At 38.1% G+C, this 280,947-nt stretch overlaps 10 protein-coding genes and 1 long non-coding RNA gene across 27 annotated transcripts in view; 6 read left to right on the forward strand and 5 right to left on the reverse strand.

The window, feature by feature from the left end:
- kmt2ca (lysine (K)-specific methyltransferase 2Ca) overlaps positions 1–34,735 on the forward strand; it is a 138,926-nt gene extending 104,191 nt beyond the window's left edge. For 2 of the 9 annotated variants that reach the window (XM_081353291.1, XM_081353297.1), the window contains 34 exons: positions 2,025–2,123; positions 2,407–2,454; positions 4,319–4,456; positions 4,873–4,905; positions 5,458–5,592; positions 5,729–5,879; positions 5,996–6,222; positions 6,309–6,382; positions 6,481–6,678; positions 8,919–10,778; positions 10,889–11,220; positions 11,306–13,032; positions 13,340–13,451; positions 13,641–13,707; positions 13,792–13,855; positions 14,007–14,239; positions 18,312–19,934; positions 20,264–20,464; positions 20,820–20,984; positions 21,077–21,206; positions 22,547–22,694; positions 23,673–23,842; positions 24,904–25,040; positions 25,144–25,363; positions 26,644–26,783; positions 27,449–27,544; positions 27,859–29,011; positions 29,085–29,221; positions 29,631–29,773; positions 30,299–30,473; positions 31,303–31,419; positions 31,535–31,608; positions 32,663–32,771; positions 32,905–34,735. In XM_081353291.1, coding sequence (XP_081209417.1) covers positions 2,025–2,123; positions 2,407–2,454; positions 4,319–4,456; positions 4,873–4,905; positions 5,458–5,592; positions 5,729–5,879; positions 5,996–6,222; positions 6,309–6,382; positions 6,481–6,678; positions 8,919–10,778; positions 10,889–11,220; positions 11,306–13,032; positions 13,340–13,451; positions 13,641–13,707; positions 13,792–13,855; positions 14,007–14,239; positions 18,312–19,934; positions 20,264–20,464; positions 20,820–20,984; positions 21,077–21,206; positions 22,547–22,694; positions 23,673–23,842; positions 24,904–25,040; positions 25,144–25,363; positions 26,644–26,783; positions 27,449–27,544; positions 27,859–29,011; positions 29,085–29,221; positions 29,631–29,773; positions 30,299–30,473; positions 31,303–31,419; positions 31,535–31,608; positions 32,663–32,771; positions 32,905–32,997 — 10,529 coding nt within the window. In that variant the 3' untranslated portion in view covers positions 32,998–34,735. The remainder of the gene's footprint in view (positions 1–2,024; positions 2,124–2,406; positions 2,455–4,318; positions 4,457–4,872; positions 4,906–5,457; positions 5,593–5,728; positions 5,880–5,995; positions 6,223–6,308; positions 6,383–6,480; positions 6,679–8,918; positions 10,779–10,888; positions 11,221–11,305; positions 13,033–13,339; positions 13,452–13,640; positions 13,708–13,791; positions 13,856–14,006; positions 14,240–18,311; positions 19,935–20,263; positions 20,465–20,819; positions 20,985–21,076; positions 21,207–22,546; positions 22,695–23,672; positions 23,843–24,903; positions 25,041–25,143; positions 25,364–26,643; positions 26,784–27,448; positions 27,545–27,858; positions 29,012–29,084; positions 29,222–29,630; positions 29,774–30,298; positions 30,474–31,302; positions 31,420–31,534; positions 31,609–32,662; positions 32,772–32,904) is intronic. The other 7 variants (XR_014029225.1, XR_014029226.1, XM_081353293.1 and 4 more) reach the window with 7 other exon arrangements.
- Positions 34,736–47,045: 12,310 nt separating this feature from the next.
- galnt11 (UDP-N-acetyl-alpha-D-galactosamine:polypeptide N-acetylgalactosaminyltransferase 11 (GalNAc-T11)) lies at positions 47,046–71,907 on the reverse strand. The gene is made up of 12 exons (XM_081353026.1): positions 71,731–71,907; positions 69,272–69,562; positions 61,661–61,784; positions 60,400–60,566; positions 59,565–59,690; positions 58,568–58,808; positions 57,576–57,693; positions 54,660–54,812; positions 51,056–51,271; positions 49,423–49,527; positions 48,500–48,637; positions 47,046–48,165 (listed from the first exon to the last, which is right to left on the reverse strand). The coding sequence occupies exons 2-12, from the start codon at positions 69,522–69,524 to the stop codon at positions 48,034–48,036; spliced, it is 1,773 nt and encodes a 590-aa protein (XP_081209152.1). The 5' UTR covers positions 69,525–69,562; positions 71,731–71,907; the 3' UTR covers positions 47,046–48,033.
- An 18,173-nt stretch (positions 71,908–90,080) lies between these two features.
- Positions 90,081–118,702, reverse strand: atp6v0a1b (ATPase H+ transporting V0 subunit a1b). Of its 2 annotated transcripts, XM_081352082.1 has the most exons (22): positions 118,664–118,702; positions 116,442–116,617; positions 116,257–116,335; positions 114,653–114,750; positions 114,423–114,551; positions 114,154–114,236; positions 112,121–112,247; positions 111,916–111,998; positions 111,745–111,838; positions 111,408–111,620; positions 110,905–111,055; positions 110,580–110,719; positions 109,898–110,058; positions 109,675–109,765; positions 109,063–109,181; positions 108,205–108,421; positions 107,995–108,102; positions 104,449–104,643; positions 102,006–102,023; positions 97,405–97,522; positions 97,145–97,316; positions 91,848–91,971 (listed from the first exon to the last, which is right to left on the reverse strand). In XM_081352082.1, the coding sequence occupies exons 2-22, from the start codon at positions 116,556–116,558 to the stop codon at positions 91,878–91,880; spliced, it is 2,607 nt and encodes an 868-aa protein (XP_081208208.1). In that variant the 5' UTR covers positions 116,559–116,617; positions 118,664–118,702; the 3' UTR covers positions 91,848–91,877. The 2 variants fall into 2 exon arrangements, 1 of the variants encoding a protein (XP_081208208.1); XR_014029138.1 differs by lacking the exon at positions 102,006–102,023 and having other exon boundaries at positions 90,081–91,971; positions 104,436–104,556.
- Positions 118,703–123,151: 4,449 nt separating this feature from the next.
- cavin1b (caveolae associated protein 1b) lies at positions 123,152–143,618 on the forward strand. The gene is made up of 2 exons (XM_081353271.1): positions 123,152–124,006; positions 141,001–143,618. Exons 1-2 carry the CDS (start codon positions 123,497–123,499, stop codon positions 141,856–141,858), a joined length of 1,368 nt encoding a protein of 455 aa, XP_081209397.1. The 5' UTR covers positions 123,152–123,496; the 3' UTR covers positions 141,859–143,618.
- Positions 143,619–145,625: 2,007 nt separating this feature from the next.
- syt5b (synaptotagmin Vb) lies at positions 145,626–152,441 on the reverse strand (the record flags this gene model as incomplete). The annotated part of the gene is made up of 9 exons (XM_081352131.1): positions 152,425–152,441; positions 150,323–150,492; positions 149,197–149,375; positions 148,353–148,451; positions 148,092–148,259; positions 147,118–147,285; positions 146,882–146,996; positions 145,980–146,113; positions 145,626–145,835 (listed from the first exon to the last, which is right to left on the reverse strand). Exons 2-9 carry the CDS (start codon positions 150,480–150,482, stop codon positions 145,626–145,628), a joined length of 1,233 nt encoding a protein of 410 aa, XP_081208257.1. The 5' UTR covers positions 150,483–150,492; positions 152,425–152,441.
- Positions 152,442–156,929: 4,488 nt separating this feature from the next.
- Positions 156,930–178,635, forward strand: btr33 (bloodthirsty-related gene family, member 33). Its single transcript, XM_081352041.1, has 7 exons — positions 156,930–157,019; positions 158,687–159,261; positions 160,110–160,205; positions 160,440–160,673; positions 160,861–161,008; positions 161,137–161,163; positions 178,064–178,635. The coding sequence occupies exons 2-7, from the start codon at positions 158,689–158,691 to the stop codon at positions 178,627–178,629; spliced, it is 1,644 nt and encodes a 547-aa protein (XP_081208167.1). The 5' UTR covers positions 156,930–157,019; positions 158,687–158,688; the 3' UTR covers positions 178,630–178,635.
- A 10,928-nt stretch (positions 178,636–189,563) lies between these two features.
- Positions 189,564–201,501, forward strand: rpgrip1 (RPGR interacting protein 1). Of its 3 annotated transcripts, none has more exons than XM_081352430.1 (19): positions 189,564–189,717; positions 189,944–190,090; positions 190,174–190,247; positions 190,817–191,028; positions 191,253–191,359; positions 191,454–191,504; positions 191,640–191,819; positions 191,939–192,056; positions 192,548–193,048; positions 193,183–193,331; positions 195,057–195,405; positions 196,438–196,613; positions 197,337–197,687; positions 197,775–197,832; positions 197,919–198,016; positions 198,839–199,028; positions 200,650–200,734; positions 200,856–200,983; positions 201,074–201,501. In XM_081352430.1, the coding sequence occupies exons 4-19, from the start codon at positions 190,821–190,823 to the stop codon at positions 201,286–201,288; spliced, it is 2,964 nt and encodes a 987-aa protein (XP_081208556.1). In that variant the 5' UTR covers positions 189,564–189,717; positions 189,944–190,090; positions 190,174–190,247; positions 190,817–190,820; the 3' UTR covers positions 201,289–201,501. The 3 variants fall into 3 exon arrangements, with proteins under 3 accessions (XP_081208556.1, XP_081208558.1, XP_081208557.1); XM_081352432.1 differs by having other exon boundaries at positions 189,598–189,717; positions 190,174–190,260; positions 190,352–191,028; XM_081352431.1 differs by having other exon boundaries at positions 189,717–190,090.
- Positions 201,502–204,570: 3,069 nt separating this feature from the next.
- On the reverse strand, positions 204,571–209,448 carry LOC308682490 (ferritin, lower subunit). Of its 5 annotated transcripts, none has more exons than XM_081352233.1 (6): positions 209,284–209,417; positions 207,818–207,913; positions 207,515–207,615; positions 206,945–207,095; positions 205,362–205,487; positions 204,599–205,223 (listed from the first exon to the last, which is right to left on the reverse strand). In XM_081352233.1, exons 3-6 carry the CDS (start codon positions 207,529–207,531, stop codon positions 205,074–205,076), a joined length of 444 nt encoding a protein of 147 aa, XP_081208359.1. In that variant the 5' UTR covers positions 207,532–207,615; positions 207,818–207,913; positions 209,284–209,417; the 3' UTR covers positions 204,599–205,073. The 5 variants fall into 5 exon arrangements, with proteins under 5 accessions (XP_081208358.1, XP_081208359.1, XP_081208357.1 ...); XM_081352231.1 differs by having other exon boundaries at positions 206,949–207,095; positions 209,284–209,415; XM_081352232.1 differs by lacking the exon at positions 207,818–207,913 and having other exon boundaries at positions 204,571–205,223; positions 209,284–209,448.
- Positions 209,449–232,125: 22,677 nt separating this feature from the next.
- Positions 232,126–237,551, forward strand: LOC308682664. Its single transcript, XR_014029178.1, has 3 exons — positions 232,126–232,267; positions 236,669–236,932; positions 237,408–237,551. It is a non-coding gene; the product is annotated as an uncharacterized lncRNA (long non-coding RNA).
- Positions 237,552–237,641: 90 nt separating this feature from the next.
- On the forward strand, positions 237,642–247,424 carry LOC308682813 (receptor-type tyrosine-protein phosphatase H; the record flags this gene model as incomplete). The annotated part of the gene is made up of 13 exons (XM_081352758.1): positions 237,642–237,668; positions 238,159–238,369; positions 238,462–238,725; positions 239,887–239,983; positions 240,079–240,126; positions 240,359–240,440; positions 240,616–240,706; positions 241,583–241,656; positions 241,802–241,939; positions 242,223–242,345; positions 244,208–244,368; positions 245,319–245,454; positions 247,163–247,424. The coding sequence occupies 13 exons, from the start codon at positions 237,642–237,644 to the stop codon at positions 247,307–247,309; spliced, it is 1,599 nt and encodes a 532-aa protein (XP_081208884.1). The 3' UTR covers positions 247,310–247,424.
- A 136-nt stretch (positions 247,425–247,560) lies between these two features.
- Positions 247,561–255,058, reverse strand: LOC308682662 (putative nuclease HARBI1). 2 transcript variants are annotated; one of them, XM_081352525.1, is made up of 3 exons: positions 254,180–255,058; positions 253,972–254,110; positions 247,561–250,173 (listed from the first exon to the last, which is right to left on the reverse strand). In XM_081352525.1, the coding sequence occupies exons 1-3, from the start codon at positions 254,726–254,728 to the stop codon at positions 249,773–249,775; spliced, it is 1,089 nt and encodes a 362-aa protein (XP_081208651.1). In that variant the 5' UTR covers positions 254,729–255,058; the 3' UTR covers positions 247,561–249,772. The 2 variants fall into 2 exon arrangements, with proteins under 2 accessions (XP_081208651.1, XP_081208650.1); XM_081352524.1 differs by having other exon boundaries at positions 253,972–255,056.
- Between the last annotated feature and the right edge of the window lie 25,889 nt (positions 255,059–280,947).

Consider the following 280,947-nt stretch of genomic DNA (forward strand, 5'->3'; position numbering starts at 1 on the left):
TACTGTGAATTGCCTTTGTGTAGAGAGTTTTTTTCTTTTTCTTTTTTTGCTTTGACCCATTAGGTCACATTTTACTGCTCTAGACTGCAGTGAATTCTGTAGGGAAGTAATGCACATTAGCACCGTACCTCCCGCTTTCTCCTCTGCACAGACTGAATGCATCACACAACCCAGCAGCACTGCAGAATCCTACAGTGGATTGCATTACAGTCTGGGTTCATATTTTTGCCACAGGGCCTACAGAAGATGCACAAATGCAAATGAACTTTTTGTAACCCCCTTGTGCTCATTTTGTGTCCTCTTCAGCCCTTATTTGCATACTCTTATAGGCTGAAGAGCTTGTTCAAATGCCTCATTCTTCACCATTTCTCCTTATCCTCAGTTCTGTCAACCCTCATTTACACCCAAGCCAGCAGACCTCTGCTCACAGCCAAACTAAAATGTTTTTAAAACCCAATTTGCCAGCACTTTTCTGAATTCCCTGTCGCAGCTCTCTGGGAGGATAGAAAGCTGGCAGTAACAGTTCAGTGTTTAGAAGGCTTGTGCGTATTCGTTTGGAGAGCAATCGCAAAGCTATTTGAAGGCTTTCAGGGCCGCTTGCTTGTCCTTAGAGATTTTCATCTCCCATAGAGCAAAGCCCCTTTCTCTGCTCTGCAGATTCTCGTATTTAACCCTTTCATGGAGTTTTAATCTTGAAACAAGTGTTTGATTTTGGAATCTTATTATGCATGCTTCTTTATACATTTAATGCTACTGAAATCTTGATTGTAGCAAAATTATAAATAATATTTTAGTTAACATTAGGGGTGGGCGGTATGTCCAAAATCTTGTACCACTGCAAGGACATAACAAAAATATTAAAGATGAGGAACAGGCGGATGCGAATTTCATTGAAAAACCCTTTTTTATTTTGTTGGACAAAATGTTAAGGCCCTTAATGTTTAAGGTCGATACAGAAACATGAGCAATTTTGTTTAGATGTAATAGTGTGGCCCGGTTCCAAAATTTAGTTAGCTGCCTCGTGTTTTACAGCTACCTCTAAGTCAGCTTCTTTTCTGAAATCAACCTCATATGGTTGAATGCTCTACACAAATAGCACTGGAACATAAAGGAGGCTCAACTCAAAATTGATTTCATTAGAGTTTGTACTTGGCATGTTGCTAAGCTATCAACGCATTTGTCTGATAAGTTATAAATTGTGCAGCGCACACAAATACTGGGTAAACTGTTTTATGTTGATAATATTTTATAATAAATGGAAATAATTATATTTATAGACATTATTTCCTCTGCATCGTTTGCTATCTTGGATTGATTTTTTTTTTTCACTGAGCGTCGCATTGTCCTTCACGCAAATGCAATTCTGCCTTAAAAGTTGACCAAATTAGTTGTCCTTTTGCATTTGGCATTAAACAGAGTTTTGCATATTGTAATGTAGATCTGAATGAAATGGATTCTCGAATGAGAAAAAAAAAATGTAGGGCAGAACCTGATTTTGTCAATGGGGAATTGATTGAATCGTTGTAATTTGCTAATAACTGCGATCTCATGTGAGTGACAGGTTGCTGGAATGGAGAGGTTGTTGTCCTGCTCTCGCGTCGGTGCACACTTCATCAGAGAAGATGTTGTGAGGAAAAGTTAATGTTTTTAATTAAAGATAATGAGGGCACAATTTTTTTTTTTATTATTATTATTATGTGCACAGAAAATTCATTTATAATAAACTAAAGTATTCCCCCCCCCCCCCCAAAAATCAGATTTTATGGTGACTTTAAAACATTTTATAGGCAGCTTACTAGGTTTTGGATCAGAGCTTCTCATGACATGGTTTATAGTTTTGTTCATTGTGTTTTTATAATCCAAACCGTGTCCAACTGACAGAAGTCGCACCTCTATTATAAAGAAGTCCATCCGCCACAGTATATAGGTCTTACCGCCCAGCCTTTGGTAACATTTAATCAAGGAACATTTGGTTATTAGTATGGATACTCGTGCTCAGAAACACTTGTCTTCTTGATCTCTAGCCAATGTGGAGGATCCCTTAGCTGAGCTGGTTCTACATTCAGATGATGATCTCCTGGGAATGCTGTCCGATGACTTGGTCAAGCCAGGCCCTGAATCAGGTAGACTGAGTCCTGAGATCTGGCCAATGAATAGTCTCTTTTCTCTCTTCACTCTGCAGATGCTCTAACAATCCCAGAAATCACCTGTAATCGTGTGCCCTCACAATTGCATCTCCGCCTTTCTTTCACATTTTCACACTTGCATTTCACATTTTACCTGGTTTGCTCTGTTTGTCTTTATTTGTTGTCATCTTAGCATACTCCTTTTTTATTTTACTTTTTTTTTTTTTTCTGCGTTTCTGTTTTATAATTATTTGGTTTTATCTGGTTTGGGTTCTTGTAGGTCTTGATTTATGCCCTTTCCAGGTGGACCGTTCCCCCTCTCCATTCGGTAAGAGCCCTGTTGGCACAGCCTTTCTGGCTGTAGAAGTAGAGCAGTCCTCCTCTCCTGGCCTCTCGGCCCCTAAACAGGCCCTCAGATTATTTGTTGTGCCAGTTTCTGCATGATCCCTTTCCTGACAAACACACACACACATGCATTTTATTTGAGCTTTCTGCTTCTGTTTTTACTAACCACAAACAAACAAATCACATGTTTTCTTGCACATGACCCTGTTGTGACACTGAGGTGAGGACTAAACTGTCCTTAGATGGATGTTGGGTTTGGCTGCTACTGTACCTTAGTTGGCAACTGTGATTGCAATCTGTGACATTTTACTGAAATATGCTTAAAAAATTCTGTGTTTAGTCCTATTTCTTTTCTCCGGGGTCTAATTTAGTTGATCATTTTATTTCTTCACAATTGCCAGCTTTTTAGTTGGCAAGGACACATTCCCTTCTCTCTGTGGAATGGCCTTGCTGTGGTGAAATTAGTGGTTTGCGAGTGATGTAACTTCTTCAGTGTGAAAGCCAGCTCTAAAGGGTTTGAGAAAAAAGTTTTTACTGCTTCTAGTTTTCCTTAACATATAATGTATAAACCTATAATTAGAGGTTGTATTAACTAAAAAAAAAAAAAAGCAGTTTACAAAGTTTTAACATTGACAGCTAATTTTCTGTGTTGAGCAAAGAAATTGAGAGTAGAATAAAAAGAAACTGAACACAGCGCTTGATAGGTCTACCCTTATCACTGAAGTGTTTGTGGTCTCTTGTTTAAAATACAAAATGTTACAATATTTTACAGATGGATAAACAGAACATGACAGAAAATTTACAACCCAATTTGTCAAAGTGACACACAATTATTATTCATAGCATAACCTCTGTGTGCAATATATATGTAAATATATAAGGCTTTGCTTACCTGCTTGGTAATAAATACCAAGGTGCTTTGTTTAGAGGAATGTTTGCACGTGCAACACAACTTAAGCTCTATTAACTCCATGCTGCTGAATTTCAATTTATCCTTCAACTTCAAAAATTAATTTTATATGGCAATGCTTACAATGGTAGTCAGGCAAGACATTGCATCAGAAAAAACGTTAAAACCTGGACTATTTCATAATTATAGTTGTGAGACTTAAACATTATACACTGAAAACATGTTTAAGGCAAATTAATTCATTAATAACATCTACATTAATAAGTACATCTCAGCCTTTAAACCATGTAACGTTGCCCCTATAGACTTAAATTGTAAGTGCATTAATGTAGTGTAAACATAACTGATGCCACATATTCTGTTGATAGAGCCTAAATTGTTTTGAACCTGAAACAAGAACTTTAAGTGAAACCTACTTAATTGTCATTGGTCTAAATACAGCGACACTGCCAAGCTTTCCAAAACACAATGGCTGACTCTTTGATGTTGATGACAACATTTATTATGATTAATCATTGCAATTGCTTGCTTTTTTATTGAGTAAGCTCTATGCTAATGGGAAATATGCAACGATGAAAATGTCCATTTTTAAGGGACACTTTCACACAGTGAATAGTGTTGGGCAGGCAACACTAATTAGGTTACTGTTTCTTGGAAAATTGAGTTAGTTGAGGGGATGAAAGGGAGAGAGAAAAGCTTTTCCTCATTTTATCATGACATGAAATGTCAGTCCTCAGTCTCTCTTCTTTTTTTTTCTTTTTTTTTTACTTATCTAAGCAAAGACTCAGACACAGTAGAAAATAGGTTGCGTATCAACTCTGATTTAGGCGCTTACAGAATGACAGCTCTGTTTTTCGGCATATATTGAGTTATTATTGTGTTAAGTTGTAGAGCTAAGAAACTAAGTTTGAGAATAGCTGTTTAACTTTCTTCCCAGCTGGTTTGGACATTGGCACCCTACCAAATGATCAGTCAGCTTCCCCTCATCCTGGCTCTTCTCGAGGATCTAGGACACTACAGGAGGAACCTCTGGATGTAATACTAAGTCCTGAGCTGGACAAGATGGTTTCTGATGGTTAGAGTCATGCATTTTTTCTTAAAACACTTATTCTATTTTTTGTGCTGCTTTTCTATACACCAGAGATGAATTACATGTTATCCTTGCTTTTATAGCATGTTACATTTACATAACATTGATTTTCCCATACAATTGATATTGGTATCTGGCAATTCCTTCCTCCAATTGTTCCTTCCTTAGCCAGCAAGTGTTTTTCCTGGCAGCTTTTCTCCCTTGTCAATTGTGATTATTGTTTGCAAACTGAAATGTAATAACTGAAAAAGGGATTTGAGCAAATGAAAAATGGTATTTGGTTACATTTTTATGGCTTTAACTCTTTTTTTGCTGTGATATATTGAGTCATCTTTATATTTCACTTGAGGTTGGGTTTTTGTATTATTGGCCTACTTATAATTATATTTCCTTGTTTACAGGGGCCATTCTGAGCAAGTTCTACAAAATTCCAGGTTTGTTGCTTCCTAAAATATATTGTGCGAAAGAGCAGATATTTTAAATGCTATTCACTCATTTTCTGAAAATTTCTCCTGTTTAGAAAGGTGTGTAAAATGTCTTGCACCAGTTTGTATTCATGCAGTGTTAACTAGAGATGTAAAAATGCATTGATGATTCATGATGCGTCATGCTCTGACAACGAAAATTCATCAATTTAAACTTTTAACAGTATTCAATGTATTATTTGCCAAATCTCTTATTTTCAGGTTGGTAAAATCAACCAAATAAAAAAAGTCGGTAACACTTTATTTTACAGTGTCCTTGTTACATGTGTTACATGTACTTACCATAGTAATAACAGTAAATTATGCATAATTACATGCAATTAACCCTAAACCAAACCCTAATCCTACCCTAACACAATAGTAAGTACATGTAGTTAATTATTATTACTCAGTGCTTAAATATATATTTATACTGTAACAATGACACCTTAAAATAAAGTGTAACCAAAAAGAATTTCGGTTATGAATATATATGTTCTACATTCTGTTCATTCTGTTTAGAACTGGAGGGTAAGGACGTGGAAGACTTATTCACAGCAGTGCTCAGTCCAAGCGCCAACCAGCCACCTCAACTTACTCATCCACCCAACACTGCCCCCAATGCCTCAGCCACAGCAATGTCTCTCCAGAACCCAGGTATCAAGTGGTTTATCTCCTCAGATGAACAGTCAAGTAAACCACACAGATGTAATGTTGTACTGTGCTTGAGTATCACATGTAAACTACACAGCTCATTATGTGAGTGCATGTTTCTTCATGGTCTCATTTGCAGGAGATGCTGGTGGAATGTTCCCACGCATGCCTATGATGAATGGCATGATGGGGCCAAACACACACATTATTCCGAACCCCATGATTGCTGAAGCTGGAGTGTCTGGCACATTCTCTTCCATCCACCGCATGCCTTTTCCAGAAAATGTGACGTGAGTGAATTCAGATTTTGAGTAACACAGATTGGTACTGGCATTTCCGTTAAAAAATCTATATAGTTTCAGTGGCTTATGAAAAAGACACTTAATTGCTTGATATGTCACTACAGGGAGAAGAAATTCAGCCAGATTGGGGGTGATGTGATTGGTCCCTGGACTTCTCCTGGTCCCGTGCCTGGATCTGTCCCTCCACCAGAGGTGGAGACTGACACCATGTCCAATGCTCAGAGGAGCACGTTAAAGTGGGAGAAAGAGGAAACGCTTGGTGAAATGGCCACTGTGGCTCCTGTTCTGTACACCAATATGAACTTCCCTAACCTTCAAGATGAATTTCCAGGTGAATGGATTGTCCTAATACACCAAGTAAAATTGCAAACTTGAAATGGAGTCAAGTTAGAGACCAACCATCTGATTTTTTCACAGATTGGGCGACTAGAGTGAAGCAAATTGCAAAGTTATGGAGGAAAGCTAGTTCTCAGGAAAGGGCACCTTATGTGGTAAGATGCTCTTTTATTAAGCCTCATAAATCCTAATATATATAGTTTTGTATGTATATCAAAAGTTTTGACTTTTTCACTTGGCTCTACCCCACTAGCAAAAGGCGAGAGACAACCGAGCAGCCCTTCGTATAAACAAAGTTCAGATGTCTAATGACACAATGAAAAGACAGCAACAGCAGCAGCAGCCAGTTGATCCCTTTGATCCCAGCATTCCCATGGACACAGAGCTGCTCTTCAAGGATCCGCTCAAGCACAAAGAATCTGAGCATGAACAAGAGTGGAAGTTCAGACAGGTGATTGACATCCCAACGGGTGTTTCATTGTAAATGCTAGATTGATGCAAAATCTGCATTTGATGCAAAACAGGGTGTATCAACCTCTGATAAATGCTTTCACCTTGGGCTGATCAGTACAATATAATCTTTAATCAGAATGTTGTTTTATAGCCATTTTGAATTAAGTTGAGTCTAGGCCTATTATATAGGATGTGAAATCAATTTGATGTGATCAGCAAATGCTATAGTTTTGCTCATTTCTCAGAATGAAACGCAATATGTCTGGACATATGACAAAGCTTTGCATCTTAGTCTTTGAGACATTATAAGTGGAAATAACAGTGTTAACTGTTATATAACAGTTATATAACTGTTAAATAACAGTGCTGCTTTAAAAGTTAAATGTAAATAAATATAATGTTAATATTTTATTTTGCGTGTGCATGTCAGTGGTCATTGTAGCAATATTTTCCTTAAGTCTTCATATAAGTTAATACTTTTTAGACTTTACATTCAACATTGTTTGGATCCTAGGTTGAGGTACAGTTCTGGCATACATCTGCCAACACTCAGTAACAAATATGGTCTGATAAAGTGTTTACTAGAAGAAAAAAAAGGAAGACAAAAAATATATCAGTGCTGTCAATCGATTAAAAAAATGAACACCAGGTCGGATGAGTGCAGAGACGGCTCTGCGTGAGTGCTATTTACGACAGTAACGTTAAATACAAGTACTCCACAGCGTTGTTTGAGAAAAACGGAAACTGCATAGTGTGCCTTTTAATATACAGTAGTCAACATTTGAAGTGGATCTCAACCTTTCATCAAAGTTATACATGAATTTTGAACAATACCCGTTCTTGTCTTAGGACAACTTTGATATACTTTTTTGATCCGCTTCAAATGTTGACTACTGTATTTTATAATGTAATCATTTCACAGTTAAACTCCAAATTAATGTAGAAACAACATAAAGACTGAATGTTTTAAGTACTTTAATCGTTTAATGGCCTATTTTTATGAATGAAGGCCAGTATCACTATTACTAATACTGCTACTGATGTCTCGATAAAAATGTTTTTTCCCCCTTTTTAAACATTATAGCCATTCAACATTACAATGTAATTGAAAGCTATAATTTTTTTACGTTTTATTAGGCTTCAAAAAATCCTCATATAAATGTCATATTTAGTTTAGCTAGTTAGAGAAATGGAGATACACAATGTTGCCAACTTTGCGACATTGCAGAACCCTTTAGCGATTTTTTCCCTTCAAAAAAGCGCCCAAACCTTGTTTAGTTTCTGAGAATCTACCGGTACTGCTCTCCCAGCATGCGCGCGCGCGCCTCTCTCTCTCTCGCTCTCTGCGTCTCGCACTGGAAAGAGGAGCAGCGCTTTAATTCAGTTAAACACAGATATTATGTTGCTTCTCTAATTTTACATGCAAGTATAGCTGAAATCACATATTTTATGTGTATTTGATTTCATCAGACGACGGCTCGATTATCAGGATTTTTGTGCAGATTAACATCTTGGAAGGAGAGCTGGTTATGTCTTAATGGGTCGCGTTTCAGTCACCATTTCATATTCATTCCGTTGTTTGACAACAGAAACAGTAAAATATACCAATGAAAACAGTTTTATTGAGAATTTAGCTTCATCAAAATGGGCACAGAGAGAGACAAACTAATGTAATAATAAATAATAAATGTAGGCTACATTTAGAATTTTCAGAAGAGCTGCCCTGTCATGCAAAAATCTAAACATGTTTGTGTTAGTAAATTGCTCCGTGCAAAGAAAGAGAAGTAATGGGTACCTGGTATTTCTTTGTTCTTTCTACATGTGTCTAATAGATTTGAACAAGTTCTTTGAAAACATCTATGACCTTTGAAACATGTCTGGTCTTCATGCTCTAGGTTGACTATGGTTTCAATAATAAACATACATTTGCATAAAGCATCCATATTTATCCATGCCCATGTTGATTAGAGTATTACAAACTTGAAAAGTATTAATTTAAGGTACATTTAGAACAAATAAAAAATGTGCGATTAATCGCGATTAAAATTTGTAATCGATTGACAGCCCTAATATATATATATACATACATACATACATACATACATATACATACATATACATTTTGGCAAAAAATATATAAAATCATTAATGCAGTCTTTTAAGTGCATTGACTTAACTAACTGGTACCTTTTGTTCTCTTTTCTTTTTTTTTTACCTTTTTGTTTGTTTTCATGACAGCAAATGAGACAAAAGAGCAAACAACAGGCAAAAATTGAAGCCACACAAAAGTTAGAACAGGTTAAAAATGAGCAGCAGCAACTTCAGAAACAGCAGCAACAACAGCAATTCAGTGGAGACACCTCAGAGTCTGGTAGTCAGAGTCCAGTGACAACTCAAACCAGCAGTGGTAACACTTCTCCTTTGCAAGAATTGGCCTCCAAAGATGGCTTCCAGATGCTTGAAACTGTAACATCGGGTACATCAACAGATGATGTATTTCTGCGTCCCCAACCTCCACCCCCTTCATCCACAGCAAAGACGCCTACCCAGGACACTCAGTACATGCAGGGACCCTCATCTCAGCCTCAGTCTCCTCAAATGTTTTCACCAGAATCATCTGGATCCCGTCCTTCTTCTCCATGGGATCCATATGGTAAAATGGTGGGAACCCCCAGGCCACCACCATCTGGGTCAAGCACGCCTCGAAGAGGTTCTTTGTCTGACGTTCAAGAAAGGAATAGGCCCTCACCAGCTCATGAATCCTTTGGGTCTCCAACATCCATCAGCACAGACCCTTATGCAAAGCCTCCAGACACACCTCGACCATCAGACCCGTTTGTGAAACCTATGTGTCCACCCAGACCAGGACCATTATCTGAGCAGCAAGGACGAAACTTCATTAGTAGTGTCATACCTGGAGACAATTTTTCTAGGCCAGGGCAAAGATCGGAAGTGTACCAGCGCATGGCCCATAGCCGCATGGTTCTCTCTGACCCCTACTCTAGGCCACTGTTAACACCTATTCCAGGCAGTAATGAGTCTGGATCTGTGCCTGTGTTTAAAACACCCATGCCTCCTTCCCAGTTTCAGCAAGACACATTCAGCGCAGGGCAGCAAGGCATGAGGAGGGGCTCGTCTGACGCTTTCTCTCAAATTCAACACTCTGACCCTTATTCACATCAGCCTCTAACACCCCATCCATCAATGGGAGATGGTTTCAGTAATGAGGGCAGAATGATGCATCCAGGACAAGGAGGTCCTTTTGCCCAACCATTGCCCATGAGCAGACACCCTCAACGAGATCCATATTCACAGGCACCATCTACACCTAGACCAGACTACCCTCAACAAATGCCTGATCCATACGCTCAGCCTCCTGGTACTCCAAGACCTCATGATCCATATTCCCAGATGCCTGGTACCCCAAGACCACACTCTGATCCATATCCATCCACAACTAGAACTGTAACAATTGATCCGTTTTCTCAGTCACAACCTAATAGTCGCAGACAATCTCCATCTCATGCTATTGATCCATATGCTCAGATGCCAGGTACTCCTAGGCCTTTTCCGGGAGAGAGATACCCTAAATCACCAGGTAGTCAGAGATCCTCAGATCCCTTCTTACAGCCTCCTGGAACTCCTAGGCCAGTCAAAAATGACACTTATGATCAATCACCAGGAACACCAAGGCCAGTTCTTCCTGACCCATATTCTCAACCCCCTGGTACCCCACATCCAGGAGCTGGCCCAGAAGCCTTCTCCAGACCAAATCCTAGATTAAACTTTGTGGCCCATCAAACAGATCCACTTGGCCATCAAGCACAAAGTAGGATGCAGGACCCATTTGCTCATCCCTGTGCCCTTGATTCTCAAACCCCCAAACATCCTGTGATTTCAGATGAAAGTCTCTCCCTACAACAGACAAATCCTAACCAGACACCTATTCATGATCCTTTTGAACAAGCTTCACTAACCCCATGTTCACAAACAGGGGAAAGATTGTCACATGATGTTTCAGTAAACAAAGGCAACCCATCGGATTCACAGAACACAATGCAACCACCACTTGGAGAGACTGAAGAGAAAATGAAACAGGTCTGAAAACATATTAAGTATGGTTTCCATTAGATAATATTTCCTTATCCCTTTTTCTGTTTTTTTAATGATGTAATATTGATTGTTTACTGTTATTGCTCTTCTTTTAGCGCCAAAGACTACGGCAGTTAATTCTCAAACAGCAGCAGCAGAAAAGTGCAATCAGACTAGAAAAAGGACTCCTGGAGGTAACTGCTACTGCTGCACCTGGGACTCCAAGGCATTGGTCACAGGACGATTCTGGACCTCAGAAGGATATTTTTGGTAGGCCCCCACCTCCATATCCAGGTACTATGAGATCATCACCAATTAATGCAGGACAAAGATTTCCTGGAACTTTCCTTGCCGATCAACATGGGTCCATGTCTGATGAACCCCAGTGCTCCCGGCCGCCATTATCCAGAGACCTGAACAACATGGGCATGAGACTGCAAGGACAAAGGTAAGTGCTTTTCTTCTATCAATTGTGCTGTCAAACTAGTAATTCATTTAATGTTCAAGTTATCTTGAAACCTAATTCCTTCCAGATTTGGATTTCCTCCTGGAGCTCCAAACCAAGAACAGTTCATCAGGCCCCCTCACCAGATACAAGGTGGACCAATGGTTGACAATATCCCACCACATATGAAACGACCTCTTTCTGTTGACATTGCTAGGCAAATAGGCAGTAATCATCAAATGGGCCTTCCCCAGCATTTTCCACCACGTGGCCTCTCAATGCAACAACATAATATAATGGGTCAACCATTTATTGAACTTTGTCACAGGGCTCCAGAGAACAGAGTCAGACTACCATTTGGGCCACCTAATGCTTTGGATCATCCTAATCATCCCCAGAGACCCCCTCATGGCTTCATGGGAGGCCAAAATATGGCCTTTACAGGAAATCAAGGTCCCAGAATAATGGATCCAATGTTGGGCCTTTCACGTCAAGGATCAGTCAGTCACATGCAGACTTCAGCTAATATGGATAATCTGCATCACCATACAAATACACAACAGAATACACTGGCAGTACCACTTCGCCATTTGGTCAGTAGGGATTCAGTTACTCCCAGCGAATCTGCACTACTCCCTGTCACAACATCTGTACCAACAGAGGAAATCCCATTGCCATGTAGTGATGGTGTTGAGAAGCTAGAAACGGATGACTCTGCTGTGAAGGACCTTGATGATGTGGAGGTCAAAGACTTGGTTGATGAGGACCTGGACAACCTGAACCTTGATGCAGATGATGGCAAAGATTTAGACCTGGAAACAAATGACCTTCATCTTGATGATCTTCTTGGATCTGGAAAGTTTGATCTTATTGCTTATGCAGATCCTGAGAACCTTGGGGACAAAAAAGACATGTTTAATGAAGAACTTGATCTGAGTGATCACATAGAAGATGACCACGGGGATACCTCTGATCTTCAGAAGGCCTTGTCTGAAAAAAGAAATTCCAGATGTGAAGGTATATCCTCAGCTCAACCTAAATCAGAGGCCATACAAGGTCCTAGTAATATCAAACTAGAAAAAAGTCTGTCAAAAGAGTTTTTGGATTCTCAGTCTGAAAGAACTATCAAAACTGAGAGCCAAGGTTTTGGAACCTCAGTGGATGACCATCAGCCCATGAGTAGTAAAAGTGGTCAAGATGATGTCTCTGTTCTTTTTGAGGAGTCTTGTACAGATGTACATCCTGGATCTGCTCCAGTGTTGTCAGGCCTGTTGATCAAGGAAAAGCTAGGTGAAACTAGGAGTGAATCCATAATTTCTCCCATCTCTGGTGACCCTGATGCCCAGACAAATCTTGACTCAAACATGAGTATGGTGATGCTGCGAGGACACCCCGAAGATCACGGGATAAATCCTGGAGTAACAATGGGGCACAGAGTAGATCCACCTCTAACCCAAGGGCCAATATTAGGTAACCCAAATTTGATGCAGTCTGGGAACCCGCAGGTACCAATTCAAGGGTTTGGAGCTTCACAAGGACAGCAAGTGGATCTGAACCTGCCTATAGTTAGTGGTCAGCAGCCTGTTCCCCATTCCTTAAACCTACAAACTCAACAGGGCATGTTCAATCCAGGGGCCACAGGACAACAGGGGTCTCAAGTGCAACAAAGTCAACAGAACAGACCTCTTCTGTTAGATGAGCAGCCCCTTCTTCTTCAAGATCTGCTGGATCAAGAGAGGCAGGAGCAACAACAGCAAAGGCAGATGCAGGCCATGATTCGGCAACGGTCAAATGACCCTTTTTTCCCTAACATCGGTAAGCCTATGCTCCACTTAGACTAATTGATAGACTAATTGAGGCTGTTGTACCTGTACATTGTTAATAATGTGGTTTAATCTTGACTTGATTCTATACTGTCAGCAGCTCTTATCTTGCAGTCCTATATGTGTAGTTGTTGAATATAAGCTTATCTTGAATGTTAAATATTTAGAATGTAGGCTTATATGTTTTTTTGTTGTTGTTGTTTTTTACTCCAGTAACTTGAATACTTGAAATGTGAATATAATTGTGATATACAAATCACGATCCTGTAATTTATGTGGTGATGTATATTACTTTGTAGACTTTGATGCAATTACCGATCCAATCATGAAGGCAAAAATGGTAGCTCTAAAAGGGATCAACAAAGTGATGGTACAGAACAGTATGGGTATGACACCCATAGTTATGAACAGGTAAACACTTGACTTTACTATGTAAATTGCCTCCTCTAAACAATTACTGCACTATTACAAAATCTTATTAACTTGATTGGACTAATTATTTACTTATAACTAAAAATGACCACATGCAGTTTTCAGTGGTTTATTTTTAATGCTCAGTGATACATTTCCTTGTGTTGAATACTCCTTAAATTTCCTTAGTGGCAGAGTGCAACAGATTCCAGGATCACATGCCCCAGATACAGCCGGTTTTTCACAACATTTTTTGGTATGTCCACGGGTTTTAGTCTTATTTCCTCTTCTTACCAGCATTAAACCTGTTCTAATGGCATATACAATGATTTCCTTTTAGGATGGAAAGTTGCCACCACAGATTGCGAGACCCAATCCCCCTAACTTTGGACCAGGGTTTGTCAGTAAGTTTTTTTTGTTTTTTTTTCTCTCTCTCTTGTCAGTAGTTACCAATGAGTTGACTAGTAAGTGTTATTTTATCATTGTAATCACTGTAAAGGTAAATCAATTGGGGCTGGACATCCCATAAATCTTATATGTATTTTTATTTTTCAGATGATTCTCAGAGAAAACAATATGAGGAGTGGCTTCAGGAAACTCAACAGCTTCTTCAAATGCAGCAGAAGTTTTTAGAGGACCAGATTGGGGCCCATAGGAAATCTAAAAAGGCTCTCTCTGCAAAACAGCGCACTGCAAAAAAAGCTGGACGGGAGTTCCCAGAGGAGGATGCAGAACAGCTGAAACATGTGACTGAACAGCAAAGTGTGGTTCAAAAGCAACTAGAACAGGTAATATAGTTATTTAAAGGAGGATAAGTATAAAATCATCCACCCAAATAGTTTAAGCCATATTAAGTCATGTTTTAATATGTGGTAAATCTTAATTGCTTTTTTTGTGTGTGTGTGTCCTTTTGCCAATTGCTTACTTTGTCATTTTGCCAAATGCTACTCTTTCTCCATTTGTCAATTGAGTTAAAAATGACATTGGGCATTCACACATTGGGCCTACCAATCAACTTTCGACTCAATTTTAAGAGCCACCCCTCACCCACATACCACTTAAAGTGGATGCAAGACAAAATGTTATTGTACAGACCATGCATATATTAAATCAGGAAGTTTCCTTATTGTAGATTTTCATTACGCATTTAAGCAGAAAAGATGAGGCAGTTTTGTAGAGGTTCTCAGACGTAGAGGTTCCAAAATATGTTTTAGCCACACGTCACCTAAGGTGAGTGAAAAAGTGTCCTATAACTCTTTCCTCCTTTAAATGCGGGGCAACTGCTAATGAGTCTCACCTTGACATTAAAGAACAATCAAATATGTAAATTAGAGGGATATTGTGAGATATTGAATAACTTGTACTGTATTATTATAACAAGGAATGCAAGTCTAGTAAAACAGATTTTAACAACAAAAAGATAAATAACTAACACAACTACTAAATTAATACCATCAACAATAAAATAATAAAGTGCATAATATGCATAAAATGTAAGTGATTACATTGAATGTTACTGTCGCAGTTACATTATCTTATGTAAATATAAACAGTTGTTTCTCTGAAACTAATAAGGTTAATAACCTTATTATGCATCAAACAAATAAATGAAACATTATTTGCTATTAACTGGCATCAGCTATATAACATTTAATGTAATTTAGAAAACCATATACTGATAATATACAACAGTTTCAAGAGTCTCTGGAAAGAGATTTGGTTAAGTGATATTTACATTCCATGCAGTCTGGTGGTGGTGACTTCTTCCACCGGTTGTGCTGGGTAACAATGTAGTGGGGAAAGAAGCGGGAATCCATTTGAACAATCTTGAATAATGGTATGTGGATCTCCTGGAACAGTAAAAGGGTTCTAAAATCTGGAACACACAGATGTGGCCTTGAAGTATTGTTCAGTTCCCTAACCGTCTGGAACAAAAGTACCTTGCAGCGAAGGTTTGTCAATCCGCTTTTGTCTCTCTGGCATGGAGACTCGAGACATGCTGTATTTGTTATTGTCTCGCTGGATGAAGATTCTGGATGTTGTGTGTCTCTTTCCCCACAGCCTCAGAATATGATCGTGTCTCTTGCTGTCTCACAAGCTGTAAAATTATAGCATGGAATCTGTTGCTGTCTCTTCCTTCACAGGCCAGAGACACAGAACTTGTTTGTATCTGTTAAGGTCTCTCTTGACAGACTGGAGACTCAGAACATTGTATCTGCTATTGCCTCCCACCACTCAGGCAGGAGATTCAGAACTTTGTATCTGTCAATGTCTCACTTGATGGCCTGAGAATCAGAACAAGGAGTGTTTGTTTAAAAGGTACATTTATCCCTTTCTGATGATGAGGAGATTGCTATTTGGCCCTTCTCCATTCCAGTCCTATGATTGAGTGCTGCATCAGAGATGGCACACACAGTGTGGCCCACCCTTCGTTCCCCTTGTGGAACTCATTTGCCTAATCTAAAGCACATAGTAAAACAGTATCTTTAAAGTTTTACCAGTGCATTACTCACTTTCCAGACCACCACCAGAAAACCTTTGGCAATGTTCAGAACACAAGTTTGAAATGATGTTGCATTACAAATAGTTGTCACTGAAATGCTATTTCTCTGAATAATTATGAAATGGATTTGTTGTAGTTTATGTCAGTTTATGGTTTCCAAACATAGTTATGAATGGATTTGGATGGATTCTTGTGGAATGTTTCAGCCACCACTGCTCCATCCAAAAGGAATTATGGCAGTCCGGCCTAAACCTTAGGAATTAGTTTCAAGATGACATTAAAATATTATGTCCCTCACTGCAAAACCCAAACAAAAACACACCTAGAGTCCATGCATACACTACGAGAGAGCCTAGTAGGTTAGACTACTGTGTGTGCACATTCAGAGTTCACGCTTTCACTGCCTGATATAGTCTATTAATATGCAGTTAGAATGCCTCCAAATTTAAGATATTTGGGCAAAAGATTCCCCTGTATGAGTTTTCGCTTTTATGTTTATATCATATGATATAGTTATCACATGAAGAGTGCCGTTTTTCCCCCGAATATCAGCACAGATACAAATGTGATATTGATTTTATACAACAGTTCAATAAAGAAGTTAATATTAAGGGACTTCTATTTTTGAAACTATATTGCCTGTTTTTCTCTATTTCACCTACAAAAATGGTTCCAAACAAAGTCATAGAACTGTTTTGCATCTCTGAGTAACACAGCTGTTTTGTTGCTGAATGAATTGGTCCTTTCGTATGAATAAGTTGAATGAATGATTTAATGACTCAGTCAATAGGTGTGTTCGACATCAGCTGAGGCTGGATGTAACCGATCGGCGAGAGTTGCCTCGTACAGGCGGAGAGGAGCTGAAAACAGAGATGTGAAGTCAGACACTTTCTGGTTCCCGTAGTGACGCTCACGCTGTGTTTGCATACTTTACCACAGCTGAAGTGAAATAAATGCAATATTTGCCAAATACACAGATGTTTCAGAGACATTTTCATTTAACACTTTATTTACTTCTTAATACAGCATCTGTTTGAACAAGAATAAAGTTCAACATAAGCCTATACTAGTGTTGGCACAATACCAAAATTATGACTTCAATACGATACCAGACTAAAATACCTCAATACCAATTCTGAATCGATACCACAGGAAAAAAAAACTAAAACAGTAAATGTAATTTAAAAATATGACAGAACACTTACAATTCATTGTTTTATAAATTAATAAAATAAAAAAAACTCACTTGACCAGCATGTTCCTGCCCTGCTTTTTGACCATTCCCTCCCCTTTATTAAATAAAATAATAGTAATTGCATGCCAGTGTGGATGTCCTTACAGAGATGTTTGCGACATTGACATTAGTATCAATCATTGTTAACTTTCGCTAACCTTTTGCAATTCTGAACAGGTTGGGATGACCTGATATAGTCATTTAATATTTTTTTAACTGCAATTTTATAATTACAATTTATATTTTTTAAAAATAAGCAAAAAAGCAGATTACAAACAATATGACAAATACCATAATAGACAAATAAAATAAACAGTGCTTCATTTATTTTTTGAATGCTGCTGTTAAATAGACCTACTGTAGCTGAAAAAAGAAAAAGGTTTTCATTCTATAAATGAACTATAGACTAATTCTTAATAAATAGATTATGTAAGAGATAATGTAGTTTGAAAACAAAAGAACATGGATAAAAGTTTTGAACTTAAAAAATTAATAATATTTTAGTAAAGGATTCCTTTACTATAGCTTCTAATTTTAATATACATTTTTGTTTGTGGCTTTGTACTAGGTCTATCAGTAAAGAGGACTGCGAGGTGCCAAATAGGCGAACAACTTTTGGTCAAAAAGTATTGTCTGTAATAGGGAGCAATTATTGGAAAAAATTACAGCAGTCAATAAGACAGTGTTCTACATATTACACTTTTAAAAATCATCTTAATAAGTGAATCTCTAAAACATAAAACAAAGGATAAACAGTTGAACTAAAGCAGTTATAAAAAATGAGAATTTGAATTTTAAAAAAGCCTGTGTAAATAACATCAGTATTCTGAAAACAATCTCAGATTCAATCCCCTAGGGGTCATGAACCCCATGTTAAAGAAACTTGTTCTAGAGACCTACTGTATGAGACCTGTGTCTTAGATGGTTTGCCCTCTAATTATTTTTTAACTGTTGTAACCTTTCTGCACGTCAATGCATCTAGGGCCTCAGCGGAGCTCAGTTCCTGATTTATTCTCTGACATTATCACTAACCTACTGTTATACAGTAAACTTTTTATTTTATTTATATAAACAGGATTATATCTTGTGTTCACACTTATCCGTCCCTCTATTATTTCTTTAGATACGGAAGCAACAGAAAGAACATGCTGAGCTCATTGAGGAATACCGTGTTAAGCAGCAACAACAGCAACAGCGCCTCCAACCTGCTGTGATGGGTCCAATAAAGGCCATGCCAGGAATGCAAGGACAGCCCCCTCCAGTGATGCCTGGTGGACCTCCTATGGGCCAGCCTATGATGGGTCCTATCCTGCCCATGCAACAACCCCACTTTGGTAAGCCTACTCGCATGCCCAACGTGCCAAGTTGGCATCCCGGTGCTACTGGACCAATGACTGGACCCAGGATGCCACCTCACCTGCCCCCTCAGATGCCACTACCTAACCCTACCCAGCCTCTCCAGGCACAGCCACCTTCCCCTATGGTTCCAGGAGGTAAACCTGGGCAGCCTGGCACTGTAGCTGGAGGTAATGGTGGAGGAGCCAGTAGTAGTGCCCCTCACGTGAAGTTTGATGATAATAATCCATTTAGCGAAGGCTTCCAGGAGCGGGAGCGTCGAGAGCGCCTTCGAGAGCAGCAGGAGAAACAGCGGGTGCAGCTCATGCAGGAAGTGGAGAGACAAAGGGCATTGCAGAGGCTAGAGCTGGAGCAGCAGGGCTTGGGGCTTGGCCCCAACAACAGCGGGGATGGTCTTACCCAGATGCCCTTCTATAATTCTGACCTGTCACAGGAATTCATGCAGACACCCAGGACTCAACAACAACCACAGAAAATTGGCACAATGTTCCCTCAGCAAGGAAATATGCCATTAGATTTTGTGAGTCCTGGTCCAGCCTTTTTGCAAGGTGGCGAGCGCAGGCCTATGCCCGGGAATGGTTCCTTTGGCCCAGATATAAGTTCTAATTTTCAGCCTAAGAACCCCATGATGCATGGTTTCACCCCAGGTCAGCCACGTCCACCTGGGTTTGGAGGGCTTGGAATGCCACCCCACGGTGGAGGTGAATCTTCCTCATTTGGTATGGATTCCACAACTCCTTTACCTCCTAATTTCCCTGGGGCAGGACAGTCCCTTATCCAGCTCTATTCCAACATTATCCCTGAGGAGAAGGGCAAAAAGAAAAGGAGTCGAAAGAAGAAACGGGATGATGATGCAGATTCGGTCAAAACTCCTTCCACACCTCACTCTGATATCACTGCCCCACTTACACCATGTGTATCAGACACCTCATCCACACCAACACGCAGTGTTGCCATCATGGGAGACCAAGACGCTTTAGACCAAGACCCACTTTCTGGAGGTACTCCACTAGGGCGACAGTCCAGCGTGGGCTCGGAGGCAGAGCGAGGCCTTCTCTGTGATATCAAGCTGGAAAAGTTAGAAGCCAGTGTGTGCCAGAAGGCTGAAGGAGAAGCAATGATTGGCCATAGTGCAGGAGGAACTGGTATAGTAAAGACAGAAGAGGGCAATGAGATCATCTCCCCCAGCCCAGCATCCAAGAGTCCAGTTCAGAGCACTAAAGGGGACACTGGGAATGAGTTGCTCAAACACCTTCTGAAGAACAAGAGCACCCCTCCTCCTTCCTCAGCTCCTCTCATACATCAGATGTCCAATGACAGTATTCAATCAGAGGAAGAGGGCCTGACTGACAGCAAAGGCTCTTTAAGACTGGACAGCACAGATTCTTTGGTAAGAGCTCTATGGCTACCTCCCTACACAACCAGAGTGAAGAATCATAATTTTGAACATGTAAAAAATTGTGAGTGTAGATAGATGAAATGGCATGAAATGATGGGATGTTTAAATATGTTAAATATCTAAAGAATAATCTGTCCAGCTTTGAATTTAACATTCAGCTCTTAATTTTTAAGAATGCAATTTTTTTTTATATAGATGTCAAAAAAGTAGCATTTTCAAAATACAGAATTATCAAATTGTTGAAGGTAGATGTTTGTTTATTAGCTAGTCCTGTTCTCGCTTTTATATTTGGAGCTGAAAGAGTTGTTTATTGTCTATAGAGTGGCATGAACATCCAGACAGGGAATCCAGATCTAGAGCCTTCAGTGCCAGAGCAAAGCAAGAGAAAACAACGCAACAAGCGGACGCCAAAGAATGGGGCTGAGAAACCGCCGTCACGCTGGAAAAAGAGGAAGAAGGACGACGAAGAGAGACAAGCAGTGTACACCAACACAGACACGCTGATGACTCAGCTCAAGCAGGTAAACACCCACTACTATATACCCCAAAATATACAGTCCATCATTATGATAATAATTGTAATGTATTGCACTTTTGTTGACCTATAATCTATAGTGAAGGGTACAGTGTACAATTATAATTGAGATGTATACACCTGATGTGTAGACTTTACCTATTATTATAGTCATCTCTAGAAGTAAATTAATTGTAGCTTATCTACAGTGCTGACATCACTTGTGGTATTTGCTGTAGAACCCATTTAAAACTTTAGTGAGGCTTATGACTGATATCAGCCCGTAAGTTGGTTGTGGACATCATGTGCACGTATTGTACTGTTTCACTCAACTCATGTTTCCTTCACTCTCATCCTTACAGCAGCTTTCTATGCTGCCACTGATGGAGCCTTTGATCAGGGTAAACTTTGCACATTTCCCCCTGTATGGCAGTGGGCAGTTGAACGGTGAGAACAGGCTCTCTGGATCTTTTGGAAATGCATCATTGGATGGAGTACCTGATTACTACTCGCAACTCATCTATAAGGTTTGGCTTTAAAGTCATCTGCTTCTTTTGCTATACTGTAGATATGTAAAGAAAGAAAAAAAAAGTTTTGTTTTGTTTGTTTGTGCTTGTAGCAAAACAATCTTAGCAATCCTCCAACACCTCCTGCCTCACTGCCCCCCACACCGCCACCTGTTGCCAGGCAGAAGCTGTTGAATGGCTTTGCTACCGCTGAGGAACTGGCCAAGAAGGCAGAAATTATGGGTAAGCATGAGAGTATAAATCGTTTTAAATCATTTAGATAAAAAAATTTAGTAAGTACAGCATTCAGAGATAAGATTTATATTTAGTTGGGCTGCCCCCTAATAGTCGACGCGAAGAGGCTTATTCGACCCAACTTTTATTAGTCGGTTAGTTGCAGAAAAAAAAACTTCCGCAGGAAGTGTAAGTCACGCAGTCCACGAGGGACAGATCATTAACAGCGGGTTCCATAATTACAGTAATGTCGAGCAAGAAATCCAAACGTTTGCCTATCATCCATCAACCTCAAATATGGCTTATCATTTGAAACATGTAAGTAACTTGGCTGCCCGCTCTAACATTAATCTAGATAAATGTGTGCTAGAATTGGGCAATATCCAAGTGTTCGTACGGAGTGTGAAAGGTAAAGTATTAGCGTGCTTACTGCATGACATGGAGGAGCAGACTCGATCACTTGTATTTTTTTCCTGGTAACAGTGGAAACAGTTTTGGGCATACAGAGAAGAGCAATGCATGATTTTAAACTCTACTTTTATTTGTATAAACTCACATGTGCTTTTGTAAAATAAATAAAAACAAACAGGATACACTTTCTGCCGTCTCGGTCTCTGTGAACTAGAGCGCGTCACAAAAATAAACCGAAACTCAGCGTATATGCTACTTGCCTCACAGTCATGAGAAATATATCTATAGTAAGCTTGAAATGTCTACTAATCAAAACCAAATATTCTCTGATTATATAATCCATATGAAAGTTGCATTTCTTTCTAAAGGCATGTCCACTATACTGCGGCGATGGCAAGTCAACATCGTCAACTTCATCTTTGCAGCCGACACTGACTCAGAAAACACTAGTTTATTAATAAACAATTAAAATGCCTCGTTTCTATTTTTTTCAGACACATTCATAATCATTACAGTGCTTTGCGGCCAACTTTATGCGCACACTTGAGTGCGCAATAGACTATATACTCCACCCCCCATATATTTAAGTAATTCAGTTAACATAAACATGCGATTAGTCTGATTAGATGACATTGGTTTGACCTTTTCTAAAGGTTTAGCACATCCTTTTACTGAAGAAAAAAAAATATGTAAACCCATACACACATTAGGGAACAACATTGAAAACTCAAATAGTTAATGAACATACTAAATCTTGGCTAATAACTTACCTGTAAAATACTTATTATAGTTCATAAGAGACAAGAAAATATTAAATGTTTCATATGGATGTCATGTCGTGTAATACTGTAGGTATTTTTCTTATAATTATACATTAGCTGTACAACCAAAAAATACTCTTTGGTTAACATTATTTGTTTGTGATTACATCTCTTTAGTTTCTAAAAGTTTGGGTCAGAAGCAGCTCACTGCTCCATTCAAAGCTGAAGATGACCTGCTGGGACACACCATCACTCAGGGCCCAAAGACTGTTGATGTTCCTGCTTCGCTTCCCACTCCACCTCACAACAACCAGGAAGAACTTAGGTAGGTTTTCAGGGCTTTTACACATTATTTTAGTCTCATGTAGCCAATCTTTTGGCCATGAATAAAAATCCTAGCCCATAACATAGTTTATTCTGCCCTACTTAGACAAGGAGGAATTATGTGTTCAATGACCAGAAAACAATTTCATTATAAAGCGGGTGCATCATAGCCTGGGTTTCCCCATACTGCCTTGCTCGCAGCGCGATTTTATTCACGCTGCTAGGCAGTCTGGACACCATGGACCAAATTTTCCCCTGAAAAAGGGAACCAATCACAGAACGGGGAGGGAGCAGCAAGACGATGACGACACCGAAGCATTTTGTTTATATCTATGGATACAACATGGCATCAGACTCGACGTTACCTTCTACCCTCATGTTTATCTTGCACAAACGGTAATATTCGCTAAACGCCATCGTGTACAAATAAATCTTTGACCCATCGTCTTTTTCCTCGTCGAATTTCTGTCACTCTACATACGTCATCTGGTATAATTGAAGCGATTGGCTATGAGCTACATACAGGCGCATTTGATAGACATTCATAGCGCCCAATAAACGGCTCTGGGCATTCGTAAACCACGCCTCAAATATGAGAAAATGAACACGTGGTTCCCAGACCAAGTCTCAAATGATACTTGGTCTGACGTTAGCCAGGCTAGGTGCATCATAGATGTCTGACACTGAGGGCCAAGCAAAATCGATATTTGTGCCAAAGATATCTAGTTTAACTACAAATGTTTTTGTGTGTGTGTGTTTTGTTTTTAGATTTGATGCAATGAAACTTACAAAAAACTAGTTCTTCAAAAGCTTTCATTGTAACGTTATTGACTTTTCAGACTGCTCTTGACACATTTTTGTGTGCAATATGCATCAGATCCATAGATCAGCTGTCTGCCACTGAGACTTCCCATTGTTGACCATAAAGTTTTGGTTTTATGTCAATGTGTATATAATGGTTCTGTGTGTCTTTTAATAGGGGTCAGGAGCATTGTGTGGACAGGGACACTCCAGACAGTTTTGTCCCATCATCTTCTCCTGAGAGTGTGATTGGCATGGAGATAAGCCGTTATCCAGATCTGTCTAGAGTTAAAGAGGAGCCACCATCCCCTGCTGTCTCTCCAGTCATTCCTATACTGGATGGTAACGGTAATAAAAACTAACTAACTAATGAGAAAGACAAATAAAACTAGCAAGCCACCAGCTGAGAAAACATTTTTTAAGACATCATGGGCACACAGTTGATGCGAAAGCTGTTTTAGAGATGTGGCGGGGTGAGTGAAGACCGATGGCAAGGTGCCGCTTATATAATAGGGAGGCATCCATTCCGCCACAGAAGGTAGACATAACTAATTCTGCATCCTAATTTTGGTCGATTTATAAAGCAATATTGGATGTATGCTTCATTGAAAAGGAAATCCTACAATGCATTACACAAATCTCATTGGATAAGCAATACAACACTCATTTAAATTATTATACACATTCGATTAAATCCGCTGATGACATCATTAATGAACAAATAAGCCTGAACCTCGAGCTGAGACTCAAACACAGGTTGCCTTGTGCATAGCTATGGCATATGACACAGCGCTATCCGCACGTGATGTGCGAGCTGTATGTGTGCGTGTTACAATGCAGCAGCGCATTCGCTTAGAATGGCGATTAACTTATGTGTACAACAAGCTGTTTAAAATGTGCATTCACCCGATCAATTTTGAGCATCCAGATGGTATAAACAAACATCTTGTGGAGCGGAGTATTCATTTATTTGTCATTTTAACTGTTGGAAATAGAGCGTAAAAGTGGACTTCAAGGATTTTTTGTCCTATTGCACTCTATAGACCATGGTTTTATACTGGTGTGTACTATTGGTTTTTGTGCTTATTAGAGTTTTACCAAAGTCCCTTTCAAAACAAGTCAGTTCAGTTTGTAGCCATCTTGGAAACAAACATTTCTCCAAGTCCTTGTAATACCAGTGTTCCCATCTCAGCAATATGCTGTCTCATCATTTCAGCATGCTGTTAAAACATTGTTAAAATCAGTTTTGAGTCAAGTCTTCTGTGTACTTTACATGAGAAGCAATATTTGTGTAGCCTGCCATAAAAGTGTGCTGCCTAAATAGGTAGTAGTATGCAACAGGGCAGCATAAGGTTTTGGAGCACAGCTGGATACTGTCAACTAACAAAACCTTGTTTTTTTCCCTATAGGTTCTGAAGCCAGGCAGTGGGAAGTCAAGACAGAGCCACCAAGCAATTTCTTTGCTTCGCAATTTGGACAGCACTCTACTTGCTTAAGAACTGACCTGGTGTCTGTGTCTGTTACTCTGAACCCATTGGCAACACATGTAAGTGCCTGCAGTTATATTATCCATTCTATATCAGTAAAGACTTGTTTAAAGCAAGAATGATTACATCTCACCTCTGACCATGTGTCCGTTTGTTTCCCAGAATATACCAGGAGTGGTGTCAGCACTGGCGAACATGCTTTGTGTGTCCATACCAAGGAACTATGAGGTGATTCGCTCACCAGGCCAAGAGCACCGCAGCTCAATAGACATGTTTAGTGAACTTAGGGTCCCCCCTCAAACTGCTCTGTTCCACCAACAGCCTGGTATGAGGCTCCTCAGACCACCAGGTGCCCCACTATCACACCAAACATTAATTGAAGGTAAGTATAGGTGAAACAAGACAAGCACTCATTTCACCCACATCAACAGACTACTAGATACAAACAAATGCAGTTATTGATTTTGCTTGTCAATATCGCATTGCTGCATTTTGCAGAAACTTAAAGTACTTAATGTTTCTCTCAAATGGTTTAGTGACAGACCCCCAATTGTGAGGTACTATCTGTTGAGTTTATTGGCCGTTTTCAAAATAATGTTCATATGTATTTTTAAATCAGAGCACAAAACCAACATCGATTTTTTATTTTTTATTTTTTTTTCAACGTGGTTGCTTGAAGTGCTCAATTTATTTTGTTTCAAATACATTTTCTCTTTTGTGATTTCAAATACATTTTCATATTTTAATGACAGAAGTGAATTATAAACACAATTCATTTGTTTAATCCTTATGTTCTGTTTGGGGTCTTTGAGATTTCATGACTACATGCATCACTAACAAAACTTGCAGCATTTTTTCTTTCAGATGTACTTAAAACATCATGTTTGTGCTTAGATAAAAATTTAAGCAGTAAAAATATTAAATGCACTTCACAAACACATATAACACTTTTTCCAATGTTTAGATAAAGTTATTTAAAAAGCTATGTAAGAATAACAAAGATCTTTTAAACGTCTTAACAGACAGTAATGGTTAAGAACTAGACATCTTTGTTTACCTCATTGCAAAACAGTACATGCAACTCACTTAAAGGGGCTATATGCAACTTTTTCCCCAAAATAAACGTAACAATAGCCTTTTTATTTTACCATTTATGACTCAAACATCTCCTGATGAGCATACTGACACCTTGTCCGCTCACAGTGGGTGCACCTATAAGCCTGTATCCTATTTTTCCTATTTTCTGTCGGGTCGGATTTTTCCCGCGCTGTCTGCGGATGTGACGTCAAGCGCGTTCATGTTAAACGTTTCAGATCACTCTGCCACCACCGCTAGTCAGCAAACAAACTTAGTTTCTCAAACAATATATGGTATTTGACTGTTCTTACCTCTGTAAACATAATGTTGACCTCTTTGCAGCGGATGACTTGTGAAGTGTGCACGTACGAGCGCGCGCTGCGAGAGCGAGCAGAAAGGAAGAGTAGTTCTGTTTTTTGGCCACAGGTGTCAGTCGCGAGTTTAAATTTCAGAAAATCGCATATAGCCTCTTTAAAAGGACAACAAAAATTGTCAAAACATACAAGCTTGGTCATGTAATTTGTCAGAAGTTTTCTGGCAACTGCATGATTTGTAGGTTTGATTGATATGTTTCTTATATTACAGGTTCAGTTGTGGTCAGACCAGACTATCAGATGGGTGGAAGCTGTCCAGGGCCTAAACCACAGTGGTGCTCCCATTGCAGGGTGGTGATTCTTGGAAATGGAGTTCGAAAGTCCACCAAAGACCTGCCAATAAATAAACAGGTATTCAACACACATGTGATTGAAACTCCCAAATTGCCCTTGCCAGATGACTGTCATTTATAGGATATGTATTTTAATGTCTCCTGGATGCCTTGAGTCATTAGACCTCATATCACCCCCTAAGGGCTGTGAAATTATTTGTTCAACCAGTTGGTGTGGGTCTAGACTACATCCTCTGACACAGCACTGAAGAAGGCTGAAGCCGAGGGCCATAGAGCACTTGAAAATGTGCAACCCCCTCAAAGCCCCTCAAGGAGGCACAGAATAGAGCTTCAATTATGCTAATCCGGCCCCTGATGGGAAGTGAAAATCTGCCCCGCTGCAGTCACTGAGTTAACTGACATTACTCAAGGGAACATGTGTACTGAGGCACGTTTTGTTTAAGGGTGTAAGATGCCCAAGTTCAAAAACAGTTAAGCCCATTTCAGGTCATTTAAATCATGGGGCACCTTTGATGTCTCCCACCCTTACCCCCTCTCTTTTCTTTTTATTGTATGCAAATCTAATTTCCTATGTCATCAGCATAGGTTTGCAACATATGCAAGCTTTGATCTCTTGCCAGTGAGGCACTTCGATCTAATGATAATTTGCAGCAGTAGATGGAAAATGGCACGCCCTGTTTCCTGCCTAGGGTGAGCCTGATCTTACAGATGTTCTTTCTACAGGGCCATGGAGGATCTGAGGGGAGCCTTGTCTTCTGCAGCCATAACTGCTTTGTTCTCTATTCAGCCTCCATGCAGAACAAATTGGTAGATGGCAAAGTAAGTTTAAACCACAACAAATTTTGAGTCACTAGCTGACAGTGTGGGATCTGCTGCTATATGTAGAAAGCCAAATTATGTTACCTACTGATAGAGTGTAATAGATGACTATTTTAGTGACGACTATAAATAAACTATAAAAAAACCTCCTGAATCAAGATTTACTATGAAGTGCGTTAAACAGCCTCATCACTATTTTAAATATAACTTAAACTGCTGATGCTGTTTTCGTCAAAGATTGCCCAAAGAATACAAACTCAAAATTCCTTTACTTCAGTGTTTAAGAGTGTTTTTGATTTCTCCTGCTCTCACAGCCAAACTTGCTTCCACCATCAGACTCTGAGGATAAGCATAATCCCACTAAGGTGTTTCATCAATACAGTAACAATATATCCGATCTTGACGTGCGCTGTTTGGCCCAGCTGCAGCCCAAGCAGTCTCCACCCCCAACTCCGATAATATCCTTCCCCTCCATCACTTCTGAGACACTCCGAGGAGATAGCAAGTCTGATACTCTAAAGGTCACAGTGAAGCTCAAGCCTCGGCCACGAGCAGTACACAACGGTGTGGATGACCCTCGATGTTCATTTGGGAAGCGCTGGAAAGCTTTACGTTGGAGAAAGTGGAGTGTTCAAATTGTGGTGCCTAAGGGTAACTACCACCTGCCTGGGGAGGAAGAGGTTGATGAACTACTGAAGAAACTGGGGACGTCTCTTAGGCCTGAGCCCATGCCCAAAGACTTGCGCCGCTGCTGCTTCTGCCACGAAGAAGGTGACGGGCTCACTGACGGGCCGGCCCGTCTACTAAACCTTGATCTGGATTTATGGGTGCACCTCAACTGTGCCCTGTGGTCTACTGAAGTCTATGAGACCCAGGCTGGAGCTCTCATTAATGTAGAACTGGCCCTGAGGAGAGGCCTATCGGTGCGCTGTACATACTGTCAGCAAATCGGTGCAACGAGTGGCTGCCACCGTTTGCGTTGCACTAATGCATACCATTTTACTTGTGCCCTTAAAGCACAGTGCACATTCTTCAAAGATAAGACTATGCTGTGCCACCTGCACAGACCCAGAGGAACCGGCTCAATAGGAGGTGGGCTGGCAGGAACCGAGCATGAACTTCGCTGCTTTGCTGTGTTCCGTAGGGTCTACGTGCAGAGGGATGAGGCACGGCAGATCGCCAGCATCATCCAGAGGGGTGAGCGAGAACACACCTTCCGTGTGGGCAGCTTGGTGTTTCACTCAGTTGGTCAGCTGCTTCCTCACCAGATGCAGGCTTTCCACTCGATGTCTGCCATTTTCCCTGTGGGCTACAAGGCCAGCCGGATCTACTGGAGCATGCGTCATGGCAACCGCCGTTGCCACTACGTGTGTTCCATCGATGAGAAAGACTGTGACCCTGAGTTTATCATCCGTGTGGTGGAGCAGGGTTATGATGACTTGGTTCTTACTGGATCCTCACCAAAAGGTAAGCAATAGTTTTGATAGCGCTGTCATCCAGGGGAGTAATTATATAATAATTTCCTCGTGTTGTGGTGCAGGTGTGTGGGATAAGGTTCTGGAGCCTGTGGCGGAGAGAAGGAACGAGGCAGGATCTCTGAAGCTCTTCCCTGTTTACCTGAAGGGAGAGGACCTATTTGGACTGACTGTTTCTGCTGTTACCAGGATTGTGGAATCTGTAAGTGAAAGCCAAATCTTGCTTTTAAGAGCTTATCAAGTAAAGAACGCTCTGATGTTGCATTTGACAGATAGGAATGTTTAAGGTGTGTTTGTGGGTATGGAAAGAGGCTAGTCAGTTTAAGAAACACAGAAAATTCTATTTCTGAAAGCACATGGACATTCATCTCTGAAATTGGTGAATGGACGTCTACTATTTAACTTTCATTGGCTAGGCAGACTCTCTAAATCTTTGCAATTGCCAAAGCAGAAAGAAATACCATTGTGCAAATAATTTCTTTGTTTACATGTCTTATTTGATGTGATAAAATGTCATTTTATTTTATTTTTTCACCCGAGACAATTATACTATCTCTTATTTTGTGTAAATGTTCCTGGTGTTGTAACATTAATCTTTTGGGATTGTTTAGCTTCCTGGAGTGGAGGCATGTGAGCAATACACGTTCCGTTATGGCCGTAACCCTCTGATGCAGTTGCCTTTGGCCATCAACCCCTCTGGATGTGCCCGCTCTGAACCTAAAGCTTGCACACATGTCAAGAGGTTTGTGTTAAGGTATTCTGTATAAATTAACCTTTCTTCGTCCATGTTTGTTTTGGATTTCCTGCTTTCCCTGTGGTCTGTGAGTTGAACATCCATTCATGTACCGGTTCAGCCCGTGAGCTCAGTTTACTGTTAGTCAATGTTGCTGATTTATCAATCATTGTGTATCCATTTTAATATGATAAGAGAAAGACTAAGTGCAGTGAAGTCAAGAACAGCTCCAACTGATTCAGTGATTCAAACCAATCCTATAACTCTGGTTATGAGTCAGCTTTTTTTATTTTATATATCGGTCAAAAAGACTTGAAAACCATTTAGTCATTTGTTTGTGAATCATGCATTGTTCATGCTGTGTGTTTGGGTACACAATGCTGTCTATTTTTTGTCTTTGTATAACTTCTCTCATCACAATGAAATCTTAATTTCTATTGCTGTAGCACTGTAGATTCATTATAGTTTCTTAATATGACCCAATATGAGCCAGTCCTGCTCGTTTGTTTTTTAAATAAAGCACATATGCTTGTGTTTGTCATGCAGGCCTCACACCCTGACCAGCAGTAGCTGCTCTAAGGCCCTGCCGAGCTCTGGGAACCCGGCTGAGATGGGTGTCGCACCATACAGCAAGCAGTTTGTCCATTCCAAGTCCTTTCAGTACCGTCGTATGAAGGCTGAGTGGAAGTCTAACGTCTACCTAGCTCGTTCACGTATACAGGTAGAGATGTTATAATTATGGCTCAATGTTTGGAATAGCATGCCAACATCTACTCGTAATATTTCTGCACTATATATGCTGTTCACAGCATGCAAATGGTCTGTAGCCTGTGGCACACGGTCACGCAAATTGTTTTTTGGATCTGCACGCTAGTGTAGTCTCACACTTTAATATTATTTATGTGACTATAAGGAATGACTACCTCAAAATATAGATCTGTATGCAAGTCGGAGGGAATTTTGCAATGAAATACAAACACCTGTTTAGCTATTCTCACGTGCCAGTGATTATCCCTCCGCTTGCCAATGTTGACACCCGTGCCATAGGTTGCCGACCCCTGGCATAGACTACCCAGATAACCTTGCATTTGACAAAATGTGCCATATGCTGTTCCCCATAATGCAATGCACTTAAATATACCTTCTATCTTCCTGTGGGGGGGGGGGGTATTTTTGGCATTTTTACTTTTAGACTACAAGGCTTAATTTAGTGTTAAAATGGCAGTTACGCTAAAGTAAAAAAAAAAAATACAAACCATTTTTATTTCCAGTATAACTGGACCGCCACTCATATGCTACCTAATAGCATGCTGCTATTTAAAATGATTTTGGAAAATATTAAGTGAAACAGTAGGCATTGCATGATAAAGATGTAATGCCCACTGTTTCACTTAACATTTTCCGATTACACTAAGCAGTATAAAGTTAGTACCATGCAGTATATGGAAAGAAGTAAGCTAGTATTCCAATCTGAACACACACTTTATCTTAATTGTTTAAAAATGACTCCAACCTGTAATCATTTATGTTTTTGCATTATTTTAATCCAGGGTTTAGGGCTGTATGCTGCTAGGGACATTGAAAAATACACCATGGTTATGGAATACATTGGTACCATCATTCGCAACGAGGTGGCAAACAGGAAAGAGAAGATGTACGAGGCACAGGTATGCATTATTATAAAATTGAATTTGAAATAATCAAAAGTCATGCTGAACAAGCACTTGTTCTGTCTAAGTGCTTGTCAATTGTATTTATTTATTTTTCTTTATTTTTTTGCAGAATCGTGGAGTCTACATGTTTCGCATTGATAGTGAGCATGTAATTGATGCGACTATTACAGGAGGACCTGCAAGGTGGAAAATTAACTTGAATTTCTAAAAATGCCAACACTGTTAGCTTAGATATTAAGGCCAGAAACATAGTCTACACAAGTACGCAAACACAGTTACAAATGCTTAGCCATGCCTTTGTGTGTGTGTAGCTTTTAAAGGGTTAGTTCACCCAAAAATAAAAAAATTCTGTCAGTAATTACTCACCCTCATATTGTTCCAACCCCGTAAGATTTTCGTTCATCTTCGGAACACAAATTAAGATATTTTTGATGAAATCTGAGTGCTGGATCACTCCTCCACAGGCTTATGGACACTTAACTTGCTGGCCCAGAAAATGTATTAAAGACATTGTTAATATAGTCCAAGTGACTCCAGTGGCTCAATCTTAAGTTTATAAAGCGACGAGAATACTTATTGTGCGCAAAAACAAACAAAAATACGTGACGTGCAACACAGACGTGCTACGCTTAAACACTACGTGAAAAGACTCGAGGTCCAGAGAGAAGGAAATGAAAAGTGGAATAAAGTCATTATTTTTGTTTGTTTTTGCGCACAAAAAGTATTCTCGTCGCTTTATAAACTTAAGATTGAGCCACTGGAGTCACTTGGACTATATTAACAATGTCTTTAATACATTTTCTGGGCCAGCAAGTTAAGGTGTCCATAAGCCTGCAGGAGGAGTGATCCAGCTCGTAGATTTAATCAAAAATATCTTAATTTGTGTTCCGAAGATGAACGAAAGTCTTACGGGGTTGGAACAACATGAGGGTGAGTAATTACTGACAGAATTTTCATTTTTGGGTGAACTAACCCTTTAATATCAACCAACTTTAACTTGCTCAGTACAGTAGTTGACCTGAAAGAGAAAATTGCCATTGTAGAAGATCGTGTTGCAGTGCATACTTGGTGCACTGAGAATGCAGTGCATACTTGGTTTATGCTATGAATTGCTTTCTAACACACATCAGAAAGCAACATCGCACAAAATCAAGCTTGCATAGCTTGCGTAGCATGTTTCGGCCCTTATCTGCTTAATCCAGTTTATATTTAATCTAACAATCCTTTAATCCACTAGGTATATCAACCACTCCTGTGCACCCAACTGCATTGCTGAGGTTGTAACCTTTGAGAGAGATCACAAAATCATCATCACTTCCAACCGCAGAATCCAGAGAGGCGAAGAGGTAAACCTAGTTTATCCCACCAGTCTGAAAGGCATTCGTTCCCCACATGCTATCAATAAAATGTGGCGTTTGAATCAATTAGATTGATGTCTAACATTCTGGTCACGTGTTTTTTTTGTTTTGTTTTTTTCAGTTGTGTTACGACTACAAGTTTGATCTGGAAGACGATCAGCATAAAATCCCTTGTCACTGTGGTGCAGTTAACTGCAGGAAATGGATGAACTGAAAGATGTCAGCAAAACATATGCATTCCTTTTTATTTGTTTAGGCCCAGAAAACAATTTTTTACTTCACTTCTGATAAACGAAAATGTTAGGGCACGATTTAGACCGCAAAACATCGGTTTTGGTTCAGTGGCGGATGAGATGATGTAGTTTATGATTGAGCACCTTCACCTTAAATATAAACAGGCTGCACACTGGTAACTCTGAATTGCAAAGACAATGTAAATGTATTTTTTTTTCCTGCATGAGAGATGAGACAATGGCGAGCGAGGCGAGTGGTAAACAGGATTTTCAGGTGGGCTTAGGCTTGAAAGTGCTGGCCACAGCCTTATTTAGATATAAAGAGGCAGGTCCTCTGGGTAAAGAAATATATATACACAAATATATACACACATAGTTACAGAAATGTAGACACCACTGAACAAGGAATGTACTGAGAAGACTTCCTTAGGGATAAAGCTAAGGGACTTATTAACTTGCACTAAAAACAGAAAGATACCGTTTAAATACTTGATTCCATGAGTCAGTTTATTTTTTTCCTTTGTTTTGATTTCTGTAAAATAAGAGACAGCTTTTGTATTTATTATTGATTGAAGCTATTTTTTAAAGATGTGGAAACGCAGAGAGTCGAGCTGCTGGGAAAGCCTGCCGATTGGACAGAACGTTACTTTGTACGATGTGTAAATATCCATCTATAAATGACAATTTTTAAATACTCGACCAAATGTTACCTTAACTTTATCATAGCTGTCTGGGTGACCTTTTGTTTGTTTTCAAAAAAAAAAAAAAAAAAAAAAATTCAAAGTATTTAAGAAGGATGTCAAGATATCATTTTGAGAGTATATGTATTGTATAAAATTGTACAGAATCTGTAAAAATGAAAGAATCAGAGTATTTTTGTTGTATTTAGAATGTAGAATCAATATTGTCTAAAATGATCTGACCACTTGAAGAACTGTTTTCTTACTTTTGCTTTTTGTCTGTTGCCATTTTTATATATTTCCGCAGTCAAAACGAGCACCAATCATGCTGATGTGATTGTGACATCTTAACTCTGCTCGTCAGATTAGTGTGTGCTGTGAATTTCCATTTGATAGTTCCCCGTATCGAGCACGAGCTGTTCTTAACGCTCCACAGCATAGTCACGTTTAGAACTTTAGAGATGAAGTTCAATGCCTTTCACATTCAGAAAACTCAATGCGTAGACATTTAATGAAATGTAAAGTATGCTTCTTTCTCGTTTACATTTAAAGAATAAAATAAGATTATTTTTGGTTTTGATTTGTGGAAAAGTAAAAATCATGATATGATGTCACAAACTCACTGAAATTAATGAAATAATTTAAACTTGGTAGTGGCACTTTGCTGACCTGTTTGAAATGAAGTTTTTCATGTGCACAGCTAACGTGGACTGCTGCGATTGTTGGTATTCTTAAACAGTCCTGAGCTTGTAATATACATGGCATGATGTATTTTTTCAATTTTCAGATAAATCAATTGTACATAATTTCTCAATGACTGGCTGTAATAAAATTTGTTTCTTGGATATTTTTTCCCCTTGTACAATATTCGGACATTTAACAGTATTTGTCTTTTTCTTTGTCCTGTATAGTAGTATCCAATGTTAAAACGGAGCTTTTTTTTTTTTTTTTTTTTTGGAATATACAGCGTGTGGGTTTTGGAGTTTGTGGAATCAGATTTAGAAACATTTACAAAAATAAAATAAAATATTTTACATCATATTCCTTTTTCTGTGTGCATTGTTCATTGAGGTTTATTCAAAAAGGTATCTAAGTTCACGACTATATTCAAATGCACTTTAAGATGGATGTAAGTCCTGGAGTCTTCATAACAAGCCAAGAAAAAAGAAGAAAGTTGAGCATGCATCAGTCCTGTTGTATCATCTCTGAACACTGGCACCTCTACATGTAGCTGTTAGCTTTTTTATTAACTGACACATTACACAACTGGTGCACAGTGGTGTCACATAACATTAGGACAAACTATTATGTTGCTATTAGGTGTTCTCTTATCTCTCATTCATAGGTGCACCCTTAGTAATATTGAAGGGCTTCCCGTATGCTGGGCACTTTAATTCATACATTGTTGGCTGTGCACGTTAGGGGTGTCACGATACTGAAGTCATAAGCTTTTGAGGTTTTTGTAAGGTTTTGGATAGTAATGGCGACTAATATGGCTTGCCATACTACTGACAGATTTTGGTAACACTTGAGTCATTACTAGTGGGTTACCATGATCTTCACTTTAGAATACTGATCCAAATAATTAGTATAGTTCCTTTAGAAGGATGTAGTAGCACTTAAGTCATTACTAATGGGTTACCATGATCTTCACTTCAGAATTAATTATACATGTGCATTACTGTCATTCATTTTGAACCTGTATGGCTCTTCTTAGTAGTCCTCTGGGAAGTACTGATTAGCTAATAGTGAACTACCGCATTCAACTGAGTGCTATTACTTACTAACTCATTAATCTTGTTAGTTGTTAGTAGTTTTTACATGGCTCTGTTGAATACTTGATTCTGATTGGTCAATCGCACCATCCAGTGGTTCCTAAGAATAGTTTTGGCTTTTTAGATGTGATGCATCCAAGTAATGTACATACTAATATTTTGTTTCTGTTATTTATGCAAGGAGTGTTATTGGAGTTTGTATCTCTCTCTCTCTCTCTCTCTCTCTCTCTCTCTCTCTCTCTCTCGCTTCGCAAATGCTTTTGTCAATGCAGTAAGAGAAAAGAAAACCCCTTTACTGTGCGTGTGTTTGATGTGAACAAGGTGGCCCATCGGTTCCTTGATAAGTCCACCACAAGTGGAACCAGATGCGTACATCATCAGAAGTGGTTGTGAGAATGACATAAATCAACACTATAACATTTTGTCATCATGAAAAATTAAAGGTTCCTTACAACAGACTCAAGAATAATATGTTTTCGAAGCCTTTGTTCATTTTGACTTTTTTTTAAAGGGATAGTGAAATGAAAATTAGCCCATGATTTACTCACCCTCGAGTCATCCTAGGTATGACATAGCTATGCATGACTACGCTAGATAATTGCAGCGAGCGAACACATCTCAATTTTCAGTCAAGCAATGAATTAATGCATTATTTACTGAAATTAATTATATTTTATTTACTGACAACAATAAGAAACATGATTAAACAAAGTAACCATCACAATAAATCATGCATAAGTCAACAACACATGAAACAAAGCTTTATTCATACTTGATGTTCAAACAATCACATTTTTACCCCACATCTTACTGCCATCTCACCAACAGCGGTTCTCAATCTTCAGCTTTATTCTGATGAATCAGAACCTTCACCTGTCTCTGCTGTCCATCATGTCCCCCATTGCTGCAGTCATACTGGAATCTGATCATGGATGGGAAAGGGACATTGAGGCTATCTCCATCTCCCTCACCACCTCATACAGAGAGCCTGTACAGAACCTGTGAGACTCGTCTCAACAGCAAACACTCATGTGAGAGAAGCATGGTAGAGCAAGCCTTTAACATGCTGAAAACAAGCTGGTGCTGTATTTTCTTCATGGCCAGAGCCAGGCCATGCCTTTGTGCCTGAGGTTGTTGCTTGCTGCGCTGTGCTTCACAATCTGAGGCAATAAGGGCTGGTGGAGTGATGGAGGGTCTCATCCATGGCACCATTTCCAGGATTCAGCTCTGGGCTCCTCATCCCCAGTGATGATGATATACCAGTCTGCAGACATTTCAGAATCCTACAAAAATGCACAAAACAAAATAAAAAACTGACATGTTAACAGCATGCAATGTCATTTGATTTCTGTATTACAAGTAAAAAAATTATCTTACTTTTTTTTTTCCGGCCGTTACCTCTGTGATTTATGAGCTCAATAAACGTGTTCATCTGTCCCTGTAACAGACAAGATTCGCGTTACCTCTGTGACATGGATGTAATATGGATGTAGCTTGAAATGGATTTCCTGTGATTTTTTTGCTGTTCACGTTAGCTAATTCTGATCAGATTTCAGATTTGGTTGACAATCTGAACATAGCCTATGTCGGAATAAGAAATAGAAGGAAGAATTGTCGGGTCGTCAGTCCACGACTAGCTCATTCTGATCTTTACCACATAATAACTTTAGTTGTCAAAATTTCACGCTCTTTCCTGCTTACTAAGTCTTTCTCTATATGATTTAGCAGCTTCCATGTATTTTTCCCATGCTTTAGACATCATAAATTAGTGTAACAATGTGTTCAGGAGTACATAAATGGTGCAATCCATGCTGTTGTTTACGTCAGAGTATTTCCAATATGGCCGTGCATCCGGGTAACTGACCAAACCGTGGCGTAAGTGCAAACCCTCTATAGCGTCTGGCTGCAGACTTGGGCCCGATCACGCTCCAACGCTATCTCACGACCAATTCTAGGGCTGTCAAAAGATTAATCGCGATTAATCGCATCCAAAATAAAAGTTTGTGTTTAAATAATATATGTGTGTGTACTGTGTATAATTAAATTTGTATATATAAATACACACACATGCTTGTATATATTTAAGAAAAATGTGTAATTTTTATATAAAAAAAATTATATTTTTATATAATATAAATTATATATAAATATATACAGTATATGTATGCAAATATTTCTTAAATATATACATGCATGTGTGTGTATTTTATATATACAAAATAATTATACACAGTACACACACATATATTATGTAAACACAAACTTTTATTTTGGATGCGATTAATCGCGATTAATCTTTTGACAGCCCTAACCAATTCGTACGAATTCGTACGAATGATAAAAAGTTGGCTAATTCGTACTAATTCGTACAACCTCACTCGTACGAATTTGTACAATTTGTCTAAACCCACGTGATGGGTAGGTTTAGGGGCGGGGTCAGGGGTAGGTCATTCGTATTGGCCAATTCGTCAAATATGTACGATTTTGCAAAAAACGTACTAATTCGTACGAGTCAGGTCGTATGAATTCGTACGAATAAGCCACCTCGTAGAATTTGTACGTTTTCCCGTGAGATCGGGCTCTCACACCTAACGTGTTTTTTGCAGTGATATAGGCACCTTTTTTCAATTGTTTTCCTATGGCAGTGAGCGTTCTGCGCGCTGTTTATGCTCACACTCACATTTTTGTCATAATGGTTCCTAGCTCTGGTGCAGCACTCTGGGTGGGAGTGACCAGTTATGTGCCCATGGCACAGTCTGTTGTAGTCTGCATCCAGGAAACCTGTATCCGTCTTCACAATTAGGGAAAAGCTGCCATTTCAGGTCAGGGAAGTAGGGAGGTTGTGGTGCTGAGCTATGTGCGGGACATTAGCAGAGCGCACTGCGCATTGCATACTTTGGCAAGTTGGAAACTTCGGTAAAGCTGGCAGTTCACCCCAAGTAAACTCTTGGAGTTAGGACTAGGGTGTGTCCTGTAAGGTTGTGGTGGATGGGACGCAGGCCACTCCCTAGATTGCCAAAAAACTACAAACAATTATTTAAAAAAAGGTAAATAAAATTTGAAATAGTTATGTTTGTAATGAAACAAAGTCGAACACATTTTCAAATGACAAAGCACAACTAATATTCAGATATAATTATTTTAAAATACAAAATTAAACCAATTAAGATAGCTACATAATGCAAAAATACACGTTATAAGATGTAGACTACATACAATGACAAACACAAAACATTATTAAGGCTTTGCAAAATATAAAAGAATAAAATCTTTTGCTGCTGGAGAAAATAAATTAAGTATTATGTATTTATAGTCTTTGATAAGATTTGACACTGTCAGAGAACAATAATAAAGCAATCATTAATTAGACTTTGAACCAAGTGTTTGAGATTTTTTTTAAATGCTGATTACCTGAGTTACTGTATCCAGCGAATTAACGATCACTCAGCTTTTCTGCAGACTTGCTGTAAGTTTCAGCAGGCTACTGAGAACTGCTTGTCTTGAGACAGTAGTGTTTTGCGAATGTTCATCCATAGATCCCAAAGTGTAAGCATGCTCATAAATTCAATTTAACAATCATAAATGGGCCGAGGAGACTCGGTTCCCCTATGTGGGACAGACTGCAACATCTTGTTAAATCCAAACTCAACTTCTTTGACAGTCTCGTATTTCTTTGCAAACCACGCCTCCCGTGTTTCAGTCGACCCACCCGTTAAACATGGATTCAAATGAATATATTTTCAAACTGTGTAAACACATTATTGTGTGTGTTTATGTGGGAGAGGCTAATGCAAAATGTATCATCAATATGCACCTTATTGCTATCCACTTAAGCATGCATCAACTTTCAGTGTCATGAAGTTAACAAGGGCTAGAAACAAACCATGCTGACATGATGGCATCATTTGTATCTGATCTGTTACAAAACATCCCAAAATTACTTGTTGTATTGAAGTCTAGATGCCATTTGGGTTCAAACTCATTGTTTGTGGAAGATCACACCAGGGTACATCTGTATAGTTTTCAGCAGGTGCCCACCATAGCCCTGGAATGGTACCTGGGTTTAACCATTTAAATCACTCAGGAAATTAGCAAAAATTGCACAAATACTGTAGATAAAATAACTTAGCATGGAATAGCCTTCCCTTTTGTTTTCTTTAAAAGTTTGCATTGTGAATAAACTTACTCAATGTTAATGGCTTCAAACAGTTCATGAGTAGTTAAAAAAGGTTTCCCAGTTAGTTTAAGTTTAATGTGAGACCAAATATTCACTATAGGGTTCAAATCTGGACTCTGACTAGGCCAAAACATGAGCCTGATGGACTTGTTCTCAAGCCACTTCTTGGTTGTCTTTGCAATTTGGGCATCTGATCATTTCTCTTTATATAAAAATGTTTCATTTGTGGGAAGCAAGCCATTCTGCAATATTCTCCTGTACTCCAAAGCATTAAATGACTTATCACAGTAAAGTAGCTCACCAATACGAGCAGCTCCCAAGACACAATGTCAAGTCTCTGTCAAGTGTCAATGCTCTGTCAAGTCCTCGTCGTCGGTTAGGAACCTGGGTGTTCTCTTTGATACCAATATTTCATTTGAAAGCCATTATTGCTGACTACTTACAAAGCACTAAATGGTTTAGCTCCGCAGTGCTTGAGTGAGCTCTTTATGCATTATAGTCCTTCACGTCTACTGCAATCACAAAATTCCGGCCAGTTGATAATACCTAGAATATCAAAATCAACTGCAGGCGGTAGATCCTTCTCTTATTTAGCACCAAAACTTTGGAACAGTCTTCCTAACATTGTCCAGGAAGCAGACACACTCTGTCAGTTTAAATCTAGACTAAAAACGCATCTCTTTTACCTGGCATTCATATAGAACATTATACATTTCTATTATTCAAATCAGTTAAATGATTATTAGGCTGAATAGATTAGGTCAGTCGGAACCAGGGACACTTCCCATATCACCTGATGTACTCGTTACATCATAAAAATAATTGCATTTTCGCTAATGTTAGTCTTTCTGTTTATTCCGAGGTTTACTGAAGTCAGCCGGATCCGGGCCGTATCCAGATCAAATGGTGGACCTGCGCCTGGACCTGAAGTGCCAGCCTCATCAGCCCTGTGAAGGCCTCATCGACACGACAGCCATCGGCACTGATTGAAACCACAAGACAACATACAGATTACTTTTATGTAAATTACCCCCGCGCTAGTAAGCTTTAGAAAGCGGTCTACAAAATAATTACTTTTCCCTTACCTGCCCTCCATAAAAAGAGAACCCAGGATTTTGTCCATCATCAAATCTTTCCACCTTGTGCCATCATCAGCTTATATTTTAAGGTTGTCCCAGTTCATTATTATTAACATCAACCTCGACCAAAACATTACCTCCTTGCTTAGTCTCATTACCTCCAGCAGCAGTAAATCTTTATGGTGATCTGGCCAGGATAAGCATGCAAAAAATTTGACACATTAGCTTTTAGATTAACGTTAACCTGTCAACATGGCTTATATCATGATATGAGTGATTTTATTTCACTATAACGATAGGCTATACATCACAATATTATTTTTGCTTTAAATCCGATTTTTATAATATCTATTGTTGATACCATGGAATTTTCCTTATTGTTGTTGGATTAATATTAACCCTTTCACGCATAGTGGTCACTACAGTGGACAGCTATTAAAAAATCATTTTCTTGAATTTGCACGGGTTTTAATTGCAAAGTTGCACATCAGCCTCTTCATTGGACCCTGGTGCATCATCCTATACATTGCAACCAAGTGGCAAGCCTTTGTGTTTCGATTTTTCCCCCTCCAAACCAAGATGGCCAAGGGTCAGTCAGACATGCCAAGTTGCTCCGGAATATCCACCCATTCCTTCTATCCTAGGAGACTCTTGTAGGTAAAAAAAATATTGCAGCATCAAGCAATATCTAATGAGTCATATCACAGTAAAAAATTTTTAATCACAATTAATCACATGTCCACTGTAGTGGACGTCATGCATCAACTGCTGTATTTCAGCTACAATTCATAATTACAATGTAAATATTGTTTTTGAAACTTAAAACTTAAAAACTTAATCTGCAGTGACTTTTTTTACTGTAAATAAATGTATTTGTATTATTAGAATGTAATTTTCATTGACATCGAAAAAAGTCATGTGATTACGTAATGTATGACACTTGTAATGCATTTTTTAACTCATAACATCAAAAAGTAATCTGATTACGTAATGCATGTTACTTGTAATGCGTTTCTTTACTCATAACATCAAAAAGTAATCTGATTATGTAATGCATGTTACTTGTAATGCGTTTCTTTACTCATAACATCAAAAAGTAATCTGATTACGTAATGCATGTTACTTGTAATGCGTTTTTTTACTCAACATCAAAAAGTAATCTGATTATGTAATGCATGTTACTTGTAATGCGTTTCCTTACTCATAACATCAAAAATTTATCTGATTATGTAATGCACGTTATTGTAATGTTTCTTTACTCATAACATCAAAAAGTAATCTTATTACGTAATGCATGTTACTTGTAATGCGTTTCTTTACTCATAACATCAAAAAGTAATCTGATTAGGTAATGCATGTTACTTGTAGTTAATTGTTAGATCAAAAAGTAATCTGATCTGTATATAATAATATAATATATATAATATTTATATATTTGGTAGGCCTAATGCATGTTACAATACATTACTCGTAACATGAAAAACAAATCTGATTACGTAATGCATGTTATTTTTAACACATTACTTTACTTGTAACATCAAAAAAAAGTCATCTGAATGCGTTATGCATGTTACTTGTAATGCATTACCCCCAACACTGATCATTTCAGATGAGACTGAAAAAACGTATCGCTAGGTTTTCTCAGAGGAGGGCTATGCTAGAAATGTGCATGTCCATCTTGAGCATAATCAGAATTATCAGCTAATAAGGGTAATTGTCCATACTCTGGTGCACTGGAGGGACTGTTTCTGGCAACTTTACCTTGAAAGTTAACATCTTTGGATTCAACGTGGTGGACACGTCAGGATTTTAAGTCGTCATTTGATTGGTTGAATTCTACAGGATGTGTGTGTTGTGATTTTTAACGGTCCACATGGAAACAAAGCTGTCATGACGCCAAACCCCCTCGTGGAAGAAGAAAGCCGTCGTGTTTACAACTGTGGCAATGAGCACTTACCAGGGGCCTGTACCATGAAGGTAGCTGAACAAACTCGGGGTTACAAGATTAGTTTTGAGTTGACAAAACCAAACCGATGCGATCAGGCTTTATTGGTACCATGATGCAGCTCATCAACTTTCTTTGTCAACTCAGGCTTTGATCCTTAAGCTATGATTACTCCACGCGCGCGTGCACATAAAAGAGTGACGTCGACACTGAACAACCAATCGCGGGTAGAGCGAGAGCGATATATTTTTTACGCGGAGGGGCAAGAGACAATCATTCATAATTACGATGAATTTAAATATGTATTTCAAGCTCGAAACAATACGGTCTCTGCTGCCAAAGCAAGAGAAGACTGTTGGAGAAAGATTGCTGATTGTTAATGTGTAAGTTAAACAAATACGTTCTATATTTATGTAAAATTATTATATGTATGTGTAGCCTATGTGTAATATAGCCTATTTTTATAATGTATAAAAAAGTGCATGTATGTACTAAGAAAGATTAATATTCCAAACTCCAAATGTTCTTGGCAGCAGATAAAGACAAAATATACAAATATAATTCAAAGTGGTGAGTATTTACCACAACCTTTTATTATTTTTGTGAACATTTTATCACAAACACTTGTTTGCAGCAAACAGAAATAAAGAGTTAAATTCAGAAAACACTGGCTGAGGAGTTGGCTCTAAGTAGGCAATAAGGGACGGACGATTATGGATGTGATTACAGGTGCTGTACAATCTGACCCTGGTGCTGGCTCCTCTAAGCAAGTAACACTGGGTACGTGTGCAATACATTACCACTTTTTTAAGTTTTAAATATGGCTGACTGTATGTTCTGCAGTAGAGGGAAATACAGTGTCCCTGTTGAAGCCAACACACACACACACACACACACACACACACACACACACACACACACACACACACACACACACACACACACACACACACACACACACACACACACACACACACACACACACACACACACACAGTCTCCCACACAGAGGTCAGTGTGCAGCAGACAGAACACCAAACATAACCTGCTTTACAACAGTTATGCTTTACATTGGCCTATTTTTATATATTAGGGTGGAGGAAATGATGAAGACACTCTGTCTGTGTGTTCTCAGACAGTTGCTGATGTGAATGCACTGGGCTTTTTATTATGGAAAACATTTGAATGTGTGGCATAAAAAGGGACTGGCCCTTACACATCTCTTTTATTGTAGGATTTTACACAACCTGCCCCAGAAACTGAGGCCTCTACCTCAATGGGCTTCAGAAGAAATGTGTAAGGATTTAAAACCCTTGACATAAATTACATTCAGTCCTGTGTTTGTAGGAAGTCAAGGAACTTTTTGTGATTTGATGAGCCTCCAGAAAACTTGTAATGATCATGTTTGTGGTGGAATTATGTTTCAGGTGGAAACAGACTCAGTCAGGGCCCTGTACAAAAGGAGTCTTGAACTAGACTGTTCACTAAAGGAGTCTTGAACTAGACTGCACACTAAAGGAGACTTGAACTAGACTGTTCACTAAAGGAGTCTTGAACTAGACTGCACACTAAAGGAGTCTTGAACTAGACTGTTCACTAAAGGAGTCTTGAACTAGACTGCACACTAAAGGAGACTTGAACTAGACTGCACACTAAAGGAGACTTGAACTAGACTGCACACTAAAGGAGACTTGAACTAGACTGTTCACTAAAGGAGTCTTGAACTAGACTGCACACTAAAGGAGACTTGAACTAGACTGCACACTAAAGGAGACTTGAACTAGACTGTTCACTAAAGGAGTCTTGAACTAGACTGTTCACTAAAGGAGTCTTGAACTAGACTGTTCACTAAAGGAGTCTTGAACTAGACTGTTCACTAAAGGAGACTTGAACTAGACTGTTCACTAAAGGAGTCTTGAACTAGACTGCACACTAAAGGAGTCTTGAACTAGACTGTTCACTAAAGGAGTCTTGAACTAGACTGCACACTAAAGGAGACTTGAACTAGACTGCACACTAAAGGAGACTTGAACTAGACTGCACACTAAAGGAGACTTGAACTAGACTGCACACTTGGAGCTGGACTGAGCTGAGGAGGCTCAAAAAAAAAAAAAAAATTGGAGATCAAACAGCTGGATAAAACTGATCTCAGTATGTGAACTTATTTAACCAAGTAACACTTTAGTATGAATATTTATTAATGCAACTTTCTCTTGCTCTCTTTCTCCCTCTCATCCCACAAAACCAATAAAACAGTTTGAGACCTATCTGCAGTTTCAATGTGCTTTTATTAAGTGTAATATTGTATGGTTATTGCATCTACATCTGCACCAGCTGGGTGGTCAAGTGTGATCGGGTCAGTTTCATCGGGGAGAAGCTGGTTTTGTGGTGTTTCTCGCTCCTTTCTACTGGTGGCTATATTGTGCAGAATGGCACATGCAGCCACTATCTCTGATGCCCGCTCTGGTGACTCTTAAGCGCCGAACAGTGTGCCTTTAGGAGGCCAAAGGTCATCTTGATCTTCACTCTGGTTTTACTGGGCCACACTGAAGCGGTGCTGTGGCCCTGTCTGAGGGTCATGATAGGTGGTTATTGTGTAGGTTTTTCTATCTCAGTTCAAATTAACAGTGTTTTGTACTGTACCAAATTTAACTTGCTTTCCTCAAAGACTTACGGAAAGTTTGTGAGACAAGCACTGAGCCAGGCCATTTGGCATCATACGTTCATGACCACAAGTCGTCTGCAGATGAAATGTTTAGTAGATCATTGTTATATCTGTTAATGTTACTATTAATTTAAAGATTCATCTCACATAAAATAATCATCTCACATATTCACATCATCTCTACCTGAACATTAAGGCTGTGATAGGACTTCCTATTAACATAATCTGCCTCATGTTCCCCTAGAGCAGTGGAGATTGGAGCAATAGACTGCATACATGTTGCAATGACTCTAGGGAATCCTATCATAAGATTAACAGAATAATAATAAAGATTTAAAATAATTCTTAACATGTATTATATTGTATAGTAGCCTACATTTGTGAAATTTGCTTTTTGAAAAGAAAAAAAAAATGTTCATGTCATGTCACTCTATCAATACTATATCTTACCGGCAATTTTATAAAAGCCCTCTTTTATGGACATGGTCGATAAATGTCCAGGGAACACTATTAATGAAACTATTCTGCAGAGCGAGGACCACCTTGCGAATGGTTCGACAAACCGTGTTTTCCCCTAGCTTCTGTGCGTCACCCACCGTGCAAGTATGTAGGCTACCACTTGCAAAAAAACGCAACGCAATACCATTTGCGGTACAGTAAGTGCATGAATTCGACGTGTTAAATTCTTTATGTGCGGCTCAAGAAGTTCGCAAAGATAAGACATTCCTTCCGCGGAAAATCTGTATCTTTCATACAAGTAACTATCAGGAAAGGCAAGGGGATTTTGTCATGCTAAAAACTCTTTCTCTACGAAGTGCTCGTCAAACAATTTTGCGCTGAGATGTCCACCGGATTTGGAATAAAAGGTGAAGTCATTGTAACAGACACTGGAAATAAGTTACGTCACCTATGTCTTGCTCTCAGCTGATTGGTCAAACTTCAGTCTGAGATCTTGAATCCAGAACATAACCTGCCCCGGAGCAGGTTAGCGGTGCAGCGTAAGATACCATGGCAACGAACACCGATTAAAGCCGAGCTACTTTCATAGTACCTAAAACCCAGGGTTGGCGGAAACTAAACTGAAACATAGCTGGCTAGCCACTTAAACCGGCTTCATAGGCCCCCGGATCAACCTGATCAATGTTTTTGTTGTTGTTGTTTTTTACAGTCTATGGAATCAACTAAAAACGGAATTTTCAAAAGTACGTGAAGTTTGCAGCTCCATTGTTTGAATGAACAATTAAATTTATTAGATGCATGGATACTTTACTATCCCATGAGGCCACGGGAGAGGATTTGTGAATGGCATTGAGGTTGTGTCACATGATAATGACAACATGGCGAATGTAGTATGTTACATTCATACTGCACACATTTTATATAGAACGTACTTTTTAGCGTCGTGAAGTACTTATTCAGAATAACCTAGGCTACTCAACAGAGTTTGTCTCAAGAATGAAAGTTTTTTTTTTTGTCTCAAGTTTTTTCATGAAAAACATATTTAACTAATTATAATTGTCACATTATTTTTATCCCATGTATTGTAAAATGATGTAATTTGAGAGTAGGCATAGGCATACAAAGGCTACAGCCAGAGCATGAAGATTCTCCCTACCGTGGGTCATGTGACTTCAACATGATTAAAATACGTTTTATAGAAAACTATTATGATCTGTCTTTTCTCAAGTGAATGTACACCATTCAGATGACTCTTCACAAAAACACACTTTATTTCCTAATTTTTAACTACTGAATGCACCTTAAAACAAAAGAAACACCATTGAATGTTATATTCTTATGCCACTGTATTTACAATTACATGTACAAAATGACAGGAAGTGCAGTTTACATTCACATCGGACTTTCAAATATGTGTACTTTAATCCACGAAAAGACTGTTCACGTGAAAAAGTACATTTAAAGCTTTAAGTGTCAGTCCAAAATGATTAAGAGATGAAAAATACTGTCCTTCTACCCATTTTCCAAACCACTTGTCTTAATACTAGCTGTAGTAAAGTAGCTTACCAATACTGATGGATTTTATTCATTAAGCTATTTCACTGAACTCCTCCATAGTTTAATGCCAGTAATCATAAGAAATACTAACCCATTACAGAACGACCCGATTAATTTACATTTTATTAAGGTCAAGGTAAATCCAGTGATCATTAAATCAAATAAAAGTACATAAAGGAAATCAAAACGACAGGCTTATGCTAATTTGACAAAAATAAACAAAACAAAAAGACAAATACAAATACAAATTTAATGCTAAGAAATGCTGCATTCATAGTTAAAAATGATGATTAAAGACTATGGTTATATTAAACACATCTAACATCTGTAATAAAATGAAAATAGAATTTCTCTGTGCAAATCGTTTACATTTCAAAGAGCAAATTAAAATTATTAAAACGTACAAATACTCGAGGAAACACAATTTTTTCAAATACTCTAAAAATAGTTGGTTTCTGAGTAAAGAATATGGGTCGATAAAGCTTCAGACCAAGGCTGAAACTCAAAGTTGAGCTCAAATTGTGGTCCTCACTGAAGGCCCTCACGACATTCTGTTACAGCGGTCTGGACCAGCAAGGGTATGATGTCCATTTCTGATCTGCCGGCACTGCGGCGGTGCAGTTCAATCCCCAGCCAGAGGGGGCGCTCTATTCTAGCTGTTCCTCACACTGCCAGCACCTTCAGCCCTCCAACTGCCACTGCTGGGACCGGGAATCATCACAGATCGCCATAGCAACATATCCTTTGATGCTGAGCGGGTCGGCAACAGCCAAACACTGGCCCACTGACACCTGGTACAGCCAGCCTTTCTTCTGTGAGGACAAAACAACAACAACATTGTTTAAACATTATAAAAAGAGAGTCATGTACAAGAAAACAATATACAGTGACAGCCATTTAAAACAGTAATGTAGTGTACACCACTGTTTTAAATGGCTGTCACTGCACATTGTGACCTTTTTAAAGCCTTTAATTTGCATATTGTTTGAACGCATTTGCACATTTCAACATAATGCTTCAAATAAAATGTGACTTTTTCAAAATCTAATTAATCAAAGAAATAATATACTACTTGGTTATGAAAAACCTGGCAGTTGCAGCCCTAGTGTGCAGGTGATAGAAGAGTGCAATGGGAAGATTCCTCACCCCAAGTGTCCACTGTTGAGATCCACCCGAGCCGTGACACTTCATGAGGCGAGGCGGGTCAGAGGAACGGATCTCGGACATGTCCAAACACAGCAGCCCGGCTAGAATCAGCTCGTGTTCCTCATCATAAGCCCATTCCTGCAAAACAACAACACACAGGTTACAATTACAAAACATCTACACAACAGAAACGACACCAATCATAAAACTTAAAGTATGCGCTTCAGATGTGTTTAGATATAACAGCCCATTTCAACCCATTTCTTTTCAGAACTTGTTGGGCTAGTTGGGCAGACAGTAATCTAACTGTGGCAAAAAACAACAGTAAACAGTTTGTAAGATAAAAAAAAAAAAAAAAAAATGCGGAATTTACACTACCACTAAAAGTGTGTGGTCGGTTAAAAAAAGCCTCTTATGCTCACCACGGCTGCATTTATTTAATTAAAAATCATTTGTAACAATTTATGAAATATTATTATATTTTAAAATAATTTTCTATTTGAATATAATTCAAAGATATATATTATATAAACATTTTTTCTGTAATTTATTCCTGTGATGGTTACTCCATTACTCCAGTCTTCAGTGCCACATGATCCTTAAGCACCAAATCATATTAAAATAATTTCTTAAGAAACATTTATCATCATCAATGTGGAAAACAGTTACACTGCTTAATTTTGTAGACATGGAAAAAAAAGAAAGGACGAAAGAACAGCATTTTTATTTATTTATAAAAATCTACGTTTTTGAACAGTAGTTTGTTCAGTATGAGTCAACAATGAATACTGATATAGGACATAAATGAGCAGCCCAAATGTTCACCAGAGCTAAAAACATAAATAATAATAATAATAATTATCCGCAAAATTCACTTGATAGCTGCTTATGATCACAGAATGACAGCAGATTGATGACCTGACCTGCTCAGGGTCCAGTGGGTCACAGTCTCTCACCACCACAGTGCCCCCCTTCTGACTGGGACGTCCCTGTGCCACCAGACACTTGTTAGCCAGCAGATTACGCAGCTGAGAGAGAACAGAAAAAAATATTTATTTTTAAAGAAGTACATTAAAACAGTTCATGGTGATACCTAACAAACCTTAGGCTTAGAAAAAAACAAAAATCAGATGATATTCTAAATATTCTCTTACATTACACTAATGTAGTGCAAAAATAATGCAAAACATCAGTGGACTTAATGAGTCGTCCGACCCTGTGCTGTTCAAGAGCTGCTCTACTGCCCTCTGCTGTTCATACAGAGAGCTGTCAGTTCATTTCATACGGCTCTGCACTTTATTTACTTACAATGCAGTAGGTAATAGTAATGACACTCAATAGAAAAATAGCGTATCTATCTATGTTGTGAGAGTCAAACCTAAAAACAAACACGTTGTACATAGACACCAATAAGCCAAAACATTATGACCACCTGACTAAAATGCTGTAGGTCCTCCGCGTGTTGCCAAAACAGCGCCGACCTGTCGAGGCATGGACTCTACAAGACCCCTGAAGGTGTTAGGAGCAGATTCTTCAAGTCCTGTAAGTTGCGAGGTTGAGCCACCATGGATCAGAATTGTTGGTCCATCAGACTGAGATATAAGGAATTTGTAGGCCAGGGCAACATCTTGAACTCTTCATTATGTTTCTCAAACCATTCCTGAACAATGTGTGCAGTCTGGCAGGGCGCGTGCCATCAGGGAATACCATATTGCAAAGAAGGAGTGTTCCTGGTTTACGACATATACAGGTAGGTGGCACATGTCAAACTGAGGTCCACATGAATGGATTCCCAGAGAATCCAGAGATTCCCAGCAAGACTGCCCAGAGAATCACTCGCTCCACCTGCTGTCGTCCCACAGTGCATCCTGGTTCTTCCACTGATCCAAGGACCAGTTCTGATGCTTGCATTCCCATTGTAGGTGCTTTTGATGGTGGACAAGGGTCATCATGGGCATGGGCTACGCAGCAGAGTGAGATGTTACACATTACTCCCATAACCTACATTAAAATGTTCTGTGACTTGTGCCACAATAGATCTTCTAGTGGTCGGACCAGATGGGTTAGCCTTCATTGCCCTTGTGCATCAATGAGCCTTGGACGCCCAACACCCGGTCGCCAGTTTGAGGTTTGTCGCTCCTCAGACCACTGTCCGTAGGTTCTCACCAATGCTGACCAGGATGATCCCACAACGCTCGCCCTTTTAGAGATGCTTTGACCAAATCGACCCCTTGGCCCTTGCCAAAATCTCTCAGGTCTGTACTCTTGCCCATTTCTGCTTCAATCCAACACATTGACTACAAGAACTGATTGTTCACTAATCATCTAATCTACTCAGAACTTGACATGTGACCTTGTTAGGAAATAATTATTAATATTTTTAACTTCACCTGTGAGTGGTCATAATGTTTTAGCTCATCAGTGTATATTTAAAATGACAAGCAATAGAAAAATAGAGTCTGTGCTGTGAGAGTAAAACTTAAAAACAAGACACATTCATGCAGTCATTTATTGATGCAAGATAAGGTAAGCATAAGGGTCAACGTGAGGTCTTACCCGACCCCGCTCCAGGACTTTGGGTCTCTTCAAACCCTTGTTGATGAAGACAGGCTGCTGGGGCTTGCGTGGGGAGGAAACTTGCATTTCAGGGTAGATAGTCTCCAGGTACCATTTAAAAGAGTGACACTGCAGCCGCTTCCGAATAGCGACCCGCTCGCTGATGTCCCCATAGTCACGGTTCCTCAGCTCAGGGCGCAAGGCAAAGTACTGCTCCTGATGGACACACACATTTGCAATATAAATATTCTATTATCAAATTTACTGAAAAGGCATATGCAAGGCAAAACATTCTCGCAAATGTGCGTTTACATTGACTGTTGTGGTCAATTCCATACTCAAGCAAGTATTAAAGCCCCGGCATACTTCAGAGAGGGTGAAGAGCAAAGGACAAAATTGTACCCCTACGTATTTGTTGAAGACTTGAGACACCAATGCAAAGAGAAAGCAACTATTGTAAATTAATGAATCAAATTCTGAGGTGTTTTATGGACACATCACTTAAAGTCAGTTAATAAATAAGAATGACATGAGAGGAAACATCACAATGGCCATGTACACACTGCAAAGTTAAGAGTGACAATCACTTTTAAACACAAGAGCCTATGGTGAACCCCCATTCAAGTTATCCTAAAAATATGTTAGAAAGCCACAGTATTAAAGTTTGTGAATGAATCCAGACATGTATCTTATTTTTCTAGCTCTTAACTTCAGATGAGCTGTCAGTGTCCAAAAGTCCAAAACAACGTGTCTAAATTAGCTTGGCGGAAAATATGATAAATCCCAGTCAATTTGCCTCTGATTGGACTGTTAATATAGAAGCACACATACATTGCTAATAAAGTGCAGTTCTGCTCCAGACCTCTAAATCAAGGATTCCCAAAACCTATTTTGTCAGGGAACCCCTTTGACCCCTTCAAAAATATTTACTGAAATGTTCAATGAATTTTTATCAAGTATCCTCTAAGATTTCAAGTAAATGGCCCTTATTATGCTAATTTACATATTTATAATTTTGTTTAGGGGTCTACTAGAATAGGTTTACATAATTCACTGTTCAAAAAACAAAATGTTCACCCCCTGTCTGAACACTCCAATTTAGTTCTTTAAAACCCACCATCTAAAAAGCCCAGTCTGCTCTGATTGGTCAGCCCACCCCAGTCTATTGTGATTGGTCTACTGCTTGGGGCATGTGTTGGAAATGCACATGCACAAAACAACTATATTACACACTAAAGGAAAGGTACAAAATTAAATAAATTCAAAATAGCATAATAATATTAATATTAATATTTCAGTTTAATAACTGAACTTTAACTCTCTTAAAAAAATTTCATTAATTTAAAATGATTTATTAATTAAATTGTGCATTTTTTATGATTAATTAGTTTTTCATCAACTCACAAAGCCCATGCTGTTCTCTCACAAACCCCAGTTTGGGAGATCCTGTTCTAAATCACTGCCATCTTTCTCTCCATCACATGAATACATTTTAAGGCATAATGTGTGTCATTATAATCAAGCACCTACGAAAAGGACATCAGAACAGCATTAATAAAAAAACCACATTAGCTGGAAAATAATTCAACACTTTTACGCACTACTGAAGCGAGAATTATTTTTTTTTTTTTTTGCAAAAAGACTAAACAAATATTGCTGAGATTGTGGCTGACCCTGTTAAGCAAGATCTTGAGAATAACCGGCTGAAGCACAGCTTTAATGTGTCTGACACGGGTAATTACATTCTCCTCTAACTGGGTCAATTATCTCTTAGACGAGGAGCCAATTATGATGAGACTTTGAAGTTCTACGCAATGGACGCAGCTGTACAATTCTAACACACATGAAGAATTTCACACATCTCCATCATGTACACTCCTAAAAAAAAAAAAAAAAAAAAAAAAAAAAAAAATGGACCAAGCCCAAAATGGTTAAACACTAAGCTCTTAATTCTCTTAACCACAAATTATTGATCAGGAAATATAGCAAAATCTAAGCAAATGCACTACTTAAAAATCTATTGCTGACTCAGAAAACCAACAAAGACAGAATTAAGTTTTTGTCAGAATATGGGAAGTTGTGTGTGGAGTGATGAATCACAGCAGTGTCTTCAAAAATCTGCTGAAAAAATATAATAATAAATGTGTCTCTAACACAGTGAAGCATGGAGGAAGAGGTGTCATTGTGTGAGGAGCCTTTTAGCTGCTGGTATCGGTGAGACACTTCACTGTAAAAAGTAATTTAATGCTTTGGAGTGCAGGAGAATATTGCAGAATGGCTTGCTTCCCACAAATTAAAAGTTTTTATCTAAAGAGGAATGATCAGATGTTATTTTGCAACAATTCTCCAGCCCGAATTGCAAAGACAAACAAGAAGTGGCTTGAGAATGAGTCCATCAGGCAGATTTTGGCAGATTTGAACCCTATAGTGCTTATTTGGTCTCACATTAAACTCAAATGAACTGGGAAACATTTTTCAACTACTCATGAACTGCTTGAAGCCATCAACATTGAGTGGGAGAGTGACTTTTCTTCCTGTAAAAATCTGTCTGCAAGTTTACCCACACGGCCACATTTGAAAGCTATTCAGTGCTAAATTACTTTATCTACAGTATTTGAGAAATTCTTGCTAATTTCCTAATGATTAAGACCATTTTAAAAACCCACTACATATTTGACCATTTTTGGCTTGGCCCATTTTTTTTGACCAGGAGTATAATGAACCATGCTGTACGTGCTATAGGTTGCCAACAGCAATGAACAACTTTCAGCACCACAGCTGTCGATTTCCAACCCGACAAAAAACAATCAATTTATTGAGTGACCTTAAAGAATCAGGGTCAGGGTGGACATGCTGAACTTTTTTGTAAAGCAAAAAGCCATGTGATATCTGCTCTCATCTGTCTTATAGAGGTCAAACTCTAAATCCTCTAAAAGAGATCATGTACGAAAACCAAAGTTAAGGGCATCATACACTAAACGACTCATGCAGAAATGTTGCTAGGAGATGCATGACAAATGAAAACAATAAAACAATGTGTGTTCTACAATTGGCTCAAAATATCAAACATGTTTGGTAGGGTAGGTTAGGATAGGATGGAATCATGTGAAGCTTAAAAAAAACAACAGAATCTGTACCCAATCTGTCATGCACTATGCGATTTTCTGTGAAATCTGTCAACTTTGACTCAAAATGCCTGGGAAAACAGCACAAAAAAAAAAAAAAAAAAAAAAACCTGCGGAAAACTGTCAAGAGACTGTCAAGACTATTTCACTCTAGATTGAATCATTTTTGTTGAAGGGTCTTCATAAATCCTCTGCAAATGCACATGAACACATTACTATTAGAAAAAAAAAAGAAAACACTGTACATCTAACTTTATTACACGGCTCTCTGACTGGTTAATCGCAGCATTCAGCACTCACATTTCTGAATAATGACCACTTATTAATGTGAGGAAACTCAGGCAAATCAAGGAAACTGATCTCCTACATACTGGTGCCACTTTCATGTTCACAACACAATCTCACTTTACAAATGCTAGAGTATTATTTCCATCACACAGAGTATTTTATTATTATAGTATTATGCTATTGATCTCCACCTTATAGTCATCCATCCAGACATGGGCCAGACGCAGAGAATTGTGGGCCATTGTATCCTGACCTCCAGGTGACCCATAGGGACGGCGCTTGCGGAAGATATGCCCCACCCTGGAGCAGGGAACGATTAGCAACTGGCCTCCACACATCCAAATCTGATGAGAGAAAATCATTTCAACTAAGTATATCTTTGGTCCCCAAGATCAAATAAAAATGTCTAAACCAGGGGGTTCCGAACACCCTCAGAAATATTTTTCAATAATTTAATGATCTTTGACATTGGTTAATGGTCACATGATATGCAATTAAATGGATAAAATATATGTGTGTACAGACTTTGAGCTGTTCGCAATGAATAAAAAACAAAAGTACTGAAATAGCTCAACACAACAAATGTTTCAAGTGTTTTCCCCAAATTCAACTGAAAGTGCAACTTTTAATGACTTCTGCAGTTTCAAAATTATTCAACACCCTTTTGCTGTTATGACCTGCTGCAAACGAGATGTATAACAAGACACCAGCTTCTGGCAGTGTTTCTGAGGAATCTAAGCCCATTTCTCAAGAGCAATGGCCTTCAGTTCAGTAATATTCTTGGGTCTGCGTGCTGCAACCGCCTTCTTTAAATCCCACCAGAGATTTTCTATGGGGTTCAAATCAAGTGACTGTAATGGGCCACTGTAGAATCTTTCAGGACTTCTTTTGCAACCAAGCCTTGGTGGGATTTGAGGTATGCTTGGAATCATTGTCAAGTCAAGTCACCTTCATTTATATAACATTTATATTGTCCTGCTGGAAGATCCAATGACACCTAAGATTCAGCTTCCTCACTGACAGCATAATGTTTTCTCCTAGGATTTCCTGATGCTTCAATGAATCCATCTTGCCTTCCACATGCTGCAGGTTTCCAGTGCCAGAGGATGCAAAGCAGCCGCAGAGCATCACCGAGCCCCACCATGATAAACTGTAGGCAGTGTTCTTTTCAGCATATGCTTCTTCCTCCAGACATACCGCTGATCCATAGGGCAGAAAAGTTCAAATTTTGTTTCATCGCTCCACAGAACAGAACACTAAAAAATCTGTGGCTTATTTATATGATTTTGAGCAAATTGGAGCTGACTTTTCTTGTGCTTTTGGGTCATTATACTTCCTATAACACCCGATGTACCCGTTAAATCATAAGAAGAATGGCATCTACGCTAATGTTAGGCTTTCTGCTTATTCCAAGGTTTACTGTAATTGGCTGGATCCAGGCTGTATCCAGACCAGATGGAGGACCTGCACCTAGACACGACCACAATGCATGATGTAGTCAGCCGGATCCGGGCCGTATCCAGACCAGATGGAGGACCTGCACCTAGATACGACCACAATGCATCCCTGAAGTGTCAGCAGAGATTGTGTCAACTAGACTCTCCCCTGTGAAGGCCTCATCGACACAGCCATCGGCACTGATCCTCAACAAACCCGTCTCCATACTGCCATGACTCCGATCTTCAACTAGATGGAACTGGATAATATTCTGATTGTTCCAAACCAATCTGACTTCTGACCTATAATTGGTTTTTGGTTCCTTGTCACTGTCACCTTTTTCCACCTTTGTTGCTATTGGCTTGGCTTGCTTAGTTGGGGACATACAATTTAATATTCAACAATAATATAACTAAATGAATAACTTTTTTTAAAACAAAAATGAAACATCACTGAACTTACTTAAACTGGACTGTGATGCTATTTACTTCTGGAAACAACATTTTTTTGCATTCTTTTCCTGTTATCTCTGTAAAGCTGCTTTGAAACAATCTGTATTGTAAAAAGTGCTATATAAATAAATGTGACTTGACTTGATATTAATGGTGTACTTCTTGGCATGAGTTTAGTGCGCCTCATTGTGCAAACTGAAACCTCAGTGCCTGTTGCCACCAAGTCTTGCTGTAGGTCTTTTGCAATCACTCTATTTTTTTTTTTTTACCTGCCTTCTCAGAAATCTGATTGCAGCCATTGACAGCTTCCATGACTATGCTTCCAACTGTTTCTCTAGGAACATTTAGTGCCTTCACTATCTTTTTGTATCATGTTCCTTGTTTGTGAAGGGTGATGATATCTTCTCTTAACTTTTTGGAACATTCTTTTGACATTCTTTGACTTTGAATTTCTAACATGCAGTCAAACGTGATACTCAATAAACCCGGCCAGTTTAGATATTTCTTGTGTTCTAGCTCAAGCACACCTGGTGCAACTAATGCAGCCCTTAATTTGTTGCATCAGGTGTGCTTGAGAATTTTAAGACTCCAGAAGTCATTAAAAGTTGCATTTTGAGTTGAATTTGGGGAAACTACTTGAAACATTTGTTGTGTTGAGCTATTTTCAATTACTTTTGTTTGATTTGTTCATTGCAAACAGCTGAAAGACTACATTTTGCCAATAAACCTGATTTGCAGTAGGGGTTGAATAATTTTTATTACAACTGTATAGGTTCACTTTTTACAAGAACCAACAAAAACTGCGAGTTACAATACAAATATGTATGTTTTAAATTCTTAAACTTGTAAACTTATGTCCACAAAAATGTTGGAAATCTACTGCACATTGCATTTCAAAATGCATGTTAAACTCACAGCGATATACTGTGAACGAACTGCTTTGAGAAAACACTATCGAAAGTTACACAGTGCCGCTCTTCACTCTGAAACATGCAGCGCAGCAGACTATATACTTCCCTAATTAAATTGCAGCCTTTGATTTGATGTATCACTATTTCCATTTATTGTGCAGCCTAATTTGTTTATATTATTATTACATTAAATTTAATTATTAGCTTTTCATCAACTCCTGCAGTTCTGTCGTAAGCCCACATGGGTTTGTATAAAAAAATTAAATAAAATAAAAAAGTGGTCTTAAAGTATACACAAACCATTTACCCGAAAAGAGATTTCCAAGTTCTCTCCACCCCATATATCCATGCCACGGTCATACTGGCCAAGCTCATAAAAATAATTCCTGTCCATGGCGAACAGTCCACCTGCCATTGTGGGAGACCTGCAGAAACATGACTGGAGTCAAATCTCAGTGTACCACAGTGGGCTTGTGTGCACTACCAGCAAATGTGTGGACAAACTGAACTGCATTTGTTTCACATGACCTCTTTTGATCTAAAAACATATGCTAGACAAATATACATTTTACCTATGTACAAGTTTATTTTTTACAAAACTATACTTTTTTGATTTATATATTTTGGTCACTACATATTTTCCAATACTTTCATTTGACTTCTTTATTATTCTAGAATTCACAAAATAGTAATAAAAAAAGAATGAGTAGATGTGTCCAAACATTTGACTGGTAAATGTGAATGTAAGTGGAAAAAGGGCTTAGAGTAACACAGACAACTCTATAGTTCAAACTCTGTCTGGGGAGATTGATTTTAAACAGGACAGTCTGTGAAGGTTAAAGTGTCAGCCCTCATCCCAATCCATAACAGCTGCTTCAGGGACAGGACATGCAGTATTACACAGGGGATCGCAGCATGACCATAATTACATCCATTTCAAAGTATTTTACGTCACAAAACGGTATCACAATTATGCAAATAATTATTACAAATAATACTAATAAAACTATTAATACAATTTTCATACAAATAAAACTATATTATTATTACTTCATCTCATTTGGCTATTTTCTCTTTTTATTTGGTATAAAATACAGTGGTCAACATATGAAGTGGATCAAAAAAGTTAATCAAAGTTGTCCTAAGACAAGACCGGGTATTGTTCAAAATTCATAACTTTGATGAAAGGTTTTGATCCACTTCAAATGTTGACTACTGTATGTATTTGATATTATAAAATATTCCGAAAGGCGAGCATGTGAGTTTGCATTCCAGCATAATGTAACACACTGGTAATACCTGATGGCTCCATCAGGGCTGTTGAGTTCAGACATGGGTACTGGGTCCCATTTAAAGTGCAAGCCCCAGTTGAATCCCCCTCTAACGATAGGAGAGGGACTGTATACTAGTGTGTCTGCGCTGATGATGTCAATGACAGGACACACCACAGTCTTTCTGTTCTCTTTAATGGGTGTGAGCAGAGGCTGGAGCCATGCCTCATTCACCTCACAGTGACTGTCCAGAAACACCAACACCTCACCTGAAAGATAGACAGATGAAGACAGCCTTACGGAAGGATTGAAAAGATAACTACAGCTTTAAAGGGTAACTCTCGCCAAAATGCAACCTAGGGTCTTTTTAATGTCAAAATGCCGGCGGACACAGAGACAGTGAGTTGTTCAAAATCTTTCTTTTTAGTAAACTCTGTGTATACAAACAATGTTCTCAATGCTCGAGTTCATGTGAAGAGCCCCTGGTGATACTTTGAGCAAAGTTTCATGTTGTGTCGAGCCTTCTTAGTGTTTTAAAAATAGACATTTTTGATGCTATCATAGAAGTGCCCAAGCAGTCCCATTCAAAAGGCAATTTGACCGAAAACGAAAATACGGTCAAACTTAAAAGTGGTGTTTCCATTCTAATTATGCTTTTAAACAAAAGTTCGCCTCAGGTAGATTAACAAAAAGACCCTAGGTTGCATTTTGTAACCATTTAATAATTCACAGGAAAACAAATATTCAGTTTGAATGGTTGTGAATGGTTGCGAGGTGAGTGTAGTACAGGGGTAATACAGGGGTGCCCGATCCTGCTCCTGGAGGGCTAACGTCCACCTGAAACAGCTAATCAAGGAGTGCTAAAACCTTCCAGGCAGGTGTGTTGGAGTTAAACTCAGCTGGACGTTGGACCTCCTGGAGCAGGATTGGACATCTCTGGTGTAGTGTGTAAACAGCCTACAATGCAAAAAAAAATAGTTTATGGACTAAACCTAGGGTAAATGAATGGGGGTTTAAAGTCTAACCTGTAGCATGAGATGCCCCAATCATCCTCCCACGGATCAGCCCCTCCCTTCGCTCATTACGAACCAGCTTCACATTCTTCTGCAGATGCTGCTGAATGTAAGAATCCAAATCTTCCTTAAGATCATCTGTCAGACATACAGTGACAACTGATAAGTAAGACAGCCAGCTCAGAGTTACTCCATTTTTTACACTTCGCGCAAACACTTTGTCTTCCTTCAAATGTTAATGGTTAAATCCAGGAGATCTGAAAGCTTGTCTCATGGATTTCCACTTGTCGTAAGACAATTATAGAATTTTGATGGGTTTTTAGACAGTATAACATGTCTAGAAGAGGATTTGTTGACCAAATGATTCAGTTCACATGCACGCAGACCTAATATCTGGTTCATGATATGCCAATATTGTGATTTGTCATGTTTAAAGTGCATTTAAACGGTGATATGTTAAGTTATTTTACTCAGTTGTTTCTCTCCAGTGCTTTGCACAGTTATACTCTTTTCTTGGACAGTTAATTGAGTACTGGCCTACTGCTATACTCCTTCAGTAGTTAATCTATTTTTCCCAATACAATATTCATATGAAAAATCAAGCTAGAATATTGATTCTTAGAACGAGAATATGTGTTTTTTTTTCCCAAGTTTTTAGCTTTGCAACATGTAAACGTCAATGAGTCCTAGTCTCTTGTGTGAGGAGATCACTAGAGCTAGTTGAGTCTCTTGACAGCAAGGTAGCTCACTACGGTTCAGGACAGAATTAGTATGTCAATCATTATCTTGCTTCAGTGGACCAAAACCAGATTAAAAAAGACATGTTTGGAGAAGTAAGGCAGCTTGCCCAGTTCACTGTGGTCGTCCACCAGTATGATCTCATGGAGCAGGTAGTTTGGTGTGCGATCCAGCACACTGTGAACAGTCCTCAGGAGGGCAGATAATGCCTCATTGAAGAAACAGATCACTATGCTGGCCGCAGGCAAAGCCACGGGATAGATCCTGTCTCTGCACCTGTTGGGAATAGTGATGATTTACAGCAGAATCAGGCCAAAAAGCACACTCCTTGACCTCCATTTACACAACATGGCATGTTTTCTTACAAACCTTATGTGCACCTTGACCTCATAAAATGTTCCATAAACAATGGTTCACCCAAACATTTAAATTTTGTAATTATTTACTCACTATCGTTCTAAACCTACAGTATTTTCTTCTTCTTCTGAGAAACACAAATGGAATATTTTTTAAGTATATTTTTATTTACATGACTCTTTTTCATACAATCAGATCAAAGTGACCAAATCTGTCAAACTTCATACAAAATGTAAGTCATCAACTGAAAATTGTGCCCTCAAATGTCCATTTTGTGTATGTAAACAACTGTGAGTAACAATGCCTAATGACATTTCAAAGATACATCTTTTCAGTGGATAACTTAAATTTTGGTCTGTTTCCCTCACAAAGCTATTGTATGAATTGGAAAATACTGATGTTTTCACATGGTCAATACATATGTTGTGTAAAAGGCTGAGTGAATATTCTTTAAAAATAGTCCGTTTGTGTTCAAAGAGAACAACATGAAGGGTGAGTAAATAATTGCTTTTATTCCTTTTGGGTGAACTATTCCCTTAACTGAACATTAACTCAATTACTTTAAAGTTTTAGGTTTATAGCAAGTTAAAAAGTCAGCATGAAATGGAAATTAAGATGGTATTTCTTCCCTACTGTGACATATCCGAGTGAAACGGCTTCTCAAACTAGACAAAAATTCAGAGTGGGACTTGATTTTGTCCATTGATTGGATTGCTGTCATTTATTAACTGCTCTTCCCTTGCTGGGAAGGTGGGATTATTGCTCAGCCCTCGTGCCGGCTCACACATCATCAGAAAAGAAGGGGAGGGGAAGTTAATGTTTTTTAATTAAATATTACGAAGGCACATGACTTTTTAAAAAAAATGACTTGTGGATAAATAATATATAATAAACACTGCAATATGCTATAAAAATTAAGAAACTTCAATTCTGATTTCATGGTGACTTCTAGCGAATGATTCAAGAGAGATAATGATTAAGCAAGTGGTTAGTACACAGATAGATGCTCGTACTTGTCATTCCTAGTGTCAGGGACGTTTCTGTGGTGTCCAAGGCGGTTACTGATGAGTACATTGAAGGCGTGCTTATGATATCCCATATCTCGTACCTCTTGATCCTGCTTGTTAAAAATCATTCCTGAAATCAGAGATCATAACACATGTAGTAAACAGCACATTCCGGGGCCCCTCTCTGACTGATCACAGTAGAAAGGTTGGCTATATTTTGATTGGATTTTGGTGGACTAGCACAAACAGTTGTCCAACACCATCAGATAAAGATAATAGGACAACTGACAGACACCTCTAAAGCCCTATTCGGACGGGACAGGTTTAATATGGAGAGGTGGGGTAAAGTAATAATTACCAAAGCTTCTCTGTGATTTTAGTCCTGTCCGAATGTGCCATCCCAGTAATCATTACGGACAATGTCAGTAAAGATTACGGCAACTTTTACCTTCTGTAAAAAGGTCCGGAAAAATTACCTCAGGTAATACTATTCCCATGCGAATAGACCCGCTGTAAATATGTACATAAATATTCTGTCATTCCCTGTTTAAAAGTAGTTTCCCGCGGGTTTTCAATTATGGAGATGCTTGAAAAAGAATTCAGTTGCGTTCTAGATGCTGGGACAAGTCTGTGGCAAAACTCTAATGTTTTTTACACATACCATTCAGATCAAAAATAAGATTGAAAGCACTTGTTAGAGGCACGAAACATCTTTTAGCATTAGGTAAGTGCCTATTACCAACATCGTTCGACCGGACATAACTGTTTTCTATAAATAAATATAGGTTATATGTGTTTGCGCACGTGATATCAGGAAGCAACGTAATACACACATGACGACAGGAGGGTGACGGCGATGCACAAACCGAGTTACCCCTCCCACTTCTGATAGTTTTAATGAGCTATCTTATCCCGTTCGAATTGGCAATTAACATTAGAGACATCCTGTGGTAAAATTACATTACTCTAACTACCCTTGTAAAGTTAATCTTGTCCGAATAGGACTTTAGAAGGCAAGAAGACGACCCCTAGTACCAAGCCCAGGAAGGACAGGACTTCTCATTGTCTTCTCAAAGTCTACAAGCAGTTTTTGCCCTTCACCCATTTTGAGACTAATTCCTAAGGTTTAGACCTGGACCGGCACAAAAATTCCTTTGAACCACTTGGATGCAGCAGCAGTGGCCGAAACAAAGAAAGGCAACAAGAATCCATCCAAATCTATTCATAACTATGTTTGGAAACCATTAAAAGCCCCTATTATTGTTTTTTGAATATTTCCTGCAGTGTAATATAGCTGTGTGTGAATGTAAACGTTCTGCAAAGTTTTAAAGTCGAAAGTGCACGATAAATAAAGTTATAGTCTCCCCCAAAAAAAAAAAAAACTATATGGTAAAGAACTGCATATACGAGTCAAATCCTACTGCGTGACGGTTCTAAGTCACTAAAACACATTTGCATAATGACTTTCTTATGTTGTACATTGTCCGCCCGCAAACAACTTGACCAGCCCTCAAACATCACTTTACTGACGACTGCTTCTCAAATCTCAGTTTTGAGAAGTAGTTCAATGTGGGATTTGCAAAATGCTTGCTCTTGAAAGATGGGTCAGTAGCCAGTTTATTAGGACCAGCTTGCTCCTCAGAATCACAACCTGTAAGTATAATTAATTAATGATGTGTATATGTTCTACCTGGTGTTCAAAATACATTTTTTTGTGTTTTATATTGTGTAGGTCTCCAGCTAACCAGCAAACTCACCTTATTACAGTCTTACATACTTTTCTATCAGCTGTGGGCCACTATTGCCTAAAACTTTGTCTATTAATGTAGATTGTCTGTCTTTCTAGGCTAATACTTTAAGTAAAGATAAAGGATGGAGCAAGATTTGTTTTTACAAACAATTATGTTAATATCCGTCATTCACATTAGAGCTTGGCTAACATATGTGCTGTTATTGATAGGTCGGGTTCGGATTGAATAACTAGTTCTTCCAATGTTTCTTCATCAGACTCAAAAATTGATATGTTAAAATCTACGTCATCGTTACTGTCCATACAGTTTGTACAATCACTGAGCTTTAGGAAGTGTGATGGATTTTAATTAATCAACTTTAATTAATCAACTAACATTTGTTTTTCTTGCAGGAACAACATTCATATGCTTTTAATGTTTCCAAACTCTTTGGGGAAAACTTGTGACTGAGTAAGTGTGTGTGTGTGTGTGTGTGTATAAATAACAGAAAGGGGAAGTGAAACTAGACAGATAGTCTGGTAGGAAGGTAAGGTTTTAACCTGCACCCGAAAGGTATATTTTTTTAACCTATTTTTTTGTAATCTCTAAGGTGTCTAGTAAAAGAATTTTGATGTTCCCCACGCAAATTATTGTCCCATATGTGATTTTTTGTATCATCTTTTGTGTCCGTGCTTGATTTTCGGCTGTGAAAAATGAAAACTTTAAATCTACAGGGTGGGCCATTTATATGGATACACCATAATAACATGGGAATGGTTGGTGATATTAAAGTCCTGTTTGTGGCACATTAGTATATGTGAGGGGGCAAACTCCTCAAGATGGGTGGTGACCATGGTGGCCATTTAGAAGTCGGCCATCTTGGATACAACTTTTGTTTTTTCAATAGGAAGTGGGCCATGTGACACATCAAACTTATTGGTAATGTCACAAGAAAAACAATGGTGTGCTTGGTTTCAACGTAACTTTATTCGTTCATGAGTTATTTACAAGTTTCTGACCACTTATAAAATGTGTTCAATGTGCTGCCCATTGTGTTGGATTGTCAATGCAACCCTGTTCTCCCACTCTTCACACACTGATAGCAACACCGCAGGAGAAATGCCAGCACAGGCATCCAGTATCCGTAGTTTCAGGTGCTGCACATCTCGTATCTTCACACCATAGACAATTGCCTTCAGATGACCCCAAAGATAAAAGTCTAAGGGGGTCAGATCGGGAGACCTTGGGGGCCATTCAGTGTGTGAAGAGTGAGAGAACAGGGTTGCACTGACAATCCAACACAATGGGCAGCACATTGAACACATTTTATAAGTGGTCAGAAACTTGTAAATAACTCATGAACGAATAAAGTTACGTTGAAACCAAGCACACCATTGTTTTTCTTGTGACATTACCAATAAGTTTGATGTGTCACATGGCCCTCTTCCTATTGAAAAAACAAAAGTTGTATCCAAGATGGCCGACTTCTAAATGGCCACCATGGTCACCACCCATCTTGAGGAGTTTGCCCCCTCACATATACTAATGTGCCACAAACAGGACTTTAATATCACCAACCATTCCCATGTTATTACGGTGTATCCATATAAATGGCCCACCCTGTACATAGAATTTGAACAATACATCCTACAGACACAATCCACCCCATTTTTTCTTCGTCTTTGCATGAGGAATTGATAGATATGAGGATTGTCATGATTAGATGATGTATAGCGCATTAAAACTCAAATAAACGCAAAAAAATGTAAAAAATCGGTGACATTGGATCACTGGAACTCCTCCCCTATGGACCCTATTGATATATGTTTTCTAAATTTGTATTTTTATAGTCTTTATGATGTCTAATAAGCAAATGTTGATGATCCCTACTTGAAATATTGTCACATGTTGGTCCAAATGAACATCTCCCATAATAAGGAGTTACTATTCAAACCGTTATATTGGTATTATATTAAACAAAACAGAAAACCACTCATATAGTCAAATATGTGTATATATAGGGTATAACAAATCCCCATTAGAATAAACTGAAATAGAAAAAAGTGATTCTAATCAAAGGTCAAAAGATGGAGCAAGATTTGTTTTTACAAACAATTATGTTAATATCCATCATTCACATTAGAGCTTGGCTAACGTATGCGCTGTTATTGATAGGTCGGGTTCGGATTGAATAACTAGTTCTTCCAATGTTTCATCATCAGACTCACACTGAAATTGATATGTTAAAATCTACGTCATCGTTACTGTCCATACAGTTTGTACAATCACTGAGCTTTAGGAAGTGTGATGGATTTTAATTAATCAACTTTAATTAATCAACTAACATATTTTTTTCTTGCAGGAACAACATTCATATACTTTTAATGTTTCCAAACTCTTTGGGGAAAACATGTGACTGAGTAAGTGTGTGTGTGTGTGTATAAATAACAGAAAGGGGAAGTGAAACTAGACAGATGACTAGTTCTCAAACCTTGTGATAAGTAATCACAAAATCAGTGTTTGCTTGTGCCAGTGGTTGGAGCTTTTGAACCAACTGAACCAATCATATTGAAGGTAACATGTTAGTCTTATTTGTTTTCTCAATTCTATAAAAACTGTTGTATCCGTATTTTCTGGTGGGATTCTCAATGGAATTTGTCTGAGATCCTCCGGCCTTGCTACTTGGGAGAGATTCCCTGAGAACTGCTCCGGAAGATCTCCTGGCCGTGATTAAAGCACTTAAAGGACATTTGCAGGTCTGTTTGTCGATTTATTCCTGCGCAGGAAGCTAGTTTAGGGGAACAAGTTAGTTACAGTAGGTGACTATTATTGAATGGGGACGTCGATTTGTAGACGAGACCCAGATAGACTAAACGTCGACAGTAGACGAGACCCAGATAGTTAGGTTTAGGAAAAAAATCCACTACAGAAGCCACCGGACGCAGCTGAAGTTTATGGTAAAGAGCATTTTGTTTCCAACACCCGCTTGGGCCATCTGGCCAATCAGAGCAGAGTAGGCTCGTGGAAAGGAGAGATTTAGAGAGACTGATTCAAAAATGTATATTATGAGATAATTAAAATGTTTATTGACCTTTGATGAATGTAAACCTGTTGTAGGAACTGGAATAGCCTACCAGTATCGATCTGATCGGTGCCATCATTCTCCATTTTCAAATCAAATCTTAAAGGGCACCTATTATGCAAAATTCACTTTTACATGGTGTTTGAACATAAATGTGTGATGGCAATGTGTGTACACAACCACCCTACAATGATAAAAATAAAAATAAATGACAGTTTTTTTTAAATTCCCATAAAGCATAAGCACTGTCTCAGGACAACCTGTTCTCAGATTCTGGGCAATGTGACGTACTTTTGCACAAGCCCCTCCCACGACTGTTGACGGACACTGCCGTATTAGCATAGACCCGCCCTAAGTGGGTTTTCATGTCGGAGCAGCTGTAGACAGGAATGTCTCCTAAGTGATTGAGGTGTTTTGTTATGATGTAAGAATGAACATAGGAGTTGTCATTTACTCTCGTTGTTCCTCGAGGAAGGATCTGTACCAACTGTTCATGATCCAGCTTACAGTCTCTGAAACGATAAGCCTAACGTTACTGATCACGGGAGAAATGAAAGTGAGAGCGTGCACTTTATTACAGTATTATTTAACCAACCTCTTTCCAGAGAACTTGGCATTGTTGTATATTATCAGACAGTATATGATTTTCAAATTTACATTAGATGTTATGTAACTGATGACCATTAATAACAAGTAATCACCCATTTATTTGTTTGTTTGAGGTATAATGAGGTTCTTCACCTCATTAGTTTCAGAGAAACAACAGTTTATCTTTCCATAAGATAACGTAACTTTGCCATAGCAACACCAAACTTAATCACTTGTATTTTATGCATCTTATGCACTTTATTCCTTTATTCATTTAGTAGTTGTGTTGATTACTCTTGTTCATCTTTTTGTTAATAAAATGTATTTTATTACATTTGTGTCTTCCTTGTGTTGATAATACAGTAAGAGACTCTTTATTTGTTTAAAAATATTTGATTGCTCTTTATTGTCAAGGTGAAATTCCTGGCTGGTGCCCCGTAATAAGAGAAGAAAAGAGTCTTCTGACACATTGTAAAAAACAATAACTTAATACTCAGTGGCTGCTCATTAAGAGAAAGCTGCTTTTTCAGAGGATTTAGTGGAGTCCACAGTGGTGGATCGATTCAACTTCATAACAGTAGAAAATGTGTTGTCATGGCAACAAAATCTGTTCTCACTGGCTCCGACCATTCTCATAGGCTTACCATTTATCTGGCAGTAAGATTTCACCCAGCGATTTCTGCAGTGAATAGCCATTTGTAGTCAATTTACTAAAAACAAAAGTAATAGGTGTCAAATTTTCATTCCTGTTATTGAAGAAACCTTTTTCAAGCCATTCCAGACTTTTCTAATTAACTGAAATAAACTGTCAACACAATTTATTCTAGAAAGCACATGGTGAGACGTCAGCTTGACACTCTGGTAGAGTTCAATACCATAAATGAGCAGCACTGGCTCTCTTTCTCACTCACTGGTTACATTTACATGCACACCTTTTGTTTCAATCGGAATTGTAATTCATTCCGATTGATGACTCTGAACATATTTTACACGTAGTTAACGATAAATAAAGTGATATGTCACAAGCTTCTAATCAGAATACATTTTTTTGACATGCACACACTTTACGAATATACAGAGTTTCCCGCTGTTTGTGCATACTATTCTCCCAAGAGCAGACTTAATATTGATTAATATTTCCTTCTGATTAGGAGACGACGAGCACATGAAGCGTTATGCCGTGCTGCTTATATTTATCAAACAGTAAAAACGGCACTTTCTCTTCCAAAATAAAGTGTCTGTGGATGAGAGTATGAAGTGAGGACTGAAGGAAAGTTATTTTAACAACAACAACAGCTCGTTTCGCTCGTCATACTTCATTACCCCATTTCTACGTCATTGCACATGCACAGTCCTTTCCAGTTTTGGTTTTCAATTTGATCAAGTGTTATGTTCTCTCGACCGGATTAGAAAAGGAATAAATGACCCCTTTCAATACGATCGAGCTCAATCGGATTGATTAAGGTGTTTACATGAAGCCTTTTCAGGCCGATTAAGCCGTTAATCCAATTACTAATGGATTATTTGGTTGCATGTAAACATAGCCACTGACAGTAATGCTGGCAGCTTTAGACCAGTGCGTCGCAAACTGTGTTCATTTTGCCAGATTGCAAAGATTAAGTAAAACACCAGGTAGAAAATGTATCCTTAACAGAAAAGCTCTGATTGGGGAATTTAAACTCTTGACATCTGGCAACCGCAAGCATGAACGCTCATAGTAGAGGCTTGTACTCCTTTTTCCAACAAAAAATTTCATTATTAGTTTTTTGTTTTTTTTTTAAGTTACAGTTTAGTCTCGTCTTTTTCATCAACGATATTGCATGCTGATATAGTCAGTTATCGTTTATTGACACTGTTGTCATCACGTCACTGTCATAGAAAAAAAAGCTTGTTGATGAACATTTTGTCATAGTTTTCGTTAACAAAATTAGTCGCAACCAAAAAAATAGGATAGCAGACAAAGGGCTCATAAAGAAGAAAACTCTTTCCACATCTTATGTTGTTTGTGTCCAAGCAAAGGCTGTGCGTCCAATCAAACTCTATTAGGCACAAATTCATCTTATTCTTGGTACAAGATGTATGACATGTCCTCATCCTTGAAAACCAGGACCAAAACTAAAGGTAAAATAAAATATTACCCAGACTTCATTAAATAGCCTACATGTTCATTTGCTGTGGCTGTTGTATATTATTTTTATACTTGAAACATCCACTAACCCAGCTCTGGAGAGAGGTCCGGTTTGACAGCCTCCATTGCATGGCCTTTGCGCACGTGACTGCCATCTCTATGCTGGACCGCTGGGCCACGGGTGAAACGAGGTTGGAAACGGCGCTGCCCCTGGACGGGCACATTTCTGAAAGACAAGCTGCTTTCCTGGCTGAGGTTGAAATACAGGAAGAGAAGAATCGACCAGGTCATGGAGGTGAAGAGGCAACCATAGCAAAAGTAGCGCAGAGTGACGCTGCCCATGGTAACGCTAGCCTCCTCGGCTGGCCATTATCAGGCCCCTGAAAGTCAAACATTAGGAGTTACGAACTTAGGGTTTAACATGTGAAATCCTGTTTGGATACCAGATGGTTTGGACATATATATGGTGTCAAAATCAGGGGTCAATAAGATCTTTTTATATGTTTTTGAAAGAATGCTCACCAAGGCTGAATTTCTTTTATCAAAAATACAGTGATATTGTGAAAAATGTATTTCTAAAATAAATATTCATTTTAAACATTAACTTAATAAATTTTAAAATGTAGGCTGAATGTTGTTAAGCAGCCATTACTCCAGTCTTCATCTTATTATCAGAGCTGAAAGCGGGATTCTTTGATGATTATAAAGTTTAACAGAACAGCTATTATTTGAAATAGAAATCTTCTGAAGCACTATAAATGTCGTCACTTGTGATCAATTTAATGTGTCCTTGACGATTTGTATGAATTAAAGGTATGAAATGAAAAGAATTAATTTCTTTAAAAAACAAAAAAACAACTGTAATGTAGCCTATATGTGAGAGCAATGTTGAAATTAGTAATGCGAACAAACAACCCAGACATTTAGTTATAATGAGAATTGGACCCTAACTTAAAATTTGACTGGGATTCATCATTCATTATAAATAGTCTGATTTTAAGCTTGTTATTTCAACCAGCAAGGTTAAGTAAAAAGAGAAAATAATGAAATGAGATGAAGTATCATTCTTTTGTAAAACATTTAATTCACTGGATTATCCAATATTGAGCATTACCACATGGTCAATTAATATATTTATCCTAAAAGCCTAAACCATCAAGTGTCATTTATAGAGATCCTGCTGGCAAGCGACACAAGCCAGACTCTCATCTAAATACATGCTTACGCCAGTAACACTGATGTCCTTAGTAACAAAAAATAATAATAAAATAAAAGTTGAGACAATGCTAATGAAAGCTGTTATATGGCACAAATGGCCTGCACGGCAAACAGGGTACTGACCTTGGTATTTCAAAAGCATTTATCAATCATTAACATGCACTTTGTACAACATTTTAAACAGTAATACGAAAAATAATTATCCATTTATAGTTGTGTTTAGTCTCATAGTATTGCATCAAAGGAAGGCAACGACACAGGTCGTTCTTTAAACCCGTCCAGACATCCAGCAGTCTCAGACAGTAACATGAGTACCCATCCAAAATGTGAAACCAGTTGATGCAATCATATGGAATTACAGCAGGTCTCTTGTGAATGTTTAATTCATGGTTGAGTCCTAAAGGCCAGTGCACTATATTAAATAATAATCTTGCTGTGTCATAACACCTGACATGACATAAACAGTTTCATTAAAAGAACTGCAGTACTTTTCTTTAGCTAGTTTAAGCTAACCAATGACAAGAGTGATGTGTTGGACAAGCCAAATAATAAGACAATATTTGGCCATTTTCAGAATCATCAGATAAAAGTGCATAGTTGACCAAATAACAGAAGATATGGGAAAGTTGTAGATGTCAGTTCCAAAATCTAAAGCTATAGTGCACTTTTTTCTATTCACAGAAGTACATTGTGTGTATAATTTGGTATTTTACAACCAGATGCAGTTTATTAATCTCTCCAAAACAGGACTAAGTCTGGTCTAAAAGCTAATGAGCAACAGCTCGGATGTGATTAATAAAGCTCAGGTAAAGGACGTTAAGGCATTTAGCTGGTGTATAGGCTACTAACGTAGACACGTAGTTCATAATCAAGCAAACACTGTTCTGTACGTAGTTATGACAGAGACAGAAATGAAACAATTCAGCTACAAGCTTAACAGCGAATCGTTTTTAAGGCTTTGACTATCTAGTGAGCTATCTATATACAACATTTCTGGGTAAGATATTACCTTTAATTATCACACATAATGCGTTAAAAAATCTGTTTGTGTCGAGTTGTCTAAATAGCACCGATAATGCCCCAAAATACTACAGACTCGGAACGCACCAAAATGCCTGCGGATTTGTAGCCTACAGCTCCTCTGACGCCCAAACGTGCTGTCTGTGTAGGGAACTCACTGGGTTTTCGGACACAGGCATTACGAGCTACGAGCTAACTCGATAGCTGCACCGAATAAACTATTTAAATTGCTGTATTGCAACCTGGCAGTCATCTAACCCTATCAAAGACGTTTTTCTGGTAATAATGTCAGTGTGGTGCAGTGACTCACTCGCTGATGAAGTGGGCTTTCACAGATCCATTCCCCTCCTGCGCGGCGGCGCTACTGTCCGTTACTCGCGGGTGATGAGAAACAGCGCAGCCGCGCTGGACTGAGTCTGTTGCCTCCTGCTGACGGAGAGCAATATCGCACCACCTGCACAACGTTGACTGCTCGTTCTCTCTCAACATTAGTTTCCATTCACTTTGCGAATTTAACTTGATAGTGCAGTGCCCGTGCAAAATCTGTATTTGTGTGTGTGTGTGTTTTTAGTAATTGTTGGTTTGGTGTGTTTGAGTGCTCATTGTTACAATTACACAGCAAAAGTTCAGTGACATTTTTATTTGTGCATGGTAGAAAGCAAATACTGACATAATGACATACAATAAATATGGAAAACTCAACTTCATGGTTGCAAAACAATTTATAATGGTGATATTAGGTGACATGTATTTGGGTATCTGTGTACAATAGCAGGAGTTTAGATTAGATTAGATTAGATTTACATTAGTTTCAACTTTGTTGTCATTGTGCAGATTACAATTATAGAGACAATGAAAGGCAGTTAGCGTCAAACCAGAAGTGCAAAAATTCAGAAAAGTGCAATGTGTGAAGTATGTGTCAACAGTGCAGTGTAGACAGTATACAGTTAATAAAGTGGTATGGTGTACAGTAAGGATATGGAGATTTGCTGTCATGATTGGTAAGAGGAGAGTTAACCTCGTTTAAGCCTGCATAGCCTACATGAGCTATCCTGTTGAATAGGCAGGGCAACTATTTAACATAGCATATTCAACATCACATAGTTACAGGCTAACTTCAGTAATAACTTAGCATTGAGACCAGGGGCCTGTACCATGAAGGTAGCTGAACAAACTCGGGGTTACAGGATAAGTTTTGAGTTGACAAAACCAAACCGATGCGATCAGGCTTTATTGGTACCATGATGCAGCTCATCAACTTTCTCTGTCAACTCAGGCTTTGATCCTCAAGCTATGATTACTCCACGCGCGCGTGCACATAAAAGAGTGACGTCGACACTGAACAACCAATCGCGGGTCGCGATTTTTCCACGGAGGAGCAAGAGATAATCATTCATAATTACGATGAATTTAAATATGTATTTCAAGCTCGAAACAATACGGTCTCTGCTGCCAAAGCAAGAGAAGACTGTTGGAGAAAGATTGCTGATTGTTAATGTGTAAGTTAAACAAATACGTTCTATATTTATGTAAAATTATGTATGTGTAGCCTATACGTGTAATATAGCCTATAGCCTATTTTCATAATATATAAAAATGTGCATGTACCGGTACTAAGAAAAATTAATATTCATTGATTTTTAGATGCAACCCCAACTCCAAATGTTCTTGGCAGCAGATAAAGACAAAATATAAAAATATAATTCAAAGTGGTGAGTATTTACCACAACCTTTTATTATTTTTGTGAACATTTTATCACAAACACTTGTTTGCAGAAAACAGAAATAAAGAATTAAATTCAGAAAACCAGAATACACTGTGGCAGAGTATTGGCTCTAAGTAGGCAATAAGGGACGGACGATTATGGATGTGATTACAGGTGCTGTACAATCTGACCCTGGTGCTGGCTCCTCTAAGCAAGTAACACTGGGTACGTGTGCAATACATTACTACTTTTTTAAGTTTTAAATATGGCTGACTGTATGTTCTGCAGTAGAGGGAAATACAGTGTCCCTGTTGAAGCCAACACACACACACACACACACACACACACACACACACACACACACACACACACACACACACACACACACACACACACACACACACACACACACACACACACACACACACACACACACACACACACACAGTCTCCCACACAGAGGTCAGTGTGCAGCAGACAGAACACCAAACATAACCTGCTTTACAACAGTTATGCTTTACATTGGCCTATTTTTATTTATTAGGGTGGAGGAAATGAAGACACTCTGTCTGTGTGTTCTCAGACAGTTGCTGATGTGAATGCACTGGGCTTTTTATTATGGAAAACATTTGAATGTGTGGCATAAAGGGACTGGCCCTTACACATCTCTTTTATTGTAGGATTTTTCACAACCTGCCCCAGAAACTGAAGCCTCTACCTCAATGGGCTTCAGAAGAAATGTGTAAGGATTTAAAACCCTTGACATAAATTACAGTCAGTCCTGTGTTTGTAGGAAGTCAAGAAACTTTTTGTGATTTTGATGAGCCTCCAGAAAACTTGTAATGATAATGTTTGTGGTGGAATTATGTTTCAGGTGGAAACAGACTCAGTCAGGGCCCTGTACAAAAGGAGACTCGAACTAGACTGCACACTAAAGGAGCTGACTGTGAGCTGAGGAGGCTCCAAACAAAATCAAACAGCTGGATAAAACTGATCTCAGTATGTGTATATATATATATATATATATATATATATATATATATATATATATATATATATATATATATATATATATATATATATATATATATATATATATATATTAGTATAACTTATTTAACCAAGTAACACTTTAGTATGAATATTTATTAATGCAACTTTCTCTTGCTCTCTTTCTCCCTCCCATCCCACAAAACCAATAAAACTTTTATTAAGTGTAATATTGTATGGTGATTGCATCTACATCTGCACCAGCTGGGTGGTCAAGTGTGATCGGGTCAGTGTCATCGGGGAGAAGCTGGTTTTGTGGTGTTTCTCGCTCCTTTCTACTGGTGGCTATATTGTGCAGAATGGCACATGCAGCCACTATCTGTGATGCCCGCTCTGGTGACTCTTAAGGGCCGAACACCATTGAAACGTGCATTTAGGATGCCAAAGGTCATCTCTATCTTCACTCTGGTTTTACTGACGGCCACATTGAAGCGGTGCTGTGGCCCTGTCTGAGGGTCATGATAGGGGGTTATTGTGTATAGGTTTTTCTAGCTCAGTTCAAATTAACAATGTTTTGTATTGTACCAAATTTAACTTGCTTCCCTCAAAGTGCTGACACAACACAGACTCACCGAAAATTCGTGAGACAAGCATTGGAGCCAGGCCATTTGGCATCCAAACTTGATCATATATGTTCATGACCACAAGTCAGACTGCAGATGAAATGTTTAGTAAATCATTGTTATATCTGTTAATGTTACTATTAATTTAAAGATTCATCTCACAGAAAATAATCATCTCACATATTCACATCATCTCTACCTGAACATTATGGCTGTGATAGGACTTCCTATTAACATAATCTGCCTCATGTTCCCCTAGAGCAGTGGAGATTGGAGCAATAGACTGCATACATGCAATGACTTGGGAATCCTATCAAAAGATTAACAGAAGTTTAATAAAAAAAAAATTTCAAAATAATTCTTAACATATATTATATTGTATATACTTGTGAAATTTGCTTTAAAAAAAAGTGTTCATGTGATGTCACCCTATCAATATATCTTACTGGCAATTTTATAAAAGCCCTCTTTTATGGACATGCATGTCAATAAATGTCCGCGGAGCACTATTAATGAAACTTTTCATGTACTCCTGCAGAGCGAGGACCTCCTTACAAATGGTTTGACATTCCGTGTTTTCCCCTAGCTTCTGTGCGTCACCCACCGTGCAAGAATGTACCACTTGCAAAAAAAAAAAAAAAAAACGCAACGCAATATTTGCGGAACAGTAGTGCATGAATTCGACGTGTTAAATTCTTTATGTGCGGCTCAAGAGGTTCTCAAAGATAAGACATTCCTTCCGCGGAAAATCTGTATCTTTCATACAAGTAACTTTTAGGAAAGGCAAGGGGATTTTGTCTGACTAAAAATTCTTTCTAGTGCTCGTCAAACAATTTGCGCTGAGATGTCCACCGGATTTGGAAGAAAAGGTGAAGTCATTGCAACAGACACTTGGAATAAGTTACGTCACCTATATGTTTCTTTGCTCTCAGCTGATTGGTCAAACTTCAGTCTGAGATCTTGAATCCAGAACATAACCTGCCCCGGAGCAGGTTAGCCGTGCAGCGTAAGATACCATGGCAACGAACACAGATTAAAGCCGAGCTACTTTCATAGTACCTAAAACCCAGGGTTGGCGGAAACTAAGCTGAAACATAGCTGGCTAGCCACCTAATCCGGCTTCATGGTACAGGCCCCAGGCTATGCTTGAGCAAACAGTTTGTGAATAGGCTACTACAAATGATGGCGTGAAAGACTGTGAATGCATTGAATAGGATATGTTTAGTTGGTGAATAGCATAGGCTACTAGGGTAATGGCCAGCGGCAACAGCTGCAAAAGCCAATGTGTGCTTCTTTTACCAATATATTTACCGATATCTTTTGCATTTCTAATCCAAACAACGTCAAACTTGGCACTGCGCTTACTCGTGCCCGTGGCAAGACACCTGCCAAGTTTGAAGTCTATCGGACTAATGGTTCGAGAGATATGCGAATAAAAGACACACACAGACAGACAGACAGAAAGACGTTCCTATAATTTAGAATTAATTTCCATACAGTGAGTCGAAGAGAACAAAATCGTCACTTCCTGATAAACTGGCGCTAAATATCACTAAGAAAAGTAGGAGAAGCGCAGACAAAACACAAATGCAGTTCGGAGGCAGATGCTGCTGTTTGTGAACGCAGTCGTGTAATGAACTGTTAGCAGAACTTCCCAGAGACCATGTGTCCGACTGCTCATCTCCACTCACTAGAAAAAAAATTACAGAACAGAGAATCTTTTGAATTTGTTTTAGAGCAAAATTATGACACTTACCATATGACCTACTGTACAAAAAAAGTTTATGAAACAGATTAATTGTATGTCCAGAGTGTCATTAAAATGTGTTGCTATAATCAAAGGTTAGTCTGTTCTTGTTTTTCAGTCATGCTGTAATTAGCTCCACATTTTATAAAATGCCTGTGGCAACAGGGTTGCACATAAAATGTAGAACATTAAAGGCTATCTATTACATTGGATTTGTGCATCTAATATTTTAAAGAAAGTCAAGGGTCACCCAAGTGTAACATATTCATGTAAGGTGCCAACTAAACCAAAAGACACTCCCAGTTTGAGTGAAATTTGACCTGATCTTGACAGTGATCTGAATTAAGTAGAACTTTCCAGAGATCATGAATCATACCCCCCATCTTCAATGATTAGTATAATGTGGGCAAAGAGAAGATTAGTAGAACATTTACATTTAAGAATTTGAAAGACCCATCACAACTCAGATGGCATTCAAGGTACAAGGTATTTTATAATTTCAAGTGGGAATAATTCATTCTGAAATAGTCAAACTTATTTTATTTTGTATGTTCTTACGAGTGGTTGTGAATGCAAGCACTTTATAAGTGCAGAGAGCTCCCCTGACCACTTCAGTGAAAAAGCAATTTTCCCTATAAGAGGAAGCACAGACGAAGAGTGTCTTTCCGTCTGTGTGTTCCTGGGTGCGATCGATATCTCTCGTCCTCAGATGGACATGATATCTGCCTTACGTGTTTGGGTCGTGCCCATGCAGGCTGAGACAGCATTTGTGGATGGTTCATGTTTTCATTGTGAAAACACTCTCTTTTCAGGTCAGAGAGAGAGTCACTTTAGTTGTTCCTCATCCCTGTCCTTCTGCTATGCATAAGGCCGTGGTGGCAAACTCTGAGGAGCAACAGTGGGAGCGTTTCCACATGGTCAATCCCCACGGGCCTCCCATTCCTTGTCATATTGCACCCAGTCAAGTTCCTGGATGAGTTAGGCAGTTCATTTCTCATTCGGGGCTACAGATGAGAATGAATTATCGACTGCAGCATCGGAGGACGGGCTTATGCTTTCCGACACTGAGGACTTGGCTGGACTCCCACCTTTGGGTGCGGTAGCTCAGTCTGAGTTTGACTTTGAGTTGACAGCCATGCTTGCCCAGGCTGGAATGGAATCCTCCACCCTGTCCTGATAACGCTATCGGCTGGATGATTGGTATCTAAACTCGAAGCGCAACTCACAGCCATTCCCAACCCCCAGTGCCTTTCTTTCAGGAAGTGCATGAGAGCTGACAAAGTCATGGAAGGCACCTTTTACTGCCCATCCCGCTTTGCAAGCTCTTCCACCCTCACTACCCTCAACGATGGGGCAGCCAGGCCCAAGGGGTACACCGGGTGCCGAGTGCAATGGCAATGAGTTTATGCCCGCAAAACGCTACCACCTGGTGGAATCATCCCAGACTCCTGCCCAGGGCATGCAAGTTTACTTTGTCTCTGACAGCGAAGGCTTGCCACTAGACAGGCTGCCTCAGCCCTGCATGCCATTAACCATCCACAGGTCCATCAGGCCAAGCCACTAAAAGATCTGCACGGGGGTAGTTCTAAGTCGGGATTGATGCAGAAACTGCATTAACCCGATGAATGGCCAGGACACGCTCTCGGCTCCTCAGCACAATCCTGAATGAGTGGATGCATGGCATCTCCTTTTATGCCCATATGTTTAGGGGAGTGGTGTATGCAAATTCCACTCGCCAAAACTCACTGGCCTTTTCTCAAACAATCAGAGGTGTTTGTGTCAGTACATCGACACAACATCTCGCTCCCTCCATCATGGAATGGAGGTTACAATAGTAACCATGATGTTTTTAGAGGTTTTGAGTGTTAATGGTAAACCTGCAGTCTGTGGTTGTCCTGATATAACAGTTTGGTGTATCGGCACTACAAACCATTTAAAAAAATTTACCGTTTAATAAATAATTGCTAGTTGCTGCAGAATAATGTGTTGCCAAATTCATATTTATATTCTTAAGTTTGTATATCTGTGCAGTATAAGTGGTTTGCAGTGTTTAGTACAAGCCGTGTGTGAAATGGGCAACTTAGACGTCCAACAAGGGCAAATCATCAGAGCCCGTTTAACAATAGCATTTGTAACCTTAACCACCCAATTGTGTGTTTTACAGAGGTGTCAAGTAACGAAGTACAAATACTTTGTTACATTACTTAAGTAGAAATTTTGGGTATCTATACTTTACTGGAGTAATTATTTTTCAGACGACTTTTTACTTCTACTCCTTACATTTTCACGCAATTATCTGTACTTTCTACTCCTTACATTTTAAAAATAGCCTCGTTACTCCTAGTTCATTTCGGCTTGTTTTCATTCCGGCTTGTCGTCGTTAAAAAAAAAAAAAATTGGCCAATAGAGAGCCTAAGTCCCGCCCCTCCGCTTCCGGCTCATGGGACCTTACTTCGGAAAAAATATGTATGGAAGTCAATGGCGAGAGATAACTTATCTTTTTATTCCGTCTGAACTGTGCCCTGAACTACACATATGATGTTTGTCAATTTAAAAGGTAATTATGAAAGTCAAGAAAGTCGCAGTTTGTCATAAAACAGAAGAGTAACGTTTAGTTTTATGTGAAAATCGCTCAATGAACTACATCTCTCGTCTCGCACTATGTACGTCACAAGATCCGTTGCTCGTATGTGTGTATTCTGGCTCAAAACACTCAGGCATGACGGCGTAACGTTACGATTATAATGTAAGACTATAGAAAAAATGACAGACGTTAGCTTCAGTAAAGTTAGCTTCATTCATTGAGAGAAAAGGTATGACGTCGCATGTGCACCTTCTGGGTTTGTAGTCTTTGTAATTACGTATTTTCACAGTCTTATACCTCAGCAGTTTTACATCAAGCTGCGACTTTCTTGACTTTAAAATGTATCTTTTAAATTGACAAACATCATATGTGTAAATCAGGGCACAATTCAAACGAGATCAAAATATTTGTTGTCTCTCTCCATTGACTACCATACAATATGGTATTAGGCTCTATAGAGAGCCTAAGTCCCTCCCCTTTCGGTCGACCACCATGGGACCTTATTTCGGAAAAATATTGTATGGTAGTCAATGGCGAGAGACAACAAATATTTTGATCTCGTTTGAATTGTGCCCTGATTTACACATATGATGTTTGTCAATTTAAAAGATACATTTTAAAGTCAAGAAAGTCGCAGCTTGATGTAAAACTGCTGAGGTATAAGACTGTGAAAATACGTAATTACAAAGACTACAAACCCAGAAGGCGCACATGCGACGTCATACCTTTTATCTCAATGAATGAAGCTAACTTTACTGAAGCTAACGTCTGTCATTTTTTCTATAGTCTTACATTATAATCGTAACGTTACGCCGTCATGCCTGAGTGTTTTGAGCCAGAATACACACATACGAGCAACGGATCTTGTGACGTACATAGTGCGAGACGAGAGATGTAGTTCATTGAGCGATTTTCACATAAAACTAAACGTTACTCTTCTGTTTTATGACAAACTGCGACTTTCTTGACTTTCATAATTACCTTTTAAATTGACAAACATCATAGGTGTAGTTCAGGGCACAGTTCAGACGGAATAAAAAGATAAGTTATCTCTCGCCATTGACTTCCATACATATTTTTTCAGAAATAAGGTCCCATGAGCCGGAAGCGGAGGGGCGGGACTTAGGCTCTCTATTACACAAACGGTTAATAGATCTGAGTCCCGCCTCCTGAACACACATCGCTAAACTGATTGGCTTTGTGTTTTCTTTCTAACTTGTGAGAGGCTGTAGTCACATTTGGTTGTGCGAAGCGCCAAAACTCCTCCGAGTCCTAAGGAAACCTAGATGCGGTAAGCGAGGGAGAAATCAACAGTTCTGTGCTCAAGAATACGGGGCAAATTGCGTCAAATATTGATTTGGGGACAGACGTTTTTACAATATAATGACAATCGTAACATAACACTAACATAATCGTTAGTGTGTGTGTGTGTGTGTGTGAGAGAGAGAGAGAGAGAGAGAGAGAGAGAGAGAGAGAGAGAGAGAGAGAGAGTGTGCGCATGAGAGAGAGAGAGAGAGAGAGAGAGAGTGTGTGTGTGTGTGTGTGTGTGTGTGTGTGTGTGTGTGTGCGTGAGCGAGAGAGAGAGAGAGAGAGAGTGTGTGTGTGCGTGAGCGTGAGAGAGAGAGAGAGAGAGAGAGAGAGAGAGAGAGAGAGAGAGAGAGAGAGTGTGTGTGCAACTCTACATTATAGGGTCAAAATATCCCCACAAAGATGTCAATATCCGAAATCCTTGTCCTTTTTTTTTTTCTCAGAAAACAGCTTATAAATCAGACTTTTTTTTTTTGAAAATGTAAAAATGCAGTCAGTTTTCTGTGATAGGTAAGGTTAGTCTATAGTCCCCATAAAACATGAAAAAATAATGTTGCTTGGTCTGTTGAAGGCTGGTCTTGTTGAAATGAGAGGCCTGTTGATCAAATCATCCCAGTCTCATCAGCTGGACTGAAAGAAGTTTCAGTGCTCTTAGGACACTGAAAACATGGCTCAGAGCAATGGTCACAAGTGACACTTGACATTATTGCTGTGTGTCGTGTCCAACAGGACAAACTGGACAGTATTGATATGAAACATATGCCAACAGTTAATTTCTGTTAAATGATTAGTTCACTTAGTTAAAAATGAAAATGATGTCATCATTTACTCACTCTCGGGTTGTTTCAAACCAGTTTCTTTCTTCTGCTGAACACAAAAGAATACATTTTGAAGAATGTCGATAACCAGACAGTTGATGGTAGCTATTGACTTCCATAGTATTTTTTTTTCCTACTATGGAAGTCAATGGGGTCCATCCACTGTCTGGTTATCGACATTCTTCAAAATATATTCTTTTGTGTTCATCAGAAGAAAGAAATTCATACAGGATTGAAATAGTTTGAGGGTGAGTAAATGATTTTCAGTTTTGGGTGAACTATATCACTTTAATGAAAGATGCAGACATGTGTTTGGCTTCTTCAAAAAGCAAGGAACAAGACAGTATTGCACTATTGCATTGCACTATGAGCGGAGTAAAGTTAAGTCTGTTAAACTGCCACCATGTCTTTATTAGTTATTTGTGACATTACAGAATTAATTAATTTACGTATTGTTAAGGTCAATATAGACTAAAAACCTTAATACATTACCCTATTAATTTCCTGATTCCTCAGCTTATTTAGCTTATTTATTTAGAAAATTAATTTTCTATGGGCATATATACGGTTGAAACAGGTAGCCTAGTGCATCATCCCAAATTTTTCAACATCAACATTTTAATATAATTGTAGTCAAATATGGCCTTTAGAAAAATGTGTTTTTTTGAGGAGCTGGGGTAGTGCTCTATATAGGCTCCTGTGGCGCGGCCTTAGCTTTTGTCCTTAATGGCATTTTTTTCCTTACATTACTTTTACTTTTATACTTTAAGTAGTTTTGAAACCAGCACTTTTATACTTTTACTTGAGTAAAAAGCTTGAGTTGATACTTCAACTTCTACAGAAGTCTTTTTAAACCCTAGTATCTATACTTCTACTTGAGTAATGAATGTGAATACTTTTGACACCTCTGGTGTTTTAAGAACACCAGTCTTTATGATCATGAGTCATGACTGTGTACAAAGCATGGCAAGACTTCATCAGCAAGGAAGAAGAATAGAGGGCAAAAACCGAAAGTGCATGATAGGGGCCGTCAAACACTAAGGATTGTGTCCAAACAACACAGAACAACTGCAGCAAAGTGACAGCAAACCTCAATATTCACCCACCACGTTTCCAAAAAAACAGACCACAGAAAACGTCACAAAGCAAACATCGATGAAAGAGCTGCAATTGTTTAAAATTAAATCTTAAAGGTAAATTTTGGTTTTCCCATGCAGGTTTTTAAGTTATTTTTGTCCATGCAACCCTTTAACAGGCTGAAATTAAAATAGAATGCCTGAATGAAAAATTTAAACATCATGTTGTCTCAGTACTTTCAGGAACTGGATTAGATTAAAACATAGCAGTATTCACGTAGGAAAAAGAGTAAAAATTATTTTTACAGTATGGTTTCTTTGGCTTCTGAGCAGCCAAAACTGTATTAAGGAAAAGCAAAGCACTGCCCTGACTATCCAGCAGGGAGCGCCAAATGAATGGCAAATTGCACGTTAATGGTAGTTACCTGCAAATTGGTGACAATTACAATGAAAAAAAGGATCACGTGTTTGAACAATAGAATAATCCCTAATCTTTCCATTTATTTTTAAAGTAATCATGATGTAGCTACTATTGGGGGTTACTTGCATTTTGACACTGAAGAAAAAAAGAATATTTTCTTTAAAAAAAAGAGCTCTGAGATTTACTTGCCAAATTGCTTGACAAAAATAGTAGCATAAATCGGAATGCAGTGTAGGGAATTGTAAAGGGTTCACAGAGAAAAGATTCCATTTTCCATCCATGCTTGCCTCTCTTCCTCCATCTGCATGCACAGGAAGTTGGACACAAATAAGAAGGAAATCTGGAGCCACTAGAGCTCTAAAGCCTGGTGCATTCATTAAGTTATTCATTGTCTTATGAGGCGTTTCTATCTGTACCTTCCATGGCCACTGGTTCAAGAAACAAGAAAACTTTCCATGTTTTCTTTTTATTTATTAAAACTTAATCAGATCTTTATCTGCCATCTGTTTTTATAACAAATATAATATACCAGTCTCACAACACCAAATGACCATTTAAAGGGTTAGTTTACCCAAAAATTAAAATTGTGTCATTTACTCACCCTCATGTCGTCCCTTACCTTACCTGTAAGACTTTCATTCATCTTCAGAACACAAATTAAGATATTTTAAATGAAATCCGAGAGCTTTCTGTCCCTCCATTAACAGCTACGCAACTATCACTTTGCTTTCAAAAAGTTCATAAAGAGACCATAAAACGAATCCATATGAATGGAGTGGTTTAGTCTAAATTTTCTGAAGAGAGACAAACACTTTACAGTAGACTGTATGATGAACAGATTCAATGTAGGCTTTTATTCACATAAACATTCATCAACACATCAGTTGTGGTAAACGGAAAGCTCAAGCATGCTTGAAGTGCTAGAACCAATGAGGTTAATTCTCTTGTGTTATGCTGCACGTTTGAGCTTCAGCAAGAACCAATGAGGAACAATCTCTTGTGTTACGCAGCACATTTGAGTTCAGCAAGAACCAATGAGGTTCATTCTCATGTTACACAGTCTGTTTGAGCTTCAGCAAGAATCAATGAGGTTCATTCTCTTGTGTTGCGCAGCACGTTTGAGTTCAGCAAGAACCAATGAGGTTCATTTTTGTGTTACGCAGCACGTTTGAGTTCAGCAAGAACCAATGATGTTCATTCTCGTGTTACGCAGCACATTTGAGCTTCAGCAAGAACCAATGAGGTTCATTCTCGTGTTACACACCATGTTTGAGCTTCAGCAAGAACCAATGAGGTTCATTCTCTTGTGTTACGCAGCACGTTTGAGTTCAGCAAGAACCAATGAGGTTCATTCTCGTGTTAAGCAGCACGTTTGAGCTTCAGCAAGAACCAATGAGGTTCAATCTCTTGTGCTACACAGTCCGTTTGAGCTTCAGCAAGAACCAATGAGGTTCATTCTCGTGTTACGCAGCACATTTGAGTTCAGCAAGAACCAATGAGGTTCATTTTTGTGTTACGCGGCACGTTTAATCTTCAGCAAGAACCAATGAGGTTCATTCTCGTGTTGCGCAGCATGTTTGAGCTTCAGCAAGAACCAATGATGTTCATTCTTGTGTTGCGCAGCATGTTTGAGCTTCAGCAAGAACCAATGAGGTTCATTCTCTTGTGTTACGCAGCACATTTGAGTTCAGCAAGAACCATTGAGGTTCATTTTTGTGTTACGCAGCACGTTTAAGCTTCAGCAAGAACCAATGAGGTTCATTCTCCTGTTATACAGCACGTTTGAGCTTCAGCAAGAACCAATGATGTTCATTCTTGTGTTAAGCAGCATGTTTGAGCTTCAGCAAGAACCAATGAGGTTCATTCTTATGTTACGCAGCACGTTTGAGCTTCAGCAAGAACCAATGAGGTTCATTATTGTGTTACGCAGCACGTTTGTGTTCAGCAAGAACCAGTGAGATTCATTCTTGTGTTACGCAGCACGTTTAAGCTTCAGCAAGAACCAATGATGTTCATTCTTATGTTACGCAGCACGTTTGAGCTTCAGCAAGAACCAATGAGGTTCATTATTGTGTTACGCAGCACGTTTGAGTTCAGCAAGAACCAATGATGTTCATTCTTGTGTTACGCGGCACGTTTGAGTTCAGCAAGAACCAATGATGTTCATTCTTATGTTACGCAGCACGTTTGAGCTTCAGCAAGAACCAATGAGGTCCAATCTCTTGTGTTACACAGTCTGTTTGAGCTTCAGCAAGAACCAATGAGGTTCATTCTCGTGTTACGCAGCACGTTTGAGTTTCAGCAAGAACCAATGAGGTTCATTCTCGTGTTACGCAGCACGTTTGAGCTTCTGCAAGAACCAATGAGGTTCATTCTCGTGTTGCGCAGCACGTTTGAGTTTCAGCAAGAACCAATGAGGTTCATTTTCGTGTTACGCAGCACGTTTGAGCTTCTGCAAGAACCAATGAGGTTCATTCTCGTGTTGCGCAGCACGTTTGAGCTTCTGCAAGAACCAATGAGGTTCATTCTCGTGTTGCGCAGCACGTTTGAGTTTCAGCAAGAACCAATGATGTTCATTCTTGTGTTACGCAGCATGTTTGAGCTTCAGCAAGAACCAATGAGGTTCATTCTCTTGTGTTACGCAGCAAATTTGAGTTCAGCAAGAACCAATGAGGTTCATTTTTGTGTTACGCAGCACGTTTGAGCTTCTGCTAGAACCAGTGATGTTCATTCTTGTGTTACGCAGCACGTTTGAGTTTCAGCAAGAACCAATGAGGTTCATTCTCGTGTTGCGCAGCATGTTTGAGCTTCAGCAAGAACCAATGAGGTTCATTCTCGTGTTTTACACAGCACGTTTGAGCTTCAGCAAGAACCAATGTGGTTGAATCTCGTGTTACACAGTCCGTTTGAGCTTCAGCAAGAACCAATGAGGTTCAATCTCTTGTGCTACACAGTCCGTTTGAGCTTCAGCAAGAACCAATGAGGTTCATTCTCATGTTACGCAGCACGTTTAAGCTTCAGCAAGAACCAATGAGGTTCATTCTCGTGTTACGCAGCACATTTGAGTTCAGCAAGAACCAATGAGGTTCATTTTTGTGTTACGCGGCACGTTTAATCTTCAGCAAGAACCAATGAGGTTCATTCTCGTGTTACGCAGCACATTTGAGTTCAGCAAGAACCAATGAGGTTCATTCTCGTGTTATGCAGCACATTTGAGCTTCAGCAAGAACCAATGATGTTCATTCTTGTGTTGCGCAGCATGTTTGAGCTTCAGCAAGAACCAATGAGGTTCATTCTCTTGTGTTACGCAGCACATTTGAGTTCAGCAAGAACCATTGAGGTTCATTTTTGTGTTACGCAGCACGTTTAAGCTTCAGCAAGAACCAATGAGGTTCATTCTCCTGTTATACAGCACGTTTGAGCTTCAGCAAGAACCAATGATGTTCATTCTTGTGTTAAGCAGCATGTTTGAGCTTCAGCAAGAACCAATGAGGTTCATTCTCTTGTGTTACGCAGCACGTTTGTGTTCAGCAAGAACCAGTGAGATTCATTCTTGTGTTACGCAGCACGTTTAAGCTTCAGCAAGAACCAATGATGTTCATTCTTGTGTTACGCAGCATGTTTGAGTTCAGCAAGAACCAATGATGTTCATTCTTATGTTACGCAGCACGTTTGAGCTTCAGCAAGAACCAATGAGGTTCATTATTGTGTTACGCAGCACGTTTGAGCTTCAGCAAGAACCAATGAGGTTCATTATTGTGTTACGCAGCACGTTTGAGTTCAGCAAGAACCAATGATGTTCATTCTTGTGTTACGCAGCACATTTAAATTTCAGCAAGAACCAATGAGGTTCATTCTTGTGTTACGCAGCACGTTTGAGTTCAGCAAGAACCAATGATGTTCATTCTTATGTTACGCAGCACGTTTGAGCTTCAGCAAGAACCAATGAGGTTCATTCTCGTGTTACGCAGCACGTTTGAGTTTCAGCAAGAACCAATGAGGTTCATTCTCGTGTTACGCAGCACGTTTGAGCTTCTGCAAGAACCAATGAGGTTCATTCTCGTGTTGCGCAGCACGTTTGAGTTTCAGCAAGAACCAATGAGGTTCATTCTCGTGTTACGCAGCACGTTTGAGTTTCAGCAAGAACCAATGAGGTTCATTCTCGTGTTACGCAGCACGTTTGAGCTTCTGCAAGAACCAATGAGGTTCATTCTCGTGTTGCGCAGCACGTTTGAGTTTCAGCAAGAACCAATGAGGTTCATTCTCGTGTTACGCAGCACGTTTGAGCTTCTGCAAGAACCAATGAGGTTCATTCTCGTGTTGCGCAGCACGTTTGAGTTTCAGCAAGAACCAATGATGTTCATTCTTGTGTTACGCAGCATGTTTGAGCTTCAGCAAGAACCAATGAGGTTCATTCTCTTGTGTTACGCAGCAAATTTGAGTTCAGCAAGAACCAATGAGGTTCATTTTTGTGTTACGCAGCACGTTTGTGTTCAGCAAGAACCAGTGAGATTCGTTCTTGTTACGCAGCACGTTTGAGCTTCTGCTAGAACCAGTGATGTTCATTCTTGTGTTACGCAGCACGTTTGAGCTTCAGCAAGAACCAATGAGGTTCATTCTCGTGTTGCGCAGCATGTTTGAGCTTCAGCAAGAACCAATGAGGTTCATTCTCGTGTTTTACACAGCACGTTTGAGCTTCAGCAAGAACCAATGTGGTTGAATCTCGTGTTACACAGTCTGTTTGAGCTTCAGCAAGAACCAATGAGGTTCATTCTCTTGTGTTATGCAGCACGTTTGAGCTTCAGCAAGAACCAGTGATGTTCATTCTCGTGTTACGCAGCACGTTTGAGCTTCAGCAAGAACCAATGAGGTTCATTCTCGTGTTACGCAGCACGTTTGAGCTTCAGCAAGAACCAATGAGGTTGAATCTCGTGTTACACAGTCCGTTTGAGCTTCAGCAAGAACCAATGAGGTTCATTCTCGTGTTACGCAGCACGTTTGAGCTTCAGCAAAAACCAATGAGGTTGAATCTCGTGTTACACAGTCCGTTTGAGCTTCAGCAAGAACCAATGAGGTTCATTCTCTTGTGTTATGCAGCACGTTTGAGCTTCAGCAAGAACCAATGAGGTTCATTCTTGTGTTATGCAGCACGTTTAAATTTCAGCAAGAACCAATGAGGTTCATTTTTGTGTTATGCAGCACGTTTGAGCTTCTGCAAGAACCAATGAGGTTCATTCTCGTGTTACGCAGCACGTTTGAGCTTCTGCAAGAACCAATGAGGTTCATTCTCGTGTTGCGCAGCACGTTTGAGTTTCAGCAAGAACCAATGAGGTTCATTCTCGTGTTAAGCAGCATGTTTGAGCTTCAGCAAGAACCAATGAGGTTCATTCTCTTGTGTTACGCAGCACATTTGAGTTCAGCAAGAACCAATGAGGTTCATTTTTGTGTTACCTAGCACGTTTGTGTTCAGCAAGAACCAGTGAGATTCGTTCTTGTGTTACGCAGCACGTTTGAGCTTCTGCAAGAACCAATGATGTTCATTCTTGTGCAGCACGTTTGAGCTTCTGCAAGAACCAATGAGGTTCATTCTCGTGTTACGCAGCACGTTTGAGTTTCAGCAAGAACCAATGAGGTTCATTCTCGTGTTACGCAGCACGTTTGAGTTTCAGCAAGAACCAATGAGGTTCATTCTCGTGTTGCGCAGCACGTTTGAGTTTCAGCAAGAACCAATGAGGTTCATTCTCGTGTTACGCAGCACGTTTGAGTTTCAGCAAGAACCAATGAGGTTCATTCTCGTGTTACGCAGCACGTTTGAGTTTCAGCAAGAACCAATGAGGTTCATTCTCGTGTTACGCAGCACGTTTGAGTTTCAGCAAGAACCAATGAGGTTCATTCTCGTGTTGCGCAGCACGTTTGAGTTTCAGCAAGAACCAATGAGGTTCATTCTCGTGTTGCGCAGCACGTTTAAGCTTCAGCAAGAACCAATGATGTTCATTCTTGTGTTACGCAGCACATTTGAGTTCAACAAGAACCAATGAGGGTCATTTTTGTGTTACGCAGCACATTTAAATTTCAGCAAGAACCAATGAGGTTCATTCTCTTGTGTTACGCGGCACATTTGAGTTCAGCAAGAACCAATGAGGTTCATTTTTGTGTTACGCAGCACGTTTGTGTTCAGCAAGAACCAGTGAGATTCGTTCGTGTTACGCAGCACGTTTAAGCTTCAGCAAGAACCAATGAGGTTCATTCTCGTGTTACGCAGCACGTTTGAGTTTCAGCAAGAACCAATGAGGTTAATTCTCGTGTTACGCAGCACGTTTGAGTTTTAGCAAGAACCAATGAGGTTCATTCTCGTGTTATGCATCATGTTTGAGCTTCAGCAAGAACCAATGAGGTTCATTCTTGTGTTACGCAGCACGTTTGAGCTTCAGCAAGAACCAATGAGGTTCATTCTCGTGTTACGCAGCACGTTTGAGCTTCTGCAAGAACCAATGAGGTTCATTCTTGTGTTACGCAGCACGTTTGAGCTTCAGCAAGAACCAATGAGGTTCATTCTCGTGTTACGCAGCACGTTTGAGCTTCTGCAAGAACCAATGAGGTTCATTCTTGTGTTACGCAGCACGTTTGAGCTTCAGCAAGAACCAATGAGGTTCATTCTTGTGTTACGCAGCACGTTTGAGCTTCAGCAAGAACCAATGAGGTTCATTCTCGTGTTACGCAGCACGTTTGAGTTTCAGCAAGAACCAATGAGGTTCAATATCTTGTGTTACGCAGCACGTTTGAGCTTCAGCAAGAACCAATGAGGTTCATTCTCGTGTTACGCAGCACGTTTGAGTTTCAGCAAGAACCAATGAGGTTCAATATCTTGTATTACACAGTACGTTTGAGCTTCAGCAAGAACCAATGAGGTTCATTCTTGTGTGTTATTCAGCATGTTTAAACTTCAGCAAGAACCAATGAGGTTCATTCTCGTGTTACGCAGCACGTTTGAGCTTCCGCAGGAACCAATGAGGTTTGTTCTTGCACATCAAGCATCAATCTGTAGGGTTGATTTTATGTTTGCTGATCAATGTTTATATGTAAATAAAAGTCTAAATTCAATCCATTCATGTAAAGCGTTTGAGTCTCTTCAGAAATGTAGGACTAAACCGCTTGATATGAATTACTCGCTTGGACTCTCAATGGAGGAACAGAAGTCTCTCAGATTTCATTAAAAATATCTTCTTTTTAACGAAAGTCTTACGGGTTTGGAAGGACAGGGTGAGTAAATGATGACATTCCATTTTTCATTTTTGCGTGAACTAACACTTTAATACCAACGATCAAATGTGTATTTGAAGAGAACAAAGAGTCTTAGTTCTAAAATAAACACTGACATGAGTTTATTGTCCCCAGATATTTAATTGTCGAATTTAGGAGGAACAGGGTTTCACACTGAACAACAAACATCTTTGACTGTTTTAATTGTATAAGCCTTACTGAAATGTTCATTCATGCACAAACACTCTTTTCTGCAAGTGAAAGACCTGCCACATCACCACAGCAAAACAATAAAACACTGCAACAAATAAGTAGATAATGAATTGAATCTTTTACATATTATTTCCACATTGATATGTTTCACTTTTAAGCAAGATAAAGTTGTCCACCAAACATTAACATATTTTACTAGCTACGGCTGTGATATATTTATTGCTGTTAAAGTCCCCCTGTAGTCAAAAAGGCTATCCCTTAAAACTCATTACCAAAATTCACCAAATTTCACCAAAGATCACCAAAATGACATATATAAGTTTTTTTCCTGTGATTTATTTTATTTCATTTTTAACAGCTTGAATGTAACTCTACACCCTTGCTTCATTTAATATGCGCAGATTCATGAATATGCAAATTAGCCCCACCTCCACCCACTCACTCCAAGATCCACTCGGTCAACTCATATAGTCGATGTTTCAGAATGGTAATGCGTTTTATGTATTGCTCTCTAAAACATCGAACACATAACGGTAATTAATATTTTTGAACAACTTAGGATGTCAGTGGAGAAAGGCTTTTAGCTATATTGCTAAATGTGCCTGATTTTTCATATCAACAGAAAAATATATATAACCTGGCTACTCTCAAGACCACAGTTAATGATATGCCAAAAACTGCTGGCACATTGACATGATTGGTTACAAGGTAGCGATTTCAGTTCGCATTTTCGAGACAGTCTTTGGTTCACTGGAGTTTTAAGGAGAAAATACTCAGCAATGGTGTTGACTTATGACTTTGCACATGGTTTGTCTTAAAGCATATTAATAACACCACATGACCACAAACTGCACACTTGATTTTCACCACAGGGGGTCTTTAATTCAGTAACAGGATGTTAACCCTTACTCTGTTAAATGTTGCTTTTTTATGACTAGCTGCAATGTGGGATCAACTGAGAGCCAGTTTGACTCAAGTTTGAGATATCCCTGAAACCATCAATTTCATCTGCCGCTTCAAAACAACACAAATACAGTACAATATTTTGTGGAAAGTCACAACAAGTGCAGAATTACATCAGCAGGGAAACCACAACATTCATTAGTGTTTATCTATAGATCCATCATGTCATTTAACCATAAAGGCTAGGCTTACTGATTGTTTTAGATGTCAATGCAGGGTTTTCATGGTTAGCTGTGATAGCTAAGCTTGTAAATCTGGAAATATTAAACATTTTAAACATGTAAAAGTCATGAAAATTTCTATAGTGAACATAGGTTTTATTCCAGTTATGCTCTGCTCTAGCTAGATGTGACTCTTTTTGAGTGCAGTCTAAAATGATTCAAAATAATTAATTAAGCTGTTCAATCTAGATTTCCAATCATGATTCATTACAGATTTTAATTTCGGTCACTATGAGCATAAGACTTTTTACACGTTGATTGATTTATATCCATCTAATACAACCATTACATCCATTATAGTTGATAGACTGTTTTGAGGGACTGTTTACAGAAAGTTGGGCAATAAATCTGGGAGAAAAGCTTACAGAACACCACATCTCAAAAACACCCCAGAAAATGTGCATTTAGAGGTCAGGGGTCACATTTTACAAACACTTCACCAGACAGCACTGCTCCTGAAGATGACAGGGTGAGAGAAGATCCATGCAGAAGTGGGAATTGATGATATTTGATGGAGTTGTAGTAGCTCATTCATCAAATCGACCCTCCAGGATACTCTCGAAGGAAAACGGGACAAACTTGAAGCCCTGTCCTGTGTAGAATTTGTTCTGGAACTCCACCCTAAATGACAGGAAAAACAGGACAAAAGAACACAGTGTCAGAGCAGGACATTCAATACAAAAAACACCTGTGAATTCCTGTTGACAACATTGTACTTGCATCTTTATTTATTTAAAGTATGTTTGTGGTAATTTCCTCAAAAGAAAAAGGGTATTTAAATAAAAGAGTGAGAATCGGGGTTGGGTTGTAAGACCATATGCGGAATGTGTCAGCCGTCGGGGAGTCTGCTATACTGTGGCAGTCTCAGTCATACACACACTAGCAGCGTTAAAACACACATACACTTGGAAAACATAAAAAGTCTCCTACGCTCACTAAGGCAGCATAGTTTAAAAATGTATTTGTTTAAAAATACAGTAAAAACAGTGAAATATAATTTTTACTTATAACGGTTTTGTAATATATTTTAAAATGTAAATTATTCCTTGTTTGGGCAAAGCTGAATTTTCAGCATCATTACTCCAGTCTTCAGTGTCACATGATCATTCAGAAATCATTCTAATTTGCTGATTTGGTGCTTAAAAAAACATTCGATTCTTAATATTTTTCTGAAAATGAAATTCTTTGTTGAATTGAAAGTTCTGTTACTTTTGAACAACTGAATGTGTCCATGCTGAATAAAAGTATTGCTTTCTTAAAACCAAACCAAGGGCCAGAGTTACTAACAGCTTGCACTAGCTCTTTTTGGCATTAAAAAACTATTGTCAGGGTTTACTGTAGACACGCAGTGAAAAATTAGCGCTGAAAAGGCGTGGACAGGGTTATTTTTGTGTCTGACCTTATTGCATATGCATTTGTAGGAGTTTTCCTTCCAGACGCAAAATTTATGAGAGATATGTATTTAAATGAATCATGCAAGGTGGTTTACTAAGGTTTGCGCTAGTCAATTTACTGGTATTTGCGCCATTATTCAGCCACAGATACCTCTCAGTGCTGACCAAAGCACCCACTGAACGACCACTAGCGCGGACCGTTTGCTTGGTCGCACAGAGGGACAAATGCATATCGGAGGCAACTCGTAATCCATATCGGATTCAAGAGATTTGTTGTCCTCCACCTGAGTCGAAGAGGCACCAGGGTCGAGCAAGAGGACATCCGGATCTGGAGAGAGTCCGAGCGATAGGGACGGACCTGTCTCTCGCCCCTCAGCCTGATTCATATGGGAGCCCCATGATGGCAAAGCGGGTGTTGACCCTTGAAAGAAAGCAAGGCGAGTGCGTAGCATCTTAACCGCTCACAATTCGCAATGCTCGCACTCGCCCTTCTCCAATGCAAGGGCAGCGTGCTCCTCCACCAAACAAACAAAGCAATACTGGTGTGTGTCGCATTCAGACATTTTTTTCTTTTCTTTTTTTTCTTCTTTTTTTGGGCATTTATATAGCGCTTTCATATGTACTACTGTACACCCAAAGCGCTTTACAATCATATCAGGGAATCTCTCCTCAACCACCACCAGTGTGAGCATCCACTTGGATGATTTTTTTTTCCCTTTTCTCTTGTTTGACAGAATGAGAGGATAAAGAGAATTTTATGTGCACTGCCTAGTGAAAACTAGCTCCTACCATCACTCACACACACACACACACACACACACACACACACACACACACACACACACACACACACACACACACACACACACACACACACACACACACACACACACACACACACACACACACACACACACACACACACACACACACAATGTGGTGTGAAGACAAAGAGACCTTCCGATGCACCAGTGGCACATCTAATTATAGGCTCTGACGAGCGCCCATTTCGATGACGTCACTGTTCGAGGCTATAAAAGTTGGAAGTCAATTCCATTGACGTGTTACACACATATTTCACACAAAAGTGTTCCCAGAGCACTGAATCAAGTGCAGCATTAAGTGTAGCTTTTGAAAGGGAACAGTTGAGTTCAAACAAAAACATTTTAGGAAAATCAACATCAATTTATGAAGTCATCTTATGTGATGGTCTCTCACATTTTTCACTTGTATTGACAATTCAACATTCAAGATGACTTTGGTAAATGAGTGAATGCAACTAGAGAAAGATAACTGCAGAAGTGGAGGAAATGAGAATTTCCCCCTTTTTTTCCTTGACAAAAAGGCACTCAAAACAAATTAATCTTAACTTGTGTTCTCTGAGTAACCAAGGCATAGAATGTGAATAGTACAGATTACTAGATTTTTACAAATAATTTACAACATAAAGTTAACTAAAAAGTATTAGTTAGAACAACTGTTGGATTTACAGTGTATCAGTTTAAATCCTATATAAAAAATATTATACATTATAGTTAGACTGTAAAACAAATGCACAAAGTGTTCTTTTGGCATCCTCAGAAGGTTCTGTGCAAAGATCATATTGACTTTCTTTTCATATAAGCATTTTTGCCTTTTTAAAACTTTCATATCATTAAGCTATGTGGGTAAATTGTTTTTTTTTGGGGCTATTTCTCATACTTTGTCTATAGTGGGAATTTTTTTCAATTTCTACAGGTTTATCCGAAGATAAGGAGTGAAAAGCTGTAATCACACATTCCGTCACTATCAGCAGCTCATAGATAAGAGTGTTTAGATTTGCAGTGTAGAGAACATATTTTTGAACTGAAGGTTGAGATTTTGAGAAAGGTAATGTCCAGACACAAACTGGGGGAAGCTTTTAAACATCAAATGGAACTGGAAAATGATTTTACATTGGAAAAAATAAATAACAACAGAAAGGAAACATTGCCTCCTTATTTCAGATGTTCATCCTGTTTGTGTGTGTGTTAGAAAATACAAAAGAGAAGGGAACATCTAAGAGTGGAGGAATTTCTCACTGCTGTGATAAATATTTAAGTCAAGAGAGAAAAGACTCTTCCATCTTTCCGCACATGGAACAAATAAAAGCACCAAGAGTGCAGAACTTTATTTGCCTCCAACATGCATGTGTAATCATTAGAAGTGGAAAGTGGGTCGGGCAGGGAATGCTATTGAAATGCCACAATTAAAACTCTCACTGAAAGTCATTCTTACCGTGACTATAGCATTCAGAAAGCTTTGTACTTTAATATATCACCTCGCAAGGCAATGAATGAAACAAATTAAATATAAGATAAAATAACAAGCAGATGTCATGATATAAAATTTTGCTCCATTGAAATACAGCAGAACACCGCACTTTCAACCATTTCATGTTTCACCAGGTGTTATGTGTATTGTCTTCTTGTTTGCTGATAATGATCAATGTAGTATATCAACTATATATATTGCACTGGGTGAAACAATGCCTTCAGATTTAGGTATGTGTTATTCCTGTAATTAAATCTGTGAAATAATATCTGCAGCAGACAGATCTACCCCAATCACTGTGTGAATGAATTGCTTGTATTCACAGCGGTCTGGATTTTTGCTTTATTAGAATCCCTTTAAGCAGCTTGAGTGGAAGGAATTGCAAGAGTTTAATGCCTAGAGTCAAGGGTTTAGAACAAACCCTACGCTGAATGTTTGGGCAATGGAAAGGCAGTTCTGCCTTGCAATAATAAAATAAAACCAGTTATCAGGACATAAAGTTAATCTTAAGAGGCACTGATATGTTTCCTCTTCACACTCTTTACCTCTGTTGCACATTTTAGAAGGATGACATAAACTAGTCTTTCAAATATTAACAGAAAAGTGTGGCGAGGATAGATAGATAAAAAAAACAGTTATAGAAGAGACTAATCCTCTTAGCTGTTCTGCTCCATTCATTCATAGATTTTTTGCTAACATCATTTCAATCATGACAACATAGATAAATTTGGCATATTAAAGGATATGACAATGGTAATGTATTTGGTCTTGGTGGACTAGATAAAAGACGGTGCGCTCATATTACTTATAAATGGGAGAATGTGCAACGAGCAATATGTTGGAATAAGTCCCACCTTCTAAATAAGAGAGCAAATAGCTGATTGATAAAGTCATCGCGTCACTGCAACTGCCGTTATAAACTCCAGTTACTAATGAAACAGTCTGTGTTCTGTGATGTGCGCTTATGACTGTGCATATGCAAATAAGAGAGCCAATCGCTGATTGATAAAGTCATTGCGTCACTGCAACTGTCGTTATAAACTCCAGTTACTACTGAAACAGTCTGTGTTCTGTGTTGCGCGCTTATGACTGCGCATATGCAATGGCTGCTCCAGCCTGAAAAAATATGCTTTTTTAACAGTATTTGATAACATTTATGGGACAGTTCATGTGAGATTTTGTTGCTGATTTGAAATAAGTTATTTAACTGTGAGTTCGACAAGCAGTTTTTGGGATTTCAAGATTCCTCCATTCATGTAGATCGGACTTGGTCTTGGATGCCAGAAATAGCTGCATGGAGGCATTGCAAATATGGCCGCCTTGTGAACAGACTTTTCTTTAAAGGGACTTTGGCTAGATCTGGTACGCATGCTTCTCTCGCTGCTGCAAAGCAAATATGGACTTGCTACTGGCAATAGATACACAGACATGCTGCTGCTGCATGAATAGGCAGATCTAGACAGGTGGAGCTGGGGGAGGTGGAGGGTTTTAGAGCAATTCTAAACTCTATTCTGAACCAGAATATTTAAATGTTCAACAAGCAATGTCACTGGCTGCAGAAGGCCAAGCAGCTTGAGCCATGTAGTAACCCAGCAAGCAATTTTGCGTTTAAAAGACGTCTAATAGCCGTCCAAACACAGCCCAAACGTCTAGGCTAAAGCAAGGCAAAATTTGGGCTGTCAGTGAAAAATTTAATAGACCTCTAAACCATTGCCCAAGAATAGACTAGTCATCAATTAGATAACAAAGAAATGAAATTAGTGAAGAAATGAAGAAAAAAAACACCTTGTAATCACTGTTTGTGTACTTTGCTTACATGATAGAATGTAAAAACGGCATGTAACCTATATAGGGTCTATAGTTAACCTAGACGGTGAAATTATGAAATTATGTGTTTGCTAATGTAAAGGACCTATTAGTCTGTGTTACCTAGAGTTTCATGACTGAACAAGACATATAGTTCAGGTGGTATTTTAGAGTGAAGTCTTCATAAAATCAACAAAAATGTTAAAGATCAATTGTTTAGATTTAAAATGAATTGAGTATTTCATTTGTGTGTGGTCACACTGCCCAAATCACTGCCCTGTGTGTTGGTTTGTGTATCTTACCAATGCAAGCGCAGAGCATGCAGGAATGCAGACAGTCCCTCCATGATGAGTAAGATGCACACTGTTAGTGTAGCAAAGGCAGAGAAAATGATCGACAAGGCAAAGAATCCGCCACCGCTCCGAGAGGACAGCCCAATACGCATCACCATTCCCCAAAGAACCTCAGATAACTCTGATATACAGAAAAAGAGAAAGTTATATTTCAACAAGTCAGTGGATATGCTGCGGATATTTGTGTGTGTGTGTGTGTGTGCACTTACGAGCATGAGCCAAACTAAGGGCCCAGAGCCGCAGGTACGAGGCCGTGTTGGAGATGCAGCCCAAGCAGTACTCTATAGTGTGAATGGCCTGATGAACAGCCATATCTCCAAAGTTAAACTGCAGACAAAAAGAGAAAACCAGAATTGGGTCAATAATGATCTTTAAATGTAGCAGCCAAAAAATAATAATAATAATAATTCTGTTATTTAACTTGTACATTGTGCTTTAGTTTACCATGCTCTATGTACATGCAATATTTATCCTATAAAGCCATCATGTCTCTTCAGACTACTTCTACATGAATCCGGTTTCGTTTCAAAATGCTCTCTGTCTGCATTTTCCAAAAGTTTATCGTTCCACACTGAAATATTGGAAGATGCTTAAAATAAATCATCTTACTGTGAATGCGTAAAATGTAATAAAAGCTCACAGAGATGATACTGAGAGACCAGACATAAACAAATTCTCATGCTATTCTTCTGTCAGTATCCCTTTATTAGCAAAATATCTCATCACTTACTGGTGCATTCAGGTCCTTCTCAATCGCCACTCATTATATGGTCTAAAACTCAATTGCACTTATGTTTTGCCGCAGGACAGCAATTGCGAGTACATTTTCTGTTATCTTTGCAGGAATATAATACGAAAATTTTACAAAGTAACGTATCTTTAGCAAACTGTGAAAGTGATTAGCACAAACAGGTACCACTGTTTTCACAGTTCACACTACAACACGAAAACAGCGTTTTATCCACTTGAGAGAGCATTTTCAAAAAGGACAAAAATGTCCTGTCTCAGTGTGGATAGAAGGCCAAAATGAAGAGAAAAAGATGCTTTTTCAAATGTATCTGGATTAGTGTAGACGTAGCCCCTGAAGACTTGGATTAACCACTCAATTCATATATACTTCTTTTAAAATCTCTTTATGAACTTTTTGAAGCATCAAAGTTTTGCTTGTATGGACTTTCAATGAAGGGTCAGAAATCTCCCAGGCTGAAGATGAACGAAAGTCTAATGGGTTTGGAACGACACGAGGGTAAAGGATAACAGAACTTTCATTTTTGGGTGCCTTTAAACTGCCCATTTGTCATTAATAAACCTGGAATACCTACAGGTGACTCATTATTGGATCCGACTGCCAAGTTTATAAAAAAATTTGGTCCCACTTTATATTAAGTGGCGTTAAGTACTATGTACTTACATCAAAAAATAAGTACAATGTACTTATTGTGTTCATGTTGTATTGTAAAACACTTTTGCTGCTATTGAGGTGTGATATGGGTAAGGTTAGGGTAGGTTTAAGGTGTAAGGGAAGGGTCAACTGTGTAATTACAAATGTAATTACATAAATTAATTACAGCTGTAATTACATGCAATTTTAAAATGTAAGTACAATGTAAAAACATGTAGTTACACAATAAGTACATTGTATCAAATTATTAATTTCAATGTAAGTACATAGTACTTAAAGCCACTTAATATAAAGTGGGACCAAAAAGTTAATTAAAAATACATAAATAGTTTTCTTTACAAGATAATACCAATATTTAACAGTCCTCCCTACATTAACAATATGAAGAAACATTTAAAAAAAAATCTTTATAGTTGTATAATGCCTACTTACAAAAAGCAGTATGAAGTGTATACTATGCAGAATTCAGAGAGTAGTAAGTTAGTATTCTTTTCAGAACTTATCAGGTCTCATTTACATTTATGTTTATGCATTTAAAAAAAGCGACTTACACTGCACTGATAGTATACTATTTTTTTATCAGTTCATACATTTCCTTTGTACCAGACTCATTACGTTGCTAGTGCCATGCTATACTGTTTGAGCTACAGGAAAGTAATGAAATATTTTTATGGACAATATTTGTTATTCAAATACTGATTATCCACCCACTTCCATTTGCACACAGATGAACATATTTTGTGTGTTTTTCGGTGCATATATTATTTTAATAATCTGCTCTTGTACTTCTGCAAGTACTGGAAGCTTCTTAACTGAAGTAAATGTTTTTGCGAATGTGAGCATACTTGGCCAGTGAAGTGTTATCAGATTCTAAAATGATAAATGAGCATTAGAAGGAACGCTGGCTCTGTAATTCATCTTCACTTTCCATCATAATATTTTCATATTGCTTAAGCTGCATGGAGTCATTAGTGTTGAGAACAATAGAGCTGCGATGATTGTGATGTCAGTGATCTCAGTGTTTCCTGTCTTTTTTCTTCCACATTCTGTCTAAAGTTCACAGATCCTCTTTTGTCAAGATATGAGCAGTGCATTTACACAAACACCGTTCTATGAAGAGTCTTTGATGAAATTTATTTCATAATAAAAGTAGAAGGCTGAAATGGACCTGTATCCCATGACCCTGACAAGCAGTTTGGACTTTGGAGACAGGAGGGATGGAAATTCAGAGTACTATATACATACTTATGCATGCTTGAATATGTATGACAAACTGTGCTGCGTTCCAGTCCACTTCTAGACACGCACTTGCGAACTTCCCTAAGCACTTCCCCTCGGGGGAATCCTCGCCGCCATTTTGAAGTGAGTTCCACTTCGTGAAGTGGACGAGGGAAGTTTATATGGACAGACGCTCGTTCCCTCGATTTTGACCGAGGGAGCGAGTCTACTTCATATGTACACTTCAGGCACCTATATGTCCCACAATGCAGTACGATTGTGACGTCACCACAAATCTCGTCTAATCACCACCACAACAAACAACTCTTTGATATATTAATTATATATATATTTTTTTTATTTAAAACAACCCACACACACCTATATACATTTGGATGCTGCATTTAACAAATTCTAAAAGGGAAAAAAATGTATATAATAAATCAACTCTATAGCTGATTCCAAGTGATCAAGGGCTTAGGACGTTCCAATTCAGCCCATTGCAGTTTCCGCCAGTAGTGGGCACTCGTGCATCGGAAGCAATGACGTACATCCGAGTGAACGGGATGGAAGGGAAGTGAGGGAAGTTAGCGAGTAAGGGGCATGACAATTTTGGACTGGAACGCAGCCTTGGAATCTGAACATAGCCTAAATGTATGGACAGCTGGAGTCCATCAATATGTCCAGGATGTTCCTGCTCAGGTGGTCAAAGTTTCTGTCCAATAGAAATAGGTCTTACTCTGCAAAGTTTGCGATACAATTGAGGGAACATTGATGTCAGGTGTGTTTATCACGGAGGAAAACACAGGACTGATCATTCCTACTTGTAAAGTTTGGCTTGGCAGGAGCTGGTTTCCCTTTTCCACTTGACTCTTTTGTCAAGCATGCCGAATGGCACAAAAGCCATCATGGAAAACCTGACTTAACACTCTCATTGTTCTATTACAAAGGTGTGTTATCAGGATATCTAAGGAACCTGAAGTCCAAGGCTATTGAGTGACTCATAGTTTGTATTAACACGATATCAAGCAGACTACATAATTCTAACAATGGAGTGTAGAAATAACTGTCTCACTAAGAAACAGCAGGTAAGTGTATCCAAGAATGATCTTTCCATTCATCTACCTATTTTTTCTCGTCACTATCGCCACCCACTGATAAGGCATTCGATCACATCCTCTAGATCACAGACGGCGGAACTCATTTTGCTTGTTTTCCCAATTTTTTAAAGAATTTAAATGATGAAACTCTAGAGTAAATTTGATTGAGGTTAGGATTGACATCTAGCCTGGCTCCGCCCTCCGCTCAATTTCATTTTCCTTCAGTACTACGTCTGGGACTGCTGTATATTCTTAGGTTTCCAGAAACAAATTTTTTGTAGGACCAATCAGCGAATAGAGGGAGTGGCTGAGAAGGATGACGTTGATGTGATCACACACATGACTAGCGTCGGCCAATAGTGAGCCTACGTGTGACGTACAACACACAGACGCGCTGCTTTATCAAGACTCGAGGAACAGAGAGAAGGAAATGAATAGTGGAATAAAGTCGTTTTTTTTGTTTGTTTTTGCGCACAAAAAGTATTCTCGTCGCTTTATAAACTTTATAAAAGACAGACATCTTATTCTAAACATAATCCTCTGATCATTCGGACGACCACACGTTAGCGATTGGCTATGGCAGATCCTGAGTGACTTTGGGCAGATCCAATAGTTTTGAACTTTAACAGAGAACCCGCCTACAAGGAAGTAAACTTTTCTCAATGGAGCGAGGCCAGACTCTCTGTACAAATGAAATGTACGAGAGTCTGGTAGAACCAGGCTAATTGACATCCACATCCGTTACATAATTTTTTCTTTGCGGGAAGTGTAACTTGTAGGGATGTGTGTATTGTAGTACTGCGGGATGCAGACAGGCCCTTCTCAGTTTTTCGTCTATTTGATTGAATTGTTTAAACAGAAACAATGTTTTCACCGTTTCATTGAACACGTTTTTGAAAGAGATTTATATTTTGAGAAAATTACTTAAATTCTTTGAGTATATTTTATATTTGAAGTGCGTCTAAAATTATGAGAAGCAGTTAATTTGAATAAATCATTACAATTTTGTTTGAATTAATATCCTTTTTATGAATAAATTATATATGAGAAAGATTGTATGCAAATGTAACAATACAGAAATGTCTCTTACCGGTTCTTCCTCCGAATGCTTGAAAAGAAGAGAACAGAATTTTAGATAAACAAATCAGAAAGACTAGTATCAATGTTTCTAATTCAATTACTGTGGAATTAACGGAGATAAATTTTAATGCATACCACTGAGAATGATAGAAAAGGCAGATCAAAGGTTACAGATCAGACAAATAAAAACTGCAATCTGTAAGGAAACTTAAGTGGAAACACTACTCACAGGTGTGTGATGTATGTGTATAGCATTCTATACTGCACCTATACTGATAGACTGCTATCATAGAAATATTCAGATATGTGCATGCAGGATCATGTCCTTGTGTTTGCTCATTTATCCATCTCAGTAGATGAGGATCTACGCAATTATCTTACACCACAAAAAATCAATGCCATGTGTGGATAATACCCGAGACTCAGTCATAACTCATAATCTTCATCATAATCATAAATTACAGACAGATTCAATTACGATGGGCATAAATAATTACTGTTTCAAAACAGTTTCAAAACTACAGTGCATTCCAAAATGATTGAATCCCCATATGGCTAACTTTCTGTTCCACTGTGTCTAAAACAGACCACACATCAAGTGATGACACTAACATTTAATAATAAAAAAGGCAGCTAAGTGTCACTAAGTGCAAAAAACAGTAGTTGCTATTTACAAAGTACAAGTGTACATAACAACAAAAAGTAGTACTTAGTGCAAATAAAAGGCTATTTTAAAGTTTAGAAATGCTGTTTTAGAATAAGTGTAAATAGTGATAGATGTAAATAGTAGTTAGATGCAATTTATACTTAGTGCAAATAAAGGCAGATACTATTTTCACCTCAGTGTATTGTAATATATTATAAAACATTACGCAATAATAACAAAATATTCAGTGTATTTATTGCTGCATTTTTGGCTATTACTTGTCCCTCTCCCTAAAGCCCTTCCCTATATACCTACCCCTAACCATATTGAATCTGCTGATCAGTAAAGGTGTCCTCGAAGGTCCAAAAAAGGGAGTCATGGTTTTGAGCATGATAAAATGAGCTGTGAGTGTCACAGTTGATGTGGACACCACATCCAATTTCAATTCTAGGCCAATTAAATACCCATTAAAGCCGTTATTTCTCACTATCGAATGCCTGCCCATAAGGCATTTTATTTCCACTTGTCTAGACACCTCTCCAAGCTGATATGCAATGGGAAAAGGGAGAAGAATGAGTTCAGAAAAAGGTCAGTCAAGTCAAAAACTAATGCCAACCACTGATCTCTCCACACTGTTATCATATGTTATTTTTTGTAATTTTGTCTTGCTCAATCAAACAATGGTGGGCGAAGTCAGTTTAAATAGCCTCTGCTAACAAGATGGGCTATTCATAAAAAAAATAAAAAAAAATAAAAGTGTTGTTCAAAATAACTTTATCGCCCTTTATCTTGCCCACAAATAAAATCTAGTAGGGTAAGGGTTTGTTTACACGACAACTATGTACTAAAAAGAGAAACGTTTTTTCTTTGCATTTTTCGCATTCAGATGGCAACAGAGTCAAAACGATCCACGTTCACGCGGATCCGCAAAAACGACAAAAAATGCTGTAGTATGCATGTCAGGCCAGTAGTTGGCGATGTCACTTTGTAAAGAAACACCACCGACCTATTGACTGAACACGTAATATTCATGTGCATGACGTCACAGGTTTCACAAATTCACGTATTTGTTGCTTACACATAGACGATAACTATAGTTTTTTTGTTTAAATTTTGTTCGAAACCAGATTTCACAAGTTTGCGGTTTCAGGTCCCCAAAACATAAATGAATGGCAAAACGCATAAGAAGGTTTTTTTTTTTTTTTTTTTTGAAAGTGGTGTCATGTAAACAGCCCCTTAATCTCAAATAAAACACCCCCAAAATCTTGCACTCAAATTAACTTTTGCCATTTCGTTTATTTTCATTAAGTATCATGGCACCAAGAAAGCAGCTTTCCGTTCATTCAAGTGTATTTTCATTATTTGTTGTTTTTAATCTGCTCAGCACATGATAGAACGGTCAAAAGTTAAGACGGAATGAAAACATTTAGCACATTCCAGTGGTGGGTATGTTTGGAATGGATGAGTCAGGCTAACAGAGTCTCCGTGAGGAGTTACTCCTCTGTTTACACGAGAGAGTTTCTCAAATCACTGTGGGATAACAAATTGCTTAACCATCTTTCATTTAAGTAGTGAGTTTAATTGGTAGTTTATAAACTATAGTTACTTTTTCATTAATCTTGATCTCACTGCATTCCACCTACAACATCTCACAAGTAAACGTCTCTCTAGTAAAGTTTTTCTGTGTGCCACTGCCACCAAAAGGTCTCTCAGCTGTGACTAGGTTGTGATTAGATTGTATTTTTATGTATATGCAATAAGGAATAAACACAATGTAGAGCTGGCTGACATCACAGACTCCACCCACCTCATCTCCTTCCTCTGAGTGCTGTGAGAGCTGGTCGTGGTCAATGATCTCCGCCTCGTCCTCCGTAGGCCCGTTCCCGACCCGGACGCCACCGAATTTCTGCGTGCCCTGTTGGGTGAGTCCGGTGGGTGAGCTGGTGCCTGTCTGCTCTAAAGTTTCTAGATTCTCTGCAGGTCTTGCCTCCCTCATCTGGGACTAAATACAAACAAGGTCTGTGTGGCTATCAGCATGCCATGGGCCGCCAGAGTGTTGTTTGCTGTGTCTGGTACGGCTGTTTGGGGCACCTACCAAACACGATGGAGCTATACCTGTCAATCACACAGCAGCCGGCCCTCACAAAAGGTTAAAAAAAGCAGGTTAGCCTAAGGTTCAGCTAACTGCATTTAACATACATTTAAACCAGAATCCGTTGTTCTTTTAATTCAAATTAACATGCATTTAAGTGTCTGAAAACATTACATACAGTTCACACTTAAAGGGATAGTTTAATTCTGTCATCATTTACTCACCCTCAAGTTGTTTCAAACATGTATGAGTTTCTGTCTTCTGCTGAACACAAAAGAAGATATTTTGAAGAATGTCGGTAACCAGACAGTTGATGGACCCCATTGACTTGCATATTATTTAAAAAAAACTATGGAAATTAATGGGGCCCATCAACTGTTTGGTTACCCACATTCTTCAAAATATCTCCTTTTGTGTTCAGAAGAAGAAATAAATTCATTCAGGTTTCGATTAACTTGAGGGTGAGAAAATCATAACATTATTTTCAGTTTCGGGTGAACCTTTAAGCATATTCTTTTAAAATATATAGTGCATGCATAATTATTAGGCAAGTCGATGTTCTGATCATGTTTTTTTTTTCAAGCACATTTTACTAATTCCAAACCACATCAATCTTAATAACTACTATTAATTTAGTATATAATAATTTATAAGTATTATATAATTGTAAACAAGGGCTGGAATTGAAGGGAAAAAATACCTTATTTTTAGTTGGTTAGTTAGCAGGTTTTCTTTTACGGGTAAAATGGGCCAAAAGAAAAGATTTAACTCACACTGAAAAGGCCGAAATAGAATAGAATAAAACAGAACATCATAAATTATATCAAAAGTTCACTGGTAAAACAAGAAATCCACACTTCTGGCCGCCACATTTGAAATCTCTGGGGTATTTTTTGTACTTTTAGGGTGGATTTACAATATTTGGATGGTATACAATATATCAATCCTGCTGAATTCAATAGATTTCCCCCCATTAGAACAAGAACGGATTCTAGTTCAATATTATGATGGATAAATTTAAGCCTTATTAAGTTTTACTAAAAAAATGTAGAAATGTCTCTGTGCATTATGGTAAAGAGATAAATATATTTGTTGTTCAGGGTGTCCTTCCACATTAATCCTACAAATATATCTATTTTGCTAAAATAATAACATCATCATCAATAATCAAGTATTTTATCATTTTGAAAAAATCTGTACTCTCAGCGCTAAAACGGTTCTTTGAATGGAAATGATCTGTGACCTGTTTTCTTTTTCTTAGCTATCCTACACAATCTTCCACCTGCTGTAAATTCTTCAAGCATGGTAGGTGCCCCATTGGGCCAAACCAGAGTTGACCCTTCCTTCACAATCTCATGTGATCCTATCTACGGATGAAAAAAACATGCACAATTCTACTCTAGCAAACAGACATACAATGTCGTTCAAAAGTTTGGGATCTTACGACTTTTTAAATGTTTTTAATGTTCTTTTATGCTCACCAAGGCTGCATTCATTTGATTAATGATACTATTACAGTAATATTGTAATATACAGTAATATTACAGTAATATTGTGAAATATTATTACAATTTTAAATAACTGTTTTCTATTTGAATATATTGTAAAATGTAATTTATTCCTGTGATCAAAGCTGAATTTTCAGCATCATCATTACTCCCATGATCCTTCAGAAATAATTATAATATGCTGATTTGCTGCTCAAGAAACATTTGTTATTATTATCAATGTTGAAAACAGTTATGTAATTTTTTTTGATAATTCTTAGATTAATAGAAAGTAAAAAAAAATTCATTTTCTGAAATAGAAATATTTTGTAACAAAATTTTGGGGTCAGTACAAATGTATTTATTTTTTTTGGAAATAAATGAATGTTTATTCAGCATTAAAATGAATCAAAAGCAACAGTAAAGACATTTACAATGTTGCAAAAGATTATTTTTCAAATAAATGCTGTTCTTTTTAACTTTCTATTCATCAAAGAATCCTGAAAAAAAAAAAAACTGCACACAACTGTTTTCACCAATGATAATAACCAGAAATGTTTCCTGAGCAGCAAATCATCATACTAGAATGATTTCTGAAGGATCATGTGACACTGAAGACTGGAGTAATGATGCTGAAAATTCAACTTTGCATCCCTGGAATAAATTAAATTTTAAAATTCAAATAGAAAATATAGATAATATGTCACTATATTACTGTTTTTACTGAATTTTGTATCAAATAAATGCAGCCTTGGTGAGCAGAAGAGACTTCTTTTAAAAAAATCGTACAAATCCCGAACTTTTGAACGGCAGTGAATGTACACACAAACATTCATCTATGAAGAAATTCAGGAAAGGTGCTGTACTTGGCTTTGTCCCATGGCATGCTGTTAAAAAACATCTGAGGAAACACAAAGCTCACAGTCTATAAAACTCCAAACCCCAGTACCAGAGGACTGTGTGTTCATATATTTGTCATAGACAAGAAAATAACAAGCATTCCTTTCAACATTCCACTTAACCCTCTACATTGCAAGCAAATCACTTGCATATGGGAGTACATTTTGAGCTAGGCAAATAAATAATAAATTCTTAGATATCACTCACCAGTGATTGAGTTAGAGGCTAAGAGTAGGCGTAGTACAGATATATTTACATGTGCCTACAGCTGAACGTTTATAGTCTTTACAGTGCAGTTTAGAGTCTTGATATCAGTGGATATGCTCTATACTTGACACTTTTTAAGGTGTCTTTGTTACAGTGTAATTATACATTTAAGTACTGTGTAATATTAATTAAATACATGTACTTACTATAAGATTAGGTTTAGGGTTGGTTGAATTTATAGTTATTATATAGTAACTACATGTAACGTGTAAGAAGGACACTGTAAAATAAAGTGTTACCAAATTAGTAGTAGTATTTTATTTGTAGTATTGTTAGTTTTTAAAGAAACACCTAATGACAAATTATGTGTTAATCATCACTCCCAGCCCATAATTTCTACCATAAAAAAAAAATATATATATCAAATAATATTGCATCTTTGTAAAAATATGTGCCATTTTGTGAAGAGAAGAGAAGCATTTCAGGTCATTTATACATAAATCATTCATCATTCATGTGTATTTATATAAAGTCTGGCAAATAAAAATGTAATAGCCAATGGCGATTCCAACGGCAGGGTATGCACATCATGTCCTCTGATTTAATGACATAAAATAAAAGAGAAAAAGGCATTTTGGCTGGTTTCGGTTAGAGAAAATAAACATACCAGGTGCTTCCTCCACAGGTACTGACGGCGCAGGACCAAAGTCTTCACCACCAGCATGCATGGCACACATGCCAAAGCTATCACCACCAACAGAGACTGAATCCCCGCCTATGCACACATAGAAAGAGATCCCCCAATCATTCAACCAGAACTCTATCCTGTTCTAACCACAATTCTACCACCATTGTTTTGTGTAAATGTGAGCGTTACCTGCCCTCTGTACAGAGGTTTGTTGGTGGGGTCATTGTAGTTGAAAAGAAACATATTGATGAAGGCTATCAGTAGACTGGGAGCGTCTTTAGAGATTGCTGCATCGTAAGCAATCCACTTGTAAAAGATGAGCAGGGCCAGATAACCGAACAGACTGCTCATGAACACAATCTCAGGAATGAAACCCAGGAAAATGTTCAGAGGTTTCTTAAAGTACCTGTGAGACACATGGGGGAAAAAAGATGCAGTTAGAGCAGTAGACAAAACTCTAGTGGCCCTATTTTAACGCTCTAAGCGCATGATCTAAAGCGCACGGGGCAAGCGAGAGAGTCTCCGAATCCACTTTTGCTAGTTAAACAACGGGAAAAATGGACGGCGCGCCCGGCGCATGGTGTAAAAGGGTTGTCCCTATTCTCTTAATGAGTGATGGGTGTGTTTTGGTCGTAACATGCAAAAAAACAGTCAGAGTCTCATCTCCCATTCCCTTTAAACACCAGTCGCGCTCGCGCCATGGCGGATTGCTATTTACATGGGGGAATTTGCAAGCGGAAAAACTGAATGCTTCTCTAGCGAGGAAACGGATCAGGTTTAAGTTGGTCAATGGCGCAGTCTATTTCAGTTGCCTCAAAATAGCAACGCGCCAACAATGTGCCTAAACACACACCTCGTTTTCAAACCAGCACCGTGCATGGGCGTACAAATGGGTGCAAATGCATTTACTATTTAAACAATATAGCAGGACGTAAAAATGATAACTGTGTCAGGCTGAAACTAGCAAAAAACACTTGCATCGCGCCTGGTGCTGCATTGGCACACACACACACACACACACACATATACATTTGGACACACACTTACAGGTGATTGAAGAGAGACAGCGAGACTCCAAACAACATGTGAATTACACCCAGGATTATAGACATCTTCATCTTAAACGAGTTCAGGAACGTCAGCTTATTTGAGGCAATATTCCAGATCTAACAGAGGAACATTAGTAGAACAGCATTATACCAGCATCTCTGTAGTTCACACACAATTTGTTGAAGATAAATGCTTCATTTTACAATTGAGTTTTAAAGATAGCTATTAGGGAACTGCATTTTGGACATTTTTAATACTAGAGATAAACTACAGGGTAAAAGTACACAGGAAGAGAAGGTCTAGTTTGTGCTATTTGATTTATTGATCGTTACATGCACATGTAAAAAAAAAGTTTAAAATTTATTTCCAGGTTTTTAAGTTTATGTTTTGCAGTCCCCAACAAAATCACCCTCTGATTTATTCAATATTTCCACATATGACTTTTCAAATTAACACTCCTGGTGAACACTGTATTTCATCATATCGCGATTCGAAATACTGTATATTTTGCAGAAAAAATAAATATCGTAGTGTCAGGTTTTTCCAATATTATGCAGCCCTAATATCTGTGTGTCTATTGTATGTGTTTTTGTGTGATGCAGCACATACCGGGTCAATGCCCAGAGGATACGGGCCACCAAACACACCAGGAACAGTAGGGTTTAACTGAAGAACTGAGTTACTATCCAGAGTCTCAAATCTACAAACAAACACACACCGTACAGACAGAAACAGAAGAATCTCACATTTTTGAATTTTGTCATTAGTTTCATTCTAAATTCAAAATATATTATTTTTAAACTGTTTCACCGATTTAATGCTGTAAACTTACGTCCAGTTTCCCTTAGGGAAAAACATGGGCCGCACACTCCAGCCAGAGCCGAACATGTTGATGGACTTGGAAAAGCAGTCATTATAAATCAACCCGGTGTAGACTGAGAATATCCCCATCAGAAGAACGATATAACGACCTGCAAATATCATGTTAAACATCTACTCACACAGACACACACACACACATACACACACAAGACGTGAGATGAAAGAAAGAGATTTATAATATTAGTATATGACTAATTAGTAACTACCTTAGTTAACATGAACTAAAAATGAACAATACTTCTTCAGCATTTATTAATATTAGTTCATATTAATTTCAACATTTACTAATACGTTATTAAAATCAAAGGTTATATTTGTTAAAAAGGTACATATATAATGTTAACTAATGAACCTTATTGTAAAGTGTTACCAAAATAACTTATAATAAATATTCATACAAATCAGCATCTCTGAATATGGCTTTATGATTACACTATGATATATTGTTATATTATATAATTGTATGTTACATACGTTGATATATTGAAAGGCTTAAAATGTGAATGTAAAAACGTAAATTTCGAATCCATTAAAAGATCATTATTAACATACACTAACAACACCATATTTGATTTCGACTCCAAATTTGATATAATCCATCTTTAATGTAAGAATTACTGAGAAGCTGAGACCTCATTGTCACTCTTCTGAGCAAGCAGACGGGTCTCTCTGATGACAAGGTAAAGAGCTGCACATGTCATCAGCACGCCATGACCCATGTCCCCAAACATGACAGCAAACAGGAACGGGAATGTAATGATTGTGTATGGCGCTGCAAGAAACAAAAGAGAAACAATCCAATCATACAACTGTTAAAAAAAACCTATAATTTATTGCGGGAGAAAAAGTGGACTGCAGATTGCTAAACTAAATGGTAAAGCTCTGGTTATTTACAAAATATTATAAAGGTTTTTTTTGTAAAATCTAACAATTCCTTTATAAATGCATACGAATTACCTGGGTTGATCTCTCGGTAGGTTCCGATGCCGTAAGCATCCACAATGTTTTGGAACCCTGAGGTGAACTTGTTGGTCTTGTTGAAAGTTGGTGGAGTCTGTTTGGTCTGCATTCGGTTTAAGATGGAGGGAACTGTGGAGCCACTCCGTTCCTACATGAATAAAATTGTGATTATATTGACAGTATTATTACTGAGGTATTACCTTTTCAATGTACACTGCCAATAACATCTACTCATTCTTTATTAGCAATATTTCCACATTTAAGTATTAAAGTAAAAAAGTGATGTAAACTATGAAATAACACAAATGGACATACAATCAACTTCATGAGTGTCATGATCATGACTTGTTTTAGCATAAGCCTGTAGATTTACAGGTTTTTAATATCATAAGAAAAGTATGTACGCTGTCCTATTGTTTTCTTGCTTTCATTTGTGGATTGAATGACTAAAATAAATCATATCTCAGTGGTCGAAATCATCATGAATGAATAATACTCACTGTTCCCCTCCGCAGAGCGAACTGAATGGAATCGAGGTCAGAAACGGGGCACCAGACCTCAGCGATCAAACATTTCTGAGTAACATCGATATTACAGAGGTTCAAAGTGTGATAAATGGCCTTCATCTTCCTCACTTTGATGAACCACACACGTATGGTTTTCGCAGCGGCCTGCAAAACCCTCTGCCGGTGGTCTTCTGTTTGATTCAGTACCTATATTATTGAACACAGCAAACACTGTATGATTAGGGCATTGAATGCTATTTTTGCATGAATTTAAAGGTAATCAACAAAATTGAGTTGAGACAAAGAGAACAACAGTTGGACTGTGGCATACCATCTGGAGGTCATCAATGCGGGTGTTGACACCCGCTGCCATTTCTTTCCTCTCCTGAGGGGTTTCAGGGCACGGGTACAGAGATGCACGGAACCTGGCGACCAGTTTAAAATGTTTGATTACTTTTGGATAAAATGATCAAAATAATTCAGAAAAGACCCTGCTACATACCCTTCACAGATCTTCTTCACTCTGTTCTTCAGCTGGTCTCCTTGGAAGAAGATGATAAACACCGATTTGTGCACCTGATCACCCTGTGACAAACAAAGACCCATGACTAGATCAATATTTTATCACACTTTTAAATAAAATGTCAAATGCAGACACCCTAACTGACTTAATCACTAAATAATTCACAATAAGAATAGAGACTGACTGTTGTGGGGTCCTCAAGAGGGTCCTCAATCTCTGCCTGACGTAAAAAGACATTTCCACGGCAGACTCTCCACAGCATCCTTTCAAACGTGGGGATTCTCTCACGGTTTATAACCCCAGCCACAAACCTAAAGAGTAAACAAACCTGTATAATCAACAGAGTACTTACTAAAGTCAACGCAAATCTGTTAAAAAAAAACTCAGATTCTGAATTCTCTTCTAATAATACATTACGAAAGACATAATGTGCACATATTGTGATCTCTTTGAATAGATAAAAGCTCTGATAAACATAAAGTCTTGCCCACAACTGTACAAGAGTACTTACATGAGTAGGTAGCCTCTGCACCAATTCCTTTTTTTTTCTTTTACAGTAATTCCAGTGAAAATCAGTTTTTTAAATCCTAAACCCACTATCATTTTTTTTAATATGTTCTAAAAAATTAAATCTTAATTCCAAACAATAAAAGTTAATTCTTATGAACTCTGCAGTGACCAAATTCTTAAACAGCAACAGAAAACAGTGAACAGAAAGAAAATTAAATCATTATTCACTGAAAATCTCTCCCCCAAAATTCTCAAATTCCATTATAAATAGTAAAACACTAATTATTATTAATGTATTAAAATAAAAATATCAGTCTTTATAGGGAACTGTTGTTGTCAAAAAAAAATAAAAATAATTGAATGATGAATGGAATAATGAAATTCCAGAAAACACCTAAATTGTCACACTAGGGTGGCTGTTGTAAAGATCGCATGACAAAGCAGAATCAAAAATGAGAACAATATTTCTCAACAACACAACTACAGTAGGAGCATGCAGGAGTAAAGATAATCATAGAAAACAACCACATTAAACAGATGATAACCAACAAACTCAGAGTGCAAACTAAGGGTTAGCTATACAGGGAACAAACAAAAGAATCTAAATGAGACACAGGTGCAAATCATAGGTAACCATAGAAACGAAGGGACATTATCAATAACCTAGGAAACAGAAACTAGGAGAAACAGGGGGTTCGTCTCAATCAATTCCCAAGCTTCCGGCGACATGACAACATCCTCATTGTACAACATCACAACTGGTATTTATGAACAACAGCAGAACTGATATATTTCTGATATTACTTTTTAATGTTATTTAAAGTACATTATGATACATAATTTTCTTGTTACATATACATGCAACATTTTAGCCATAAATGCATTATAAATGTTAGCTAGATTTTGTTTGTTAACTGTCTAGTGGTGTATCTTTATTCTGAAATATAATTCTATTTTTTATAATTTTATAATTTTTTATAATATAAAAAAACATCTATCATGATGTGTCATTATGTGTAGGGAGTTGGCTGATGTGATTTATGTTTCGTGCTTCAAAAATTTCGTTAAGGAAACATAGTGACTATCGATGCTCCCTGGTTTTTGTGATTGAGACAAAAGAAAGAAAATGGCAGACTCCCTGATCAGTGCCCTGACTACTGAACTAGGGAGCTGATTGAGACGCACTCAGCGACAAACGGAAACAGCACAGAGTATCAAAATTAAAGTCCACATAACATAATATTATACATTGAAGACACATTTTTTCAGGCAGTTGACGAGCGAGTCTTGTAAGCTAATCTATGAGTAAAGTATTTCCACCTGCCTTTATCACATATGTCGTTTATTATGTTACTGGCTTAATTTAATAATAATATATTATTATATATAATAATTATATTATAATAAAACATATATACTTAATATCAGGGATGGGCTATTTCATTCTGGAGGTCCTGCAGAGTTTAGCTCAACCAACCCTGATAAAAACTCAACTGCCTGTAACTTTCTAGTAATCCTGAAGACCTTGGTTAGCTTGTTCAGGTGTGTTTGAGGTTAGAGCTAAACTCTGCAGGACAGTGGCCCTCCAAGGATTGAAATGGCTCATCCCTGCTTAATATTCTAGTATACTTGTATGCGTTTTTGTTTGTTTTGTTATTAAAATATCAGTTGTTGTACTGGTATCAAAATAATTGCACTGGAACTCACCCCAGTCGCAGTGGGGCACCTCGGCCAGCCTCACTGGGGTCCAGCAGAGATGACGATTCTTCCAACAGATTAGGATCCTCCATCTAAAAAGAGTCCGGTCGAATTATATGTTAGGGTCAGAGGTGGTTTAGATGTAACATTTCAAAGTGGATTTGAAAGCCCTTTCCACTGTAGTGGACCAAAGGGTTAACTAACACCTCAAAGGGTCTTGAGTTTTTTTAGTTTCTCTCAGTGGATTGCTTTCACATTGCCAGAGAGGACAGGCTTACCTCATCAAAGAACTGCTGGGTACGTCTGAGGATATGCTTGAGTTCGGTCAGCTCTAGAAAGTTCTTCTTCAGGGCCTCTTGATTAGTGTTGATCTCCTTCAGCTCATTCTCCAACTTCTCAAAGGTTGCCTGGCGATCAAAGATATAAATATAAGTTAAAAACATCAATCGAAAATATTAATATTAATATATACCCAAAGTCTAACATAGCCAAGACAGAGTAAAATTACCTCAAGGTCAATCATGTCTCGTGGGAATGGAACTTCAGGATTCTCACCAGTGTCCATAGTTGGAATGTTGGCTTTCTTAATCTCCTTCTCAACAAACCCTGCAGAACATGACACCAGCAGTGATGTATAATAATATTTAATAATTCCTTCTCTTTTATTATTTTTCAGAGGGTGAAGGGTGATTTTTTTTGTCTTGTTTAGTGGTGGATCTTGCCATAAGCAATATAGGCCTTAAGCAGCAGCGTTTTATGTCTGACCCCTTCAAGGTCAAAATTATACTTGTAACAAAGTAGGGTAAAACAGGGCTAAGAGTTAAAGTGTGCCGAGTTAAAGGGTAGGTTTTATTTTATTTTCCTCTAATCTAATCCACTAGATGGAATAAAAAATCATTGCACCACTTTCCTAAACATCCACGTTGCACTATGTGGAAATTTTGGACATGATCTAGTATTTATTCTTCTTTTTTTCTAGATTTATGTAGCAAATGATAATCATTAAAATTACCACATACAGTACATTTTGATTTTCAGTTCTGTTTATAATAAAATCACCAGTTTTTCAATAACTGAAGAATAATGTAAAAGTATGGTATTTGGAGTAAAAAGCGCCCCTGCTGTTGGGGCGAAATGTACAATAATTAACATGATAATAAAAAGCTGGCTGACATTTCCAATTGTTGACATGACATGTTAGATTTAGATGGTTAATATGATTTATTAAGTAGGGTGTCCACAATAAAGATAATGATCATATTTATAATGAAACAATCATATTTAAAAATAGAATATGAATAATTTCATAATAATTAATATCATAGATTCATTATTAATGCAGTGCAAGAATCTTTATGATTTTTTTTTTACATATTTCTGAATATTTTAAATGAACATTTCATGACAAGAGTATTTATTTGAATAAAGTAAAAAAAAAAAAGTTTTATCAAAATAAACAGAATATGGTAAAAACTTTGCTGAAGTGACTGTTTTAAAGAAGTATTATTTTAGATATTACTCAAAACATATTACTTTATTTGAGTAATATCTTAAATAATACTTCTTTAAAACAAAAAGTATTTGTATCAATACTGGGGTGCTTTTACCAAATTGTAACTTAAATGTATGAGATGGCAAGAATGGTATAAGGCCCCCCTCACCATTTCATACATTTATATGATTTTTACACAAAACAAACCACTTTTAAGATTTCTTCCCTTTAAATTCTCCATCAATGTTCAATAAAAAGATATAAATATTTTTTTCTGCAGTCATACACTATGAGATTGAGTGAAAAGCACAGTGTGTGCCTTTTAGCCCCAATATAAAATAATAAACCACAACATATAATGTAACAGCATATAACTACACATTTATAATTTGATATGTTCATTTTTTCTTACTTTTTTTATATTTTGGTATTTATCTTAAAGGTTCTGTTAGTGATGGTTTAGCGTAGTACACATAACGGAATATGTGTTCTTTCTGTCACACCTGACTTTGTCCACCATTTTAGCCAATCAAAAACGCTCTGCAGCTGTTAAACTTTCTGAGGATTCTGGACCGTTACTGGTCTTGGTGTATACAGTGTCCATGTGTTGATCCACTCACTAAGCTTCCTGTCCATCTCCTCACAACGTCTCACTTCATTCACAAACTTCCTCTGAAACACGTTCACATCAGGGTTGAGCTGAAAGAAAGAGTTTTGCACTCATTATCAACAGATATGATAGAGGACAAAATATGACAGAGGAGAGAGCAGGAAGAGAGAGTGAAAGCAAACTGTCTCTACTCACATCTCTGAACTGGACCATTCCCAGCTCTCCCAGTTCACTGACACAGCAATAGGCCGCTTCAGACTGGAGGAAGAGCTGGGCCAGAGTCATCTCCTCACTGCGGAACAACTCCCCCATGATGCTGTAGACCACAGGAACTCACACACGGATCAGAAATCAATCCCACTGGATACTTCCTGTCAGGAGAACAGGAGGACATTTAATGAATGATACAGACAAACAGAAAGCGATAGACAGACATCATTACTCCAGTCTTCAGTGTCACATGATCCTTCAGAAATCATTCTAATATGCTGATTTGGTGCTAAAGAATTAGTTTTTTTATTATGATCAACTATTATTGGTGCCCAATGATTAATAATGATTCTTATTATAATATATATTTTTTTTTTTTTTTATTTGCGGCTTAACATTTTTGTGGAAATCGGGATACATTTACATTTTTACATTTACATTTAGTCATTTAGCAGACGCTTTTATCCAAAGCGACTTACAAATTAGGACTAAATTAAGCGAGTCATCATGAGGCAAAAACAACGCAAGATGTGCTCAAGATACAAAGTTCAGGCATTATTCAGAGTAGCATAAGCCCAATAAGTGAGGTTTTTTTTTTTTTTTTTTTATGAGGTTAAGTGCTCGCGGAAGAGATGGGTTTTCAGCTGTCTTTTGAATGTTGTCAGGGATTCTGCATTCCGGATGAGGGTGGGGAGCGCGTTCCACCAGCATGAACCTGTGAATGAGAATGTTCTGGAAAGTGATTTTGTGGCTCATTGTGATGGAACCACGAGACGTCGCTCTTTGATCGATCGTTGGCTTCTGGTAGGGATGTAGACTCGTAGGAGTGAGTGAAAGTAGCAGGGAGCTGAGCCTGTGATAGATCTGTAAGCAAGCGTCAATGCCTTGAACTTGATGCGAGCAGTGAGAGGTAGCCAGTGAGGTAGCACATTTCCCCCCAATATCATGAATAAAGCTCCATGATCAGCACTTATTTAAAAAAAAAATAATAATCTTTTGTAACATTATAAATGTCTTTATTATCACTTTTGAACAATTTAATGCTGAATAAATGAATTAATTTCTTAATTTTTGATCAAATAACTGCAGCAATGGAGAGCATAAGAGACTTCTTTCAAAAACATCTTAATTATGCCAAACTTTTGACCAGTCATTGGCAGTTATAATGAATTAATTATATGAATTATTTAAATTAAATTGTATTTTATTATAATTCTACCTTAATAGATTCAAATGCAGGCTTTCACAAAATTAACTGAACATTTGACATTTATTTTGATATCCACAAATTGTTCAGCTGACTGAAATAAAGCAATGAAAGTACTGACCATTACACTTTCTCGAATGATTCAGAAACCGAGGCTGCTTCGAATCTCTGGGCTGGGCACAGCATCTCTCGCATCTCAAAGAGCCGATTGGCTGAAAGCTCAGCATCCTTTCTGAATGGCTGATGAACTCAACACCCCTCGCATCTCTAAGAGGTGATTGGCTAAGAGCCTCAACAACGTTCGCATCTCTGCGAGCTGATTGGCTGATGCCTCAACATCTCTCACATCTCTACCGCACTGTCCTTCAGCTCTGAAGGACGCCATTACGCGCTCCTCTATCTATTGCTAACACTCATTTTTATCAGAGTTTTATCACATTACATAATATACTAACAGATTCCGGCACTTGTGAAACGTCTAATACATGCATATTTATTTGTAAGATGTTCATTTTTGTTTAATAAGGCTACAGTGAATAATTTTGCCATCATCCCAAAATGCAGGCTATTATAAATAGACCAGCTAGAGAAATAACACTCGTGTAGTCGCATTTTCAGCAAAATTAAGTAAAACATTCATTCCTAATTGTACAAATGAACGCAAGAATTAAACAGTAAGTTAATATGCTCTGGAACGCAGATTTTACAATTCACTAATAACTAAATGTTATCTATTTATTCTTTCACGCGAATATAACATAACATTGTAATACACAATCAGATTTATAATCAATTATAATCACAATCAGAGCAAATATTAATATATTTACCAATGCTATGGCAGACAGATTAGATTCAAGCATCACCTTCTCATTCCAGCGACCACAAATTAAATGGTTTATCCACTCATTTATGTCTAATATACATATAGTGGAAGTGTTAAAAGTGTGTAGAGAAAAGAAAAGAAAATCACAAATATGTAAAAGATAAACGCTCTCACCGTCCTCGATGTCTTCAGAGATCACTTCACCTCTGCGATGATGATCAGACGTGCTACGTGACGTCACGCCTGCTGCTGCTGTCAGGGTCACGTGATTTCCTTTTCTGTGTACATATGTATTCCTTTTTTGGTTATGAACAATGTTTATACATTGGTTTATTATTATTATTATTATTTAAATGTTGGTTGTTCTTATTAACGTGTGCTTCTGCTATTAAAACCAACCCTTGGGAATAAGACTTGGTATAGCCTTCTGTAGTACATTGTATTGATAAAATAAGAGGTTAAGTGGATAAGATGAATCACCTTTACTGAAATTATTTAGTGAACATGATTTGATATCTTAGAAAGACGAAGATTTTTATACTAGCATATGTTTTCTTTTGGATATCTGGCATGACATTCCATTAAAAAAGACAAAATGTATAAACATTTATAATATATGTAGGCTATACAACATTTAGATCTACGACCTGGGCAAAGCTATTCATTAGCATCCCCATTCATCAGTTGGTCATGGTGCGGACCGGTGCGGGACCACACGGGACACACAAATAAATACAGTATCTGAAGTCTGCTTTTTTTCATGACAATGCAGACAGGGATAATAATAAGTCTATCATTGAGCCCTCCAAAACAGAATCGGTTGACCATTGGTAAAACATCTACTATAATGTAATATTTGTGATTTAAATATTAATATAAATAAATAAATATAATCTAAATATAAATTAATAAAATATACATAATTTGAACAATTGAAAAGGAAAGTATAATTAAAGGTATTTTATATTTAGAATAACCAATACTGATGGTTAATGCACATCCAGAAATTATGGTTGTACTGTAACCAGAAATATTAAGAAAATAGGGTTCTTTTTCGTTTCATATTAACATTTAAAGGTGCTCTGTAGCCAAAAAATTCATACTTTTCTTTACATATACTGCTTTATGGAGCAAAAGAGAGATAGAATTTCTGAGTATTCTCCTTTTAACACAAAAGTCCAATAGTTAGCTCTCTGACTATTTAATTATGTAGCCATATAGTGTTTACGGGAATAGACCTTTCCTCTGTGTGGTCTGATAAAGACTGAATGATGCAGGTTTGTGTGAAACAGCGAAAGGTGAGAGGGCAGACCTCAGAAGAATGTAGCACAGACTCTGTAATGAACCTCTATATATTTAGAGTCCGAAACTACTGAAGGACCAGAGGTGAGAAACATACAAACGCCTGCCAATTCACACTGACCAGCTGAAGCAAGCTGCAAGTCTTTCCTTCGCGTTGCATGGTAACCCCTAAATAAGGCCATGAATTTCATTACGTACACCTGTTAACTTATAATGTCAAAGCTTTGATATTTTTGAATTTTATTTAGCACCTGGACAATCAAAGCTCTGAAGATAATGAACCTTCTCTGGCCCTGTTTACACCTATTAAGATGCGTTTTGGTCAATCGGATTGCAAATGGACGAGGGAAACACATTCCCGTTTGCACCTGGTGTTTTATTCCGTCTCTTTTGTCCACTTTCAGCCACTTCTGTCCTGATTTCTTTGAGGGGAAGGTCTATGGGCGGGTAAATTTGTGTTTTTTTCCAGATATTTCGATCTAATGGATAAAATAAGCTTGCGCAATATATGAATGCTAAAGGAGACTCCGGAAAATCATGCAGAGAGCAGCAGCTTTTGTTTCTGCTCTGACAGCCACAAGACCACACCGAACTTGGTACTTTTGGTACGTTTTCCGTCTTCAAACCAAACTTGGGTCTTCAGCCAACAAATTTAAAGTCCGCGTGAACCGGAAGTTGCAAAAGACTTTTCTTCGGTGTTGTGACGTATTTCCCAGTGAAAAGGAATATTGAACAGAGGGCAGGGTTTTACTCTAGCGCTCCTCCTCTCCATCTCTCACTCATAACAGACTAACGGTTTGAGGGGAGTGGTTAAGCGTTTCCCAACCCAAGCCGTCAAACCTACATCATCAGAAAAGGAACGCCATTCCAGACCGGAAGTAACTTTTCAGACTTTGATTAAAGATTACGACGGCAAACAATTTTTTTCTGTGTATTAACTTGCACGGATAAATTTTTCACCACAAGACTAGTAATATGCGCTAACAAAGTAAATAGGGTCAATTTTGATTTCAGTTGGACTTTAAAATCCAGTCTTCCCACAATGTTTACATAATGTGTCTTCTGTGGCTGTTCGAACACATTCGACTACATGAGCGTTTACACTACGAAAGCAATCCGGTCTAATGCGTTTACGACTAACTCTGGAAATGGTAGAAAGTGGACAAGCTCAAAACGTTTTAATATGTTTTAATACTTCAAAATGCATCTTACTACCAGTCGTAAACAGGGCCTCTGATGTTTAAAGTTTCACTGAGCTCATTTTTGGAGACACTCCAAATCCACAAAACCATTTTTCCATTCCACTGGAAAGGAAATACAGTAATGTTCTCATCAATGAATCTTCACTGAATATTACATTATTCTCTCTAAAATAGTATAGCCTTCTATCAGTGTAGCATTCAGCTAGTTTGTTTGCACCATTCTCCCTGCCTTGTTTGTTGTCATAGTTACTAATTTGATTTCATCATGTCATTCAGCTGTGTTCCCCTCATTATCCTGTGTACATAAGTTGTTTCATTATTTGGATGTCGGATATTGACTATGGCTGGTTGCGTTTCCCTGCCAGTCATATTCCTGTGATTTAAAGACTGCGTTGGACTTTCCTCTTCCTCGTTGTGCATGTGATTATCATACCGATTTGTGACCATCAGGGATGAGATGGAATAGTACACTTACTCGCACATGCATACACACGCAGGGCCCACACGCATACAGTAAGAGCTCAAGTTATTTTTGTAAACTCTTCCTTTGGATAGGGTTTTTTTTAACGTGCTGTATGGGAAAAATTGGCCTTTAGGGAACTGAAAAACCCTGCAGGTCTGGATGACATTCCAGCTCTCGCTGTGTCTGTGCCTGTCTAATACTGTTACACTCTCCAGAACCTCATGTTATCTTCACACATATACAGCACTGTCCCAGAGGGAAATTTTATTACTCAAGAGTTTGCTATAAGATATTACGAGTTTGGAGTTTGGAATTGTTTCATATAAGTATTACCTTTTTCCTAATTCATCAGGAGGTATAAAATAGACACAGATTAGACAATTGTTGATATACAGTAACATTTACAGCTACAGTTTACAATTATTGCAATTATATATATTTACGTAGATATATATCAAATAGCGATTTGATTTGGCAGAATTTGATAAGAAATATTTGAGTTCACCCTTGTGAAAAAGACGTACACTTTAGAAATAGTACTTATTACAGATATAATATACTTAAAAAGGATAAGTGCAAACTGATGTTTTCAGACACTTAATTGCATGTTATTTACAGTTAAATGAAAATGTATGTTCAAAATGCTAAAGTTGAATTTTAGAGTGAATGTTTTACCCTTAAGTAGGAATTTCAGAATTATTTCTATTGCCTTTGAAATGAGTGTACTGCCACATGTACTGATGCTGTATGTCGTTTCTGTTGAAATTTGTAAAGAATTACACTTAATTGTAAACTTTAAATCTAAAAAAGTATATCATAAAAAAAAAACTGTACTTAGGCCAGTACAATAAGGCCAGTAAAGAGCCCATAAAGAGAGCACGCTTTCATGCCTTTTTCTTAACAATAATTTACACCTTTAAAGTACATTTTAAATAATGTTTTAATAACCTTTTGTGGTTCTGTACAAGGTTATGTCCTATTATTTCAGGGGTGTAGTATTTGTCATGGTCATGTGATCATGACAGCCACAAGGTGGACCATCCTTATGTAGAATAAAGGTGAACATGATTTCACCAAGTACAACATGTTCCTGGATCAACATTCCAGTCAACAATCAATCAAATCAGATTTGAGGGACAAGTTAACAGTTTATGTCAAGTTACCAGTACAACCAGGGTTAGGTGCATCTACATCAGTATATTCCCCTGTGATTTTAGGGATAAGTTATGGGAAGGGTTAGGTTTAGTTGTAGGGATAGGGTTAGGATTACATTTTTGGATTGGAATGATGTACCAGGATCGACTATATGTTGTTCCAGGAACATGTCTTACTTGGCAAAACCAGTGAGCACAGAATAAAACTACTTTTTCTAGAGTAGATCATGGACTCTTCATAGACTCTAAATGTAGACTTTTTTTTGTTTTACTATGGGGTCCCAGTGCAGGCCACAGGGTGGAGCACTGCTCTCCATCACACACACACACACACACACACACACACACACACACACACACACACACACACACACACACACACACACACACACACACACACACACACACACACACACACACACACACACACACACACACACACACACACACACACATGTAGAGCTACACACAGTGCAGGGGGAGTGTCAGTGGGTAAGAGGAAGGCAGCTGGCACGCAGCTGATTTGTCTGGAGGGTTTCACAGGAAAGTGTGGCATTCACGACCCAGCGCTCATGCAGTACAGACCGTCCACAGCCTACTTGCCAGCCTCTGCTGCTCTGGCCAGATCCCAAACACACACAGAGAGAGAGAGAAAGTGAGTGAGAGAGAGAGAGCGCGCGAGAGAGAGAGAGAGAGAGAGAGAGAGAGAGAGAGAGAGAGAAAGAGGAGAGCAGATGTGGTTAGTGTGACAGAGGAGGGAACAGTTAGGTGAACTCTAGAGGGGAATCCTGAGAGCAGAAAGAAAGGCGAGTAAGGACACAGAACTTTCCACTGCTTTTATCCTTTCACATTCCATTGATTTTACTAGATACTTAAGCTTTTAAACATGGAAGTGATTCAAGACAGCCATCTGCACCTGGAGGTGCCTGAGCTGCACAAATCCCTTACTGAGATCTCAGAAGATGAAATGAACCTCCCAGGCTCTGATGATGAAGATGAAGTCAACACTGAGAACAAAACAAAAGATGCCGCTGAGAAAGAAGAGGCAGGTGAGGGAGAGAAAGGTGAGATGAATGGAGTCATGGTCCTGGCGCTGCTGGACAAAATCATCGGAGCCGTGGACCAGATCCAGCAGACGCAGGCTGGGCTGGAAGCCCGTCAAAAGGAGATGGAGAGATCAGTGATGGGCATCCAGGGGGAACTCACCAAACTGTCCAAGAACCACACCACCACGGCAAACACGGTCAATAAGATGCTGGAGAAGGTGCGTAAGGTGAGCGTGAACGTGAAGTCGGTGCGGGGGAACATGGAGAAACAGGCCGGGCAGATCAAACGCCTGGAGAGTAACGAGAACGAACTTCTGAAGAGAAGAAACTTCAAAGTCATGATCTACCAGGTGAGGGATGTGCACACAGACGACACTTATATGATTGCTCAGGTTCACGAGTTCTCACTTACATTTCAATGAAACATCAACATTGTCTTAAATGTTTGTCTTGAAATTTTCTATGATGAATAAAAGTGGAGACAAATGACAATTGTTGACATGCAATAGATCTAATGAATGCACAACAGATAGCTCATAGCTCAGATCTTGATAAGAAACGTTATCGTTATCTCTTCACTGTTGAGATCTCTTCTCAAATTAGAAGCAATATTCCTGTTGTGTTTTTTTTTTTTTTTTTTTTTTTTAAGAGAAACAAAGTAAAAGTCTTTGTAAAAGTTATCGTAAAAGTTATTGGTGTCTGGGAGAAACGATTCGGATATTGACGAGATCTCGCTTGTGTTTTTTCTTTCCATAATTTCCAAAGATATTTTGTAGAAGACATCACAACTGTGTTTTTTAAAATGTGATTTGTATAATACATTTGTATAGGCCTACCAGTGTAATGTAAAATGCAGGGTACATCACATGTCTCAGTTAGTTGGTAGGGTGTGGCTTTGGGTAATGAGTTTATGGGTAACACTTTAGTTTAGGGTCCAATTCTCACTATTAAAGTTGATTATTAGCATGCATATTACTAGGATATTGGCTGTTTATTAGTTCTTTAAGCACGTTTTAATGCCTTATTCTGCATGACCATATTCTACCTTACATTAATAAGCAGAAATTAGGAGTTTATTGAGGAAAACGTCGTAGTTGTTAGTTAATAGTGAGAACTGGACCCTAAACTAAAGTGTGACCAGGATATCTTACTATTATTAAATAGAACCATTTTTATAGTGGCACTAAAAGTGTTTGCATACTTAAAATGCATGAATGCCATTGCATTACAACAAAATATCAAACCAAATGTCACTTGTTTTACAGAATAAAAATATAAGCACACTTTTCAAGCTCAAGATATAACAAGAAGTTTAAGTCACATATGGATACACTGTAAGAAAACAATCTGTGAATTGTTTTACCCATACCCTTTTCATTAAGTTTACAGACATTTCATTCAAACTTAATGTGTGCTTCACAATACGAGTAAAACACTTGTGAAAAATCTGTTTGTTTATCTGTTTAAAAATCTTCCTATTAGTGCAGTACACCTTTTTTACAGACTTTTCTTGTGTAAAATTAAATATAAAAATTTAGTGTAAATTTAAGATTACAGAGATATTTGGTCATGTTTATTGTGAAATGTTGGTGGATAATGCATAAAACAACACCTGGTTACTCTAGGACAACTGTGTGAACTGACCTCATGCTAAAAATCCCCACATGATTAAAAGCCATTGGGCAAAAAATAATGAAGAAATTACTTCTTAGAAGAAGCAGCATCTTTTATTCGTGACATTTTGTTATCTGATATTCAGACATTAAGGTGTGGCTTAAAGGGATAGTTCACCCAAAAATGAAAAATTTGTCATCATTTACTCACCCTCAAGTTGTCCCAAATCTGTTTGAGATTCTTTCTTCTGCTAAACACAAAAGAAGATATTTAGAAGAATGTTGGTAACTAGACAGTTGATAGTAGCCACTAACTTCCATAGTAAAATAAATAAATAATAAATACTACGGATGTCAATGGCTACCTTTAACTGTCTGGTTACCAACATTCTTCAGAATTTCTTTTTAGGTGTTCAACAAAAGAAAGAAACTCATACAGGTTTGGAACAACTTGAGGGCCAGTAAATGATGACAGAATTACAATTTTTGGGTGAACTATCCCTTTAAGTAAAAAAAAAAAAAAAAGCATTTTAAATGTATTTTTTATGTATTCTGATTTCTGAAGGAAAAAAACTGTGTTAGTGTGAACTGACGGCCACACATACTGTGTGTGTTCGGAGCTGGGCTACCTGCTGCCTTATAAAAGCAGGATTCTGTTTGATGGCCGCAGAATAAACGAACACTGACATGTTTTTACATGCATTCTCTCCCCAACACGGCAGTCATGCTGGATTAATGTAGAGAAGGTCTCTTTCTTTCTCTCAGAGATGGAAAATACCACAAACAAAATCCAGAGACTATTTTAAAAAGGGTGGGAGTGGTTTGTTAGGGAAAAGAGGGAATGGAAGAACATGAACAGAGGGTAAGGACAGAGTAGGGGATAGTGGGGAAAGCTAAAAAATGGTAGCCTCATGCAAAAATAGTCAGAGAGATTTACTCAGACAGTCTGTCTGTAGTTAGAGGTTTTTTCGGCTGTATAATGCGATGTGTAATAGCTTGCAGCTTTGCACAGTGGCGCAAGAACATTCAGAGTTTCCACACAGTGAGTCAGAAGAGGCTGGAGCTGCCCGCCCCACGCACACACACTCCACTAATTACTCTTCCCAATATCCTTCCTTCGCTCATCAGAGAGGGCGGGTGTGTCGCTCACAATTCCACCCTGTTATTTTGCAAGTTTAGGACGATCAAATTCCACTCTTTTCATTAATTTGTTCCTTCATTTACTTACTCAATCCCTCTTCTTTTTCTTCTATAGAGAAACAAAGTCAAATATGCAAATAGATGTGAATACTTGGTCGATGTATGTGAGCATCACATACATTATACAACATGCATTCTCGCTTTATTGTCTTGAGTTGTCAGACTTTTGACTTTGCCATGGTCTGCAGCTTATTTTGGCCAAGATCAACCAGCCCACTTGAGGAATAGACCTTCTGACTGACATGCAAACAGCCAACTGGTGTTGATGTTTTTTTTTATATTAAATATAAAACATATTAAATAAACGGTTTACATTAAATAAATGGTACTACAGTGATATTACAGTTGATTAGAAAAATGTGTAGCCTTTGTGATGATAATTTTCTATACATCCAAAATGAACAGATTATTTCACAGACATAACTCCACATTTCTGCTAGTGGATTTCTCATTTACTTTCATCAAAGCCACTTAATTAAAGTCCCCCTGTGGTCAATAATTGTATCCCTTAAAGGAACACGCCGACTTTTTGGGACTTTAGCTTATTCACCGTATCCCCCAGAGTTAGACAAGCCCATACATACCCTTCTCATCTCCGTGCGTGCCGTAACTCTGTCTGACGCACCCACCACTAGCCTAGCTTAGCACAAATACTGGAGGTAAATGGCTCCAGCTAGCATACTTCTTCCAATTAGTGACATAATAACGCCAAAATTTTCCTATTTTGTGATTTGTATAGTCACAGCGTGTACAAATAACAAGGTCTCATGAGACACAGCCATCTTCTAACCGTATACATACTGGGAACTATATTCTCAGAAGGCGAAGCACTGCTACTTCTGCGGAGTGATTTGCTTGCAGCACCTGAGAAGCCCCGTGGTGAGGAGCAGAGAGTTCGCTCAGAGTTGGAGTAAATCACTCCGCAGAAGTAGCAGTGCTTCGCCTTCTGAGAATATAGTTCCCAGTATGTATACGGTTAGAAGATGGCTGTGTCTCATGTGACCTTGTTATTTGTAGTTATAAGTTATTTCCTCTAACGCATGCGCGAATGTTCATGGTAGTTGGCTATTAGCCGTCAATCTTTCTGGTGCGTTAAAATGTAACATTTTGGCTCAGATGCAGAGGACGTGAGGTGAAAAAAACAGTCGTTGGCACTAGTTCTTTGATGCTGTTTTGAACAACTGACAGTAGAAAATAGTTTATGCTAATGTCTGCTATAGCACCATTTGTGTAGCAATGCTGAGTGTTGTGTTATAAATTGCATTCTGGTGCATTTTAGAGCACAGTGTCTCTTGAAATCAATCTTCAGTAGGTACTGTAGAAGCGTTTACATTCAAAAACTTGCATACGTTTCAGGCCTAATGCATGTCATATGGAGAGTGCTGAACTCATCAGTGCCAAGACGTTTCAGCAATGGCATGCAAATCTAACCATTAGATAATTACACACACATCTGATTTGCATGTTCGACGGGTGTGTTGAAATGGTTTAAAGGACAAAGAGCAAACTAATCGTTTGTCTCCTTTAGCACAGTAGGCCAACTTTCCATATTTCATAATTTGTGAAATGTGTGTCTGACAGACACTCCAGGGTCACGAGTTAGAATGTGTTTAGGGGAGTTTTTGTGTCCCTGCCCAAGGGAGACGCCCCTCTCTTCACAACCTTTAGCTCTTCTGTTCTGAGTGAAAGAATAATAGTTGTCATTCAGCAGGGACTGTCATGTAGTGTTGTGGAAGCTAGCTGACAAGCTACTGAAAGCTAGTCATAATGTAATGTAGTTAGACTACAGCAGAGACAGTAGTAAGAGGAGATGGGACACTTGTAGAAAAAGCAATAGGATCAATCAAAATGGTCAATATTGCAACTTTGGTCTTTTCTCTTTCAAGCAGATAGAAGCTGTAATCATAGTCCTAGACACTTGTTTAGTACTGCTGAGTCTTTGCCTTTCTGACCCCTCTATATCATCACAAGCATTCATCCTGTCATCTGCTGCTGCTACAACTGTCTCTCACTCAGCTACATCTTGTGCTAACATGCTTTTGACATAATTCATTCACTCTTTTCATTATGTGTTTGATATTCAATTGAGTGGGACAAAAGGTTTTTTACTTATTTTTTTAGATCAGTTGGCATCAGTTAAGCATCATAGTTGTGTGTAATGTGTTTCAGGTTATAGTAAAAGTGCAAATGTCTTGCAGCACGTTTGGATTTTTGCAATTATTACATTTTTACGTTCTCTTTATTTAATGTCAACAGTAAGCAATGTGTAGAACCCATTTTAATTAAGAAAGATTTATGAGTGAAACTTGATATTTAGGTGGGACTTAAAAGTGACTTCTGTAATTTTTTTTTTGTTTATGTAGCACTGGCCGATATTGCAGTTGTCTTGGACTTATACTGACACCTAGTGGTGTGGATGCAGCAAATATTTTCAATTACTGATCCCATTGTAGAAATGTTCTGCAGTCAGTTATGATATTTTTTTCTGCTAGCAAAAGAGTCCAAAAACAATAGAGGTTACTAAGAAATGGCAAATGGAAATGGTTACTAAATGGCATCACTAAGATTCATAGGTTCATTCCCTTCCCCCCAAAAAAATAAATAAAAATAAAATAAAAATGCTTGGATAACACTATTAATAACACAATTATTATTGTTTAATTAGCTCATATTTAAAGAGCAAGATAATGTTTTTTATGCTTTTTTAAACAACTTATTAATTGTAAATAGTTCTCACTTCAGAATATGTCGTGGAAAATGGAAAAAAGTCATTAATTAAGTGCACCACTTAATTGTGCTTAATGTATCTGTAAACATTTTAAGGAACACTGAATATGAATGCAATTAATGTCTAATAAAGTTTGGTTTAAAGCACTTAATTTATGAAATTTCCCATTTTCCGTGACCTAATCTAGTGAGAGATATTTACTTCTAATAACCAATAAACAATTCCTTTACTATGAGCTAATTAAACAATAATAATTGTGTTAATTACAGTGAGAATGAATGAATAACTCTTCATAGCCTATAGCCTATTAATATATTAAAGGAACGACTTTTTGGGACTTATTCACCGTATCCCCCAGAGTTAGATAAGCCCATACATACCCTTCTCATCTCCGTGAGTGCCGTAACTCTGTCTGATGCACCCACTGCTAGCCTAGCTTAGCACAAATAGTGGATGTAAATGGCTCCAGCTAGCATACTGCTCCCAATAAGTGACAAAATAACACCAACACTTTCCTATTTACATGTTGTGATTTGTATAGTCACAGCGTGTACAAATAACAAGGTCACATGAGACACAGCCATCTTCTAACCGTATACATACTGGGAACTATATTCTCAGAAGGCGAAGCACTGCTACTTCTGCGGAGTGATTTACTCCATACTCCTAACACTTTAGTAACATTCATTGTTGCTTCTTGGGCCCTCTGGGCATGGATTTAAAGGTGTATTCCACTTGTTATTTTCTTCTATTCAGTGAAAGCAGGAAAGGGAATAAGAGAGGAGGGTTTTGTGGTAGGGTGTGGTGTTTTAACAAAGTGGAGCTCATATTTACCGTGGTGATTCATTCTTTAGGCATCCTGACTCCTAAAACTCCCCCGTCTCCATCCAGCTCTTTTGCTTCTCATCTCATTTTGCAACCACTCAGTTCTACCCTGCCAGTATATCACACATTTATCAACCTGCCTGTACCTTTCACACCCTGATACTCCCTGCCTCCCAAATCCTGACGGCTCAATGGCCTGAACTTTACCTCAAACTGTTGAATACATTTGCTATGACTGTCACTGATAGCTGTTATGTGAGCAGTTTAATAATCTAATAATAATAAGGTATGCAAGCTAATTAATTTCACAGTAAATGTAAAAAAGAAACACACACACGCACACACACACAGGAAGTATTTATTATTATTATCAATGTTGAAAACAGTTGTGCTGCTAAATATTTTTGTGGAAATCATGATAAATGTTTTTTTTTTCAGAATTATTTAATGAATAAAACATCATTTGTTTCAAATAGAAATAATATAAATATAGAATAAATTGCATAATTAAAACATTTAAGATTTTTGTAGCTGTTTATAGTGTATTAAATAGATCCTTCAGCACACCCTTGTTAGTTAGTTTCAATCTCTTCCTCTCTAAGTGGATCTTGTTCAGAATAGGCTGCAATATGAAAGTCAATCCTCAAAAGTCCATGAGCTAAAATCTAAAATATTTTGATTATGGTGAGAAATCTGTAGCAATGGATTAAGATGATTTAATTTAAGTAGAGATAAGTGAGAAATTAGTAGGACAAACTTGGATCTTGTCCACCTTATAGAGACTGGAATGCTGGAATAAGTGTATCATATAACTTACATAATGAAGACTGATCACATACTGGAGTAAGTTGATAACTAATGTATTTTAACTGCCCGTTACACTGGTAGACCATATATGGCAAAGTTACAGAAATACTCCCGTTGTCTGCGTCATGTAGAAAAGCCCGTTTGCCTTGTGTCACTTTGGAAGCAATTTCAGCGAGGCAGGGGCTTTCTCCACTGACCGAAGAGAGAGAGAGACAGCGCATGAGACCTGGAAAACAAGAGCATTAGAGGAAAAGTTTGTGAAACAGACAGTAAGAAGCATGCAGGGTGACGCTATGAGAACAGAACGACATCTGGGCTTCTAAAACACAGCTAGCACACACACATCTGTGAGAAGGGAAGGAACGGCACTAGTGGTTGCTATAAATAGGATCCGCTGCATAGTTGTTTGATTATGAGAGGGGGGGAAGGCTCATAGATGAAGTTGGGTTATTCTCTGTAATTGATCAGAAAGCATCATGTCCTGTTGAAGGGAATAGCAGAATGGATGGCTATATCCACCGCTGGCACGGCCCAGTGCTGTGTGTCTTTTTTGATTTCTTTCTGTGCAGTTAATCTTCAGACGGGCATGAGGCATAACAGCATGACTCTGGCTTTTGGCCCATGTTTCTCAGTTTGGCATTGGCTTTATCTCGTTTGCTCTCTATCTCCTACCCTCCATCTTTCATTTTCTCCTTCTTTTCAGGATTCTTTGAAACTGTGTATGAGCTACAATCTACTTGTAATTTAAAGAAGTTAAACTACAGTTTAGATACCCTTTGTTAACTTAATAAAAAAAAGCAACAACATAAAAAAACAGTAAAAACAGTACACTTCAGTAAACTCTAACTTGTTAAATGTACTTGGTACATAAATAATATACTTTAAAAGAATATACTTTTTTAATTCAGAGTAATTAATTAAGTGTGTTAAAGGGGTCATGACATGGATTTTTTTGTAAGGAATAATTGACGACTTATTGTTGCCGTTGAATTATTAGAAAAATAATGCACACCCGAGGTGGTAATGCGGTCACGACGCGAAGCGGATAATTCTGAACCTATGTCTGAAATGATCAGTTTTTAAGGGGTGTCTCCCTTAAATCTTCCCAGTAAATGGCTAACATCACAAACATAATCAATGCCCACTTACGTTATCCATATAAATCTGTAGTTTCCAGACAAAGCTTTATGACATCGGTTTATTAAAGTATTTAATAGCGGTTACAATATAAAAATGACCAAATACATTTATGCTACATATAACTAAAAGTATAAACCACTCCATACAAAGTACATGTAAAATGTCGCACATACTTAATCTGAATGAACTGAATCAATAAAATGAAAAACAAACAAACAAAAAAGAATCAGACTTCCTACTACTTGTGGATATTCTAGGAAGACAGACTGTACAGCTACTCGTTGAAAAAAAAAAAAAAAACATAGCTCCTGACACTGTACTGGAAAAAAAGTAATTCAGTAGTTATTGCTACTATTGCTATTGCTACTTTTAGGTAGCTACTCCCCAGCAGTGTGCCTTGTCTGAGATGAATGATGGTCACAGTGGGCCTACACAGAGGTAGCATTCTTCTTTATTTTACAAGAAACTACCCCCTTTGTATAAACAGCAACAACAATAATAAAGGAGAAAGAGATTGATCCCAGGCCATTTGTGGATTGGAGTATATACACACTGTTAAAGTGTTAGTTCACCCAAAAAATGTAATTCTGTCATCATTTACTCACCCTGATGTTGTTCCAAACCCGTAAGACTTTCGTTTATCTTTAAAACACAAGTGAAGATCTTTTTGATTAAATCTGAGAGCTTTCTGTCCTCTTAATTGACAGTCTACGCAACTACCACTTTGAAGCTTCAAAAAGTTCATAAAGAGATTGTAAAACTAATCCATATGAATTAAGCGGTTTAGCCCAAATTTTCTGAAGAGACTCGTCACTTTATATGATGAACAGATTGAATTTAGGCTTTTATTCACATTTAAAAATTGATCAGTGATCATAAACCGAACCTGCTTGACGTGCGCGAACAAACCTCATTGGTTCTTGCTGAAGCTCAAACGTGCGTAACACAAGATATTGAACATCCTTGGTTCTTGCGGAAGCTCAAATGTGCGTAACACAAGATATTGAACATCATTGGTTCTTGCGGAAGCTCAAACGTACGTAACACAAGATATTGAACATCCTTGGTTCTTGCGGAAGCTCAAACGTGCGTAACACAAGATATTGAACATCATTGGTTCTTGCGGAAGCTCAAACGTGCGTAACACAAGATATTGAACATCCTTGGATCTTGCGGAAGCTCAAACGTACGTAACACAAGATATTGAACATCATCCGTTCTTGCAGAAGCTCTAACGTGCATAACGCATGACAATGAACCTCATTGGTTCTTGCACGTTAAGCATGCATTCTTGAGCTCCCGTTTACCACAACTGATTTATGAACCTTTTGAAGCGTCAAAGTGTCTGTTGCGTAGCTGTCAATGGAGGGACAGAAAGCTCTCAGATTTCATCAAAAATATCTTCATTTGTGGTATGAAGATGAACGAAAGTTTTATGGGTTTTGAAACGACATCAGGGTGAGTAATTAATAACAAAATTTTTGGGTGAACAATCCCTTTAAATTTTGGGAGTAAAAAAATGCATTTAAATCCCAAACATGGCAGTTTTTCACAATGGTTGCTAGTTATATCTCACTTTGCCTTCTCACATTTGTAAACCATTTGGGATTGCCTTTTTTTTTTTTTTTTTTTTTTTTTGCCAAAGAAATATTAACGATTGGATATGTATTATTATTTGCCAATAGTATGATATTTTAACAAAGGGAATCCTTTTGTGTTAGAAATTTGAAAGCCTTCGTATTCATTTTCAGAGCTGTTTAGCGTTTGGTGCAGGGCAAAAAAAGTGTAAAAATAAGAAACAGAAGTCTGAATCAGTATTTTGCTGTGGGGAGCATTTGGTACATTACTACGGCTGTACAGAGAGGATGTACTGATGTTCCACACAGTCATAAATCTCTGTGTAAACACTAACCTCTCTCCTCCATTGTTATTGGAAAGAGTAACTCAGCAGCACCATGGCAACCGTGATCATGGTGCCAGACAGCGCTCTAAATCAGCGGGCAGAACCAACCAACGGCAATGGCATGTTCTGAACAACAAGCTAAATATTTTTTCACTGTACTGCATATAGGAAAACGTCAGTTTAAGAAATGGGTTGCAGCTTACCACAGACTGGAAACTGCCTGCTTTGCTTATAAAACTCAACATGGCAACAAACGCATGAGTTGCTCCATGCGCCATGCCTTAAACCTTTAGGAAACATTTTTGAACAGTCTGTTGTTGATGAATATGAAAATAAAGAATTGCTTTGTGAGTTCCAGATGCTGTATGCCAATGTTCACTTTCTCAGAGCAGCGTGTTCCAATGGACTCTGCCATTTTATAGCATATTGATTTCCTAAAGTTTACACAGAACTCCACATGGATGTGAATTATCGAGGACAGCCGCAATTGCTAAGCACACACAGTTGCCACAGTTGTCTTGATGGTCACCATAAGGATATTGTTGTGCGGTTGCCATGTAAACTGCCAGTGTTATGGCATCAAAGAGTTTAATTTGGTGTTGTAACAGTTGAACAGCCTTGCTCTCTCTATCTCAACAACAGCCTCTGATTCATCAAATATTCCCTGCAGGGAAAGCCAGCATACCATCACTTTATATAGTCAAATCTCTCTCTCTCTCTCCCTCTCTCTCTCCCTCTCTCTCTCTTTTACAGAGAAAATAACTCAGCAAAAGAACAGCTGAAAAGAATAGACTTTTCTCTAGAGTATGTCCACACAAATGTTTTCTCTCTCCTTCTGTTTTTAAGTCATGTAATTTGGTAGGTGCCCCCAATACATAGATGCCTCATTAGCGGCTGTTTCTATGGGCCGCTTTAGTAAGCCGTCTACCATATTGGAAAGGTCAAAGCTGGTCCTTGAAATAATCGAGAGCATGTTAACAGTGGAGAAGGGAATGTGGCATCTACGTATATGTGTGGTATTGTAACTGAAAAGAATCAAACTACTGTATTGGCACTTTCAAGTCGGGTGGATTCTGCTCTCAGTGTTTTTATTGTTCATCAGCTGGAAATAAACTTGTGATTCCAATGATGTTGTATAGTTGTGAATCATGTAGACTTCCCTATTTTTTAAATCCATCTAAACCTTCCTTTTTGTTATTAATTAGGGTTAGTTATTAAAGTGTTCATTTTGTGATAATTTTTTTTTTCAGTATAACGTGTAAAAAATATTTAATATTTAAAGGAACCGTATGTAAGATTGTGGCCAAAACTGGTACTGCAATCACTTTCAAATTACTGTTGAGTGGTGTATCCCCTCCCCCTCCCCCCAGATAGGCTGCAGGATCCAGCAGGAACGTTTGTAGCTGCAGCTGTGGTAACTAGAGCAGAGCTGGCAACCCGGATGCTGAAACACGACTTTGTGATTGGTAGATAGGTGGAGGGTGGGGCATCAGGCCAAAACATAACATGACAACATCAACATCAGTTGAGGGCTGCAACTTCACTTTTAAATGACAATATCCTGGCCTACTACGGACTACTGTTGTCAGTGATATAAGTATTTGAAATGAACATGATTTCTTAATGTCTAGTGACATGTCATATCATCTATTTTATGATTAATTGAAAAACATTTCTTACATACGGTTCCTTTAACTCAAATGTGTACTGACACGCTGTACACAGCACGCCAGCTCCGCATTGGGCTCTTTTTCGTGCTTAAAGAATGGACAAAAACAAACAAAATTATATCAAAATTCCCTTTTTTTTCGAGTATCATCGGAAGCACAGTCTTACATTTAAAAAGTGTTAAATAAACGTAAAAAGTTGTTAGAAAATAGGATGTGTGTCTGACATGTGCGTCAGCTCTTAAAGTGACAGCAGCCTAATAAACCTGCTGCTGTCTGTCATTATTGTTAATCAAAGAACAAAAGACAAAGAGAAAATCACTCACTGCTCTTGACTGAATAACTTAGTACTGGCATCAGTGATTCATAGTGCTTAGTAAAAATATGACATTAAACAAATATTTAAAAAATATCGTTTTATGTTGAATCTACATTATTTTGTAGATTCAATTTGAAAGTATTACAACATAAAAATATATTAAAAACTTGGTGATTGATCGTAAATTAACTACAAAAAACTGTTGTGTGTTTTTATGTTTTTTTTGTGTGTTTGTGTGTGTGTGTGTGTGAAACTAAATCTTACCAAAGCCATCTGTGCTCGACAAACACATTCACATTCCACACGTACTCCCTTATCCTGGTGTTCCACGTTTTCATTTCCTTCCATGATGAAGTTATGCAACATGTCCGGAGGATTCCCTTCCACACATCCAGTGCTATATTCTTGGGAAAACCCCACACCCACTCATTTTCCCTCTTCCCTGACCCTGTGCTGTAGTTTGTGGCTTTGAATGGAAAGGTGGGGCGGAGGGTGTTTTGGGAGGGAATCCCTCGTCGCCATAGAGACACGTCAGGCTGGAGGCAGGCAGATGTGAAAGAGCTCTTCACATGTGGCTGAAAAGAGACGCTTCTGTGAGGCAGTGGAAATATTCCACCGTGCACACACAGTGTTTTCATTTATCAGTCTGCTGACATGTGCAAACATTTTCAGCTCGGTTTCTTGTTCTAATGAGGATTAGTTCACCCAAAAATGAGAATTCTGTCATTAAACTCAACCATGTTCTTTCAACCCCGTATGGCATTCTTTCTTCTTTGGAACAAAACTTTTATATTTTGAAGAAAACTTTGTGCAGGTTTTTAACATTCAATGGCTGTTCTTCATCAATCTCCAAAAGAATACTGTGAGAAATAGAGTCAGTGAGGTGAACTCAAGAATCAATCTTGATTTTTGAATAAATTGTTCGGTTCACTAATCTGGACCTAAAGTTAAAGTTAAACGTTAAGAATTAGGGTCTTAAAAAATCTTCTTTTGTTTTCCAGCATATGGGTTTGGAAAGAAGAAGAATAAATAATGACAAAATTTCCATTTTTGGTAAATTACTCTGTGGTGAACCATAATGAAACGCTTCTCTTCTCATTTGTGGAGATATAAAGTTGTGGTATGTGAGGAAAAAAACTGTTTTCATATGAAAAAAAAAAGACAGACAGAGTCTGAAAAATGGACGGATAAATGAAAGTATAAAGGAAAGGAAACCCCACCTGGGATTGAAGCCAGCTTATATCAGCATATGACAAACCTACCTGCAAACACATGAGAGAGTCAGACAGACAGCAGATAGAGAGACAGTTAACCAAACCACACACCATGTGACGCACACACAGTCAAAAGATCTCTTGTTGTTTCATTTTGTGTTTGTTCACACTGTCTCAGAGACACACAAACAACTCTTCTGTTCCTGTGCTCATATATTATGTCAATCTCTGTAGCCCACGGCCCTCCATGCTTCTGTGGTTGGTTCATGGAAAAGTCCAAGCAGTCTCTGAAAGTAATTCATACGTGTGTGTGTGTGTGTGTGTGTGTGTGTGTGTGTGTGTGTGTGTACGTACGTGTAGAACACCTTGTGTTTAAGAGGAAAAAAAGGAGAAAGGCGTTGCATGACACCATCTTTCTTCCCTGACCACGATGAGAGACAGAATGAGAAAGAAAGTGGAAGAATTCATTTCTCATTCCTTAAAACGTGTTGCTGCACTGACTCAGATACTGTGTTACTTGTTTCTAAGGCAACTGTGTTGTGTGTGTGAAGGGTGAGATGGTGGGATTACACTTTAACCATATTTAAAGACAACTGAATTATGAAATTACATATAAAGGTGTACTTAAGTCCTACTTAAATTGGTCCAAAAAGCACTCTAAAGTAATTATTACCGCATTTAATACAATTTAAACTATAATACATTTTCATTTAATTGCAATTAATATGCAGTTAAGTGTCCAAAAACATTACATTCAGTTCACAATTAAGTATATTCTTTTAAATTGTATTATTACCATAAGTACTGTTTTTTTTAAAGTATGCTAAAGTATACCATTACAAATGAATGTCAAATTTTGTGGTTAGATTTATAGATCTTTGTAAAAACCTTGTCATGCACACATGAAGTCAAAAATAGTATATTGTTATGCTATATGCTCAAACTATGCTCACAACAAAATAGCCATGCATTTTACACAAATTACACTAAATATGAACCTAATAACGTATAAAGTGAGTTCTGTCTCATGGTTTGAAAGGATCTAGCCTTTCAAAAGGGAACAATTTCAAAGGGAATTTTTCTTGGGAATGTGAAAAGTAACTCCCCAGCTCTTATCGTTCCCTTCATACTCACATTTACTCACATTTTCCAATGGTTTCTAGTGGTGGAGTGCGTGTTTCCCTTCCTCTCCGCTCAGCAGAACAATGCAACATTAACTTGAGAGAGGCACTTTGGGATGTGGGCTCACCAAGGTGACTGCCTAACTTCCTCTAACATGTTTCATCTTACTGTTTCTTCCATTACAGCTGCTTTTACAGAATGTTGTTTACACAAGATCAGCGACCTTCTGACCTTTGGGTCTTTAGTGCTTAGATTAGATGCCCTTCTTATATTCTAGTTCATACTTTTGATTGTGTAATAAAAAATGTATTGATGATACTTGAGACTTTTCAGTAGCCTACTGTTTGTGTTAGCTTGCAAGCATTAGCATCTAGCAAAGTTCATTACTTTAAAATTCTTTAGGGAAGTGTGTTGTTCGTCATACACCATAAGAAGGTATTTTGCTTGAGGGGACCTGGATTTAAATCTGGCCTGTGACATGACCTCTTCTCCCTTCATTTTCCTGTCAGATCTCCACTGTTTCATCTGATACATGCTAAAAGACCATACATTAACCGACAGGCTTTACTTTGACCCCAAGACATAGTTTGACAAGCACAGTTTTCTAAACATTGCTGATGTACTTACTATTGAACAGAAAGTTTGCGAAACTTGATATCGCTACACTTAAAAAAATAATGCTGGGTTGCTTCAACCCATGTTTGGGTCAAATATATGGACCAACCCAACCGTTGGTTTAAATTAACCAACGGTTGGGTTTGTCCATTTTTGTCCATGGGTTTGTCCTCACAACCCCAATTTTTTTTAGCATGTATAGGTGCGCTTTTCGATTTTCGCAGGAGAAATCTAGTCATTTATATTGGAATCTGCACAATTAAGAGTTTTGTGAGATGGCAAAAAAATTTCCCAGGCAGATTTTCCCAACCTGATCTCACTGCAATTCGTACATATTTTACGAGTTGCCCGATTCATACGCCAACTCATGCAAATTAATTCGTACGAATTGGTTGTTAGATGGCGTTAGATTTTCCTCATGTTCAAGTTATACAGATTCAGAGCTATCCAGATAGTCATACAGATTTGTGTAAGCTGCTTGGTTTAAAGGTGATTTCTGTGTTAGTTGTGCTTCATACATTGCTACACTATTGACAATGGACAGTAGACCTTTTATTGGCTGTGAAATTTCACTAAAATTTCGCCATACAAGGCCATTAGAATGAACATTTTCCAACTTTGACAGAGCTCTTATTGGTATTAATAATTGGTTTACTCTAATATTTCTCTCTCTGTTTGACACAGAATAAACTCTTGACCTTAAATAAATCAGGCATACTATATATCATCCTCATGGTACAACCCAAATATTAAGACATTAATATATTAATGCAGTATGAACAAGTGGGATGAACACGTCTGTTTTGATATGTGTTTGGGGGTATTACAGTAGATTAATGCAAATACAAACATTTACAGCAGCAGAAAACACCTTTACACCAACACTTTGTTTACTTGTTTGTTGATTCCATGTTTGTTGCTTTCTGTGTAGATCCTTTGTCCCTGCTTGATGCAGAGGAAATAATAAATTAAACAATAAGAAAAGACATCCTTGTATTAGTTAGTTTGGCCTGGGAATGCTGGCAAAGACATTACCGTAGCAAAACGGGATGACTCAATGTATCACACGGATGGAAAATATGTCTCCTTTACAAACAAGTCAGAGCATTATGCTGTAGAAAAGAGTGCGCTTGGGAACGAGGGGCTTCGCGGGATGGAATGCAGGGAATTAGGGTCGGGCAGGAGGGTGGGAGACAGGTCGGAAGGGAAGGGCGATGAAAGAATGGAAGAACAACAAAAGAAAGAAAACAAAAACACTGTTGAGGAACATAAGAGGAACAGCAGTACATTGTGCATGTTTTCCCTGTGTCGGCCTCTGAATTATTAATCTGTCATTTTTAAAAAATAGCTCTTATGCATTATCTGCACGTGCTTGTTTGACATTTGACATCATTTAAAAGGGCTATCTGTGAAATGGGGACCTGTTAGATTTTGAAAGTAACTTTTAAATTGAAGTTCTGTGACATGTTATACAGTTTATTACATAAGGAAGGTATATAAATTACATTGTGCTAAATTAGATCATCTCAAATAAAAATGTAAAATATATATTGAAAAGACACAAGACTATCTTTTATTTAACCATTTTATGAACATATGTACTAATACAGAACGAAGTAAGAAAGGAATAAAAAAAAAAATTATAATGCCAAAGGTGACTCTTTAAGTGATACATACCATACAAGTGCATGATAAAGTGTTTGTAGTGACCCATAAAATAATAACAGGACCTCAGTGAAATCAAATACTCTCCCAAATAATGGTCTTGTTGTAAATTCAGCATGTGGGTGGGTGTGTTTTTGTGAGTAAGGTCACCATCAATGCTAGTACGGATGCTGAACAATAGGGCCATTAAATGGGTTAAATAAAGACAGGACATTGATTGTTTTTGGTGGTGCTTAGTTTGGAGATCTGTTACATGCTTTTGGCAAAGGATGCTTATTATTTTCTCATTTCCTTAAGGAGAGAGATACAACTCTGGGGAAAATAGATAGTGGTGCCTGAATAATGGTAGCATGTTGGTAGGCGGTAGTTAGGTTCTTTATTAGGTTATGGCTTGAGGCCCGGAGCCCGCCACAGATTCTCTCTGCTTGTATACCTTGATAAAGAAAGACAATTGTTTTGAGAATTGTGTATGTGTGCTTGCCCTCATGACAGTAAATTATATGACTATTTTGGTGTCTCTCTGCAGGACGAGGTGAAAATACCTTCAAAAGTCAATGTGGCCAAGTCTATGAAGTTTCCAGAGCCTGTGGAAGGAGAAGCTGAAGGTGAACACAAAGCAGCCGCAGAGGATGAAGGTGAGGACAGAGAGAAAGTCCATCTGGACCTGTCCTCTGATGAAGAGGAGGTGGAGATCGAAGAGACCATTGGGGAGTCTCGAGCAGAGCGCATCAAACGGAGCAGCCTGCAACGCGTCCAGAGCATCAAAACGGCTTTCTCCAAGGGAAGTATGGAGAAAACCAAGCAAAAGACCAAGGATAACTTGGAGAAGACCAAACAAAAGACCAAAGAGAACTTGGAGAAAACTCGCATGAAGACCAAAGAGAACTTTGAAAAATCCAGGCAGAAGACCAAGGAGAACCTCGAGAAGACCAAACAGAAGACCCGAGAGAACCTGGAGAAAACACGTCACAACATAGAGAAAAAGATGGGCAAACTCACCACTCGCATGTCTGTGAACCCCGAGCGCAAGGAGAAGATGAAGACTTCGCAGAAGAAGGTGATGAAGTCTTTCACTCCTGACCACGTCATCTATGCCCGCTCCAAAACGGCTGTCTACAAGGTTCCACCGTTCACCTTCCACGTGAAGAAGATCCGTGAGGGAGAATTGGAGATCCAGGGAACCGAGATGGTGGAAGTCGGCGGGGACGCAGAGGAGGTGGAGAACGCAGTGATGGAGGGAGGAGAAGATGAGGAGATGGAGATGGAAGGAGGAGACATGGTTGAGGAAGACGACGAGACAGAAGACAGCCCTGAGATAAGGGCGCTACTGGAGAGGGGAGATGAGCTGGTGTTGGTGGAAGACCATGACAGAGACAGCGATTAGTGTGTGTGTGTGTGTGTGTGTGTGTGTTTGTGTGTATGCATGTGCATATGTGTGTTTGGCGCTTACACATTAGAACATTTGATGGGTGGGAATTCATCAAATAAGTTTTTAACCATTTTGATGAGCCGGCTCAGTTTAATATCAAGTGTCAATGCAGCAAATATGATTTCTGAAAGCACAACTCTCTTAGATTGTAATCGATAAAAAAAAGAAAAGCTTTTGGTTTGCTATAGAGCATCCAAACCCAGATTTTTGTCCTCCCAGCCGTTGCGCCCATTAAAGTGTTGCAGCGTTCTTTGACATAACATAACCTCTATTGTGTAGGCGCCCTGAACATGTGTGCTGTACTGCTGATCCAGATGTTGGATGTTGCAGGAGAATGTGAATGTATCCGTTTGCATGTGTGTATTTACGTCTTTTCTAGCAGCAAAATGTTTCAAATATAAGGTGACTCCGTTCACCTGATGTATGTGCGACTGAGAGTTTTACTGTACTAGTCCAAGTATCTTAGTTCCTTGAGTTCACCTTGTTTGATAAGGGTAAGGGGCAGGGACTAGGCATGCTGACCAATAAGATGAAATACGGTTTCTGGAAACATTTTTATGCTAGCTGGAAAGAATGAACTGACATTTTTGACTATATGAAATAGATAGGCTTGATCAAATGAACAACAGACTTCTTGGACAGGTAGTTCTGTTGTACTAGAAGATTATTTGGTCACACTTTATATTAGGTGGCCTTAACTACTATGCACTAACATGAAATACCCACAAGACTATAGATTTACTGTATAGCCAAATGTTGTTTTGGAAAATTCCCACATTTCCTGCTAATGACTTTGACGTATGGTTAGGTTTAGGAGTTAAGACCACCTAATATAAAGTGTGACTGATTATTTTTCTTCTTGTTCTAGTCTCAGAGCTACAGACTGTTCTTCACTTTTCATAGAAGGTGGAAGAACAAACCAAGATAAGAAAACCTGAAGTATTGCTTCTAAGTGCTCATTTTTACTTATCTTTTATATAGCTTAGAGTTTAATGAATAATTTCCTTAAAACAGGCTGTCATAGTCAAACTGTTACACTGTTGTTGTTGTTGTTGTTGTTGTTGTTTTTTGTCCCATTGTGAAAAATCACACAAATTATAGTTAAAAAAAAGATGAAACACCAAGAAAATATTATATGAATAAACGTTTTATCCTCATAATATTTTGCATTGGTTTGCTGGAAACTATCAAAATACATTGACTATAGATGAAGTATAAAGGTCTATAAAATGATCTTGGTTTCAGAATGTCATGAACTGCAATACTGTTTGTGTAACATTTGCACGTCCCCTGGTGGACATGTATGGTAATGTTATAGTAGGTCAATGAGCGATGAACCCTTCCTCATTTATAGACCAAAGAGCACAAACATATAATAAGCAAAAATAGGTATGAACTGCAAAAAGCTACAGCTAATGTCATCAGCGCCTCCTGATCTTGAATTAAATGCATATGATTATGAATCACTGCTATTACTTAGAGAGCACAATCGTTTCTCAGATGTTACCTTCATTCTCTTAAATGCTCAGATTGTATCATTTCAGTAACTGCGTACTGCAGAACTTCTTCTATAAGCATCTTAGCTTTTTTATTTCAAGCATCTTAGCTTTTTTATTTTATTTTTGCTTGTGTAGCTGATGAAGCATATGAATACTCTCTTGTAATGTCACACGTCTTAACCACTAATGTGTTAATAAAAGCAATCATGCTTCACATTCCATGAGTTCTGCTTGACTGATCAAAATGAATGTATTATTTTTGCACTTTATTGTTGCATTGTACTTTATAATTACAAGTACAGCAAGTATTTCTTCTTACTTATACAGAATTAATGGCACACCTGGTAAATATGATCAAAAATGGCTGTAAAAAAATAAATCTGCATTGTTTATCCTTTTGATCTTTCATTCAATAATTTTGCAAACATCTAACCTTGAAGTAAAATAATTGAAAGTGAGTGGAAATCACATTATCAAATAAATGTTTTTCTCCAAAACACGTTGGCCACAATTATTGGCACCCTTTTATTAAATACTCTTTGCAATCTCCTTTTGCCAAGATAACAGCTCTGAGTTTGGAGAACACATGACAAGAGATCAGAGACCATTCCTTCATACAAAATCTCTCCAGATCCTTCAGATTCCCAGCTTCTTCTCTTCAGTTCACTCAGGGAACTGGGACGGTCATGGCAGAAGCTTCATTTTGTGCTCCCTAACACATTTTTGTGTTGATTTTGATGTTTGTTTTGGACCGCTGTCCTGATGGAAGATCCAACCATGGCCCATTATTAGAGGATTTTTCTTGAAACCCTCCCGAGTCCCAAACAACATGTGGGGATGAGGCTTCTGACCCCCTAATCTCTGCAATTCTCCATCTGTGATCCTTGAAGAGTCTTTGGCCACTCAAACTCTCCTCCTCACCGTGCATTAAGACAATATAGACACACGTCCTCTTCCTGGCAGATTCGTAACATCTTTAGTTAATTGGAACTTCTTAATTATTGCCCTGATGATCAAAATGGGGATTTTCAATTCTTTAGCAATTTTCTTGCAGCCACTTTTGTGATGCTCAACAAATTTGTGATGCATATCAGAACTATATTCTTTGGTTTTTACTCATAGTGATGGATGATTAAGGGAATTTGGCCTTTGTGTTTCCTCATATTTTGAATCCTGTGAAACAAGAAGTCATATGTTGCTAGTCACCCTGGTGTGCTAAAAAAAAAAAAAGTAAATATTAATGGGAATATACTTCAGAGATATTTTACTCGTAAAACATTCTAGGGGTGCCAATAATTGTGGCCAACGTGTTTTGGAGAAAAACATTTATTTCATAATGTGATTTCCCCTCACTTTCAATTATTTTACTTCAAGGTTAGATTTTTGCAATTTTTTAAATGAGAGATCAAAAGGATAAACAATGCAGATTTATTTTTTACAGCCATTTATAATCATTTTTACCAGGGGTGCCATTCATTCTGACCACAACTGTAATATGACTATGGAAAAGCCAATGAATTCATTCTGAATTATGCAAAAACTTACTGTTATACATTGAAAACAAAGTGGATTTTATAAAAAGGTGATCCTCAACATTAAAAGTGTAGTTAAATAGAGCGCACACAAGAAACAAGTGATACATCGGTTTAATTTGATTTGCATTTTCAAACACAAAGTGACTTTAGCATTGGGAATACAAAATATCAATCTATTTATATAAATATAACTATTCAAACTGTTGTCATTTGCATAGCTATTAATTAAATGCAGAAGAGAGTAGTTCAAGATCTCATTTTATATTTGCCGAAAATCATAGACATACTCTCTGTACTGGTTTAGCTCTCACCAAAATTGGCAACAATTCAACATCACGTCTTTAACACAACAAAATAACTTACGAAACCATGCAGAGTGTCAGTTACCATAAAGAAAACACATCTACTCCAAACTTAAAAACATGCATTTAGAAACACAACTCATAACAAATCATGACGATCTTCACATAACACAAAATTACCTTGGGAGAGAAAACATTAAGTGTGAAACTATAACTCTGCAATACTTGCATGAAACATAGAGTAAAGATCACTGGTCATGCTAGTAAAGCTGATGCATGCAGTGCTTATCAGTGCCATTCACTAAGTTGCTCAGTACATGGATGATTCACTGTTACCCTGGATGTGAGTGTACTCTGGGTATATCCACTTGTTACCATGACGATGGTTAGCGATGTGGCGCCTTCAGAGTAGCATCAACCTCTTCTTCTGTTTGAAGAACGTGCCACTGGGCCACTGGACGCCGGGGATTGGCCAGCATGTCTGACCAATGGCGTAGGCCGACACCTGTGGCGCCATAACCAATTAAGGTTTTGCCGATAGGGTCGTTGCTGCCAAGCTTGTCGTAGTCAAATACAGTGATGACGAGTTGGACTTTCTGCATTTGAATAGATTTGGACTTTAGAATATGAGTTTATTCAATTTTGCATGGTCATCTATAAATGCCCCATTCAAAATTTGTACATGTACAGTAATGGACACACTACGGTATATACCAGACGCAAGAATAATCACACATCACCTGAATCTGTTCAAATGGGACCTCAAAGCTGAAGCTCTCATTGAAGTATGGGTTCAGTGTGTTCTTTTTAACTGTAGTTTTCTTCTTTTTCAGACGCTTTCCGTTATGCTGTAGCACAATCTTCACATACGGATCTGACACAGGAAGTAGGATCGTTATCAAAGTGTTTCAAATGCAAGCGTAAAAAATATTTTAAGAAAATATTTAGCTAACTGTGAATACATGAATTTACTATTCAAATTGTTTTGGACAGACCGACTCATTCTGAAATTAGCAGTATTTTCTCCATTTTAGAAAAATAGCAAAGTATACAAATATACAAAATAGTAAAAAATTGAATTGAATTTAATAAATAATTACTCAACACATCATCAATCCTTCTTTCAAATGTTTTTTTTTTTTTTTCTTACCCTGATTCACTCTGGTAAGCCTATTATAAGTGTTTATCCCTAGCGGGATAGTTTCCGCAGGAAATTGTGGACATACCCAATAGTCCCGACCCAATCTCACGCCAATTTGTACGTATGTTACGAGGTGGCTAATTCGTACGAATTCATACGAACTCACTCGTACAAATTCATATGATTTCTGCTAAATAGTACATATTTTACAAGGTACCCAATTCATATGAATTCATATGAATGACCCGCCCCTAAACCTACCCATCACTGGGGTTTAGACAAATCATACGAATTACAGTACTACAACAGTACGCTACAGTAATGTCAAGCTAGTTAGCTTACTAAACTGGTTATATCTCTTAAGACTAGTGAATGCTTTATGAGCAGTAAGATTTTCATATTCACGCAGACATAGTGTAGGCTACCTTTAATTTCTGCTATTTTATAGATGTGATTTAATTTAAATCTATTGAAATATTTGAAATGAATTATGAATTGTACCTGATAAACCACCGACATCCATCTTCTTGAGATTTTTGGCCTCCATTATGTTGACGGTGAGTTTACCAGCAGTGGGCACATAACGCAGAGAAATACAAACGTCTCCAAGTTTCTCCTGTTAAATAGAAAAAAAAGAAAGTGAATAGGTACAACTTTAGAATATATACAGTTTATAAAGATTAGATATGATAATAGATACAGAATAGATACAAATATTGACAGGAAATACTATGTACCTCCTCCTTTTCTCCATTTTCGAGATCTCTCCATTCATGCAGTGGCTGTGCGAGATCCACACAGTTCATAGGAATCTTTATCTGGCCAATCACATCATGTTTACCAAACCGATCAAAGTCAAACACCTGAAGCACCAAAGTTTTCCCGCCCAGCTCAGCATAGGGAATCTATAAGTGAGTCACAAACATATTAGCTCAAATTAGATATCATCATTTTGTGTAAAGCAATTTTCCAGTGTTAATATGTCATAAAACATTGAGATGTCTTTACTAAAATGCTGAAAATCCGAAAAAGAGATTCAGCAATTCAGCTGATAATTAAAGGAATAATTCGTCCAAAAAATGTACATTTTGCCAGTATTTAGTCACCTTTATGTAAAAAACAAACAAACAAAGAGAACAGAATGTAGAATGTTTACGCAGCCCTTTTCCATTAATGGCAGTCTATGGTGACCATGTGACAGATGTGGTCACTACATGAACTGTCGCTGTATGGAAAAGGACAGTGTGAACATTCTTCAAAAATGTTCTCTTTTTTTTTTTTAAGAATAGTCATATGGTTTGAAACAACATGAGGGTGAATAAATTCTAATTATTAAAATAAACATTCCTTTTTAGTACATTTTTACGTGTTCATTTTTACATGAACTATTCCTTCAAAAATGTGTTTAACCTCAGAGATACCTGGATAGCTGTCAATCAAAAAATGAATGACAAAACCAGTGTAGGGAAGCAGGGATTTCTGGGAACTTAAGATGCCACACAAGGAGACAAAACCCTGACACAAAACCTGAGAGAGAGAGAGAAATGGACAAACAAACTACAGGTGGAACTAAACAGACGCTAGAACACTCAAAAAGACAAAACTACAGACAATAAAACCACATGTTCACGCTAACACATATATAAATCATCATGTACAGAATCCGGCTATACGTACTACAGTATGTAAACAAACAACATTTAAGAAAAACCTTGAAGATAAAGGTCTCGTTGAAGACAGGGCAGAGGTTTTTGCGCTGGACTTTGGTTTCAAACTTCTTCTTCTTGTCTGGAAGCAGGTAAACTTTTACATATGGGTCAGATGTGCCGCCAATATCCATAGCAGGAAGATCCTGAGCCTGAAGAACTCCGACTATCAGCTGTTGACACAAAATTAATGTTGATTCCATTTTCTTGTTACAGTGACTTCATCACAACTTTTTAATAAGTATTTTCATACATCAGGAATGCACCTGAGCATCAGTGAAGTTGTAATCCAAAGAGAATTCCAGTTTTCCCAGATTTTCATGCTCATCTTTTTGCTCGTCTCCCTCCTTTTTTTCTCCTTCCTCCTGCAAGATTGATAGTCAGATTAATAAAGTGTGTCTATGCAATATGTAAATGATATTAATCAATATGTATTTTATATTAAATCTAGAAACTGTATTTTTTCACACACACACACACACACACACACACACACACACACACACACACACACACACACACACACACACACACACACACACACACACACACACACACATACAGTACATGTATATATATATATATATATATATATATATATATATATATATATATATATATATATATATATATTCTATAATGAACCATAATGAAAAATATAAAAAAAACTTTGAAATCGAGGTGTGTTTATGTATTTGGGTAACACTTTCTTTTAGGGTGACATGGTTACACGTTATGTGCACTTACTATAGAAATAACAGTTGTGCATAATTAGAAGTAACTAACCCTAAAAACACTTTATTTTACAGTGTCCTTGTTACATATGTTACATGTACTTGCCATAGTAATAACAATAAATTATGCATAATCCTAAACCAAATCCTAATCCTACCCTAACCTATAGTAAGTACATGTAGTTGCTTAATATTACTTAGTACTTAAATATGTAATTACACTGTAACAACGACACCTTAAAATAAAGTGTAACCAAAAACCCTAACCCTATAGTAAATGCATGTAATTAATTATTATTACTCAGTACTTACTTGTGTAATTACACTGTAACAACATCACCCTAAAATAAAGTGAAACCTGTATTTGTTCTTGCACCTTTTCTCCTTCACCCTCTTTTTCATTCCCTTCTACTTTTTTGCGAGCTGCTCTCTTCTTCTCTCGAGCTTTCTTGGATTTCTTCTTCTTGCCGAAGCATTTCTTGAACATGCAATATGTAAAACAAGCCACAAGGGTGAGAACCACCACCACGATGGCTCCCACAGCCCACATCGGCACTAAGGGGAGCAGAGAGCTGGTCAGTCTCCATGGAAACAGGTACAGGACAGCACACAGGACAATACTCGCTTAGTGTCTTATGACATCAACTCAATGTGCTTTTAATTTGAAATTGTCATCATCTATAAAGCTGAACAAGAACATAAATCAAAGTGCTCCATTTATGTAATTTCACTTCTAATCAAATGCAGGTAATGACTGAAAATGAAGAATGATATTGTGTCCTGTCAGGTTACACAATCACAACAAGGTCAGTGAATTCCGTATTTTAATGACATTAAGCGCAGTGAGTTGAGGAACTGAACAGAATTATTTATAAATGTAATAAATTAACTGTCTGATCTACATCTACTCTCTTCATTGTCCTGGTTTTGTGTTTCCCCCCACACATTTATTAATTGATAGATAGATAGATAGATAGATAGATAGATAGATAGATAGATAGATAGATAGATAGATAGATAGATAGATAGATAGATAGATAGATAGATAGATAGATAGATAGATAGATAGATAGATAGATAGATAGATAGATAGATGATAGATAGATAGATAGATCTCAAAATATTATGCTATCTGAACCACATAAATGATCTAAGTTGATTTGACAAAAAAAAAAAGTTGTGATGACAAATCATGATTTTTATTTACAGTGTAGATAGATAGATAGATAGATAGATAGATAGATAGATAGATAGATAGATAGATAGATAGATAGATAGATAGATAGATAGATGATAGATAGATAGATAGATAGATAGATAGATAGATAGATAGATAGATAGATAGATAGATAGATAGATAGATAGATAGATAGATAGATAGATAGATAGATAGATAGATAGATAGATAAGAAGAAATGCTATTCAATGAATCGAACACAGAAAGTAAACTAAACTCATCCTACTCTTTTATGTTAACTTGAGTAAATAATGTAGGTACTTACATGGAAGATGTTCCAGCTCATTCATGAACTTGCTCTTCATGTTCTCATAGTCATGATGAGTTGGGGGAGCAGGATGTGGCCCATGTTCTGGTTTGGGCTGTGGTTCAGGTTCAGGTTCAGGTTCTGCTGGTTCAGCAGTCCTCCGAACACGGACACCCATATTCACAAACCTCATCCCAGCTGTGTGTCAAGAATCAAATGCACAGCCTGAAAATAACACAAAAAGACAGAGGATGTATGGAAGAAACTGTTCAGTAAATCTCACAAAACCCGTAAAGAAATACAAAATGCCTGCATTAGAAACATCTTTATCATAAAGGTAAATAAAAGAAAAAAGCTCTTCAAAGTCATTCTTGACTTGCTGAAGGGTTTTTCTAATCTTTTCCTTTATTAAGAAAAGTGAATAACCATATAAGCAACAACTAGTGCACTAAATTATCTAAAAAGCTATCTTTATTCTTGGCACAGAATATTATTGTGATTACAGTTTTTTTTTTCTTTTTTTTTTTTTATTGGGAAAGATAAACCGAGTTTCCTTGGAAACATGACAGCACAGGAGTCAGTGCTAAAACCAGCTCAAACAATTAGTCGTACAGTTATGACTAATTCTATACTGTACACTGATTATAAAGTCTGTTCACACATTAAAAAGTTGAGCATTTGGTTCACATCTAATATCCCCTGAAATAATATTTGTTGTACATGTATGTGCATGTATGTTCACTAAAGCCATGATAACAAACATGGCTGATTCTAATCCATGATGTATTTCCCCTCCTTTGCCATACATCCATCCACCCCCATCTCTTACTGGTCTATGTCTCTCTCTCTCTCTCTCTCTCTCTCTCTCTCTCTCTCTCTCTCTCTCTCTCTCTCTCTCTCTCTCTCTCTCTCTCTCTCTCTCTCTCTCTCTCTCTCTCTCTCTCTCTCTCTCTCTCTCTCTCTCTCTCTCTCTCTCTCTCCCATGCGTAACAAGATTATTGTGGACAGAACCAAAGCTCAGATAACTCAGATAAACAAGGCACCTCTTCGAAAAATTATATCTTTCTCTCTTCATTGACTGACTGATTCATGACAAGAAACACATCCATCTTCTTTAATACATATTTATCAATATACACTGCAAAATGTTTCTAGTCCATGAGTAATTTGTGCAAGTCTAATTTTGTTTTCAGATTTATGCAGATTGGAACTAATGAAAATCTCTTAATGCTTATGTTTTTCAGTTTTATTGAAGATGATTAAATCAATATTTTATGTGTTAATGTCCTTGGGGGTTATGTTCCAACTGTGGCTAAACGAAACTGTTCCAACGAAAATATTGTTTGTAGGACTATGAAAAGTACATGACCCTATATAGAGCAATTAATTGTTTTCCATAATCATATAATAATTGATTTGAAGTAGCCTATGTGTTGATTAATTTGTCACGATTCATTTGCTAACCATCATTGCTTTGAATTACATACAGTAAATGTAACTTCTCTGTAACCCCTTCTACACTATCATTTAGCGTGTGGCAGATTATTTTTGCTATAGTTCTTTAAACATAAATTATGTTACGCTTTGATTTGCAATAAAAAGAAATATAGCCTACCTTTTTTCTTTAGCTCAATTTGACTATTTATACATCAAATACAATCTACTTTGTGAGCTTCTACATTTCTCATAAATGCATGAAATTAATATTGCTATTAAAAGTTGATTATTATTTCTAAAAGCTGTGGTAAGTGTGGACGCGCCCTGCATGCACCATTCGCAGGAACGCGAGCGTTATTCTCGGATTTCGCGCTGATCTCCAGCAACAGGTTATGATGGTAAAGCACACATTTATGAATTAAAATCGCCTCGCGTTACATATTTCAAACACACATACACACACACATACACACACACGCACACACACACACACACACACACACACACACACACACACACACACACACACACACACACACACACACACACACACACACACACACACAAACCCTGAAATGATTTGTCCTGAAAATGTGTCCATTGCTGATGTGTGTCCTGTCTGGTCTGCTAAAGTGTGATATGAAAATGAAATAATGGCTCTGTATAAGAAAAAAAAATCCTACCTGATAAATGAATTCCTCTGGATATGTTGGGTAGGAAATACCTAAGTTAACATTAATAAGATGCCCAGGCTTGTTTGCCCAGCAGCCCTCAGGCAGACATGCTGAATTGTGTATATTGTGATAAGTGTGCTGGTGGTTTAACCCCCTCCCCATCAGCTTTAAGCTCAAGTGCTTTCAAATCATTAAAGCACCACTAATCTCTCTCCCCCTCCCCATCACATCTGTTATGCAGTTATAGAATGTTTCTCCATTAATTCACCAGTCATATAAACCACGCCTCTATATTTATTTTAGGTATGTTATAAAAATAAATAAATAATAATAAAAAAATCCTCCTCAGTGATGAATATATGTTAATCTTGTGCTCATTTCCTTTGAGAGCTCTTATTTATGGTGACTGCAGAGCATCAACTGCTCATCTAATCCACACAAAACATCATGCTCGACATTGTTCCCATCTGGGACACGTTGTGGATGAAAATAGCCTTTCTGCCCTGATAATCTTTGATCAGAGATTACACTTGCTTTTTTTTTTTTTTTTTTATCAATAAATCAGAAAATATTGTTACTAAGCATGTTCACTCTTACAGTCATTTAAAATCAAACGTTTTGATAATTTCTGTACAGCTATTGATCTAAATTTACTGATTTTGTATATGGAAGTTTTGTATATTGTGGTTTGATATAGCACAAGAACTGCTACAGTCAAGGACCATGGATGCTAGTGTGCATGGCCACAGGCTGTTGTTATGTTTAGTTTAGCATACTACTATACTACTACTTTATGTATACTGAGCCTAATAGGCAAATTTTGGGTTAGGGGGGTTGGATCTGACCTTGTTTGTGCTGTAAAGAGGCCTACACTTATTTTGACAGACTACCAAAGAACATGTAAAGCATTTGATTTATTGTTACAACTGTAGTTACAAATATATTTAAACAAAAAACATTCCATTATTAGAAGGAATTGCATCAAATATATTTTTAATCATGCTTGTCAGTTTTTAGTTATGCTTGTCAGTACACTTTAAAGCCAACAGAGGATGATGAAATTACATTAAATGTACATTCTACTGTCATGAACTTGCCGTGGAAGGAAGACGAATGATGAAGGATCCAAATAACATTAATGTTTACTGGTGACTGACAAAGGATGAACAGAACGGGGAGTATAAATACACTGAGTGAGGAGGGAGCTAAACAGGCACAGGTGAAGGAAGGTGAATCAGGGACTAATGAGAACAGAATACATGACATCATGGAGCCTCGGGTAGGCGCGTCCTCATGCCACGATGACGACAGAGAGGAGTGTGTGGAGATGAGGCGGAGGCTTAGGTGGAGGGCGTGGAGCTGGTGATGGATGGTGATGATATTGAGGAGTTGGTGGAATGGTGGACCATGGTGAAGCTGAAGGTGGGAGGAGCCAGGGTCGAGACCTGAGTGACGGGTTAGGCAGAATTCAGGGTGGAACCGTGGTGAAGGTAGGAACCGGCGTAGTAGAGAGGATGACGGACCGGGGCGACTCTGAAGTGCTGGAAGCCTGGAGCCCAGCCACTGACTCATGGGACTGAGGCGTTGACAGGGATCCAGCTGACCGGGGCGACAATATGGTGAGAGAGGGTGACGGGGAAGCCAGAGGAAGGGAGGAGTCCGATAATGACATGGGGTGCAGGGTGTAGGTGTTGCCAGAACCCCGGAAGTCCGTGTCAGCAGCTGGGCGTCGACCGTTGAAGGCCGACCTGGAGTCCCGATGGAACCCAGTGGAGTCACAGGGCAGCCGGGCTGCGGCGGTGACGAGGGAGTGGTGAGGCAAGGTGCAGGTGACGGGTTGACGGGCTAAGGTGAAGACGTGGGCCCGGAGGCCCGATGCATAGCTTTGGACTCTCCTTTACGCCGCACTGGTGTTGGAGAGGCCTGAGGCAAGGCAGATGAGCTGCACGGAGCTAGCGGCGGTGGCAGAGCCTAGGAGCTTGATGACACTAGTGGTGCCGATGGATCCAAGGGACTGGACGAAACCAGCGATGGAGATGGGCTCAGGATGTTGGAGGAGGAAGAGGGCAGAAGAAGTTCTCCGGATGGAACCGGTGAAGAGACTGATGATACGAGGGTGGGGACTTGGGTGGGAATAGGATCCGCCGACCACAGGTCTATTAGGTCTATGTCCCCTCCTGGCTCTGCGATGGATTGATCCACCTGCCCAAGCTCCGGCTCTTCGATCTTCTCCGTGGATGCCTCAGGCTCTCAAGTGGTGAGAGAGAGTTCACCATTCTGGAGCATCATGGCTAGATACCCCAGCCACCGTCGGTTCTCTGGGTGAAGGAGGTGCAGTGCGGGTGAGTCCATTTTCTTGTAATTAAATATTTGTTTAGAGGGTCAGTTATTCTGTCATGAACTTGCCGTGGAAGGAAGACGAATGATGCAAGATCCAAATAACATTAAATTTTACTGATGAGTAACACATACAGCAAGACCACATTCAATAACTGACAAAGGATGAACAGAACGGGGAGAATAAATACACAGATTGAGGAGGGAGTTAAACAAGCACAAGTAAACGAATCAGGGACTAACGAGAATAGGTGCAGACTATACATGACATCATGGTGACATCTACATTCTAATTCAACAAATTGTAAATTTAAAATATAATACATTTTCGTTTTAATTAACATGTAATCAAGCATCCAAAAAATTACATTCATTTTGCATATAAATTAATTCAAGTGCATTATTTCTTAAATAAGTACTAATTAAAAGTTGCAGGAGTTTTATTGAAATCAACATAGGACAAGCAAGTTGACTGGAACGGAGAGAAATATCGGGTGAAACATGATGCAGGGAGGCTTTCACTGGCTGAACAGGATAAAACGCAGGTGGTTTTTCACAGGTAAGCCTTTTCAAAGTCTTTGGAAGGATGCATCAAACATTACTCAGGAAAGCATTCACAGGTAGAATCTCTCACAGTTTGTGAAACGAGGGATCAAACATAACTAGGTTGGTATTCACAGGTAAAGTCTATCACAGTCTTTGAAACGAGGCATTGAACATGTTTCAGGTTGGTATTCATAGGTATAATCAAACGTCAAAACAGGAAACCTTCTGTGAGTTTGGTCCTTTGCATATGGGCGCAGCAAGTATTCTTTACAGCATTCAAAGCCTGACCCGGACTAATCTTAGTTTCAGCCTTTATATCTGCTCCACACACGCTAATGACGAAAGACAGGTGCGGCTCGATAAAGTCCCCATGAAATCAAAATTTTATTTCTTTTGGCTTTTAGCAAAAATGCGTTAGCCTTAAGGTTATCTATAAGCTTGTGAGTTCCAAAACAATAATAAAAAAATTTCACATTTAGAAATTTGCATTCAAAACTTACAGTCTTCTTACCACCACCAATGTAAATCAATGATTTTGATGACATCACTCTGCACTTCAGCTACTATTTTTAATATGGTGAATGGCACATAATGCAATATATGGGATAGGGAACGATTCAGACAGTGTACAGAATGCTTTCCATTGGGGCGAATCAAGGTTTCACGTTAGTGCCACCTGAACCAACGCAGTGCACACACAGTTTGCTCTGTTCCAGAGACAAAGCGAATTGACCACAAAATGCATTTGAATTCTACACAGAATGGTATATTTAAAAGCGATATGGAGGAGAAACGATTAGACAGACTCAGCATTAGAAACAGCACTGATGAGTATAACATCAGTGCCATGCACATAAAATGATAAATTACACACTTTTCAAACCACACATCCTCAGCATGATTACATTCACTGTTTTATTTAGTAACAGTTTCATATATCTAAAAGGGGAATCTATTAGACTGTGGCTGTCAAATGCTGCTTTGTGGAGCTCAACTCTGGCTGAGCTGTGATATAAACTAAACGCTATTGGCTATTTTAAAAAGGGGGGGAGGGGCTGCTTGATATGTCCCGCTCTGTCTTTCTGTTTCAGTGGAAATTGACTTGTCAACACACTGAATAATGCTGTGTGTTTCAAGGCACTTCAGTTTGCCTTTAAAGCTTTGGGAAGCACGAGCGTGTGAATGACAGAACAGAGTCCAGGGTGATTGTGACAGTATAGTGTACTTCTTTTTAACAAGGAATGCTAATCAAAAACAACTTACAAATGAAAATGACTCTGGTGTCTTTATATTTTAGATAGGCTACACATCACAATGTCATGATTCAATACTTCACAATACATCATGTAGAATTTCTCCTGGTGTATTTTCTGTTGTCTGTCAGTGAAAAGGCTACTTTCCATTCGTTAAATTCACAAACTAAACACAATCAGATTGAATCAGATAAACTTGGTTTTATTTAACTTGATTTGAAAAGGATGCTAGATGTAAATGTTAGCACGATGTAGGCCTCATGCAAGACATCAAACACCTCTTTCTGCATTCACAGCATCCTTTAGATTCATTGTTATTGAAAGGGTTAACTCAACAGTTTAATGGAGTATGAACCAATCCCTGGCAAAAGAGGCGGAGCTTAACCTCACAATCACTTACAATTGTCATTCAGCTGCTGGTGACAACATTGCTTTTCTGCTTCCTGACTGAAACACCTTTTCTTACAGGTAAGAGTTGTTTTAAGAGTTGTGTTACAAACGCTCATTACAGTGAGACGTGGGTAATTGAGAAATCATATTTTACTCATGATTTACTAGATACACAATGAAATGAACAAGTGTAAAGACACTACACTGGCAGAGTGTAGCATTCACCTGACTTTACTGGACTTTGACCTTATGGTGAATGTTTAGTGATAAGGCAAGGCAGCAAGATGAAACTGTGAACATGAAACACTAATGAAAGAAGTATTCACGAGAAGATTTAGCCATTAAAAAAGCCAGACTTTTTTTCTCTATTTCTAACAAGTACATAAATGAACAATAGACAGAACACACACCCACATCATGAACCAGTCTCAAAGGCTTTTTTGATGTGGTTTGTGCAGTGTATTCATACAATGCTCTGTGCACATATTCTCCTTTGTTCATTTTGCTATGTATAGCGAAGTTAATATACATTGAGAGGACTAAATATCCCCACAAAAAATAGTCAAATGTGAAAATTTTGACATTGTGACATCAGTTAGGTGAGGAAAACAGTTTATACATCATACCAAGTGATGTTTTTTGCAAATGTAAAAGTGCAGAATGTTTTCTTTGATAGGTTTAAGGGTTGGGTTAGTGTAGAATATACAGTTTGTACAGTATAAAAATCATTACGTCTATAGAAAATCTACGTAAAGATATTAAAACAAGTTGTGTGTGTGTGTGCTTTAGAATCCAGAACCTCATACAAAACTATTGTATACTGCTAGAGAGGACTGCGACTGCAACACATCGTCATGTGACTTTTGGTACCGGTTTTGGCATTTTCACAATAAATAAATTATTGTGATTAGTACACATGTCTGTTGTTTTTCTTCATAATTGTAGCCGACATAGTTTTAAGAAACGGTTATGGGTAGGTTTAGGGGTAGGAGAAGGATTAGTGGCTCAAAATATATTTTAATGCTGTATTGTTAAAAAAAGAAAGAAAAAACAGATATCTTTATGATATGAAAGATTCGTAAATAGTTAACGTTTTGTAGCTGTAAAATCGTAATCATGTTACGTTTAAATGTTGCAGATACGTAACATATGTTTCAGCATCTATCCAAACGTACAAAAAGTATGTTTTCTGTCTTTGAAATTACGTATTAATACCTATGTATGGATAGCAAGCCGTCACTGCAGCATAAAAAGATAAAAAATCACTGAATTACTGTTGTAGCAAATAAATAAAATAAAAGTTTCTGCTCATCAACTGGAGAAGCTTCATCTGTATACATACCTGATGTGAGCTGTTTCATAAAGTGGTTGGGACAAATTTAGGCAAAAATTACGCCTATCTTCTATTCCTCCTTATTATGTCGTCATGGCTGGATGGGCCAAGTTTCTGAACACCACAAAAGTATCGTTGATATGTAAATGTGGACGGCCATGTTCTCTTTTCAATGTACAGTGGTTCTGAAGCAGAATTTTAAATGGTCTTCCAGTAAAATGAATGTCACTGTTACCTATAATCATTGTTATTTCATCGCTTGGCGCTACTTGTATTTTATGGATCCAGGCCCATGTTAAATCTGCCACCTCATTCGTGTTTATATATTCCTCTTGTTGTTCTCTGTGCGGGTTTCTGACTCAGTCCATTTATTTATGACGTCACTTTGTTTTTCTTCCCTCCTCTACCATAGTGATGTCATCTTCCACCCCTTTCCTGTCTAAGGAGTTGTTCCAGTGTTCAGTGTGTCTGAATGTTTTCACCCATCCCGTGTCCCTTCCATGTGGTCATACGTTTTGCCAGTCATGTATCCTAGGTCAGTGGACAGCATCTGGCTCCTCCCATTGCCCCAAATGCTCCGCAGTTTTCCAGGAAACACCAGAGCTCTGCGAAAATTCTTTTGCTCGTGAGATGGCTGAGCAAATCCGTAAGCAGAAGGGTCAGAGGTCATCAGAATATCGTCTAGTCACATCACACAATGTTTTATGTGACATGTGCCCTTTGGAGAAAGCATCCCGTGCTGTAAAGTCTTGCCTGGTGTGTGTGGCGTCATACTGTGAGGTGCATGTGACGTCCCACACCTCCAGGTTCACCAAGCACAAGCTCGTGCAGCCACAGAGGATGGACAAGCGAATTTGCAGGATACATGAAAGACCCTTGGAGCTTTACTGCAGATACGACCAGTCTGCAGTTTGTGTGTTGTGCATGAATACAGAACACAGCACACACCACACAATACCAGTGGAGACAGAATGGGCAGAGAGAAAGGTTTGGGCTCATTTGGATGCTACTTGACTAATCTATGATTATGATTTTAATCAAAAACAATGGTAACACAACATAACATTTGGTCCCACTTTTTATTAGCTCTCTTTATGTGCATGTAGTAACATTTAAATTAATCTGTTCAGACAATGCACTCATTTTGTAAATACATGATTTTATGTTGTATTTTAAACATGCATGCTGTTTTCTGTAATTCCATCACCCTTTCACCTTCACCCACCCTTAAACCTAACCATACCACCAAACCTGTCCCTAACATCCTGTATCCCACCCCAATAGCACTAAAAGTGTTTTACAATACAACATGAACACAATAAGTACACTGAACATAACATTTTTATTTAAATATAGTTAAAGACACATAATATAAAAAACAATGACCTAATATTTTTTTGCCAAATATTCTAATATGTACTTATTTAACTTATGAGAAGGGTTATATTGTTATCGTAAAAAATTGGTTTCTCTATAGAGAAAATATATAGGAATTTGACTTCTATTTATACTTCTTTTACTGGAAAATAAATGTTGTGTAAGGAAACACAGGAACGTGAACAAAAACATTGAAACATAATATAACCATAGACATATGAAGCATTTTCAGATCATTTGTTTTGTCAGAGAAAATTAGCATATTTTCATCTCTAGTTCTGATTACTATAATGAATTCAGATTTTTACATTTGAATTTGAATCATTATTCTTGATGATTATCATTAGAACCTCAGTGCCATTTTTTTGTTGTTTTTTGTTTTCACAGCTGCTCTTGTGTCATTTATGTATTTTCATGAGACAGGATTGCAATCTGTATTCTCTCTGTGTTTGTCATAGACTCAGTTATTAAAGACACAGTCTGAGCTGAAGCAGATGATTGTGGAGAGATGGAGTAAAGTTGAGGAACTCAAACACTCTATAAAACTAAACAAAGTAAGAACCTGCATACTACATTTTCTAATTTTAAAATGTTGTTCTTTATAAACAAGATACAAAGGTGACATCAACCATAGACTTACTGAAATTAAATAGTACGTTAAAATGGATTATAAACCTGCCATAGGTATAGTCATAAATATAGGTATAGTCAACTGCTAAACATACCATAGTATGAATGCATTTCGCACAAGTCCATTCTTGTTTTGTTGCCTGTTATTTATCTTTTAGGAAAACACAGAAAGAGAGATGGCATACAGTGTTGAGGTCTTCAGCGCACTGCAGCAGTTTATTGAAAAGAGCCAGTCTCAGCTGCTCAGAAAGATGAAACACAAGCAGAAAACTGCAGAGAAACATGTAGAGGGCCTTATTAAAGAGCTGGAAGTAGAAATCGCTAAATTGAATGCAAGAAACTCTGAGCTGGAAAAGCTCTCATGCTCTGAAGACCATCTTTACTTGATACAGGTGACTGTGCATCTTTTCAGACAGACCATACCTGTTCTTCTTATTAATTAACAATCATAACATAATATATATTTCAATATCAACTTAACACATTGATTGTTCAGTGTGTTTAGTGAAATATATTAAAATACTGAAGGTTGTGAAGATGTTGACTTTAATTAAAGTACTTGTATTTTGACCCTTCCAGGCTTTCCGTAGCCCAAGTGAGTTGCCTCAGTGTAAAAGCTGGTCTCAGATCAGTGTACACACCTGTCAGGGTCTGGAGGTTCTGAGAGAAACATTGAATGCTGCAGAAGAACTGCTGAAAACACAAATATACACCGTCACAAAGAGAGGTACTTCTTTGTTATTTGACAGCTAAAATAACTTAATGTTAATATTCACACACAAAAAAAAGTTATCATTATTGTGATGGAAAATGTAATTTTGCTTAAACTTAATAGACAATTTTCCTTTTTTACAGAACTTGAGGCCATTTCCCAGTATGCAGGTATTATACCATAATTAAGATATGGAGTTATGTTATGAATCTTCGATAGACTGACTATAACACATCTATTGAACTCTTCCTTTCACTTTGAAACTTTTGGATTCATTTGTAGATTAATGAAAAGTCTAAATATTGTGTTCAATAATGTTCAATTTGGGGAAATTGTAGGTATAAGTTGAAGAATGTTCATTTATTGTACGAACTGTATGTCCAGCACACAAAAGGTACAATATCTGAACGGAAATCTCACGTCTTTAACACTGATAGACAATTTCTTTTCTGTGGCCACAAGAAAATAACTTATCTTAGTGTTTTAGACCATTTGAGATTTCTTTCAATAGTAAAATTTATCGTAGAGCGTTAAGAGGTAAAGATCTGCACTACTCAGGGACTCAGTATTGAAACAAACAGGCAAACTTAATTCAAATGATTTAACAAAGTTTATTCAAACGAGCTACTGGTTACATATACTAATTTTAAATCGCACAGGAGTAAATATGCATAAACAAAACAATATACGATCGCAAATAAGGAATATAACAAAATAAACGTAAGATCAAAGGTTAGAGCAGGGGAAGAAAAAGGGAGAATATAAGAGAGAGAGAGAGAGAGAGAGAGAGAGAGAGAGAGAGAATTTTAAGAATGGGTTTTGTGTGTGTACACTGAGAGCGTGGTAAGGAGAGGTGTGTGTGTGTGTGTGTGTAGGAGCACGCCTTTAGCAGCACGTGGCCGTGTGTTGCTGTCTAGGACCACGTGAATAGGTGGGCGTGTATGTGTGTATGTGCAGATGTGTGCGTCAAAGAGTGTGTAAGTGTGAGTGAAGAGAAATTAGAGATAGGTAGAACAGTTCAGTCATTCACACGAAACCCCAATAGACATAGTAATGTTAGACACTTTAAACAGCACTTCAGATTGTAAATTTAAAATCTACGTTACTCGGGGTTAAGCTCGGCCTTTGTGTGTCCGTGCGTCGAGTCGGAGTAGACAAAGCGTCTGGTCACGTGGTCACCGAAACAGAGGTCACAGCGTCTGGTTGCTATGGCGACTGGAAACGAGCGAAAACTTAGCAAGATGACTTTAGCTTTAAGTTGATTTCGTTGGTTGGTTGAAGGAGACTATCAACTGAAGTAAAAGTAGTTTCAAGAAAATAAAACTTGGAAGAAAAATGAAAATAAACGCGAACGAAGCTTCCAAGGATGGAAGAAGGCGTGTCGTTTCTCTCTCTCTGGCGATGTGCCCTGAGATCAGAGAAGCGCGGCATTTTGAAGGGGTTAAGCCCAGCCTCTTTAGGTGCATGACCCAATCGCCTGGAAGGGCGATTGTGACTACCTCCTGACGTTTTGCGGAGGCTCACGCCCCTTCCTAATAGTTATGGAGAAGCTAAATTTGTTCCTAACGTTAATAACACTGGAATTAATAAAAGAATGCGTCTTCGGAGATTTTGGGTCAAAGATTCAACACCGTTGAGATTTTTGGAAGAGAACAATACCGCGAACGACCATGCTATGGTCTAAAGTCATGAAAATGTAAGATTTTTCACTATAACAAGCATTTCATTCTTTGAGTATATCATAAAACTAGATTATATCGGTCTGATTTATAGGGACCGTGACATATAACACCAATACATTTCAAGAATACATTTGGAAAAGGGTGATTTTTGATCACAATGTCCGGGCATTTGAGCTCCTCTGTGTGTGTTTCCTTGTGTGTGTGTGCTGGAAGAGTCACTGAAGGTTCATCCTGCTGCGTTGAACTTTTGTCCCCGAGCACGGGATGAGAGTCTATGTGTTACTAGTTTTGATTAGATTAGCGGTCAAACAGAGTCTGGTTGTTTTCTTACGTGTTGACTGAGTGTCTAAATGTAAATGAATGTCAGAGAGAGGATCCTTGGGGTTCTCTCGAGATTGCTCTTATTGGTCAGCGGATGTTCGCCAAGCCATAATTCCGAGGTCAGCAGTAAGGAATCTCTGTTTTCAGATTAGGCAGTTAATGATTTGCGCCATTTATCGGCGCCGTTGGGTCTGGTGTCCAGGAAGGCAGAATCTTGAGGCAATAGAGGTGTTTGTGGATTAGGACACCAGTGATTTAATTAGGTCTCAGAGCAGAAGACAGGCTAATTTCAGTACATTAACATATAGAGAGATAGAGCTGGTGATCTGACCATCTGCTGTGTGTTACATTCCCCCCTTGATGAGTTGACGGGCGTGTATAGGCTTAGGCGACTCATCACGGTAGCAATGGTCAGATGGCAGGTCAGGGAGATGAGGCGGCTAGAAAGGGGTTGTTAAGGTTGCAGGTTGAGTTCGATGAGGTCCCCAGCATTCTCTGGTGAGACGTCGTCCTTCCGAGGGTTTCTCCTGAAGCCTACGGAGACTGCCTCTGTGAGCTTGGTTGTAGAGGTTCGGATTGCGTTGACTCTTCGGTACAGGACATAGGCCAAGCCCAAGGTGAGGGTGTGTCCGATGATGGTGGAAACACATAGTGCAGTATCAGCTGCGGTCCAAGCTTGAATGACAGGTGAAGTATTCAGGATGGGCAATCGAGACAAGGCTTGAAGGGCTGAGTCCAAGGGAGCTATGTCGACGATTTGTGACCCCCCTTCTGCAATTAGCTTTTCAAGTTCTGGGTCCAGAGTGAAGTTCTGATTCCTAAAGAAGGAGGGAATTTCTAGCTCGGCTTGGTTCTCTTCGCTTGGCAGGTGATACAAGGCCAGGTCATCCAGGTGGAGGATGGCTCCTCGTGGGACTTGAATCCACATGCTTTGGTTGAGTAGATTGACGCGGGTCGCAGTGTCGTGTTGGTCGTAGGTCAGCGTTGCTGACCGCACTGGAGTGTTCACGAGCCATCGATTTCCTACGATCTCGGCTTGTGTCTCGGTGACTTGGCCGCGAGGCTTAGCATCAGCTGGACAGCGTGCGTCGTTAGCTAGTTGTTGCAGGCCGCAGATTCCATCTGTGTTGTCCCTGAGGAAAGGCTTGCTCGGGCAGAGGTAGTGGATATCTTTGGTGAGAGTGCACATGTGCAAATTAGGGGCGAGATACAGTTGTGGGTCGCTGTCGTGGTAAGCTACCACTTCTGGAGTCCGTACCCTAAATTGAGTGTTTTGCTGCCAGAATCCCAGGTTGACCACGTCTTTAAGTCTGTAGATTCGGCTTGATTCTATGATGGGCAGATTGAGGAGGAAACCGATCTCTAGCTGTGTCGGGTCAATGTAAAGTGGAATGACGCTACCCAAGGAGTAGGCCAGGTGGATCTGTATCGGATCAGTGGGAGTCGTGACGGCGGAAGCCAGCACGTCTTGTACCAAGCTTAGGGGTATCAGGTACGGTGGAATTCTACCCATGGCTAAGCTGTCCAGGGATGAGCTCACTTCTCTGAGCATGTCGGTCATTAATGCGGTGACTAACTGTGTTTGGGCAAAGTCATTTTGGAAAACTGTGAACATCTGTTTGATGGAGGTTACAGTACGGTTCAACATGACACTGTGGGTGTTGAGGACGGTTATCGTTCCTCTCAGTGTCTTACCTATGGTGGTCAGGGATGCGCTCTGTACGGTGAGTTGATCTTTCAACAGTGGAAGTTCCGTCTGGATTTCTGCCACATGCCTTCGTACAGTGGCTATGTTCACGGCGTTGACGCTGGACATGCCAAGGTTGAACAGCGTGCCTACGGCAGCAGCGGCTCCGAGAAGCGCTCCTAGGAACCTTTTGGAACGTTTGTTATGGCCGCTAAGTTCCGCTTGAGTGACGGTCATCTTTTCGAGTTGGCTCATCATGTAGCTGATGTCGGCTTCAGCGTGGTTGAGGGCGGCTTCGGTCCATCTGGCACCCGCCCAACTGTACTGGGCGATTGCCTTCGGGTAATGTGCTCGGTAGACGTTTCGAGGGTCGAGTCGCACGTACACCTTCTGTGTGTATGTTCGGCAATTCGTGACAAGCAGTCCGGGCTGCTCTCTCAACACAATTCCCGAGGCTGGCCCTGGTGAGATGAGGTCGGATGGTGGCTGGCCTCTAGTCGTCTGAAGGCACATGATGACAATCCACAGCAGCATCCTATTACAGGCAAGAGAGAGAGAGGTGCGGAAAAGCAAAAGGGAAAGAGAAAAGGCACAGGTCAGCGAGGGTTGTCCCGTTGGAGGGTCCAGTCTTCTTTCCCTGTAACGACGGCGGTTGAGGTTAGCTTGCATTGGGCCCTTCCTGTCTGTTCCTGCTAGTAGCCACATATCTTTTAATCTGATTGCGGTGGACCCATTTGAGAACGGGTTCTCTTGGTCCCCGTTTTAGCTGGATTTGGTACGCTACGGAGGAGAGTTTGTTCACAATTTCATGAGGGCCAGTCCAGTGAGGCAGAAACTTTTTTGACAGTTGCTTGGGTGGCAAGGCGAAACTGTAGTACAGGACTTTGTCGCCCACGCTGAGTTCTTGGTGTGATGCCTTTCGGTCGTAATATGCTTTCTGGCCGTCAGCGCTGGTTTTCAGGTGTTGCTGGGCGAAAGCGAAAGTTGTTCTCAAGTGTTTATGGAGCTCGTCCAGGTACTGAGACGTGGTATAGGCGGTGACGAGGTTGTGGTCTCCTGATTGGTACAACAGGTGTAATGGCAGGGTCATCTGCCTCCCGGTCATGAGTTCAAATGGGGATACTCGTGTTGATTCCTGGGGGGTGGCTCTGAGGGCCATCAGCACCAGGGGAAGTTTCACATCCCAGTCTTTCTGGTTAGTTGCCACATATTTTCTCAACATGGCGACCACCGTTCGGTTAGACCTTTCTACCTGTCCGGATGAGATCGGATGGTGGCTGATGTGAAGTTTGGCTTGTACCCCTAGGATTCTCCAGATCTTTTGCATGATTTCTGCGGTGAAGTGAGTTCCTCGATCTGAGTTGACTCTGAGCGGTAGGCCGAATCGGGAGAAGATGTGGTTCATCAGGAGATATGCCGTTGTTTGAGCAGTGTCGTTGGGTGCTGGTAGACACTCTACCCATTTGGTAAACTGGCACACTACCGTGAGAAAGTACTTATTGCCTCTTGATGACCGGGGGAGGGGTCCTACCCAGTCGATTTGAAGGTCTGACCAGGGGAACGTGATTCCTCTGCGTTGCAAAGGGGCTCTGTGAGTCAGGTTTGTTGGGTGAAACTGACAGCAGACCAGGCATTCTCTCACATATTCTGCCACATCCTGTTGCATACATGGCCAGTATGCCACCTGTCTAAGTGTCTCATACGTGGCTCTGGTACCGTGGTGCCCAGCATATGGTGCGTTGTGGGCGTGATTCAACATTTCCCCCCTTTGACAGCGGGGTACCACGAGTTTGAGCGAAGTGGTGTCATCGTTGACAAACCAAAGAATGTCGTCCCGCACACGTAACATGTGTCTGGAGTTGTATAGATGTCTGAGATCGGAATCATCAGTGAGATTTGAAGGTGTGAGAGGGGAGGTGGTGGGGTCGAGGAGGTGCGTTTTAATCGCCTGTATGGCAGTGTCTGATGCTTGCATATCTGCAAGGTCATTGTTGGAAATTTGTGGTGTAAGTGACAGAAGTTCTGACGCAGGTGCTGTTGCAGGTGTGGTTTGCTTGCTGCGGGTTAGCACTGCTACTTCTGGGGTGGGTGGGGCTTTTGGGGAAACCCACGGTTCCCCGTGTAGGGCGCCCGCTTTTGCGAGGGCGTCAGTGTGGTCGTTGAGGTCTTTGTCTTGGCCTGGGAGTTTAGAATGTCCTTTCACCTTCTTCCAGTACACGGTAATGTCGTGTGTTGTTGTGATGTTGACACATTCTTGGAACAGGTGTTGATGCTTGACAGGTTTGTTGTTAGCAGTTGTGAAACCATTCCGTTTCCAGGTTGGAAGATGGCATACAAAACTGAGTCTGGCATAGTTCGAGTCTGTGCAGATGAGCAGTTCTTTGAGGTTATGGTCTGCTGCGATTTGCAGAGTAATGAGAATTGCTGCTATTTCTGCGTATTGTGATGACTGGGGGCCCAGCTTGAAGTGTTGGGGAGGGCATGGTTGGTCGTTTACCCACAGTACCCCTGCTCCAGCTTTTAGGATGCCCTCGCTGTTGTAGGAACATCCGTCGACATAAGCTGTGGGCATACCTTCGCACACATTCTTGTCAAAGTACCTGTGGCAGGTCAGTTGTGGCTGCTGGGGCTCAGGTGTATTTAGCGTTGCAGCAGGTGCGTTGTCCGAGCAATCTTGACATGCCGCCAAGCCGTTACCTAGAGCGGATTTGTGGTTTTGTGCATATCTGGCTTCGACGTTTCGTCCTTGGAGAGCCATTAGCCATGTATCTATGCGTGAGTTGGTGACCACACCGTCTCTTATCCGTTGGCTGTTAAGGAACATGACGGGCTGGTGGCACGTCTCGATGATGACCTTCTGTGCTCCAATGTAGTTGGAGAAGCGCTGAATGGCCCATACCGTACAGAGCAAAGCTTTTTCACAGTCAGAGAATTTGCATTCTGGAGGGAGAAGTGTTTTGCTGGCATATGCGATCACCTTTTTGTCTTGGTCGTGCCGTTGGTATAGGCCAGCACTGAGACATTGGTCTGAAAACCCAGCGTCGAGGTGGAATTCTTTTTGTGGATCAGGGTACGCAAGGCAAGGGGCTGAGCACAAATGTCTTTTAAGTTCTTTCATGGCGTGTTCTTGAGCGTCTGACCAGACGAAAGGGCAGTCCTTCTTCAACAAAGCTGTGAGCGGTCTGGCGATGTCTGAATAGTGTTGGATGAATTGCCGGGAGTAATTGCATACTCCTAGAAAGCTACGAAGTTCAGAGACGTTGGTGGGAGGCTTGATGTTCTGGATGGCATGAATGCGGTTTGATTGTGGTTCAATGCCATGGCGTCCAATGAGCAGGCCCACGTAATTTACCTTTTTGCGACACCACTGCCCCTTGTGTAGGGCTATTTTGGCGCCGGCATCAGATAACTGGCTCAAGACATAGTCAATTTCTTTTAGGTGGTCGGCCACCGTCGTGCTTTTCATGAGCACATCGTCGACGTAAATCAGGTTACCTCTCACCCTGGCGTCTGGGCAGGCTTTGTTCAGGAAGATGTTGAACTCAGCTGGTGAATTGGCGTACCCAAACGGGCACCTTGTGAAAGTGTATTGGCGGTTGCCGAAGGTGAATGCCAACTTGTGTTGGTCGTCTGGGTGCACTGGAATCGTCCAGAATCCCGAGGCCACATCGAGTGTAGAGAAGATGGTGGCTCCCCTGATTCTGGGAATTTCTTGCTCCAGTTGTGTCATGGGCCATCGTGACAACGGCACCTGCTTATTTAGTTTGCGATAGTCGATCGTGGGTCTCCACTTTCCGTTCGGCTTGAGCACAGGCCAAATGGGGGCGGAGTAGGTACTGTTACAAGTTCGTATCACACCTTTCTCAAGCATAGATTCGATGATTTCCTGCACTGGCTCGTGTGAGGCGATTGGAATCTTGTATTGCTTGACAAAAGTGGGAGGAGCCTCGGGGTGCGTGGGGATACGCACTGTGTGGAGGTTGGTGAGACCACAGTCTAACGAATCTTTAGCAAAGTCTTCTTTGAATTTATACAGGACTTGTCGCAGCTTTTGGCGGTCTGCGTCGTCTTGAAGTGCGTCAGCATCTTGTAGGATTTGTTGCACTTGAGATTCAAAACCTGGATAGGGTTCGTCCGTTGGCTTGTCATCGGTCGAGTTGATTGTGACAGGCATGACAGGTGTATCAGTCTCAGTGACAGGCTGTTGGGAGACTGTGTACACTGCGAGTTGTTGGTCCTCTGTCAGCTCCGTTCTGCACACAAGGTCTTTGGCCGCTGACATGACAGATGTGATGGCAATGAATTGGAAAGGGGCTGTGAGCAGTGTGTTGTCAGTATGCCCTTCAGGTATCAGTGCAGGTGGAATTGGCCCTATGACGGGTAATGTCAGATCAAAGTCATGGAAGGTGTGACTGATTAGCCATCCCAGCCGGTAGGCTTTGGGGATGCTGATGTCAGTTGCTGTGCAATTGTTGAATAAAATGTAGACTACCCGAGATGACACTTCAGTGAGGGGTGTGGCTTCAAGGGTGAGTCTGAGTTCCACACACTCGGGTGACGGTTGGAAGAAAGCCAGTGTGTGGTTTAGGGTTTGGCCCTGTCGCAGGTTGAGTCGCACGGCGACCCCTTTTGTGTAGGCAGGTACCACCGTTCCCTGTTCGTTGATGAGAGTGCAGACTTCTGGGATGGTCTGCCCTGATAGTAGATTGTCATGACTGATGGGAACAGGTGGCTGTAAAGTTAATGGAGCCCATACAACTTCATTTATTATGTCCACATGAGCCTTGAGGCGAATCAAGATGTCTGCTCCGATGTAGACGTTGTGGGCTGGGTCCTCCAGGATCAGGAAGTAATGGGTCAACTGCCGGTGGTTCCAGTTCAAGTTTAAAGCACAGATCCCTTTGGCAGATGTCATTGAGGATGGATCTGGGTTCAAAGGAAAACGTGTGCGTTTGCAGGTGTAGGGCAGGTCTGGAGTCTTTTCAATGATTGCATTGAATAGGGAGAGACTTATGGCTGAGTTATCTGCCCATAGTGCCAGGGTAATGTCTGTTGTGGTCACATCCTGCAACTGCAGGGGAGTTTTCACTTGGGGGTGGTAATTATCAGAGTCTGGCGTTGTTCTGAATGTGCAGAGTAGCGAACTTGAACCCTGATCAGCTGTGAGGACTTTGTCCCCTTGTCTGGCTGATGGAACTTCCGTGAACCCTGTGGCTTGACAGTCGGGTTTGATGGAGTCGTGTGGTTGGAGGGGGTGTGGTTCGCGCACCTGCGCCCAAACTTGGAGGTGCTTGAGGTCTAATAATGGTTCAAAGCGGTCCAGCAGGTCCTTGCCTACGAGGAATTGATACGTATTGACAGGTGAAATATAGACGGGGTGGACTATGCTCATCGGACCGATAGCCAGGTGAATGGGAGCTACGTTCCGTAGCTGGATGTCATTTTGGCTGTATGACTGCACGTTCAGCTCACACGTGTGGAATTTAAGAGTTCTGTTTTGTCTTTGAGCTTTAAACTTCAGTTTTTCAAACAGTTGAGCAGAAATAAGTGTTAGATCGGAGCCGGTGTCCACCAGTGCTTCGATCTGCATTTCCTTTTCCAAGGTAATTGTTAAGTACAGTTTTCGTGCCACTCCTCTCTCAATTAGGTTACCCAGAAGTTGTGGTGTTGAATCTTGCGTGTTGATTGCCAAGCAGTGAGGGTAGGTATCGGGTGGCTCATTGTGGGTGCAGATCAACAAGACCGCACTGTCTGGTACTTTATCATGAGAGCTGCTGCAGTTCCGTTCAGGGAGTGGCGTTGTCAGCTGGTTGTGGTGAGTGCCGCGGTCATTTGGTGCTGTAACAGTAGGTTCAAAAGTCTGTGGTTTGACAGCAGGGTTTTGTGGGGCTGTCAGCTGAATGGAGTGAGTGGAGCTGTCATTGGGTAATGAAACAGCAAGTTCAAAAGTCTGTGGTTTGACAGCAGGGTTTGGTGGTGCTGTCAACTGGATGGAGTTAGTGGAGTTGGTAGTGTGGGAAACATTGTGTCCAGGCCTGTGGGTTAGTCATGCAGTGTCTGGTTTATCTTTGTCTTCCTTGTGGGGTTTCCTTTGGAGAAGCTCTTTCAGGATGTTTACAAGTTCTGTTGTGTCAGGTGTGGCTGCACTGTTCCCGCTGGATTTGGGCTCTATCTTGAGCTTACCGGTGTCTTGTCGGGAGGGGTCCCGTTGCCGGTTCTCTGGGCTTGTGTTTCGGGGAGATCGGGGTCGGCCTCTCCTGGGGTGTCGGTCGGCATCCCAGCTGCCTCCCCCCTTTTGGTTGTGGGGGAAGTGCTGCCGGTCCCAGGATCCCCTGAAACGGTCATTTTGTGGTTTTGGGCGGGCTCCCCCCCGCCCACGCTGTCCTCTGCCAGCTTGGAACGGTCGTGGCTGTCTGTTGCTGGGTCCGTAGTTGGTAGGCTGTGCACCTTCTAAATTCAGTTCTGGAAAGGGTGCAGTGACAGGGAAAACTGTGGGGTATTTCCCAGGTTTGTCAGACCCAGTCGTTTGTTTTACGTATGCTTTGTGGGCCAGGTCACGTAATTGTTGAATTGACAGGGTCCGTGGACAAACTAAAACGCCCAGGTGTGCACTTTGAGTGGGGTGGAGATTCCGCAGGAAAAGTGTTTTGAAACTAACGTCCTCTTCCATAAATGCCTCATTCCTCGGTCCGAAGTAAGCGAGTCGCAGACGTTCGTAGTAGGCTTGCGGTGTTTCCAGACGAGCTTGTTTGAGGTCCATTGCCGCAATGATGCCTTGGTCCGAGTCTGGGTCAGAGAATTCGCAGATCAGGGCTTGTCGTAATTGTGGATAATTCTGTTTCACAGATTCTGGCTGTCTATCAAGGAAACTTCTTACAATACGACCAGAAGTGGTCCGAAGGAGGTATAACTTGTCCCAAGTCGTGACGTTGTCCACGGTTTGTAAGTGGAATTCAATGTCGGTTAAGTAAGAGTACACGTCATTGCCCCCGGCTGGATTTGGATTGAATGTAGGGATATTTCTTGCCAGTTTGTCCAGTTCTTTGGATGCTGTGCGGTGACTAGTGGCTCGTCCTTCCGGGACGGGGCCAGCAGGTGAGATAGCGTCCAGACGTGGGTTTTCCTCTTCTTCTTTAGCTTGAAGGGTTTGGCTGTGACCTGCAGGTTTACGGGTGGGGAGAGACGGGGTGATGTGTGTCTCCCCCACCCGCTTACCTTGTAGTTCGTACGCATGTTTGAGTTCACGATGGATGATATCCAGCTCGTCCTTGAGATCATGTCTTTGTTGGACGAGCTCGTCAATTTCAGCTTGGGCTTTCTGCAACAATGTTTCGCAAGCTTTGACTCTAGCGTTTCTGTCTTTTAATTCTGTGCGTGCTCTTGCTAGCAGTTCCTCTCCACGTGTTAGATCGTCACTGAGAGCTGCAGTGGTCTGTCTCTCCGCCTCCACTGTCCTGTCTGTGTCCAGCCGCAGGTCCTCCAGGGCCTGTTGTAGTCTCTCCACTTCCTGTTGTAGTTCCAGACGTGTGTCCTCCTCGTCCTCCAGAAGTAGTTCCTCCAGACGCTGCTGTGTTTGTTCCTTTTGTTTGCAGGCCTCCTCCAGCTGAGTCTTTAGTCCAGCGGTGTTCTTTTCCAGCTTGGCTTTGTCCTCCTCCAGTAGTCGTGCCTGTGACACCAGATAGTGAGAGAGACTCCCGATGATGCGGCTCCAGTCTTTTGAACTGTAGGCCTGTGTGGGGTCCTGGGACATGATCTGGTCCACTTTGTTGTCCAGTTCATGTTGGGTCAGGAGTTTTGGATCACCGAAGTCTTTGGCTAGACAACCCGAAGTCATGGCGGATAACCACACCTCCAGGCTGTTCCAGTGTTCCGCAGGACTGGATGTACGTGACATTTTGACTCACTGTAGGCGAGAGAAACACAATACACAAGACACACAAGAAGGGCCAATGCAACCGGGTCGTGAAACTAATAAACTATAGGACGGTGTGCCGTCTATAGAAATTTTGGGCTAACTGACTTTAGACAGTTAGGCGGGTCAGTTTGGGACCCGGAATAGAGACTGTTCAGTTGTCCCTGTGTTACTTAGCCTGTTGGGATCTCGTTGATACACTGAAAAACAGGTTATAACAGAACATGCACGGCACGCGTAGGTGAGGATTGAAAAGGAAGGAAGAAACAAATTAAACAAAAAGGTCCGTGACTTGATCTGGACTGTAATTTGGACACTAATAGCACGAGGGATGTGCCCAGAGGAAAATATTTACGATTATGTGGTTCATAAGAAAGACAAGGGTTTGTTTTTTTTTTTTTTGTTTGTTTGATTATCAAAGTTCAGTTTACCTGAAATGGACGGAGGTCAACCCAGCCGGCCCCCGCTGAGCTCGTTCAACCTTCCTGGCGCTCCAAACACTTGGCCGCCGTGACTTTGGATTCTCCGTTACTCTGCTCACGACCACGCCCACTCAAACAGAGTGACCGTAAACACAACCCTGGTAGTCCCGGAGGTACCAACCAACCAAACGCAATGTAAAGGTGGGTACTACCCAGAACCCACTAGGCCGTAGGCCTAGAGTGACAGGGACTGTCGTTGGTTTGTGCAGTGGTCCCAACAATTAACTTTTGCGTTGGCGTAGAGGCTGGCACTCCGAGGCACCGGATTGCTGATGTCACTACTGCGTGCCGCGGCCAGTGGCAGAGACAGGAGAAACTCAAGAGTCACCTGCACGGTCAGAGTCGGTAACGTCAGTCGGCCAACTTGCCCACAGGGGTCTGCTCGGGGCTCCCCCCTAGTCCACTGCAGGCGCTGAGAGTTTTGCCTATAGGACACACAAGATGGAGTGAACAGAGTAGCTTAAAGTGAATTTAAGATTTCTGGCTTACACCAAATTGAGTTATGGGGAAAATAGGACAAAAGTCAGATGGGCCTGCGAGGGGTAAATGAAAACAATAATAATACAAATGATAAAGAAAACTTTGGAGAGAGAAAGAAAATCAAAGTAACCTGGAAGAGGGTGTGGTGGACTGCTGCAGTGGGTTACTTAGGCCTCAAGGGGGCGTCTCTCTGTGGTGCACCCTAATTGTTTGACACAATTTTAAAATCTTAATTCAACATTGGTTCAAGATCACATCCAACTAAGCCTGAGGAAGAGTCACAAGTGAATTAGAATTGATTTCGTATAATAATCACAATAACTGAAGTTATTAAATTTAGTAACTCTATAAATTTGTAGCAGGCAGATGGCTGGAATGTGAAACTGGAAATAACCAAATTAAATTAAGTTTAAATTTCACCTCAAATCTAAATTTCCTTGGAGAGAAAAGCTTGGTTGTTTTAGAGAAATAGGAAGATTTCTAAAAAAAATTAAAATAATTACTATAACATTGAATTTGTTATTAAAGTGATTATTGAATGGGAATAAAACCAACCAAAATTACTGAGCGAAAAGGGAAGAAAGTAATAAAACAAGGGTTTTTTTTTTTTTGAAATAGGAAGATTTCCCAAAGCTGGAAATAATCAATATAACATTGAACTTGCTATTAAATGATTATTAGATGGAAATAAACCCTAACAGAATCATCGAGGCAGATTTAGAAATGGAAGCAGCAGAGTAGAGTGACCAGGAGAGGAGGAGGGATAGTTGACCCGGAGGGGCGTGGCCACGAGGGGCGCTTGTTCGCTTCCGGGTGAGCTATCAGTGCTTTTGGATCGAGACACTCTATAATTTCCGGTTCCCTTTCTGGGAATTTAATATTCACAATAAAATGTCTCAGTCCAAAATAACAGGGTTGTTTTAACGAACTTAGCGTGCTGTAAATACAAATAGGTATTTAAACAACTTCTTAGATACTTATGACCGTGAATTTTGACTCACCACGAGTCAGGGCGGAAGGAATAACGACCAACAGGTCTTTACCTGTGGTTGACCACGCGGTGGCAGTGTTACGCTAACGCGGAACGCGTCACCGGGGCGGTAATTTGAGACGTATCAGAAATTACACTTTGCAAACGTGCAGGCTTTCGCACGGCACCAAACAACGCTGCAAAATAAATTCTTTAAAGACCACGGCCGGTCTTTGCAAACATAAAACAACACTGCAAATCAAAAGTTCGCGGCGGAACTGTTTCTGGTCTTTATAGACGCTTGAAACGGGGTTTTTCCTTCTGGTTAGCTAGACCAGGGCTTTAACCCGTATTTTATCGTTTCTTAACGACATACCATCAAATATATATATTTGTTTCTGACCGGAGTAGCGTACTTTTGCTCTCGGGTTTTACAGAAATACCGGTAACAATGCCTGAGGGACTCCTCTGTTCCCATACAGGTCTCAAAACAGAATTACATGTAGGGTCACAATAAAAAGAGAATTTATTTTTTATTTTTCTCTAATTCTGGACTCGCAACAACACTGTAAATACTGCAGTTTCCCCAATAACCAGGTTTGCTGGCGGGTAATGGCTTTTCGCCCTTTGATCAGTTTTCGAGTCGACTTAGTACTTTTCAATAACGTTATAAGATTCAAGCGCGCACACAATCATTAAACTTTTGAAAAATCACACATGAATACAAACTTGCACAATCTGTATCAAACTGAGTATGAGACTGCCCGCATCCTCCACCAATAAATATGTAACAACAATGACTTATGTTAGGGAATTAATTAGCTCAAATTAGCCTTAATGTGAATATGCATATGTTGCTTACATGAATTAAAGAATTACCAAATAGGGAATTGGTCAAAACCTCGGCTTATATCAGCGGTTACACAATTACTTGTAGTACTCCCTGATATAGACGGGTAGAATATGTTCAATTTGGGGAAATTGTAGGTATAAGTTGAAGAATGTTCATTTATTGTACGAACTGTATGTCCAGCACACAAAAGGTACAATATCTGAACGGAAATCTCACGTCTTTAACACTGATAGACAATTTCTTTTCTGTGGCCACAAGAAAATAACTTATCTTAGTGTTTTAGACCATTTGAGATTTCTTTCAATAGTAAAATTTATCGTAGAGCGTTAAGAGGTAAAGATCTGCACTACTCAGGGACTCAGTATTGAAACAAACAGGCAAACTTAATTCAAATGATTTAACAAAGTTTATTCAAACGAGCTACTGGTTACATATACTAATTTTAAATCGCACAGGAGTAAATATGCATAAACAAAACAATATACGATCGCAAATAAGGAATATAACAAAATAAACGTAAGATCAAAGGTTAGAGCAGGGGAAGAAAAAGGGAGAATATAAGAGAGAGAGAGAGAGAGAGAGAGAGAGAGAGAGAATTTTAAGAATGGGTTTTGTGTGTGTACACTGAGAGCGTGGTAAGGAGAGGTGTGTGTGTGTGTGTGTGTAGGAGCACGCCTTTAGCAGCACGTGGCCGTGTGTTGCTGTCTAGGACCACGTGAATAGGTGGGCGTGTATGTGTGTATGTGCAGATGTGTGCGTCAAAGAGTGTGTAAGTGTGAGTGAAGAGAAATTAGAGATAGGTAGAACAGTTCAGTCATTCACACGAAACCCCAATAGACATAGTAATGTTAGACACTTTAAACAGCACTTCAGATTGTAAATTTAAAATCTACGTTACTCGGGGTTAAGCTCGGCCTTTGTGTGTCCGTGCGTCGAGTCGGAGTAGACAAAGCGTCTGGTCACGTGGTCACCGAAACAGAGGTCACAGCGTCTGGTTGCTATGGCGACTGGAAACGAGCGAAAACTTAGCAAGATGACTTTAGCTTTAAGTTGATTTCGTTGGTTGGTTGAAGGAGACTATCAACTGAAGTAAAAGTAGTTTCAAGAAAATAAAACTTGGAAGAAAAATGAAAATAAACGCGAACGAAGCTTCCAAGGATGGAAGAAGGCGTGTCGTTTCTCTCTCTCTGGCGATGTGCCCTGAGATCAGAGAAGCGCGGCATTTTGAAGGGGTTAAGCCCAGCCTCTTTAGGTGCATGACCCAATCGCCTGGAAGGGCGATTGTGACTACCTCCTGACGTTTTGCGGAGGCTCACGCCCCTTCCTAATAGTTATGGAGAAGCTAAATTTGTTCCTAACGTTAATAACACTGGAATTAATAAAAGAATGCGTCTTCGGAGATTTTGGGTCAAAGATTCAACACCGTTGAGATTTTTGGAAGAGAACAATACCGCGAACGACCATGCTATGGTCTAAAGTCATGAAAATGTAAGATTTTTCACTATAACAAGCATTTCATTCTTTGAGTATATCATAAAACTAGATTATATCGGTCTGATTTATAGGGACCGTGACATATAACACCAATACATTTCAAGAATACATTTGGAAAAGGGTGATTTTTGATCACAATGTCCGGGCATTTGAGCTCCTCTGTGTGTGTTTCCTTGTGTGTGTGTGCTGGAAGAGTCACTGAAGGTTCATCCTGCTGCGTTGAACTTTTGTCCCCGAGCACGGGATGAGAGTCTATGTGTTACTAGTTTTGATTAGATTAGCGGTCAAACAGAGTCTGGTTGTTTTCTTACGTGTTGACTGAGTGTCTAAATGTAAATGAATGTCAGAGAGAGGATCCTTGGGGTTCTCTCGAGATTGCTCTTATTGGTCAGCGGATGTTCGCCAAGCCATAATTCCGAGGTCAGCAGTAAGGAATCTCTGTTTTCAGATTAGGCAGTTAATGATTTGCGCCATTTATCGGCGCCGTTGGGTCTGGTGTCCAGGAAGGCAGAATCTTGAGGCAATAGAGGTGTTTGTGGATTAGGACACCAGTGATTTAATTAGGTCTCAGAGCAGAAGACAGGCTAATTTCAGTACATTAACATATAGAGAGATAGAGCTGGTGATCTGACCATCTGCTGTGTGTTACAGTGGAAATCTGAAAAACCTGAATCTTTATTTGTATATATTTGAACAATCTCGAATTTTTTATTGATTCTCTGCACTATGTTGGATGTTTACTTGAATCTTTAAGCAATCTTTTTTTTTTTTTTTTTTCTTGAATCTTGAAATCTTTACTTGAGTCTTTGGGCCATCTTTAATTTTTACTTGAATCTTTGAACCAGCTTGAATTTTTCCTCGAGTCTTTAGTCCATTTTGAATCTTTAATTGAAACTTTAAACCTTCTTGAATTTTTACTTGTATGTATATCTGAGACATATTGAATGTTTACTTGAGTTTTTGAACCATCTTGAACCTTTACTTGAATCTTTGAACAATGTTGAATCCTTACTCAACATCTAAACATTTTCAACATATATCAACATTTCGCCCTGGTACATTTCCAAACTACTTCTTTGTTATAGTAAAATGTGGAGCTATCCTGGTTTGGGGAAAATGCATAACAAATGTCATTCACCATTATTTAATAAAAAACTTACTTTGACTTTTCCTGATGTAATTTTTGCAGCGGATATTACCCTTGACCCTGACACAGCAAACCCCTGGTTGGTGGTGTCTGCAGACAGAAAGCGTGTGACTGACAGCAATGTAGAACACATCGTTTCGAACAACGTCCAACGTTTTGACTCTGTACCTTGCGTCCTGTCAAGAGAGCCCATCTCAAAGGGAAGGAGTTATTGGGAAGTAGGAGTCTCAGGTAAAACAGCATGGGACTTGGGAGTGGCCAAGAAATCAGTTAACAGAAAGGGTTTGGTGACACTGAGCCCAGATGATGGTTACTGGGCAGTTTGTCTGAGAGGGGGCAGTGAGTACAGGGCCTGTGACCGTGAATCAGTGCTTCTGTCTCTAAAGACTCTTCCGCAGAAAATTGGCATATATGTGGATTTTGAAAAGGAACAGGTGTCATTTTATGACACGAGCGCATGCGCACATATGTACTCATTCACTGGACAGTGCTTTAATGAGAGCTTACTGGCCTACTTCAACCCAGACATGAATGACACAGGAAATAACAACGCACCACTTGTAATACTACCTGTCAATGTTGACAATGGGGATACTGTGACAATATGAAGACTGAAAATCAACAAAAACAGAAATTAACAGAAAAAAAAAACAGAAACCCTAAGCTGTACAAATATTCTTTTTGATATATGATGAATAAACTATATATCTAAACAGTTAAATAATGCAATGAGAACACAAACCACAGTTTATTCCAAATTTGATTTAATATAACATTTGGGATTCATAGATAAATAAAATATCACTTGAAATTTAATGTGTAGAATTTATCCAGTCACACAAATTTTCACTTTATGGAGACTTTCCATTGACATAATGATTTTATACTGTACAAACTGTATGTTTATCCCTTAGCCCTATAGCCCAGCACATGACATGAAGGAAAAACAAGATATCATGGCCTCAAATTAAAGGCCCCCTGAAATCAAAATGAAGTTTTTTAGATTTTAGCATGAATATGTTAGCCTTAAGGTTATGAATAAACTTGTGTGTGTTACAAAACAATGACAAAATTCACATTTAGGAGATTCAACACTTCTCTCACTTCCGCTGAAATGTATCACATATTTTTTTATGACATTACCCTGGACTTCAACTTCTCATCACATCTTCTGTCCAATTAAATTCTCTCTAAAATCTAAAGCGTCCCGCCCCTATGCTATAAATACCACCTCGCCTTAGCGACAGTTGACATGTCACAGAGCAAAAAGGAGTGGAAGTGTGTGTTCGGTTGCTCAAACGCACAATTCTATTGCATTTTCCAACTGTACGTTGGTTAAGAATGAAATGGCTAAAATGTATTCACACCTCTACTATTGAATCCAACGTATCATCGGCGCTCTGCAGTCTGTGAGGTAAACTAAACGCTATTGGCTATTTCAAAAGGGGGAGGAGCCATTCAACATGTACCGCCTTAGCTTCCTGTTTCAGTGGAAATTACGTCAATGCATCATACAAAGCTAAGCGTTCCAAGGCACTTCAGTTGGCCTTTAAGAATTTGTTTTTACGACTTAATAACGATGTAACTACGACTTTTCTTATACCATTTTTACAATGTGGAGGTTTATGAATGTCTTTTCAAGTTTAGCTCAATTCTAGGTACACATTTGGGTTTCACTTTATTTTGATGATCCCTTTAACGAGCCCGATCTCACGGGAAAACGTACAAATTCTACGAGGTGGCTTATTCGTACGAATTCATACGACCTGACTCGTACGAATTAGTACGTTTTTTGCAAAATCGTACATATTTTACGAATTGGCCAATTCGTATGAATTCATACGAATGACCTACCCCTGACCCCGCCCCTAAACCTACCCATCACGTGGGTTTAGACAAATCGTACAAATTCGTACGAGTGAGGTCGTACGAATTAGTACGAATTAGCCAACTTTTTATCATTCGTACAAATTCGTACGAATTGGTCGTGAGATAGCGTTGCTTTAACACATTCTGTTGACTATAAGTGACGTTGTACCTACATGTCTTCTAACTCCCATTAGAATGTTAGTAGAGTATTAGTAGACTGGTAGGGTTAGAGTAAGAATAAGTTGGCATGTAGATGCAAAGTTACTTATAGTCAGTATAATGTCTGTTGGAGGACCATCACTACTAAAAGTTAGCAGATATTAAGCAGACAGTCTAATACTCTAATTAGAGTTAGTTGACATGTAGTTGCAAAGTTACTTATTGTCAACAGAATGTTCAAAAGGAACCATCAAAATGAAGTGTTACAAATAGGTACACTGTCATGATTGGTTGTGGTTTTGTGTCAGCAGATGTGGAGCTTGGCCTTTCACTGCTCCACGGTCTAGACCATGATCCAGGTCCAGTTCCCTTTCCCAGGCCTGGCCCATATCCCTCCCCCTGGTCCCTATCCCTCTCCCTGGTCCGCCTCCGTTCCACCACCCTCCTAAACATTTTATTGTTTTGGTTTTGGGGTGGGTGTTCCATTAGGTGTCAAGAACACAATTGGTTGTGTCACAATTGGTTGTGGTTTTGTGTTCATGCTTTGATGTCTTTTATTTTGTTGTTGGTACCTGTTTCCTGTAATGTATTTCTCATGCCCTCATGTGATCATGTCATGTGCTTCCCTTGTCTCTTCTGTCATATTCTGATTGGTTGTTCTTGTCATGTGTTCATCAGTTCTGTTTTGTCATTGGTTCATTGTCTTGACCATGCTGTCTTATTTATCATTAATCTTTTGTGTATAAAGATTCCTCGTGATTTTTTGTTGCTTTGTCTAGCTTTGTTTGTGTTACTGCTGTCGGTGAGTCGTTTTTGTTCATCTTATGTTTCAAGCCATGTTTGTTTCAATTTATCGGCTTTGGATCACTTTTGAATTTAAATAAACTGCATGGGTTCTGTCAACTCGCCTACGGTGGACATTGCACGCACACACACGCACACGCACACACACACACACACACACACACACACACACACACACACACACACACACACACACACACACACACACACACACACACACACACACACACACACACACACACACACACACACACACACACACACACACACACACACACACACTAACTAAAGCTAAAGCTCCCTTTCATCCTTGTAATCTGATTTTCTCCAGTGACCTCCTGTTCTTGTCTTTACTACAAACACAACAGCCAATCAGATTATTAGACAGCTACACTACAGCCAATCACATTAGACAAGGGTTCTCAAACCATATGCTGCTCATCTTAATAATAATTACCATCTTTTAGCATTTGTTAGTGCATCAGATAGTCAATGAACAATGTTTGAAGTTGTTTGTTCCAAGGGAACATATGACATATTTGCATTTATACACAGTGTATTTGTAATTGAGAAATGCTGTGAGAAGGACAGGAACACATTTGACAAGAGGAGGTGCAAAGAAAGAGATTAAGCAGATTAAAGTTGGACTGATGAGACAGCGTCTTTCCAAGTAAAAGAGAAACTAGCAATCAGACCCAAAACAAGAGAGTTTACGCTGCTGATGATGATGAGTTGACTATGAGGAAGACCACAGTGAAGAGGACATACCTTTTGAAGGAATATGAATGACACAGACAGGTGCTGAGAGGAGGATTACCACTCACTAAAGCGCAAGAGACAAACAGACACTCCTACAGGTATGTCACTGAGAAAACTTTACACAGTTTATCTATGTCATCTATGTCTTCCTTTCCATCTGTATCAGTATAATAATCATTTTCAGATTAGGATGTTTCTGTTTATTAAAGGAAGTTGCAATAATATTGTCAATCTACAGCTTGTGTCCATGCAACTGTTTGCGTTCACTAGTTAATTAGAAATGGTTCTGCTGTGTGACAAATAAATTTATCAAGTACTTGATTGTAGACATATTTGATGCAGTCTCTTAATTAATATGAGGTAATGAAAGCATGCATAAGAAATTATTGCATTTTAAAAAAATAATAAGATGGAACAAATTGGGGATGGTAAGATTTTTTTTTTCAATGTTGCTTTAAAGGTTTAAAATAATCATTTCAGTAAAAAAAAGAATATTGTTAATAAATAATGTTTAAAATATAATTTATTTCTGTGATGGCAAAGCTGAATTTTTATGCAGTCATTACGCAACACATTCTCATACCTAAGGCGTCACTTTTTGTCACTTTCAACCATGCTTCAATATCTGACGCTCAAAGCACCCTTTAGCGTCCATATGTGACGCTTCGGTTATGGGTAGGTTTAGGCGTCATGTAACTGACGCTTTCGGAAGCGTCAATATTTGACGCTCAAAGCACCCTTTAGCGTCAATATGTGACGCTTCGGTTGGGTAGGTTTAGGTCTGTGGTAGGGTTATGCGTCTCATATGGACGCTAAAGGGTGCTTTGAGCGTCAGATATTGAAGCATGGTTGAAAGTGACGCCTTGGGTATGAGAACGGGTTGATTTGGTGGTCAACGTTGAAAACGCATCTGATGTTTAATGTTATTGTGTCAACTTAAACTTTAATTAAAGGTTGTATCAGCAATTTCAGGCCCAAAAAAGGCCCAAACATAAATGATCACATTCATCTAATCTTTCCTAACGATCTGCTAGCTGCCGGCCCCATAAGCAGGCCCCAAAAAAACGCGTCTCTGTAGGCAGCCTAGGCTCTGAGATCTGCACACAAAAACAACACGGCTGCACGCGAAGTCGGAGAACACGAGCGCAAAACCTCACAACACCCACCCCCTGTCGGTGATTGGTTGGAACACTATTTATTTTGGTTTTGAGTGGTTGGTGAACCCAATTGTTTTTGTGTGCAGATCTCAGAGCCTAGGCTGCCTACAGAGACGCGTTTTTTTGACGGCCTGCTTATGGGGCGGGCAGCTAGCGGATCGCTAGGAAAGATTAGATGAATGTGATCATTTATGTTTGGGCCTTTTTTGGGCCTGAAATCGCTGATACAACCTTTAAGTTAAACTTTATTTAACTTTAGCGGTGCTTCTCAATACTCAAACTGATGTTTCCTCACTTCTTTGTTGTGTAAGATAAGGTCATAAGGGTACCTTTATAGTTTACATCTCACATATTTCAATAGGGCATCTTGCTTTATTTTTCATTTTTTAAATAATCTAAATTTAACAACATAAGAGCAGATCCCTTCAGTGCAGGTGATGACACATTGGCCCTGTTTACACCTGGTATTAAGATCTGATCACAAGTGGACAAGGAAGACACATAACCGTTTACACTTAGGCTGAATGCAAAATCGCTTCCTAAACCCTCATTCACTATTCCCTACGTTAATCCACTAATACTGTTCACTTGAAGGAGTGACTGAAAACAAGTGAGCGAATTCGGACAGCCGATGAGCGTACATCGGTTGTACACTCGTTATTGCAGTGCAATGTGGGATTGAATAAGTGCACTCAATAATGTCCACTATGGTTTCGGACACCACTAAAAATGGATGTCCCCTCAAATAGTGCACTATTTGAGGGTATAGGGGGCGATTTCGGATTCAGTCCTGGTGTTTTAATCTGTCTCTTTTGTTCACTTCTGTCCTGGTTTCTTTGAGGGGAGGGTTTTTTTTTCAAATCTTTCGATCTAATGGACAAAATAAGCTCACACAACTTAGTTTCTGCTCTGAAAGCCGCAAGACCACGGCGGACGCTGTGAGTGTGTGTTAGAAATCAGGAATGGTGAGAGAACAGGCTGTAAAGATTAAAATCCCTCCTCTATAATTAGCTGAATATTATATTTCATATGAGTTTAGGTTTAAATAATGTTTTAAAAATGCTAATAGTAGTTTCATATTAGTTTTTTAATCAAGCACTTAATTTGAAATGTTTCCTTATTTTCCTTATTAAAGGCAGTGATTGGTTAGAGCTGTTAGATCTCATAATGTCATTGACGGTGGATGAGACAGCAGGTGACCTCCCTGTGCGGGACGTGGGCTTGAGAGCAGGACTGATAACTGTTCTCACAGGTGTGTATAGAGCTGACACGGTGTGTGTTTATTTAGGTTGCAAGATCATATGCCTTTTTATTTCTGGTTTGTTTAAATGAGTGGATCTGTTTTGTTCAAGATCAATGCATGCTTTATTTCAGACACAGATCAAGACACCAGAAGCTGGAGAAGACCACCACAGGTGCTCAAGATAAAGGGTAAGACGTGTCTCAACACTCAACAACTAGTCCTATATATATACTATTTCTTAGTATGTTTAATAAACTTTTGTATAGCAATATATTACTTTTATTTATTACTATCGGAAAAATATGTATTCTTAACAATATCGCAGTTGTTGTTTTTTTAACAGCAGTTACAGTAGATTCAAATGGAGAGCAAATGGAGACATTTTCTGAACTGAGAAAAATGCCTCAGTAATCTCAAATGTGTCTCCTTGAGAATTTCAAAGAGAATTTGCTTGTTTCATTATTAGTTCAACCATGCTATTCATGTTTCATAGCTCTATACTCTTATTGTATATCAGCAGTTATCTAATTTGTGCTTATTTTTAGAAGCATCTGAGATGTCAATATAAGTCAATATTATTGTGAACTTCTTTCTTCAGTATACAATCCTGGGCTATAAAAGAGTAACTTTTGAGCAAACACTGTAAATAGTAGCAACGCTACTTGTGTTGTTTTCTAAGTCTCTCTGTCTTTATACAGATCGTCAGCGATTGTTCAGAGTACCACGCGAGCAGCTGGAAGACCAGTGTTTCCGTCTACAGGAGGAGAACACACTTCTCAAACAACACAGCCGCACACAAGACCAAAAACTACGCAGGTACAGAAACGTGCACTAACAACGAGATTCATAATACTTTTCCATCATCATTTCCATTCATCTCAATGCTAGTTACTGGTGCATGCAGTCCCAGAACTATGCAACCTGAACGCTTTGCTTGGACACTTTTATCATTGTTTTCATACCCCAAAATACACCGCCTCAAGAAGAGTAAGACAATCTGTTGTCTTGGCTGTTCAGGTTATCAACTAAACTGCTGCGATTAAAGCACGGAGCTTCGTCTGCAGGGAGGGATGGAGAGCATGAGGACACCATTCAAGAGCTAGAGGCTCGTGTAGCGACTCTAGAGAGCCAGAAGGGGACGCTGCAGAGTAAACTAAATTTAGCCAAGCAACACATCTTAGACCTGGGTATCAGAACACATAATAGGCCACGAACAGGTGAGGAGTCACTTACAAAAATCTTGGTATTGGTGTGTGTGTTTTTGGACATGGTAAAATGGTAATATTGCTGAAGCTTATTTTTGGACATGCACCATGTTAAGGTCTATGGTACTTTGAATGACTTAATAATGCAGTATGGTACCACCACATACATAATTTGGTGTTGCAGTCCAGATTTTATTCAGTATACTCTCTCTCTCTCTGTCTCAGGGCGAGGCGTGGATGGAGATGGAGGTGTCAGACGAGCTGCCCAAACTGCTCCTGCCCGCTGTGGCATCAGTTTACTGGACGATACTAGAGGAGAGATAGACAGATTGTAAGTTGACCTGTAGGTGTGTTCTTGAGTATGTTTTTACTTTAAAGTTACTATGGAGAATAGAATAGAGAATAAAAAAATTGCACTAGTGTAACAGACGTAGGCCAGTGAGAGCTGTGCGTGTAAACCTCACTCCCCTAATCTCAAGAGGCGCTCTAGCGACTGACACTAGAGACTGAGGTCTTTGCCTCCTTGTTAGAGCGCCCACCTCGCATGTGAACGGACACGGGTTCGAGCCCCACTTAGAGCGGGCGGTTTGAACTGGAGGGGCTACAGTGGTGCCGTGACCTGGATGGGTCTCAAGAGGCGTTCTAGCGTCAGTCGACACTAACAAGCGGTCTTTAGTGTCAGTCGTTAGAGTGCCTCTTGAGATTAAGGAAGAGAAGTTTACACACAGCTCTTACTGGCCTACGTGTTAAACTAATACGTCTAAAGACATTAAAGACTGCTCTTTAAATACCTCAGGGAATGTTCACAATATGATATGAATGTCATGATACTACTCACATCATCACAGTGTCTAAAAATGTCTTTTTGTGTTATATATTCTTATATGCAAGTTATATTAACTGCAAAAAATTATTAGGGGTGCGTTTCCCGAAGCCAACTATGGTCACAAGTTCTCTTGTTACCAATACAATTCAATGGAACTTACGACCATAGTTGACTAACAATGCTTTTGGGAAATGCACCCCTGATCATCATTCAATCATGCTTAAATAATTCATGTCTAAACAGTTCATATATGTAATAGCCATGGTCAATAAAAAACACAACTATTGTCCTCAATATTTCTGTCTCTTTCTCTTCTATATAAGCAGAATTGCATTACTCAGGTTTGTTGGATGTTTTTGCTTACATAACTTGCAAACACAGTATAGAGCTGTGCTTAATGCCTGCATCTCAGCTGAGACAAAGAAACAAACAAAAGGAGGAAGAAACACTTTTAATGTAGTTCAAAAATGTAGGTCTGCACTGAAATGAAACATCGAACATTGAAATGCATTTATTTTATGACAATCTGCTCATGGCATACCAGCCTAGAGACTTCAGCTATGTAGTTCTGCTTTCAATCTTAAAGACTTTGCTAGTACTGTATATTTTGATTGATATTTACTTAATTTTAATGCATCTTGATAATCCATACCCATATGGTTTAGACACACAAGTTGAGGATCCAAATGCAGTCATTTATTAGGGTAATCCACACAGGTCAGAACCATTACACAAGAAACCAGCACACACTCAGAAATACAGTATGACACATACACTATTTTGCAGTGAGTGAATACACAGGGCTTTAAATAATCCAATAATGCATATTGAATTAGTTAACAAGGCTAATGAGAAACAGCTGAAAGCAATCAAACATAATGAGTCCGAGCAATGGGTTATGGGAAATGCAGTCCATGATGAGATAACAAAGACAGAAGGAGTGCCCTCTGGTGGCTATCATAGGCACTCCGGCTGGCAGACAGACAGTAGCTATTCCATGCTATTAATTAGCTATTAAAATACCATTTGTATCTACAATATCAGTTTTTCCATCCTTGTTATTAATTTTCTGGCTTGTTTTCTCTCTCAGCAGATCTACCATCATAGAAACCCAGCAAGGGAGGGTGGCAGAACATGAGTTAAGTACTCAGTCTCTTAGAGAATTGTTCAGAGAAAAAGAGAAAGAAATTGAGGGTATTGTGAAAGACCTACGCAAACAACAAGCCGACGGACACAGGTAGGAAATTTTTTGTATGTGTGTGTATGTGTACATATATATATATATATATATATATATATATATATATATATATATATATATATATATATATATACATATATACATATATACATATATACATATGTGCATATGACATTCTATTCTTCTTTACAGACTCACTATAAAAGATAATGTAGATGTGATCAGACTGCAGAAGCAGCTCTCTGAAAAGAGCTCTGCCCTTCTGGTCAATCAAGAAAAGTTTGCTTCTCTTCAGGAGGTGAGCCGTAAGACCAAACCACTGCAAAAAACATTGGAAACTATTATCCATTAATCGGGAGTAAGTGCATCCATTGTGTGCGCTGTGTGGTTATTGTAAAATGTGAGCAGGCATTTACATTTAGCTGATGCTTTTATCCAAAGCGACTTACAGTTGCTATATATGTCAGAGGTCGCACGCCTCTGGAGCAACTAGGGGTTAAGTGTCTTGCTCAGGGACACATTGGTGTCTCACAGTGGATTCGAACCCGGGTCTCTCACACCAAAGGCATGTGTCTTATCCACTGCGCCACACCACCCCATTTACTCATCTTACTCATACAGATTCAGTATTCCTTAAAATGAATAAAAATATTGAAATGCAAAATCAGAATATTACGCAATTCATGGTTTTGTTCAGTGTGTCTAAAAGTTTTGTCTTTTTTTAGTACATAAAAGAAAATATGATGCATATTTTAAAAACACATCACAATAAACATTAAGGTCTTTCAAAGCTGTCTTTATTCATAGTAAACTAAATAAAAATATTCACCAGCAACATCCCAGCCAACATGTCCATGTGGGCCCCATGTGGGCTTTTGATGGGCTGTAACTTGGGCCCTGCAAATGGGGCCCAGATAAATTTGTCCATCGGCTCCACATGGGCCCCATGTGTGTTAGCCCATATGGGCTAATGATTGGTACACAGTGGGCTCCAAGTTGGGCCCATGTAGGAGTTTATTTTATGGGCCCACTTGGGTCCCAAATTATATAATATTAATGGGCCGAAAGTGGGTCCCATACATTACCCTTATGGGTGATCTCACTGGACAACAGTGGGCCCCATTTATTAAGTAAACCTGATTACTGTGGTTCAAGTAAATGTGCTATATACTACAAAATTAACTTTCAAATCACTCCAACTTTGTTACTGTTTTGATAACCAGTACCTGCCCAAACCAAAAATGCATCAATTTGTGTTACTTTAACATTTTAATATCTAAGAAATTACAAAATATTTGAATTGCAGGAATAAAAAAATGACTTCAATTCAGAATGTGTAAATCAGCATTTCTTTTATTGAAGTTACTGTCTTTAAGATGAAACCTCAAATAAAAGTGATCAGTCCTGTGCCAGTACAGAATCCTCAGCTTCAAACCTAAAGAGTAAAGAAAGAAAAGACAAATAAATACTTTAAAAATCTTAGCAGAACTTAAAAAAAAATCAGTTTGAATATTTATTTGACAAACATGATGTGCATTTTGAATTATATCAAATTAAAAAAACTTTGTCAAATATTTTTAAATGTTTTTCATTTTCAATACACAATTATGGCAGGTACTTTTAAAATAAATACAAACCAAAATTAGTAATACAAATTTAGTCTAATATAACCCAATTGGGGCCCAAACAAGACCCACAAATAAACAATAATGGGCAGCCTAGCTGGAGCCCACAACCTAAACCAAACTGGGGCCCATAGTAACCCCATCAAAGTGCCCACTCTGAGCCCATGCCCACATGACACCCATATAACCCAGAGTAAACCCATGTGGGGCCCACATGGACATGTTGGCTGGGATGTTTAGTTTTATATTAAGTGAAATTTAAACTACCATATTATAGATAATTTAGCTTTTTTTATGTTTGAATTAAGTAGTAAAGACCTGCATTAAGTAGAATGTGTATATTGTCTTCATAATAAATAATCTTTTGACTTTGTATGAAAGTTTATTTAACTAATCCATAAATATAATTTCATAAAAATAATAAATTTGGCTGCGAGTATTTTTAAGTTGGTCCAAAGTGTGTATGTATATATAGATATATAAGTCAGTGTATATGGTGAATTGGATCTTAGATGGGGACTTAAACTTTGAAAGAATAGGCTTTATGCCCAGCTCCACTACTTCCTGAACTTCAGCCAGCTCCTTTGTTTCCTGTCTGCCATTATTGGACAAACTGATTAATCCAGGTGTGTCTGACCTCACTAACAATAATCAGACACACCTGGATTAATCAGTTTGTCCAATAATGGCAGACAGGAAACAAAGGAGCTGGCTGAAGTTCAGGAAGTAGTGGAGCTGGGCATAAAGCCTATTGGTATAATGTCTTTCAAATTATATTTCGGCATTAAAACAAATCATCCTCATTACCTCCTCTCTTTCTTAAGGCTTACGAGAACCAGCTGGAGGAGGTGAGCTTAAGCTGAAAAGAAGCATTTTAAGTTTCATTATAATCAGCTTTTTCTTTATATTCATACAAACATTGACATGACCTGAGAATAAAAATTAAACACTGAAGTAGCCCTATTGTGAACTGGACAGAACATTGATAAGTTAGACCCAGTTAATTTTGATAAATGCCATTGAATAAATAGAGTTCTATGTCTTTTTTATTTTATATGGGTAAATATTATGTAGGGCCAAAGGTCTTTAAAAGAGAGCCAAATAGCACTGCTGGAGAAGGTGGAGGACCTGAGCGAGCAGCTGAAACAGGAGAAGCAGCGAGTGCTAACACTCGATGGCCAGCTCAACTCTGCTACACTTTCACTGCAAGCTCTGGGGGAGGTACAGTTTGAGTTATTACAAGTTTTTGCACTTTTATTTCAAGTTGTATTCTTTGCAATCTTATACAATCATCTGTTCCTCAGCTTCAGGAGAGGGTTTCCGACCTGGAAGGGGAGAGGAACCTCTTGAAGAAGAGCTATGATTCACTTCTGGAGAGGTTAGTATTTCAGGTAGGAGCATTGATAGTGAGGGACAACTAGGGACATTCTTAAAATAAAGTAAAATTTGGCTGTGTGTCACACTATTTATTTCTTATTAAAGCACAGAGATGTTCATTTGGCATGTTTATGAACCAAATAATCCACTGGACTGAATGATGGATGGATGAAGCCAATTTTTCGAAGGTCAATATCATAAGAACAACAAGTCTGATTCAACCCTTGCAACCCAGATCACTGGATGATTTCAAGAATGAACAAACAAAACTCCATTAACTCGCCACTCTGGGTAATCAGCAAGTTCAGTAAGCTTTAAAGCTTGACAGACAAAATGGCGGATAGCAACAAGGCCTCTCAATGCAGCGATTTGTTTGGCTATTTGGGCTGTCAGTTGTTGGAAGGTCAATGGGGCCCATCCATACAACTTTATTCCAGGCTATTCAAGCTATGGAACTGGTTGGTGATTTGTCTTTTAACCCCCAAACCATCCTGTAAATAAGTGGAGGGGAAAATCTGTAGTTAAAAAGGCCATGTTTTAAAAGTTTTAATTCATTGGTTTCCACCATAGCACCATGTCTGCCCAAAGCCATCAAGAAGGACAACATGAGGAACAAGAGAAAACAAGGGAACCGTTTAGAGAAGATAGGTGGAGAGAGGAGGTACAGAAGCTTGAAGAAAGACTGGTGGAAGAAAGGAGAGAAAAGATAATGCTGGAGCAGGAGAAGGAACAGATGAGACTTGAGAATGATCGAGTTCAGAAGGAGAAGGAGCGAGATAGAGGTAAGGCTCTTGCACTGTCAGATTTATATCTAGCACCATCAATTCTGGACCACATCTCATCTTATTCTGGAAGTGCTGATTATAGCAGCCTGAAAATGGTGCACAAAGTTCTCCTGAAAATTCTGTAATCATCAAATCAGAGCTTAATTGCAAATATGCAAAATACCCTGCTTATGTAATGCAAAAATCTCCCCAGCAAACTGAATGTATTTTTTTGTGTTCAGATATGGTTATGTTCCTCAGAGAAAAACATGCCTGCTTGGAGCAAGAAGTCCTGCAGCACAGGCAGGAGGTCACATCTTTGCAAGAGAAACTGGACTCTGTCACAAAAGTAAGTTTCCCGTATTAGGCTGAAATTTCCTTCGCAAAGAGAAACTGGGGCCAGACATTCAGCTCATTAGAATCTGTTTTTCATTCTCTATCAGGAGTTTGATATGAGTGTGGAAGATCTGAGTGAGACTCTGCTGCAGATTAAGGTAAGTTTTTAGTTTTAAATGTTGCAGATTTTTTGATATTTCTAAATATTTAGGTAGCTATATAACAATAGCTTTGCTTTGCTTGTTTCATTACATCTTTCTGTTTCCCTCTTCATTCTTGTGCTTTTCTCTTAGGCCTTCAGAATGCAGCAGGAGACTCAAGGGGTGATGTGCTTCTTGAAAACAGATGGAAAGTTAGAAGACACATCAAGGGATTTGACTGCAGTACAAGCCTCATATGCAGAAACTGTTTTAGAACTCCAGAAAACTAGGGATTTATTATTACTGCAGCATCGCCTAAATGCTGACCTCCAGGTACACACAGTCGCAGTGAAAATAAATCACAACTCTGGCATATATTGCTCAGAATGTCTCTTTTCACTTTCCATAATCCAAAACATCATCCGTTACACTTACAGTATTTTCTTTTATAGAACGAGATGAAGACGGTTATGGAGAAGTCTGAAAGAGAGAGGGAGGAGAATAGAAGAAGAGGAAGTGAAAAAGACAAATTGTTGAAAAGCAGAGGCCTTCAAATCAGCAATTTACAAGGTTAGAGGAACTGCTGTTGTAGAATATACAATATACAAATGATTGGGGATAGTTGTCACAAGTTTTAAGTTAAAAATCTGATTGTACCAATGTTTTTTTTTTTTTTTGCAGTTGTTTTGTGTATTGGTTTCAAAAATCTATAGTTTCAAATTTTTTCAGTTATATTTAGTTTGAATAAAAACATTATGTATTATGTTTTATTATTTAACATTAAAACATTTAAAATATTACATAATTAAATTGTATCCTGAATTGTATCCTCCAAACAAAAATTCTAATGCATTATATTTTTTGTAATTTAGTTATTGGATAAACAAGAAACCATAATAACACCACACTGGTATTCAGGGTCAACTATGTATGCATATGTCTTTATAGAAACTAGTGAGAAACAAGGAATAGATTAGAGTAAAAGTTTGACAACTAGCCCCATTCTCACCTATTTTCTTAATAATGTTTTATGACATCCTATTTTTCCTTCATTGTTTTAGCTCAACTCAAAGAGTTGGCGTACAGCCCTAGAAACAATAAGCGGACCATACCCATGCAGTACACATGGACAGGCCTGGCACAAGAGTCAGTCCAGCTCACAGCAGAGGGCGCCACAGTCACACATCTGCGTGGAGGAGAATCTCTACTGGAGATCCATCTCACAGGAGCCACCTTTACACCACTGGGACTGAGACTCATGGGACAAAACACAGGAGATCACCAAGGGGTTGCGACCTTTTGCACCTATGGCTTTCTTGACTTTGAAACCCTCTCAACTCCACTAATGTCAGGTTATCAGCCAAATTATGGCTTCACGTCACATTACGCCCTCTCCACCTTCGACCTGGAGAAGCTCAGGGTACAGGAAGGGTCCATCACTGTTGAACTGCACCAAGCACTTGGAGGGGTACAATTTATAACCCGTGGGAGAGCGAGGATCACTCTGATGGGAGCGCTACAGTGCAGAGGTGAACGAATGAAAAACAGAACCAACATCACAGGTAAGAAAAATGAGGTCACATGTGCTTTGCAATTAAAATAGCATATAAATGCATATAAATTCTTTTCATTGTTGTAGCTCTTGATTGCAATACTGTTTGCCACTGCATTTTGTAAGTTGTCCTTTGTTCTGCAGGAGCTGAAGGAGAAGTTATAGGAATCCTTGAGTTTTGGGTGTGTTTACACCCTCAGGTGGAAATCGCAGAACCTCAAATGGAAAGACCCACAAGCAGAGCAGCTGTAAGACACACCAGAGGTTCGGAATGGGCTCATGGGGAAACAGAGGTAAATGCCACCATGTACATACAGTATGAGGACTGCACTTTTTAGGACTTTAGTGTACTTATTATGGAAATAATATACTTTAAAAGAATATATTTACAGTAAATGTGAACTGAATGTAATTACTCAACTCAGAGCAGAACACCATGGGAATTTTCTTATCCCCTCTCCTTCCCCAGCACCACCTGCCTAGATCTGCTAGGGAGTTCTTCCTACTTTTCTTGCAGCATCTCATATTTTATTCCCTGTATTTATGTGCATGTTTTGGCTGTAGCCTTCACTCATGCCAGCAGCAGGAGCAGCAGCAGCGAATCAGTTCTAGTCCGCCAAGACAAAGCCTATGCACATTCTATTCTCATAAAAAAAACATGCTGTTTAAATCTATTCCAAGCATTGTAGAATGCAGTTAGCTGAAATTTAGTACAGTTTTTTAAAACCATTAAAGTAGGACTTAAGTACATATTTATATGTAATTTCTTATTTACTTATTTTGTCTTTGAAATATGGTTAATGTGTACTGGTATTTATGATAACCAAAAATATTCTTTAATGTAAATTCTATGGAAACTTGTATGTCATGTATTTAAATATTTGCAATTTAGTACATTTAAAATATATTAACTTTAAATGTAATATCAAATAACACGGTACAGGTAAAATTATAATCAAGTACTTTACATGTGCTTTACATGTTACACATCACAATAAGTGTAATGCTTTCAAGAACAAACAAAAGATTATTAAAACAATTTAAAATGAACTTTTAATTTGACATTAGTACAAAATTCACTTTTTAAAAGTGTACTTAAATGTGTTAAGAAGTCATTATATCATATATCTTTAAGTAGTAGCATTTTATTTCATTACTTTTATATTATCTGCAAGTACAGCTTTTTAAAAATGTACTTAAAAGATCACCTTCACTACCATTAGACACACTTCTTTTTTCACAAGAGTGTAGGGCTGCATCTGAAAACGCATACTTCCCTAATAGTATGTGACAAGAATAGTATGTCCTAATTCACAGTACTCTTAAAAGGTAGGCAAAAAGTACCCAGATGACTTACTACTTCTGGCAAGATTCTGAAGTGTGCGTACAATGACACTTTACTATCCCACTTTACAGTATCTCCAAACTCTTTTCCATACAGTGAATGTATACAATAACTAGGGGCTCCAAAAAAGACCAAATAGAGCAAAGAAACACCAAAAAGCATGTCATATGACTTGTGTTCTTATTTTCAAGTCATATAATAATTTTGTGTGAGTAACAGACTTTTGTGTGCGGGAAAAGACATTATTTAAATAATGCCCTCCATTGTGGTTATACTGTCTTTCACACAAAAATTATCAAATGGCTACAGATAACTTGTAATATTGTCATATGGACTACTTTGATATGTTTAACATACACTTTTTGTGCTTTTTGACAATCAACAGCCTCTTTCACTGAATGGAATCAGCTTAGAGGTTCTAAACATTTCCAGTTGTATTCCAGGTAGAACGAAAGCCATTGTTAGAGTAAATGTTGAGAATTTTTCTATTTAAGTAGAATGACTACATTTGAATGTCCGTATTATGTAGCCGACATACACATGCTGTATCAAGCTAATTTCAGTCTTCTGAAATATGAATTCAGTGTGTGTTGTTCTCTTGCAGAACTGCTTAATTTGACTGAAATTATTACCTAAAACTGTTAAAAACATGTATTTTTTGTGTGTTCTTTAGGAGATGTATGATTATGGCGTAGGGATACCCAATGAGCTTGAGGTGGTACTGGAGCGCTGTGTGGGTCTCAGTACCCGCTGGCCAGGACTACTCCCTGATGCATACTTAACGTATCGCCTTTATGACCTACCACCTCATTCTACACCCACAATTCAGTGCTGCATGGATCCTGTCTTTGAAGACTCAGCGAGCTATCCGTTAGCTGTTACCACGGATGTATTAGAATACCTGAATGTGGGCAGTCTGTGGGTGTATGTGTTTGATGACAGCGAAAGTCAGACTCCTCCCACTTATTTGGCAAAGACACCAATTCCACTACAAGCCCTTGCTGTAGGCAGACCAATCAGAGGTAATCATTACGATCAAGATGCAATTAAACAAAACATTAATTGAACAATGTAAGTGGGAATATAATTTTGTGCATACACTACCGATCTTTTTTATGTTTTTGAAAGAAGTCTCTTCTGCTCACCAAGGCTGCATTTATTTGATACGGTTTAAACAGTAATATTGTGAAAAAATATTACGATTTAAAACGGTTTCAATTTTAATATATTTTAGAATGTCATTTATTTATCTTTTGGCAAAGTTGTATTTTCAGCATAATTACTGCAGTCTTCAGTGTCACATGATCCTTCAGAAATCATTTTAATATGCTTATTTGATTCCTTACAAAACATTTCTTATCATTATCAATGTTGATTGTTTTTGCTGCTTAATATATTTTGTGGTAACCGTGATACACTACCATTTAAAAGTTAGGGTAAGACTTTTATATTTAAAGAAATTAATTGTCTACTTTTAGGCTACTGTAATTTTTAATCAATTAAATACATTCTTGCTGAATAGAATGCATTTAATTTATTAAAAATTACAGTAAAACACATTTATAAAAGTATATATTTCAAATAAACTTTGTTCTTTTGAACTTTCTATTCACTGAAGAATCCTGAAAAAAAATGTGTCATGGTTTTCACAAATAAGCATCAAAAACTGTTTCAACATTGATAATAAGAAATGATATTAATAGTTGAGCCTATTAGAATGATTTCTGAATTATCACTGAAGACTGGACCATGGCTGCTGAAAATAAATCAAATAAGTGCTGTCTCTGTGACTTAAGCGACATAAACTACTTATTCAAAAAAAAAATTAAAGTCTTAATTATTTAAAACTTTGCGCTCAATTTTGCGTTTTCCAATAGGGTACATTTAGTAAGTTCATATTTTTGAAACCAAATATCCAATATTCAACCAAGAGAAACAAATAAAAGTAACAAAAACATTATATTACCATGGAAATCAAGTTTAGAACCATAAGCAATATTCACTAAGGCAAAGGTTAACGGATGAATAATATTTCCTCTGTTCCCCACTGTCAGGTGATTATGTGCTTAGAGACCCTGCAGGCAGTCCTAGAGGAATGGTGAGGGTCACTCTCAGGTGGAAGTACCCCTTTCAGTCACCTGAGACTCCGTCAAGGCAAAGAGAAGGAGCAGAGAAAGAGAGAACGGTGCCGAGCGCTGAGGTGTCACAGAGACCCATTGCAAAGCCCAGGGTGAGTGTCTGTGAAATAACAATAACTGCCCAGTGATGCGTTTCCCAAAAGCAGCATTAGCCAACTATGGCCGCAAGTTCTGACGTTATCAGCTGAGTCGATGTTTCCCGAAAACGTAGTTTTAACGAACATTCGCAAACAACATCGGAAAGTTGTGTGTTTGGAACGACAGCTCTCGACCTGTGGTCACAAACATAGTTTCTTGTTTGCATGACGTGGACTCAACAAATCCTTATCTTGAGCCAAATAAGCAAGCTGACATTCAGTACAGTCTATATCTTTTATTCAGAAAACATACAAATGTAATTTACTTTTAGTCTTTTAGTTTGTCAAGAGATTTAAAGCGTTGTTTTTGAAGAGTGCGCATGTGCGAACGTGCTCTAGTACGCAAGAACGAGCCTATGATTGAATCTGAAAATAAAGCAAAATAACTGAGAAAAATGAGAAATAGTCCTCAGATGACATGTCCGTAATTTATAGCAAAACATCTAGCACTAATTCGATCTCAAACAGATTCATTAAAAGAGGTTTACTCCAACACATTCATGACATCATTACCCAACGTGGTTGAACGACCACTTTGCGACAATATGGTTTCGGGAAACTGTCGTGACTAGCATCTTATACTATGGTAGTGAAGCAGCGAGTTACGTCGTTGTATGGGAAACGCACCCTAGAGTAATTCAACAACAATATAAACTAAATCTTTCAACTTAATTTCAGTCTCAGCTTCGGCCTCCAGCAGACCATGGAGCCAAGACCTCTGACATTCCCCCATCCACTCCCATTAGAATCTCTCAAAGAGGTTCGGTCTTACCCCTTCAGTCTCCAACCATTCTGATATCTGAACCGACTTCGAATCATCGGAAACCTCTATCCAGTGCAGGTCAACCATCAAGGTCAGTTAGAAGGAAGCAACAACGCACTGCATCTTTACCCATTCAGGACAAAGTCAAACCCAGAACCCCTGCCATGTCTATTAAGTCAACTGAGTCCAATCAAGACTTTAGACCATCGGACTCAGAGCTGAGCACCCCTCGTAGACAAAGGAGCGATCGAAGCCATTCAGCACAGGTAAGGAACTGGGAAGGTGTAACAGGAAGATTTATGAGTATTAAAATCAGTCAGTTCAAATGTGTCCTCAATATGTTTCTTTTGAAGCAAATCAAAATAGAGGATCAGGAAGATGAAGAACAAGAGGATGAAACAGAAGATAGAAGTGAGATTTTCAAAAGTCACTTATTCATTACACAAGATATAAAGTACTGAGTTAAAGCTTCTTTATACCTCTTTTATCCAAAATAGCTCAGAGTGAAGTAGATGCCCTTCAGTCTGATGAATCAAGAGATTCAAATGGAAGTGACGTCATCATAATTCCTCACCCTCCAAAACCACGTAAAAAGGTGATGATCACACAGTTGACTAATGGACGTGTTACATACAACAGAATCTCCAAAGTTTGACTTTATATCCAGAAGAGAACTTTGTCTCTTGTTACTACCATTTTTTTTTTTTTTTATGCTTTTGCCACTGTCAGAGGTGACAGTCAGGCTTGTTTACTTGGGGATTAAAGCATTATGTGTTGACTTTCTGGGCATATCATATTTAAACTACTTATATTGTGGTAAAGATTTTGGTCATATCGCCCACCTCTATGTATTTTTCAACCAAAAATCTTTTAAAAATAATTTAATCATTTTCAACCAAAATCTTTACTACTATACAAGTCATTTTCAACCAAAATCTTTACCAGAATATTAAGCCATTTTCAACCAAAATCTTTACCAAGATATGTAATTTCAACCATGTTAAGGAACGACATCACAATATAGTAATTCGACCTGAAATCTGAGACGCTACTAATATATGAAATTAAACCCATACACTATATTTCTCAACATCCTTGCTTAAATGACTGCAAATAAAATTTGAAAAATGTTAAACTCACATCATATTCTTTGACAACCAGCTGTTTCAGACAGGCAATCGTATTGATGCTTTTTGAGTATTGTACATTGTACACTGTCGCTTGGAAGAAAACTCACCATTATCTAAGTCCCTTAATTACTTATGAACGCTTATGCATTTGCTAGAGCATTAGAGCACATTTGACCATTCCGTGAAATCAAGTTGGCGTAGCTGAAATATTTGTTTTCATGTACTTGCATCTGGCCTTAAATGGGAAGAGTCAGTTCTTCATTAATGTTTGTCTTTGTGTCTCACAGGGAGACAGATTCAGAGTGGAAATCCTGTCACTCTCTTTTAACCCTTCTTCCAGTGTTGCACTTGACTATTCAGTGCACCAGGTGTATGTAGAATACCGCCTTCTAGGTATTCCCATGGAGACGACAGAAACGCCCATGTCCCTGCGTAAACCAACAGACGGGGAGGAAATACACTATAACTTTACACGAGGTAAGGTCACTCAAGGGAAATTAATTACCTTTATGTGTCTTAACCAGATGTTCTTCCATGGTAAAAGTCTTTGTCCTAACCATCCACGACCTTTAAGATCACTCTGTGTAGCCCCACCCACACTGACGTCTCATTGGTTCAAACTTCCGTTCAACATACAGTAGCAGTATATTAAACATCAAATATTTTTTGATTGACTTTGATTTGCACCAACTTTCAGCGTGGAATAACTTCTCCCTGGAAACTTGCAGCACACTTGGTTTGGACAAATGGTTGGCAGGTTTAGTTTTCAAGTTTTGAGTTGAAGGAATAAAAATGACACTTACAAAGAGAAATGCTATTGACCCACCCTTGTAAAATCAAGTACAATTTAACATACTTTTAAAATGAGTACTTATTACAGAAATGATACACTTTAAAAGAAAATTATTCTTACGTACTCTATGTAATCTTTTTGGACACTTATTTGCAATTAAATTAAAGGTGCTCTAAGCGATGTTGGGTGAAGTTGACGTTTAGAAAAACCAAACTGGATTTACGCACCTGTCCAGCAAAAACAGAGCCACCTGAATTTCGGATTGGAAGCCCTTCTGCCGGCGGAGTTCTCGCCACCTTTTGAACGTTATTTCGATGTAAATTCGGGATATCAAAATCATATCAAAATTCTCAAGAATATACATTTTTTAACATTAGTCATTGTCGTTGTCTAGGACATCTCTCCTCTGGCTAACTTCCCTCTTCATGCTTCTCTCTCCTCCACTCCCCACACCCCCCTTCATGTGCACGCGCACTAACCCCCCACCCCAAATCATTCTTGTCGGTTATTGGCTGGAACACTGTTTGTTATGTTTCGTGGCCAAGGCTGGACCAGTTTGTTTTTGTTGCCATTTGTGGAGCCTGGGCTGTCTACAGAGATTGCGTTTTTTTTTACAGTGTGTTCAGGGGACAGGCAGCTAGCGGATAGTGAGGAGATGTTTGCTGTATGTAATCGCTTAGAGCACCTTTAAATAAAGTTGTATTATAGTTTAAATTCATATTAAACCCAATTAGTTGAAGTTTAGAGTGCTTTTTTGGCCCACTTAAGTGTGACTTATGCACATCCTTATATGTTAATTTCATATTTCATATGTTCATAAAATGGTCAAAGAATACTTCCGAATGTAGTGCATTTATGGTCAACTAAATATTGAATGTCATTTCAATTGAAAATTGTATGTATGAATTTTTATGTATTTATTATATTCATAAGTTTTACACATAATTACACATTTTTAAGGTAAATATTAGTAAATTTAAAATATATTAACTTTTAAATGTAATATTAAATAAAAGTTAAAACTCTAATCAAGTACTTTACATGTGCTTTAGTGGGCTATGTTAGTCAACACATCAGAAAAGTAATTTTGAAAAAGGAACTTTAAAATACAACTTTAAATTTGTCAGGATTACAGTGCATTTTTAATAGTGTACTTAATTATGTTAAGAAATATACTGTAGTCTCGTTACTGAAGTGGCCCTTTATTAAATATACAGTATATATATAACTTGGTATGATGAATTTAAAAAAGTAATAGGAAAAACAAACACATAATTAACCATGTGTTTCCTTATTTGTTGTCAGTTATTCATGTGGATTCACTGGAAGCAGCTCCTCTGAGACATTACCTCTACACCATGCTGGAAGGCACTGACCCCAACCAGGGCAGGTAAACAGAGAACATGAGAGATACTGATAGATGTAACAATAATAATTTAACATGGCAATAAAATGAAATATTCGTAAAGAAGATCTTCTAATCTCTAGGCTTCTTTCCTCCAATCATCTAGGTTAAAGTTCACAGTAGTCAGTGAGCCCATGAATGAGCAAGAAGAATGTGAAGATGTCGGCTATGCACACTTGGATCTACGAGAACTTCTTCTGACTGGAAATGATGTAATTGAAGAACAGATCGATGGTAATAGTCAGTCATTTTAAAGGAGATGAAAATATACTTGAAATATATGCATAAGAAATACATGCATTATTGTCTGTTTTTATCTGTCAGTTGTCAGCGCAGATGAAGAGCAGGATGTGGTTGGAAAGCTGAAAGTGTCCGTTGAGGCCGCACAGGCTCTGACTGGAATCTATCAGGAATACCATCAGGTTGTGAAGAGGGATAGAAGAGAAACAAGTACAGAGGAGGAGGAGAAAGGAGTGATACAGAAGAACGATGAGGGGCATGTGCTTGATTCTGAAGTTGATGAAGACAGTGATTTTTAAATAAACGCTACAGTCCAAGGAACAGAACAAGGAACATCACTGGATTTTTTTTTTTTTTTACTTTACAACAAATATTTTGCTTGTGAAATTCTAAACTTTCATACTGTCAAATGTTTGAATGATGCAAAACATGGAAGTGGCTTCAGCTGCAAAAATGCTTTTATAATATAATATAATATATATTAAGATAATTAATAAAAAAAGTTATGTTTTGGGTTGTGAGTTAAACACGTGGCTGGTACAACTAAGGTAGTGAATTAACTTCCTTTTGACTCATGAGCTGATGTTTTGATTGTTTTCCAATCTGCTGTACTGTAAGCAGAAGAATGGTGCTTAATTGTGACGTTTGGAGCAGATGGTAGAACAAACATTTTATTTGGATATACGGTATGCTTGTAATTAGATTGATATAGTTTATTTGAAATCCTGAGGATTGGTTTCCAGCTGTTTCACTCATGAATCTTCGTCATTAATGATAAACGACTCAGGTGAGCAGGCTTGTGTTTGTCTGATTTACACAACATCAGCAACACTATATTTTTTCAAAGATGGCAGGCAAATGAAAATAATTTAGCAGCAAGTTTTACAAAAGCCTGGAATATGGCAAGAGCTGTAGTAGCAGATTCTACCAATGTCCAGGTCCAGTGGAGTGAGGTACCAGTCGTTGAGTCCAGTCTAAAATGGAAATTTAGTCATCTTGGTCCTAAGGCATGATAAACTAGTCACCAGGGTGGGCTTTAGCTTCCCATGCTGGAGAACCCGGTTCAAATCCTGCTTGGAGTGGGTCGAGTAAGACCGGTTACATTTGGTGCCGTGACCCGGATGGGAGAGAGGTTCAGGAAGGGGAGCGTAACGGACATAGGCCAGCAAGATCCGTGCATGTAAACCTCACTCCCTTGGCCTCAAGAGGCGTGCGAGCGGCTGCAGTCTTTAGCGCACCTGCCTCCCACCGCCGGAGACCCCAGTTTGACTTTTTTACGTTTTATGAAATCATCTGATTATAACTATGATTCTAACTGGTCTTACTTAACCTGCTCCAAGCGGGAATCGATACAACTAATATGAGTTCCCTTGAAAACAGCAGCCTGGGTATGATAAAAGATTTTTATTTTGGTGTCAACAATGCTGCACATGCAACATGACAGACAAGTGAATTTGGTGAACATTTCACCTGGAAACTGTAGTAAAACTGTAAAAACTGTAGTAGAACACTTCAAATGTGTTGTAAAAGCAATTTTTACAACAAAAAATTGTCACCAGTGTCATCGCTAGAGGGGCACATGGACAACAAGTCGCACCAGTGCCCCAGACACCCTACGGCCCTGGTGATTCACGAGTTCTTACAAATAAGTCAGATAGAATAAATGCGTATTTGCCGTGCTGTACGAGGAGAGGGCTCCGGGCTCGTATTTGGCCCGAACCCAGAGTACTCCCCCGTATTCCTGGCTGTGGAAGAAGCCAAGAGTGAGGAGTCAGGGTGGTGGAGGGATGCTGGAAACTGTCAAGGAATGTTAGGTGAGTTGACAGAGTGAATAAATATATGCTTCCTCTCATGCTGATAGGGTAGACATGGTAATTGTTTGATGACAAGTTGATTGGATTGATTATTTGAACGTGCTCTTCCCGAACTTTATGAAACATCATTCACTAACATATGCCACTTCCACACCATACAAGCTTACCGTAGTGAATCAGGGTAAGACAAAAACACATTTTGAAAGAATTATTGATGATATATTGACTCATTTAAATGTTGGTAATTTTGAACAACAAAAAAATGTGGACTGTTCTTTCATATATCAGGCTTTACAGGCTTTAATCTATTACAGAAAATAAGTCGTATTTTCCACTCTGCTTTGTGTCTCATTCTATGAAAAAGCAATTCTATTACAACTTTATTTAACTGGTTAAACAGTGTGGTGTATATTAATTTTATATAAAGCTTACAATTTCATTCTTTCAGTTAGACCTACATATTTTAGTATTCATAAAGAAAGTTGTTTGTAAGGCATTCAGGCCAGTTCAGTGGTTTTGATTACTTAAACCACACAGAGAACAATTCAAATGAATGCCTTTCATATATAAACAACACACACAATGAGTCAGCCGTTTCAAAGTCCTTATCTCTGGCTGACACACTCATAACTGCCTTTAGTGTCAGTTTAAACAGCTGCTGTGTTCAGGAAGATGTGTGCAATGCCAAATAAGCAAAAAAAAAAAAAAAAAAAAAAGCATTTTATTTGCAGTTTCCAGAGACATTCACACTTTAAAGAGCAGGTCCATCTAGTCGGAAATTACTTTTTTTACTGTTATACTATATTTTGTGCAAAATGGTATATTAATGACTTAATCACAGTAAATCCTCCACAGTAAGTCTTCCCAAATGGTTACACACATTTGCTGAATCATTCCCAAATTTCCCCAAAGCTCTAAACACAAAACTCTCAAGGAAAAGCAATCACTGCATTCACTTTTTCTCGTTCCAAAATGCTTTTTTTGCACCAAAACGACACACTTCATATGAAGAGATCAGTCTAAAACCAACAACAAACTGATCTGATCAACACAAACCACTTTGAAATCCCATCAGTAAATTTATACCTTTTGGATTGCCAGTTACACTGCAGCTGGTTGTAAAATACTGTTACAGTAATACCTACTCAAATGTACAACACACAAATACTTTGTCATTTACACACTAAAATTGGTTTTAGGATTTGGTACACGAGTTATAGGTTTTGTTGATTGGGTTTCAAGTTCCAACATTAGTGTGTAAACAACTGAAAAAAAAAAAAAAAAAGGAAAAACAATGGCAGTCTTATTGGATTCACACTTTAGAGGAAAAGTGTGGAATCACATGAGACAATTTCTCACCCCAGCCGCTTACAGGTTTTACTGATTGAGTTAACTTTATTATGGCTTCCGTGTCCTGGAATGATAAATATGCTTTTTTATAGATTGTCAAATGATAAATTTGCCCCTGCCTGGTTTTGATTTACAAATAAATAAGCCTTTCAGACGCTCCCAGTTTTGGCAAAGGCAGTATTTCACAAGGAGTTTATGAAAAGATCAGCAAGTTCCAATGTGTCGAGTTACTCTGGGATCTGTTAATGATCTACTCAATTTTGATTGTCACTTTGACAACTGAACTACATGCTAAAAAACAATTGTACAAGTGTGCTTAAATGCAATTAGATTTCTATTATATATATATATATATATATATATATATATATATATATATATATATATATATATATATAAAATACTTTAAAGAGGCTACAAGCAAATAAAGAAACAACCATTTTTTAGGGAATGCTTAATTTATTGTTCTATTGACATCATGTTTGAGGTATATCAATTCACAGTGATGACATTGGGCATCATGTTTGAGGTATATTTATTCACAGTGTTCGGGGTTCTATAACGTGTACACAAACACTCCTTTTTAGTGGTGCGCTGTACTAAACCTCTCATGAAGGACGTACAGGACTCTATAGGCTGGTTTTAGATAAGATATGGTTTCACAGTAGCACCAATACAATTATGTAAACAGACCAAAGTACCATTTTTGGACTGGCACAATTCACAGTATAGTCCACTTATGCATGGAAAAAGTACAACAAAGGTTGCATGAAAAACACTGCCTGATTCTTACAGAAATACCTCTTGAAAGGCAAAAATAATGGAATGAAAAGTTGTGCAGAATTCTTTAAAATAATTCACTTGTGCATATACTGTTTGGCATGGAAGGTTGGCAGCCAAACTCATCAGATCTGAGCGGATCAGAGAGTGTGCTTGTCAAACAGGTACTCTCCCATTTTGCCGTGTGGGTCAGAAGAGATGAGACGACTCAGACTGCCAGCGTGATCCCCCAGAGTCTTAATAAAGTCATGACTGTCAGTAAAGAAGTTGCTCTCTAGGAAATCACACAGCTAGAATGATGGGAAATATACACCATTATTCAAAAATATTATGCTATTATAATTGAATGCACAAAACAAGTGAGAAAGATAAAGGGGTTATCAATTCTAACTTTAATACAAAAAAAAAAAAAAACTTTGGCTACTCACATGAGGGTCCGAGTTTTCTCCAGCCGCGTGATGGATCTCCAGCAGGGATTGGTTGAGAGATTTCTGATGATCCAGAGAAAAAGTAATAGCATCCATACCTCCACTCCAGTCATCACGACTGGGCTTCTGATAAGTGACAGGGAGAAAGAGAAAAATGGACAGAAGTATTATAAACACATATTTATATTGTATTATAAATAGTATACAGTAGTCAAAATTTAAAGTGGATCAAAAAGTTCATCAAAGCTGTCCTAAGACAAGAACGGGTTTTGCTCAAAATTCATGTATAACTTTGATGAAAGGTTTTGATCCACTTCAAATGTTGACTAATGTAGATATTGCTGATGCTCAAATAAGACAGTTATTTCTAAGAGACAGTGAGGAGCGGTTTCAGTTGTATTTCCACTTGAGCCAGGTACGGCACAGCACGATTACAAACTTGTTTCGGCCCTCAATTCTCAGAAGCAGAACAGATGGCTAACCGTGCTGGTAGAATGCGTGTAGTGACATCGCAACTCAGGATTGTTCACTTGTCTGTTGCCTGGATACATATCCTCCATAATGCGGTCGCTATTTACATCTCATATCATCTGCAAACTCTTGCATTAAAAGGCAAACGACTGATGCTTTTGTATTTCATTCCAAAGAGCGCCACAATGGAAAAATCAAACCATAGCCACGTTGGCTGGCACGGTTAAGCAAAGAGAACGGTTTGGCCCGGTGGTGGAAAAGCGGCTGTAGATATATCATGACATATAGATTATTATAGATATATATATATATAACACACACAATCAGATTATACACACAAATGTGTTTGAATACACTAACATACTAAAGCACATGTAAAATACTGGATTATAATTTTTAACTGTAGTACACTGTAGTGTCAACTGGCTAAATGCTTTGGTGGAAACGGACTAAGACCTTGTCCACACTAATACGTTTTCGTTTGAAAACGCATATTTTTCTCTCCGTTTTGGCCTTCCGTCCACACTGAGACGGCATTTCTATTAATGAAAACGCTCTCCAAAGTGGATAAATTTGAAAACGCTGTAGTGTGGACTGTCAAAACGGAGGTATTTAAAATCAATAGTCATGTGATGCATATTGTACCAATAGATATTCATGTTTCCCGGTATTGTGCCTGTTATGTGCTATTCACTTTCACACTATTGCTAAAATGTGTTACTTTGCTCACTCTTCATATCACAGTCCGGCAAAGAGGACAGAAAATTCACTCACATTTGCTGTCCTGTGGCAATACATGAGATCAGTTGTGTTTTAGACCAAACATATGGTGACTGAGTGTGACCAGTGAATGGTGAGATATTTTGCTAAATAAAATGATCCTGTCAGAAGAATTGCGCGATAACTTTATTATTAATTTTTCCGTCTGTATCATCTCAGTGAGCTTTAGTGAGATTTTACACGTGCAGTAGGGTGAATTTAGCGTTTTCAGGCATTTTCCTAAAGTTTCTCATCCACACTGAAACATCGGAAAACGCCTGAAAACGCTAGTGTGGACGGAGAGCGTTTTTTCGAATCTATCCGGATTGATGTAGATGTAGCCTAAAACTCACAGACCGAGATAGTGTGTAGAAGTACTCGTCCTCCTCTCGTGTTTTGATACTCCAGCAGGTGCTCCGCATGATCCCTCTCCTTCTGTGAACGATCCAGAAAAAACTTGGAGAAGTTGGGCAGAGCCACGTCGTCCCTGTCAAAATACATTCCCTATGAGACCGAGAGAAACACTATTAGTGTTACAGACTAAACAGACATGCAGAGGTCAGTCATTAATATAATATGAAAGCATCAGTGCTATAAAAATCTGTATATATTTGATTCTTAACACTCTGATATTTAGAATTATTCCATATTCTAAAATTATTCTTGAGCCCATCAAGTGCACAACGCACATTTGGCATGAAGTAATAACTGACAATGAAATATTTTATGCTAGTGTATTTCTATTGGCTTCAAAAAAAGGAAAATACATTTTTTAAGAATATTACAAGTCAAATAAATAAATAGACCAATTTCCAAGTTAAAATGTACATGGAAGGTACAATGTGAAAATTATGCAAATGTAAATACATAAACTTAATAAATGCAATAGTTTATAAATGTTGTGTCAACATGTGTGAACAGACCAGGGAGAGGTACACATATGAGGCCGTCAATTTGAGGTTGATCAGTTTGTTGATGTTTGCCTCATTATTCGGGTGAAAATTCTGCTTGACTAGAGACATTTCTGAAATGAAAAAAAAAAAAAAAAAAAAAAATGATTAACTATATAGCACAATTTAATAGAAAAATAAAAGAGGTTAGTAAATCTGCTTGACAAACTGTGTAGCAGAGGTGGATTCAAGACAAACAGTACATGTTCTAACAAAATGCAAAGAAAACATACAAGACAATATATGCATTATTGCACAACTATCTTTCTCTCTTACCTTGTAAAGCGTGTGTTCACTGTTCAGTGCTGATACTAAGTGAGTGTATGAATACTATTTGACAGGTTTTATAGATTTATCAGTTGTGGCGCAAGACTGGGGGAAGAGATAAAAGACATGAAACTCTCCTTGAATTAGGTCTCTCCAGGGACATCCCATCTCAAAAATCATGCATTATATATATATATATAGGGAAATATATGGAAGTATGGGGATATATATGGGGATATATTTTCTTCTAGAATGATAATTTTTATCAAGCTTGTTTTTTTAAGTTCAGTAATTTCACTTAAATGGCAATTAATAGGTCATTTTCATTGCCATTTAAGTGAAATTACTGAACTTAAATATACAAGCTTCATAAAAATGATCATTCTAGAAGAAAATTTCAGATGGCACTTAGAGGCTTTTGCATCTGAACTCTTCATATATATATATATATATATATATATATATATATATATATATATATATAGGAATAATTGGCAATGGGCTGTTGCATTATTAGAAAAACAATGCACACCTGAGGTGGTAATGCGGTCATGACGCGAAGTGGAGTATGAGTATGAGAGTATAGCCTATATATGGGGTTTCTATGAAAAAGTTCAGAGAAAAATGTTTAAAACAAGTAAATATGGAAATAAATGATTAAAACCATATTATTATTATAATATTTATTTTATTAATAATATAATATTAGAATTTAGCACGGCATTTTATTCTGTTTCCTTAAGACTGGTCGGCAACCATGAGATTAATGTGTTACTTTGTTATATTTTATGTTTCTCTTCAGGTTAATAGATCTTTATAGACGGTACAGTAATGGTTAAGGGTGCAACGATACTCTCATGTCAAGATTTCGATATATCACGATATTAAACTTAAAAATAATTGAACAATCAATATTATTGAGATACTCCAACGACATATGGTAAAAGGTTGACAAAAAAAAAAGTAGTTTAAAATGCTAAATTTGGTATTATATTGGGGGTGGAAATGAATAGGCTTGATTCATGATTCTTAAGATGAAAATACTGAATTATTTTAGATTAATACACTTGGACTCTGTCACTGACTAGATATATTTAAAATAAATGTAGGCCACTTTTTAGTGGTAACATAAGACATTTGGCATAAGGACCCACAAATATTTTTAGGGGTCCGTGGTGACACAATCCCAACAAATAAGAACCAACACACGGAGGGACTGAGTTAACTGTTACTAACGTAAGTTACACGAACTTGTTGCGCTGCAAGTTTATGTTTGCATTAATTTACTTGAATCAATTTCTGTTGATACTGAAGCCTAAGACAACCATTGTTATCACAAATGAAACTCGTCTAATAATCAATGTCTGAAATTCTATCAAACGCAAAGGACAAACAAACAAAGAGACTGTTTTAACGCCTTTCTGCATAAATGTACACGGATCCTCTTTAACAGGACCTGTATATCACCAGCTCACCTGCTCTGCAACGATACGCGTCAAATTACTGCTGGAAACAGAAATACTTCAATTGATTGATTTATAATCCCGTTTGTATCCCCGTGTTGTTGTTTTGTTTCCTCGACAGTGCGTCTCCCTATGCCTTTTGTTGAGGAGTCTTCTTCTTCTTTGATGTTTTATGGCGGTTGGCAGACCAGCTTTTGGTGCATATTCCGCCATCTACTGGCGTGAATGCGTTGGCATCAAGGAAGAAACAATTTTAATGTATGTACACTAGCCTTGTTTGTAATACATAACCAATAGACTTAAAATTAGTAAATAACAACAACAATAATAAAGAATAATAATTGTAATAAAATAATAACGGTTTCGTACTACAAAACTGACAAAAAACTGTTTCTTCCTCTAGGGGGCGGATATAGCAAACACACTTCACCTGTTGCTTCCTGTTGATCCCGAAGCATTGTGCTCTGCTTTTTTGAGGTGAATTTGATGGATGACTTGGACATATTATAAGTTTCTGAAGAATTCTACATTTGTAGACTATTCTATATGGAAAAGTTTAGTTTAGTTTATTTCAGACAGACAACTTAATTTCAACACAGTTGAGCTGACAAACAACAGCATATTTACAGCAGTCTGAAACAGGTGTAGGCTGAAGCTCTTGCTTATAATGCCTACCCTTTTTGAAACATCTCATATTTTAATAAAATAAAATAAAAAAATTGTTGTCTTACATCATTATAATGTTGACAAACAAATATAAACAGAATACAAAAACATTAATATGTCAAATACAACAAATGAAGCTTGTTCATTTATCATTCTTTAAATGGTTTCATATAGTTTCAGTGCATTATTTTTAAATAGTTTCTTAAACTTATTAAGTGTCATACATATGCTTAGTTCCTCATGACAGCTGTTCCATAGATTTACACATTTAACTGAAATACAATGGTATTTTTGAATATACAAGTTCCCCTTAAGTCATGTTGGCATTCTCTTTCTGTGAACAACCCTTGGATACTTTCTGGCAATTGATGTTTTTTTTTTTACTTTGTACATGATTTGTAATGTTTTTAGGTCTTTAAGGTCTAAACTTTAGAGCCTTTAGTTCAATAAAAAGGGAGTTTGTTGGCTCCCTATAGGTGGTTTTCTTTACTATTCGTATGGCTCTCTTTTGAAGCATAAATATTGAATTGGTGTTTGTTTTATATGTATTTCCCCATACTTCCACACAATAAGTAATGTGTGCACAAGGGAACAATACAAAGTATATAATGATTTTTCATTTAAGAAATTTTTAACTTTATATAATATTGCAATTGACTTTGAAATCTTGTTCTTAGTATAAGATATATGGAGTTTCCAATTTAAGTTATTGTCTATAATCTAATTTTAAATTTAATAGCTAACACCCTTTCTATTCCAACTTCATTAATCATTAATTTACTTATTGTATTTAATAAACGATTACCAAATATGATAAATTTAGTTTCACTTATATTTAATGTTAATTTATTCGAATCAAACCAATTTTTTAGCAGTGCCATTTCTTTTTCCATTGTATCCAAAAGTTGTTTCAGATTGTCACCAGAACAAAATAAGTTTGTATCATCCGCAAATAATATCAGTTTTAATACTTTGGAAACCTCACATATATCATTAATGTATAACAGAAAAAGCAATGGGCCCAGCACAGAGCCTTGGGGAACCCCACATGTTACCTGCACCAATTGTGACTTAAAAAACAAACAAAAAAAAAAAAAACATTTTTGTAGGCTAAATTATAATTATGACATAAAAAGATGAAGTCCTTGACATAAAGTCACATTTTTGACTTTTTATCTAATTAATTCTACTTTTTAATCTCTACCCATGACTTAGGCTATGTCATAATTTCGATTTATTATCTCATAATAATGACATGATAGATAATCACACCATTTTTTTCTGGTGAGTGTTGTTGAGTTGAAGCGGAAAAAAGAGACCTTACCCCATATAGCAAACCAACACTGAATCAATATTGAATCAATGTTAATGCATCAACCAAATTATTATTGAATCGATGTTGAAATTTAACATTGATTTTTCATTTTTCGTTTGCACCACACGGCGCCAGGATTGCCAGACCAATTGTGAGTGGGCCTTAAATTAAAACGTTAACAAATCACTGTTTAACATAATAAAAATGCCTGACTAATATACTGTTATATTATCTGTCAATCTGTGAGTCTATCTACATAATAGAGATTATAATTGATTGATTATGAAGATAATACGATGCCATAAAGAATCGCATGTGCAGGGTAAGATTTGTGAAAGTGTACATAAGATTACAGGCGTAAATTAAATTTGCATGCGCAAGAGAAGATTTGTAAAGGTGTAAATCACCTTTCAAGTGTAAGAAAAAATAGTTGCAGCATATTACTGTTATTCGTAAGTGTATTTCATGTATTGTGAAGCTGCAGCTTCAAGCTAACGCGAAATAAATAGGATGTGTATTCTTCTGACTTTCATTTTTCCACGCTTACACTTTTGGCACTGTTTTTGCGCACAAATACGGCCAAAAGCATTGCAGGCCTGTGAACAGCAATTTGTAAGCGAAAACAACAGAGTCAGGAACTGCAGGACAGATTAAATGCGAAAAACCAACCTTTGTGTAAAAAAAAAAAAAAAAAAAAACTGTTGCAAATGTCTAAATTACTTGTGTGCATGGGGCAAAAAAGTTCCCGAAATAACCCGATTTGTACAGTTGCGTCTTTCTTTTTTAGCTGCTTCCAGTTTTGGCTCGATTCTCTCACTCATTGAATTTTGCAAGCGCGAAGAGGAGGGTGGGTCCACTTTCTTCATGTAGCCAATCAAATGAGCTTCTCGCTGACTCTCGATTTACTCTTATCTGATTGGTTCAATAAACACGCCAGTCACCAGAACACATCTTTATCTTCAATTGCCTCAGAAACGTTCTCGTTGCCGAAATGGTACTTTTAATGCACACATAGGCTACATGTTAAATAAATAAATTAATGAATAAATAAATAAATCATGATTGCTTAATAGGCTATGCACCATTAGGCTGACTATAGGCCCTGTCCCAAATGACACACTTCATATGCACATTCGGTCTTGCGCTTCATGATGAATGCGGCTATTTTTAAACTCAGGGTACATTACGGCATGTTTTCTATGTACGACGTTCTCTAATACCAAGTTTATAATGAACAACGCGTTATGGTTATTGTGTTATTAAAAATGTGTACGCCCAGAACAGAGGGGCGGGGTGAGCAAAGCTCATTATCATTTAAAGACACATATGCACTTACATACATTTACATTTAGTCATTTAGCAGACGCTTTTATCCAAAGCGGCTTACAAATTAGGACTAAATTAAGCGAGTCAACATGAAGAGGCAAAAACAACAACAACGCAAGAAGTGCTCAAGATACGAAGTTCAGGCATTATTCAGAGTAGCATAAGCCTGATAAGTGATGTTTCAAAGGGAAAGGACTTTTTTTTTTTTATGAGGTCAAGTGCTCACGGAAGAGATGGGTTTTCAGCTGTCTTTTGAATGTTGTCAGGGATTCTGCATTCCGGATGAGGGTGGGGAGAGCGTTCCACCAGCATGGAACTGTGAATGAGAATGTTCTGGAAAGTGATTTTGTGGCTTTCTGTGATGGAACCACGAGACGTCGCTCGTTGACCGATCGTTGGCTTCTGGTAGGGATGTAGACTCGTAGGAGTGAGTGAAAGTAGGAGGGAGCTGAGCCTGTGATAGATCTGTAAGCAAGCATCAATGCCTTGAACTTGATGCGAGCAGCGAGAGGTAGCCAGTGCAGTGAGCTGAACAGAGGAGTGACGTGGGCCCTCTTGGGCTCGTTGAATACAAGACGAGCTGCAGTATTCTGGATCATCTGTAGGGGTTTACACTTAAAGGTAGTGTAGGTAGGATTTTTCTAAAAAAAAAAACATTCCAAATTTGTTTAAACTGTCTTTATATACCAATACATAATTAAAATGTAAGTACTCTGAAAAAGAGAGTATAAAAATCGAGTGACTGTAGACCTTTTAATCTGCAATAAACACAGCTCATTATTTCCATTCACTCCCACCCCCTCCCTTCTGAGCTCCTTCCAAAGCCACGCCCCCAAAACACATGAACGCGCGACGCCAAACGCTCAGGCTCAGCTGGAAGACGGCGCATTTATTTACCTGAGATGAGTGGAGAGGAAGGAGTGCAGTACATACAGTGACATCATGTCAGAATCACATGTAATAAAATACCTAACTTTATCACTATGAATATAAACAAATAAGATTTCTTTTAGTACTTACTATCAAGCTAGCATATCGATACTGGTAAAGTTTGATTCGGTAGCAAGCTATATTTATAGGTAACGAGCTATATTTATAAGGCAAAGCTAAAAACAGGTTGCACTGATACACGTTTTTCCATTACCATCAGTTACACTGTGATGAAGGTGAATTCCGTGTAAGATTCATAACATATACGGTGTTTTGCATGTAAGAGTTTCCCTGATGAAAACATTGTTGACTCTAATGAAGACTAACGTACACTCCGGAGACAAGTAGCTGCTACCGCATCGTCGGTTCGAGGACAGGTCCGGGGTCGAGAGCGAAGCAGAGGAGGTCGTTCAAGAGTGCGGGCAGGGTCCGAGGAAGTAGTTTTTGCCTTGTTTGCCTTCGCTGACTGCATATGCAGGTGCTTTGAATTTCGAATGCTCTTTCTCTGCCATCATTTTACTCTTCGTAGGTTCCGCGCCTCTCAAATCAAACGGGTGCGCGCGCATATGGGCAGATCTAGCGACAGGGGTGGTAGCCATTGGTTGCGAGAGTGAGTGACAGTTGCCCAAACCAATCAATTGTTTCGTCCCGAATGGAAATAATGAGCTGTGTTTATTGCAGATTAAAAGGTCTACAGTCACTCGATTTTTATTCTCTCTTTTTCAGAGCACTTACATTTTAATTATGTATTGGTATATAAAGACAGTTTACACAAATTTGAAAAAAAGTTTTTTATAAAAATCCTACCTACTCTACCTTTAAACGGTGTGCTGAAAACAGAGCTGTTTTTGACCAGGTAAAATGATTGTTTTCTTACAATACTAATGAGAATTTTTAATTAAAGTATATTACAAACTTTTAATTTAGACCCTAAAGAATCATATTAGCTTGTACAATAATGGCATTATATGACCCCTTTAAAATAACTTTTAACTTGAGCAATGCACAATTGCACCACGTTCACAATTACGTATTTTAAAGTCACAATTGTGAGATATAAAAAACCAGCAATTCTGAGGAAAAACGTCAGTCTTTTTTCCTTAGAATTGGAAAGAGTATAGATTAATAAAGATCATAAAGATAACTCGCAATTGCAAGTTTATGTGTCACCATTCTGAGAAAAGGTGATAGAATGGCCAGATATAAACTCGCAATTGCAAGAAAAGAAGTCAGAATTACAAGTTTATTTCTCGCAATTGTGAGTTTGTATCTCACAATTTTTACTTTATAACACGCAATTGGAACTATATACAACGCAATTCTGACTTTATCTGTCAAGATAAAATACTTTATCTATCAATTCTGAGAAATTAAGTCAGAATTGCGAGATGTAAACTCGCAATTGTGAGATAAAAAGTCGCAATTATCTTTTAAAATGTTTATTCTGTGGTGGAAACAAGCTTCCATAAGTCATCCGTGTGACACGAGATGCAAGCGCCATGGTTAAAGACGTCCATCTAGCACGTATTTCAGTGGAAGAACTATAGTTGTGTCCCAAATGAAACATTATAAACTATGCACTGTAGTGTATACATTTTACTACATCCGCCATGTTGTCATTATCATGTTACCTATCAGCGTCAGTTGCGTCGCTTCACCTCCATTCATAAATCCTCTCCGGTGGCCTCATAGTAAATATTAAAGTAAAGTAAAGTGTCCATCGAATGTGTATTTCAGAATCTCGCCTGAAGTAGTAAGGACTTTTCGCCCACTGTTTTTCAAATACTATGTATTCGGACATTTTACTTTGTTGGTGTAATGTTTTTCGCAAAGCTACTATATAGCTAAGTATTCGGTTTCGGACATAGTGCAACTTACCACTCTTTGTTTTTCTGGTTATTGGGATTATTAGTACGCAATTTGGGACTCACTTTATCTGTTATTATATGTGGAATTTTTGTATAGGAAATTTACTAGTCTTGTTTTAAGAATTAAAGTTACAGTTTAATTTACAGTTAGATTTTTATTTTATTTTGTGACCACAAACTAATAAAAAAAAAAAAAATCTATAAATTAGTAAATTAAATGATTAAATAAATATATTAATCAACCCTAGGTTAAAGATTCTCTCAAAATTTGGTAAAAACTTTTTGAGAATACATATCATATGGACATATCAATATGTAAAGATAAAGATACAGTAGGCTACTACGATGTACTAAAAACGGAAAAGTTTTTCCTTTGCCTTTTTCGCGTACAGACTACAACGTAGTCAAAACCATCCCGGCTCACACGGATCCATGAAAATGACTAAAAAGACTGTATTCTGCTGCCAGGCCAGTAGTTGGCGATGTCACTTTGTAAAGAAACACTACACGCGTATAAACTGAAGTAGGTGTTTGGCTGCCAATATGGATGCCGTCGTATTATCCAGATGGATGCTGGACATTGGTGGTGATTGAGGAGATTCCCCCCTTCCATATGTAAAAGCGCTTTGAGTACCTAGAAAAGCGCTATATAAATGTAATTTTTTTTATTATGAATTATTCAGATAGTGGGTGTTTCTCAAACGGAAGGCTGAAGGCCATCTCAATTTGAAGGACCCTTGGAAGGCAGCCTTCGTTTTGCGTCCTTCATTCGGCCTGTTTTGAAGGACGTGTCAGATGTATCCTTCGCTGCCTTAAATCACCCACAATCCTTTGCACATATTCCAATTCACGAAAAGAAACTGATGGAAAATGAGTCGGTACTGAGCTTGTCTGAGTTTATTATAAAAATCTAAGACAAAAATAATGTTTTCGGACATGAAAGCAAAGATTTTATCTTTTGTTTTGCTGTAAGTTAATCACTTACACTAAACTGTCAATAAAGTAAGCTACTGGGAGACCGCAGACGGCTGTCATTCACTGTACTGCATTAAAGGTAGGGTAGGTAGGATTTTGATAAAAAACTTTTTTTCAAATTTGTTTAAACTGTCTTTACCAATACATAATTAAAATGTAAGTGCTCTGAAAAAGACAGTATACACCTGTCCTCGAACCGACGATGCGGTACTTGTCTCCGGAGTGTAGTCCTCATTAGAGTCAACAATGTTTTCATCAGGGAAACTCTTACATGAAAAACACCGTATATGTTATGAATCTTACACGAAATTCACCTTCATCACAGTGTAACTGATGATAATGGAAAAACGTGTATCAGTGCAACCTGTTTTTAGCTTTGCCTTATAAATATAGCTTGTTACTGATTCAAACAAAGTATATTTTAAACTTTACCAGTATCGATATGCTAGCTTGATAGTAAGTACTAAAAGAAATCTTATGTTTATATTTATAGTGATAAAGTTAGGTATTTTATTTATTGTGATTATGACATGATGTCACTGCATGCACTGCGCTCCTTCCTCTCCGCTCGTCTCAGGTAAATAAATGCGTCTTCCAGCTGAGCCTGAGTGTTTGGCGTCGCGCGTTCATGTGTTTTGGGGGCGTGGCTTTGGAAGGAGCTCAGAAGGGAGGGGGTGGGAGTGGGAGTGAATGGAAATAATTAGCTGTGTTTACAACAGTCGTGAGAGGTCTACAGACACTCGATTTTTATACTCTCTTTTTCAGAGTACTTACATTTTAATTATGTATTGGTATATAAAGACAGTTTAAACAAATTTGGAATGTTTTTTTTTTTTTAGAAAAATCCTACCTACCCTGCCTTTAATAAAAAGCCAGTTGATTTAAAGATTTGTAATACAAAGTATTTTTCCAAAATTAAGTTAATAGTATTTTCGTGTATTTCGTCAATTTGTGGCTTTTGAGAATCGATATCGAATCAACCACATTTTAAAAGACGATTAATCGAAAAATCTTTTTTTTTTGCACAGCCCTAGACTGAAGATGTAATACGCATGTGCATGCTGTCATGTTTTCACAAATTCACGTTTAAAAAAAAATGTGTTTAAAAAAAAACGTGCACTTTTAAACCCGTTTTGAAAAGTTCAGTTGTCATGTAAATGAACGCCAAAACGCAAAAAAAGTTTTTCTTTCTTATTTTTGAAAACAGTGTCATGTAAATGCCCCCTAAATATTAGTTGGTGGAAATAAATAATAATAATAATAATTATTATTATTATTAGGCTACAGTGATTGTATGTTTTAAAACTCTAAATTTGTCGTGTTATTTTAATGGTGGATAATACTTTTCCAAAGAATTTGTGCGCACCTTTATTACTTTAAAATGAAATAGGACACCAATTTGTACTCTCTTCGTGGAAAGAGCCAGTTGACAAAACAAGTGTTGTGTTGATCCCAATGACATCAGTACAGTGGAAGGGTGCTGGCGGGTGTTTGTTTTTAGAGGAAGAACCTGTTGAGCTGCTTTTGACAAATATACGTCATGTCTGCAATGCTTTTCTCTCCAGTTAAACTATATAGCAGAATTTTGTTTAAACAAGTAATCATGGTTAAACTTTTCTTTTTCACTGCCTGATGTTTGTTTGTTTGAACAAAATAAAGTGGAGAAAAAAAAATCAAAAGCAATTCTGCAACATGCCAAGTGAAAAACAGAGTGGGAAACAATTACATTAGTGCTGACAGCGCTCCTCCTGTGTTGGCAATAATTAAAAGTAAACTAAACCCTACACAGTTAATTTCCTCCACATCTTATTAGACTACAGACAGTTTACATTTAAGGGAAGTTGTTTGTTAATATATTTCATATATGTATATGTGTGATTTACATCATCAGGGAAAAAAAATACTCGGCTTTAGGTTAGATAGAAATACTCCCTGTGTTCACTTTACACAAAACCTATTATATGATGTGCACATTATCTGATATCAAGACACACCCAGCTCAGCTTAAGACTTGACGTTTGTCTGTTGTTATTATAATAAAGGCAAGAATAATAGGGTGTTTGTCTGAGTTTGATAATTTGAGAGGATTCTAGATTCTTTTGTTAACTTGCCAATCCACAGCGTGCACCATTCATCCAAAGGAGAAAACTAAAAACACTAAGTGATCACAACTCAATTGTATTCCTTTTTTGTATTTCCATTTTCATTTTGGTAAGAAAGTATATCCCAAAATAAAGAAAATATTAATAAAAAATAAACTAAAATAAGTGAAAGAGGAAGACCAACCTAATAATAAAGCACGGGGGAGGGTGAGGAGCATTTAAAGAGAGAGAACAAGTGAGTTATAAATAGTTGGGAAAGAATAAAAAGGAGGAGTTTTAAAATAAGGAAGAACTTTGGTTAAAGGTAGGACAAAGGTTGTTGTACATTGTTTTCCCGTCATGAGAAAAAGGAGAAGTGGCAATAAAACAAGTCATTATCAGTCAGCAGAGAGGGAACAGAGGCAGAGAGAAGCAACAGAAACCAAGAGTTTAGAGACTAAATACACACTAAAGCTGTCATGTGTGAACGCTGTAGTGCCAACAGGTTTGACTAGATCTTTCAGAAACAGATTTTTAATGTAAGGGTTAATTAGGAAAAGCTGTTTACTTTGACTACATACCGGATTGATCATGGAACGAGTTTTGACTTTAGTTTTGCTGTGTGCTGTTTCTGCATTGGTAAGTCACTCTTACTCTATATACATATACTCTTACACTCCATAGCCATATGCAACATGACAAATACACCTGTGGACGATACCAGCGATCGAAGCATATCGAAGTCAAAGATTAGCTCTGTTTATAAAGATTTAAAGACTTATAAATACAAAGGGAAACTAAGACTTAATGTAACTCTTCAAGTATACTCACAATGGCCTTGGCAAAAGGTTAATAAAAGTTTAGGAACAGTAATGTTTTTTTTTTTTTTTTTTTACATAATACTTTTATTCAGCAAGCATTCATTAATTTGACCAAACTGACATACCGATAATGTTACAAAAGGTTTCTATTTCAAATAAATGTTGATCTTTTGAACTTTCCTTTCATCGAAAAAGTATTGTGGTTTCGTTAAAATAGTAGTTTTTCATACTGATGGTAATAAGAAATGTTTCTTATACAATGAATCGGCGTATTAGAATGATAAGCTGGTTTGCAGTGATGAGTAATGATACTGATATTTTTGACACATACCAAACTTTTGAACTGTAGAGTGTGTGTTTGTGTGTGTGTGTGTGTGTTTGTTTGTTTTCGAAATACAAAATACTGTTTGTATTTTATAGGGTTTGAAAACAAACAAGTGTAATTTGTATTTGATTAGTTCAGACAACCCCAATTTTCTCGCACATGGGCATCTAATATTGGGTTACTGAATTTTTTGCAAGAAAATATGAAGTAGGGTTGGACTCAATTCCAAAAAAAAGAAGCGATATTTCAATTCCGAGGCATTCATAATTGAGAGTCGAGTCCAAGGTTTGAAGTCGAGTCCACCCCAAGTAATTAAGTCTTCAGAAGAGCCAATTTAACAGTAATGTAGGTCACACTTCAATAGTCCACTTTAGACATTCTTCTAACTACAAGTAACTTTGCGGCTACATGTCAACTAACTGTCAATAGAGGATTAGTAGACTGTCTGCTTAATATCTGCTAACACTTTATTTTGTTGGTCCCCAACAGACATTCTACTGACTACAAGTAACTTGGCAACTACAAGTCAACTTGTTCTCCTAACCCAAACCCTCACACCTAACCATAACCTAACAGTCTACTACAGTCCACTAATACTCTAATGAGAGTTAGTTGACATGTAGTTGAAAAGTTACTTATAGTTAGTAGAATGTCTAAAGTTGACTATCGAAATAAAGTGTAACCGTAGTGCAAATAATCAGCTAATATAAGCTAATCCAGACATCAATTGTTCACACAGTGTTTGCAACTTGACTGTTTCTGATTTAATTAGGGTTATATATTTGTATTGTCTTACTAGAAATTATATTATTTGCCTGACAAATATTATTTGTTAACTATTTATAATTCATACTATCAATTTGCACATCTTTTTGTATTACATTTATCACTATGGAATGAAACTATGACTTCATTATGACTTCATGAACAATGAATATGCCATCCATCCATCCATTTTCCAAGCCACCTGTCCCTTGTAGGGTTGCCAGTCGCAGCGTTTCAGTCTGGGAACTTTCTGTTCAGAGGCGACAGTACTACTCATTGAGGCGCCACAATGAATCACTTTTTCACAATTTGACGTGTTATTTTCACGATTCAACTTTTCATTATCAGTTCAAGTTTCAGTATTTATAGTGATGCTACTGGCCCACACTGGTTTAAACACATAATCTGTCTCACACAACTCAGTAATCAATAAAAAATAATGGAAATATTAGTTTGGAATCCATCCTTCGAATCAAATCTGAAATTGAAACAAGTCAAAAAGTTCTGGGAGTAAGGTAAGGTGAGGATGTGATGGTTGATTCTACTTGTTGCAAAAAAAAAAAAAAAACATAATTGAAGCACCCCTATTGTGCTATTTTAAAGGTTACTAATTTTGCCTCTTACAGTAAGTTTACATGCATCCAAGGTAAAAAAAAAAAATCCCCTATTTTCTCAAAGAGTTTAAAATGATTTGTTCGTAGTTTCAATTTCCTCTTAAAGGATTAGTTCACTTCAGAATAAACATTTCCTGATAATTGACTCACCCGGCATCATCTAAGATATTCATGTCTTTCTTTCTTCAGTTGAAAAGAAATTAAAGTTTTTGAGGAAAACATTCCAGGATTTTTCTCCATATAGTGGACTTTAATGGCAACCAATGGTTTGATGGTCGAAATTGCAGTTTCAATGCAGCTTCAAAGGGCTCTACGCGATCCTAGTGGCGGAATAAGGGTCTTATCTAGCGAAACGACTGGCCATTTTCTAAAAAAAACAAACATTTATATACTTTCTAACCACAAATGCTCGTCTTGCACTAGCTGTGATGCGCCACACATTACATAATCATGTTGAAAGGTCACGTGTGACGTAGGCGGAAGTACAGACCTAGTGTTTACAAAGCGAACGTGCAAAGACTTAGTTAAACGCCATTTAAAAAAAATAAAATAAAAGGTAAAACAATGATGTTGGACAATTTTGAAGTTGGAGGAGAAAATTAGATGGAGTTTTTCACCCTACTCTACCTTTTTGAACCGTAATACTCGTGACTTTTCAATGTGATTAGGTAATGCGTGACGTATCGCAGCTAGTGCAAGACGAGCATTTGTGGTTAAAAAGTATATAAATGTTTTGTTTTTGTTTTTTTTTAGAAAATGACCGATCGTTTCGCTTGATAAGACACATATTCCTCGACTGGGATCATGTAGAGCACTTTGAAGCTGCATTGAAACTGTGATTTCGACAAAGTTGCTGTTAAAGTCCACTATGGAAAAAAATCCTGGAATGTTTTCCTCAAAAACCTTAATTTCTTTTCGACTGAAGTAAGAAAGACATGAGCATCTTTCTTGGATGATGTGGAGGTGAGTAAATTATCAGGACATTTTAATTCTGTAGTGAACTAATCCTTTAAACCCCTCATTTCCGTGAGCCTACTCTGCTCTGATTGGTCAGAATTCCCAGTCTGTTGTGATTGGTCTACGCTTACAGCGCGTGTCGGAGCTTCTTCAGCACTTGATACACCGTGATGTGAACAGTATGGAGTTTTCTGTATCATTTCGAGTCCTCATCCTTTTGAAGTGCATGCAAAGTGGATGTGCAGCGCTGAAAACAGCGTCTTCTCCACGTCAAAAACACGAACCAAACTCTTCCAAAATAGACGTTGTTCGCGGGGAGCCAATGAAGACCATAGACTGGCATTATGCAAATTTGTTACATAGGTCCAGAAAAGTTTTTTGTGTGTGTGTGTGTGTGTGTTTGTGATTTCTTATTTCCTACTAGGCAAGGGAAGCAGTAGTTGAAATATAAAGAGACATTTCTATAATCATTTGTTAAATGTTCTTCTTTGCATTAAGAATAGGTCCAGATATATTTCAGCCTAATAGTGATATTTCACTGAATGGTCAGTTTTACATAGATTTTGTGTATTTTCAAGATACTGTATTTATTTTATTCTAAGTACATTTTTCATGTTTTTGTGCCCGTCTAAATGGCATGTGTTGAGATCAAAATTCTGTGGATTCATATTTTATATTTATGGGTCTAATGTTTCACTCCTGAAATACCATCCCAGTCCAAAGTCCTGAATATAAATGATAGCCAGGAATTCTGTATCGGTTATGATTCAGTTGTAATAAGGCCTTACTGTAATGGTTATGACTTTTATTGTCTATAGTGACCTTTCATGCTCTTCGGTGCAGAAGGCATCTGAAACAGAATGTAATCATTTTATGACTAAATATACTGGATGTGCTGTAACCTTCAATCAGGCCATTTATTCTAAACACAATGAAAAAAAAAAAAAAAACATCTTATGATGCAATATAATATTTTATTTAGTTGGCTCTTCTGAAACAGGTTCTCAGATAGTGAAGCCAGTGTCCAGCATAATGGGACTCTTTCAATACTTATAAAAAGCACCTCAGGATTCACTTCATGATGCTGAATGAGAGAATAAACTGATTTTGTAAAGGGTGGCTGTTTTGAAGAAGCTGAAATACAAGACTATTCATTTGTGTGTGTACATAATTCTACATAATGTTCTAAATAACTCATATACCTCCACTTTTTATGATCCTAGTATTTTGAAAATGCTTATTCAATTGTGAATGAGAAGAGGCGACTAAACTTTTTAGTACTTTCAAACAAGCTGCCAGATCGTCATGCACTATTTTCATCATGCGATAGCGATAGCTATTTGTTGTGTCAACATCTTTCCTTGTGCTGTTTTCAAAATGACTTCCATGTTACGGTAGCTTGTCAAAGAAAATCATTCAATACTAGATATAGATTGTTTGAGTGACACATCCAGATAGGTGGTTGACATTTACTTTTTAGACAGGACAGTTTTGAAATGTCAAATGGAAAAAGAGATGTTTAGCATAGTTGATGATAAGCTGTTGGTAATATTATGCAAATATATTTTACTGTTTATTTGCCATGCCACTGTGCGCATTTGTGTAGCTCAGTGTCATTAAACATCAGACGTCATTCACACAATGGCTTTTGTGTTTGATTTTACATGTATATCAGCGATATTGCGATTTCAATTTGCATCTGTCACAAGTAAACAAATTCTAAACATTTTATTGTGTTTGTAATAAATACCATAGTAAATGACCTAAATGAACTTTAAAGAGTTCATTTGAGTAATTCTAGTGATATTTTGGTAACACTTTACAAATAAGCTTTCATTTGTGAACATTACTAAACTACCCCCCAGTTTCACAGAAAATTAAATCTTAAGTCTAGTCTAAATGCATGTTTAAGCTGTCTTAACTGAAAGCAATTTGTACTGACATATCTTAAAATATGTCAGTGCCATTGTTTTGTCTAAAGATGCACATCATTAATGTTTTTTTTGTTTTGTTTTTTTTCTTCTCTAGGGCACGTTTATAAAAGCTATTTAAATGTCCTAACTGAACCAAGGCCAAATCCTGGCTTAATCTGAACCCTGTCTGTGAACCAGGCCTAAACTAATTAACCCTAATGAATACTTCTAAAGCCTTTATTAATCTTAGGTAATGTTAATTTCAACATTTATAATACATTTTAAAAATCATTATTATTTAATGGATCTGAGCTGACATGAATTAACAATGACCAGTTGCATTTTTATTAACTTTGTTAACAAAGATTAATACATACTGTAACAAATGTATTGTTAGTTTAGGCATTGACTGAAGTTAAACTAGATGTACCGCAGGGCGGTACAAAATATGACCGCCGCTCAGGCCTGCACTGGCTTTCCACAAAAATAAATGACGTGGAGCAATTTGGCTGTATTGCGTGTTTATGTATATACCTAAAAAAAGTAGTAGTATGTGCATGTCTGTGTGTGTGTTTGTGTATGTGTGTGTCTGTGTGTGTGTCTGTGCGTGTATGTGTGCGTGCGTACATGTGTGTGCGCGTGTGTGTTTGTGTGTGTGTGTGTGTGTGTGTGTGCATGTGGATTTGTATGTGTGTGTATGGGTGTGTGTCTGTGCGTGTGGATGTCAGTGTGTGTGACAGTATCATCCTAAACCAGCAACCCTTCGCTCAACACCACCATCTACAGGCCGATGAGTGTACAGTCACTAAATGTGCACATAAATGAATTTATTTTATACCCCCCCCATGGATGAAATTCTACGAAACTTAGCAGAGGATACCCCCAGAGGATGTCAAGTTAATCATACACATGAAATATGGTGCAGTTCTGAACATCTCAACTGAAGATAGGGGCGATTAAAGCAGAATAATATTGCATTTTCATTTTTTATGGGAGGGGCGTAAATCACAAATGAGTGATTATGGGCTAGGTTGATGTGGGCCCTTAAGAGCAACATACCATAAAAATTTCTACATCCTCTGTGCCACGGTTCAGGTAGTTATGTAGGAAAAACTGCATCTTTGGGGTTTGGGGGGGCCCAGCTCGGGGGGGGAGTGGCCCCCGGGGACCAAACGAAATTTTTCCGTAAAAGTCTAGTGGGGCTACATGCCCACCAAATTTCATGTTCCCCGGTGCTTCGGTGTCCCTGGTATCGTTGACGGAAAATTCAGTAGGTGACGAAAAAAAAAAAAAAAAAAAACTTTGACAATCCCTATATGACCGCTTTCGCTAGCTATGCTAGCAGCGGTCATAATTATTGGAACCTTATTGAAAAGTGATATTTTACAGATAATGATAATATTACAGATATTTCTTAATCATGAAAATAAGATTATATATTAAGATTAAGTGCATCATCAGATGTTAGCCAAGTGCTCATGGAAAAGTTATTTCTTCAGCTGTTCTCTTGGGAAGATAATTCACCATCGTAGTGAATATGAGAGTTAGGAAGAGTGATTTTTTGCTGTTCACTCACTGACCACATCAGGAATTTCTAAATGAATAGGGTGTAGATTCAGCAACAGTACCAAATGCAAGCAACAGTGACTTGTGGACTTCAGGAGTGCAAGACCGACTCCTGTCTACTTGAATAACTTTAGCTGGAAACTAACTTTAGCTGGAAAATAACTTTATTAAAGAACCGCTATAAAGCAAAACAATCTCTGTTACCTTAAATTATACGTTTATCTCTGTAAAGCTGCTTTGAAACAATCTACATTGTTAAAAGCACTATATAAATGAAGATGACTTGACTTGACTTGAATGAGGAAATAACAAAGTGTCAAAAACTGCTTGCCAAACTCTTAAGCTCAAACTACATAACAAAGTGTATATTTCAGGTCAGTCAATGCACATGTGCAACCCTAAGCAAGAGTTTTTTTTTTATTATTATCGCTTGAACAACAATTCCAAAACAGAAAAAAGCCAGGGTTAAGGACACTAAAATATAAAATTCAAGAAAGTGCGTAAAAACAAAACTAAATAATAGACCAAAAAAAACAATAAAAGGCTTCTTAAATGTTTTCAATAAATGAATGGTCTGAACAGCATGTTCATACTGTCCTTAATGGAAACCATGTAATTTTCTAATTCTTTCAATACCACAGAAAAAATTCTGATGAATATGAAATTTAACAAATATAATCAAGATTAATAATATACGCTTCATTTTCCAGACTCTTTTCATATTTGAAGAAAAAAAAAAAAATTACATGTTCATATAACAAAAGAAAAGTTGCATTCCAATTTGTCATTTAGCCTATAAATTTAGAAACTTCCCACCATAACCTCTTTGTATATTGACAGTGGCAAAAAATATGAGGTATGTTTCTGGTTGCAAGAAACAAAATGAACAATTTACATCTATGTCTTTGTTAAACTTGGATAGAAAATGTTTAGCGGGGTAAAATTTGTGCAATATCTTAAATGAAATTTCCTTGACCTTATTTGTAATAATATATTTATAAGGTAACAGCCATACCTTACTCCAATTAATAGGTCCAATAATCCTTCACCAATAGGAAATTATGTGGTTTACTCACTACTTCCTTTTGAAAAAGGGAACGTATAACCTTATTATTATTTTTGCTTGTCAAAAAACAAATTTTACCACGGAACCTATCATCTCACAAAAAAGAGACACACCTTTAGGGTATGAAATACCTCTACATAAAGAGACAACAATAGCACCAATTACAGAGGAAAATTGTTTAGGGGAAACAGGGAAGTTGAAGTATGAAAGGGATTCATCATAAGTCATTAAATATGATAATTCAACAACTGTCCAACCAAAAAGATACCCTCGTCAAACCAAGTTTTCAAAAATACATACTCTTATGCTTGTACAAAATATTACAGTTATTCCAGATGTAATAATGATGTGGTGAAAAATTATGCTTGTAAATTAACTTCCAAGCCCAAAGTGCTTGCCTGTGAAAAGCTGACAGTTTAACTGAATTGGGTTGAGGGAAGCAATCACAGAACCGGGAGGGAGCAGCAAGACGATGACGACGTCTATGCGACACACCAAAGCAGTTTGTTTATATCTATGGATCCAACATGGCATCAGACGCGAAGTTACCTTTCGATGCAGCCTTAGATAGTGTTCTAAGTAGTTTAGAACGCAAGTTTATTTTGTCTTCTTCCTCGTCGAATTTCTGTCGCTCTACATACGTCATCTGGCATAATTGAAACGATTGGCTATGAGCGCATTTGATAGTCATTCGTATCGCCCAATAAACGGCTCTGGGCATTCGTAAACCACACCTCAAATACGAGAAAATGAACATGTGGTTCCCAGACTACGTCTCAATGAGAAAGAGGTCTGACGTTAGCCAGGCTAGCAGAGACCTGAGGCACTGGAAAAAATTCAATGATCTTGACAGCTGACTGAATTTGATCAACATTTTTCAAGAAAAGTGCTGTGTCATCAGCCAACTGACTTATCGGGACACTTCTCTCTTCAACTCTCTTCAACTTGAATTCCTTTTATGTTGCATGATTTAATGAAGTGACAAAATGCCTGAGCAACAATGAGAAAGAGGTAAACAGAAACTGGGCAACCTTGTTTAACTCCTCTTTCCAGATCAAATCTTTGTGTAGTGCCATTATTTAATTTCACAGAACTGTTTCCACCTGCATGAAGAGTTTTCATGGCATTACAGAAATGAGCCCCAAACCCAAAGTGTTCTACACAGTAAAACATAAAAGGATGCTCAACAGAATCAAAGGCTTTGAAAAATATAAAGCCATCATCTTTTAGGTCAGAATAATCAATAAGATCAAAAATAAGTCTGATATTATGAAATATATGTCTGTCTCTCATAAACCCAGATTGATTTTTGTCAATAATGGAATCTAATACTAATTTGAACCTTTGAGCAAAGACATGAGCAATAGTCATTATTCAACAGACTAATGGGTCTCCAATTATCAATAAGCAACAAATCTTTCTTGGGCTTAGGAATCAAACAAATTATACCTTGCGTCATGGTTGTAGGAAGTTGTGAGCACTTTAAGCTTTCAGAGTATACTTCAAAAAGAAACGGGGCAAGAATATCAGAAAACTGCTTATAGAACTCAGTAGTAATTCCATCGTTACTGGGTGATTTATTAAATTTTAAACGTTCAATAGCTTGCTTAATTTCCGTAACAGTTATTGGGAAATCACATAACTTTTGGTCCACTTCTGTAATTGTTTTTACATTATACTCACTGAATTTAGAAGTGAATAAATTAGAGTAATAATTTTAGCAAAAGCTAGAAATTATGTCAAAATGATCTGTAATAGATCCATTAATATTCATTTAGAAACAGAATTTAGTTTAGCCCTCGACTTTTCAAGTTTAAAAAAATTAGCAGACATCTGCTCTCCCTGCTCTAACCATTTCTGCCTTGATCGAATAAAGGCTCCTTGTGCTCGCATTCTGTACATATTATCAAGCTCATTTTGCAGATCTGTTTGACGCAATCTCTGTCCCTCCAACTGGTCCACAGTGGGAATGTTAGAAATGGCTAAGATTTCACTAACAACTTTCTCTTCCACAAGACGTTGTGATTTAACTAAGGTGCTACTAAACTTCCTCAAATATTTTCCAATTTCAAATTTTAATAGTTCCCAATTTTGACTAAACAACCCTTCCTTTTTGGCTTTAATCCAATAATAATTAATGAGTTCTTCCAAAGCAAAGAACTATTCATTTTCCAATATGAATGATTCTTGTTACAATTTGTGTTTGGAGAAATATTAATTTGGATTAATATGGCCTTATGGTCAGTTAATGGTGTTGCCATAACATTAACGGAAATATTGTTCCCATCAAAATGGTTAGAGACAAGCCAAAAATCAATCATAGAACGTCTAGAGCCATCCTTGTTACTCCAAGTATACACAATAAACATAATTTTGAGTTTACATCTCACATTTCTGTGAAGGAAAATATTAATTGTGAGCTATAAACTCATTATTCTGTCCTTTTTTCTACGAATTGACAATTGCGAGATATATAAAGTCAGAATTGGGAGATGCAACTGTGAGGAAAAAGTCAGAATTGGGAGATACAGATTTTATAGGTTTAAATATTTCATGTAACTGTAGGGCTAATACATTCTGTCACCTATGAACCGCATATGTAGACCTATTTGTTTATATCAGATTGATGGTTTAATAGTAGACTAATCATTGCAGGTTTCATCAGTCCAATCTGTTCGTTTAATGCTTGCAATCATAAACGTCTGTGTTTAGCTTTAAATGGGTCTCTTCATCCACGGTATTCTATAAAAATTAAGATCATCTTCTTTTGCATTTCATTTCTGACATCCAAAGGCACAACAAGACATTTTTTTAATTTTGCCCGTTCTCACTTATTACCTGTTTTTCTGCCACCACAATGCGCACAAAATGGCGTAACTTTGACGTCAACTCCCAAACGGTCTATTGGCAATTGGTCATTTTATTTAGAAGATGAGACTATAAATCCGCCACTCAGCACAAAACACTAATAAGATGGTCTAGTAAGTGTTCATGGCTACGTTACAAAGGTTTCCTGCTCCCTGCACGAAGTACTATTTATCTTAATTTCGGAAAAAAAATACTGTCTAATAAAAATCTTTGTATCAACTGACTTTCTGATGCAATTAATAATTAAAACTACACTTTAAAACTGATATGATCAGTAAGTCTTTTTTTTTCATTAAATTACCCTCATTTTTAAAATGTATCCAATTTCAACTTAATTTTTTTCAATTAAACAAGATTCAACTTTTTTTTTTTTTAAAGAGCTGAAATGAACATCCAGTTTAAACATCCTTAAAAATTTTAAGGTAGCAACTGACCTTAAGTTTTTAAGTTTAGTTGTGTTTTTTTTTTTTTTTTTTTTACACAGTGTATTATGTAATTTTTTTTATGAGATCCTGTATTAGATCAGTGGCAATTTTTTTCCTGCTAACATTTATGTATTTATTTTTAATTGGAATGTGTATAAAGGATTGTGGTAATTAGAGGATGTGAAGGATACCTTCAAATATTGCTGAATGAAAGATGCAAAAACAAAGGCTGCCTTCCAAGGATCCTTCAAATTGAGACGGTCTTCGACGGCACTTGACACGGCGCTTGATGATAAAAGATTTATTCACACTTTATATTCGGTAGACTTAATAAACCACTTGAAACAATACAATTATTAAAAATAGTAGTAAAAAAGTAATATTAAAAAATAGTAGTTAAAGCCATCTAAAATAAAGTGTGACAGAAACATTGTGTTTAGTGTTGAGGAGGAAGCCTCACAGCACTGGTCAATGAAGGTCAGCCTTAGGATGCAGTCTTCCATTTGAGAAGCACCCACAGTCTTCGCTTTAACTTGGCAGCTTGAAGATATTCTAAGAGAGGTGTAATATGGGTTTAATGATTGCACATTAGGATGAATGGCTAAAAGAGCACTGCAGAACTGACAAGAGCCTGGACAAAGACTTGTGATGTGATAAGATAAGATGGAGTTGTCTCCAAGTTTCCTTGCTGGCCTTGATGGGGTTATTGTTAATAACCCCTTGTTCCATTAAGATTTATACAAAAGGTTTTATTTAGCTCTATTTTTTTTATTTTTTTTACTCATTTAAAATTCTTAATTCATAATATGAATAATACTTAAGGATTATGCAATTCAATTTGATAAAATTTTACCATACGATTGAAATTTGTAAATCTTTTTTAAAAAGGCTTTTTTTTTGTGTGTGTGTTGTTAGTTTATGTGTGCCCATATTTTATATCAGTGCTTCACAAAGCTGTCATGCATGGGGACCCCCACCTCTTCACATATTGCATGTCCCCTGATTCATCTCGTCGGTTGAAAAGTAGAGACTCCAAGAGTTGAATTGGGTGTGACTGACGAGGGAAACGTACAAAATGTGCAGAACAGTGACTCCATAGGATCAGGATTGAAAACCACAGAATTTATCACTCTCATTTTTATATAACAATGTTAGTAGGATGGAATATCTAGAATTTATTAACACAATGATTGTTTTGGAATTTTGTTTCTTTATAGAATATTTGATTATTTAATGAATGTAATTTCTTCTCCTTAGGGACAAAAACCCGCTGATGTTAAAAATGTTTCAGTAACTGCTCGAGGAGAGACTTACTTAACATTCCAATGGGATATAGTCGACGACAACAGAAATTACAGTTATAAACTGATGAACAGCAGTGGCGAAATCAGTCTGATCGATGTAACAGAAGCGGGTTCTGTAGTAACTCATACTGTCTCATCTCTGTCTCCTGGATTTAATTATTCCTTTACAATTTTTACTGTGTTTATGAACAATCAGAGCGATGGACTTAATTTCTGGGCTGTAACTGGTAAGTGAGTCATTAAGGTTTTTGAATATATAAAGTGTTTTCTCTGTAGATCAACTTAAGAATTGTGGTAATATAAAATATAAAACAGTACAGAGAATACAAGTATTTGAACACTAATGCACACATAAAATGTATGATTGTCATTACATTGGGTAACAAATTATCAAACTTAATCCAATTAAATAAAAAAAAATATAGCAACATTTTAGGTTTTACTGGAATCTATTAAATTTTAAGATAATAAAATATATATATTTAATATATATTTATATATATATATATATATATATATATATATATATATATATATATATATCATAATTATATATCATAATCATAATTATTTAAATGAAATGCCTTTAAATGTTATTTTAAATGAAGTTATACATGTAGTACATAAGGAATATAGATATATAAGCACTGCTTATTTATGAGAACTTCAATTATTGACAGTATTGCATTTGCTATGTACAGTGGTTCTGATTTAGGAACCAGTAGCACGTTGTACACAAATGTTGCTAGAGCTTCACACAGGCTCTCACTGTAATTCAGAACAAATACAAAGTGGTTCCATTATCTAATGTGATTTGAAAGTTGTGCTTGTTCAGTCTTTCTTTAAAATAAATTTTAATTTCTTGATTTATTTATTTTTTAATAATGCAAAAACATACAGACATTTGTAGATGTGATTTCTAACAGGCCACTTTCTGTCTCTTTCTTCTTCAGATCCATCTAATGTTCAGAATGTTTGGGTCGTCGATCGGAAAGAGACTAATATAACATTACAATGGGAAAAAGTCAACAACCGTGACGATTACACTTATGAGCTGAAAAACTGGGATAAAAACGAGACAATACCTATAAATGATTATTTAGTGGAATATAAGGTCACGTCTCTGTATCCAGGGACTGAATACTCATTTACACTCTATACTGTGTTTGGAGAAGGGAAGAGCAGTGGATACAACTTCTCCAATATAACCGGTGAGTCTCAAAACATCTGGTCTGTCGCAAAGACCAAAATCTGGGTGACAGACAAAACAACTGCTTCTGACATTTCTCTCAGATTCTGAATTAGGATGCAGTTCTTTATACAATGTATAATCTTGCTGAATTTTTACTGTCAAAAATTTGACAAAACATATGTTTACGTTAGCAAGTAAGATAACATTAACTTTGTGACAAATCAGCTGAATTTGCAACACCAGTGTAAAATGCATCACAGAGAACGGTTTAATTTTACAAGGCATAAAAAACAACGCACAGTAGATGCTCCAGTGCCTGTGTTCGAGTATAAATGAACAGGACTCATATTTGTTATATTGTGAGCTCACATAGCAGGACATTTGAGGGAGATTTACATGTTAAATATTAGATTTAAAATGTAATAAATGTGACGCATTTTTAAAAAAAAAGTTTTGACGCTGTTTGGATCATCTCTATATTTAATCATGTTGTATTTATCTAACTGTTCAGCGATTTCATATATCTGCTGTTTTCGCTGGGGGACGCTGAGGCTCCCTCGGCACCTGTGTTTTTTTTTTTTGCGCTCTTGTTTGATTCGCGCCTGGCACTGAGGCGAAGTTCGCGTGAGCACCTGAAAAGTCTCCCATGTGTTGTGGTCTTTAAAAGATTGTCTAACGTCTACATTAACTCAATTCTGGTCAATTGTGAGCAGGGTGGACAAGCTTCAGCCAGTAGCATTAACATAGCCATTGTGTTAAGACTGTGGGCCCTATTTTAACGTTTTAAGCGCGTGGTCTAAAGCGCACGGCACAAGTGCACTTAATCAACTACCTTACTAACTTTTAGTAATTAGGAGTTTCACGAGTTCACATCTACATATAATTAGTACAATAAGTTTATGCGTATTTGGCGTGCTGTCCGGGGGGAGGGCTCCGAGCTCGGAGTTAGGCCCGAACCCAGAGTACTCCCCCCAGTTGATAAGTGTAGATGGAACTGGAAGTGATTAAGGTATGTAGAATGTCAGATTAAGGGATGTAGAATATGGAAATGCAGAATAAGGCATTATTAATATGTGCTTTATAAGTTCTAACTAGATGTACCGCATCGCGGTACAAATATATGACCGCCGCTCAGGCCTGCACTATCTTTCCACAAAAATAAATGACGGGGAGTAATTTGGCTGTATTGCGTGTTTATGTATATACCTAAAAAAAGTAATAGTATGTGCATGTCTGTCTGTGTGTGTGTGTGTGTGTGTGTGTGTGTATGTGTGTGTGTTTGTGTATGTGTGTGTCTGTGTGTGTGTGTGTGTCTGTGCGTGTATGTATGTGTGCGTACATGTGTGCGCGTGTGTGTTTGTGTGTGTGTGTCTGTGCATGTGGATTTGTATGTGTGTGTATGGGTGTGTGTCTGTGCGTGTGGATGTCAGTGTGTGTGCATGCTTGCGTTTGTTTGTATTCCTGCATGTGTGTGTGTGACAGTATCATCCTAAACCAGCAACCCTTCGCTCAACAGCACCATCTACAGGCCGATGAGTGTACAGTCACTAAATGTGCACATAAATGAATTTATTTTATACCCCCCCCCCATGGATGAAATTCTACAAAACTTAGCAGAGGATACCCCCAGAGGATGTCAAGTTAATCATACACATGAAATATGGTGCAGTTCTGAACATCTCCACTGAAGATAGGGGCGATTAAAGCAGAATAATATTGCATTTTCATTTTTTATGGGAGGGGCGCAAATCACAAATGAGTGATTATGGGCTAGGTTGATGTGGGCCCTTAAGAGCAACATACCATAAAAATTTCTTCATCCTCGGTGCCACGGTTCAGGTAGTTATTTAGGAAAAACTGCATTCTTTTGGGTTTGGGGGGGCCCAGCGCGGGGGGGGGGGGAGTGGCCCCCGGGGACCAAACGAAATTTTTCCTTAGAAGTGTAGTGGGGCTACATGCCCACCAAATTTCATGTTCCCCGGTGCTTCGGTGTCCCTGGTATCGTTGACGAAAAATTTACGGGGGCCCCAGCGCGGGGGGGGGGGGGGGAGTGGCCCCCGGGGACCAAACGAATTTTTTCAGTAAAAGTCTAGTAGACCAACATACCATAAAAATGTCTTCATCCTCGGTCCCACGGTTCAGGTAGTTATTTAGGAAAAACTGCATTTTTTTGGGTTTGGGGGGGCCCAGCGCTGGGGGGGGGGGGGGGAGTGGCCCCCGGGGACCAAACGAAATTTTTCCTTAGAAGTGTAGTGGGGCTACATGCCCACCAAATTTCATGTGCTTCGGTGTCCCTGGTATCGTTGACGAAAAATTCAGTAAGGTGACAAAAAAAAAAAAAAAAAAAAAAAACTTTGACAATCCCTATATGACCGCTTTCGCTAGCTACGCTAGCGCGGCGGTCATAATAAGCAGTCAATAGCCTGTTAATATGCATGCTAATAAGCAAATAGTTAATAGTGAGAATTGGACCATAAACTGAAGTGTTACCAAAATATTTTCTATCACTTAACTTTTCTTAACAAAAAAAATATTTTCTTTGAATAATAATAAAAAAAGTTGTTTATTTGCAACAAGATGAAAAAGATAAAACTATAATGCAACTCTATAAATTCATTAAAAATCATAGAAACTCTTCCTAATTGGTTTACAGTTTTACCGATGCTTCCAAGAAGCCTTTGTCAGTTTTAACAAGCTAGATAACTTATCTTGGTGACAAATCAGCTGAATTTGCAACAACAGTGTCAATCATAGAAACACTTCCTTATTGGTTTTACTGATGCTTCCAAGACCAAATAATTTTTGCAATTTCGAAAAAACCTTTGTCAGTGTTGACAAGCTACATAACATTATCTTGGTGACAAATCAGCTGAATTTGAAACACCAGTGTTTAAGTTTGCAAGGCGTAAAAAAGGTTCTGTCCTCACTGATGTCCAAGATCATTCAATGAATGTAAGATTTTCAGTGGCATTGTAGGCCTAAGCATGTGTGCCAAAAGGGCAACTGTAGGGCCCTATGGGCAACTGTAGGGCCCTATAATTTCCGCGATCACGGAATCGCTGAATTGGCAAATTAACGCGGAATCTAGTGTCAACGCGGAATTTCGCGGAATTTTACATATTTGGAATAAAAATCTGTTTTTGTGTGGGAGAAAAACGTATGTCTGAGGAAAATCCATGGGAAAATCGCATATTAGCCTTCTTCTCTGAAAAGCGTTCCGCCCATTCAGCTGACATAAAAAAACACTTTCAATAAACTAAACAAAACCTATCCAATGATGAAATGTTTTCTGTGTTGACAAAACTTGCGCGATGTCCTAACTGCCGGGATAATAATCACACAACGCGTACAAGTCTGCTATTGATACGTCAGATTCGCGAACTAATGACTCCTTTGAACCGATTCACTTTAATCAATGGATGAACATCTGATCTGTCCAACACTGAATCGGTTCGGTGTATAACAAAATCGGTAACACTTTACAATAAGGTTCCATTTAAACTCTAGTTAACTAGATCAGTTAACATGAACTATTAATAAACTGCACTTCTACAGCATTTATTAATCTTTATTAATGTTAATTTCACCATTTAGTAGCCTACATTATTTAAATGAAAAGTTGTATTTGTTAACATTAGTTAGCTTAATGCACTGTGTGAAGTAACATAATAAAAATACAGGGTTAGGGTTAACTAAGATTAATAAATACAGTAACAAATGTATTGCTCGTGGTTCATGTTAGTTAGCCTATATACATTCACTAATGTAAACAAACCAAACCACATTTAACACCTCTTAAAATGAGAATTTTGTTTGTTACCTCAATAAATTTAGGGTCATTCCTGTTTTATTTGTGTACATTTTAATCATTAACATTAAAAACACTCCTTTTTTACGACTAAAATAACAGTAAAGGGTAAAAAAAACTGAATTCCCAAGAATTAAAATGGAATTTGCAAAAATTTAAACGGAAAAAATGGAATTTGGGGAAAATAAAACGGATTTTATAGGGCCCTACAACTGGCCTCAATCTGTCCCCAATTGTGAGCAATAATTTAAAAAAATATGCTGGTTGTTGTCGCAGAGTTATGAGTTCCATTAATGTGCTTAATCCCTCTGATTATCCCTCGGATTAGGCTTTTGCCTGTTTAGGTTCATTGTGTTTTGGTTTTGTCTTCCCTGCTCCTGTTTTACCAGTGTTGGTCATTAGTTTCTGATTAATCTCGCACCTGTTTCTTATTAACTCTCCCTGTGTAGTTAAACCCTAGTTGTTTGTTCTGCCTTGTTTGTGTCATTGTGTAGTTGCTGTTCTGATTCTCCTGCATATTCTCCCTGTTAATTAAAAGACTGTTTATTCTATTTGGATTTGTGCATTTTTAACTACACCTGACAAATCTCACTATATCTGTTTTTGTTTCAGTGCCATCTAATGTTGCAGATCCACCAATAGTGGTGGATTTCAATGACACCTACATGATCTTACAATGGAACACGAGCAACAAAGCATACAACTATTCTCTTGAAAACAGCAAAACATCACTTGAATACATTAATATCACTGCAGAAGGGAATAAGGTTACATGTCATATATATGATTTAATTCCTGCAACAAGCTACAGCTTCACTCTGTACACAGTGTTTTCTGATGTGAGAAGTACTGGATACAACTTCAGTCACAACACGAGTAAGTCTCCTATTCTTTGCATTATAATAATGGACCACATTAGCAGGGTTGGGCAAAAGTCAAAATGAAAGAATCAGCTTGCATTCGATTCATGATTTGGCTTTTGAATTTGCTACAACACACATGATTTCGAATTGAAATTTACTTTAAATGCAGTTTAAGGACATTCAACACAACAGAAGGATTTCATTTGTCCAAGACAAGACTTGTAAATAATTACATACATATTGATCTGACAGCAGTTTTGTGAATTTCTTTTGATTTCATTCAGTTTTAATTATGAAATGAATTCCATTTTCAATTCTTCATCCGGTTTGCCTCAGTTACAATTCAGATTCTCAACTCAATACTGAATGGTGCACAACCGTGCCACGTACCAAATTATCAGTGATGAATTTGAGAGGAATTTACCTTATATTCTACAGTATTAATATTAATTACCATCAACTCTTGTGGAAAATGTATCTCTTCACAGGTCTATCTCGCATAACTGAAGTCAAAGTCACTCGATCACTGACACAGTTGGCTATCACTTGGAATAAGTTGAACAAAAACAAGATCTACGACTACATCTTGCTTGACAATCATGGAAGCGAGAACAATTTCAGTGGATCTTCTGAGGGAAATGAGTATACACATGTTTACTCAGCCCTCACACCAGGGACAGTATACAATTTTACCCTCTTCACTCAGGTGAATGGTCGCAAAAATGGGTCCGCCATCAAGAGCATCACCAGTAAGTTTTGATAGCATTACTCTGATTTAGCTACAAATAATGAGTTTTAATTGAGCACGTCTTGCTAGTCATGGAAAGAATTGACTTGTGTGGTTATTAATGCTTGAACTCTATACAAAATTTTGGTAACACTTTACAATAAGGTTTAATAAAAAAAATAAGGCATTTATTAATGTTAGTTTGTTCATTACTACATTTAATAATACAATATTAAAATTAAAAGTTATATCTGTTAATATGATTTGATGGCCCTGAGCTCACATGAACTAAAAGTGAACAATTTTATTAAATTTTTTTTTTGACTAACGTTAATAAAGAATAATACATGTATTTGCTCATTGTTAGTTAATATTGTTGCATTTTTGTGCATATCCAATTGAATTAAAAAAAAAATCTTTTTAAGACCACAATATTAAGACTCCAGCTGAGTTTGAAGTCATCGTTCATATGTTTTTGTGTTTCTGCAGCCATTGACTGTGTGTCCTTTAAGTGGGACGTCACCAATTCAACAATATCCGCTCCAGTGAATGGTAGCACACATGTAACAGCTAAAAACGGAACCGCCAATGTTGAACCTCTCCCTGTAGTGAACTACATGGTGAATCTGCAAGAGCTTTATCCTGGAGAAAGCTACAATGTCTCACTGTGGTTTGATTTGGACCAAGAGAGACTCCTACAGTGCTCACATCTCCTGACGTTAAGTGAGTTTACATGCTCTGTTTTGGACTGTGACCGGCTGATATTCAGCATAATTTCTTTGTTTTACTATCCTTCTGTTTCTCTTTCAAACTAGTTCCAAATAGTGTACTTGGTCTTCACTGTGATCATTTTTCTGGAGGATATGGTCTGGCAGTAATTTGGGATCGTCCATATGGAGTTGTGGATGTGGTGCAGGTGGACGTTGGTGGACAACAGATCAACCGTAGTTCAGACGCATCACAAAGACAGGAGGTGAAGAACCTGCAAGCTGCCCAATGGTACACAGTGACAGCGACATCAATCTCTGGAGCCATGAAGAGTAAAACAGAATCAATCACCTGTCAAACTGATCCAAGAGGTAAAATAAGGTCTAAATATGTTTAATAGGCTATAAGATGGTCTTTAATCTACAGAAATATCTCAGGTTAAATACAGCTTAAAGGAATGGTTCATCTAAAATGAATGTTCTGTCATTATTACACACCCTCATATTCCAATCCCATGTGAAATTATTCTGACTGTCATGAGCTCGTAAGAAGTAAGAAGACGTAAGAAGACTTAGAGGTCCCACTTTATAGGTGTCTTTAACTACTATGTACTAACATTTAAATTAATCTTTTGATATAATGCACTTATTGTGTACATACATGCTTTTACACAGTACTTATATTTTAAACCTACCCATAGTAATTTAGCACAGAATTTGAAAATGTGAACACTAATTAATGTATTATATCATTAACTGACAATGAACAAGTTTTTTTTTTGTGAACGCACAATGTCAGTCATTTGAGTGTAAGTTCTCAGCAATATATCAATCTGAGCTTATCAATGATATGTGGATATCAGCAGCATTGGGATCAGTTGAGCAGGTTTATCTTCTCAGAGAATCAGCCAAAACTAAAAGAGGAATAGGACGTAGCCTAATATTAACATTCAGCAAGATTAATAAATGCTACAGTAGTTCATGATACCAAGAAGTCAAACTAGTTCTTGACATTTGTGATGGCAGATTTAGACTTGTCATTATTAGCATAATTTCGTCATTAAATTCAACATTGTATGTCATCATTTAGAATTTTTATGTCATAATTTTGACTTTCAATTTTTTATCTCATAATTATAATTTACCAGAGCATTATTTTTAGTTTTTCTTGTGGTGGAAATGGGCTTCCATAATCATGAGTCAAACAGCCTCAAAATGTTATATTTGGGTTAGAAGCAAGATCAAACATTCCTGCAAGAATTGAGTGTGTCCAATATAGAATCAATCAGATTAGGGCTGAAGGTAAAATACTGCAGATTGTTCCTTGGCCCTCTGCATTTGGTCATTCTGATGATGGATCTCCATATTAACATATCGATCATTTCTGCCTTTAAACCTCCTCAGGCTTCAGTTGAATAGAGCTTCCTTGTATTTAACCTGCAATATTCATTTAAATCTTTGAGATATTAAGCTGTCACATGGTTGACCTATGTATTGACATGTTCACTGTTTGTTTCTGTCTGTGTTCTGCAGGCGTTATAGCAGGTGTCCTTGTGTTTTTCCTGTTGGTCATCATTATATGTGCTGCAGTCTATTTATGGCTCCGCTATGGTTCTGCCATGCGTAATAAGTATGATTTATAGTTATCAAGGATTATGGGTTTATTTTATATTAAAATGCAATAGAAGTTGTATAAGTTGTATCTTTGTCTTTTCTCATCTTTAGAAGTTCCAAACCACCAGTGGAGTCAAAAGTGACTAAAAAAAACTACAAGTATGTGTAACACTTCTAATTTGGACAGTTAAATCACACTTAAAGGGATAGTTTTTTTTCTTTTTCTCTCCATACAATGGATGTCAATGATGTCCACAACTTTATGTATTGCATATTTTATCATCTAATGCAATTTCAATCAGACTTTTTTGTTTTAAGTGTGCATTAAGTGTCCACACTGTATATGATGTTATTTTAGTATGAAAACAAACAATTGTGATATGTTTTTCAGACTGATCCCCGTTGATAAATTTCCTGAACATTTTCAAAACATGAGTTGTGATGAGAATAGAGGTTTCAGTGAGGAATATGAGGTAGGGTTTGCAAATATGAAATATAAGAGTAACATTTTTTGTAATTGCTGTTGCAGTGTATTCAAACACTGAGAACTGAGAGTCTTTCTGCTTACATGTAAGAGTCATCAGGTAATTTAGAAAATTTACAGTGTTTGTTGATTATGTTTTCTTTAGACATGTTTTTTTTTAACAGGACTTGAGTTCAGTGGGTATAGAACAGTCAAGTGCTGCGGCTATTCTGCCTGAAAACAAGGACAAAAACCGATTTTCAAATGTTTTACCTTGTGAGTGTTTTACACACACACACACACACACACACACGCACGCACGCACGCACGCACGCACGCACGCGCGCACACACACACACACACACACACACACACACACACACACACACACACACACACACTCTGGTGAACCTATCATTATATGGGCATTCCATAGGCGTAATGATTTTTATACTGTACAAACTGTATATTCTATTCCCCTACATTAACCCAACCCCTAAACCTACCCATCACAGAAAACCTTTGAATTTTTACATATTTAATAAAACATTGTTTAGTATAAATTACGATGACCTCATAAACCACATTTACATTGTAATAACAGTGTAATACCCATGTCATTATACAAATATGTGTCCACATAAATCATATAGACAAGCACACACACACATTTTATGGGGACTTTCCATAAACAATTAATTTTATAATGTATGAGCAGTATATAGATAACAGTTTAGAATACTGTTCCATCATTAATGAATAACTACACAGGAACAAATGAGTAACACACTATCAATGGCACTATTCTATTCCCTAACCCCCCATAAACACAACACAGAAAACATTTGCATTTTATATTTGCAAAATTTGATTATTTAATATGTTTATAAGCTGTTTTCCTCATGGGACCAAAAAAAAAAAAGTCCCCACAAGGTAAAAAAAGATTGGTATTATTATCTTTGTGGTTCGTGGGGGGCATTTAACGAACCAGGACCACACACACACACACACACACACACACACACACACACACACACACACACACACACACACACACACACACACACACACACACACACACACACACACACAATATTACCACATAGATTTTCTGTCTTGGAAGTCATTTTATCCCTCTCTCTCTCTCTTTAGATGACTCCTCCAGAGTGCATCTCACTGTAAATGATGAAGAAGATTCTGATTATATTAATGCCAGCTACATGCCTGTAAGTTGTACAATATATATATATATATATATATATATATATATATATATATATATATATATATATATATATATACTAGTTAACATCAGCTGTAAAATGGCCCAGGTGGACTGATGTTTGTTTATGATGTTTATGTGTATATCAGGGATACAGTAATGTGAGCAAACAGTACATCGCTGCTCAAGGTCCGCTGCCATCCACTGTCAATGACTTCTGGAGAATGGTGTGGGAGAAAAGGACACAGACCATCGTCATGGTTACCAACTGCACGGAGAGTGGAAGGGTAAGGTTATGTCCAGAATACTGCTTACTGTAGTATACAACATTTTTTTAAACAGTATATGAAACTACTGTGCATCATATAGTGAACAGTATTATTCTTGTTGCATCTAGTTTAATGCAATGTTTGTTTAGCATTGTAACAATACAGTGTTTCACAGAGAGTGGTCTGGATCTAAACTTTCTATAGTTTTCAACACCACAGCAGATTTGCCATCTGCATCTGGTGCAGTTATTTTTTTAAATTTTTTATTTGTTTGTCTAATATAACTTTTGAACTCCCCTAGGTCAAGTGTGAGCAGTACTGGCCACTGGACAACTCGTCGTGTCTCTATGGAAACCTGATTGTAACTGTGAAATCAGAGGATAAAGCTCAAAGTTGGACTCTGCGAGAACTTAATGTCAAAAATGTGAGATATTTTTATCGCTCTTTTTTGTGACAATTAAATAATATAATGAATTACATTAAGATAGTGCTTTTCTGGGTACTCAAAGTACTTTACATATGGAAGGGGGAAATCTCCTCAACCACCACCGATGAAATGCATTGATTATGATATTAGTGTTTTCTGGAGGGCCAAAACATTTGTAATTTAGTTTTTGTAACATTTTTAAATAAATGTAAATTCTCTCTGACCCTTTTAGAGAACTTTTAGAAACACCCCCTTCACATGTAATATAAGCAGCAGCACTTTTCCCTCTGAAGGTTTGCTGTTGGGTGAATATCCACGTGACATATTGAATTCTTTTTCTGTGTCTATATACACCGTGAGTGTATATTAGCATTACTTGTTTGGATCTGATAGAGCGTTTGGACCCAGAAACGGTGAAGTGTGATGTCAGATTTAACAACTGCTCCATTCTTCGTCAGTGTTGGGGAAAGTTACTTTAAAAGTAATACACCTGGCTTTAGTTAAATTAGGACATTTAAGTAGCTTTTATAAACTTGCCTGGTGTGCATCTTAAGACAAAACAGCGGCACTGACATATTTTAAGATATAAAATGTTTAGTAAGCTAACATGCATTTTAGTCTGGGACTAGGCTTAAGCCTTGTCTGTGAAACCGGGCAATAAAGTATATTAGTTATTTAATATTTAATTATTGAAGGTTTGCGTTAAATTGAGTTTGCATTTCACTTTCTTTATTCATTTTGAGGATTACTGAATCTGTTTTTGTGCAAGTAAGATGAGTAAATGCATGATCACATTTAGTCTAGAACTACAATATAAGCATCACACAGCGCACACAACGTCTCTGCACTTACTTCTGATTTCTCTCAACATGGGGACAGGAGAGGTCTCAGTCAATAAATGGGAAAACAAAGGAACTTAGGTTACTTATTTGAAAATGTAACTCCGATATTTTGGTAGAAATGTAAAAGTAATGTGTTATTTTACTTGTTACTTGAAAAGGTAATCTGATTATGTAAATTAAGTTACTTGTAATGCACTACCCCCAACATTGTTTATCACATTGCCATTATTGCATTGTGACATATTTTAGCTAAAACATCTGTGCTAAACTGTGCCGCTGAAACTGGCACATTTAGGGATCTTGTTAAAAACAAAATGCTCATGAGAGAAAAATTACACGCTCGTTCTTTGGGAGCCTTCAGTAGGATCTGCAGAGCTGCACACAGTCAGAAATAGCAATAGCTTTGACATACTTTACCATATTTTACACTTATTTTTAGTTAATCTGGTGTTTAGGATAATAATAGCATTAATGTGTAAATGTGGATGTATGTGATTTCACAAACTTGTCGAGGTTTCACAAGCTTTTTTGCAGTTTATTTTAAAATTGTGATTTGTGAGGAAGTTTTAAGTTACAAAGGTTATTATATGTTTTTAAATGATATTGAACTATTTCATTTAAAAAATGAATAAAAAACAGATTCTTTGTGATATGGGTCACTGATTTTGCCAAGACAGACATGTTCTTGGATCAACATTTTTTTGTTGATCCTGGAACAACATTCCTGTCCAAAAACTTAGTCCTAACCCTATATTCCTACTAATAACTTATCCCTAAAATCAGAGGTAAATGATAGGTGAATAGGTGAAGCACCTAACCTTGGTTGTAAGCCTAAACTTGACATCTGATTGGCTGATTGAAATGTTGTTCCAGGATCAACAAAGATGTTGATCAAAGAACACGTTGTACTTGGTAAAATCACATTCACCTCGTGATAACTTATGAATAACAGAAAGCATCCATGGTCAGGTAACCTTAAGACAATCTATTTCTGTCCATTTTCTTTCTATGTAATAGAAAAGCACCTCTGAGACACGAACAGTGAAGCACTTCCACTTCACAGCGTGGCCAGATCATGGCGTTCCCTTTGGCACAGAGGAGCTGATCAAGTTCAGAGGACATATCCGTCAGCACATGGAGAATTCCTTCTCTGCAGGGCCAACAGTCATACACTGCAGGTGACCACTACTCACTTTAAAACCCAACTCAAACATTAAAGGGTTAGTTCACCCAAAACTGAAAATTCTGTCAGTAATTACTCACCCTCATGTTGTTCCAACCCCGTAAGACTTTCGTTCATCTTCGGAACACAAATTAAGATATTTTTGATGAAATCTGAGAGCTGTCTCACTCCTCCATAGGCTTCTAGGTAATTGCATCTGCCAGCCCAGAAAAGTTAGTAAAAACATTGTTAAAATAGTCCAAGTGACTACAGTGGCTCAACCTTAAAGGGATACTCCACCGTCTTTTCATATTAAACTATGTTATTCCCTTAACTAAGACGAGTTGATACATACCTCTCTCGTCTCAGTGCGTGCACTCAATCGCTCTGGCGCGCGGCGAAACTTTGTTCACTCAGTTCATTCAATATGGGCCAAGCAGAGAAGCTACCAAACACCTCCATGTTTTCCATATTTAAATACAGTTAATCGCGTAGTGTAACTCGACCTAGCACGGCGACACAAAACAAAACGTTGCGCTTTTCTAAGCGTGTAAAATGGATAACTATATTGTATGGCGGAATACCATAGACGCCACGACGCATGCGCACAAAAAGTATTCTCGTCCCTTGTTAAACTAAAGGTTGAGCCACTGTAGTCACTTGGACTATTTTAACGGTCTTTACTAACTTTTCTGGGCCGGCAGATGCAATTACCTAGAAGCCTATGGAGAAGTGAGCCAGCTCTCAGATTTCATCAAAAATACCTTAATTTGTGTTCTGAAGATGAACGAAAGTCTTACAGAGTTGGAACAACACAAGGGTGAGTAATTACTGACAGAACTTTTTGGGTGAACTAACCCTTTAACTTGACACCAATAATGAGTCACACTGATTCAGAGAGCTGACCGCATTATTAAACAAACCGCTTAATTAAAGCAAATGTTTATCGTCCTCGTCTTCCTCTAGTGCTGGAGTGGGCCGGACAGGTACACTGATCGCACTGGATGTTCTTCTGCAGCAGCTGGACAGAGAAAAGGCAGTGGGCATTGCAGCGTTCGTCCAGCAAATGAGACTCTGCCGGCCACTTATGGTGCAAACTGAGGTAACACTTTTTCAATCCATGATGGTAAAATGTATTGCGGTAGGAGTGGTTCATTGGCAATCTGGCATAGAATTGGGTCTGGGTATTATTATTGTTGTTGTGATGATTATTATGATAATGATGAATTTATTTGAGTTATGGCTTACTTCCTGGAGGATTCAAATACCTGTAAAACAAAACTTAAGAAAAAGCAATTTATAGAGACTTAATAATTGTAAAAAATGGCAGTTGTGGACACCAGAATTTTACCTTAAAAAAAATAATTTGGGTGATTGTATATTTTTAACTATATCATGAATAATGCTACAGTTACTGTATTTAAACTGCTTAAGTGGCTACTTTTTTAAAAGGTTAATATCCTAATATTTAGTGTGCATTGGGATATACAATTTTGGCTTTTTGTTTTTTATTTCATCAAAAGTGGCCTTTCCAGCACTCATGCCAATGAGTAAAGTTCAGCAGCTACGACACAATATTCAATAAGCAACTTGAAATAAAAAAACCACCAATTTAAATAGCAATAAAATAAATATAACTAGGCTTATATGAAAAATATAGACAAAAATAGGTCAAGACAAGCAATTAAGGTAAAACGCTAAAATTAAAGTGTAACTTTGCCAATTTACAACTCGCTCTGTATGGTTACAATGTTGGTATGTAAATGAACAATGTTTACTCGTTCTCTGTGTTACCTGGACTGAGAAATTAACGTTAATTTGTCAGCAAAAGTCCGCCAGGGCTTTGTTAAAACTAGATTTTACTACATTTTTGTATCCCTGCCCACAGGCAGTCGGATTAATATAGGGTTATTAACATATAAGAGTTAAAAACGGAAACACTGTAGCAACTGCTTTCTTACCTGTAAGCAACATTTGGCGTAAAAATATGTTGTGTTCGTAGTCATCCAGTTCGAAATGTTAAGTACAAACACAGAGGTCTTTCAGATTGTCCGTCACAACGTTCTCTCCATATTAACGATTCTTTGCCGCCACTGCCTACACCACTGGAAACCGTTAGTAACTCCCACTAAATGTCTTTAAATTCCTGCTCTCGGGAACACTACAAGTCGATAGCATTATGACTAAAAGTTTTCTAAGAAGTATTTCCTACTAAAGCAAGGTGATATTTGACTCTGGTAAGCATATAGCAGACTGGTGGGAGTGGCCTTGGAAAGTTTTACTAATCAGGTAGCAACGATTTCCAGAAAAAGATAACAAAATAACACCTGTTTTTGACTGCATAGGCAGACAAATTGTATTGAAAGCCCATTTATTGAAAGTACCCCTTAAGTTTTACAACTTGACAGCAGCTCCTAGAATTCATTGCAAAATGCAATAACATAGTAAATTGCCCTGTTTCACAGACAAGGCTTAAGCCTATAGTCCCAGACTAAAATGCATGTTTGAGCTGTTTTAACTGAAAGCAACTTTTATCTTAAAATATGTAAGTGCCATTGTTTTGTCTCAAGAATCACACCAGTAATGTTTTTTTACTGGCTTAATCTAAGCCTTGTCTGTGAAACCAGGCTTTTATTTACAAATGTTCTCAAGGCATGCTTCTTTTTATTGAGTTTTGAAGGCCATTTAAAAACTTTGGTATAAAGACAACTATATTATCACTTGGAAATTAAGACTAAGAGATGTGTATCCCTGTAGACACCTTTCACCCTCTTCAAGCGTCTTACGCTTCTCCTCTCTGTCTCTTACAGTCTCAGTACGTGTTCCTGCACCAGTGCATCATGGACTCTCTGAAACCCAAAGTCGTGGCTCAGCCAGAGCCTCTCTATGAAAACACAGACATGATCTACGTCAACGCAATCGCGTTAAGAAAATATGAAAACGGAAGTAACATATGAGAAAAAAATAGAATAACATCTTAAAATGTAACATAATTCATGTGTGGTTAGCACAACCGTGTTCTTATAATAATAACGTAAGATCAAAAACAGTAATGGAATTTGTCAGTACAATCTTGAAGCCACATTAGTATATTTTTTGAGCATGACTTTCAAAAACTTGAAATATTTCACACCATATGTTATGTGCATTTGTTATTATAATTATTGTATTTAAAATAGTAATAATATTAATAATAACAATAACATTCTACTGCTAACAGGACTGAAAGATATATTTTGAGCCTCAGCTAAAGCACTAAGAGTTCACCATTTCAACTTAACTGCCAGACTTTATTTATCTAAATAGCTGTGTATATAGCCTTGTTTAATTTTTTTGTAAGTGTTTTTAATGCTTGAGCTGTACTTAATGCTGCTTATTTTGCACATTACTTTTAAACCATGAGAAATTTGCTATGTTAAAATTTAAATACAAGGACTATTTAATACAAGTTGAATGTGATTTGTTTCAGATGAATGCTAAAAACCATGGCCAACAATTATGAATGGTAAAAAAAAACATGATCATGAATTAAAGTATTTTTCCACTATATTTTTTTATTATGCCAGTAACTGTATTCTCAGCTGTCTGTCACTTAACACGCTTTAAAATAATAGTTTGTCTAATGACAAAATAGTGGCATTATTTACATCAGGGTTGCTCAATCCTGTTCCTACCAGTATTTTAAACCTGTATGTCATTATCAAGCGTTCCTGAAGATTATGTCTGAAATCATACACTTCCCAGCTATATAGTAGGTGATAAACAGTGTGTGACAAAATAAATAGTCACAGTACTCATAAAATAGTAGACACAAAGTACCAGAAGACCTTCTACTACCGGGGAGATTCTGAAGTGTGCATACAATGGACACTTTACTATCCGATGAGGCCATGGGATAAGATTTATGATTGGCAGTGAAGCGCCAACTGACCCTGGTATATCACATGATAATGACAACACAGTGAATGTAGTACGTCCGGATTACAGGATTGGGCACCCCTGATTTAAATCATTTTCAAATCTGTATGTGAAATAGAGAATGATGTTTGGGAACTGCAGGGGAAGGAAAGATTTGTTTGTTTGTCATGGTTACTGTGAACCATTGTTGTATGAAACAGACACATAAAGATTATTCAAACATTTCGTATTTCTTAATACTTTTGTTTTCCACAGAAAGAATCCAATCCAGATTTTAGGTTTAAGGAGCGGTCAAATTAGTGAAATTTCAGCCACTAATTTCAGTCACTTTCAAATCAGGCATAACATGCATGTTAATCAACGCTGCAAATTCATGTGACCAATTTGAACCCGTTGCAAAATCTGCGGGTGGAAAATGTTTGCCTTCACGAAAAATTCCAGATTGTGATGGAGCGAACAAGGGTTGATTGATTGATAGGAACATTGTTCCTGTTGTTTGCACTGTAAGTCACTTTAGTAAGAACTGAAATGTAAGCACTTAACTTTTAACATTTAAATTCATCTGCTGTTTATATTGTACATATACTGAGCTGTCTTAATGATGATTCATATATTTATAAATATATTCAAAGCAAAAGTCATGGAATAGGAGTACACGAAAACTAAGTCTTTCCTTTGCGGTTTTGAAAAGTTTTGCATACCGACAACAACGTTTTCAAAATGATGCCCGTTCACATGGATCCCCAACAACCATTAAAAACGCTGTATTATGCATGTCAGGCCAGTAGTTGGCGATGTCACTTTGTAATGACATCATCCTTTTCACAAATTTGTGTTTTTAGAGTTTATACAAACACGATAACGTTTTCAAAAGCTTGCACTTTGAAACTCGTTTTTATATTTTTTCAGGTCCCCAAAACTCCATTGTTGTGCAATTGAATCGCCAATCGCATAAAAAGTTAGTTGAAAATAGTGTTGAGTAAATGACCCCTAAGAAAAACAGATTTACATCGTGTTCTATCCAGGCACAATGTGATATGTTTCCAGACATAAGCAATTTGCAAGTAATTAACTTACAAATTATTAACATCTTTTTTGGACATGGTAATACAATTTTTGGTATAAATATGGTAATTATTTAGTATCATGCTGTATGTCAAAGTACCATAGTATTAGCAACTGACAGCATCACTGAATTATGGTACAACTGCAATACTTTTTCTTGAAACGGACTTGATTTAATAAGCGTGCTTGGTTTATAGCCTTCCACAGACAAACATTTTGTTTTTATTCATATCACTTGTTAACAAATATGAGTGTTCTAGCATTAACTTATCAATTATTGATTAACTGAATAAAGCTTATGAATATGAAGAATCAACTGGCATTTTAGCATGCGTTTATCTGTGTTCATTTCATTTATAGGATTCAGTACACGTTTCAAACTAACGATCTCTGGCTTCTTGCTATCATTACTGTTCTCGTTCGCATCCGGACACATCTCATTCGTTTCCATCTTCTGAAATATTAAAAAACATTTCTATCATCTCCTCTTTAGTGTCTTCCATGTAGTCAAATGGCTGCTCTGCCAAGACGTTCAGCACCTCTGATGGTGGATGGAGCGGCTCTATGTTAAAATCCAAGGGTAACGGGACAGAGAACTTCTTGCAGATGTTGTGCAGGACGCAGCAGGCTTTGATGGTGCTTGCCACCGACTCGGGCGACTTAATGGGGCCGATGTCACGCAGGCACTGGAAACGGCTTTTCAAACTGCCAAAGACCTGTTGCGCACGGCCGTGTAGCTGAGCGTGTGCTTGGTTGAATCGCAGGGCTGCGTTGCTTTTGATGCGAAAGGCCTCGACAGGGGTCAACACGTGCCCGCAACCTAAAAGACTTCTGCTACCTTTGGGGAACAAAGACAAAAAGACAGAGGGGAGATGGAGAAACTGTATTTGAGTTTTAAAATTTTTTTATTAGTTACTTGTAGAGACTGTGGAAAGAAAACACATTATCACAGTATTGTAGTAAATTAAGGTTTTTCATTTGTTCAGAAATATTGGTCGCACTTTATTTTACAGTCCTGTTCCCCATTTACATACTATGTACTTGTTATAGTTATTGCAATAACTGGGTAATAACTAGGTACTTACTCTGAACCTACCCCTAAACCTAATCTTAACCCATGTAGTCATGTTATATTAACCAGTACTTTCTTAGGTAAGTACTCTGTAATTATATGCAAGTACACATACTGTAAAATAAAGTGCAACCGAAACATTTGACAGTTAAATTTAGGGCTGTTTCATGTTTAAAAAAAAAAAAAAAAAAAAAAACATTTTAAATCGCATATCACAATTTTAACCAGAGAAGTCGTAATTAGATTTTCCCCCCAAATTCTGCAGCGCTAGTTTAATTCCATGATTGGCCCAAAACAATCAGTAGCACCTCAATGCAGTACACGAGATCCGGGGGGCGGAGTTGGATCCAGATATAAGGGGTGGAGATTGGTAGGTTTAGGGGTGGATTTAGGGATTAAGGGGTGGAGATGGGTAGGTTTAGGGATCAGGGGGTGGAGATGGGTAGGTTTAGGTATATGTAAGGTGGGAGGAGTCGGATCTGGATCCGACTCCTCCCCGTGGATTTCATGTTCCGCAGTGAGGACCATCTCAAAATAATTAAAGGGTTAGTTCACTCAAAACTGAAAATTCTGTCAGTAATTACTCACCCTCATGTTCCAACCCTGTAAGACTTTCGTTCATCTTCGGAACACAAATTAAGATATTTTTGATGAAATCTGAGAGCTGTCTCACTCCTCCATAGGCTTCTAGGTAATTGCATCTGCCGGCCCAGAAAGTTAGTAAAAACATTGTTAAAAAAGTCTAAGTGACTACAGTGGCTCAGCCTTTACTTTTTCAAGTGACGAGAATACTTTTTGTGCGCAAAAACACCCCAAAATAACGACTTTATTCAACTATTCATTTTCTTCCGTGTGAGCCTCTGACATGAGTACACGAGAGCGCCACGACGCATGAGCGAGAACTGAGAAGATGAACAAAAGTCTTATGGGGTTGGAACAACATGAGGGTGAGTAATTACTGACAATTTTCATTTTTGGGTGAACCCTTTAAGTATTCCAGGAAGCCATTACAAAGCGCTGTTAAAACAGCTTTTTTTTAATGTAAAAAATGAAACAAAGATAAATCATATCAGAACATTTTCACCTTCAATGTAAAAAAATTATAACCTATGCAGTGATACATTTCATAAAAATAAAAATAACCAAGTTGCATAAGTATGCACACCCTTTTAAAATTCGGTATGTGGTTGTGTTCAGAGTTAACTAATCATGCTGATGTGAACATAACATAACTAATAACATGTATCATTGTTTTCACCTGAAGTGACTCTAATTAACTCAAAATAAATCTCTGCTGTTTTTGTAAGATTTTTCTGACTCTTCTATGGTTGTATGCTGCCATAAGAGCCATCGGCCACAAAGAGCTCATGAAGCATCAACGTAATCTCATTGTTGAAAAATATCGCTCAGGTGAGAGCAACAAAAAGTAATAATTCCAAGGCATTTCATTTACCATTGAATCACAGCAAAGACAGTCATCAACAAACGGAGAAAGTATGGCACAACAGTGACATTATTAGAAGACAATAAACTTGTCAGGGAAGCTGTCAAAAGATGTACTAAAGCAACATTAAAAGAGTTGCTCTTTCAAATCAAGTACTGGTTGCTTCCCTACATGTGACCCGACATATCCCGTATTCTCCATCTCTCTGGGATATGGGTCATGGTGGCAAGACAAATGCCTTTTCTGACTAAAAAAACAACAACAAAAACAAAGCCTCCAAGCCCAGCTAAACTTTGCAAAAACATATCCAGTCTCCCAAAACCATGTGGAAAAATGTGTTAAGGTCTGACGAGACCAAGATTGAACTTTTTGGACAAGGTATGTTTAGTGCAAAAATAACGCAGAACATCAGCGAAAGAACACCATCCCCTTGGAGAAGCATAGTGGTGGCAGCACGTGGAGGGAATCATGAATAGCTCAGTGTATGAGTTGAATTTAAAACAGAATTCAAATATTTTTGAAAAGTGTCTTTTGCTCACAGAGGCTGTGTTTATTTGACTAAAATCCAAAAAAAAAAAAAAAAAAACATTAGTGTGAATTTGAAATATTATTACAAATTAAAATAACCTTTCTATATTCATACATTTTAAAATGCTATTTATTTCTGTGATGGTAAAGCTAAATTTTCAGTAGCCATTACTCAAGTCTTCAGTGTTACATGATCTGTCAGAAATCCCTCTAACATGCTGATTTTTGGCTCAAGAAAATTTGTTATATCTCACAGTTAAAAACGGTTGTGCTGCTTAGTATTTATGTAGCAACTGTAATACTTTTTTTTTTTTTTTCTCAGGACACTTTCATGATAGAAAGTTCAAAAGAACAACATGTATCTGAAAAAGAAATAGTTTGTAACATTACAGTGCTGGGTAGTAACTGATTAAAATCAGCTTAATCAGATTCCAATTATTCCTGAATTAATCAGATTCCAAAAATGAAGCACCTGTAATTACATTATATTGCATTTAAAAAAAAAAAATTGTAATCAGACTAGAGTTACTTTTTTATTGATTACATGTAATGATTACATTAACTATCTAATCAGCTCCAAACTAACACATTAATAATTAGCCTATTTGTAGCCTATTAATTAGTCATTTAACTGCACTTTACTGTCTTTGGAAAGCTTTTGTCTTTCTAACACATTAAAATGTACAAATTCATGTGATTTCAACTTTTTTTTGTAAGACCTTTTCTTTGACCTAGCCTAATAGATATGAAATTTAAATGAATAAGTTAAGTCAATAATAATAATAATAAAATAATAAAGTTAAGTTATTGAGTTCTCTGATGTCGGTTAATGACAACATCACATGAAGGTAAACAAATATTTCATCTTTATTGGGAAGTGTTTTATTTTGGTTTCTTTTTTTTTTTTTTTTTTTAATTTTACATTTTTATGATTTACTCAACAGAACATTTTCATTAAACTCATGAACAGTGCAGTGCCATCACAAACTCCAGTCTGGGAAACCTTGACTTAATGTAATATTTTAATGCACTTCATGTAGAGAACAAAGACTGCAATTTTATAAATATTTGATATATGTCCCTTTCTCTTTGTATTTTTATATCAATATCTTAAAAGATTGTCCTATTGAAATCAATGTGATAAATGAGTTAGGTCAAAAGTAATCTAAAAGATTATATTAACTATGTGTATAACTAGCCTACAATTTTTTGGTCATGTAATATGGAATCAGACAGTAACAGACTACAATTTATATAAATAATCAAGCCAGCACTGATTATAAATTATGGTAACACTTCAGTTTAGGGTCCAATTCTCACTATTAACTAGTAGCTTATTAGCAGGCATAGCCTATTACTATGATATTGGCTGTTTATTAGTACGTATAAAGCATATTAATGCCTTATTCTGCATGACCATATTATACATCCCTTAATCCTTCCCAATACCTAAACTTAACAACGAACTTACTATTAGTAAGCAGTAAGTAATTAGGAGTGTATTAAGGCCAAATTAATAGTTAGTTAGTTAACAGTGAGAATAGGACAAAGTGTGACCAAAATTATATTTAAAGGTTCTCAACTGTTCTTACCAACAACCCACGTATGACCGTGTTGAAAAATGCTGAACTGTCTGCCAATGTCCGAGTTTTCCCAAACAGTCTGCTCAGGAGTTCCTCCAGGACAGCACTGCTCCAGACTCAAGAGATTCCCATCCACGTCGAACACGACCTGCATCATGACTGAATGATAACCCACAGTGTTTATATACATGTGCTCCTCCCCGGCCGGAGGGCTCACCTTCACATGCAGATACCCCAGCACTCCCACCACATGCGGGATGCCGCTCACGTTCTTAAAGGCTTGTGCGGTTCCCATGCGGTCATTATAACTGTTCGGGAAGGTGATGAAATCAGGGCTCAGGTCGGATAAGAGTTTGGTTATGCGGTTCACCGCCTCGCCCGCTGCTGTCTGATCTATTTCCAGGCGTTCTGTGATTTTCCTGGGCAAAGACCCGTTTGCGAAGTAGGCAAGCGCGGCCAGAATGTTGGCTTCTGCGGGGGTCGGGCTGTGGCCGGGCGCAAACACGTCTTTCTTTAAACGGGCCTGGATGAAATCGACGATGAATCGCAGACACTGCCGATTGAGATGTAAACATTGAGACAGAAAGCGATCATCCAGTCTGTCCAGGACAGTGTGTGTCTCGGGCGCAGCAGAGATGGGCTCACTGATGCTGGGTTGTTTGTCTTGTTTTGTGTTGCTGATGCTGGAGGATGTTGTGTTGTTACACACGCCGTGTGTGAATAAGTCGTCCTGAACAGCAAACCACAGCGCTCCAGCTAAAGACATTATTCCGCAGAAGAAAAATAATAACCTGAAAGAATATTATATTTGTGTGCACTGCACTACAACACAACTATTGAACTGGACGATAAACCATCTGTTTTATCATACACGAATCTTCAGATAAGTTAGCCCATGGAAAATCCAGTATAACTGAGTGGAATAACAAACAGGCATTGCTTAGCACAGCTCCGTTGCACAATGTCAATATGCATCTGACCACCCGCCAATGTAGGCTAATTTAAAATCCTACATTATAGTTGTAAAACACACGCGAAAACAATGAACTCAAAACATGCTTTGAATCGTTTGTGTTTTAACATCCGGGTCATGTGAAAAAAAAATCCTTTCATAATAAAAGTCTTAACCGTAAAGTAAGCGAAATCGTTATGAAGAAAATACAGCACAATAAATAAATAAAGACATTAAGACATTTCGTGAATTAATTAATTGAAGCTTTATTCGGATTATAGTAAATCCTACACAGGATTTACTTCACCAACGCATTTATGGAATTAATTTTCCCTCAAAAATATTGCGGGCACGGATCAAAACTTAAGATAACAATCGTGAATCGTTATCATCAGAATAGTACGTGGTCACGGATAAAATAAATAAATAAGCGTGAATCAAAAATTAAAGGCGCATTTTAAAAAACAAGAAGAATCAAAACTTAAAACACATTAAAAATGACATTGCACAAAACATTAATGCAAAATAATTTGAATCACTCACCAAATTATGTTGCTTTTACTATGAGCTCTCTTTCATTTTCTGCTCATATTTTATTTTAGGCTATTTGTGCGCTTTTGCTGTTGTTCTCTTCATTCCTCTTTCCACGTTCTGTAATTGTTTTTAAAAATGTTGCGGTTGGAGATTCGTGTAAATTAAAGGTCTTAAAGGGCCTCCTGAAGTCAAATTAAGTTTTTTAGCTTTTAATATTAATATGTTAGCCTTACACCGTGTCCTAACTACACACGACGCACGATAAAAGGTATCTTTTCCATGTTAATCAGAGTTTTTGTCCTAACCAGCCGTGACAGCGACACGAGACCATTCTATTTTAGAAACGGTTTCTATTTTTCTGCGACGTTGCGGCTGGAACAACAAACACAAATCAGAATACTTACCAAAAGTTTCTCCTGCTCATGGACACCTCCTACTCACACTCTCCGTCTCTGCAAGTTTCGGAAGGGAATGATTCCGATTTCTCTTGGCACAGCCTTGGCACAGCTACTAGAAGACAGACAGGTTGTTCACGTCACATCTATGTCGTCAAGCTCAGTTTGAGTCTGCGCAGTATGCTCGGCCATCAGGAAGTGAGTGCTTCTAATTGACTTCACTTTTCTCCATTGAATCCAATGGGGTAGCTGTGTCCATTTCTTTTACTGTCTATGATTTTGACGCATCTCACAGTTGCGTCGCGTCTAGTGTGGATCATAGACTGTAAAAAAATATGGACGTAGTGTCCGTGACGTCACCCGTAGGTTTCTGAAGACCGTTTTTGAAGCCTAAAGTGGGCGTAGCCGACCGTTGCCATCATGGCAGCGCGTCACTCCCGAATTTATTTATTTTTACAGTCAGACAATTAGCTGAGGTAACGTGACGGCTAACTGACAGCAGACAAATGGCTAATGATGACTAATGACCAGAGATGCTCACAAGTCTCTGAGCTAGAGTCCAAGTCAAGTCTCAAGTCTCTGAGCTAGAGTCCAAGTCAAGTCTCAAGTCTCTGAGCTAGAATCCAAGTCAAGTCTCAAGTCTTTGAGCTAGAGTCCAAGTCAAGTCTCAAGTCTCTTGTCGTTATAATAAGTGTTGCATCACGTACAGCGACCCATCCAGGCTGCTTAGAACACTGCATAGCTATAAGGAATTCAAAGCATGTAATGTTATTATGACTCCTTTATTTATTAGCATACAGTATCTGCTTTGATTTTGGTATATAATCAGTGTAAACAGGCTATTGCAACATGACAAAAACTGAATTTTATTAGGTTTAGTGGCAACATGTTACAATGTTAACATGGTACAATTTCTGGTAAGCTACATTTTTTTATTATTGCTTGACACAAATTTCACGATTTCAATTAAATTAAATTCTTGTGATTTGATTTAATATTTGGATAAATAGGTACACAATATAGGTGTTAATTTTTCTCAAGAAAAAAAAAATCTCACCTAATGATGTAAACATAGCTACAAAGAGCCCTATCAACTGGTAGTATTACTTGGTTAAAAATAACTCAAATTAAATATAATGCATTTTTTTATAATAATAACAACTTTAGTAAAAGTAAAATAAAATACGTCAATCGTCAAATAAAAATATAATAAATACGTAATATAGTAGCCTACACATATTTAGCAAAATACTCTCTATAGCCTAGTTCTTTTTTTTTCTAGCCAACTAATGTGATAGCCCATATTATGGTCATTAAATGGCTTTTCTGAGGTAAATGTTATGTGACATATTTGTTCTCCAGCTGTTTTATTGACCCCTTTCCGCAGATGAAAAACACTTGATTGATCGATATCATGTATGAGGATGGAATATACATTTCGGTAAGTTGTACTGTATCGTTCAGTGTTCGTGTTTATTTACTATTAGCTAGTAGAAAGGGTCGGTTCACGTGCCGTTAGGGATCCGTCACGTCACATTTACAAGCGCCAAAACGGTATTTATTGTTTGAATTTCGTAATAGAATTGACAGAATTTGAGAGCTGAGTGATGAAGCAAGTAACAACCTGAGTAAGTAGGCTAACCTACTCTGTCTAGTCTGTCGGTCTCCGTGTCCTCTTTGCTTCGCGATTTTTCTGTGCGTGAGAAAATGGATGTGTTGCGTGAGAGTGTGTGAAAAGTGTCAATCGTGTTTTATTAGTCTCACGGTGAATGCGTGACAGTTGGCAGCTCTGTTGAAGTTTTTAAACCCAAAGCTTACGATGAATGGCACAGCAGCCAGCGGCCGGTGCTGTCGACATGTTTGTTGCCCTCAGCAGATACATAGTAGCCTACTTCACGTGTTACGTAGGCAGGTAATAGATAACGGAGGGAGGGGAATAACAGCGAGCTCATCAGATGTTTCCTAAAAATAAACATTGTTCATGAGTCGAGTCTGAAGTCTTTCGAGGACGAGTCTCAAGTCGAGTCTGAAGTCACTGTGTGTGCGACTTAAGTCGCACTCGAGTCCGAGTCTCAAACTCGAGTCCCCATCTCTGCTAATGACCACAGCAGCGGGAATCCACCTGTCAATCAAAAGTGGACACCCTTAATTAAGCATAAATTTAAGGCTTAATATAATTTAAACGGATGAGTTATACAAAAAATTCACCCCCCTCACAGTTGTCATGAAGGGCAAAATTAGCCGTATAGACCAGCAGTTCCCAAACTTTTTTACCCGCGGACCACCTTCTACATCTTAACTGGGCTCGTGTACCCCCATCATCATAAAAAAGTAACACATTCTATTGATGCATTCCAGGCATCATGTTTAATTAGACACCATGCATAACAAATAACAAAATCAAAATATGCAACTGGTCTGAGCCCTCACACTCAAAAAACTGTGTGGAGAACAACATTATGAAACACAAAGAACAAAGAGCACACAGGCTCAGAGACAGATTGAAAAAAAAAAGGGCTTCTAGGAGAGAGAGAGAGAGAGAGGTGATTATTCCTAGTAGCCTAGTAACCTGATGGTATTTATTTCAGGTAAGTGTTTAATGAAAACACTTACCAATATCAATGCGACGGGTGGGCCTGCATGTTTTCACAAAGCTCTGTGATATCCGGTGCAATTGAAGACAGTTTAATGCGCAAGTCCTTCTCAACAGCATGCAGTCTTTGGTGATATTTTGTCTTCACTGCCGTGAGAGCAGAGAAACCTGACTCGCGTAGGTAGGTTGTGGTGAAGGAGATCAAAACCTTCAGCGCTCGCTTTGCCAGGGATGGGTACGCTACCGTTGCCTCGGTCCAAAAATCCACAAGTGGCTTTCTTTTGAACTGCAGCTGGAGCGCTTCATCCGATGACAGGTCAATCAGCTGTTCCTGCTCCTGAAGTGACAGATGTGGCACAGGGAGCGAAACTTCAAATGGGTTGCGCATCCACAACTTGGATGTATCCATAGGTGGGAAATATCTCCGTAGCTGCTCGGCGAGTTGGTTGAGGTGTTCAATTATTAGACGTTTTACATGTTCATCCATGACAACATTGTTTGCATCCAAGAACGCATGCAATGTCGGGAAACACTGGAGCATATTCCCACTCACACAGCCTGCCCAGAACCATAGCATAGCACATAGTCTGTGAATATTCCCACACAGTGTGTCTAGTCAATTCCATTGGACCTCATAAATGCATCAATTAAATCAAAGATTTCTTTTCCTGTTGTCCGGGTAGCAAGGGGCTTACAGAACAAAAAATCTTCATGCACCGTGGCTTCAAAAAGGTAATGGATGTACACCAATAAATTGGCCAGATTTGCTACATAGGTGGACTCATCTACTTGGAGAGAATAAAATTTGCTCTCTTTCACGTGAGTGACTAATGTAGTCAGGATGTGCTCGGACATTGTATCGATGCGACGGGACACAGTGTTGTCGGACACTGGGATCATGTCCAACCTTTTTGCTTCTCTCTCTCCAGTCATACATGTAACCATGTCTTTGGCAATTGGTAAGCACACGTCTTCAACTAGAGAGTGTTGGAGCCCCTTTTTTGCTATTCTGTAGCTGGTAAGATAAGACGCCCGTAATGCATTCTTATTAGACTGATTTGAATGACGTTGTAGCTGTTTCTGGCTGTTAACTCCTCCAATTTTGATTAAAAAAATTTGAGGGTTTTTTCAGTGAAACTGGGATGCTTAGTGTGGAGGTGACGACGAAGGTGACAGGGTTTCAGTGAGTGATTAGATAGCACCTCACTGCAAAACACACACTGTGGCTTTGGGCAGTCTGTCTCTCCAATCCATGTGAAGCCTAGGCCTAGATATGCCTCATCATACTTTCGTTTTTTTTTTCGCATAGTTTCTGTCTCGTCCTTTCTTTTATCCCCCTGCGCTCCACCTCCGCCTTCATCATTCTTCCCCATCCCATTGTTACCTGTCTCCTGCTCTGTTTCTCTCACTTCTCCTCTTTGATCGCTTTTATTAGGTCTTTTGGACAGTGTCCCTGTTTTTAGCCCGTTTTCAATGTTTGCTAGCCTATACCTAGCCTACACTTCCATGTCCACGAAACTATATCGCGCCAGATATTCTGACTGCCCCCAGGAAATCACGTGCATTGTGGGTATCTTATTTTTTAATTAAAACATAGCCTACTATAGAGTTTACAAATGATTTCCTTTAATTTCACGTTTCCATATCATTATAACCCAATTTGAAATTATTTATTTATTTATGAATTAATTAGATAAGATTTAAAAAGTTCATTTTTTACACTTTTCCGACATTGCCCTTTTCATCTCGCGTACCCCCTAGTGGTAGCTCGCGTACAAAAGCAAGAGTGAAAGCAAGTGGTAGTTCTGATCAAAAGACGCAGGTACAGCATCTGTTACCATGCTAGCACGGCACACATCACAGGAAAGCTTTCTCAAACACACCACAAAATCTTAAATGTACACAAGGGCATTGTCCACAAGGCTACCAAAGCGGTTTGGCAGGTAGCTGTGGTCACACACAAGTGCATAAACATTTACAAAAGGGAATGGAAGCTCCTCAGATTCATCTACTGCTAGATATGACATTTAAACAGCTGATAGCAACATGGCCTGATCCTGTGGTGCCACATTCCCTGATGTGCTTGGAGAGACACTGCACCGGACCATGAGACAGCGGAAAATGCCCTATACCTGGCCTGTAGTAGGATTGTTATTTCATCCCCCTAAAAATCAAACACAAACACACACACACACACACACACACACACACACACACACACACACACACACACACACACACAAACATGAAAATTCCCTGATAATGTATTCACCTTAAGGCCATTCTAAGATGTATATGAAAAAAATCTTCATAAAATGAAGAAAGTCTTTATCTTGGCCTGATGGTGACTACCAGCAAGGTTTCATTTTTGGGTGAACTAGAGCTGCACAATTCTGGATAAATTTGTGATTCTGAATGATTCTGTAATCCTACTTGTCAAAGGTTTAGATTATAGATCAGTGGCGTAACGAGCTAACACCGGGCCCATAAGCAGGATTATCAAGGTGGGCCCCCCTACTACAACATGTGATGAAGCTACGCGCACCAAAAAAAAAAAAAAAAAAACCCTGCTGGTGACGGCGCACCATAATAACACATTGTTACTGTTACTGTCACTGCTATATACACATAGGTCCAAAAAAAGATGCTCACTTACATTACAGCTGCATTTTCCGGGCTTTCCTCTGCGCACGGGCATTCTCAATCGCTTCAGGTGCTTTACTCGCTTCACTCTCTTGCTCCATCTCAATCTCGATCTGCCCATGTGTCATCTTTTTAAAGAAGCTTCCTATTTTTGGTAATTTATTAATTCATTTATCAAATTCCTCTTTTCGTTTTCGTTTTTCGTTTTGTGTTTAAAATTTGACGACTCCATTATATCTGTCTCAAGTTCAACGTTTTTTAATGTTTTGCACGCAATGCGCATGTTAACCCGGGGATTCCCCAGTCCCAATTAGAAACAAATTACACCAAATTCATCATTGTTCGTTTCAAACATTTATTTAATGATCAGTCAAACGTTGTTGTCATTATGTATTCAAATTCAGTGATGTGTCGTTCGCGAACGATCCGTTCATTGCGTGCGTCACATGACAAATGAACCAAAGACTCGGAAGGTAAATTTAATATTTATGTTCCCTGTAAATTATCGTTGGCTGCATTATAATGATTTCTTCATTCAAAATATGATTGAGATTGCGTAGGTGGATGTTTTCGGGGAATTAGGCTGTTAAAAGTATAACATTTAATGCCACTTAAATGAACGAATGACTCAAATAAAGATTCGTTCATTTTGATGAACGAGATCGAACGAGAGAGTCAGTAAAATTATCCGAACTCAAATGCGATCAGACTAAATGTAGTAAAATGCGATAGGGGTACCCAGCTGTCAATCAATATCTTCCAGTAACGCGGGCGGGCCCCTGATTGGTCCGGGCCCGTAAGCAACCGCTTACCCTGCTTACCGATAGTTACGCCTGTGTTATAGATAGATTGTTTATTTAGCCACACGACAATGCCGGTGGAATTTGTTTTCGGTACAGTATGTTTAAGCTCTACATCATCATACATTACAAACAACAAATAGACAATACACTTCACAACATGTAACAATACAAGATACAGTAGGTGAATGACCATGCATAGTGTATGAGAGGACAACTAAACTAAACTAAAGAGAGGTGTTCAGAGTCCTGATGGCTATGGGGAAAAAGCTGTTTGTGAAATGTTTGGTCTTGGTAGAGAGTGACCTGTAGCGCCTCCCTGAGGGAAGGAGCTGAAAGAGGTGGTGTGCAGGATGTGGGGTCGGAGATGATTTTCTTTGCTTGCTTTACAGTCTGATGTGTATAGAGGGAATCAGCTGAGGGCAGTGGTTTCCCTATGATCTTGGATGCTTTGTTGACAGTCTGTTGTAGTTTTTTCTTGTTTGGCTGTCTGTGCTACCATAACATACTGTGATTGATGATGTAATGGTGGACTTGATGATAGCGGAATAGAATAGAACAAGGAGCTGATGTTTGATCCGGTATTTTTTAAGCTGCCTGAGGAAGTAAAATCTTTGTTGAGCTTTTGCAATGATGTGTTTAGTGTTAGTTGTCCACTTCAGGTTGTTGCTAATGTGTGTTCCTAGGAATTTAAAGGAGTAAGTGATGGTGATTGGATTGCCATTTATTTGTATGGGTGTTTTGGGAAATGGCCTACGTCTAAAGTCAATAATGAGTTCCTGGGTTTTGGCTGTGTTGAGCTGGTGGTCATTGTTCGAACACCAATTTACAGCTTGGTCCACTACCATGCGGTACTGTGTTTCATCATTGTCTGAGATGAGGCCTACAATGGTTGTGTTGTCCGCATACTTTATTGTTTTCACTGAAGTGTCCATGGATGTAAAGTATGCTGTATAAAGGGAAAAGAGCCAAGGGGAGAGAACACAGCCCTGATGAGCTCCTGTACTGAGGGTGAGAGGGTGTGAGGTTATGTAATTAACCTTCACCCTCTGTGATCTATTCCACAGGAAGCTCCTTATCTAGTGGCATATGGCTGGGTGAATGTTCATGTCCAAGAGTGTGGTAAAGAGTTTAAATGGGTTAATAGTGTTAAAGGCGGAACTAAAGTCTATTAACAGGCTGCGTGTGTAGGTGTTTGGTGATTCCAGATGTTGCAAGGTATGGTGGAGTGCTATGCTGATTGAAATGAACTTATTATGTCATGAACTTATTATGTCATGAACTTGTGAACTCTTTACGTGAACAGAAGCTTGACAATTTTAAATAACCTCTTTGATTGATGAAGGGTTGTGCCATCTTTCATCACCAAACTGATCCAATATTCCCTGGCTCTCAACAAGAACTCTACTCTATCTCTGCAATTCCATGAACCCAGCGGACTTTTGAACCCTCTGGCACATGGATTGCGGCTGTTCATTATGTCAAATAGCCTGTCAATCATCTAAAAGCAAATGTTTGCATTAAGAGAAAGCATTTGATTCATCAACATTTTTGCATAGGATTACCTCAATGAATTCAGCCGTTGCTTCACAGTGTTTAAACTGTGAATAGCCAAGGTCTCTCAATGTGCGCAGAGCTACAGCGACTGAGCAACTTAGTGTCTGTGCAGCCAAAGACACCTTCATCTTCTGGTTGTCAAAACACACATGCTTGCCTGTTACCTTGTTGGCTGCATGCACTCCATCTTTGACTTGAACATCATTTAGATGAACAATGAATGTCCAGTTGATCTGACCAGTGCTGCTGGTTTTTGGACTGTAAGCCTGCAACATATTTCGAGCCAGCTTCAACATGTGGCAAGCATCCATCATCACAAACACCTTCTCACCAGTCACTGGATGAATATTAGAGGCATGTCCATTGTGACACACACCACTCTTATTCCACGCTCATGCAGTTCCTCCAAGGCATGCACAATTAAGACCTGTGTATCTGGTGGCAGAGAGTTGGTCAGGTAGTAGGCAACTGGAGTCTTCCAACACTGTAAAAAGTGAACAGTTGGATCAACTTAAAAAAATTACTTCAATTGGTAACACCTAAAGAAAGTAAGTTTTCTCAACTTAAATTATCACGTTTTTCATGATAAAACATGATAATTTAAGTTGAGAAAACTTCATTTCTTTAGGTGTTACCAATTGAAGTCATTTTTTTAAGTTGATCCAACTATTCACTTTTTACAGTGAATGGCCTTGTAGGCCAACCACCATAACAACAAGAGCTTCGGTGGCAACATCAGTTTCGTTCATACCATCCCCCATATCCACAAATCCAGACATTTTCTGCGCATGAGGATTGTACTGAACATGTTTTTTTTTATATCAATGGCATCCAAAATGAGAGTCACACATCCATATTTAGCTGGGTATTCCTCTTGTCGTCTTTTCAACATGTCCAACATCATCATGTTGAGGCCAGGTTTGGAATCTACAGAACTCATCCACCTTTGTAAAATGAAAAGTAGTTAATTAATGTATTAAACCATTTTGTGCAATCAAATTCAATGTGCAATCTTTGTGCACAAAATCAGTTGTGCAATCAAATTCAAATCAAATTAAATGAAGAATACCTCTGTAATGTATGTGGATGTGGGAGGTGGAGATGGAGAGACTATAATGTGGGATTCCAAATGTATTAAAATGTTTAATTTAGGTTTACATTGAATTTAGCATGTTAAGGTTAGGTATAAATTATTATTATCAGAGTTTTTTAGCAAAAGACTCTGGTCAGTCCTGATTTACTGAAACTCTTGGAGTTTGTGTTTTAGCAAGAGAGTCCTGTCAGTCCTGTTCTCAGGTCTCAGCATTTGAATGGATATGCTGAGTGAATTAGGGTGGGCAGCACTCTCAGTCCCAAACAGGTTCCGAAACCTGTCTCATCACAAAGTTTTGGTTCCTGCCCCTAAATGTATATAAACTGTAAGAGAACATCTCACTGATTCAGACTTGGTGACTGCAGCTACCGACAGCTCGTGTTCTCAATAAAGACTCCTGCTGAAGAAACAACCAAGTCTCCTGGTCTTTCGATTCTAAGTTCACAACAACTTGGTGCCGTGACCCGGATGGAGAAAAAGGAAACTCAAAGAACTTCAAGCTCAAAGACCTGAATCCAGATTGAAACAGCAAGCTCAACAAAATATCTGCTTTCCAGACTGCATCTTTTGGAATCCAGAGCGAAACTTCCAGCTAAACAAAGATTACCAGACTGAATTTTTCCAACTTCCTCCAGATTGAAACTTCAAGCTCAAAGATCTCAAAGCCTAACTGAGTTCCAGAATCTTCCTTTACAACCAAGGGTTGGTGAGTTTCACTCCATTCAAAGAACCGCTACAGACCAGTACATGTGTTTTTTCAGAGAATAGTTAACAGACAGCTGCAGGGTTTTGTTAACTAAGTTATCCTCTAAAAAAAATTTTTTTTAGAGATGAAAGATATCCTCGATATATTAGCTTTACGTGCTAGTTATTTCGGTTGATCCTCTGTTTTTGTAGGCAGGGAAGATTTTAGCGTAAATTGCTAATATTTTGGTTTATCCTCTGTTTTTTTTGTAGGCAGGGAGGTTAAGTGTGAAGTGTTGGTATTTGGAAAGTTAACAATAGTTAAGCTGTGTTAACAAGTGTACCCTCTATTGTAGACAGTAGAGAGAAGTTTTAATGTTTTTGATTGTGTGGTAACAAAGAAATTCACAAAATGGTTAGAAGGAATGCTAGACTGATTCCAACAAATGAGAAAACTGGATTAGCTACACCTTTATGGTTAGATAAAGAATTCAAGTGTTTGTTATCAGAACACATGGACTCCATCATGACTGAGAAAGTCAGATTGAATTTAACAAGGAAATTTGACATTGATGCAGACAAAGTATGGTCAATTGAAGATTGCAAGAAAGTGTTGGGTGCATGTATCAGGAAGAAAAATGTTAAAGACATTATCTGTTGTCACATTTAGCTTATCCATTGCACAAGAACAAGCTCAGTGTATTACTAAGTTGAAAGATCAGAACAAACAATTGCAGACTCACGTGTCCTGTCTCAAGAAAAAGGTGGGCCATAACAAAGCCTCAACCAAATGTGATTTAGAAGAACAACAGTCAGATGAAAGCTATCCTGATTTACAGTCTTTCGATAGAATAGAGGACAATGTCAATGTAGACTCAGTAAAGGTATGGGGCGCTAGGAGAAGGTCTCAGGGAATTGATGGAACTGAATGTGTTCCTCTCAACTCTTCTGTTGTCCAAATACAAACTGTTGTCAAAGCGCTAGGACCTAAAGATGTAGAGAGACTATCCCAGAGCCTACCCTCAGCACGCACAAGTTTTTCTGAATTTAGAAAAGCATTGATCAGTAAAATGCGTCTTTATGACATGTCGTTGCCGGAAGTCACACAGCTGATGTCACAAATTCTAACTGAATCTGAATTCAACAATTTTGAGTCTGCTGTTACATCCGAACTACAACATGCCAGTAAAGGTGATTTGAGAGAAGGTGTTTTGAAAATCCTAAAGAATATCTTAGGACCCAAAATCGATTGGTTGAAAATTACCAATTGTGTACAGAAGAAGGGTGAAACTGTTTGTGAGTACACAGAGAGGTTCTGTCAGGTAGCTGTAACGTACAGTGGAATAGTGGATGATTCCGAAAGTGTGTTAGCTGACAAAGGAGCTCTAATCCGAATTTGGGCAGATGGTCTTGTAGCTGAGTACAGAACAGCCTTGCCATTCCTAGATATTACGTGGGCTAAAAGAACTCTCAGAAGTAACCTAGAAAGTTTAGCTATTTGGGAAAGAGATTCTAATGTCAAAGAGAGAGTAAGAATTGCAGCAGTTTCTGTTAAGGTCAACTCAGAGAAGCCAAAGAAACGCAAAAGTCCTAGAGAAGCCAATTGTTCTTACTGTGGCAAGCACGGACATTTTGGAAAAGAATGTAGGAAAAACAAAAAGAACTTTAAAGAAGTTAACAAGGTTAATCAGCTTCTGCTTAGCCTGCTTGATCTTCTGAAGCAGCCCCTCCCCTCCTCGTTAAACTCGTGGGGCAACTTCATACGGTGCTAACCATTTAGGCTGTGATTGCTTAATCTCCCCAGTAACTTACAACAAAGATGACAGATTTATTGACTGTCACAGCCTTTGTTTCGGGGACATTCAGTATACTCACAGCCTTAAATGTTATACTGCAGAACATTACAATCAGACACCATCCTCTGTTAATGATGTTTATTAGGACTGATGTTTCACTGGAGAATGGAAATGTGCCAATTTTCTCACACACTGTACAGTGTGTACACAACACAGGGACAGAATAGGACACGGACAAGTGAGGTGCCCTGGGAAGAACTGAACGCAACAGGCGTTCGGGGGTGAACCCAGGGTGAAGACACTACCTCATAGGCCTTTCCCGATTTAGTCCATCCTTACCTCACTGGTCCATAGGTGTCAAATAAATTAAGAAATAGGGAAAGAATGAAACAACAACAGCAGACTCTAAAAATCTATACAACCCTAATGTTTGTAGTCTTTACAATGAATACTGGTCTGTTGCAGTTGTTCTTTGTTTGTTTGTTTTTAACCATATGCACTGACCTACACACCCGCATATGAAGACCCAACCTCCAGAAAACAACTAGACCAACTGCAGAGACTACAACCAACACAGAAGAAAAAAAATACACAACGCAGACTCACCTACGGGAACTTCAGTCATCCCTCATCATGATCAAGATTGTCGTACTACTACTAACCATCATGGACATCGCACAAAGTGTGGACCCCAGAAACAACATCTTCTTAGAGCTGATGAATATGTCCTTGTTTGCTGGAAAAAACGTTTGCATGCCACATGCACCTTCAGTAGGAGCCGGAATCCCATGGGTGGCACACCCTATCTCTGTCTACAGCATCCTACCCAGCCAATTCAACGGCAGGTGCACCCTGGTTTATGTTCTACCAGCTATCAGAAAAAAAATACACACTCCACCACAAGATCTCCACAGCTACAAAATTCAGCTCCTTCTATCAACAAAGATGGCTGCATTCCAGGACTCACTTGTGTTCAAACGTGGTGGCCAAGAACTCTTGGAACATTAATCCCATCGTATGGTGTACCTGAGTGCTGCACCCGGTTAATGGATCCAACAGAGAACTTGAACAAAATCCAACAAGACATTCTTGATCTTTCAACAAAATTACACCAGATGACTGAAGACAATTCTTCATGGTTCGGAAACTTGATTGGTAAACCCTGGCTGTGGATTAAAGAAATAGCAATGCTGCTGTTATTTCTCCTACTGGCGTTCTACATATGCTTCCACAGTATCAAGTGTTTCATTCAACAAATGACTCACACCTCTCACGAGAAAATTACTGGTCCAACCATAAAATAATATTACACGTACGAATTTCACGGACCCTAATTGCATGTTTTGTTTCTGTGTCAGCATGCAATTACAGATGAACAACACAGATCATTGCTTTGTGCCTGTAACTTACACAAGTTACAAGACTGAACTTGATATGTGTCTGTAATTTACACAAGTTACAAGAATTAACTTTTAAGTGTCTAAATTTGTATTTTGTGAGAGTTTCTTTTTTTTAAGACTCTCAAAGGGGCAAATGTGGGATTCCAAATTTATTAAAATGTTTAATTTAGGTTTACATTGAATTTAGCATGTTAAGGTTAGGTATAAATTATTATTATCAGAGTTTTTTTAGCAAAAGACTCTGGTCAGTCCTGATTTACTGAAACTGTTGGAGTTTGTGTTTTAGCAAGAGAGTCCTGTCAGTCCTGTTCTCAGGTCTCAGCATTTGAATGGATATGCTGAGTGAATTAGGGTGGGCAGCACTCTCAGTCCCAAACAGGTTCCGAAACCTGTCTCATCACAAAGTTTTGGTTCCTGCCCTAAACTGTAAGAGAACATCTCACTGATTCAGACTTGGTGACTGCAGCTACCGACAGCTCGTGTTCTCAATAAAGAATCCTTCTGAAGAAACAACCAAGTCTCCTGGTCTTTCGATTCTAAGTTCACAACAATATCAAATAGTTATAGGCTTTTGGGCCATGTAAGTGAAGAGTGAGGGCAAACTCCCTCTGCTCTTTTGTGTACTCGTGGCCCTGTTTTGGCAAGAGGTCTATCCGAAGATCTGAAATTCAGTTATAACAGACTAATACGTGTTCTTGCAGTAATAATGGAAATAATAATAATAACAACGGGAAAGTGTACACATAAGATATGCATAAAGTTCAAAGTTTTTTTTTTTTTTTACCAGAGTAGAAATTGAGCCTCTCTTTCAAGTCTTCATTTATGAGGTTCTTCCCCTTCAGATCCTCCAGAAGATCATGTACAGTGGCTCTTTGCCCTCCGTTCTTGGTCCTTCACATTCCTCTTCTCTCGCTCCAGACTCTCCTCTCTAGCCAAGGCTTCACAGAGTCTGGTCTTTAAACCAGTGGGAGATGCAGGCAATGCATAGGTGTGGTCCTAGTAGAAAGAAGGATGAAAATGTTCTGAGTAAAGTTTATATCACCTGACACACAGTCTCAGCTGGTTGGTGAATAGCTAGTACAATGTTAAAAGAATGCTGGCTTGCATTCTTAAACATGCTGGTGTTGAATATGCTTTCCTGACTGACACACAAACACAGACATACTTATACATACACATACATGACAGGTATACAAAGTGTACTGTTATGTATGTATTGTTTTATAATTCACACAAACTTGTTCTTTTGTTATATACCTGGTGTGGCTGTCTGATTGAAAATGTGATGTGATGTCAGTAAATTATGACAATTTTTTTATTTGTTTTCATCAAAATTTCATTTTCGGTGAGAGACAGAGAGGTTTGAATATGAACAAGGCCATAATGCTCACAGCTGTTCTGGGTTTAACTAGAACAAATACTCAGCATTAGGCAGAGGAGGATCAGTCTCTTGGAAATGCTGAGAACAGTACACTAACAAGCTTTCCTCAGCTTTCCTTGAGGCTTGTGTAGCCCTGATGGTTGCAACGGGCTAAAAAGGAAATAAAAATATAAACAAATAACCATTTAATGGCAAGCTATTAAATCCTTATAATCTAGTGATGAAAAACCTACTCTTTGTAGATGAGTCGGGAAACTGAAGACTGATGGTTTAGCTCCATCCCTAATCCTGACAGTCTGACCTGTCCTGTCAAAGTCCTCCGACTTTAAGTGCTCACTGCATAACACAGAGGAATCACTTGCGGAAAAACCTTGCCTTTGTATAGCTACTTTCCACTGTCTCCTCAACTCTTTGTCTTTGGGAAAAGTGAGCTAGCCAAGTATCTAACTAACTAACTGTTAACTAACGTTACAGTAAGATTCACAATATGTCAGTCGCCTACCCGAAACAAGTACTTGTCATAAAAGTCGGTTTTAAGAAAACATAGATGAATATTTAGATTTTCAGGAAATTTTCTTTATAATATAAAATATAATATAAGTTAAAACTATAATATAAATCATGTCAACTCATGTCTCAATTTTCACAGCTAAGTTAACTAGCGACATTGCTATTTTAGTCTGACTGGCCAACTAACGTTACTATTACTAATTATATAATGACCAAATACAACCAGAAACCACAAATGTTCAGTCTTACTTGTGAAAAGTAATTCCCCGAGACCTGTTTTCAATTGTGCGGTGATTTGTATTTCAGGCATTTTTCTCAATTCTTGTTATGAGAGATATCGGAAAGTTGCCCTCCGCAATACAACGACGAAGTTGACGTACGGTCCAGCGGCCAATAGGGCGTCTATGTGTTTATTATGTCTATGATAAATACCACCTAGCCCAAGCGACCATTGACACGTCACGGAGTAATATGGGTTGGAGGTGTTCGGTTGCTCGCCGTAGACCTGGTTAGGACTATTAGACCTGATCTTTACTATTAGTAATAATTACGATTGATTTTTGCTTGGTGTAATGCCGAAAAGTTGCTGTGTGGCATTCTGCACCTCTAATAATAAAAAAAATGAAAATAAAAAAACAATCTGAAGTTTTATATACTGCTGAATAAACAAACGGAGCCAGGAAGAAGAACAAAGTGGCTGCATGCTACCTATCGGGCGGCAGGATTCCTCAGGATGGTTGTGGGATCCTACATCTCGTCACGTGTATGTGTGTGGTCGGCACTTCATAACGGGTAAATTACTTTATCCATATGTTATTGCAGAAGTCCTGCATTTTAGTTCCAATTCGGGAATGGAATCAATGGAATCAAAGATGAAGCGATCAGGCAGTTGAAGAAAGTCACGTTTTCGTCAGACAGCGTGAAAGGAAATGACACTAAATGCAGAGTCATGACAGGCCTGTCATGGTTTGACATTTTTGCATCAGTATCTGGTGCAGTTTGTCAAGTCAAGGGTCCTGTGCAAGTTTTCAACTGAAGACTAGTTGTTCATTACTTTGGTTAAACTGTGCTAGAACCCTATTTCTGAATTAATGTGTATTCCCATATGTTTTGATGTAATATATTTGTGTAGTGTCTTTATCTTAAGTTATATTTTTTCATTTCTGTTTTGGCGACAGAGGGTTCACTCTAAAAGACGACTTCACCATTCTGGGTGCACAGCTTATCACGAGATCTTTAACACTGGGGCAAAAACAGTTGTCAGCACAAAATGTGGAAAATTCTCATGTCACGTCAAACATCAGAATTCACAGTGGTAAGTATTATCGAGTCAGTACTACAGTAGTCAGTTCTCCATTTCATGAATGCTTTAGGAATCAGACATTAGGTATTATGTTACTTTTTATATTTTTATTGGATCTTAAGTAAAAATGGAGGTGTAATAACAGATAAATATGTTCTCTGCAGAGAGAGAGTGATACATGTAGGTGCCTTGAAGAACCAGTACACCACATTCTGGATGGCCCACTTTCTCTTCGCCTGGTGAAGAGGATGAGAGAGAAAACAGAGCAGAGGCAATAATTGACCAAATTGTACAAGTTTGCGGGGCATTAATCGCGGGTCCCCACTGTGACACGAGTCACCATGAGTCTGTGTGCATTCAGGCTGAAGTCCCCACCGGGATAGAAAAACATGTACGTACGTACGTACATGTACGTACACACGATTTTTATTCTGGACAAACTGTATTGGCCTATTCTATCCCCTACCCTTAAATATACTCATCACAGAAAACATTCTGTATTTTGACTTTTCAACAAACCACTTACTGTAGTATGATTTCAAAGCAGTTTTCCTTATGGACCTATAGTATATGTCCCCACAAGGACAAGGATTTCGGATATTGCCATTTTTGCAGAGACATTTTGTCCCCATAATGTAAAGTTTACCAGGACACACAGACCACACTTTGAACATAGTGGTTATGATCTAAGAAAAATCACTTATAATGTAAAAAGAATTCATTACATTTGGTATCTGTGTCAGAAATTGCAAACAAAGTAGAAACTATATCTATAGAATCTGTATATAGAAATCTATAGATGTACCAAATCTATTTTCCTCATTTTGCTCCTCTCATCCTTTCATTGATTAACCATTAAGATCAGTTGGATTAAATAATAGACAAAAGTATTAAACCGAATGAAAAAAGAGTTTGATAGTAATAGCATTATGAAAGGCAGCTATTCTGAATGAAACATTTAAATAGACTAGATGAAATTTAGTGTAGTGAAATATTTTGTGTAGGCTAGTGAAAAGGATACTTTGTGATTGAGTATTGTACAAACACAATTGAAAACATGAAATGTTTGAAAAAGTGCACTTTTGATTTTTGAAGTTTGCAAATGTACACCTTACTTGTGAAAATAGTACCAAACCGAATAAAACAAAACTGTAATTAAATTTGAACAGTTGATATGCGTTATTTTCAAGATATAGCAATAAACATTTTGAGATCATGCACTCAAGACAAATTTCTTTTCAGGTAAAGTGGGCCAGCTGGTCTAGTAATGTGAGCCATTCCTGATTTATCAAAAATTATCCCTGCGTTTTGGACCAGCTGTAGTTTGTTTATTAGGCTACGCGTGCAGGGCAACCACCCATAATAGCATTACAATAATCTAGCCTTGATGTCATGAACGCATTAACTAATTGTTCCGCATTAGTCAATGAGAGCATGACGTAATTTAGATATATTTTTTAGATGGAAAAATGCGGTTTTACAGATACTAGACACGTGACTTTCAAATGAAAGATTGGTATCAAAGAGCACACCCAGGTTCCTAACCGATGACGAAGACTTGACAGAGCAGCCATCAAGTGTTAGACAGTATTCTAGATTATTATGTGAGGAAGTTTTTTGTTCAATAATTAGAATCTCTGTTTTATCAGAATTAAGTAGTAAGAAATTACTAGTCATCCAATCTTTTATATCAGCTATGCATTCCGTTAATTTTGTGAATTGGTAAGTTTCGTCAGGGCATGACGAAATATAGAGCTGAGTATCATCAGCATAACAGTGAAAACTAATGCCATGCTTCCTAATGATATCTCCTAATGGTAGCATGTACAGAGTGAACAGCAGCGGTCCTAGTACTGAGCCTTGTGGTACGCCATACTGAACTTTTGATCGATGAGACATCTCTTCATTTACTGCTACAAACTGATAACGGTCAGATAAGTATGATTTAAACCATGCTAATGTCAAAATAATTTTCGAGTCTATTTAAAAGAACGTTGTGGTCAATCAATAGTATCAAATGCAGCACTAAGATCGAGTAACATCTCGAATCGTGAATCTTTTTGTTGTGCAATATCTCGCTAATATCTCGCTATTAGTGTTACTCGATCATTAAGTAGTGTATTTTATTTTTGATAAATGTTATTCTTATTCTTAAGAATGCGCTTTTAATTTTTTGATTCACAATTATTATTTTTTGCTCTGTGAACACAGCAGAGAGAATGGAGGGTCCTTTCAATCAAACTTTTGACAGGTTTATTGCTTTATGACCCTCTAAGCCCCGCCCCCTTTGACCGTGGGAATTTCCCACGCTAGCTCCTCCCACTTATGGGCTGTACGTACACACCGTGGGAAAATCGGACTTACGCCACACCTCCTTATGGGTTGAACATCTGAAGCGTGAGAAATTTCCCACGCTCAGTAGTTCTAAACAGTGTATATTTAAAACTTTTTTAAGAAATAAAAACATAGTCAAGAGTGTGAGATCAGTGTTTTTTATTAAAGAAGACAGATGTACATTCATCACTTTAAACGTTAAACTTTTAAGGTTAAAAAACATTAAAACATTAATGAAATGAGTTGAAATTGCATTTTTTCTCTAAAAATAGTTATTAAAAAATGAGATGTTAAAACATTAAAACAACATTGACAAAAAGATAATTTTTAAAATGTTGACTTGTAAGCATTTAACTTTCACACAGTATTTTGTAAAACTTTTTACATAAAACACAAACACTGTTAAAAAGTGTTACGTTTTTACATACCAATTGTTAAAGGAGTCAGAGTTTAAAAGATACAAAAGTGTTTTGTTGTAGTGGAGCAGAGTGGACAGCGTCCTCTCACTCCGGAGCCCAGTCAGAAATGAAGCTCTCTGACCCTTCCAGAGAGACAGACCCAAACTCCGCCCCTATCCCACCCACAACAGATGTCATCGTGGGAATCTCCCACACTCCCTTCAAGCTCCCAAATTGAAAACACATCCGGTCATCTTGGTGGCCGAACTTAAATGACCAAAGAAAACCGATGCAACGGCTCGAAGAGACCACACCCCCTAACACACCCCTCTCAAAGCTGAGAGGTCAATTTTGATTTAAGGGTGTGTGTAAAAAATGACGTCACGTGGGAATTCCTCCCTCCCTCCCTCCCTCCCCACAACGTCACAGTCACATGAGATGTTTAAAAAGGAGCGCAAACTTACAGTGAAATACTACCTGTGATCTTACAAGATAATCTACAATGGCAATGGCTGCCCCTCCGAAAACTCCAGAGAGAAACATTGCTGAAGCTATGGAAGATTTGACTTTAGCTCCACGAAAAAAACGAGGAACGCACGGGCCATGCTTAACACAATTTCTTCACGAGCCGGAAGATTCTGTGATATATAGTTTTCACTTGTCTGTTAAAACGTTAAAAACAACGTGCTTTAAACTTTTTAAAAAGTGAAGCAATGTAGGCCTATTGGGTAACAGATCAGCGAGTTGTTTTTAATTAAACAAAAGTTTTGTTTTCCATATATATTTAAAACTTTTTAAAAACACTGTATAAAGTTAAAATGCATTGGTTTAGTATTCGTACATTTTACAACGTTATCTGAAAAAAGTTAGAATGTGGTCCTTCACATACAGATTTAAAAAAGTGTTCAAAACAACATCAACTAAAATACAATATGCTACTAACGTTTAGTTTTAAGTTCCGTATTATACATCACTCATCGACGCTAGAAACATGAATGAGTATAGATCATGTGTGAAGCCGAGCCTTACACTAGATTTGTTTATAATTACACTAAATAACATTTATAAAAAAATAAAAACTCATGTTTTAGTTCATTTTGGACTTTTAGTGAAGTTAACAAATATTCACTAACTTACTGATTTATTCTCTCTTCGATAGGATAATCCACATCTCCCAATGGAGAAATCTGATCATTGTTTAAGAATGCGTTTTGGAGTAAAAAATAATGAATCTGTTCAAAACTGTGCTTTAAACTTTAAAACCGTGAAACGTAAGCGATAGGCAAACAGTTTTTTTCACAGACATGTAACACTTTCACATACAACTTTTTAAAATGGTACAAACCGTTAAAATACAAAGGTGTGGTATTTAAAACGTAGCCTATCAGAAAAATGTAAAACAAGTTAGAATGTTTTCCTTCACATACAGATTTTAAAACCTGTTAAAAACTAAAAAGTCAACGTTAAATCATTTAAAACAAGTTATAGAATGTCTTTCACGAACGACTTTTAAATACCAGAAAATTTTAAAATTATGTTTTTTAAGCAATGTTTCAAACGTGAGCATTTAATATATATCAAACAACGTTTTTAAGTAAAACTTTTTAACAATACGATTTGCTGCTAAGTTTTGTTTAGTTTTTAGCTAAAATATCTCTTTGCGCTCCGAAAGCACAACACGAATGAGAAATAGACTGGCCTGTGAAGCGAGTCTCCGCCCACCTAACACTCTCCCCAACGCGAGCGCATCAGAATTCACGTGTGCAGAGGTAGCTACAGATTTAAATGTTGGTAAATGATTAAACATAATAACTCTAGGTGCACGAGCCGTCTGTCGTCAACATGCGTGGGGTTTTATTCGTATACAAGTACACAAATAAACATCCAACTCTGTTCACAAAGGCGAATAATAGGAAGAGACCAAAAGTCGGTATAGCGTTATATCTCTTCTGCACAGCTCACGCATCTCATACGGACATACCCTCTACGTACATGAGCAGTTGTCATTCTACCTCAAATTGCCGTAAATCCTCCAAGTGACCGCTACAATGTGTATGCATTAACATATCATGCAACAGTAGTTAAAATGTCTCAAACTATTTTTAAAAACATTAATACAACTCTTGCTTTACAAAAACTGGTATTAAAACAGGGTAAACTAAATCTACAATTTTGTGTCCTTAGTTTTTTCAGTTAGTCATATAGTTATTTCTTTTTTATTCTCTATTTTTACAGACCTAAAATCAAGATGCTTCAAAGTAGGCTATGGATTGGAAGTAAATTACCAAAGACACAAACGACTTTGAACATTTATACATCAGTGTGTTGCTAATCAGAATTCTATATTCTTTAAATAAAGATTCATCTTTATTCATGCTTTAATTTCTTTAAAACAGTCTGATGACATGCAATATTTCTGTGGTTAATTGATTAGTAATGTTGCGAGAGGTTTCCTCATACGAGTAAAAAATGCTTTAGATGTGTTTGTGACAAAACATTGTATTCACTTAGACTTTTTGAATGTATTACTGATCCTTTTTTCTTCTGACCAACTTACATTTCATATTACCTGAGGCGTATCTGTTTCCTACAGTTCCCAGTAAACAATTACCGTCTTTCAACGTTGAAATATGGTTGAAAATAAGTCGGTCCGCCTTGGACTGGTTTACGACGTGATTTCAACTAAGTAGTTTCGGCCGGACTGTTTGACTAAAACAATTACCGTCTTTCAACGTTGAAATAAGGTTGAAAATAAGTCGGTCCGCCTTGGACTGGTTTACGACGTGATTTCAACTAAGTAGTTTCGGCCGGACTGTTTGACTACGTGTTATCAACTGATCTAAGACAGCTAGGATAGTCTGTTATAGGCCTACATGCTAAAACAACGGAGAAAACAAATTACCAAACCATGTGCATTATTATCTCAAATAAATTTAAAGAGTTTTACATATTCCGTCAAAGTTATAAAAAAATACATTGAAACTGTACGTGCAATGAGGATTCATACTTGGAAAGAATTACCACACCCCAGCTGGCGGCAGTAATGGACCATTAAAGTGAAGTGGAGTAAAACTGCCACAGAAGTTGAAATCAGGGCTGCTATGGCTGAGAAACTTAAACATGCTCCCGGGAGAGTTGGAGGTGGAGGTCGCAAAGTGTGAACATTTGTATTGTAAATTTTCTGAGTTGTGTTTTGTGTTGACTCTTGGAATGTGCTTTTGGAATGTGAAATCTGTGTTTTATTGCACTATATTTTATTTAAAATGTGCTGTTTTAAGTATAATAAAGCTATTCGCTCTTATTTGTTTAAATGTAAAATGTTAATTGGCATGTTAATGTCAGGTTAATGGCATGTTAATGTAGCTTTCCTGTAGCTCAAACAGTAGAGTGTTGGCGCTAGCAACGCCAAGGTCATGGGTTCATTTCCCAGGGAAAGCAAGAACTGACAAAATGTGTATCTTGAATGCAATGTAAGTTGCTTTGGATAAAAGCGTCTGCCAAATGTAAATCTGTAATGTGTTGGGACTTGAGAATTGACAATTGTCAATAGGCATCGAGTAAACGTTGAACATTGACCTGTTTTCAATGTTGAAAAGTCGGACAAATTTGACGTCTTTTCAATTTTCATTTTCAACCTTCAGTGGACCGTAATTAGACGTTGAAGATTGACCTGTTTTCAACGTTGAAAAGTCGGACAAATTTGACGTCTTTTCAATTTTCATTTTCAACCTTCAGCGGACCGTAATTAGACGTTGAAGATTTACGTCTATTCAACGTCTAATAGACGACTTTTTGCTAGCTGGGTTAGCTGTAGGCCTAATGTTAGTGAACTCTAGGTCTTCTCTTTGTTCATATACGACAGTATTCACATGAATTGACTTGATTTGATAAAATTATGGTTTAAACCATCATCTTGACGTGAGACATTTACATTATATTATTATAGGCTACCGTCTTAGTTTTTAAATAGCGCTAAAATGTATATTTTACATTTGAACCCTTTATGCGGATATAGAATGCCGCACACGGTTCTCTGACATATCTTATCGTGTAAAACATCTATGTAGATCTAGCTAGGCTATGTTTTTAAAAATACCGCGAAACAAACACAAGGGCACATCTTTCTATAAGCGACCCTCAAAATCTGTGCATACAACAAAACACATGTATGTGTACAATGATTTATCAGGAAATTACTTTTATTTGAAGAAAAAAATTAAAATCAGCAGGTGGTTGATAACTATTGAAGCTAAACACCCCTGAATTCGGTAATGCTATACTGATATCACGTTTTAATTTACAAAAAGATAATTCTTAAAATGTTGACTTGTAAGCATTTAACTTTCACATAGTATTTTGTAAAACTTTTACATGAAACACAAACTAATTTAAAAAGTGTTACGTTTTTACATACCATTCATTAAAGGACTCAGAGCTTAAAAGATATATAAGTGTTTCGTTGTAGTGGAGCAGAGTGGACAGCGTCCTCTCACTCCGGAGCCCAATCAGAAATGAAGCTCTGTGACCCTTCCAGAGAGACAGACCCAAACTCCGCCCCTATCCCACCCACAACAGATGTCACCATGGGAAAATACCCCCACCCCTTCGAGCTCCCAAATAGAAAACACATCCTATCATCTCGGTGGCCGAACTTAAATGACCAAAGAAAACCGATACAACGGCTCGAAGAGACCACACACCCTAACACACCCCTCTCAAAGCTGAGAGGTCAATTTTGATTTAAGGGTGTGAGTAAAAAATGACATCACGTGGGAATCCCTCCCTCCCTCCCTTCCCACAACGTCACAGTCACATGAGCTGTTTAAAAAGGAGCGCAAACAGGACACGAGATACTTGTGGTATTATTCAAGTAGAACACTATGGAACACTAAAACTCCTGAAACACTGATGAAGCTATGGAGGATTCGATCTTAGCGCCGCGAAAAAAAACATAGTTACCAGGGGCCTCATGTACAAAGACTTGCGTTGAATTCATACTAAAACATTGCGTACGGACAAAGCTGTAAATGTGCGTACGCACAAAAAAATCCAGATGTATGAATCTCTGCGTACGAAGGATCCCACGCATATTCTCTTTGTACATCCCAATTAACGTAAATTTGAGCGCACATGCACGAGCACAACGTCCCACCCAGTCTCCTCCCTTAATTAAACTAATTTAAATATGGTAATGAGTCCACTTTGGCAAAAGAAAACAGTAAGAAAATGACGGCAAGAAATTAAACTTTACAGAAAGTGAATTGGAGGTGCTACTATCGGAGGTAGAAACGAAAAAAAAAAAAGTTTGGAACTTTGTCCTCCGGAATTAATAACAAAAGGAAAAAAATATGAGTGGGAGAGTTTGGCTGATGCCGTCAATGCGGTGGGATCGTCGTACTGTAGAGTAGACTGAGTACAGTTGAGACACTTTTTGCGTTTTGATTTTTCACACAAAAATAGACATTGAAAAGAAGTGAATTTCCACATGACACGCCACATGATTACATTAGCTTGTAGACTAAGATATTATCAATCAATAATACCCACAAGTAGTTTTTATTTTAAATATAAGGTGCTTTTTGTCTCAACTTTGTCTCAACTGTACCCATATGTGGTACACTTGAGACAGTGCATGGTACAGTTGAGGGACCCATTTCTAATGTCGTGAAGGTAACTAACCATTCATGGTAAATATAAAAAATAAAGACAAATAGAAAAGAAAATAACAACTGGGGCAACATTTTTGTTTATTCATCCATTTATATTCATTCATTTTATTTAAATTAGCACTGGTTAAAATGTATAAAGCAGGAACAAGATATGTAACAATATTTATTTATAATACACAGTTTAAATATCACACATATCAAATTGTATTTTCATTTGCGTCCTATGCTGGCTACATGATTGCTGGCTGAACAACTAAACAGTGTGTTTTAGAACTCTATCGGGGGTTAGGGTTGGTACATGTGTGTCTCAACTATACCCCGCTGGCCACCTCGCACATTTCTCTAGATTTTGCAATTACCTTGCATGACACAATACCATGAAATATGCCCGTTTTTAGGGCACAGAATAACGTTTGTGGTGATACCAGTTACGTTTAACAGTCACATAAGGATAATAAGCTAGTCATTGTGGAGAGCGCATGGTGAAGTGAACGTCATATCTTAGAAAAAAAAAAGTTTTTCCGATTTCTTCGGATCGGAGATGTGTCCGTTGTTCAAATTTCCCACGATCAAAGAGGACACTAATACGCACGTGCACAGCAAAAATACAACTTGTTATTTAAGCAAGTTATTTAAGGTGTCTCAACTGTACACAGTCTACTCTAAATTACCTTAAAAAGAAATGGTCTGATATAAAGGTGGACATTAAAACCAAAGCTGCCATAGAATAAGGGTTGTATCATTTTGCATAATATGCTTTTATATGTTCTTACTTAATTCCATAATTGATAGAATATTTTCATAAGGCTCGTGTGACAATATATGTCATTTATTTTATAAATTGCAAATTAATAGCAATGTTTCCCACAGGTGGTGGTGCGATAGACTTGTAGAACAATTCGTTGTGTAATGTTTGCAACTTCACTTCATTGCCTGTAAGAGT

The sequence above is a fragment of the Scardinius erythrophthalmus genome (genome assembly GCF_964197995.2).
Source record: "Scardinius erythrophthalmus genome assembly, chromosome: 22".
NCBI classification, from domain to species: domain Eukaryota; kingdom Metazoa; phylum Chordata; class Actinopteri; order Cypriniformes; family Leuciscidae; genus Scardinius; species Scardinius erythrophthalmus.

What these genes read in the sequence shown, in the direction of transcription:
- LOC308682662 (XM_081352524.1), bottom strand. Translation starts at nt 254,728, where the DNA reads ATGTCTTTAGCTGGAGCGCTGTGGTTTGCTGTTCAGGACGACTTATTC. An exon ending in CGGTCATACGTGGGTTGTTG is followed by an intron (nt 250,174 to 253,971) that starts GTAAGAACAGTT and finishes TGTTCCCCAAAG; the next exon opens with GTAGCAGAAGTCTTTTAGGT.
- btr33 (XM_081352041.1), top strand. Translation starts at nt 158,689, where the DNA reads ATGTCATCTTCCACCCCTTTCCTGTCTAAGGAGTTGTTCCAGTGTTCA. An exon ending in CAGAATGGGCAGAGAGAAAG is followed by an intron (nt 159,262 to 160,109) that starts GTTTGGGCTCAT and finishes TGTTTGTCATAG; the next exon opens with ACTCAGTTATTAAAGACACA. An exon ending in GGCCATTTCCCAGTATGCAG is followed by an intron (nt 161,164 to 178,063) that starts GTATTATACCAT and finishes TAATTTTTGCAG; the next exon opens with CGGATATTACCCTTGACCCT.
- atp6v0a1b (XM_081352082.1), bottom strand. Translation starts at nt 116,558, where the DNA reads ATGGGGGAGTTGTTCCGCAGTGAGGAGATGACTCTGGCCCAGCTCTTC. An exon ending in CTGTCTCTCTTCAATCACCT is followed by an intron (nt 108,422 to 109,062) that starts GTAAGTGTGTGT and finishes TGTGTCTCACAG; the next exon opens with GTACTTTAAGAAACCTCTGA. An exon ending in AACCTCTGTACAGAGGGCAG is followed by an intron (nt 108,103 to 108,204) that starts GTAACGCTCACA and finishes ATGTGTGCATAG; the next exon opens with GCGGGGATTCAGTCTCTGTT.
- LOC308682490 (XM_081352230.1), bottom strand. Translation starts at nt 207,613, where the DNA reads ATGTCTCTAGTCAAGCAGAATTTTCACCCGAATAATGAGGCAAACATC. An exon ending in CATATGTGTACCTCTCCCTG is followed by an intron (nt 207,096 to 207,514) that starts GTCTGTTCACAC and finishes TCGGTCTCATAG; the next exon opens with GGAATGTATTTTGACAGGGA. An exon ending in TACTTCTACACACTATCTCG is followed by an intron (nt 205,488 to 206,948) that starts GTCTGTGAGTTT and finishes GTCACTTATCAG; the next exon opens with AAGCCCAGTCGTGATGACTG.
- galnt11 (XM_081353026.1), bottom strand. Translation starts at nt 69,524, where the DNA reads ATGGGCAGCGTCACTCTGCGCTACTTTTGCTATGGTTGCCTCTTCACC. An exon ending in GGACGACCACAGTGAACTGG is followed by an intron (nt 59,691 to 60,399) that starts GCAAGCTGCCTT and finishes TATGTCTGACAG; the next exon opens with ATGATCTTAAGGAAGATTTG. An exon ending in CTCAACAGTGGACACTTGGG is followed by an intron (nt 48,166 to 48,499) that starts GTGAGGAATCTT and finishes TTGTCCTCACAG; the next exon opens with AAGAAAGGCTGGCTGTACCA.
- rpgrip1 (XM_081352430.1), top strand. Translation starts at nt 190,821, where the DNA reads ATGTCTGCCCAAAGCCATCAAGAAGGACAACATGAGGAACAAGAGAAA. An exon ending in CTCCAAAACCACGTAAAAAG is followed by an intron (nt 198,017 to 198,838) that starts GTGATGATCACA and finishes TGTGTCTCACAG; the next exon opens with GGAGACAGATTCAGAGTGGA. An exon ending in ACTGACCCCAACCAGGGCAG is followed by an intron (nt 200,735 to 200,855) that starts GTAAACAGAGAA and finishes CCAATCATCTAG; the next exon opens with GTTAAAGTTCACAGTAGTCA.
- cavin1b (XM_081353271.1), top strand. Translation starts at nt 123,497, where the DNA reads ATGGAAGTGATTCAAGACAGCCATCTGCACCTGGAGGTGCCTGAGCTG. An exon ending in TCAAAGTCATGATCTACCAG is followed by an intron (nt 124,007 to 141,000) that starts GTGAGGGATGTG and finishes GTCTCTCTGCAG; the next exon opens with GACGAGGTGAAAATACCTTC.